The sequence below is a fragment of the Lampetra planeri genome, chromosome 52 (assembly GCF_965212315.1).
Source record: "Lampetra planeri chromosome 52, kcLamPlan1.2.h2, whole genome shotgun sequence".
Classification (NCBI taxonomy): Eukaryota; Metazoa; Chordata; class Hyperoartia; order Petromyzontiformes; family Petromyzontidae; genus Lampetra; species Lampetra planeri.
In genome coordinates this window covers 2445305-2733662 of record NC_136158.1, presented here as the reverse complement: position 1 = coordinate 2733662, position 288358 = coordinate 2445305, and the positions used below count along the sequence as shown (strand labels likewise).

The 288358-nt window shown below is 51.1% G+C and overlaps 6 protein-coding genes across 11 annotated transcripts; 1 reads left to right on the top strand and 5 right to left on the bottom strand.

The window, feature by feature from the left end:
• Positions 1-32712: 32712 nt before the first annotated feature.
• LOC144734674 (gremlin-1-like) lies at positions 32713-38950 on the bottom strand. Its single transcript, XM_078616966.1, has 2 exons — positions 38636-38950; positions 32713-35867 (listed from the first exon to the last, which is right to left on the bottom strand). The coding sequence occupies exon 2, from the start codon at positions 35841-35843 to the stop codon at positions 35229-35231; it is 615 nt and encodes a 204-aa protein (XP_078473092.1). The 5' UTR covers positions 35844-35867; positions 38636-38950; the 3' UTR covers positions 32713-35228.
• Positions 38951-51868: 12918 nt separating this feature from the next.
• LOC144734606 (E3 ubiquitin-protein ligase TRIM9-like) lies at positions 51869-86905 on the bottom strand. Its single transcript, XM_078616870.1, has 12 exons — positions 84825-86905; positions 80107-80505; positions 67848-67943; positions 60418-60540; positions 59433-59543; positions 58344-58497; positions 57427-57575; positions 56658-56796; positions 55405-55547; positions 54195-54355; positions 53175-53337; positions 51869-52559 (listed from the first exon to the last, which is right to left on the bottom strand). The coding sequence occupies exons 1-12, from the start codon at positions 85773-85775 to the stop codon at positions 52494-52496; spliced, it is 2655 nt and encodes an 884-aa protein (XP_078472996.1). The 5' UTR covers positions 85776-86905; the 3' UTR covers positions 51869-52493.
• A 7618-nt stretch (positions 86906-94523) lies between these two features.
• On the bottom strand, positions 94524-130241 carry YLPM1 (YLP motif containing 1). The gene is given in 23 exon segments (XM_078616892.1): positions 94524-96768; positions 98514-98697; positions 100394-100527; positions 103036-103150; positions 105099-105188; positions 106373-106456; positions 107476-107559; positions 108052-108228; positions 109318-109437; positions 110377-110439; positions 112737-112754; positions 112756-112827; positions 112830-112981; positions 114729-114841; positions 115883-116075; positions 117038-117115; positions 117614-117866; positions 118604-118709; positions 119582-124420; positions 125067-125824; positions 127739-128011; positions 129135-129221; positions 129223-130241. Coding segments are annotated over 22 exon segments (8751 nt in total). The 5' UTR covers positions 130018-130241; the 3' UTR covers positions 94524-96768; positions 98514-98550.
• A 3796-nt stretch (positions 130242-134037) lies between these two features.
• On the bottom strand, positions 134038-161770 carry SYMPK (symplekin scaffold protein). The gene is made up of 26 exons (XM_078616925.1): positions 161491-161770; positions 159569-159637; positions 158670-158723; positions 158036-158109; positions 156570-156696; positions 155086-155335; positions 154201-154371; positions 152952-153103; positions 152559-152649; positions 151180-151331; positions 150652-150802; positions 149903-150152; positions 149335-149485; positions 148270-148505; positions 147314-147395; positions 146533-146646; positions 144494-144641; positions 143633-143793; positions 142692-142800; positions 141661-141761; positions 140884-140974; positions 139966-140067; positions 139012-139199; positions 137731-137907; positions 136467-136559; positions 134038-135821 (listed from the first exon to the last, which is right to left on the bottom strand). The coding sequence occupies exons 1-26, from the start codon at positions 161587-161589 to the stop codon at positions 135159-135161; spliced, it is 4056 nt and encodes a 1351-aa protein (XP_078473051.1). The 5' UTR covers positions 161590-161770; the 3' UTR covers positions 134038-135158.
• Positions 161771-161911: 141 nt separating this feature from the next.
• On the top strand, positions 161912-173638 carry LOC144734672 (uncharacterized). Of its 2 annotated transcripts, XM_078616963.1 has the most exons (10): positions 161912-162101; positions 163242-163490; positions 165219-165290; positions 166425-166460; positions 166864-166899; positions 167769-167822; positions 168722-168751; positions 169759-169827; positions 170745-170840; positions 172321-173638. In XM_078616963.1, exons 2-10 carry the CDS (start codon positions 163289-163291, stop codon positions 172533-172535), a joined length of 810 nt encoding a protein of 269 aa, XP_078473089.1. In that variant the 5' UTR covers positions 161912-162101; positions 163242-163288; the 3' UTR covers positions 172536-173638. The 2 variants fall into 2 exon arrangements, with proteins under 2 accessions (XP_078473089.1, XP_078473090.1); XM_078616964.1 differs by lacking the exon at positions 161912-162101 and having other exon boundaries at positions 162983-163490.
• Positions 173639-186274: 12636 nt separating this feature from the next.
• Positions 186275-287976, bottom strand: LOC144734693 (estrogen-related receptor gamma-like). 5 transcript variants are annotated; one of them, XM_078617000.1, is made up of 7 exons: positions 242068-242234; positions 217059-217594; positions 213347-213463; positions 195454-195564; positions 195119-195280; positions 192839-193108; positions 186275-186658 (listed from the first exon to the last, which is right to left on the bottom strand). In XM_078617000.1, the coding sequence occupies exons 1-7, from the start codon at positions 242112-242114 to the stop codon at positions 186414-186416; spliced, it is 1488 nt and encodes a 495-aa protein (XP_078473126.1). In that variant the 5' UTR covers positions 242115-242234; the 3' UTR covers positions 186275-186413. The 5 variants fall into 5 exon arrangements, with proteins under 5 accessions (XP_078473126.1, XP_078473125.1, XP_078473123.1 ...); XM_078616999.1 differs by lacking the exon at positions 242068-242234 and adding an exon at positions 287803-287891 and having other exon boundaries at positions 186276-186658; XM_078616997.1 differs by lacking the exon at positions 242068-242234 and adding an exon at positions 287925-287976 and having other exon boundaries at positions 186277-186658.
• Positions 287977-288358: the final 382 nt, after the last annotated feature.

Below are 288358 nucleotides of genomic sequence, written 5' to 3'. Positions count from 1 at the left end.
AGCATACTAAGCATACAGCCATTCCCATTCCTGGTTTTTCGAAGATCTGCTATGATTTGAGGACGCAATGAAATCCAAGAATCGATTCCTTCTTGGTTAAAAAAAATTCTTGGCTTATTTGGGATTTAATTTTGCCACTGTACGTATGTATGTGTATGTATGTGCGTTGATTAGCCGACCCATGGAACCTGCTGGGTCTGTCCCGTGACCTCCTGCCAGCGGGCGTTCGACACTTCACGTGGTCTCAACGTGCACGTAGCCTGGCACAAGCGCCGTGGTGACGTCACCGCCACTTATTGGCGAATGGCGGTTGTTGTTGTTGTTGTGTGCACGTTGAACTTCTTTCGCGCCGTACGTAGGCAACCGCAAGGTACGATGCACAACGCTGTTCGCCCAATTGGCCTCAATGCAAAACATTTGCACCCCATTCTGTCACTCCACTGTTGGATGTTACGGTGACCCTCCCCGCGTCGTGTCATGTAGTTTATGTGGTCATACTTCACCGTGATGGTCACTGCTGGGCCGGTGAAGGGTTTGGTGGGCGTGGGGGACGTGTGTCTAGCCACACGAGTCATTTGCCACTGCCGTAACGCCGTGGTTGGGATTCGGACCCAGGTGGCCGAGCGCGCGAACCGCTCCGTTACTTCTCCACTCCAAAACTCCAACGCAAACGTAGCATATCATTTGCGTGTGTAGATTAACATAATAGCAAGAACAACAACCTGCAGCTCTTTGTCAGTCCAAATGCTGGAAGAAGGCCACCCTACACCTCGTCAGTCAAGGAGGTTATTTGACCAAGGGCTTGTTGCACAAATGGTAAATACTGCAACCGATCCTTACACCACGCGGCCATGGTGACCGTAAGAGTTCATTTAAATCTTGATTTGGAGCTTTCGTGACTGCAGGAATTATTCTTTGGTTCTTTCGGTTAAGTCACGTCTGCTTATGTCTGTCTATAGTTTTCTAGTTAGATTTTTATTGCTATTTCTTTTATGCCTGATGATGATTGCTTGTGTTGCAATCGAAACGTCGCTATTATTTTAATTTATTATTTTATTTTTAGACGTGACTTAACCGAAAGAACCAAAGAATAGTTCATTTAAATTTATTGAATCCTGAGAAGTTGAAGTAACGCTGCAATGATCGGAAACCAACTTGGTCTGTCCACGACTACTGAGCACCCATGCAGCTGAGAACTCTGAACTCCTGTGGCCCGTCACGGTTGGCATGGGCCCTGTCCAGTCCCACCCACGTGACGTTCATAGCTCGCAACGATGTCCACATCCCAGCAGGTTTCTAGATTCGTCACTAGTCGACATCACTACATTTTCTTAGGTGTTTTCGGTAAAGTCACGTAGGTAAAAAATTAAAATAAGTAAAATAAAATAAAAATAAAAATCACGACGTTTCGGAGGCAACACAAGCTTCCGTCTTCAGGTGGAACCGTCACAGCACGCTTGCTGTTTTTTTTTTACTTGATACAGCAAGCGTGCTGTGACGGTTCCACCTGAAGACGGAAGCTTGTGTTGCCTCCGAAACGTCGTGATTTTTATTTAATTTTATTTTACTTTAATAAATTTAATTTTTAATTGTTTACCTACGTGACTTTTACCGAAAAAATCCTAAGAATATGAATCCTTGCAGTCACGAAAGCTTCAAATCTAGACATCACTACAGTTTGCAATGCTCGCGTGACTGCGGCCAGCGACAGAGGCGTAGCATTATTGTCAGTCCCTCCCTCCCCCCTCCACCGCCCTCTTCATAGCCGGGTGGCTAGGCTGCACTGTGGCCCACGAGCCTCGGTGCAGTTGCACCGCCTGCTCACTCGATTAGCTAGGAGAGAGAGGGGGGGTAGGAACCCCGCGCCTGGCAGGGCCATACTTAAGATGTTCTTTCTCGATATGGCACTGGGCCTCCTCCTCCGTCCGTCCGTCACTCACCGCTGCCAGAGATCTAAGGCCTCTTGAGCCGGGGAAAGGGAGGAGTGCCAGTGGGGTACGGCATGGACGTGGCAACATGAAAGGGCATCGCGCACCCAGCAGTAGACAACACACCGTGACCAATTAATTGGATGCAGAGCGCGCCTTGTGGGCCGGGTGCCTCTTGGGATGAATTCAAGCGGTTTTTTTGCAGCTAATGAGAGAAGAAGGGGGGGGGGGAACCACGACAAAAAAAACGAACCGGGGAAATTGTGTGCAGGCTCGAAATGAATGATATGGGCGCAGATGTGTTTTTGAGACCAAGAGTGCTCCGGCAAATCACAGCATGCTTTGCATGTCCAGATGACAGAGGCAGGTGGGTATATTTTGCACAGCCCATGGAAGGTGGAGGGTTGCTTCGTAGATGATGAACGATTCACTCCCATAGATTTCCATTTAAGGTTGTAATTTAATTTAAAATGCACATTTCAATATAATGTGCTTCATGTCGAGGCCTCTTATGGCTGCAAGGGTCACATGAACCCATCAATTCCAAGATATATGAATAAAAAACATACGTAGATTCTTCTAACACCCTTTGATCAATTTGGGCATATTTATACAGGGTAAGTCGCTAAGAGCGACACAACTTAATAACTAAAGTTTCGTTCAGACTGGGTCAACTTCACGAGAGGTATCATGCACTCCCCCCCTTTGTTACAAACAGACAGACGGAGTAACTGCATCAGCACTTTTGATCTTCATTGAAAAGCGTTAAGAAGGTTAGGGGGGGGGGCATCTTCATATAGGCCGTGACCATGTGGCAGAGGATCGTGGTTCGAGCCGCGTGGCTGCCCTGGTGAATACCGCAGGCTTTCTCTCTTGAGTTATTTCCAAACGTCTTTCTCGCTTATTTTTTTCCTTGGTCGACGTTAAACTATTTTCCGCCTTGCCATGTATAGCGCTCTGAAAACGATTGTTTAAGGACGTCTTATACATTTAAATTATTATTAAATTATGATAAACAGCAGATGTTGAAGATCCCGTGATGTTAATTCACAGAACAGTCGCCTGCGTGTGCCGGTGACACGGTGCAAATTTTGCCGAATTTTTAAACGACCTGCGATTTTACCGTCCCCCGCCACACTTAATTTGATAAACTCTATTTTTTATTAATGAAGTCTTTATTTCTATCGCACTATTTCGTGCAAAATATGCAATTGAAAGTGCTGTACAGATCAAATATAATCGCAAGAACAACAAAAGCAATTTCCAAACAAAACAAAATTGCATGAAATTAATTTGCTATCGAAGGCATATTAAAAAATAAATAACACTATAAAATAATCTTAAGTAAAAGCCAGTTTAAAAAGGTACGTTTTTAGATTTAACTCTTTTCATTTAAATAAACTTTAGTTCTTAGTATTAGTTTAAAATCACAATGGATGAAATGCATTTTCCCATACAACGTTAGGCCCTGTAACCTCGGCACGGTGAGCGCGGCTAATTCACAACTTCTGGAATGGTTCTCCCGAGCATTCCTGTGGCCGCTGGAACGTCAAAAAGCGTCAGGACGCACACAAAGCGTAATAAAAACATCACACATCATTAAACCAAGGTGAGAGATAATTCGAGCTGCATGGGCGGTGAGATATTAATCTTCCAGTTAAGTGCATTGAACACACCTGAGGGAAGCTTTATGGATCAACACTCTGGGATAACTTAATTCAGGTGTCGGGCTAAATACTGCTTAGCGTTGCACACTGCTTCTATTGGATATTAGACGTATGTATGTTGAACTTCTTTCGCACCGTACGTAGCCAGCCGTGCTAATCGGAGGTGCGGGGAAATGACAACAAACTAAACACGTAAAGCAGCTCTGAAGAAATGAGTTTTCAATCGAGATGGTTTAAAAGCGTATAGCTCCAGTGGCTTCCTAACATCGCAAGGAAGAGCGTTCCAGACGGCCGCAGAAGCGCATCTGAAAGCGCCACGCGATGCGATGACCGTCGATGCAGTGTCTACACAGCGTCATTCTGCTGCTTATGAAACGCAACGCCGATTTATATTCTTTGGGTCTTTCGGTAAAGTCACGTAGAACAAACATTTTTACACAAAAACAGATGACGATTGCTTGTGTTGCGATCGAAACGTCGTAGTTTTTCGTGATTTTTTTTGTTCTACGTGACTTTACCGAAAGACTCAAAGAATATGAATTCCTGCAGTCACGAAAGCTTTAAGTCAAGGTTGCAATGCCTATCGTCTGTAATTATGTTAAATGAAAAGCTGTTGGGGGGGGGGTATCATTTAGCGTGTGGTGGCTTCAAACGTGCCACCTATTCGTCATTCCAATCGAGTGTTTTGGAGATGTGTGTGTTTAGCTATGGAAGACAACCGCTGAACGCGGAGTTGCCCATGCAGAACAGGAGAAGAATAAACTCTCCATTACCCACAGAGACAGGCGCCCGGGTCGGGATTCGAACCCAGGCCCTTCTTGCTGCCCGCTCACAAGTGTCACCACTGCGGCACCACCCTGGCCGCTGTGATTTACAGGAATGACATAACATTATATGGACTACGTTCCGTTGAAAATGATTTCCTCGTTGGAAAAAGATGACCCCCTACATTTGGCCAGTTCATTGGGCCCTTAATAATCACCCTTAACCAAGACAAATCGTTTTTTTGTTTTTCCTATTAACCATTCATTGCACGAGATCGTTGGAGAGAGAAACAATACATATTTTTGGAAAACAACAACAATGGCCCGGACTTGCTTGTGTGAAGACAGGGCAAATTCTGATTTGCATGAAAGATTCTTATGCGGAAGTCCAGTTATACACAGCACCGCACCGAACAGCGGACAATTCTATGGCTTCAATTCTAGATTTTAAGCTTTCGTGACTGCGAGGATTCATACTAAAATGGCACGATAGCAATGGATCCTTGGAGTGTCTTAAGTGTTAATCCCCTACTCTTTGTTTTTTTCGGTAAAGTCACGTAGGTAAAAAATAAAATAAATTAAATGAAAACAACTAAATTTAAATCACGACGTTTCGGGCGCAACACAAGCGTCCGTCATCAGGTGGGAAAGCAGCAGGCCATGCTTGTGCCCGAAACGTTGTTGTTTAATTTAGTTGTTTTCATTTATTTTATTTTTTACCTACGTGACTTTACCGAAAAAACCAAAAAGTATAATTCTATAGCTAACGGAATTACAGCGCGGAAGACAGAGCCTGGTGTAATGAGGCCCCACTTGGGAATTGTGAAGGTCACATACCGTGCAGTGCGGGGAGAAACCCGTCTTGCTGCCGTTACTTATAACCCCGAGTTGCCCTTGAAATTCCGTTTCTACCGGATCACCCATTACATGGACGTGCCTGGCACGAGTGCAGCACGTGGTTCAATCCACTGCTTGACGAGGGCCTGGTCCACGCCGCGCTAGTCATGGGTGTCGCTTGGCCGTACTTCGCCAGTCTGTGGCATTCGAGCGTTAGCCGTGGATTGAAAAAATTAACCCGTAAAAACAAAGTTTTTCACTATAAATCCTTTATATGCGTGGCATCGGTTTTATTTTATTATTCATTTCTGTTTTTCTTGAGTAAGAGTTTCATTTTTATCACATTGGTATTTTAAATTAAATATGACATTTTTTTTTTCCTAAAAAGTGGAACATTTCGGAAAATTTTTTTTCACGAAAATAAATTGTCACGCACAACGAGTCTGTGTGCAAAATGTAAGCTCGATTGGATCACGGGAAGTGGGTTACAAAACGACCGAAAGATTTGCACGGTCGTAAGCGCGCAAGCAAGCAAGTGAACTTAATAAAAAGGATTTAAAAAAAGGGGCCGCACGCTTACCGTGCTATATGTCCATAATAGAGGTTTTTGGGTTCGATCGCGTAAATATTAATGTGTCGTTAAACCAGCCACTACCCTACACAGCCAATTTGTAAGGTTTGTCACGTGAACAAAACGTGGCATTCCGTTGCTACCACGACTGGCACGGCAAGGTGAGGCCTTCATAACTCTGGCTGTCGCCTGATGATGCTGGTTGTAATTACCGGCGAAACGTCACGGAACTCTAATTGTAAATGTTGTGGGTTTACTCTCCAACACACAACGGGTGTGCTGAACTAGTAACGAATTGGCACGTGTTGTTTACGTGACAAACCTTGCTAATTGTCGGGTGGTGGCGGGTTTAATGACACATTTATATTTGCGCGATAGAACCCAATAACCTATTATGGATAATATTGGTCACGAAAGCCTACTACACGTTAAACTGTGCAATTATTATAGGCTGCGTTCTCCTCCCCTGGCTCGTATGTGGGCACCGCGGTGGCGAGATGTTAACTACCTCTCCTGATATACAGGAGGTTGTGGGTTCGATCTCAACCCTGACACCTGCTGTATATTTTGAGTTTGCCATGTCTCTCTCCCCCCGTGGTCGCGTGGATTTATTTTTTAAATCTCCGGGTCCTCCGGTTTTTTCCCTCCACGTTTAGAATCGAAGTGCATTTCAAGTATTTGGCTGCCTTAAATTGTCCACGTGATGAGAGGCCACTTCGTTTAGCCATCATTTGCGATAGCCAGGTCGTTACTGAGAAAGAAGCTCAGTGGGCATTACCTGGTAAAATAGCATTTTGCTTGGTTCTTTCGGTAATGTCACGTAGAAGGGAAATAATAAAATAAAGTATTGTTTTATATTTTATTATTTCCCTTCTACGTGACTTTACCGAAATAACCAAGAATATGAATCCCTGCAGTCACGAAAGCTTTAAATAAAAAAATTACATTAGTTACATGTTTTTTATTTTATTTTCCTCAAAGGCTCGACCCCAAGGCACCATAACATTCGCTCGGCCCCCACTGTAACAAAACCAAACCTTGCATCACCGGTCACTGGTTTGCCACACGTTTTCGAAATGAAGTCGTACAACCCCGGTCTCTCTGTCACTCGAACGAACAACACACGCACCGCATTATAAGACGCAGCCGCAACATTTATCTTTCAACAAACAAATTTTACAGGGGCAAGGTGGGAGGAAAGGGTTTCTCACAATTCGGAGAATATAGTAACCGGCGAATTTGCTCTTTCCCGAGACATTCACCTATTATTTACGTATATATTTAACGTGGCGGTGCTATTCACGAATGTATTGAGCCTTGTATTATTTATACACACAAAATACCATCCCCCACCGCGAGTTTAAAGAGTTTAAATCCTCGAGTAATCAGGACCCGGCTCGTCCGCTCTCGCACGCAACTCATGCGTCGGCGCCTCGGTGCCTGTGATATGCTCGGTGAACCGCGCAGAAAGACGGGGATGATGAGATTTGAACCCAGCTTTCATCCGTTGCGTAGCCTACCCCCTCAGCTGACCGTTCACACGACTATTTATATAAGAAACAAACAAAAAATGGTAATCAGAAGACGTTGAAAAGAACAATTCTCATCGTGGTGTCAAGTTATTCACTCGATCTTTCTGGCATCTCTATCCGTGTGCTATAGAGAAGGGCCACTGACCAAAACGCCGCCTACCATACATTTGTCATATTATTGGTTCTTTCGGTAAAGTCACGTAGATAGAAAATACAATTTAAATAAAATTAATTGTAATTTTATTTTTGAAAAATATTTCTAATTTTTTTAAATCTTAAAACGTTCATGACTGCAGGGATTCATAATTTTATTTTTATTTTCTATCTACGTGACTTCCTGCAGTCACGAAAGTTCTAAGTCAAAATATCACACATTCGTACTCTTTGGGTCTTTCGGAAAAAGTCACGTAGATAGAAAAATAAGAAAAAAATATAAACATTCGTTTTTCTCTCAAGGCCGCACACACACACACAGTGTCATTGGCGAATCCGTTGAGGTGTCATCCGTGTATAGACACTTCAGCCCGCCTCATCATTAAACGCCCGTGTCCATTGTACATCATTTTAAACCCGCACCTCTCCGCGAACAGCACCGGAGGAAGAGCGCCTCGCTGCCCGGCTGCCCCTCCTGATAAGAGGCCATTGAAGGGGCCTTTAGATAAATACATATAAAATAACCCAAACAGTAAAACAGTCTCATTCTCTCTCTCTCTCTCCATATCCCCCCCCCTTCGCTCTGTCTCCCTCTCTCTGTCCGGGGTATCTCTGTCACATGCCGGGTGGCTTAGCGTGGCGCTGACAGGATGTCCGCGTGGCCCCTGGGGGTGATGAGGGCTGGGGGGAGGGGGGTGCTTTGGGGTGGCCCCCCCCATGCCCCCCACCCTCTCTGGCTGGGTGGCATGAGGCGCGTTTTCAACGCCGCGGTGCGGGCGTCCGTGCGTCTAATTGAGCCGTTTCCCAGAGTCGATGATGCGCTGTGGAAACTCTAAACCGGCGGTCACTCAATCACGCGTCTCTCCACGCCCACCACGCCTCCTTCTCCTCCTCCTACCAAGCTCGTTTGGTAGATGAAGACGACGAGGAACTTGAATAATAATATGAAGAAGTAGAGGAAGACGAAGAAGAAACCCCTTGCCACATTGTTAATAATTATTCAATTTGTAACGCGCGCAAATTTGCAGACGTAGTGGCCGCAACTCAGAGGCGCGGAGCCAAGCTCAGAGTCGCTCGAAAGCATGATTGTAGAGGTGAGTTTTTAAGTCTCTCTTGAAGGAGGCGATTGAGGTGATGCTGCGAATGTGCAGAGGGATATCGTTCCAGACTATTATCTCCCTGATACGATAACTTTACGTGAGTTATGGCGACGGCTTCGGGATGGGATGCCTTCATCTCGCAGTGGATGAATCGTGGCTGATGCTGATGATGCGAACATTGGGCTTAAGCCAATACAAGTAGAGCTCAATTCGTGTGCATCCACATCAATCTAAAATAAGTTTAGATCTTAAGTTTTCGTGACTGCAATGTTCCATACTCTTTAGTTCACAAGTGATTTAATTTATTTTTGATTATTTTTATTTTATGTTATACCTACGTGACTTTACCGAAAAAACTCAAGTAAGTTTGAGTCTATCGTCAGCTTTCGAGACCAATACTCCCACGAGGCATTCGTTTCGGGCAGACCAACGTCTTGGCTTTGCTTTTGACCTTCTGTGTCTCATCAGCAGAGGCAGGATCGTTAAACGAATGCTGCTGGATTAGCAGGTGACCATTGGCAAGAGCACGCCGTATAAACAAAGGTGACACCTTGAACACCGTGGATATAAACTCGTCACACGTCGCCGTGGGGAGTTCTGCTTTTAATTTATTTTACCCATAATTCCCCATGACAATGCAGAATGAGTGTAAGCCTGGTAAAGTCGGGATTGTGTTTGTACAATGCCAAACTCATTTGTGCAATGAGTGTGTGTCTATGTTGTGTGTCTCTCTCTCTCTCTGTGTGTCTGTGTTGTCTCTCTCTCTCTGCTTGTGTGTCTGTCTGTGCGTCTCCGTGTCTGTGTTTTGTCTCTCTCTCAAATTGAGTTCTGCTTGATGACGGTTGCTTGTGTTGCAATCGAAACGTCGTATTCTATTATTTAAGTTATTTTCTTTCTACGTGACTTTACCGAAAAAAACACAGAGCAAAGAGTCAACAATAGTAATGGAATATGGATATGGCATTCCGAGTTGTGGAATTATATTTAAATTAGTTACTCAGTAACTTGTTTTGTTGTTGAAAGTGTTTTTTGTATATTCACGTTTCCTTTCAGAAAGAGATTTCTGTTCTCAGCAGGCCCTCACCTGCTTTAATTAAAGACAATCAAGTGATATAGCACTACTACTACTAATATTAATGCTATATCAATATAAAGATACCAGTCGTGTGGTCATGGGGATACACGTGGGATCTAAATATGCCAACCGGTGTTGTAGAGCATTTGCTACAAGTCTTCCCGACAGCACACAGGCACCAAACTTGACTTCTTGACAAGATACGTCTACGATTCTAGATTTGAAGTTTTCGTGGCTGCAAGGGTTCATACTCTTTGTTTTTTTCGGTAAAGTCACGTAGGTAAAAAAAGAAAAGAAAGAAAAGAAGAAAGACAAAATAAATAAATTAAATCACATTTATTTTTATTTAAATTTTTTACCTACGTCTTTGATTGTCTGGGCATTGCCTCTTGCTCCAAAGATAACCTTAATGCCCTCGTTCAACTAATTCAAAATTTTCATCCAGCAAAAAATAAATACGTAAAAAAAAAACCACTTGTTTAATAACAAAAGAAAGCCTGTTCTTTCTGGACATCAAACTGTCCATTCAAGCTGACAGACAGACAACACTCGCCACAATTGTGTCGAACAAACCAAGACCCTCACCCCTACCTGCTGTATGCATCATTTCACCGCGCACACACCGAGAGGGGGTCATTCCATTCTCACCGTTTCTTCGCCTCCGTCGCGTGTGCAGTCCGCGGTCCTTCCCACGCACCTCCGATGAGCGTGGTCGGCTACGTACGGTGCGAAAGAAGTTCAACACACACACACATTCGTCCCGCCTGGCTTGTTGAAGAGGTGGTGGATAAGACCTATACCAGAGGTCAGAAATCAAAACAACAAGAACAGACTTTTTTTTTTCCAGACTTGCTCAATATTTTTCAAAAGCCGCCATGCACGTGAAGAACGTCATGAAACTTTTCTAAATACCTAGCCTCATTCCACGCTCATAGCTGCCAACCCATACGGTTTACCCCGTATTCGTGTACAGGGAAATTCAGTGTTGAGGTCCATACGGCGTACAGCCGTTTGGATACGGGCAAACATTTGCTTTGTCAATTTGTTTGCGTTTCTGGCTTGTGATGGGACTTTGTGGGATGAACGTTGAGATTTGTAAGGGCGCGGGGTGACCAATAAGGTCTGAATTGAATTTCGATTTAAAGCTTTCGTGACTGCAGGGATTCATCTTCTTGGTTCTTTCGGTAAAGTCACGTAGAAGGGAAATAAAAAAATTAAAAAAATAAAGCATAATAAAATGCAATAATATAATAAAATTATAAAATTACATTTTATAATAATTGTGTTTTATTTTTATTATTTTATTATTTCCCTTCTACGTGACTTTACCGAAAGAACCAAAAAGAGGTCTGAATTGGTCTGTAATAAGGTAGGGGCACCGATAAGGCGCTGACAGGCACGCACTCCACAAATACAAATGAAAGCGCGAGATGGAAGCGAGAGGCTGGACTGCGGCCGACGTCAAAAATAACCTCTCATACAGCGACCCTACCATCGAAACTCCCCGGTTTCCACCTTCCACGCCGCCGATGGTGGACCATCAACCGAATCAGGACCGGGCCGTGTGGCCGATGCGGCCACCTGATGCCACAAATTTCAGTTTCATTTAATGTATTAGGTATAACCCTGTGAGCCGTGAACAAGAAACATCTTAAAGTGACAACACGCAACAACAAAAATCCAGAAAAAAACAGCAAAGTCTTCCAGAAAAAAATCACCGTATTTCAACGCTGTGTGCAAAAATCCCAGTGGGATGCAAGTCAAACAATAACAACCATAAGACAATTTAGATTAAAGTTATCAGGCTAACTCTGTACTACAACAAACAAACATGGCTAAACCAAAACGTTTTCAAAATCAACAAAATAAAGCGATAAAAACAATGTAACAGTGATCATATGAACTGTGATTCAAATGGCACCCATCAAATAATTCGGCGGCCTGCGCGTGGTGGCATGGCCACGAATTCCAAAACCATCGACCCTGCTGCTCTCCACTCACTCCTTTAAAGGAGTGAATGGACGAGATCCACTCTTCTTGGTTCTTTCGGTAAAGTCACGTAGAAGGGAAGTAATACAATAATAAAAATAAAACATAATAAAATAATTCTCACGACGTTTCGGCCACAACGCAAGCAGCCGAAACGTCGTGAGAATTATTTTATTATGTTTTATTTTTATTATTTGATTACTTCCCTTCTACGTGACTTTACCGAAAGAACCAAGAAGATGAATCCCTGCAGTCACGAAAGCTTTAAATCGAAATTTGAGATCCACTCTGCTTCCAGAACAGACAATTGAGTGGATAACAACATCGAACAATTACATCTGTAATCTGCTGCTATGAATCCATACGAAAGATGAATAAGAGAGTCGTTAAAGAGCTGCACGCAACCCTGAAGTTGCAGGTTGTCGACACCCTTGCCTGCACTTGGCTGGTCAGTGAATCAATCGTAGAGCGGATCAACCGAGAGACACCGGACAGCGTTCGGGTCGTCCTGACAAACCCACTCTTGACACCTGCCGATCAAAGAGATCATCGCTAACAATCTTCATGCCCAACGGAGCCAAACGAGTACTGCCAACACATTTAAGGGACCATCTCAATGTTTGTGTGTGTTGTTTTTTTCACGGAAGGACAAACCTCAGGGATACGCTGGTCCACAGCTCCGTGTGAAACACGGTCAATAAAAGTAGGACAGCAGGCACCTTCCCCATCAGCTATAACAATAGCATAGCAGGCACCTTCCCCATCAGCTATAACAATAGCATAGCAGGCACCTTCCCCATCAGCTATAACAATAGCATAGCAGGCACCTTCCCCATCAGCTATAACAATAGCATAGCAGGCACCTTCCCCATCAGCTATAACAATAGCATAGCAGGCACCTTCCCCATCAGCTATAACAATAGCATAGCAGGCACCTTCCCCATCAGCTATAACAATAGCATAGCAGGCACCTTCCCCATCAGCTATAACAATAACATAGCAGGCACCTTCCCCATCAGCTATAACAATAACATAACCAGGCACCTTCCCCATCAGCTATAACAATAACATAGCAGGCACCTTCCCCATCAGCTATAACAATAACATAACAGGCACCTTCTCCATCAGCTATAACAATAACATAGCAGGCACCTTCCCCATCAGCTATAACAATAACATAACCAGGCACCTTCCCCATCAGCTATAACAATAGCATAGCAGGCACCTTCCCCATCAGCTATAACAATAACATAACCAGGCACCTTCCCCATCAGCTATAACAATAGCATAGCAGGCACCTTCCCCATCAGCTATAACAATAACATAACCAGGCACCTTCCCCATCAGCTATAACAATAGCATAGCAGGCACCTGCCCCATCAGCTATAACAATAGCATAGCATGCACCTTCCCCATCAGCTATAACAATAGCATAGCAGGCACCTTCCCCATCAGCTATAACAATAACATAACCAGGCACCTTCCCCATCAGCTATAACAATAGCATAGCAGGCACCTTCCCCATCAGCTATAACAATAACATAGCATGCACCTTCCCCATCAGCTATAACAATAACATAACCAGGCACCTTCCCCATCAGCTATAACAATAGCATAGCAGGCACCTGCCCCATCAGCTATAACAATAGCATAGCATGCACCTTCCCCATCAGCTATAACAATAACATAGCAGGCACCTTCCCCATCAGCTATAACAATAGCATAGCAGGCACCTTCCCCATCAGCTATAACAATAACATAACCAGGCACCTTCCCCATCAGCTATAACAATAACATAGCAGGCACCTTCCCATCAGCTATAACAATAACATAGCAGGCACCTGCCCCATCAGCTATAACAATAGCAGAACCAGGCACCTGCCCCATCAGCTATAACAATAGCATAGCAGGCACCTTCCCCATCAGCTATAACAATAGCATAGCAGGCACCTGCCCCATCAGCTATAACAATAGCATAGCAGGCACCTTCCCCATCAGCTATAACAATAGCATAGCAGGCACCTTCCACATCAGCTATAACAATAGCATAGCAGGCACCTTCCCCATCAGCTATAACAATAGCATAGCAGGCACCTTCCCCATCAGCTATAACAATAGCATAGCAGGCACCTTCCCCATCAGCTATAACAATAGCATAGCAGGCACCTTCCCCATCAGCTATAACAATAACATAGCAGGCACCTTCCCCATCAGCTATAACAATAACATAACCAGGCACCTTCCCCATCAGCTATAACAATAACATAGCAGGCACCTTCCCCATCAGCTATAACAATAACATAACAGGCACCTTCTCCATCAGCTATAACAATAACATAGCAGGCACCTTCCCCATCAGCTATAACAATAACATAACCAGGCACCTTACCCATCAGCTATAACAATAGCATAGCAGGCACCTTCCCCATCAGCTATAACAATAACATAACCAGGCACCTTCCCCATCAGCTATAACAATAGCATAGCAGGCACCTTCCCCATCAGCTATAACAATAACATAACCAGGCACCTTCCCCATCAGCTATAACAATAGCATAGCAGGCACCTGCCCCATCAGCTATAACAATAGCATAGCATGCACCTTCCCCATCAGCTATAACAATAGCATAGCAGGCACCTTCCCCATCAGCTATAACAATAACATAACCAGGCACCTTCCCCATCAGCTATAACAATAGCATAGCAGGCACCTTCCCCATCAGCTATAACAATAACATAGCATGCACCTTCCCCATCAGCTATAACAATAACATAACCAGGCACCTTCCCCATCAGCTATAACAATAGCATAGCAGGCACCTGCCCCATCAGCTATAACAATAGCATAGCATGCACCTTCCCCATCAGCTATAACAATAACATAGCAGGCACCTTCCCCATCAGCTATAACAATAGCATAGCAGGCACCTTCCCCATCAGCTATAACAATAACATAACCAGGCACCTTCCCCATCAGCTATAACAATAACATAGCAGGCACCTTCCCATCAGCTATAACAATAACATAGCAGGCACCTGCCCCATCAGCTATAACAATAGCAGAACCAGGCACCTGCCCCATCAGCTATAACAATAGCATAGCAGGCACCTGCCCCATCAGCTATAACAATAACATAGCAGGCACCTGCCCCATCAGCTATAACAATAGCATAGCAGGCACCTTCCCCATCATCTATAACAATAACATAACCAGGCACCTTCCCCATCAGCTATAACAATAACATAGCAGGCACCTTCCCATCAGCTATAACAATAACATAGCAGGCACCTGCCCCATCAGCTATAACAATAGCATAGCAGGCACCTGCCCCATCAGCTATAACAATAGCAGAACCAGGCACCTGCCCCATCAGCTATAACAATAACATAACCAGGCACCTTCCCCATCAGCTATAACAATAACATAGCAGGCACCTTCCCATCAGCTATAACAATAACATAGCAGGCACCTGCCCCATCAGCTATAACAATAGCAGAACCAGGCACCTGCCCCATCAGCTATAACAATAGCATAGCAGGCACCTGCCCCATCAGCTATAACAATAACATAGCAGGCACCTGCCCCATCAGCTATAACAATAGCATAGCAGGCACCTTCCCCATCATCTATAACAATAACATAACCAGGCACCTTCCCCATCAGCTATAACAATAACATAGCAGGCACCTTCCCATCAGCTATAACAATAACATAGCAGGCACCTGCCCCATCAGCTATAACAATAGCAGAACCAGGCACCTGCCCCATCAGCTATAACAATAGCATAGCAGGCACCTGCCCCATCAGCTATAACAATAACATAGCAGGCACCTGCCCCATCAGCTATAACAATAGCATAACCAGGCACCTTCCACATCAGCGATAACAATAGCAGAACCAGGCACCTGCCCCAACAGCGATAACAATAGCATAGCAGGCACCTTCCCCATCAGCTATAACAACAGCATAACCAGGCACCTGCCCCAACAGCTATACCAATAGCATAGCAGGCACACTTCCCATGCAATCGGAGAAGCAAATCAACACGCGCGCCTTCACGTCATCCAACACGCGGGGATCAAAAACGACCCAGAGCGTCATCTGTGACGCACCAACGCGGGGCAAACGAACCGACCGGGTTCATCGCATGCGCACGCGATGCGGTCTCCGCTGCATTGGGGGAACCGGCAGGGACCTCGGCGATGGATTTGCTCAACGTCTGCTGAGCGGGCCAGGTCAAAGCCCACGCTTCATCACTTTTAACAGTGGAGACCGACGCCCCAGTGACAAGTTGGTATGCGGTCTTGTTGCTCTTCGTCGGGTTCATATATGGCGTTGCCTCCGATTGGAGCGCGCATTTGTTGATATAGCGCGTTTGATTTATCAGTGACGTTGAACATCAAGGGCTGAAAAGACACTCAAATAAAACTGTTTTTTTAATGTCTCCAATAATTCCTCTACCCCCGCTTGCAAAGTTCAGGAATGTAAACTATTTTAAGGTACCCTTTTGATGCAAACATTTCTTGAGAGGTCCTTTCATCCAAATGAAATTATCATTTGTCCCAGGCATAAGTCACTAAATGGATTATGCTAATGTTGATTTTATTGATGACACTGCTGAACTAAACTAAACATTTTATTTTATTTTACCAGGTAAGGCCCACTGAGCCGTATAGCTCTTTTTCAGAAGCTACCTGGCTATCGCAAACGATAGCTCAACCAAGTGGCTTATCGCGTGGACATGTATAGCAGCAGCCAATAGTCTAAGCGCACATTGATTCCAAACGTGGAGGGAAAAAACCCAAAGGACCCGGAGAAAAATCCACGTGACCACGGGGAGAACACGCACACTCTAAATATACAGCAGCAGGCGTCAGAGTCGGGATCGAACCCACGGGCGAGGTAGTTAGCATCTCCTAGCCACCGTGATGCCCCTGTAACAGGGTTACCCATAATGCAACGTGCGAGCATCATTTTATAATTCACTTTGAACACAAATCGGTGGGTGTGATTCATTTTTGATTATTGAATGCTTTGTCTCTTACTTTGTCTACTCATTTACGGTGGATGCACATGAAACAATAACACTTGCACGTAAGAAATTGACCTGAAGTAAGTAAAATACAATCGGTGTACTATTGGACCAGTGGTTAGTGCACAGTTGAACGTCGTTCGCACCGTACGTAGCCAACCGTACCCGGCCGGGTACGGGTACGGGTACCCGTTTGCGACCCTGGTGCGGCCGGGTACGGGTAACCGGGTAGGCCGTGAGTCACTGGTGAGTAACCGTTTGTCACTCATTTCTCAACGTCTTGTCTCTTCTCACAATTCAAGTTCCTAGAATCAACCCACTCGCGCCTGCAACATGGCTTCATCCCAGAGGTCGCAATCACGTACCCGATACCCGTACCTTACCCGTACCCGGCCGGGCACGGGTAGGGTACGGCCGGGTACGGGTACAGGTACCCGTTTGCGACCCTGGTGCGGCCGGGTACGGGTACGGGTAAGGAATCAAAACCCGTTTGGGACCTCTGCCAGGATGGCAAAGGATGGTCAAACATGCCGCATGGAAGACTCAACTTGCCTAGGCCTTCATCCAGTAGTGACTTGGCAAAGTTGCTGTAAGCTATTATTATCATCGTCATCATCATAATCTGAGGATTACAGAAACATCTTGGTTTATAAAACAGTGGATTTTAGGGGGGATTTGATTTGTAATCAAAGAAAACATTCCACTATAGTTTTTTTTTTAATACCCAGCCACGAACGAGGAAAGGGGCTTTTGCAAGAGAGAAATGTTTGTTTAACTTGGTGAAAAAAGAATGACTGTTGCGTGGCCTTGGGTCTCGCTCCTGTATTAGAGTGTGTGGAGTGAGGAGATCTTTCAGAGAATACGATCCGCAGCTGTGGGTCCCGAGATCTGAGATTTTTAATCTGATAATGGATGGTGGTGGAGGGGGTGGGGTGGGGCGGGGGTGTGGGGGGGGGAGCGGTGGCGCAGCGGTTAGCACGCTTTGCTGTAAAGCCCACGAACCGAGATTGATTCCTGGCTCTGGCGCACATCAATGGCAAGCGATGATATCTGACCGTTCTTTCGCCCAACCCGCACTCACCGGCGTGGTGAAGTATGATCATATAACTCTCCCCCCCCCCACCGCATAAACGACATGGCGTAGAGACCATTCATCCAGTAGTGGATCGACAAAGGAGATGTACAGAGTGGTCTAGATGTCTTGTGACCCCCCGCCCCCCATTTAATTCTCTAAAACTGAACAAATTTTAGTTGAGGCATGAGTGGAAGGTGCCGTACAAATAAATGTAAAGTATTTTTTTATTAAAGTAAAGTTTATTTGAAACATAAATGAATATGCAAAGGCAAAAAAAAACCAGGGGTCAATCAATTGGGGGTCACGAGACATCTGGACCACCTCTATACAATGAACCTGACTTGGAGTACTGATGAGAGTTATTGTTTAAGTATTTTATTATGTTGTGTTTTTATTATTTTATTATTTCCATTCTACGTGACTTTACCGAAAGAACCAAGAAGATGAATCCCTGCAGTCACGAAAGCTTTAAATCGAAATTTTACTGATGAGACGTTTAAGGTGGTAACCGGTGCAGATGTTGTGTGCGTAAATGAATGCTCCTGGTTTTCATTCGCCGCTGACGTCAGCCGCAGCCGACAATCCAACACGGGTCGCGAGGTTCGTAAGCGCAGTGCGCTAACCACTGCGACCACCGCTCCACCGCGATAAATATTCCTGCAATTCAGTTAATCGGTGTCGAGGAAGCGCTCTTACCAATGACGCTTTAGCAAACCACCAGAGTCTTTGATGACAATCGGACGGCGCTGATAAGTCCCGAAAATTAGTTAGGAGGGTGCTGTTTGGTCGATATAGCCCCAGATCACGTATTCTTTTCCTCCGAATAACCAAAAACATTTAAAGTATTTCTTACACAAGCGGTCAGGCTTGCTTAATATTCTTAGGTTTTTTTCGGTAAAGTCACGTAGGTAAAAAATTCAAATTAATAAAAGTTAAATAAAAATCACGACGTTTCGGAGGCAACACAAGCTTCCGTCTTCAGGTGGAACCGTCACAGCACGATAGCTGTATCAAGTGTTGTGATAGCTGTATCAAGTGATACAGTTATCGTGCTGTGACTGTTCCACCTGAAGACGGAAGCTTGTGTTGCCTCCGAAACGTCGTGATTTTTATTTTTTATTTTTATTTTACTTTTATTAATTTAATTTTTTTTATCTACGTGACTTTACCGAAAAAACCTACGAATATGAATCCTTGCAGTCACGAAAGCTTCAAATCTAGGCTTGCTTAAGTCAACGCTGCACGGTGAACTGCCACAAGCTATCGGCAAAGACGCCTCTCTTTGAGACACGGGGCCTTCGTTCCGACGCAAAGTTGCGTCCAGTGCAGGAATCGCACTGCGCATAACGACGACGCTGAGTGGTACGTGCCGTGCTGCGGGTAATGTCATTGCGTTTCATCCACGTGGCGGTTTAAGAGGTCACGTGGGGGGCTCCGAGGCCGCGTGACGGCTCAAGAGGTCACGTTGCAGCTCAAGAGGCCACGTGGGGGCTACGAGGCCACGTGGCGGCTCAAGAGGTCACGTGGGGGGCTCCGAGGCCACGTGACGGCTCAAGAGGTCACGTGGCAGCTCAAGAGGCCACGTGGGGGCTACGAGGCCACGTGGCGGCTCAAGAGGTCACGTGGGGGGCTCCGAGGCCACATGGCGGCTCAAGAGGTCACGTGGGGGGCTCCGAGGCCACGTGGCGGCTCAAGAGGTCACGTGGGGGGCTCCGAGGCCACGTGGGAGGCTCTTTACGGACCGCGTCGTGACGTAATTCATAATAAAGGTTTACGTGGGTCAGGTCGCGTAAGTATAAATGTCGTGTCGTAACTCTCCACCACCCGACACAGCCAATTAGCAAGGGATTTGTCACGTAAACACAACGCCAATTAGTTACTACTTCAGCCCACCGCTGTGTTGGAGAGTAAATTTACAACATTTACAATTTGAGTAGTACGACGTTTCGCTGGTGATCATCTGTGTGTATGTATTCAACACGTGCATTGCGGCTCTTTAAATATCTTATCTTAAAATTATTTATATTAGCGACGTATGCAAGGCGCTTCACACGTAATTAACTTCGGTGCAGCGTGTGGATGTAATGGGGGAGATGCGGTGAATGCAATGGATGAGAGGAAGCAATGGGGGGCAAATCTGTCATGCGTGAATTCGGTGAGAGAGACATTGATGACAGTAACTGATGGTGCTGATGATGATGAATGGATTGAATACATGGGGAATGAGTGAGAGCCGTATAATGAGAATATGAAGAGGGAACAGGAGGTGGTTATGAGGGGGAGATTAAAGGGCCGTGGGGTGAGCTAGGGAGCAAAGAGTGTGAGTTTCGAGTTCGGAGCGGAAACTCGTGAGCGAAGGTGACTGTTTAATGTGAAGGGGAAATATCGAGTGTTGTGCCCAAAAAGGATGGCTCTTCGTGTTATTTTGCTTGACCATCCCCTGGTTTAAACCATTCTACAGGGGCGGTCGGGTGTCTTGTGACCCCCAATTAATTGACCCCTAACAGTTTAACACGTAGCCTTTCGCGAACAATATTAATCATAATAAAGGTTCGTGGGTTAGATCGCGTTAGATCGTGATCTAACCCAAAACTCGTTATAATGAATTTCTGTCTTCCTTTGCATATTCATTTCTGTTTTAAATAAATCTTTAAAGAAATTGTATATTTAAGTTTTAGAGAATTGAATGGCGGTTTTCGAGACATCTGGACCACCCCGTGTACCGCACAGCACCGGTGAACGATACTCTGGGAGACCAATAGGCGCGTTGGACTAAAGTCACGTGAACTCACGTGACAACAAGGAACTGAGGTGGATCCGACTGGACATGTGTGAAAAAAACTTCATAGCTCATCGGATTCCTCCAGTATAAATCAATATATTATTTTGGTTTAATTCAAGGCACGACATCACCCATCGGATTCCTCCAGTATGAACCAATATTCTGAGTATGATTAAATTAAATAAATGCACCCACCTGATTCCTCCAGCATGAAACGATATTCGCATTCTGATTTAATTCAATAAACGAAATCACCCATTTGATTCCTCCAGCAAAAATAAACGAAATCACCCATCGGTTCCCTCCAGCATAAATCAATATTCTGATTCGGATTTAATTAAATGAACTAAATCACCCATCGGATCCCTCCAGCATAAATCAATATTCTGAGTATGATTAAATTCAATAAACTAAATCACCCATCGGATTCCTCCAGAATAAATCAATATTCTGAGTTTGATTAAATTAGATAAATTAAATCACCCACCTGATTCCTCCAGCATAAACCAATATTCGCATTCTGGTTAAATTCAATAAACAAAATCACACGTCGGATGCCACCGAGGCGGCGCGCGCGGTGGCATCGCGACCGATTACAAAAGGCGTGCAGGCGACAAAGCAATTAATTACGGGCTGATTGCTGAGACGCTCTTTGCGGGGCTTTGTTTGAGTTGAAAAGCGGCGCTCCAATTGCCCGGTCCACCCCTCCCCAGTTGCGAGTTCTGACGTCTGCCCGCGAGCCGGCACCGCGATTAACAAGAGGACCCTCGTGGTGACTGAGGTCAGACGCGATAAGTCGCAGTTTGTCGTGAGGGTCCAAGGCAATATAGCATCCACACACACACACCACCACCACTCACCCCCGCAGCCTCCCCCAACTCCGACCGCTCACTTCCCCACTCCTCAACTCCCACACCGCTCCCAACGCTCACATCCCCACCCCTCACCTCCCCCACCACTCCCACCGCTCACTTCCCCACTGCTCACCTCCCCCACCACTCCCACCGTTCACTTCCCCACTGCTCACCTCCCACACCTCTCCCACCGCTCACTTCCCCACTCCTCACCACTCCCACCGCTCACCTACCAACTCCTCACCACTCCCACCGCTCACTTCCCCACTCCTCACCTCCCCACCACTCCCACCGCTCACTTCCCCACTCCTCACCTCCCCACCACTCCCACCGCTCACCTACCAACTCCTCACCACTCCCACCGCTCACTTCCCCACTCCTCACCTCCCACACCTCCCTCACCGCTCACTTCCCCACTCCTCACCACCCCCACCACCCTCACCGCTCACTCCCCCACTCCCACCGCTCACTTCCCCACTCCTCACCTCCCCCACCACCCCCACCGCTCACTCCCCCACTCCTCACCACCCCACCACTCCCAACGCTCACTTCCCCACTCCTCACCACCCCCACCACTCCCACCGCTCACTTACCCACTCCTCACCTCCCCCACCGCTCACCTACCAACTCCTCACACTCCTTCCAACTCCCACCGCTCACCGTACCCCCCCTCACCCTTGCCTCCCACAGCTTCCACCCTCCACGCTCCCCCCCCTCCTCTCCTCCCACGCCCTCACCACTCGCCCCCAAATCTGCCCCCCCTCCTCCCCATCCCTCACTCCCCCCACCTCACCACCCCCTCCCCGCGTCTCCCCCCCCCCCCATAGTACGATTAATGCCTCGTTCGTGAATTCGGAACGGTTGGTTTGCGTTTGCATTTACGGAGCAAAGGCGCCGATAAATATAATTAATATATTTAATGTCATGCTAATTATGTGTTAATGTATTGAATTCATTTTATTGTGGACTGAATATTATTTTATCCATTCTTAAGAATTGTTCGTTAAATACCCTACAATGTAATTTTATACGTTTTCATTCAGATATATATACTGCATATACTAGGTTGTATATGGTGGAGCGGTGGGTGCAGTGGTTAGCACACGGGACCTTGAACCCAGCGACTTGAGATCGACTCCCAAGGCAGTGTTACCGAACCAGAAATCGGGCACTCCCTTTCATGAAACCCACATTTTAATTTTTCATTTATTAGGTATAGCCCTGTGAGCCATTGGGCTCTTGAATCGGGTGCAACCGCAACAAACAAAAAAACAAAAACATGAACAAGAAAACATCTTAAAGTGACTATGTGCAAACAGAAAATCCAAGAAAAGACAGCAAAATATTGCAGAAAAAGCACCGTACACCAACACTGTGTGCAAAAATCCCAGTGGGATGCAAGTCAAACAACAACAACAACCACAAGACAACTTAGATTAAGGCCATCAGTCTAACTCTGTACTACAACAAACAAACATGGCCAAACCGAAAAACTTTAAAGAAATCACCAAAATAAAGCCATTGACCGGCGTGGTGAAGTATGGCCAATTCGTGGGGAGACCTTCATTCAGAAGTACATAAACATGCTGCGCCTTAGTATAAATAAAAACAAGACCCATATCTAGCAGAGAGGGGCCTTGCCGACACCATCTGCCAGTTTACGCAAAGCCTGACTCTGCTGATGAGACACTCAATGTCGAAACCGGTCCAGGGTCTTGGCTGCGTTTGAACCAATGCTGCTGATAGGATGCATTCACAAAAGGCCCGTGCGTCTGATGGGATGTTTGAAATATACCATTGTTATAAAACATAGATGTTTTACTTGGAGTGACAGTTATGGGGAGGAGGAGGCGGAGTGATCCATCCAGAAGTGGATTTATCCAGACGTGGACAGACACGGGTGCTGTGCTATATATATATGTGTGTATATATAGATCTGTTTAAGGGTTTGAATACACAGAAATCAGGAGGAGGAGGTGAGACCCAAGTTGAAAGGGTGGTGGCGGTGGTGAGGTTGAGGCGGTGGGGGGGGGGGTGTTATTTGCTCTTCAAGCGATCCCGGCAGGGCTGTTGATGATTGGAAATTGCTTCTTTGGGAATTCTCAAAAGTCTGTTGACGCACAGTTGGAAATCCAGGTCCTATCATCAGTCCATCACCCACTGACCTAAACACAGACTCGCTCACTCACACGTGCACACAAAGACGAAGATCACCCACCCCCCATCAGCCCCCCCCCCCCCAATTTTTTGGTTTGGCTAAGCAGATGAAGTGACAGGCGTACACAAACCCCCACGATGTCTCGTGCATTTATAAACATTCATTGACGTTATTTCGATTATATTGCTACTCTAAATTTCCACACGATAAGCCACTTTTTGTTAGCTATCTTTTTGTGGCCAGATCGCTTCTGAAACATAAGTTAATAGCTGAGTGGGCTTTACCTGGTAAGATGAAACAAACAATGTTTCGTCTTCTTGGTTCTTTCGGTAAAGTCACGTAGAAGGGAAGTAATGCAATAATAAAAATAAAACATAATAAAACAATTCTCACGACGTTTCGGCCACAACGCAAGCAGCCGTCCTCAGTAAGGTTTGTCACGTAAACAAAATATGCCCATTCGTTACTCGTACAGCACGCCGGTGTGTTGGAGAGTACACCCACAACATTTACAAATCGAGTCCGACGTTTCGGCGATAATTACAAACAGCCTCGTCAGGCGACAGACAGAATCGTGGGGGGAAAAAACCCCCTCTATTATGTTTAATATTAGTCGCGAAAGCCTACGTGTTAAACTTCATATTATGATTACTTTTTACTTACGTTGGATACATTCGGGTTCCGAGAACAACAAAAAAAGCATTCGATTAACTGCGTGGGAGAGTTCCAGCACCCCTAGTGTGGACAGAAGCGATTACTTTGAAGGGATCTCAGAAGTAGTTCTGTGATCCTTACTTCCGCGGGACGTTCTCTAGCACACACGGGGTAATAACAACGTGCCGCTCTGCGGGAGTCGCGAATGAGTTCTTCATCTTATGACAACGCCGATAGCACAATTGTATCCACGTGCATATATTTAATCGACATGAAAGACCACAGATAAAGTTCAAACCCAGGTGGCTGAGATTATACCGCAGCTCGCACCGCTAATCACATAAGCCAACGCTGCCACACACGACCTACTGTGTACAAAATGCACAAATGCAAAGATCCCCCGTGTAGCCTGCATATTACTGGTGCGGCAAGTGCTGTTAGCGAGCAGCGCCTTTGAAGTCCGGCAGGGCACACGGGGGGATGGCAAGCACCCCGCTCGGCCGCCTTTGTCTCCCCAGTGGCGATGTTTACACAGCGCACCAGGTACTCATTTGAGGCTGAGTCGACCTAGGGGAGGGCCCAGGACCGGTTCAGATAATCGCCATCGGCGTTGGTGACCGTGAGCGGGAATCAAAAACGGATCGCCGGGTTCGCAGCGCTGCCCGCTAACCACTACACTACCGCACCACTGTCTATAAAACACACGAACACACACAAACACAGTGGTAGTTCATATACAACAACAACAACGACCACCAACCACCCACACACAACAACCTCATCTCTTCTCCGCCACTCCCAACAACAACAAAAACTCCTGCTGCGATCAGAGCCAGAGGATGGCCGGGGTGGTGTGGTGAGAGAGAGACAAATTGATGTCATTTGGCCCGGCCACGAATATGTTTACGAGGTGTGGTGGTGGGTGGTGGTGGGTGGTGGGGGGTGATTTTCTCACACGAACACCGCTTCCTTTAAGATGCCCGCATCCTCCCCTCCCACCCCGACTACCTCTTTAATTTGTCTTTGCACCCAAAGTCGATTCTCCGGACGTCTCCCCGACCCCCCGCCTCGCTCAACTTTGAAGTGGGCAGCCCACTTAAGACATTAACTGCTTTGATAATCGTGGGAAGTTTAAATATATATTTAACCCCGCCCCTTCCCCGCCACCCCTAATTTTTTGTTTATTATGCCCCGTTGGTTTTAATGTAGCTAAAGGCACAGGTCTGCAGTTGCTTTGCTCGTGCCTCTGCGGGCAGGAGGGGCTTCCAGTAGAGCAGTGGTGATTCTTCTTACCCTGGGGGTACATCTCGCACCTCCTGGGGGTGCGAGATGCCCTTTCTGGGGGTGCACGACGTGGCCAGATTAATTTTTAGAAGGTAGATAATTCTAGATTTGAAGCTTTCGTGACTACAAGGATTCATATTCTTAGGGTTTTTTCGGTAAAGTCACGTAGGTAAAAAAATAAAATTAAAATTAATAAAAGTAAAATTAAAATTAAATTAAAATCACGACGTTTCGGAGGCAACACAAGCTTCCGTCTTCAGGTGGAACCGTCACAGCACGATAGCTGTATCAAGTGTTGTGATAGCTGTATCACTTGATGCAGCTATCGTGCTGTGACGGTTGTGGTGCTGGCCATTCCCCCGTGTGCCCTGCCGGACTTCAAAGGCGCTGCTCGCTAACAGCACTTGCCGCACCAGTAATATGCAGGCTACACGGGGGATCTTTGCATTTGTGCATTTTGTACACAGTAGGTCGTGTGTGGCAGCGTTGGCTTATGTGATTAGCGTTGCGAGCTGCGGTATAATCTCAGCCTCCGAAACGTCGTGATTTTTATTTTGTTTTTATTTTACTTTTATTAATTTGAATTTTTTACCTACGTGACTTTACCGAAAAAACCTAAGGTAGATCATCTAAAGCACAAATTAAACACGGGCACGTAAGCGCAAACACTTTGTTTCATCAAACCCTGTGTGTTTATTAACATTAAAAAAACTAATAATAATAATAGGGGTTTTCCCCCTTTTTTTGGCAACAAAACTGAAACCTTTTTTATACAAGGATCCATGTCTGTATTAACCACAATACTTGCAGTCAAAATGCAAACAAAAAACACACTCTGATAATTCACTGGTCAACAAAAATAAAATTCTGGCCTGGACTTTTGCAGCTGTTTTAGACTAATTTCAGGGTGCTGATTCCAAAACTGATCTCAGATTTGCTCTGTCACATCTCATTTTTATGCTATCGGCATACCCCATTTTCATTGATTTTACCAGAAATTAACTCTGTCACTTATGATTGCAAGTTGTTGCGAGTCAGTGACTGCTTTAGTGTTAAAATATGGTGCTGTATTTTTAGGATAGTGTGTTTATAATATAATTTTATGTAGATATCCACATTTATTTAATATTTTTCTTCTGCAGTTTTTATTGAAAATGCAATATTTGATATCTCAAAAACCTGATATGATAGACAAAATCTGATGCCAGATTTGGAATCAGCACCCCAAAATTACCTTAAAACCGTTGGAATACATTATGCCAGAAAAAGTGTGTTGACCAGTGTAACGTATGCATTGTCCTTGAAACTGATTGGTCAACACCAGAGCCAGCAAGGATTGTCGCGTAAACAAAACGTGGCAGATCGTTCCTAGTACAGCACGCCGGTGTGTCGGAGAGTCAAACCCCACTACAACATTTACAAGTCGAGTTCGACGTTTCGCCGGGTGATTACAACATCCATCATCATGGTCGGGTGACAGTCCCCGACGACGCCGCGATGCGCGTTTCGGACATTGCCCACAGGCGAAGCAGAGGCGCGCGCGGCATGACACACGGAGATCATAACGAGGTATCGATTGATTATTGGTTTTTTACCCTTTTATCTGGCAACAAAACTGACACCTATTTTTTTTACAAGGAGTCATGTTTGCATAGACCACAATACCTGCAGTCATAATGCAAACAAAAACATAACTCTGATAATGTATGCACTGTCCTTGATGTTGATTGATCCACACCCGAGACAGCTTTCCTTAGAGCCTAGTCTCACATGGTGTTGGACCAGATGACGCCAAAAGGCGCACAAATCAAAGACAATGCACCATCAGAGTATGAGAGCTCGGGTTAAGCATTTACACCATTGGAACCTCATTTGCCAGTAAAAAATATGATAATTGATTTTTTACCCTTTTATCTGGCAACAAAACTGACACCTATTTTACAAGGAGTCATGTTTGCATAGACCACAATACCTGCAGTCATAATGCAAACAAAAACATAACTCGAATGAGGTATCGATTATCATGCCGTGCTGTGCTGGCAGACAGAGCCGTTTTAACGTCTGATTGAAGGACATAACTGCAGGACATTTTTATTTTTATTCCAAGAAGCGTACGCGCATAAGACGGCCCGACGAAGTTGAGACTCACGATGATGAAAAAAACCCCAAATCTATATATAACCAACAACGCAGATTCGCGTTGTGAGATTGTTGATTGAAGATACATTTTGAAGGTGAAATACGGACGACAAAAGGGAGCCCTTTTAAACTTCGCTTTAATCTTCGCATCTTACTCGCGAATCAAAGCGTGCCTCTAAGGCGAGGGGGGGTGCGCGTGATGTCAGGGATGACTGCAGGGGCTGGAATGCGTGAATTGTGGATAGCAGAGACGCCCTGAGCTTACAGCTAAGCCTGGGTAGGTGCACGCACACGCGTGTGTGTGTGTTTTTTTCGTCACATCTCAGAAGGAACATGATTCACGGTGGCTAGGAGATGTTAACTACCTCGCCTGGTGTGCCGGAGGTCGTGGGTTCAATCCCGACACTGACGCTTGCTGCTGTATATTTGGAGTTTGAGTCTCTCATCATCATCACGGTGGCGAAGAGTCGTTAACTACATCGCCTGGTATACAGGAGGTCGTGGGTTCGATCCCGACCCTGACGCCTGCTGTATATTTGGAGTTTGCGTGTCTCTCTCTCATCATCATCACGGTGGCTAGGAGATGTTAACTACATCGCTTGCTATACAGGAGGTCGTGGGTTCAATCCCACCCTGACGCCTGCTGTATATTTCGAGTTTGCGTGTCTCTCTCTCATCATCATCACGGTGGCTAGGAGATGTTAACTATCTCGCCTGGTATACAGAAGGTCGTGGGTTCGATCCCGACCCTGACGCCTGCTGTATTTTTGGAGTTTGCATGTTTCACTCTTCCCCGTGGACGCGTGGATTTTTTCCTCGGGCTCCAGTTCTTTTCCTCCACGTTTAGAATCAACATCAACGCTTTGAGATATTTGGCCGCTCTACATTTCCACGCGATAAGCCGCTTCGTTGAGCTATCATTTGTGGCCAGGTCGCTTCTGAATATTATACAGCTCGGTGTACCTTACCTGGTAAGATAAAATGAAAAAAATAGTTTAACACGTAGGCTTTCGCGACCAATATTATCCATAATATGTGTTTTTTTTTTATCGTACAACATGTACTCGAATTTACAATTCTCGAATTAACAATTCGAGTACATGTTGTGGGTTTACTCTCCAACACAACGGCCGTGCTGAAATAGTAACGAATTTGTACGTTTTGTTTTCGTGACAAACCTCACCAATTGTCTGTGTCGAGTGGTGGCGGGTTTCACGACACATTTACGCGATGTAACTAAAACAAAACCTCTATTTTGGATTTTAAAAAATTGTTGAATAGTTGAGTTTACTTGGAGGCAATAATGACGACATCACCGATGGCTGTGAGCTAGGGCCACTGATTAAGCTTTGCTCGGTGGTGACTCACCTTCGACGAGCACGGTAGGCTTCTGTACGGCGCGAAAGAGGTTCGATGTGCATTGCACACAGACGGCAGAGCGTCGATTCTGCGTTGTAAGAGTCGGGAGTACGGTCCCAATGGCACGCGGGTCGCAGGGTGGCGATGGTCACGCGGGACACCTCGTGTGGGAGCGTGGCTAGGAGCTCGTCTTCACGGTGTGAGCCGCGTACTGACCGGTGACACGTGTGCGCGCGCGCGCGTGTATGTTGAACTTCTTTCGCACCGTACGCCACCAACCGTGCTAATTGGAGGTGCGGGGGCGGGGGCGGGGGTAGGACAACAAACTGAAAAACAAAACGAGTTTTCAATCTAGTGGCTTTAGTAATATCGGAAGGAAGAGCGTTCCAGACGGCCGCAGAAGCGCATCTGAAAGCGTGCGATGTGGTGACCGTCTTTGTTCGCTGGCTTAGCCAAAAGCCGCTGCTGCTGCTGCTGCTGCGATGACGATGATGATGACCGGAGTGTCGTGTGGTGGTTTATTCTCCTTGACCAGATCAGCAAAGGTGTCGTGCTTCATTTGTGGCGAGCACTTTGTGTGCGTCATGAGTGCGACGTGCCCGCTCATTCATTGCCACCCCTCGGAGGCAATTGGAGCACGTTCCACATTTCTCCCGATTATAGGGCGCATAACCCCTCCCCCTTCTCTCTGTTTTTTTTTATAATCCACTCTACCTCTTTGGCCTCTCGATGTGCTGTGAAGAAGGGCTATTGCCCGAAACGTTGCCTATTATATCATGGGTTCTTCTTTGTTGTTGGGGGGGGGGGGGGCGGGAAGGAGTTTGGGGGTGGGGGTCTCACAGTGTTAGAAGTAAATGCGGTGATTTGTGTTGTTGTTGCAACTTCTGTTCTAACGAAGACTCTTTGGTCGACGGGAAGATACGGTGGAGGACTGCTGCGGTTGTCGGCTTGCTTGCTGCCCTGTGCGCGTGTTGCCCTGTGCGCGTGTTGCCCTGTGCGCGTGTTGCCCTGTGCGCGTGTTGCCCTGTGCGCGTGTTGCCCTGTGCGCGTGTTGCCCTGTGCGCGTGTTGCCCTGTGCGCGTGTTGCCCTGTGCGCGTGTTGCCCTGTGCGCGTGTTGCCCTGTGCGCGTGTTGCCCTGTGCGCGTGTTGCCCTGTGCGCGTGTTGCCCTGTGCGCGTGTTGCCCTGTGCGCGTGTTGCCCTGTGCGCGTGTTGCCCTGTGCGCGTGTTGCCCTGTGCGCGTGTTGCCCTGTGCGCGTGTTGCCCTGTGCGCGTGTTGCCCTGTGCGCGTGTTGCCCTGTGCGCGTGTTGAACTTCTCTGGCGCCGTACGTAGTCAACCGTGGCTAATCGGAGGTGCGGAGGAAGGAAGCTAAACACAAAGCAGTTCTTAAGAAATTCGTTTTCAATCTAGTCGAGTGATGTAGTTTATAGTAGTGTCGTGCATAGCGTAGTGAGCGCAGTGTGTAGTGTATAATAGTGTATAGTGCAGTCTATAGCGTAGTGTGGGCGTAGTATGTGTCGAACTTCTTTCGTACCGTACGTTGCTAACCGCCGTTAATCGGAGGTGCTAACTGTCGGTATTCTCGAGTGTTTGAAACTCATCTCGTGATAATTTTTTTCACAAATTGGCGCAACGGAGCAAACAAATTTTTAAAGCAAAAAAACACCTTTATTTATCAACACCGACTGTTTACAAGTAACATAATGCAACGGATACACACCAGGGTGACAACAACGACAGCAGGAACGTGCTTAGGATATGACGCAGATCTACGAGCCAGTCGACACGAATAAAGATTATTATTATAATTATATGAAGAGAAAAAACACAATATTGGCTATTTACAATAAAGTTATAAACAAGTACGCGCCGCGTTATGAACTCATACGGGAGGGATTGATGCCAGCCGGAGTTGTTTGGGTGCTGAACTCTGGAAAATATTCATACGACACATATCTGGTGAATAATCAAATTCATCTATTTCCGTTCCGAGTGTTCCACTGTGGACAGGTCACTGTCGAGGGAGTGCAGTGCCCAATACGCGTCTGCCAAGCCACGCTTCGGCAGTGGCGGTGTTGGTTTGGCAAAGCCGAGTCTGCTGATGAGACCCAGAAGATCGAAACTAGCCCCAGGCTGTGCGTGCTCAACACAATTCTGCTCGTGAACACAATTAGAGAAAGACCGACGTGGAACGGAGGTATCAATATGCATGCATTGGTATATGAATTTACTATATATATGTGTGTATATATGACATCACAATCTATAGTTTTAACTCTCGATCCAAGGGGCCTTGCCATGATATCCTTCCTTGGTTTCGGTCGTGGAGGGTGGCCTGCCCCTCCCCCCCCCTTCTTCCACCTTTCCCCTGCAAGGTATCACTTAGGAGCCCCCGTCCCAATGTCCCCTCCGCGCAGTTGCACCGCCTGCACGCGACTGCACGGCTACGCTACTGTTCGCTGCGCGTTCGCTTGCGTGACATCGCATCGACATCTTCTTGGTTATTTTGGTAAAGTCACGTAGAAGGGAAGTAATAAAATAATAAAAATATAACATAATAAAATAATTCTCTGAAGACGCTGTCTCCCCGACAGACATGGTCTTCACCTGAGGACGGCTGCTTGCGTTGTGGCCGAAACGTCGTGAGAATTATTTGATTATGTTTTATTTGTACTATTTTATTACTTCCCTTCTACGTGACTTTACCGAAAGAACCAAGAAGATGAATCCCTGCAGTCACGAAAGCTTTAAATCGAAATTTAATCGCATCGACACTTAAGCAAGTGCGGCCCAATGGGTCACGCTTCGTGAGCACATTACACGGTACAATGATTGCTCGTACGGCATTCCCACCTTCCACCTCCCCACACACCCGACCACTGAAATCGCGTTTCGTGTACGTCAAGGCTGATGCCTTGGCTTCGCGTGGCAGGTACGGTTGCTGGTGATAGAATTAAAGCTGTCGCCCCCCCCCCCCCCCACCGTACAAAACCATCCTTCCTTATTTAGTAGCCATGTGCTCGGTGCTCTCTTGTCTGTGTACTCCACGCAGTTGCACCGCCTGCACACATTCGAGAGCTACGCCCGCTGATCCTGGAACTAATGAGTGTTGGGTCCGTGTCAACGAGCCAGTGGTGGTGGTGGTGGTGATGGTGGTGGTGATGGTGGTGGTGATGATGGTGGTGGTGATGGTGGTGGTGATGGTGGTGGTGATGGTGGTGGTGATAATGGTGGTGGTGATGGTGGTGGTGATGGTGGTGGTGATGGTGGTGGTGATGGTGGTGGTGATGGTGGTGATGGTGGTGGTGATGGTGGTGATGGTGGTGGTGATGGTGGTGATGGTGGTGATGGTGGTGGTGATGGTGGTGATGGTGGTGGTGATGGTGGTGATGGTGGTGATGGTGGTGGTGGTAGGATTTCAAATGTCTCATTACGGGTCTCCAGGACAAACTCACCCCGTCCTTTCACGAAGCGACCGTCGGGGACACGTGGCCCCTGACGCTTTGGCTCCAGGTTTTTTTTTTTTGGAAGACGGAGAAATTCTGGCCTCGCGTTTTTTTGTTGTTTTTGTTTTAAAACGCAACCCACCACCGCTACCCCACCCACCCGCCCGCCCGCCCGCCTGCCTGCCTGCCACCAACGCGAGGCGCTTTGCACGGCCCACGCCATTCTATCCTTTGCCGTACGATGGGCAACGTGCTCAGGGAACAAAATAAGATTCTGACGGGCGCGACGAGAGGGCCTTCAGTAGGGAGCGCAGGCCGCAGCGGTTCAAATACACGGTCCATGCCGCCCTTCAGAGAGACTGGTGCGCATTTCTACGACCAAACCACCACGAATGTGCGTCCGATCTCCTGCGAAGCTTTGGAGGTTTCAGCCAGATTCGTACTTGGACGGAGGACTTCTGGGGAATAGCACACGTATGTAGGCTCGGACTTCAAGGTTTTACCTCGGTATTAAACTGCATGCCACAAATGAGCCGTGATACCTCGCCGATCTCGTCAAGGAACATCACACCATCACGCGACACTCCCTTCATCCTCGCAGCAGCGGATTTTGGTTGCTGCCATCGAACAAAGACGGTCACCGCCATCGCGCGCTTTCAGATGCGCTTTTGCGGCCGTCTGGAACGCTCTTTCTTGTGATATTAAGAAGCTACCGGCGCTATACACTTTTACGCGTAGATTACACAACGATTTTTTTAAGAACAGTTCTTTGCGTGTGTTCAGTTTGTCGTCTTTCCCCCGGGCACCTATGATTAGCGCGGTTGGCTACGTACGGCGCGAAAGAAGTTCAACGTACACACGTTCAAGGTGTCCACGAGATGGCAGGAAAACATTGGATTCTGGAATATATCCGTGCGTGGATTTGGTTTGTCTCTGGGAGCTATCATTTGCGGCCAGGTCGCTTCTGAAAAATAAGCTAATAGCTCAGTGGGCTTTACCTGGTAACAAAAAAAGTTTACTTTATTTGTATATTTTTAAGTTTTTTGATTTACCTTTCCTATGTCCTGAACTCCTGTCGTGTTTTTTGTATCGTTGGTTGCTATGTTCTGACCTGCCCCTACTGGACTCCGGTATGAATAAATATTTTGATTCTGAGCAAGGGCTCTCCTAAAATCCTAAAAAATAAAAATCTTGACACCAAGTGAAGCTTTCATGGACAAATAAAAAGTAAATTATCAGCGAGATCGATTTCCTCTCACAGCCAACGTCAGCGGTGAGTGAGATCTGAACCGGTCCTGGATCTCGCACACCATCACCGACCCGTAGCGACCAGCGTGGTGAAGTATGACAGGTCCTGGGGAGACCTGTCATTGTATTGTAAATATAGTCACGTTTCGAAGGTCATGTAATATAGAACCAAATATAACAAAAAATAATTCCACACAGTGGAATTATATAAGACATGCACAACCAATATGAAAACAAGCTTGTATATACAGTCCTAAGGACATATAAAACGAATGCATTTGACAACAGAGTGGATAAAATATCTGATGTGCCAGCCTTAAATATTACGAATTAACGATAATCATTATCGTCACCACCACCACTTAATATTCTTACCTTGGCCTCCCATGCAATTTATCCCCGACAGAGGACACCCCCAGTGGCAGCTGTCCCTGGGCGGCACAACGTGAACGCAGCACGTGGCCTGCGAGTCGATGTGAAGTTCGCTCTGGTGGCTTCCAAATAAAGTATTGCCCAACCCATCCCCCCCCCACCCTCTTTATCCCACTGTTCACGTCCACATCCCAACCCACACACACACGCTTCACCAACACGCAAACTGATGATCGTAACGAAGCATGGTCAAACAACTCCCAAGAGCGACACTGCGGGTGGAAGCCCGTTATGCGGCAGTGGATTCTAAATAAAATGAAACCCATACGCAGCAGAGGTGATACGCCAGTTCGCGTGATAATTAATATCGTTTGCTTCTATTAATTCTGAAGAAGGCGATGATGGAGTTGCTGCTGCTGCTGCTGTTATGATGGTTATCATCGCAGCTGATGACGGTGATGATGTTGCCGATGTTATTTCGCCGGCTGCTGAACTGTATTCCGTTATCACTGCTGCTGGTGCTGCAGCTGCTGCTGAATAAGAAGTCACTGATGATTACAGCTACCGCCGCGAACTGATGATGTTCCAGCTACGATTGCTGCTGCTGCTGCTTCCGCTAGCGAAGTTAACCGTGACGACAGGATTTAATCTGCTGCTCAAAGTTAACCAGGGTTACCGCCGATAACGAGGTTACTTCTGTAACGACCTGCACTGCTGCTGCTGCTGCTGGCTACCCCTGTGGCGTCGTTGTTGTCGTTGTTATTGTTGTTATCGGTGAAGTTCATACCCCCCTTTTCATGGGATCTCTTTTGCCAGTACCAAAATATACTAAAAGAGGTCTCATGATGTAGCTGCTCGCCCCGAGCCCTCATGACTCTGGTAGTGCGTTGTCTTTGAACTGTGCGCCTTTTGGCGTCATCTGGTCGAACACCGTATGAGACGAGGCTCCAAAGAAAGCTGTCTCTGGTGTGGACCAATCAGTTTCAAAGACAATGCATAAATCACCAGAGTATTGTTTTTTGTTTGCATTTGACTGCGAGTATTGTGGTTAATGTGAGCATGATTCCTTGCAAAAGGTGTCAGTTTTGTTGCCATAAAAAAGGGGGAAAACCCCCTATTAGTTTAGTTCATACCCCCTGTCGCATTGCCACGAATATTACCACCGCTGCTCTCACCACCACCGCCGCCGCCACCGCCACCGCCTCTCTCAGTCGTTCACCTGCACCGAGATGCATCTGCATTGCTTCACACGCTGCACCCTCTTGCGCCGAACGGGCGGCTGCTGCTCGGGGCAGGTGAGCGTCACGGTGAGGGTGGTGTAGCGGTGAGGCTTGCAGAACGAGCACGACTTGAACGACAGCGACGACGACGAGGACGACGATGAAGACGCAGCAGCAGCGGCGGCTGCCGACGGATCCCTGCGCGCGTGCCTCGGGATGTAGAATGAGTTGCACTGGCCGTAGCAGAAGCGGTTGATGATGGTGCGTCCGAGGCAGCCCTCCTCGCCGATCGTCTGCTTGAGCGGGTGCGTCTTGCACCAGTCCCTCTTGAGGTACTTCTTCTCCGTCACGATGAGCGCCTCCTGGCTGGACGCCAATGCGTCCTTGGTGGACGCGAGAGCGGCCCGCCTGCCCGCCGAGTCGTTCGGCCTCGCCTTGGCCGGCGACGGAGGCTCCCCGCCACCCCGAGGGCGGACGCGACGGGCGGTCTCGGGTAGTGACTCGCGAGTGTCGGACGCGAGGAGAGAGGCGGCGGCGGCGGCGACGACGAGTAGCAGCGGGAGCAGCATCAGAGCGGGGGGGAAGGGCACCCGGGTCGGCATCGCTTGTTTGAAGCGCCGCCTTGTCTGTGGCGGGGTTGGCGTGCGGGGAGACAATCGGGGTTAAGGTGGTTGTGGTGGTTGTTGGTCGTGGTGGTGGTTGGTGGTTGTGGTGATGGTGGTCGTGGTGGTGATCGTGGTGGTCGTGGTGGTGGTCGTGGTGGTAGTGGTGATCGTGGTCTTGGTGGTCGTGGTGGTTGTGGTCGTGGTGGTGGTGATCGTGGTGGTGGTCATCGTGGTGGTTGTGGTGGTGATCGTGGTGGCGGTGATGGTGGTGATGGTGGTGATGGTGCGGGCCCATTGAGAGAGCCCTGAACGGAATGTATATTTTTGTACCCCCTACCTCCCCACCACTTTCAATTTATAAACAGCGAGTGAGAAGGATGGAAGAGATACAGGCCTGAGACATAGCGTTGTGGCGAGATGATAGGGCGAGATATATGTGTGTAGTGAATCAAGAGAGAGAGAGAGATTCTAGTCACGCGACAGAGATGCAGTGAGATGAGAGATGCAGTGAGATGAGAGATGCAGTGAGATGAGAGATGCAGTGAGATGAGAGATGCAGTGAGATGAGTGATGCAGTGAGATGAGAAATGCAGTGAGATGAGAGATGCAGTGAGATGAGAGATGCAGTGAGATGAGAGGAAGAGAGACAACACGGGCGAGACGGCGACGTCGCGAGATGTGAAGAGACGAACGTGGATTTCGACGAGAAGAAAGATACAGACACGATTAGCGTGCGAGAGAAAGAAAGAGATAGCTTAGCTGGCTTATCTTTACTTGCATTTGACTGCGGGCATGTGTTTGGTTCTAGCCTATCACCTTCACGAAATCTGGGGCCCTTTCAGCTACTTGGCAGGTCCCGGGTTACTTCGCGCATCGGAGAGGTTCATTGCAGCGTTTATAGCCTCCTCCAACGAGAGGACTTCGCATTCGTTCTTGACGACGTTCCCTCCGTTCGATAGACCGACCGTCTGTCCGCCTCTATGGGCATTCCCTATGCAGGGACGCAGATTTCCCCCCGTATAGCCTCTTGTAGTAACAGACTGCTGGGGCGAATGCCGTTATAGAGGAGCGCCTATGAATGCGTTGCACGGCACACGAGGAGGGCGGGAGGCCAGACTGCGCCCAGCCGCCTTTGTCTCCCCTACAGCGACGTTTACACATTGCAGCGAGTACTCATTTGAGGTTGAGTCGACCTAGGGGAGGCCCAGGACAGATTCAGATACTCGTCACTGGTGGGCCGTGAGCGGGAATCAAACTCGGATCGCCTGATTCTAGATTTGAAGCTTTCGTGACTGCAAGGATTCATACGCTTAGTTCTTTCGGTAAAGTCACGTAGGTAAAAAATGAAATTAAAATTAATAAAAAATAAAAACAATAAAATCACGACGTTTCGGAGGCATCACAAGCTTCCGTCTTCAGGTGAAACTGTCACAGCAAAATATCTATATCAGATCTTTACAGATTTTTTGCTGTGACAGTTTCACCTGAAGACGGAAGCTTGTGTTGCCTCCGAAACGTCGTGATTTTATTGTTTTTATTTTTTATTAATTTTTATTTCATATCAGATTTTTACAGATTTTTTGCTGTGACAGTTTCACCTGAAGACGGAAGCTTGTGTTGCCTCCGAAACGTCGTGATTTTTTTTTTATTAATTTTAATTTCATTTTTTACCTACGTGACTTTACCGAAAGAATTAAGAGTATGAGTATCGGATCGCCTGGTTCGTAGCGCAGAGCGTTGACCCACGCACTATCGCATTCCATGCACGAGTTGAGTTGACGTGCAGGAGATCGGGACACAGGTGGAAAGTCCACGTGAGAACTTTGTTTGTGCATGTCTCCTGGCGATTGAAGGATTGCCCATGTTGAGTGCCAATTTCAGTCTCCGGACGAATTGAAAACGTTCCGAAATGAGCTAAATTCGGCTGAAATGTCCAGTGGGGTTCTTTGTCTCGGCGAGAATATAAACTAAACATTCGTAAGCTTGACCTTGGCGTGCCCGATTACTTACGCACAATGTAGTGCGTCTTAAAAAAAATACAAAAACTGAAGTATGGAAATATTTAACAAAATAGATTTATATTCGTCTGCCCCATCGTTAAACAAAATACTTCAACAACATAGTAGTAGCTTTTTACCCTTTAAACTTGTACAAAAACTGACACCTTTATACAAGGCATCATGTTTGCAATAACCACAACACAAGCAGTCAAATGCAAACAAAAAGAAACAACTCTGATAATGATAATAATGTGCACTGTCCTTGAAGTTGATTGATGCACACCAGAGACAGCTTTCCTTAGAGCCTAGTCTCCATTGGTGTTGGACCAGATGACGCCAAAAGGCGCACAACTCTAAAACAGCGCACTATCAGAGTATTGAGAGCTCGGGGTAAGCAAATACTTCAACAACCTTTAGCCCTTCCTTGACGATTGCGATCAGCAGCGGATCAGCATCTTGTTTAAGCGGGGAGAATCTCTGAACCGGTTCCGACATTGTGGGGTTTGATCAACACTAGTCAACCTGATTAACCGAGGACCGAAACGGTTCCGACTTGCCAGATATTATTGGCAAGAGCGCTCCCGCTAAACAACGGGGCCCTGAATGCAAACAACAACAACAACAACAAATAAAGCAGCTGCCACTGATGTCAGTCTTGGGCAGGTACGGAATTAATGTCCACGTAGCGCAGTGCGCTAACCACTGCGCCATCGCTCACTCTCCACCCCATGACTCCAATACGCAATTCCATTTTTTATATATATATTAAAAACTCTTGAGCGGACGTACCTTGTTTTCGGAGCAACGAAATCTTGTGATGTGGCCGAGCTTGAACCCCGTGTAATGATCGGAGTATTCTCCAGGAACAATACAAATGCGTATTACACAAACTCTGAACACGCAGCTGCGTGCTGTTGCTTTTCACCTGTGTGTTTACTTCCAAAAGCCCTCTGTGCTCCGTGCTTATAAGTTGACGCTCACTTGCCAACCGATGTTACCGGCTTGGGCTTCGCTATCGTGAGCTGTTTCGCTACCTGTTTGCTCTCTCCGTGTGTATCTCTGGCTCTCTTTCTGTGGCTCTTTCTGGCTCTCGTGTCTCCGTGAGGATGTTTATATATATACACACACCACGGCGGAGCATTCAGGAGGACCGTTCTGATTGGTCCACGACTCCCAAAATAATCCCCGCATCGCGCACGAGACGGAACGTAGCGGAGTTGTGATCCCCCCCAGCCCCCAATACCCCCCAGCCCCCACCCCCTCCCCCTACTCACCCCCTCCACCCTCCCCCTGCTGGTTTATGTCGTGAAAAGGGGGCGACTCCTGCAAGACACGAATACACACACACACACACCCCCTTTAAATACATATATTCACTCCACTGCTTGATCATACTTCGCCTGGCCCTTGCTGGAGCGATCTTTCTGAAGAAAGGACCAGCGTGGCGAAAGGGCCATTGACGGATACGTCGCCTATTATAGTTATCCTTTTAAGGACACACACACGCGCGCAGCGGTGTTTGACGAATGCGTTTTTTTCTACCTACGTGACTTTACCGAAAGAACCAAAGAGTATGGATGGATTCCTGCAGTCACGACAACTTCAAATAAAGATTGAATGCGTTGTGTTTTATGTTTGATACTCAATTGGTAAATTGTGCGGCGACATGACCCCAGGGTCGACACGGCTTCTCTCTTTTCTGAACCGCGTGCTGTCTTTCTCATGGAACATCAGAAATTCGTGGCCTTTTTTTCCCCATTCAAACCTCTTACGCCCACGATATTTACTCAAGAACGTCTCTATAGACAACACCCCCCTCCTCCAGATTCGCTTACCAATTATTCACATCGCCCATTGTATTTTAATTCGCCGCCTTCCACGCCTGCTCCTTATGACGTATCGTTTACTACGACCGGCAACCGACACCACATTCATAGCCAGCGAACGGTTCTTTACGCGTCCACGTGTACGCGCGCAAGTTGAACTTCGTTCGCACCGTACCGTTGCCCACGGCGTGCGTAAACCGTACTCGGCTCATTCTCGACGACCATCAGAAGGGCCCGTTCTGGCAAACACCGAGCGATCCCTCTCGTGCTCAGAGGCTCGTAGCGGTAGCTTCAGGCGCCGTGTCGATGGGAGGAGGTTGCGTTGACGCGCGTCTCTCCCTCGCGCTTGCCACGCGATGACGTCCGTCCGCGGAAGTTCGCTTCGTCGCATCGCGAAGCAAACAGATTTCAACGTCCCCGCTGCGCCGAATTATCGCCCCGTTAAGTAGCCCGCTCATCATCAGCACCGCCACGCACCTGGTGGGACGAGTTCCCCCCCCCCCCACCCCTCTCCGACACCTCCATCCCCCACCCTCTCACCTTCACCACCCCCTCCCCCCCCGCCCTTAACGCTATTAACCCCGTGGCACATCCGTGCTGCAGGGGTGTGCGGTATAACCCATGGGGCCAGGCACGGATTAATTTTCCACTCGATAACTTGCGGAACGCTGCCGTCGGGCGTAGCCTGGAAAGGAGGGATAACACTGGTCAACAAAAAAAACATTTTCTGGCCTGGACTTTTGCAGCTGTTTTAGACTAATTTCAGGGTGCTGATTCCAAATCTGATCTCAGATTTGCTCTATCACATCTCATTTTTATGCTATCGGCATACCCCATTTTTATTGATTTTACCCGAAATTAACTCTGTCACTTATGATTGCAAGTTGTTGCGAGTCAGTGACTGCTTTAGTGTTAAAATATGGTGCTGTATTTTTAGGATAGTGTGTTTATAATATAATTTTATATAGATATCCACATTTATTTAATATTTTTCTTCTGCAGTTTTTATTGAAAATGAAATATTTGATATCTCAAAAACCTGATGTGATAGACAAAAAGCGATGCCAGATTTGGAATCAGCACCCCAAAATTTCCTTAAAACCGTTGGAATACCTTATGCCAGAAAAAGTGTGTTGACCAGTGTAATCGGCGTAAGGCACTACCACGAGAGTACAAGGCGCGCTAGTCCGAACGATGCACAAAAACACGCTATGTAACCGTCTTGTGAATTGCTATAATCCTCGAGCCTGTGATCACCATCGCAGGAGTATATCCATCGTGGATTGGGGACGTGCCAAGCTAATCCTTGGAGCAGCGTTGTGGACTCTTCCGGCTGAAACTCGGCGCTGGGCATATGACCTGCGGCTCCATCTCCTCCTCCTCTGCCGCCTCCGCTGCTGCTGCTTTGCGTGCTTTGTACAAAGGGGGTTTGTTTGATCACTGTGGCCACTGTTGCTGGTTCAAGTACACGGTGATGTGTGTGTGCGCCTGTGTAATAGCGAGAGCGGTGGCGCAGCGGTTAGCGCGCTGCGCTTACAAACCTATGGACCCCCCCCCCCCCCGAGTTTGATTCCGCGCTCACGGCCATCAACACCAGTGATTGATGATCTGAACCGATCCTGGGCGTCCCCTAGGTCGACTCAGTCTCAAATGAGTACGCGGTGCGGTGTGTACACATTGCCGCTAGGGGGGGGGGGAGACAAAGGCGGCCGGGGTGTGGTGCTGGCCATCCAACCCCCTCGTGTGCCGTGGCGGCCTTCGTAGGTGCTGCTCACTAACGGCACTTGTCCCAAAAAGTGCGATGAGGCTATGAGGAGCATCTTTGTCTTTGTACAATCGGGGGAGCGGTGGCGCAGCGGTTGTTCAAACACGTCATGCGCCGGGCGTGGTTGATATCTTCGAGCGGGTAGTCACACAGCTTTATCGGCCACGGAAGGCGAGATGATGATGCGATTGTTCTTTTTTGTTTTTGTTAACGCGCGCGCTCTCTCTCTGTGTCTACGTCATGCGGCGAGACACATCAACTTGGCGATAAAAAACACTTTTTATTTTTTCAATGTTACTCGGTAAGGCCCCACTGAGCTATAAAGTTATTTTATTTAGAAGCCACCTGGCCATCACAAATGATGGCTCAACAAGGTGGGCTCCCCATCGTCGCGTGGAAATCTACAGCAGCGTGACGACGTTGATTCTAAATGTGGAGGGGGGGGGGGGCACCTGAGGACCCGGAGAAAAATCCACGCGACCACGGGGAGAGAGACACCGCAAACGCCGCACAAAGACAAAGATCCCCCGTCTAGCCTTGACAGACTGTTGGGGCAAGTGCTGTTCGCGAGCACCTATGAAGGCTGGCATTGTGGCACACGAGGGAGGTGGGTGGCCAACACCATGCCCGACCGCCTTTGTCTCCCGAGTGGAAATGCTCACACATCTCACCAGGTACTCATTTGAGGCTGAGTCGACCTAGCGGAGGTCCAGGACCGGTTCGGATACTCGTCGCCGGCGTTGGCCGTGAGCCGGGAATCGAACTCGGGTCGCCAGGTTCGTAGCGCAGCGTAGCGCTAACCGCTACACCCACCGCTCGTAGTTTATAATGAATCAAAGCTCTCTAGCGCCACGCGAATTGTGTTTATCAATCATCATGCGCGTGCAGCGCCTCTCAAAGTGCCAGGGGTGTGTCGTGGGGGGAAACGTTGGTTGAGTGAAATTGCACACTCTATGACAGGAGGTTCGTTGACCACAATAACAAGGGGACATTTTTTCCCGTCGAATTCGGTACAGAAACAACAACATTTTTATTTCACGAACGCGCAATGCGTGTGGCGAACACACACACGTCAATTATGTCACGAAGGAATCCGTAAAGAGAGCCGCAGTTTTGCCGAGCCCTGCTCTATGGGACGGGGAATGGGTTAAGTCACTGCTCTGTAGGACTGGCATTAGTGTTATGTCTGTAAGATTATGATTTGAACTGTAGTACTGTAAATATTACCCATGTAGTCATCACCCCTGTCTCTATATTATACATTCTTGTATGTGTACGTATTAGTATAATAGTCAGCCGATATCTCTTTAACGTTTCTTGAACTTAATTTTGCTTTAAAAAATATATAATTTTACACTAAGCCGTCGAAAAATAAGCTGCCCGAGCCGACTTACGCAACAAGGAATTAATTATTTGACACCGATTTTTTTAACTTAGTTATATTACTCGCGTGACGCAATACAATTTTCATTGCGAATTCTCTTTTGCTTCATTGCCTTGTGTACTTTCATTTTTGTTTTTGTTTTGTTTTTGTAAACATTTTTGATGAGCCCGGGTCTCTCTTCCCATGGAGACTTCACATTGAGCATCTCGACTCCGAAACTGGTTATAACCACACACACACAGACAAAACAAACAAACAAACACATACACACAACCTTCTGAAGTCACAATACACATCGGTGGGGGGCAAATATTGGGCCCACTACAGATGGACGCGTTGAACTCGGATTAAAGGCCCGCGGCAGTGTATTCACCCCGTGCTTAGCGGAGGTTTGCTCAGCGCTTTAAACCCCCTACTTATGCTAATAGTTTAACTACTTCCAAATCGTGGTATAGCAGATGTCCGGCCGCCCTTTGCGGGGCAAGAGAGGGCGATGCTGCCCTCCGGTCCAGTGTTCTTCACTCATTTTCAGAGGGGTGGGGGTCTCTTTTACCGATACGACATCAGCAGTGTGTGTAAGTGGGCCGCCACACATTTGAAACCAATGGGGATGAAACAGCAGCATGATGCTGATGATGGGGGGTGTTGTCACCATCTGTGTATTGTCGGGGGGGGGCATGTCAGGGGCCGCGTTAAAGGCCATCAGAGGCCGCCAGTGACCCAGTGGGCCTTGCAATGAAAAACGCCGCTGTCGGCTGGCGTCGTGTGGGACATTTCTGAGCGAAATGTATGAGCGTGACCTTGCTTAAATGATATGTTTGTCGTAAGGAGCGACGCTCACAACAACGAGCGAAGCGCCGGGTGGTTAATGCACAGCAAGTTGGCACAGTAGGGGGCACAGGTGGTGCATCAGCCAGTCATCTCGATAATCTCAGTTAGTCGACCCGTGGCACCTGCTGGGTCTGCCCCGTGACCTCCTGCCAGCGGGCGTTCGACACTTCACGTGGCCTCAAGGTGCACATGGCCTGGCACACGCGTTTTGGTGACGTCACCGCCACTTAGTGGCGAATGGCGGTTGTTGTTGTGTGTGTGTGCGTGTGTGGGGGGGGGGGTATCCTAAAACTCGGTGGGGGTGCGGGAGGAGAGATGGACACGACAAAATCAACAAACACAAACGTGAACCGGTGACCATCAGACCCGAGTAACGATGCGATATTGAGTGTGATCGTCATCATCATCGTGCGCTCATCTCTGGCTCTCACTTGACACTACGTCTACGATACGGGAGGGGGCATCCCAGCCGTGTCAGAGGGGCCCAACATGGGCCAAGATGATTGCGAAACCCATCACTGCCTCCGATTCTTTCAGCTTCTAACAGACAGGGTCGTATCATGGGTCCTCCCTTGCCAGTATCAAAATACAGGGTGCTTGAAAAAAATGTGAACACTTCTGAGAATTTGCAACGATATCACGAGGAACGTGGCCTCCGGGCTCTGGAGACCACCTGGAGAAGATTCCAGGCACTGCGTTGACAACGATGTCTGACAAGTCGAGACTGACTTTATGAAGTTATTAACATTCAATTTGTTATCATGTCACAGTGTTATTATCCGTGTTTTTTCCATTAAAAACGATTGTCCCCTATAAGTTCTAGATTTGAAGTTTTCGTGACTGCAAGGATTCATATTCTTAGGTTTTTTTTCGGTAAAGTCACGTAGGTAAAAAAATTCAAATTAATTATAAGTGTTGATTTTTTTTTAAAGCAACCTGTACAAGAATAGATGTTACCTATTCCTATAGATAAAACCTATTCTCATAACTCGGGTTGTTTAACAGATTAGCCCCCACTCAGCGTTTAGTGGTTCATCGGGGAAGTCTTCTTCGTGTCTCCTGTCCAACTTAATACAGTCTCTGCCCAATATTTTGCACAGGCCACCGCGTCTGGTGTTGCCAAATGTTGCGGAGTGGCATTGTGATCCACGGTTCGCTTCTCTCTGACAAGCACAGTGCTCGTTACGTAGAAGCACCACCCCCCCCACCGCCCCCATGATTTCATGACAGAGTTGCGTCTGCCGAAACCCACTGTCATCGATACCTCCTCGCGGTGCATCCTGGTAAGAGGCCGTCCATAAATGACGTCATGCACGGGGGGGTGGGGGGGGGGGCAGATTTTTGTGACGATGTGTGACGAGGGGGGGGGGGGGGTGAGAAATGTGACGTCACGTAAAAATGCGCAACTTTAAATAAATATAGAATTGTTATAACAACACTCCTACAACGTCAGAGTGCAGCGCCACATTAAATACGCACTACAATGACAACAGTTTAAAGCGATTTGAAGCATGTTTTATTTTCAAAATGGAAAAATGGTTTTGGGGGGGGGGGGGGCACATTTTTGTGACGTCATATTTGAGGGGGGGGGGTCTGATTTTTTGTGACGCCGTGTGACGAGGGGGAGGGGGGTCAAAAATCGTCCAAAATCGCGTGACGTCATTTATGGACGGGCCCCTAACATCTGAATGAGTTAGTCCCCAGCAGGGCCAAATCCGTTAACCACTCCTCAACCAACCACGCCCACCGAAGGAACGCGTGGAACCACAGGGGAGTGCGAAGTAGCGGCGTCCCGTCAACAACAAAACCCGATAACGCAAAACTTTTGGACCGTCTCATTGTCACCGACTCCTTCATCTCAGCCGCTCTGTTGCTACCTGGCGGCCATGGGGAGGAACTGCAACCCAGCACCTGCAGATGTCAACGCGAACGACAACTCGACCGGTAGCTGCTGTCATTGAACATGCCATGAAGGAGGGGCCTGCTCCGAAACGTCACCTACTGCAAGATGTTTTTCGTGGTTATTGACGAATGTGTCGCGTTGCTGTTTTTGTTGTTGTTGACCGAGTTGTGGCGGACGGTAAAAGGCGCAGCACTGCAAGTACTCGCTCATCGCCACTGTTGGTGGAAGGGCCCCCACCAGAATGCCTCCTCACCCCGCCCTCAAGAGAGTGTTTAGGCCTACTCTTCCACGCCGGCTAGACGGCTTGGAGGAGGTGGGGAGCACCCAGACTTGGCACCACCCCACGCGACCTGCCGATCGACTTGACTGTGGTTGGAAGCAACTTTTTAAATCATTTATATTAAGTTGGCTTGCTTGCTTAGGACCGTGCAAATCTTTCGGTCGTTTTTTAACCCACTTCCCGTGATCCAATCGAGCTGACATTTTCCACACAGACTCGTTGTGCGTGACAATTAATGTTCGTGAATTTTTTTTCTCCAAAATTTTACACTTTTTAGGACAAAAATATTATATTTAATTACCAATTGCTTAATGGTGCAATGCAATCATCTGACCCATAGGTGGCAGCCATCTCAAGCCAGAGGACGAGAGGACTCGAGCCGCCACGCATATAAAGGATTTATAGTGAAAAACTTTGTTTTTACGGGTTATACTTATTTTCTGCTGAGCAGGGGAGGTTGAACCGGCGAATTCTGCATCTCAAATCCAATGTGCTGACCACTACACATCGGCATCATCATCATCATCATATTTACGTCCGCGTTCATGAAAAAATGAGAAAGAAGCACACTTCCAAAAAATACTATTTATTAGTATCTTTGTTTCTCATAAATATCAAATCCGTTAACATGTTAGTAAGTAAATTATGCAAGGTAATTGACGTCACAATGTGCCACATTCAGAGTGATTCTTAAGACTTCTGGACGTTCAGAAACGGATTCCAGTCCGGGTTTTCCATGCCAGCCTGTGATTATCACGCGCATTCCAGGTGCAAAATCAAACACATTAGTCAATAACACATTTTCGAATGTGTTTTCATAGCACCACATGGCCATGGACCATTGCCCGAAACGTTGCCTGTTTTATATATATATATTTTATTTTAAAGCAGTGTTATTGATGAATGCTTTGAGTTTTTGTTACTCTGCTGTATCACATCAGTGGCAGCTGATCAATCAACTTTACAATTTAAGTACGACGTTTCGCTGGTGGTTACCAGCGAGCTTCATCAGGCGAATTGCCAGAATTGTGAACGAGTCTTCCTGTTTCCGGTCTTAAATAGTCAGGTGATGTCATCGGCTGCGAGCCTATCATTTACGCGGAAAAACATTTCTAATTGGCCGAGACGGGTTGTGGCAGTTTTAACGATATTTACGCGATATAACCCAAAAAACTACTTTATTAGGAATAATATCGGTCGCGAAAGCCCCACGTGTTAAACCGGTCAAATTTGGCCATGGAACGGCGGCTTCTCATTGGCCAGGGGCGGAATTTCTTTGCGCCCCTCTCCCTTCATTGGTGGTTGCACTCGGTGGGAGGGGTTTGAACCAGCCAATGAGATGCCGAGATGGGCATCTCACCGGGGCGGCGAGTCATATCGCCCCATACTTGAATAACGTCCGAATAATGCATTCTCTTCTCTATGAACGTGGTGGAAATTCATTCACAGTTCGCTTTCTCTAAAAGCTTACGATGTAATTTGGATAAATGACAGTGCAAAATAACAACCCATAAAACTGAGAAATGGAATCGATTTGACGTGACAATATTTACGAAATCACTTTTAAAGTTTGGAGAAAAAAAGTGTCATTTAAGTTTCCCCTTTTAATAATCATAATTTATATTGATCTGTAAGGCGCCTTCCACTAATCTGTCAAGGCGCCTAAATATATATAAAAAAACTGGAATTGTGTTAGATATTTTGCAATGAATGTTTAAGTGGCATCCTGCCCAAAAGGCTTTTTTAGACCAGCCGCCAATGCTATCACGTGCAAGATTTGTAATTAGCAAGACCCGGACTGGATTCAAGCGACCAGGGCCGTAACATAACAGATCACCCAGGGCAGCATTAATTAAGAGGCACCGATTGCGTCACGAAATCTAGATACCACCTTATAAAAAAATTGGGCTTTTTGTATTTTTAAATTAACCCCAAGTATTATGTTTCTCTTGCCATGATTATCGCTCAAATTACATTATACGTTTATTTTTTTACCTCGCAAAGGATTAATGTATCGCATAGAAAAGTTTTGGCGCCACATTTCCCCACATTCCTCGTGATTTCTGCAAAAAGTGTTGATCGACATACAAAAAAACACATTTTGGCAGGTCAAATATCTTATTTTTTTTCGAAATGTAACATCGTTGTGAGTCCATATTCAGAAAAAATAAAATACAAAGCAAGAAGATATACAACGACATCTCGACCATGGGCCTTTCGCTCGGTTAAATAAGATATTGACAGTTAACGTGTTAAAAAAACTAATTCTCTGTAGCACCGAAAGATTGAGGAGCGCGGGCTCAAGAGACGGCGTGTGAAATTATCGCGTCGACGATAAATATGAGATCGCAAAGTACACACGACTGTGTTTTCTTCACGCAGTTGAACAATAAACAAAAATTGTCTCTTGTTTTGATTTAAAGTTTTCGTGACTGCAGGGATTCATATTCTTGGTTCTTTCGGTAAAGTCACGTAGAAGGGAAAAAAATAAATAATAGAAATATAAAACAATAAAAATTCTCACGACGTTTCGACTGCAACACAAGCAATCATCATCAGGTGTGAAATCCACAGCAAGAACATTTGAAAAAAGTGGCGGGTTTTCTTGCTGTGGATTTCACACGTGATGATGATTGCTTGTGTTGCAGTCGAAACGTCGTAATAATTTTAATTGTTTTATATTTCTATTATTTTATTATTTCCCTTCTACGTGACTTTACCGAAATAACCAATAATATGTCTCTTGTTGTTAATGACAGAAAGAACGGGAAAGCAAACGGCCACGTTTTGAAAGCGCGCTCAATTGTCCAGTCTCTCTCTCGTTGCATGCACTACCGCAGATCATCATATCACTGGCACTGTACACATAAGCAGTTCATAATTACCACGTTCACCAACAAAAAAAACTATTGTCACGATTCACAACCAAAAGTTTGAGATATTTTTTCTCTCTTCAAGGATATTTAGAAATTACAAATGTTTTTTGTTGTTTAAAAGATACAACTTTTGATTTTTAACGTCACGGGGGAGTCAGTTTCCGCCGCTGCCAGGCCTCGTTTCTCCGTGGCAGCTCTCCGGCCGTCTGGAACGAGGCCCCCACCTCTCTCTTAAGAGTTTCCCACCTCTTTGTTCGAGCCCACCTCTTTGTACGCGTATGTTTGTTGATCTTCTTTTGCCACCGCACAAAAAGCAGTTCTAAAAAAAATCTTTTCAATCTAGATTTAAAAGTGCATAGCTCCCAGTTACTTCCTAATATCGGAAAGAAGAGCGTTCCAGACGGCTCTTTCTTAAAGTTCACCTCTGCTTTCAAGGCCCCACCTCTTTCCTAAAGGCCCCACCTCTTTCTCCTGGCTTTCAAACAAACCCTGAGCATGGCTCCACGCAAGGCTCAGGGTCACGTCATTTCGCGTCCGTGAAATATTTGCGTGCGGTGCAAAATTGCGTTGAGTCGCAATTGCTACCGAACGGCACACCATCATTATAATGGGACAGATTGAACTGCGCGGAAATATTTGCTGAACCGAAAATGGTTTGAGCAATGTAATTATCACGAAGTGTCACACGTACCACTTCGTGACCAATTCAACTTTGAAACGCACCGCCGCACGATAAACGTTCACTTGCGAAGACGGGGGCGACCCGGAGGCGCTAGGAACTTTGAACAAGCGGGAAAGATCATTAGCATCAGAATATTTACTGACACCGGAGGAAGCCGACGAGCGATGAAGCTCTCTTTCACAGATGTCCACGCGGTGAGCCGGTGCCAAATTCCTGCGGTCCTCTGTATATGACGGAGGTTATCGGACAATCAACGAGCGTTTACACGTGGGAGAAAACCCGGAGCGCCCGGAAGAAAATCCGCGCGTGCGAGGGGGCAACGCTCTATCCCAGACAGACGGAGCAGGTGCAGTCCGCTTTTAGCTGCGCCGCATTCTGCTCCCCCACGGCAAGGGAGTTTCACAACATCTGTGTGCGGTGGTCCACCAACCTTCACTGCTGCCTGCACAGTGCTGGATCACAGGCCGGGTGCACAGTGCAGCAGCCACCACCACCGGCCACCGCCTCCTGGCCAATGCATTGGACGCATGGAAAAAAAACATTACAGCCGAGAATCTCGACGGGGGGACGTGTGACGGGCACCGCCGCCCACGGCGGGCACCGGCGGGCGTCGATGGATGAGGCCTACGCGATGTAAGATCTTCACATTCTCACGTGCACGCTGCCCACAGTGAGGAGGCGTTTGCTCCCCGAGTACCAGGTCGATGCGAAGAAATGAAAAAGAAAAAAAAAATCGCGCCTGGACGTGAAATTTCGGACAAAAACGTGGAAAGTGCAACGGCCTCATCGTCGCCATCGCCCGCGCCGTGCCTCCGACTCACTCGGCAGACGACTGCAAGTTGTAGGGTCGGTCGGGTCCCCCGTTCACCGATGAATCTTAGACAGGCGTAGCAGCGCCGTTATTTTTAAAGACGTTGTACTCACCGCAAAGAACTGTAGCGACACGACCACACTCTACGACAGCTGGCGCCAAACCGTGCCACACGCCCTCCCGCATGGCCTTGTGGGAGCCTCGGTACCGGAAGAAAAACTGATGACGCACACATACGTGCATGTACGTCATTGGAACGGGAAAGGGTTTAGAGCCGGTTTGGGGTTGATCCCAGAAGCGCAAAGTGAGGGGATGAGGTGATACAATTACGCAGATTCAGCGTTCAGCGCGGAGTTTCCCGCCAAAAGCGGTGTCAATGGGCGACGACGTTGCTGTTGTGAGCACGTGGATGCGTTCCATTATTACATCATATAAAGAGATCCGAAAAAATATACAAACATTGGTCCTTAAAAACCCATAATCCGAACGTTCAAATCTGAAACTTATCACCCGTGTATATCGTTTCTGACCGGAGCTAAAATTGCGGTGAAATTAGAACGTTTAAATAAAGGGTGACACCGTTATGGTCACCCTGTGTAATCACCCGAAAGGTGCGAATTCTGAGGGAAAAATCGAAAAAAAACACACCTAGGCCAGTAAAAAAGCAAAACGTATGCGCGTCAAAAGTTCTAAGTTTGCACTCTGGCAATTTCTCACGAGGTGAATTTGGCTTTTGTGAAAGCTTTTCGACTCTGCAGCCTTGTCTGCCGCGCGCCCCATCCCAAGCCTGTCCCTCGCCCCTAAGTGAACGGGCTGCACCCTCACGCTGGTCGATTTAGCACCAAGGAATACATTCTGTGCGAGGAACACATAATATTTGTACATATTTCTTTTGTCTTAGCGGCACAAAATACCCAGAAATTTTGGTGACATCAGCAAAAAGAAAAGGCCTTAGCTCACGTTATACAAACGACTCTTTCATGGAATTGGCAAAAAAAAAACACATCCCAATGCAGGGTGAAAAGGGTAAAGGTGCAGCCCTGCAATCACTTGCTAGGCGCCACTGCTTGCGGAAGGCTCTCCACCACAAGGAGGCCTAGAGAGCGCCTCTCCCTCCAGAGGGTAATTTGGCCTACTCTCCCACTTTGTGGACAAATGTCTTGGAAGAGGTGGGGGGGGGGGGGGGTACCCACACTTTACCCCACCGCACGCGACCCTGCCACCTGCCGTGAACCCATTTTTTGTTGCTGGGTGGACATCAGCAGCAGCGGTGGAGGTGGATTTAAGAATCTTGAATCGTCGTTTCAACTGCCGCCGCCGCCAGGAGATCGAACCGGAGACATCTGGAATCGCAGGTCCAGCGCACCGACCGTTACCCCCGGGGATGCAGCACAGCCGTACGGCCTCCTGGGCCCTCATGGGCCCTCCTGGCTCCACATCGTAAAACCACTGTCTGCTTCAGTCAATCACTGACAGGGTTTCACATATTCACCAGGTGAGTGTGTGAGTCTATTGGTCTCCATATGAGCCATTCGCTGGCAACATGTCAGATATTCACCAGCCATGTGTATGTGTGAGTCTATGCATGTCATTGCGAGTCTACGGGTCAATGGATCCTCAAACGAGTATCTCGTTCGCTGACTCACTCACCAACATCGATGTGACCCCCCCCCCCCGCCATACAAATGAACGACAAGAAGACCGAATCGCTGCTCAATCGATCATGAAATCATAGCAAACGCAATCATCGAAAGTGCCACGGACGGCAATGCAACATCGTCCATTTCCAGACTACCATCACTGCTCCGTCACCACGACCGACAATCACTCAGAGCTGTACATTTCCATCGTTGAACAAAAAAATGACGCGAATTGCTTCACATCGTTTTTTTTTTTAACCATGGCCACGCGGGTTTGACAACACGCAGAGGGGAGGTGCTCACAAACAGCACGAATGCACGACGTTCCCATCATGCTTTGCGTGCACGTTGCGTGACCACCGCGTTGCGTGTTCGATGCCCTCAGCCTTGTCTAAGCCACCGGCTCGCCAGAACTGTGACGGCACACGACAGGACGCATCGTTACAGCACGGTCATCGATGTTCACCGCTGCCCCACGTGGCAACGGTCGCTTCGGAGCGGTCCGTCTTGTGCGTGGCTCGTGGGAAGGGGCAGCTGGGAATTGCGTGGCGACGGTCTGGGGAGGGTGGAGGATTGTGTGGGGGGGGGGCAGTGTCGTCCGTGGCTTGCTGGGAAGACCGGCGCTGGCTCCGGGGAAGCCTTTTGTCCATCAGGCCTGAGTCACTTTGCTGCCGCAGCCAAGCTCCGGGATGTCGAGACCCGAAAACAGGGTGACCTGCGACACGGGTGGGCATTGACACCACGTCGACACATGTCCACACACACGCGAAATGAACTAAACTTTACCACGCTGGTCAGTGTGGGTTCTATGCACAACCGCCATCCCTTCCCCTGTGGACTTTAGCCGTGCACCTGTGACCAGCCCGATAAACTATGAAACTGTAAACTATTTTTTTTATTTCGATTTAAAACTTTCGTGACTGCAGGGATTCATCTTCTTGGTTCTTTCGGTAAAGTCACGTAGAATGGAAATAATAAAATAATACAAATAAAACATCATAAAATAATTCTCACGACGTTTCGGCCACAACGCAAGCAGCTGTCCTCTTTACCTGAGGACGGCTGCTTGCGTTGTGGCCGAAACGTCGTGAGAATTATTTAATTATGTTTTTTTTTTATCTTACCAGGTGAGGCCCACTGAGCTACGTAGCTCTCTTTCAGAAGTGACCCGGCTATCCCAAATGATAGCTCAGCGAAGCGGCTTACCTTCACGTGGAAATGCATAGCAGCCAAATACTTTGACCGCACATTGATTCTAAACGTGGAGGCGGAAAAACCGGAGGATCCTGAGAGAAAAAAAAAATATCCACGGGAAAGTGCGAGCGCCGACCTGCACGCCACGGTTAAGGCTCAGCGCCGGGTAGAACGGCCCCTCGGCTGAGCCCAGGGACAGGGATCCAACTTGTTCCCTCTCCAGGAAGAAGGACAGCGTCCGGCCCTCCAGGTCGAGCAGCAGTCCCACATGGCTGCCCTTCCCGATGCCGCCTTCCGTCCTGCCGCACGGGGAGCGACAAACGGCACACGCTGCCCCGCGTGAGATCTTGTCAAGTGTTGTCGTCCTTCCCCCGCACCTCCGATTAGCAAGGCTGACGATGTACAGCACAAAACAAGTTCTACATACACACGTGCATAGACTCACAGAGAGGCCCAAAGTTTGTTGTCCTTCCCCCGCACCTCCGATTAGCAAGGTTGGATACGTACAGCGCGAAAGAAGTTCAACGTACATATGTAGTGACATAGAATCGGTGACGTAGCAGCATCGCGCTGGCTGCTGGTGGGGAAGGGGATCTGCAGCTTACAGCGGCCCTGACTGACAGCAGGTCACGTGATAGACCAGAGAGGGATCTAGGGGAAGGGCCACGGAAGGGGCACATCGAGAACCGGCTAGGAGGTTCCAGAAGGGGGCGTGGTCGGGGGCGGAGCCAGGCCACGCTGACAGTAAAAGAGGGGCCCTGGAGGGGAGCTCGGGGCTGTCGTGTGGAGTGGGATCCCGTCGTACTGCTGCTGCTGGAGTCTTCGCCATCTCGGCGTCGCCAGTCAGGCAGTCTAACAGCCGACCTGACTGGGAACCGTAGATACTAAGTGTTACTGTCAGGCCGTGTCAATAAACACAGTGCCTCCTACTCTTAGCGTCTCCCAGTCAGTCACTACACATACATAAAATACTGATAATTATAAAACATTGGTTGACATTTGCAATGCACGTTTCATCCACAGATGCCAACGCACTCCGGTAATTCCTTGTTTGACGCGCAGTAGGATGTGTTCCCGAAGGGTTCCTTGGTCCTGCCCGTGACCTCACCTGCCAATCCTCACCTGGACGCACACCCCACCCACCCGTGCACCTCACCTGCGCGTGTGCGTGTTGTTGTGGAGTATCCAGCTGCGGTTGCTGTCCACGTACATGGCCCAGCCGTGGGGGTCTCGGCCCAGCATGGCGTCCATTCGGACGGCACGCCGGGCCACGCCGAACGCCGGGTCCGGCCGGCCCTCGTAGCGGTCCAGCCGCACCTGGCGAGGAGCAGGCGTAGGCCGGGCGTCATCGGCGAGGCCCGCACCGCTATCCGGGAGGTTCGGCCCGGCCGGAGCATCACGATTCGACGCTTCCGTCTCCTCTCTCTCTCTCTCCGGCCGAGTTTTCGAGCATCCGAGGTTATTTTACTTAAACCAGGCGGGAAACTCGAAGGGGTCCAGGATGAGTCACATTTTGAAAGAGCGACTCGTGCGTCGCCAAGACGATGGAAGCGTTAAAAAAAAATAAACGATGAAGTAAACGGCAAACAGCAAGCGGGACAAAAAAGCAACACGCATGGTGATTCGATGAACTGTCACGACGCGCGGTCGAGATTCGATTCAGGAATTGATTATGAATAGTCTCTCATGTATTTTTGTCTTCTCATCCGCAGAGAAGCAATGAACTGTAATGGAGCGTTGCCTTCGTAGTGATCGGTAGCTAGGGGCACCAGTTGACAGGCAGCATTAATATATATTTTTTAAAATAATCGTACCGCTATTGACGTATCGAAAGACGTTTGTCTTGTTGATACGATTCGGAGTCACCGGTAGACCCATAACGGTGAGCTGTTGTGTGTGCGGTGGTGCTGCAACGGTGCCAACATACTTCTGATGCTACCGATAAGAGCGTTACGGTATTGGTTGGTTAATATCGACGTTAGAGTTGAAGGCAATGATGACAGGGAGTGACGGTATTTGCAGCAGCAGTAGATAGGCCATGGATGATGATGATCATGATTAATTGGTCGGTGTTAATATTAATGCCTACCCCGCCCCCCGCCCCCGATAGTGGATAGATCGTGACTAACGACGACGATGATGATGATGACGACGATGATCCATTGGTTGATGTTTATTTCAATGTTGACGATGCCGGAAAAGATGGCACGTGATGGGGACACCTTGGTTAAGCCTTCATCCAGCATTGGATCGGCAATGGCTGACGACGACGACGACAACGACGATGACGACAACGACGACGACAACGACGATCGTTAGTGATGATGATGATGATGACGAACTGTCCGATGATCATGATGCCGCACCTCCCAGTAGTGGACGCCGCGGGAGAACCCAGCGGTGCCGATCACCACGCGGTCCTCGCAGCTCCGGCACGTGGCCACGCGGCCCTCGCTCGACACCGCCACGTCCTCGTGCGCCGCAGTCGGGTCCCACGCGAACCACGCCACTGCACCGCACGGCACGGCACGCCTCCTCTACCCCCTTTCTCCACTGGCACATCCAAGCCAAGCCAGTAACGGATTCTTTCTTTGCTGTCTTTCCCCTCTGGCTATTTGCCGTGCCAAGCCGAGGACCGAGAGGAGGCAGGGACGCCGGGAACGGACCGCCCGCAATGGCGAGTTGTTTACTCCCTCGCCTGGTATGCAGGAGGTCGTGGGTTCGATCCCGACCCTTGACGCCTGCTGTATTTTCAGTGTTTGCGGTGTCTCTCTCTCATCATGATCACGGTGGCTAGGAGATGTTAACTACCTCGCCTGGTATACAGGAGATCGTGGGTTCAATCCTGACTCTGTCGCTAGCTGTATATCTGGAGTCTGCATCTCTCTCATCATCATCACGGTGGTTAGGAGATGTTAACTACCTCGCCTGGTGTACAGGAGGTCGTGGGTTCGAGCCCAACCCTAACGCCTGCTGTATTTTCAGTGTTTGCGGTGTCTCTCTCTCATCATGATCACGGTGGCTAGGATATGTTTACTCCCTCGCCTGATATACAGGAGGTCGTGGGTTCGAGCCCGACCCTGACGCCTGCTGCTGTATATTCAGAGTTTGCATGTTTTCTCTCTCTCCCTGTGGTCGCAGTGGATTTTTCTCCGGTTTTTCCCTCCACATTTAGAATCAACGTCGCGCGTTCAGAGTATTTTACTGCTGCTATAAATTCCCACGTCGTGATAAGCCAGTTGGTTGAGCCAAATAGCAGGTCATACTCACCCTTCCTCTACCCACTCGTCGCCTGCTCTAGCAGAACCCATTTTAACTTTTCCCTCAATCTTCAGACAGCATCGCAATGATTTGCCACCCACGGTAATTAAAGTGTCTCTCTCCCCGTGGTCATGTGGATTTTTCTCCGGGTCTTCCGTTTTTTCCCCTCCACGTTTAGAATATTTGGCTGCTGCTGCTACACATTTCCACTTGACGATAAGCCACCGTGTTGAGCCATCATTTGTGCTTGCCCGGTTCTCTCCTGAAAAAAAGCTACGCATGGAAGCTCAAGTGGGCCCTTTCCCGGTAATATAAAAAAAATAGTTTCGCAGTTAAAATAGTTTCACCGCCAGCTCACCGGGCGAAGTCTGCAGCAGCACGGTCTTGCTGTAGGGCCCGACGCCCGCGTGGTTGTAGGCCTTGACACGCGCGCGGTACGTGCTGCTGAAGTGTAGCCCATCGAGCGTGCACATGACCTCCGTGCCCTCGTACACCTCCTGCACGCGGGCACGCACGGACACGGCACGTTCATGCATAAGCACTCGCGAGCACAGGTAAGGCTGCCCCTTCCGCCGTGTAGCCTTTAACGGACCGTTGGGGCAAGTGCGGCGAGCGAGCAGCACCTACGAAGGCCGGTGTGGCGCACGAAGGGGGTGGGTGGTCAGCACGTCCACACTGCCTCTCTCTCCCGAGTGGTGATGTTTTACACACCGCACCGGGTACTCATTTGAGGCTGAGTCGACTTAGGGGAGGTCCAGGACCGATTAAGGCTCTTTAAGGGCTGCTGCCTCGTGGCCGTTATTTATCAAGGACCGCCGTCTCGAATTCACGGTGCACTGCGGCTCTTGAAACATCGAGCTTTTGTCTTTTGTTTTTTTTTACCAAATTCCAAATAAATGCCTCTTCTTGTCACGCAATTTTGGTCGCCGAGCAATTTGTGGTTGAGAAGATCGCCAGCGGTGTCGGTGACCCGCGAGCGGGAATCGATGTCGGCTCTTTTGCCGGGCCACTGCTGCACCCGTGCCTGCGCTTAAACCGCGCGGATCTTTGACCCGCGCGGGCCGAAGATCCGCGTGGTTTACCCGCCGCGGGAGCCCCCCCCCCCCTCGGCGAGCCCCTCCACTGACCCGGAAGGCCCCCCCGCTGCCGTCGTCGAGCTCCAGGATGAAGCCGTCGACGCGGACGGGAGTGCGCGGCGCCGGCGCCCAGCACAGCGTCGCGGCGTTGCCCTCCGTGCAGCACTCGGAGGACAGCTCCAGCGCGGGGGCCGGTGGCGCTGCGCGAAAGGCAAAGGTTCCCCACCCATATAGAATCAGTGTTGTGTTATTGTGTTTAAATATATTTGTATCACTATAACTCCAACGCGAGCCCCGGTACAAGACGCAGAAACGGGGGGCGCGGGGGGTGGGCAGGGGGGGAACAGAAACTCCGCAAACAGCGGCACGGAGTTTCGGCGCGACGGCTGCCCAATGAAGAGGGTCAATTGGGCCAGCTGCCCCACCCACGTGGGGGCCACGTGCGAGCGGGAGGGGGGGGCATGAAGGTTTATATGGGGAGGGGAAAGGAGCTTGAAGGGGAAGGTAACCAGCAGGGGGGGGGGAAAGAAAGGGACAAGCGATGGGAGGAAGGGGGGGGGGGAACCGGGGAGGGGGGGGTATGGGGGAGGATCCCCCGCATAGCCTCGAACAGACTGCAGGGGCAAGTGCTGCTATGTTATTCCGACTACATTGACCAAAGTTTTGCTCGGACACATTACTTTTAAAATCCACTCGCGACAATTGATTTCCACGCGTGACGCAATTGTTTTTGATGCCGATCTCTGTTTTGCCTCATTGCCAGTGCGTCACCCTTACCCGCTATGCTGTTGTCATTTCGGTGACGCGGTGAACGCGCACCAGCGAAACTTCTCTTGAGCGTTCGCGCGCTCTCTCTCTCTCCCTCTCGCCCGGGCCAACGAAACCGACTCGAGAGCTTTTGGAACGCCGATGCACGTCCGCGGCACGGCACGGCAGCACGGCGGCACGGTGGCGCGGCAAACCGTCACCTTTCATCTGCACGAAGTCGAGCTGGTGGATGGCCGCGTGCAGCGGCTCCATGTCGAGGTCCAGGCCGAGCTCGGCCGGCGGCCGCGGCTGCTCGCAGACGCGGGCCCACTCGTCGCCGCTCGACGCCACGCGCACGATCAGCCCCTCCGAGATCTGCGCGGCGGCGGCGGCGGTAGCAGCAGCAGCGAGGGCAGCAGCAGAAGCAAAGACAAAAATAAAAGACAAAGATCCACCGTGTAGCCTTAACAGGCTGTTGGGGCAAGTGTTGTTAGCACGGCACGCGAAGGGGTGGGGTGGCCGCACGGTGGTGGTTTGTGCAACCGGGTGGCAACGCTTGCTCAACTCGAGCCCAGTAAACATGGAAGGTCGGGCCAACGTTGGTTCAACGGCTCCAACCACATTCCAACGTTGGCTCAACATTGGCCCAACATTGGTCCAATGGCTCCAACCACATTCCAACGTTGGGCCCAACGTTGGTCCAACGGCTCCAAACACATTCCAACGTTGGCTCAACATTGGTCCAACAGCTCCAAACACATTCCAACGTTGGCTCAACATTGGCCCAATACTGGTCCAATGGCTCCAACCACATGCCAACGTTGGGCCCAACGTTGGTCCAATGGCTCCAACCACATTCCAACGTTGGCTCAACATTGGCCCAACACTGGTCCCACGGCTCCAACCACATTCCAACGTTGGCTCAACATTGGCCCAACATTGGTCCAATGGCTCCAACCACATTCCAACGTTGGGCCCAACGTTGGTCCAATGGCTCCAACCACATTCCAACGTTGGCTCAACATTGGCCCAACATTGGTCCAATGGCTCCAACCACATTCCAACGTTGGGCCCAACGTTGGTCCAATGGCTCCAACCACATTCCAACGTTGGCTCAATATTGGCCCACCACTGGTCCCACGGCTCCAACCACATTCCAACGTTGGGCCCAACGTTGGTCCAATGGCTCCAACCACATTCCAACGTTGGCTCAACATTGGCCCAACATTGGTCCCACGGCTCAAACCACATGCCAACGCTGGGCCAACGTTGACTGGGTGGAGATGACGCTGCCGCTGCTGTGCGGGTACCTGCAGGAAGCCGCTGGGGTCGGCCTCGTGCATCACCTCCCGGCAGAACTCGAGCAGCCCCACGGTCTTGTGGAGCCTCGCGTCGTAGCGCACAACCTCGTCGTGCACCGCCTACAAAGACAAAGATCACCCGTGTAGCCTCAACAGACCGTTAGGGCAAGTGGCGCGAGCGAGCGGCGCCCCTGAAGGCCGGGGCTGTGGCACACGAGGGGTGGGTGGCCAACACCTCGCCCGGCCGCCTTTGTCTCCCCGGTGGAGATATTGTTACACACGGCACAAGGTCCTCATTTTGGGGCTGAGACGACCTAGGAGAGGCCCATGACTGGTTCGAATAATTGTCACTGGGGTTGGGAATCGAACTCGAGTCGCCAGGTTAGTAGCGCAGTGCCCTAACCGCTGCCACCACCACCACGACAACATCATCATCAACATATTCTTAGGTTTTTTCGGTAAAGTCACGATTGCTGTATCAAGTGAGATACAGCAATCGTGCTGTGACGGTTCCACCTGAAGACGGAAGCTTGTGTTGCCTCCGAAACGTCGTGATTTTTATTTTATTTTTATTTTACTTTTATTTTTTTACCTACGTGACTTTACCGAAAAAACCTAAGAATGTGAATCCTTGCAGTCACGAAAGCTTCAAATCTAGAATCATCATCAAGGTCGTCATCATCACTAATACAGCTCGCACCATCACCACAGTCGTTACCGCCTACACAAGATCAATATTCTGGTCATCGTTAGCATCATCACCATCAACACTACCAGCATCATCACCACCAGTATCACTACCAGCAGCTGCATCACCATAATCACGGCTGCCAACATCAGGTTGGTGTTGAGGTCAGGGTCTGGACTGGGTTCGGTGGTTCGGGGTTGAGCTCTGGGTTGGTGCTGAGGTCAGGGTCTAGGCGAGGCCGAGTCGTTGGTCTCAGCGAAGAGTCACGGGTCGAGTTTGTGCGCGACGCGGCTCCCTGTGTGCCACCTGAAGCTGGTGGTCCCTCTCCTGTGCCACCCGCGCCAGCAACTGGGTCTTGCGGTGCTGCAGCGCGTCCATCAACGCGTCCACCTGCGCCACCAGGCAAGCCTCTAGCTCCACGCTGTTCTCCTGCACACGGTCACGGCGCAGCGTCAAGTTAAGGTTGTTGCTGTTGTTGTTACTGTACTGTCGTTATTGTTGCCGCTGTCAACCGGTGAGGCGAAGAGCCGATTTGAGGATCACTCGCAAAGCAGGAGCTTCACTACCACGTGTTAGAGAACGGCCCGTGGAAGAGGATATCACAGAACCGCTGCTAAGGATAAGGGATTTTGCCTTTAGGAAGCACTTATGTGCAATAAATATCCGAAAGCGATTTAACAGCACGTGTGAACAACAACAAAAAAATACACTCATGGTATCATCCCGGTCTTGAATGTATGTACGTTGAACTTCTTTCACACCGTACGTAGCCAACCGTGCTAATCGGAGGTGCGGGGGAGGGGGAAGGACATCAAGCTAAAAACAAAAAGCAGTTCTAAAGAAATTAGTTTGTCAATCCGGATGATTTAAACAGTGCATAGCTCCAGTGGATTCCGACTATCAGAAGGAAGAGCGTTCCAGACGGCCGCAGAAGCGTATCTTCATTGGCCAGCCAAAGCCGCTGCTGCGAGGTTGACCGGAGTTCGCGTTGGTGGTTTCCGCTCCTTGACGACATCAGCGATGACTGCGCACGTAAAATCCCATCGCATTCAATTCGGTTCGGAGCACATCATTTGGCTAAATTCCAGCGGTGAGAATATCAAACATCAGTTTGAGCGTCTCCCGATGAACATGACTCTGCAGCGGAGCACGTGGGCTGTGCTGCCGCCTGCCGCGAACCCATCAAGGGATCTTAGGAGTGGCTCTGCAATACCTGCTTCTGCGGGCTGTTCTCTGAAGAAGAGGCAGGGCCTCAGTTCCCGTGCGAGAGATCTTGGGGGACTCGACGTCTGGTAGACTTTGCAGTTTTTTTCCTGGATTTTTCTGTGTGCGCAGAGTCACTTTAAGATGTCCTTGGTTCTTTCGGTAAAGTCACGTAGAAGGGAAATAAGAAAAAAAGAAAACATAATAAAACATTTTTATTAAAACATAATAAAAGTATTTTATGATGTTTTATTTTTATTATTTTATTATTTCCCTTCTACGTGACTTTACCGAAAGAACCAAAAAGATGTATCCCCGCAGTCACGAAAGCTTTAAATCGAAATTCACTTTAAGATGTTTTCTTGTTCATGTTTTTTAGTTTTTTGTTTGTTGTGGTTGCACCCGATTCAAGAGCCGAATGGCTCACAGGGCTATACCAAATACATGAAACTGAAAACTGAATGAGGCTGACACCGAGAGCGCAACTGGCAACCAGCTGATAAAGGCGCAGCCCTGCAACTGCTCGCTCACACCTCTGCTGGCAGAATGGCCTTCCCGCTAGAGGGAGCTAATGAGAGAGAGGATTAACTAAGACGAAACTTCGTTAACTATTTTATATTGTACCAGGTAAGGCCCCCACTGAGCTGTATAGCTCTTTTTCAGAAGCGACCTGGTCACAAACGACAGCTCAACGAAGTGGCTTATCGCGCGGAAATTTACAGCAGCCAAACACTCTGAACGCGTGATGTCGTTTCTAAACGTAGAGAGGAAAACCGGAGGACCCGGAGGGAAATCCACGCGACCACGGGAGAGAGAGAGAGACACACACAAACTCCAAATATACAGCAGCAGCAGCAGGCTTCATAGTCGGGATCGAGCCCACGACCTCCTGCGTACCAGGCGAGGTAGTTAACATCTCGCCACCACGGCGACCCACTTCTTCCGCGGTGGCCAAACGCCTCGAACGAGACGGGGGTGCCCACACTTCACCCCACCGCACGCCACGTGCCAATCGCACAATGGTGACGCATCCCATTCTTACTGCCGGGTGAACTAAGACAGCTGGGGGGTGTGGGGGAGATTTAAGAAACGTGCGCGATTATTTAAACTTCCGCGCCGGGAGAAAGAATATAATTCCGGATGGCCGGTCCAGTGTTGCTAATCGGCACAGCATCAAGGCAGCAGCAGCAGCGGCAACAGACATCACCAGAGCTGCCGAACAGAGCACCGCGCATGCTTGCAGCTGGAGGGCGAACAAATTAATCGTAACGCCAACAGCGTTGGGTTCGCACAGTGAACAAGAAATTAACCCAGTAAACCTCCCCTCGCAAGCCCCCTCCCTGGCGCGGTGACTAAAGTTTCATGGCGTGTTGGTTGGATGGGGGGGGGGGGGCGGTGGTGGTGGGGCCCACACACCGCCGGCTCTCCTCGCAGACAGAGCCAGGCTTGGAGTCGGCTGCACTTGCCGCAGGAATACAAATGAGCCCGCGAGCACGCGGTCGATGTGGCGGAGACACGCGCCATAAATTCACACCGCGCCACCGCCAGGCGGACACAGCTAGCCGGAGACCGTCAGCCAGACACCCCCAGCCACTAAGCCACCCGCCCAGACACATCCAGCGAGACACCACCAGTCAGACACATCCAGCGAGACACCACCAGCCAGACACAGCCAGACAGATACCTCCAGCCAGACACAGCCAGCCAGACACCACCAGTCAGACACAGCCAGCCAGACACAGTCAGACAGACACCCCCAGCCAGCCACTAAGCCACCCGCCCAGACACAGCCAGCCAGACACAGCCAGCCAGAGAAAGCCAGCCAGACACCTCCAGCCAGACACAGCCAGACAGATACCACCAGATACCACCAGCCAGACACAGCCAGCCAGACACAGTCAGCCAGACACAGCCAGCCAGACACAGCCAGCGAGACAGTCAGCCAGACACCCCCAGCCAGACACAGTCAGCCAGACACCCCCAGCCAGACACAGCCAGACAGACACAGCTATCCAACCACCGCCATGCGTCTGCAACATGAAGGAGCGGGCATGGTGCCCGCCGTGATACAAAGTGACTCGTTTGCTTGCCGGGGGAAAAAGCGATTTGCGCATAAATTACGTTTCCCCATCATCACATCACGTGAGATATGTCCAAAATTAGAGATTCGTTCACTCACGCGCCGAGAATTCACGGAAGGTCGTTTGGGCAAGTTTACATCCACGCTCTCACAGCCGTGTTCGATCCACTGCTGGATGAGGGCCTCCCCAAGTCGTATGTTGTGGAAGTAACAGACAAATGTGCTCATTTGCTTCGACGAAATATCTCAAAAATTGTCGATATCTCTATGACACACGCCAGCTGTCTAAACACTTTTTGGGGGGGCAGCGAGGGGTGGGGGGTTACTGCCCCCTGTGCCCCGTGTTTGTTTGAGAGTGAGCAGAGAGCGGTGGTGGAGCGGTTAGCACGCTGCGCAGTGCTACGAACCCGGCGAACCGAGATCGCTTCCCGCTCGCGGCCAACACCAGCGACGATTATCTCTAAACCGGTCCAATCGGTCCTCCCTTAGGTCGACTCAGCCTCAAATGAGTACCTGGTTTGCCGCGTGTAAAATCATCGCCACTGGGGGAGACAAATGCGGCCGGGCGTGGTGACGGCCACCCGCCCCCTCGTGTGCCACAGTGCCGGCCTTCCTAGGTGCTACTCGTCAACAGCACTTGCCCCAACACTCTGTTGAGGCTACACGCAGTGGAGGGTAGCGGAGGGGACCTTTATCTTTGAGTGGGTAGAGCGAGCGTGGGCGGGGGTGATTTAACATCTGTCGATTAGGGGGAGAGGGAGAGAGGGAGGGAGGTAAGAGTTCAAGATGAACCGCGGGCAGCGAGGAACGCGCAGTCCCATTTCGAGGTCATGCCCCCCTCCTCCAGCTCAAAAGCAAGTGCTGGAATGAGCAGCATGGGGAGCACGCGCAGTGCAAATCCAACGGTCCGATGCTGCGAATCGCTCGTCCGGACGGGGTGCGTGGTGGGTAACCACGGACGGGGAGCGGTGGCGCAGCGATTAGCGCGCTACGCCGCGCTACGAACCCCCGTCGGCCCGAGTTCGATTCCCGCTCGCGGCCAAAACAATTCTAGATTTGAAGCTTTCGTGACTGCAAGGATTTATATTCTTAGGTTTTTTTGGTAAAGTCACGTAGGTGAAATTCCAAGAAACAGTATTTGTATATATACTGGTACAAATACTGTTTCTTGGAATTTCTCTCACTTGATACAGCTATCGTGCTGTGACGGTTCCACCTGAAGACGGAAGCTTGTGTTGCTTCCGAAACGTCGTGATTTTATTTTATTTTTATTTTACTTTTATTAATTTTAATTTTTTACCTACGTGACTTTACCGAAAAAACCAAAGGCCAAAACAATGTTAACGAACCGGTCCTGGGCCTCCCCTAGGTCGACTCGGCCTCAAGTGAGTACCTGGTTCGGTGTGTAAAAACATCGCCACGGGGGGAGACAAAGGTGGCCGGGCGTGGTTATTGGCCACCCACCACCTCGTGTGCCGTGCCGGCCTGCATAGGTGCTTGCTAACAGCACTTGCTCTAACAGTCTGGTCAGGCTACACGGGGGACCTTTGTCTTTGTGTGCATGGACCACCGATGAGTGACGCGTGGTTCAGAGATCATGTTCGTTGCGGGTAAGAACATGGGGCCACGACTAAATCGTTGTACGGTAAGTCCCCGGGTTGCGGAAGAGCTCGACTTACGGAAACCCGACTTTACGGAAACGCTCCCGTAAATCGTGCTTTTAAAAACGCATTTAAATATAAAGATTTAAACACGCGGAAAGGTTTGCGTTAGTTACGTGAGCACGAGCGGTGCAGCGTGGTGATGTTGCGGATGAATACCGGCTTCGCCAAAACGCCGCCTTCACACACCGAGCCTGAGCTTTACCAGGATTAAGGTGACATTTTTTTTCCGTAGCGTTACGTGATTCTTTTCCAGTATTGAGAGAAAACGAAGCAGCAATCGGGTGGGCGAGGCACAACCTGTTTCATCAGTTTCCCTGCTGGATTGTCTCACCTGATGATTGGCGCTTGTGTTGCGATCGAAACGTCGCGATTTATTCTATTTTCTACCCACGTGACTTTACAGAAAGAACCAAAGAGTATGGATTCCTGCAGTCACGAAAGCTTCAAATCAAGATTGAGGCACAACTATTTTCGGTAATGGGATTTTATCTTCATTTGGGGGGGTGGTGGGGGGGGGGGGGTTTGGTTCCGTTTACGAACATCGCGGAAAAACTCGGGTTACGGATTGTTCCGGGGAACCTAACCCTTCCGTAACCCGGGGACTGCCTGTACGTAGAAACGTGCAGACCCGACCTCGTGGTTGGAACGATGTTGAGAGGCAGAGGAGAGGGGCGCGAGAAGGCACGCGAGGGTTAACGACATCGTCCGAACTGTTGGGCGAGGTGAGTGGTGCTTGGGCGCAGTGGGGGAGAGGGGGGGGGCGATGTCCGACAGGTGAAGAAGAAGAAGAAAAACAACAACAGCAACAACAACGACGGAGTGCCCAGTCGAGGAGTGGAACGCGTCCGATGGGACGTGAAAAACCGCGGAGACGGAGCGATGGAATCATCGTCTCGCTCCGCCGGCGGCTGGCTGGATCATTGCGTTGCAGGATCGTGAGCGGCTTTGGCAGGGCCTTGATCCAGCAGTAGACAGGGCAAGGCTGCTGATGCTGGTAAAGGCATTCTATTGTTGCTACTTGACGTCGAAGGTATGATGATGAACGTATACAATGAACTTCACCCAGCAGTGGATGGAGCAAGGCTGCTGATGATGATGACAATGAAGGTATTCTATTGTTGCTACTGACGTTGACAGCTTCCAATCAATCGCCTTCACCCAGCAGTGGATGGAGCAAGGCTGCAGCTGCTGATGATGACAATAAAGGTATTCTATTGTTGCTAGTGACGTTGAAGGTCGCTGTCTACCGCCGTCACAAACAACACAAATGGTCCACGACGAAGCAGTCGAATGACGTCAGAACAGCTCCCAACGCTGCCCGCCCCGCTCGACGTTCGAGGCGATGGCTCTGACGCAAGCCGACGGGAGATTTTTGTTGTCGTGACGGCGCTTAAACCACCCCCGGTGGGGAGGGGGCTGGGCGGGCGAGCGGACACGGGGGGGGGGGTCACAATTTACACTCCGCCGCCTCGCTCCCCCCCCACACGGGTTACAGCTCCCGATCGAAAGCCTCCTCTCTCTCCTGTTTTTTTTACAGTTCCACCGTAAAAGATAAATATATTCCTTGCCCGCCTGCCCGCCACCCACACACCTACCCCCCCCCACGCAAGCCCCCCCCCCCACTACAACCCCCCCCCCCCAACGTGCCCCCCCCCCCCCACACTCACACAATCCGTACGCGCGCGTGGGGATCTGCCGAAAATATCCGTGGGTGAGTCACGCGCCTCCGCGCCTTGTTACGACAAAATTCGACATCTGCGCGGTGGCCAATTGCGCCAATAAACCGGTGGTGGGGGGGGTGGTGGGCGTGTGGTGGGGGGCGGGGGGGTGTGGGGGGCGGGGGGGTGTGGGGGGACCATCCGGCTCATCCGTCAAGCAGCCCCCCCCCCTCCCGCCCACTCCGTTCGCTCGATTTGTGCAAATGTGAAGCTGCGGTGAAACTCTGAACGTGGTTGCTTGCGGTGCGTGAACGAGCAGGCCGGCTCGACGCGACCAACGCGGCCAGCCGAGGAGCCCGCGTGGGCCGAGGCGTTTGCGGGGAAGGTTTCAGAAACGTGTTCGGTTGTTTCGACTGCCGCGCCAGGAGATCGAATCGACCTTCGGGTGGCAGGTCGAGCGTTCTCATCGGCACGCCACTGCGGCGAAAATCCCCGCTCTTCAATCGGCGAATCGGAATAACGTTTAAAACACGATGATCATTTTCTCGCGATGTGTATTTATTTACGCAATTCATCTTTTCGTTTTTTTTATTTGCTAAGGTAAGGGTAAAAACCTACCACTATATTTTGCCACTGGTAAAGGAGGTCTCATAGTGTAAATGCTTACCCCGAGCTCTCAATACTCTGATAGTGCGCTGTTTTTGAGTTGTACGCCTTTTGGCGTCATCTGGTCCAACACCAATGGAGACTAGGCTCTCAGAAAAGCTGTCTCGGGTGTGGACCAATCAACTTCAAGGACAGTGCATATCATTATCAGAGTTGTTTCTTTTTGTTTGCATTTTGACTGCTTGTGTTGTGGTTATTGCAAACATGATGCCTTGTATAAAGGTGTCAGTTTTTGTACCAGTTTAAAGGGTAAAAACCTACTACTATAGTGGGGGGTGGTTGGGGTGTTTGTGTTTGCGCCGTCTGTGTAAGTGACCGGCTTTATCGATGTGGGATGCAATCGCACGAACGGCGCTCTCTGCAACAACGCCACCATCGACTGTTCCATTGTTGCGAACGACGCCGAGAAGCCGGTGGGAGTGACCGCGCACGGCGAGGCGATGTGTGCGTAGCGCCGTCTCTCGCCTGCACACTCTGCAGCGCGTCCTTGAGCCCCTGGACGAAGGCGTGGGCTTGCGTGGCCCTGTCCGCCAAGCCGGCCAGCGCGAGCGATAGCTGACTCTGCAAGACAAAGCGGGAGGAGGATGCGGGGCACAGTGACAAATAATCAAGGTGATGACGCTACGAGGATGACGAGGATAATGATGGCGGTTACGACAGTAATGATTGAATGACATACTCTTAGTTCTTTCGGTAAAGTCACCATGTAGGTAAAAAATTGAAATAAAAATTAATAAAAAATAAAACAATAAAATCACGACGTTTCGGAGGCAACACAAGTCACTTGATGCAGCAAATCTGGCTGTGACGGTCCCACCTGATGACGGAGACTTGTGTTGCCTCCGAAACGTCGTGATTTTATTGTTTTATTTTTATTAATTTTAATTTCATTTTTTTACCTAGGTGACTTTACCGAAAGAACTAAGAGTATGAATCCTTGCAGTCACGAAAGCTTAAAATCTAGGATTGAATGACAGTCATTTAATAAGAGTCATCATCATCATCATCAATCCACTGCTGGATGAACGCCTCCACGAGGTCTCGCCGTCGCGATTTTCAGGTCCCAAGAAAATGTTTTTGTGACTGCACACAAAGCTCGCCCTGGAGCCAATAGCACCTTGTGTATGAGCGAGCGGTTGCCGATCGAAAGCAGCAACCAGGCTCGCCCCTGCTTAGCTTTCGAAATCCGCAATAAAGGGCGTGGGGGAGGGGGGGGGAAGGTTGTCGGCACACGGACGTTACTCACTCGTTCGAAATAGAAAATTGCATTTTTGTTCATTGTTGAATGTTTCGTCTCTCCAGTTGTATTTGCGTCGCCCCAGTCGAGGCGGCAGAGATGTTCGTTTGACAGCTCTCGTTCAATCCTCATTGGACGGAGGAGCGGCGTCCAATGAGGAATGTCCCGCGCACGAGACGAGTCCAGCATCTCCTCCGATCGCTGTTCCCGATCCACCCTCCTGACGGCAGGTCAACGCAGTGCGGACGGCAGTGGCTCCACTGTTTGCTCAACTCAACTCAACTTGTTTTGTTTTATTGTAACAGCTAAGGCGACCTGGTTATCACACGCAGCAGCCAGGGTTCGGTGTTGAAACTCGAGCCTCATTGAGTCTGACAGACGCACGTTTTAGACTTCTTACGGTTCAGTGCCAAAACCCCCAAAGCGCATCCTATTAAGCCAGGCTGATTCACTGCAGGGTTCTTAGGATTCAGCACCTAAGGCAGCGTTTTCCCACGGCTGTGGGAAAACGCCCCGTTACCGTCTCATTTGCCTCAACCTAAGACGCGTGTTGGGTTGCGTGCATCGTGAGCTTAACATAAAGGGTTCATTGATGAATCGACGGATTATTGCATTTTTTGTGTAGAGGCTCAGCCCTGCAGTTGCTTGCTCACACGCTCAGTTGCCGGACGGGTCCACCCACGAGGGGGGGGGGCAGCTCTGGAGGGGTCATTTGGCCTCAAGCTTCCAAGCTGGCCAGATGTCTTGGAGAAGGTTGAGGTACCCACACTTTACCCCACCACAGACGACTTGCACATCGATTAGCTGTGGGTGGGAGGTGAGGGTTTGAAGGGAGGTTGGGGGGGTGGATTTCAGAAACTCGCCACCGCCGTTCCGTTGTGTCGACCACCGCGCCCTCTGGATTGCAAGTCCAGAGCGGTAACCGCTACACCGCGACACTTACAGCAGTAGCAGCAGCAACAGCGGCGGCATCCGGCCCGTTGGGTCCGCACTCATCCTCGCAGCAGCAGAAACAGCTTCTGGCTAAGCCATCGGACAAAGACGGCGGTCACCGCATCGCGCGCGCCGCTTTCAGACGCGCTTCTGCTGCGGCCGTCTGGAACGCTCTTCCTTCTGATATTAAAAATCCACTGGAGCTTTATGCACTGTTTAAATCATTCGGATTGACAGACTCATTTCTTTAGAACTGCTTTGTGCGTTTAGTTTGTTGTCCTTCCCCCGCACCTCCCTTTAGCGAGGTTGGCTACGTGCGGTGGCGAAATAAGTTCAACGCACACACGCACACACACACACATTCACACACACACGCATACACACACACGCACACACACTTACACACATGCACACGCACGCACACGCGCACACACGCACACACACACGCACACACACGCACACACACACGCACACACACCCACGCACACACACGCACACACACACACACGCACACAGATGCGCGCATTCCTTAAACTCGCCATTCAAATCGGCACCGAATAATAACGCAGTCTTACATCATCGGCGAGAAATCTGAACCAAAGAGGATGCCACACCACCACCTCCACCAAGGGGGTTGCCACACCACCACCACTAAGGAGAGCCTGCCACACCACCACCACCAACGAGGCTGCGACACCACCACCACCGCCAAGGAGAGGCTGCCACACCACCACCATCGACGAGGTTGCCACACCACCACCTCCACCAAGGGGGCTGCCACACCACCGCCAAGGAGGACGCCACACCACCACCACCACCAAGAGGGCGGCCACACCACCACCACCAAGAGGGCTGCCACACCACCAAGGAGGATGCCACACCACCACCACCAAGAAGGACGCCACACCACCACCACCACCACCACCACCAAGAGGGCTGCCACACCATCACCACCACCAAGGAGGACGCCACACCACCACCACCACCAAGGAGGACGCCACACCACCACCACCAAGAGGGCTGCCACACCACCACTAACGAGGCTGCCACACCACCACCAAGAAGGCAGCCACACCACCACCAAGGAGGCTGCCACACTACCACCAAGGAGACTGCCAAACCACCACCAAGAGGGCTGCCACACCACCACCAAGGAGGCTACCACACCACCACCAAGAAGGCTGCCACACCACCACCAAGGAGGCTACCACACCACCACCAAGAGGGCTGCCACACCACCAAGGAGGATGCCACACCAGCACCACCAAGAAGGACGCCACACCACCACCACCACCAAGAGGGCTGCCACACCACCACCACCACCAAGGAGGACGCCACACCACCACCACCACCAAGGAGGACGCCACACCACCACCACCAAGAGGGCTGCCACACCACCACCAACGAGGCTGCCACACCACCACCAAGAAGGCAGCCACACCACCACCAAGGAGGCTGCCACACCACCACCAAGGAGACTGCCAAACCACCACCAAGAGGGCTGCCACACCACCACCAAGGAGGCTACCACACCACCACCAAGAAGGCTGCCACACCACCACCAACGAGGCTGCCACACCACCACCAAGGGTTCTGCCACTCCACCACCAAGGAGGTTGCCACACCACCACCAAGGAGGCTGCCACACCACCACCACCACCACCACCAAACGGTCTGCCACACCACCACCACCAAGATGGCAGCCACACCACCACCAAGGGTCTGCCACACCACCACCACCACCAATCACGGCGGCTCTGCACTGAGTGGCAGTGGCTGGAGGGGGGAGGGGGCAGCGAGCGACCCCCAGACAAAGGCGGTAGCTGCCCAGACGACCGCTTTCGGCGCATCGACCTCTCTCGCCCCCACCCCACCCCACCAAACGATGACCCAGTGCACATCGCACAATGGACATCCGCGGCAGGCAGCAGCAACGTGGATTCTCCAAAGCGCTCATTTCGGGAATGCATTCCTGGGCGAGAGAAAACCATTGGGTGGACGGCCGTGCGAACGGTCCCTCTGCTATTGTCCAAGGCGCATTCAGCATCGTCCCCCCACCCCACACACACCCCGGGCCCATCCCTGGAGTTTCTCTCCACCCACTCCGCACGAAACGAGGCCCGATCGAGAGAATGTCGGAACCAGCGTGCGCGTGTCGGCGCGCCCTACGACGCTCCCCAACGCGGTCACCCCGAGTTCGATTCCCGCTCAAGGCCATCGCCGCCAACGCGAGCGACAGCGATCGGCTGAAACCGGTCCTACGCCTTCCCCAGGTCGACTCAGCCTCAAATGATTAGCTGGTGGCAAATGTGTAAACGTTGCTGCTGGGGAAACAAAGGCGGCCGGGCGTGGTGCTTGGCCACCCAGCCCCTCAAGTGTCACAGTAACAGACCGAGTGTCGCGTTTCTCATGCTTACTTCCAAACTTAATTCTCAGCAAAACAAGGGAAATGGCTTCCTAGCGGACACGGGCCAGAACGTCGTCGCGTGCGCAGTGCACAACTGCTGGGATCAATCTTCTTGGTTCTTTCGGTAAAGTCACGTAGAAGGGAAGACATAAAAGAATAAAAATAAAACATAATAAAATCATTCTCACGACGTTTCGGCCACAACGCAAGCAGCCGTCCTCATGTGAAAAACAGGTCTGTCGAGGCTGGGATCAACTTCTGCGCGAGATGAACGCTGCTGGGTTTTGCCAGTACAGGGACCACTCTACTTACGAAGATTCGACTTACGAACAAACCTGTCTGTATGTCCAGTGGCCTGTTCGGACCGAGAGTCGTAAGTTCAACCGCCGCGCAATAGATGGTGGTGGTGACATCTACATCTGCAGAACATGAAGAACCAGTGGCATCTACATCTGCCAAAACATGAAGAACCAGTGGCATCTACATCTGCCGAACATGAAGAACCAGTGGCATCTACATCTGCCAAAACATGAAGAACCAGTGGCATCTACATCTGCAGAACGTGAAGAACCAGTGGCATCTACATCTGCAGAACGTGAAGAACCAGTGGCATCTACATCTGCAGAACATAAAAAAAATCAGTGGTTCTTAACCTTCAGTGCACGAACCCCCTGGGGGATGCGAGATGCCCTTTCTGGGGGTGTGAGACGTGCCAGATTTTTTTAGGAGGTAAATCACGGGTACGTAATTACATGATACATTTGTTTACGATTGAGAACCAAAGGGGTGCAAGGCTGCAGTAAAAGTTAAGAACCACTGCTCAAAACGCACGTTTCTAAATGTGGTGGGAAAAACCGGAGGACTCGGAGAAAAATCCACGCGACCATCACGCAAACTCCAAATATGCAGCAGGCGTCAGGATCGGGATCGAACCCACGACCTCTTGTATACCAGGCGAGGCAGCTAACATCTCCTAGCCACCGTGATGATGATGAGAGAGAGAGAGACACGCAAACTCCAAATATACAGCAGGCGTCAGGGTCAAGATCGAACCCACGGCCTCCTGTATACCATGCGAGGCAGCTAACATCTCCTAGCCACCGTGATGATGATGAGAGAGAGAGAGACACACGCAAACTCCAAATATACAGCAGGCGTCAGGATCGGGATCGAACCCACGACCTCCTGTATACCAGGCGAGGCAGCTAACATCTCCTAGCCACCATGGCGTGATCTCGCCAACTGCGGCTCAGAGTCGGGGCCTCATTAAATAAATGCCGCTGTGGGTTGGTCACCAAGCCGTTATCGGCGAGAGCATCCCTCGCGTAAAATATGGGACATGCCCGTTAGCCGCCAATTAAAAAAACAACAACCCAGTAACAGCGCGTAACACCACAGCACACGCGTGCCCGAGTTTAGCTCCAGCCTCGCGGCAAGGTCGGCTGGCTGGGAGTAAATCGTCACCGACACCACCCGGTTCCGGGACCGGATTCATCGAGCGAATGGATTTCCCGTCGGTGGAACTGGGTCAGCCGGGACGGGGGCCAGCCAGCCAGGCGGGGCGGGCGGTGCCGTGTCGGGCATTCTGGCGAGGGCGGTCGATGGCGATGCTCCGTTATGTGGAGCTCTCTGGGTGAAGAGTCGGGCTATCGGTGTTATCGGTACGGTATTCACGGCGGGATCTCTTCTCATCCGTGGTTATGTTGGAGAGGTGGCGGGGGGGGCGGGGGCGGGGGTATTATAGACAAGAGATAACAATGTAGAGAGAAGAGATGCACATCCATGATTCAGGTAAATGCGTCGTTAAACCCGTTACCAACCAACAGACAATTAGTAAGGTTTGTCATGTAAATTAATTGGCCACGTTCTGTTTACGTGACAAACCTTTACTAGTTGGCTGTGTCGGGTGGTGGCGGGTTTAAGGACACATTTATATATTTACGCGATTTATCCCAAAAAAACTTGTAATTTAGATCGGCATATTTATTTTTACTGGAGGAATCCGATGGGCTATAACGCACACCGGTGTGTTGGAGAGCCAGGCCACAACATTTACAAACTGAGTACGCGATCCTACCCAAAAAAAAAACCTGTATTGTGGATGATATTGGTCGCGAAAGCCTCCTACGCGTTAAAGAGATGTACAGATGAGACGGACATGAAGTGAAATGAGAGGGATGTGTAGGCAAGAGACAGACGCAGTGAGCTGACAGAGGAGACGCAGGTAAGAGACCAGATATAATAAACTTGCTTCTTTATGTCAACTGGCCTGTCGTAGATGATCATTATTTGAATTCAAGCAGAAGTTTGACGTGTCTCGATTATTATTACCGTAATGCTATTAATTTGATAATGAACGTAGGTCCGCTCCAGCTACTTGGGGTCCTACGCTTTTGCTTGTTGGCTCGATCTTGGGCGCCCCCCCCCCCTGCCCCCCCCCCCGCCCCCCCCACTGGCAACCCACCGCCCCCACCACCAACTGATGCCAGAACGAGTGAGTCATCCTGACGCGCATCCAACGCTCCTCCACCCACGTGGCAGAAACGAATGGGGCCCACGCGCCCTCGGTTAGAGAGAAGCTAACAATGTCCCGCACACGCACATCTGTAAGTCTGTCTGACACCCCAGTGGTAAGCACACGTACGCCGAGCCTCTTGTCGCAAACCGTACGTAGCCAACCGCGCGAATCGGGAGGTGCGAGTTCTCGGCTTGCTTATAGCGGTACCGGCGAATTGCCTGGACGTTTGCAGGGCAAGGACCCTCTACCATAGCTGTCAACCCCTTATCAGTGCCCCCTACCTTGTTACAGACCAATTCGGACCGTACTGGTCACCCCACGTGGCCCCTTATTATTCTCAACGTTCATCCTACAAAGTCCTATCACAAGGGAAGAAACACAAACAAATAGACAAATTTCGATGTGGTGTGCAGTAGGGTGGGTAGAATAATACATAGTGTAATATTACATAAATATGCTAAAATTCCTCTTGATATGAAAATTATTTTGTCAAGGCGCTCTTCCTCCTCCCTCCCAGCTTAAATAGACGCTCCAAGCCCAGGACGTGTCATTCAGACTCTGTCTTATCGACAGACCTGTTCTTCACCTGAGGACGGCTGCTTGCGTTGTGGCCGAAACGTCGTGAGAATTATTTTATTATGTTTTATGTTTATTATTTTATTATTTCCATTCTACGTGATTTTACCGAAAGAACCCAGAAAATAGACAAATGTGCTGGTATTGAAACGGCTGTACGACGTGTGGACCTGAAAACTAAATTTCCCTGCTGTACAAGAATACGGGGTAAACCGTATAGGTTGACAGCTATGCGTCTCTTTAAGACACGGGTCCTAGTTCGATGCTTGATGATACAGCACACACCGTGAACCAGGTCTAGCAACGTCGAATCCCGCCCAGGGGTTTTGCTCGTATTGAGTCGATGCGACTGAAATGACGCACTTCCCAGAAGGCCATGGGGGACGCCCCATGGGCTGTGCACGAAACACCGTGATTTATGATGCGCAGAGACGGACACGTGGAGGCTAAACGAGACGTTATTGGCGAGGGATATCTATTCCGGAGATGCTTGTGAATAGTAGATTCTGCGGATAATGATATTGGCCCATGAAAACCTATCTTTTTTAATGAATTGCCTTAAATAAATACGTAAATAAGCGATTAAATATATGAAAATTGTCATAACACAGAAAACATTGATTATAATAAGCATAAAGTAATTACAATTTAATATTAAAGTGTTAAACAATAGTTTATAAATGAACTTACTGCTATCTCATCACTTTATCTCATCACTTTATCTCTCATCACTTTCTTTCTCTCTCTCTGCAGTAGTCGTGTAGAATTCCGGATGCAAATCGTAGATAGCCAAAATCGTGGACAGCAAGTTCGTGAATAACGAGGGAATACTGAATACTAAGGAAACAATACGAAGGCAGAAGTTTTGCCTGCTCACATTTATGTAGTTAAAAACTAAACTATAAACTATTTTACCGGGTAAGGCCCACTGAGCTATTTAGCACTTTTCAAACGATGGGGCGAGTTTTATTAATTCGTCCAACGCCACCGACCTCTCTCGCTGTCGAGGCAGGAATGTAAATTGGTTTGCCACTGATTTGTCGATCGGCAGATTGAGTGCGGCGGTGGGGTAAAGTGTCGGGCACTAAACCACCTACGCCGAGACGCCTGGCCGGTGTGGAAGGGTAGGCCAAACACCATGCAGAGCGGATCTCTAGCGCTCCCTCGAGTGAAGGACCATCCGCCAGCGGCGATGCAGGCGAGCGATTGCAGGGCTGCGCCCTTACCCCTTGTACACACAGGGAGGAGGAGGTTTTTTCCCTTGCACATCTGTTGGCATTTGATGATCATAATCGCCGAAGCAAGCCAGTGGCTTTACCCCCCCCCCCACACCGCCGCAACAAAAGCCGAAGGCGATAAATGGCAAACCCTTGGGGCCCCCGAGTCAATGATGGGCGCCTCGGGCAAGACAAGAGGCCGCCCACTCTCGCATCCCATCCCACCCCCTCGACTCCCACCCCCCCAGAGCTGCTGGGTCTCCGTTCTGCACACAAAGGGCGTGTGCAGTGGTGGGGAGCAGTGGGGCAGGCGTGAGCGCAGTGCTCACACAACACCGTACCCCCACTCAACAGCCAACGTCGGTGGCGAATATCTGGGCCTCCCCTACGTCGACTCGGCCTTAAATGAGTACACGGCGCGGCGTGTGAACGAACATTGGCCCTGGGGAGAAGACGGTGGCCGGAGCAACGCGGATGGCTACGCCGGCCCGTAGTGGCCGACATTCGGAATCAAAATCTTTATTTAGACTCGAGGAATCAGAGGCGCTCGCCAAACAGCGTTCGCACGAACAGCCTGCGTAGGCTACACGGGGGGGGGGGGGAGGATCTTTTGTGTTGTGCGGCGGAGGGGCTAAGCCGTGGATAAGCAGATGGCGCGTTAGCATGCAGCTGAGCGAGAGGATGAGGAGGAGGGGAGGAGGAGGGAGGGCATCGGGAGATGGAGATTGAAAAGGGGGCACCGCGCGGCCGCGTGGCACTGCGATCTGAATGCCGGGGCGACACCGCTGGCCAGAGATTGCGCCCGACGCGTTATTGTACTTTGTCTTATTTTTTGTTTATGTTTTACTCCCCCCCAACCACCACCACCCACCCCGAACCATGGAAGATGGATTTGATCGTGGGACGGGTGACGTGCAGTGAAATAAGAGCTGGTGGGGTAGGGGGGGGGCATCTTGATTGATGATCTTTCCAGAAAGAAAATGGCGAGCCGCCACCGGGAAAAATGAAATTGGTGCGTGGAAAGTTGACAGCGTCCAAATGCTTTTTGAGATCCCTTCAAACGCCGTTCTTCATCGCCGCCGAGGGACTGTCAACGTTGTCTGCGTGCGCCTCATTGCAGAGGTGTTCCTCGCATTGCCTTCAAAGCCGATTCAAATCGCGAAGAGCCGCAGGGGGTGCACACTGAGATTCGATGACCCCGTGACCCCCAAAACTCCACGGTCTGTACAACACCCACTTGGGGGGGGGGTGAGCGAGACCCTCTCCTCCAGCCCAAAGACAAAGATCCCGGTCGCCTACAACAGACTTTTGGGGCAAAGCTAGTTGGCACCTCATCTTCTTGGTTCTTTCGGTAAAGTCACGTAGAAGGGAAGTAATAAAATAATAAAAATAAAACATGATAAAATAATTCTCACGACGTTTCGGCCACAACGCAAGCAGCCGTCCTCAGGTGAAGAAACAGGTCTGTCGAGAAGACAGGGTCTGAATGACACGTCCCTATAAAGACCGGAAGGACACAGGAAGGGCTGGTGTTGCCAGACTCACGCCCGGCCGCCTTTGTCTCCCCCATTGCTCGTGCATTTCCACAGCGCGCCAGGTACAGAACTCAGTTTAGGCCGAGTTGCCGTTGGGGATGTCTAGGAAAGGTTCAGGTACTCGCCATCGATGTCAGCCGCGGTTGGGGACCGAACTCGGGTCGCCGGGTTCGTAGCGCAATGCGCTCACCCAAAGTGCCGTCGCTCTTCCGGCCCAGCCCAACTCACACACGCCCAAATGCTGCCTCTGTATCTACGTGGAGAGGAGTCGGAGAATGGTTAGGCATACTCTTAGACTTTTTCGGTAAAGTCACGTAGGTAAAAAAGAAAAAGAAAATTAATAGAAGTAATAATAGAAAAATTAAATCACGACATTTCGGAGGCAACACAAGTCTCCGTCATCAGGTGGGACCGTCACAGCTAAAATTACTGAATCAAGATCTTCAGGTGGGACCGTCACAGCTACTGCATCAAGATCTTCAGGTGGGACCGTCACAGCTAAAATTACTGCATCAAGATCTTGAGACTTGTGTTGCCTCCGAAACGTCGTGATTTATTATTTATATTATTACTTCTATTAGTTACATTTTTATTTTTTACCTACGTGACTTTACCGAAAAAGCCTAAAAGTATGAATCCTTGCAGTCACGAAAGCTTCAAATCTAGAATGGTTAGACACTTCTTTATTCTTCAAACCGCAGCCACGCTCGTTCCTAAAACCAACCCCGGACACGCGTCTCTCACAGCCCCTTTTAAAGGCTCCACCTCCACCCTCGTTCCCAATCCACATCTCCGGCTCGCGGGGTCGAGTCCGTGTGACGTCAGTGCCCCTTAACCCTTGACCCCCCGTCTCGTGCATTCCCGTGCGTGTGATTGTTGCGTGCCGTGTGGAGTGCGGAGATTGCGTGTCTTGCGTGGTGCGAGTGCGTGAGGATGGTTCGGACATCCCCTGCACACGTGTGTACGTTGGACTTCTTTAGCACCGTAAATAGCTAACCGTGCCAATCGGGAGGTGCGTACGAGCAACGCATCATCCACAACAGCTGCGATGTTTCTGATGACAGAGCGCCATGATCTAGAGTGAGTGCTCTCACCAATAACATCTGGAATAAACCAGCAGCGTTGAGCAAGCCTGACTGTGTTATGTGTCTGTGTGTGTGTGTCATTTGTGACCATGCTGAAACCCATCAAGTGGCTGACACACACAAAAACAAAGCAGTTCTAAAGGGATGGGTTTTCAATTTCTGTGCGTGACCCATTTGCCGAGACCGCCCTGCGTCCGGATGTCGTGGCCGGGTGGCAGCGGGAGTTGACTGGCACCGACATCTGGGTACCACAGGACCAATAAACCACGTCAACTTCGGTCATCATCACGGCAGCAGTGGCGGCTTTTGGCTAAGTCATCAAATAAAGACGGTCGTCACCGCCATCGCGCACTTTCGGATGCGCTTCTGCGGCCGTCTCGAACGCTCTTCTGATATCAGGAAGCCACTGGAGCTTTGCATTCTTAAATCATCCAGATTGCGAACTCGTTTCTTGAGAACCGCTTTTTGTGTTCAGTTTGTTGTCCTCCCTCCGCCGGACCTCCGATTAGCGCGCTTGGCTATGTACGGTGCGAAAGAAGTTCTATACACATACATGCATTGAGAGCATTATTAGAATAATAATCGCAACTCAAAGGCACGGGAGAGGATGGGTCAATGAGCGGGAGACCACCTATGGACAATTCAAGTGATGGACGGATGGGTTTGTGTGGCTGTATCGAAACAGGTTAACCACAGCCGGGGCCAGACTTGGGCGCACAATTCAAAAGGCTTTTGTCCGAGGTCTGTACAAGACTCCTCTCTGTACCCCCCCCACCCACCCCCTCTAGCAGATCCCTACCCCCCTTGCTACAGCTGTGCACGTCCTGCCCTGCACCCATCCGCTCGCGCCGAGCCTTCGGGCGTCAGAGGACCGTGGAGACGCAGCGTGAGGGAGGTCGACCTCTCTCCGATGCGTCGCACTCAGAATATTCCTTTGCGGTGGAGGAATCCGATGAGCCGCGAAGCTCTTTCTCGCAGACGTCTGGCGTCGCGCCGTGGTTTGCGCCCCCGCGCGCGTCGTTCCGGCACCGGCGCAAACGACGACCTTTTCTGAAGAATCTCCCCCGGCACGCGCACCCGAAACGTCGGACATCGTGCCGAACGTCGTGCGGGAAAGCCGCGTCTTGACGACCGACGTCCCGGCAGGGGGCACGGCGCGTTACCCCCCCCCCCCGCCAGCCCCCCCCCCCAGTCCCACCGCGCGACGCTCCCTCACCTTGTGCTGAAGCCACATGGCCCCGAGAGCCCGCACGGTGTGTCGCGAATGGCTGCCCTCCTCCAGGCACTGGTAGCACACGGGGCGGGCGCACGTCACGCAGAACATGCTGTGGTGCTCCAGCTCGTGTTCGTCGCACGCGCTCACGGTCGCGCTCACGATGCCTCCTCCTCTTCCTCCTCTTCCAACGGTGCCGCTGCCACCACCGCCGCCGGGGCTGCCAGAGCGCAGTGCCGCCAGGTCGACGGACTGCGGCCGATCCGGCAGCCCCTCGTGAAGCCGCCGCCGCCGCTGCCGCCGCTGCCGCTGCTGCTGCTGCTGCTGCCAGACGGCCGGCGAGAGGCGGCCGGCGAGCGACTCGCGACGCGACGCCACCAGGCCGGAGCACGGCGGAACCTCCTGGGCACAAAAAAAGCACGCGGGGACCCGCGGGGTCGGATGGGGTGGGGGGGCGGATCGTTAATGACAGCTCACAGTTAATTTGGAGCTTTCGTGACTGCAGGAATGACTCTTTGGTTCTTTCGGTAAAGTCACGTATAAAGATAAAATAATAAATTAAATAATGACATACGACGTTTCGATCTCTCTCTCAAATTTAGCATTCTCAGGAAGAACGTAATCCACCAGGTAGGGTGTTGACTGTTATCTTATCCGACTCTCTGTTGTATTACATTACATTTCAAAGTATACTAGATTTGTGTTTCTATTTCATTTATACCTGGTGACGATTGCTTGTGTTGCAATCGAAACGTCGTATGCTAGTATTTAATTTATTATTTTATCTTTACACGTGACTTTACCGAAAGAACCACAGAGTGACAGCTCACAGGTTGCGCAACGACTTCGACTCTGGCCACGCACAGCTGCTGGAGCGAGACAGATAGAGACATGGGAGCGGTGCGCTACAAATCCTCCTCCCACCCCCCGGCCCCCGGCGACCCCCAGGTTCGATTCCCGCTCACGGTCACCAACACCGGTGCCGATTATCTGAACGGGTCCTGGGCCTCCTCTAGGTCAACTTGGCCTCAAATGAGTAGCCTGGCGCGGTGTGGAAATACCACCACTCTAGAGAGAGACAAAGGCGGCCGGGCGTGGGGCTAATCATCTGTCCACACACTCGTGTGCCATGCCAGCCTAATGGGCCCTTGTTTATCAGCACTTTCCCCCAACATAGGTAAAAAATAACATTTAAATTAATAAAAGTAATAATATAAATAAAATAATAAATCACGAGGTTTCGGAGGCAACACAAGTCTCCGTCATCAGGTGGGACCGTCACAGCTAGATTCACTTGATACAGCAAATCTAGCTGTGACGGTCCCACCTGATGATGGAGACTTGTGTTGCCTCCGAAACGTCGTGATTTATTATTTTATTTTATTTCTATTATTACTTTTATTAATTTTTATTTTATTTTTTACCTACGTGACTTTACCGAAAAACCTAAGAGTATGAATCCTTGCAGTCACGAAAGCTTCAAATCTAGAATTTCCCCCAACAGGCAATGCGGGGGATCTTTTTATTTGTTGTCACCCACCTCGTCACTCATAACTCCGATTAGCACGTACGGTGCGAAAGAAGTTCAACATATATGAATGAGTTCAATGATGACGTCACCCTGCTGCTGCTCTATTTAAGACCGGGAGCAAGTGAGGGCTTCACCGTTCCGGCAAATTGCCCGATGATACTGGATGTAATTACCAGCGAAACGTCGTACTACTCAAAAATTGTAAATGTTGTAGATTCACTCTTCAACACACCGGTGGGCTAAAGTAGTGAACTATTTGTCTTTTGTCAACGTGACACTTTTTTACTGATTGGCCGTGTCGGGTGGTGGAGGGTTGCCACACATTTATAAATAACGCGATCTAACCCAAAAACGTTTATTATGAATATATAAACAGTGGTTGGTTCGTTCAGCTAAAATTCAATCTGATTCATAGTTCGGCTTTATTTTGGGCGAAACCCCGTAGGGTATAACGCCAATTTCCAGCTATACCCTCCATCACCCGACAGAGACATTCAAACCAAGTTGTCACGTGCGAAAATTATACCAATTGATTTGGTTGCTCAGCAAGCCGGTGTATTGAATAGCAAGGGAAATGTGAACAATCTAGCGATTTAATTTTGACGAACGAGCACAAAAGTCACTAATTGTGCGTACATTATATTGGTTGGGGAAAGCCTCAATATATGGCATTAAAAACGCGATGTATAGTCGCTTGTTTTGTATAGCATGTGTGATTACTGTGCTGTTTCACAAATACTTATACAAGGACTGTTTAGAGTACATGATGATCCTTATGGCGGTACCCCGGGGTACCAAATAATACAAAGTGGCCGAGGCAATTGAATATTTTATTTTCTGGGACACTATTTTCTTGTTCAGGGGTGGTACTTCACTCCGCGACTGGGGTACCAATCAATCCGACATCGGTGGTGCCACTCCGCGATGTGAAAACGCCAAACATTCGCATAAAAAATCCTTTATCGAACAATTAAACTTTGAATAGTGCATCGTGCACAGCTCGTCGAGACGAGTCGATTGCCCCATCGCCGACCATCAACAGACTAAAAGTGACTGCATCACGCACATGATGCGAGAGCCAGGTTACTATGGAACCCCGGGGTACTGCCATGAGGTTAAGCATTCATGAATCTATGGCGTTAACAATGTTGGGCCTTATAATTGCACACACGTAATATATCAATGGTGGATATTAGAACAGATATCGTGAATTGTAATGTTTAGCATATACTATTTATTTTGGAAAGCACTGCAACATCTAAATCAGGTGATTATATTAATGATGATGCTGCTTAGTATAATGATGCTGCTAATCATTATGATTTTGATTACTCTGATGCAGTTGCTGCTGATGATTAAGACGCTGCTACTGCTGCTGCTGATAAGGATGTTCAATAATGATGATTCCACTGATACTCCTGCTGATGTTACCAACGATGACAATGTCGCTGCGGGCTGATGATAACGATTATGGCACTATAAGAATAGGTTTATCCTTTCTGGAAATAAAACACTAAACTGAAACCTTTTGCAAGGAATCATGTCTGCATTAAGCACATATACTTGTGATGAACATGCAAACTAAATAAATGCTCTGGTAGTATATGCATCGTCTTTGAAACGGATTGGTCCACACCAGAGACAGCTTTCTTTAGAGCCGAGTCTCAAACAGTGTTGGACCAGAGGACGCCAAAAGGCGAACAGCACTAAGTCAATGCCACCATGAGGACATTGAGAGCTGGGGATGAGCAGCTACATACATCACGTACCAGTATCAAAATATAAGATTAGCGTTTACCCTTTGTTCACCACAGGTTTACGTGATTAATGCAGACATGATTCCTTGCAAAAGGTTTTAGTTTGGTGTTTTAACATCTTAACACTGCCTGTTTTATTGCCAGAAAGAGTCAAACCTATTCTTATATTTTGATACTGACAAGGGAGGTCCTGTGATTATGACGCTGCTGCTGCTGCTGTTGCTGACAATGGTAGCGTGTTCGCCGTTTGTTTTAAGACGTTCACTGTGCGAATCCGGCAGGGCCGCCCCGGTTAACGCCGCGGAGTGCATTAACCGTAACGTAGGATATGGGCCCTCCGCTTCACAGCTGGCGTCAAAGATCCCGTGATGTTGTCACTCGCAAGAGAATCAGAATCTGTATTTATCCTGGAGGAATCCGATGATCTATAAAGCTCCCTTTCACAGATGTCCAGTAGTGTTGGGTAAGAACGTTGCAACAACACACAATACAAAAACACGATAGGAGTGCAAAGTACAAGAAAGGTAAAAAAATCAAACTCGTACAAAATAATCTAAACCATCTCCATCCTACCAGGCAAAGCCCACTGAGGCATTAACTTATTTTGCAGAAGCGACCTGGCCACAAATGATAGCTCAAAAAAGTGGCCCATCATTTGGACATGTATAGCACCGAAATCATCTAAATCATCTCAATTCACGTTGATTCTAAATGTGGAGGGGAAAACCGGAGGACCCGGAGAAAAAATCCACGCGACCACGAGGAGAGTGACCATGCAAACTCCAAATATACAGCAGCAGGCGTCAGGGTCGGGATCGAACCCTCGACCTCTTGTATACCAGACGAGGTAGTTAGCATCTCTTAGCCACCGTGATGATGATGAGAAAGAGAGACACGGAAACTCAAAATATACAGCAGCAGGCGTCAGGGTCGGGATTGAACCCACGACCTCCTGCGCACCAGGCGAGGTAGTTAACATCTCATCACCGTTGCGCGCCGGCAGGGTAACCCAAATTAGAAAAATGACCCGCAAGTTAAACAACTGTAGGTAGTTTGTGAAGGTATTTTATTTTCCATCATCGTTTAGAATGGTATCTTGAGTTTTAACGTGACGGCACTTTGAGTGGGCAGATTCGTGCCAAAAAAGGCGACTCAAAGTACGTAAAGAAAAACAATTGACTTGACCATACCAAGCAAGTGTCACTCCCGACTGCGACTACATCGACTTCTACCGCAACAACGACTGCTGCCGGCGATAATCAAAACCTGCCAGCAATAACATAAAAAAGCCGGCCAGTAATACAAACAAAATAAAACACGCCAGTGATAATCACCTGCCAGCAATAACGAAAACATGCCAGCAATAATATAAACAAACAAAAAAATCCGCCAGTAATAAAAACACAAAATAAAAACCTCCCAGTGATAATCACCTGAGCGGCTGCTCCCTCCTCCTCCTGCGTCTCATCGCCGTCACCATCGTGGGCCCTCTGCTTCCACGCCGCCGACTTTTCGGCAGCCGCGTCCCGACTTCTGCCCTCGGCGGGCAGCAGTCGATGGCGAGCGAGGGGCCCGCGTGCCGGGTGACATCTCTTGCGGCAGGCGTCGCAGTACGCCACCTGGCACTGTTCACAGAGCACGCTCGCAGCCTGGGGGCTATCGCCATCGCAAAGCTCGCAGACTGCAGGAGAACCATCCCCGCCAGCAGCAGCAGCACCACCAGCGATTACGTTGGCCACTTCCTCGTCGACATCCTCAACAACAACATCATCATCATCATCCTCACCATTCTCCTCCTTCTCTTGCCGCTCCCGCAATCGGAATCTGCGCACGACCGCCGCTAGCACCCTGTTGCGGGGCAATCCCTGCACTCCTCTCTCGTCCAGATGCGCGACCCTGCTGCAGCGCGGGCACGCGAGCGCGGGCAGCAGCAGGAGCGTGTGGCGGCGGCTCAGAGGGGTGGACCGCAGGGGACCCGGGGAGCCTCCAGTCGGGTTGCCGAGGAAGGAGCCGTAGTAGCCGCTGTCCGCTTCGCTGTAGAGGCTCAGCTGATCCGCGTCGAGACCAGCTGCCTCGTAGTCGGGGCAAGACGCCCTTCGCTGCTGCTGCTGCTGTTGTTGTTGTTGTTGCAGCTGTTGTTGTTGCAGCTGCTGCTGATGCTGATGTTGCAGCTGCTGCTGGTGATGCTGCTGCTGCTGTTGATGATGTTGAGGAGGAGGAGGATTATGCTGTGGCGGTAGTAGAGGAGGAGGTGTCTCGCAGTCTGGGCTCGGCGTGGCGGCGCACGTGGAGGCGCAGTCTTGGCACAGGCTGTGCGAGCAGGGAAGGATCACCGGGTCGCGGAACAGCGCCTGGCACACGGGACACTTGAGTTCTTCCTCCATGCCTCTCCTCTCTCGCTCACACTCTTCGTCGTCGAAGGACGCTTTGAAATATTCTCCCAGTCCCGGGTTGCCGATGTCTCGTCTTGCCCCGTTCGTTCCTCTAGGCGCTCATTCAACTCAATCATTCACGCGCACGTCCATTCAATGCTGGTGACATTCGCAATCCGGTACGCTCTTCACACGAGATATTATTATTATTATTCTTCCTGCTTCGGTTGCCGCAACGTCTTCTCGTCTCGTCACCCGTGTCGTTCCTCTCGCGCTCATTCATTCATTCATTTCGCTCGTTCGACGATTGCCAATATGCGCACAGCCAGACGAGTTTGCTGCTGCGTCGTAGGCTACACGGACGCGCTGTAAATCTGCGTGCTTACTGCCTCTCTCGTTCAGCTATAATCCCGGCTATCGCCTCCGCTTATAAACTTCATTGTGCTCTAAACAGTACGAGGTTTTTTGTAAAATTATGTATTATTAAAATAAAATATATCATTAATCCCCATAAAATCTTTCTCTACCGTTTATTCATTCGTACGTCCAATGCGCTGACGATTCGTAATGTATTCACAAGTACTGTACCGTCGCAAACGTATTCTTAATCTGCATGCTATATCTGTCGTGGATTTCCCTTATAATCCCAGCTCTCGCCTGCAAGACAGCTGCATGTTATTCTAGACTATAAAGGTTTTATTATGAGGATTATTATTATTAATCATCACCGCTCGCCTGCCCTTCATATGTATCCGTTTCCGTTGTGTTCCTTCAGAATACCTTCCGTCCGTGATCTTCCCTAATCCCACTCTTGCCGAGTCTTCTTACGGCTAACCCCTCCTTACCTCTGACGCACGACCACAGCGGCTCGAGTGAGGAAAGCGAACGAACGTTTACACAATAACGCGGGTCTGTCTGTGTGTGCGCGCGCGTGATTTATATGAAGCCGAGCTGATCAGCACCACGGCGGAGTGAACAGCGATCCGATCTCTCTCCCTTCTCCTCGGCTCCCTCGCTCTCTCTCTCTCTCTCCTCACCAGCACACGGCGTTATATATTTATATACTCCTCTCCCTCCCACTCAGCAACCTCCCACTTTATCACCATGACGAACAAAAAGAAATCCACGGCAGCTCTTAAACATCCGCGGAAGTTCCGCGTTGGCCAGGGATCGGCAACCAAAATAAAAAAGAGACACTTTTTTTTTATCGAATTCTGTAAACAAAATAATAATAATCGATGTTTCAAGAGCCGCAATGCGTGTGAATTATGGTCATGAAGCAATCCTTAAAAAGCCTCATGCGGTTTTGGAACTGCAGGTTTCCGACTCCTCATCTAAGCCATCTTCTATCTCCCTCCCACTCACTCAGCCCCCGACTTTATCACCAATGACGAACAAAAAGAAATCCGCGGAAGTTCCACGTTGGCAAGCGTTTAATACATTTATATAGACTTAGATAGCATACTAGCGGGAAGTACCCGGCGTTGCCCGGGCGTAAAAAAAAAACACACACACACATATCGACTTACACGCACACACATTGACCCACACACACATCGACCTACATACACACACATCGACGAACATACACACATCAATTTACACACACACATCGACTCACACACGCATATAGAGCCACACACACACACACTTACATGCAGACATATCGACGTACACACACAGCGACTCACACACATATACTGACACACACACGAAGACTGACACACACACGGACTTACACACATCACCTTACGCACACACATCGACTTACACACATACATGGACTTACACACACAGACATATCGACTAACACACACACATCGACTCATACACACACATATAGACGCACACAGATGGACTTACGCACACACAGACGTACACAGACACATTGACTTATCGACTCACATACACACATTGACTTACACACTCACATATCGACGCACACACATGAACTACACACAAGCATATGGACTTACACACGCACATATATGGACTAACACCCACACAGATCAACGCACACACGCAAATCGACTTACACAAATCGACTCACACACACATAGACTTACACACACGCACATAGACTTTCACACACATCGACTTACACACACACCTCGCCTTACACACGCACAGACATCGACCCACACACACAAACACATTGACTTACACACACACAGCGACTCACACACACACAGCGACTCACACACACATGGACTCACACACACATGGACTCACACACACACATGGACTCACACACACACATCGACTCACACACACACACATCGACTCACACACATACACATGGGCTTACACACGCACATATCGACGTACAGACACACACGGACTCACACACACACATATCGGACTTACAAATGCACATGGACTCACGCAGACATACATTGCGACGTACACACACATACACATCGACTGACACACATGGACCCACACACATAGACACATCGACTAACACATACTCTTTACATCGACTAAATAAGTTTGTAAATCATAGTTTTCTATGTACGTGACTTTAGCGAAAGAAGCAAGTGAGAGGGGAAATGCACGCGGGTATAATAAGTCATTGTGAGCGACTGCGAGGGTGTTCCGTCATTTTGGTGCAAACATTTGCCGCGAGCAAGAGTGGGAAAATAATGAAAGTCCACGAATATAAAATGAACCTAACCTACCTTTAACTATGAGCAGATGCGCACCAATCAAGCGTAAGTGACATAGCGTCACTGCTCAACCCCCTACTGAAGTGTAAATACAATAGAATGAAGACGTAATTGAGGAATGTATTGGTTTGCCCCTGTACAGTGATAATGCGTGGATGCTTATGCCTCACGAGTAGAGAAAAAGGCTATTCTTCAAAAACATTGGTTCTTCCGTGTCATTAAATCTAACCTCTAAAAGGCTATTTGTAATGAGTGGAATGCGAGGGCCTAAGGGGCCGTCCATAAATGACGTCACGCTATTTTGGACGATTTTTTACCCCCCCCACCCCCTCGTCACACAGCGTCACAAAAAGTCAGACCCCCCCTCAAAAATGACGTCACAAAGCTCTGCCCCCCCCCAAACCCATATTTCCATTTTGAAAATAAAACATGCTTCAAATCGCTTTAAACTATTGTCATTGTAGTGCGTATTTAATGTGGCGCTGCACTTTGATGTTGTAGGAGAAAACATTTATTAAGAAGTCTATTTAATTAAGTAGAACGTGTTGTCTATATTTATTTAAAGTTGCACATTTTTATGTGACGTCACATTTCTCAATCCCTCCCCCTCGTCACACATCGTCACACATGTCTGACCCCCTCCTCGGTGCGCGACGTCATTTATGGACGGCCCCTAAACAGTCATGGTAATAAATGCTTTAAGGGAGCTGTAAATATCTGTGTTACCTTCCGCAGTGTGCACACGAAAGAGAAATCGCCCCCTCCCCCCCACGGAACGCGTGCGAGTTGGTAGGGCCCCTCCCCCCCACGGAACACGTGAGTTGGTAGGAGCCCCTCCCCCCCACGGAACGCGTGTCAGTTGGTAGGGCCCCTCCCCCCCACGGAACACGTGAGTTGGTAGGAGCCCCTCCCCCCCACGGAACGTGTCAGTTGGTAGGAGCCCCTCCCCCCCACGGAACACGTGAGTTGGTAGGGCCCCTCCCCCCCACGGAACGCGTGTCAGTTGGTAGGAGCCCCCCCCCCCCACGGAACGCGTGTCAGTTGGTAGGAGCCCCTCCCCCCCACTGAACACGTGTGAGTTGGTAGGGCCCCTCCCCCCCACAGAACGCGTGTGAGTTGGTAGGGCCCCTCCCCCCCACGGAACGCGTGTGAGTTGGTAGGAGCCCCTCCCCCCCACGGAACGCGTGTCAGTTGGTAGGGCCCCTCCCCCCCACGGAACGTGTCAGTTGGTAGGAGCCCCTCCCCCCCACGGAACACGTGATTTGGAGGGGCCTTCCCTCCACGGAACGCGTGTCAGTTGGTAGGAGCCCCCCCCCCCCCCACGGAACGCGTGTCAGTTGGTAGGAGCCCTTCCCCCCCACTGAACACGTGTGAGTTGGTAGGGCCCCTCCCCCCCACGGAACGCGTGTGAGTTGGTAGGGCCCCTCCCCCCACGGAACGCGTGTCAGTTGGTAGGAGCCCCCCCCCCACGGAACGCGTGTCAGTTGGTAGGAGCCCCCCCCCCCCCACGGAACGCGTGTCAGTTGGTAGGAGCCCCTCCCCCCCACGGAACACGTGTGAGTTGGTATGGGCAAAGAAATAAATAAGTAAATAAATATATAACTGGAAACAGCACAAAATCGCTAATGAAACTATTTTAAAGGTGACGGACGCGAAATCGGAATGGCTCGGCACGGGGCTTATGGCGTGCTAACTGGCTACTTTTGTTAAAAAGTATACCCCACGGTTTGCGAGCCAAATCCTTAGCAAGTTTGGGCCGCAAACACACGGACAGACAAACAATGACATTTATGGGTTTAAAATAAATGACGTATAAGCCATCCATCACACCCTCCCACTCGACCCCCCCTCCCGTATCACCATGACTCACAAAAAGAAATCCACGGCAGCTTTAAAGACGAACACATTGGCGAGCGTCTCTAAATACGCAGTTATATACAAATAAGCAATCTATCTCCCTCTCACTAATTTATCATCACCATGACTCACAAAAAGAAATCCACGGGAGCTCTGAAGTAAAAATAAACATCCGCGTCGCTCTATATCCAGGCGAACAATCGCACTTCGCTTTACGCGAATTACTCGGCCCACTGATCACATCCCTGTCAACCTCATATCAGTGCCCCTACCTTGTTACAGACCAATTCAGACCTTATTGGTCACCCCGTGCCTTTATTAATCTGAACGTTCATCCTACAAAGTCACATCACAAGGGAGAAACACAAACAGACACTTTTATACTATGAGATCTCTTTTACCAGTGGCAAAATATAGTAAATGCTTACCCCGAGCTCTCAATACTCTGATATTGCACTGTGTTTGAGTTGTACGCCTTCTGGTGTCATCTGGTCCAACACCAATGGGGACTAGGCTCTAAAGAAAGCCGTCTCGGGTGTGGACCAATCAACTTCAAGGACAGTGCATATTATTATCATTATCAGAGTTGCTTCTTTTTGTTTGCTTTTTTGACTACTTGTGTTGTGGTTATTGCAAACATGATGCCTTGAATAAAGGTGTCAGTTTTGTACCAGTTTAAAAGGGTAAAAACCTACTACTAGACACTTTTATTTTTGCCCGTATTGAAACGGCTGTACGCCGTATGGACCTGAAAACTCAATGTCCCTGTCTTCTTGGTTCTTTCGGTAAAGTCACGTAGAAGGGAAATAATAAAATAAAAAAGACGCTGTCTTTCCGACAGACCTATTCTTCACCTGAGGACGGCTGCTTGCGTTGTGGCCGAAACGTCGTGAGAATTATTTTATTGTGTTTTCTTTTTATTATTTTATTACTTCCCTTCTACGTGACTTAACCGAAAGAACCAAGAAGATGAATCCCTGCAGTCACGAAAGCTTTAAATCGAAATTCAATGTCCCTGGTGAAGCATACGGGGTGAACCGTACGGGTCGACGGCTATGCGGATCACGTGGATGGTAACATTTGTAAGCGTCTAACACCCAACTTAAAGCAATTAAAATACTTTAACCCTATGAGTAAACGGATCCGATTCATCTCCTTGGCCAAATGTCGATCATGTTTGGTTTACGGGTTGTTCTCGCAGTAAGGTTATATGCGCCACAGACGACCTTTCTAACACTTGGGCAACATCATTAGGATCGACATTGGGTCAGTAGGTATCCGTTACGTGCATGCAGATTGCCATCACGAGTGCTCCTTGTTGCTTTCAGCTGGTTGGGCCCCTTTAGCATCTTACGCTTCATATCGAGATTGCATCTGCTCATTGTGAAGACGATCGCACACACGCACACACGTGTGTGCGCGCTTGTAACCTGACACTGCCTTGCAAGCGGTGATGCTTCATCTTAAGATTTATCCAGGTGGAGATATTTTAATTTAAATAGACGTGCCACTGTGTGTGTTCCTCTCTCCTCCAAAGAAAAAGATCACCCGTGTAGCCTTAACAGGCTGGAGGAGCAAGTGCTGTTAGCGAGCACCTATGAAGGCCGGAACGGCACACGAGTGGGTGGGTGGCTAGCACCTTGCCCGGCCGCCTTTGTCTCCCCAATGATGTTTACACACAGCACCATGTACTCATTTGAGGTGGGGGGTAGTGTCATGACGTGATTGCGTGACTAATTAGTTACCAGAGTAATGCAAGAGGCCACGCGTATTAATTGATTGATCGTGAACACGCCGAGTGCCACGATTCGGTGCAGAGGGCGATGTCGCACTCTGCAATCCAATTAACTTGCACGGGCGAAGGCGTCACGGCAAACGCCACGTCGCACACATTTGCGAGGCACTCACTTCCCATGCGTTTCACTCCCACGCTTCAAGGCGAGTCAAGTATGCAAAGACGAAGTCATACGCAGTGTCCGTGAACCACGTGAGATGATTTTGCTGCTATAAATGTACAATGATGGGGCCCCACTTTGTTGAGCCATCGTTAGTGGCCAGGTCGCTTCTGATAAGTTAATGCCTCAGTGGGATTTGCCTGGTAGGATGGGGATGGTTTAGTGTGGTGTTTGTTGGTGTTTGGGTTTTTTTAAACCTTTTTTGTACTTTGCGTTACGATCATGTTTTTGTACTGTTTGTTGTTGTAACGTTCTGACCCGCCTCTACTGGACATCCGTGAAAAGAGCTTCATAGCTCATCTGATTCATATTGCAGTGTAAATATTATGATTCCGATTCTGACATGAGCGGCAAAGCAGCCAGAACCAGCGCGGGCAAAAATGGCCCAGGCCGTGGCCCGATCTAATGTGGGAGGAATCAGAAATCTGAATCTTCATTTAGATTGAAGGAATCCGATGAGATAAGCTCTTTTCTTGCACAGATGTCCAGTAAAACCGGAACAACCCCACGTGTGCGAGGATGCAACACTCTTATCCCCGTACAGATGGAACGGAGATTGAAGTCCACACTTGCTGTATGCTGCCTTCTGCTGGCAAGCCAGGGTATGGCACCACGACGACACCCACAGGTAGGGAGGAGTTTGACAACATCTCTTCGGTGATTCACCAACACTCGCTGCTGTTTCCACGGGGCTGGATTGCGTGTGTAATAATTCTCCGGAGACAGATTCGGAATCGGTCCTCTTTATTTTCACTTCACGGTACACTTGCTCCCACACGCTCCGTTGCTGGCAGACAACGTAGTGGCGGCGGACTCCCACCAGCTCCCGCCGCGCACGTGGCACCCGGAGCCCCGTTCGCGCGTGGCTCTCGCCCCCGTTCAGTTCCCAGTCTCTCTCTCGATCCTTCCTCTCTCTCCCTCTTAATCCCTTCGTCACGTGGTCCTCCCAGCCAATCCTCCATGGGCAATCTCGACCGTTCTCGATGGTTCCCTGTCAATCCCGGGACCACGCCTCTTACCCGGATCCCCATTGGCTGGGGCCCCAAATGGCTGGGCCAATCACTCCTGATGACATGCCGTGATCACGCCGGCCCCACACTCCCTATCTCGACCCTTATTGGCTACAAGCAGGACCGGCAAGCCAATCCCCCACGTGAACCCACGATAGCTGTTATTACACGTGCGTGCATCGCCTCCGCTGCCAGTAATGCGCCCACCGACCTGATTCTGACCTGAACCAGCCAAACTATTTCGCTGTTTTTTTATTTCACCAGGTAAGGCCCATCGAGTTAGATATTGTAGCTCTTTTTCAGAAGCGACTTGGCCACAAATGATAATACAACAAAGTGGCTTATCATCACGTAGAAATTGAAAGCAGCCAAATACTCTAAACGCACGTTGTTTCTAAATGGAGGGAAAAGCCGGAGGATCTGGAGAGAAATCCACGCCACTACGGGGAGATAATACAAACTCAAAATATACAGGGGTCGGGATCGAACCCACGCACTCCTCCATACCAAGCCGGGAGAACGAATCGGATCGGCGACCTCTGGATCGCAAGTTCAGTGTGCCGACCACGACACCACTGCATCGTGCGCTTTCATAAGCGCTTCTGCGGCCGTCTGGAACGCTCTTCTTTCCGACATTGGAAAGCCACTGGAGCTATGCACTTTTAAATCTAGATTCAAAACTAATTTCTTTAGAACCGCGTTTTGTGTTAAAGTTGTCTTTCCCCTGCACCTTCGATTAGTACGGTTGTCTAGGTACGGTGCGAAAGAAGTTCAACATACACACACTATACACAACACTATTCACTACACTACACTACTGCTATACACAACACCACTATATTAAATTGCGTTTAGTTTTAGATTTGAAGCTTTCGTGACTGCAAGGATTCATACTTTGGTTTTTTCGGTAAAGTCACGTAGGTAAAAAATCAAATAAATGAAAACTAAATTAAATGACGTTTCGGGCGCAACACAAGCGTCCTTCAGGTGGGGACAACGTAGTGAAAGCACAACCGCTTCAGTGTGGGTTGCGCCCGAAACGTCGTGATTTAATTTAGTAGTTTTCATTTTATTTTTTACCTACGTGACTTTGCCGAAAAAAACAAAGAGTATGCGCGTTTAGTTTGTTCTCCATCCGCACCTACAATTAGCACGGTTGGCTACGTACGGTGCGAAAGAAGTTCAACATACACACACACACAAACATACCACAGCAGCACCGTCGAGCAGCGCGCACGACAGACGACACACGAGAGAGGACTGCGCAGCTGCGATCCGGGGATTATATTTATCACGCGGCGTTTACAATTCACGTTCACAGTCTGCGTGCACCGCTTCGCCTGCCCTCCACCGGCGGCGCACTCACCCAGAAAGAACAACATCCCCCCCTACCCGCCCCAACAACACCATGAACATTTCACGCGACCACCAACCGCGCGAGATATTTGTTTTTGTTACAAAAAAACGATCCAACTCATCAAATCACGTCCAACGACAAAAACGAAGCTTTTTCCGCGGGGAATACGCGACAGGTAACGGCGGACAAAGTCACCCCCCCACCACCCCCCCGTCCAATGTCGCACGCGATCACTCGAAAGATGTCCCCGTCATTCATTCTGTGCATCGTTGGACGACGTTTCGTCTCGTCGCCAGCGTAAAACACGCGAGGTGGGGGGGGGGGACTCGGGTTAATCCATTTTCGCAAATCTTTCGTACAATCTCCGACTTATAAACCCAACCGCAGAGGGAGGGGGGGGGGATGTTTTTTTTAGGGGGGGGAGTGATGGGTCCAGGGACTGTGTCCATTCCGATGGTATGAGCAGCACCAGAGCCAGTGAGCCCCAACCCAGCAGGCTGTGTTCGAGCACACTGATGAGTCGAGCCCCGCCGACAAATGTTACGAGCACAGGATGGAACGCCAAGTCAACGTGTAGATTAAAACACCAGGCACACACACACACACGCCCTCCTATAGCTTGCCAAAGGCATCGCATGGTCATCGCGTGTGTGTGTGTGTAAATGGGCTCGTGTGTATGACAAGTAAATAATGTGAAAAAGATGGGACTGTGGTTGGGCAGGGATTGGGGCTGTAGTGGAGAGTTACTCTGGAAAGGGGAGAGGGGGGTGCACACATGGCTAATCTTGACGAAACACGTTTTATAAATGTAATTATTATGACGCGTCATCACTTAAGAGGGCGATTGATCTACGAGTGACGAATCCTCATCTTTGCTTATCCTGCAGCAATGAGCAGCGGGACCTGGCGATTCGGGGTGCCACGTGATGAGCTCTAAGTTCGATGCCCACGCACAGACGACCGTCCATATGAAAATGTTCTCCGTCTAAATTCGATTGATAACCAGTGCCTTTTTATTTGGGGGGGGGGAATGCACCAATCGAAATGCAGGTGATGTTGAACTCGTCCAAGCCACCCTGGTAAAACAGAAATCTGTGTAACTCCTAACAGCAGCAGCAGAAAACAAAATAATCGGTGACAAACCAGTTATCAAGAGTCCAGCGAGTTCATCCGACGTCGCTTACCGAGGCGATTTTAAACGCGTTGCCAGCGGGCGCGCCCCGTCACTCGAGCAAAGCGGTGAACAATCTCATGAGGGTACACCGCCCCCCCTCCCCCCCCCCGACTCGCGTGCCTGTCGCACAGGCCACGGACACAGTAGGGACCAACAAAGTCCCATGCAGAAGCAGCAGCAGCACACGCTCCAACGCCAATGACCACCGCCCAATGTTAATGGCTACGCCCCCCCCTCTCTCTGTATGAGCGAGGGCACAAAACAATTCTATTCCCGACATTTGTCAATCCACCAAGTGATAAACGACTACCGCCCATGCCATGCGGGGGTCATGGAGATTTTTTGACCATACTTCGCCATGCTGGTCATAGTGAAGAGTGGGGGGGGGGGAGCGCAGGACCAGCTCCGATATCACTCGCTCCCGATGGTCGCTGTGGCCAGGGTTCATCACAGCCCGCGCAGCGCACTAACATCAAGTACCACCTCCAAGGCATGAGCCAGTGGCCAACTTTTAAATGGCGAAGGCAGCAACAAGGAACTACGTTTAAACACGCGACACTGCCCGCTCAATGTTAAAACTCCCCCAAAAACGAATACTATACCTTCGCGAGCGACACGATTGCTCGTTATCCACATTCCCACGTCTTCCGTGTTACCGCGTGCGCCAGGGCACAGTGGAGGGGGGGGGGGGCGTTGCGGTTGGCTTACAGTAAAAAATAAACGATGTTTGTTTTGCCATCTCCGCCCTGTGAAAATTGACCCTTTAACACATTTTGTTTCCGAAATTCACAAATGGGAATAATTAAACGGGAAAGCATTTAATTCACATAAAAAAACCCACAAACCACGTATGCAACTCGTTACAGAACAGGCCTTGGGATTACGTAAAAGCCTCCTTCGCAGAAAATGAATTGTCCATCTTTTCGTTTGTTTAAAGTAGACGCAACTTTCTTTCATCCCACTTTTCCTTCCATCTCGGTCACCTAAAAAGAAATAAAAAAACATCCAAAATGTCAAAAGTTTTAACAGACAACGGGTGACTCGCGCAAACTGGCAAAGGGGTTTCAGAACTTTAAAAATTACGTATCAGAGCGCAACACAGAATGGACAATCATAACCCCATGTGACATCGAAACTCTGCATACATTTTTGCTCCTGTCTCTTTCAGTTTTACCTTTCAGGAGGTTGTGTTCACTTGAATCAGCAGTCCCCTGAAATGTGTTCCTCAAGCCACTGCTTGGGCATTAGGGCCTTCAGCAGAGAGAGCTCTATGTACGTGTTGAACTTCTTTTGAACCGTACGTAACCAACCGTGCTAATCGTAGGTGCGGGGGGGGGGGGGGGTCAGGACAACAAACCCCCTATAGAGGGTATGTTGGCCTACTCTTCCACGCTGGCCAGATGCTTTTGGCAGAGGTGGGTGAGAACCAACACTTTACCCCACTACACGCGACCTGCCCATCATAAGACTTTATCGGTGGAGAACATACTTATTTGGTCCGCTGGACAGAGGCGGAGGGATTTAATAAACTCGCCCTATCGTTTAATCTGCCACACTGCCGGGCGATCAAAGCGTGGCGGCGGCGACCTCTGGATTGCGGGTCACAGGTGCGCGAACAGTTACATTCGCAAGAGGGGGGTTCCCCCCTGCGTCGGCACGGTTAGGCAAGCCTTTGCAAAGGGACCGTATTGCGTTTGTGAAGGAGAAATCGCAGACGATAAGCCCACGCAATTCGCAACGGACAACTCAAAAACCACACAGCTCAAGAAACTATGTTACTGTACTGCCAAGGCTAGGCCGTATTTACGAAGAAGCAGGGATTCAATCCCGACAGATTAACCGCGAGAGCCAAGGTTTTGCATCTAGCTTCTATCAAATGTCAACAGGTAAAACATCGCAACATCACTTAAACTTCCACTTGCTTGTGCCACATCTCTTTTGGTCTACGTGCGCAGCACTTATGCCAATCCACTGTTGGATGCAGACCTCCCCGTCCCGTGCAGGGTTTGTGGGGCTTATTTGACCATACTTCACCGCGCCGGTCAGCATGTGATGGTGAAGGCAGGCATAGCATGGATGTGGTGGCAGAGTACAGCTATGGATTGTTGCCCTCTGCAGGCCACAATTTAGCCAGGCAGCCTGCAACACCTGTTATGCAAGATGGTTGCCCATCCATCCATTATACAGTTTCAAGCCTAAATTTCGATTTAAAGCTTTCGTAACTGCAGGGATTCATCTTCTTCGTTCTTTCGGTAAAGTCACGTAGAAGGGAAAGCAGACGGCTGCTTGCGTTGTGGCCGAAACGTCGTGAGAATTATTTTATTATGTTTGATTTTTATTATTTTATTATTTCCCTTCTACGTGACTTTACCGAAAGAACCAAGAAGTTTCAAGCCTGCTTAAGTTTCCAAGCTTTGTCACAATCAGGCACATTTCGGGTGACCTGGCCATTGGCTCATTTCTTTAAAACTGCTTCATGCGCTTAGTTTGGTGTCCTTCCCCCGTACCTCCGATTAGCACGGTTGGCTACGTGCGGTGCGAAATAAGTTTACAAAGGGGCACAATTTTTTTTCACGACATCAATAAACAAATTTTTGAATTGCGAACACAATCATCAACAAATCTCAAAATTCACGTAGAATTAAAGAGGACTGCAACTACGGGGATGTCCGCTAACGTGTGCGCGGTGTGGTGGGCGTGAAGGCGATGTAGGTAGCGAGACACTTACCCAGAGCCGTCGGCAAACACCTAACGGGAGTTTACGGTTAAAAGTATCGAGTGCGATTAAGAGCTTTGGCGGCAAACTCCCCGCTCTCGTCCGTGATGCGATCCCAGTCCGTCTGACCCACCACAAACCCGATGGCGCGCTTTCTCTCCGCCTCGCTCTGCTCTTCCAGGTCGGCCCAGCGCACCTGCGGGAACGCAAGCACCGTGTTCACTAAGGGGGAGGGGGGTGGGGGCGGCGTGGTCACCACGGAGATCCGCTGGTCAGGCGTTCGCAGCTTGTCGCAGAGGTTCGTGCTTCGAATCCCACAGGCCGCCCTGGTTATTATGGGCGCCACGGTGGCGAGATGTTAACGACCTCGCCTGGTGTACATGAGGTCGTGAGTTCGATCCCGACCCTGACGCCTGCTGTATATTTGAAGTTTGAGTCTCTCTCTCCCCGTGGTCGCATGGACTTTTCTCTGGACCCTCCGGTTTTTCCCTCCACATTTCGAATCAACGTGCATTTAGAGTATTTGGCTGCTATAGATTTCCACGTGATAAGCCACTTCGTTGAGCTATCATTTGTCGTCAGGTCGGTTCTGAGAAAGAGCTATATAGCTCAGTGGGCCTGACCTGGTAAAATAAAAAGTTTTAAATGGTTAATGCGGTGTGTGTTAACCCACAAAGATACCACAGCGGAGATTAAAGGTCCCACAATTCGGTTTGAAACGAGCAGGCCCATTTTTTTTGAGAAATTTTAAACGTTACGCAGAAGTCACTCACAATTGGGAAGACGCAAGGCAATCATCGCCCCCCCCCCTCCTGCTGGCAAGACTCACGCCCACTTACGGGGTCAGGTGCTCAGTCTCTGATGGAGCGACGCACTTTTACATCATCTAGATTGAAAAACTCATTTCTTTAGAACTGCTTTGTGTTTAATTGGTTGTCCTTCCCCCACACCTACGATTAGCACGGTTGGCTACAAACGGAGCGAAAGAAGTTCAACATACATGTATACATTGAGAGCATTAGGCTTTCGCGACAAATATTATCCACGAGTTTTTTTGGATTAGATCGCGTAAATTTAAATGCCGGTTGTAATCATCGGCGAAACGTCGTACTCAAATTGTACATTTTGTGGGTTCACTTTCCAATACACCGGTGTGCTGAACTAATAACGAAATGGCACGCTTTGTTAACACGACAAACTTTACCAATTGGCTGTGTAGGGTGGTGGCGGGTTTAACGACACATTTCTATTTACGCGATCTTACCCAAAAAACCTCTATTATGGAAAGATATTTTCTAGTCGAAAATTTTCTCGTGCGTGAAAAATAAGAGCGGCTCCCTCGCGACTCTCTTGTCGGGCAGCAGTGCGCTACGGCCGCGAACATCTAAAATACAACCCCGCTAATTAATAAAACAGCACTCCCTGGTAATTCTGTCGCGAATACACATGACAGCGATCATGAAAAGCCTCGAATATTAACCCTTCTTCGCCGTTACGAGAGACGTCTGCAAGTTGCAGGGTGCGGTGTCCCCCGTTCACCTGAAACTTTGAACACGCAACTGGCTCAGCGTAAATTTTATTCGCAGAGACGTAGTAGTGCCGTTGTTTTTAAAGACGTTGTTACTCACCGCAGAGAACTGTAGCGACTCGACCGCCACTCTACAATAGCTGGCACCAAATTGCGCCACGTGTCTTTCCGGCATGGCCTTGTGGGAGCCTCGGTACCGATAAAGTTATTTGAGTTTTTCTTTCCAGTTTCGTTTTGATAGCAGTGTACACGCACCTCATTGGAATGGAATCGGAACGGGGGGTTCACTTACATCATCGAAATCAAACCAACGGCGCAAAAAAAAAAACTAAAAACGGGAGCGCGTGCAACGAGGGAGCCTCACCCGTTTCTTCCCCGGCTGTGCGGGGCGCTGGCTGAAGTACTCTGGCAGCGAGAGGTAATCCTCCATGCGCTGCTTTGCCGAGGTCAGCAAGTCGCGTTTCCTCTTGCAGCCTCCGCCGAGTCCGTCCAGTTTATCTGAGGGATGCGGCGTCGGATAAAGGGCGAAGGGGGGGGAAGAGCAGCGCGTCAGCCAACGCGTTCCCATGCCATCGTCGTCGTCATCGCCACCGCCTGTACGCCCGCGTTGGGAGACTGAACGCGGAGGGGTAAGGCGTTCTCAGCGTCGTACGTCAGATAGGCGAACGCACGCGCGGGAACTGCACCCTCAAAACACCTCTGGCGGTTTACTCTGCTGCGTATATACATTTGGATGTACCATGCACGAACACAAACCCATTTGGTGGAACAGAGCGTAAAAAACAATTTTTTATTTTACCATTATTAATGGGCAACTTCTGATGCAAACGCACGACACACTTTGCTCCTTGCTCATGTTCAGCTTCTGCTGTAAGAAAGTTTCACAATCTCCCCCAACTTTATTCCATTTACGCTACTGGCATCATGTCCATTCAGAACCCTCGCAGATCAGTGAGCGACCCCCGCTGCTGGAGAATGGCCCACAGAAGGTGATATCACAGAGCCACTTCTGAAATCCCTTCCAGTGCTCTCTTATTCACACCGACGGGTGCTGCACTGTGCTACGCACCCCAATAAAAACACGTTCCATTGCATGGCTTAACAAAACTAAATTATTATTTTAGCAGGATGTCCTTTTGGCCATGTACATTCTTAACGCCGAACCGTGCTCCGTTCTGAATTGGGCAGTAGAGACGACCGTGTCTAGATCGGATCTCGCCAGGCAGGCGTTACGTGGGGAAATGAACCGTGTATTTGACCAAGCCTACCAGCATCACCCCTGCAGCTACTCGGGAAAGGGGGACCCCCCCCACACCTTTGTGGCCTAACGGTCTGGGACAGCTGAACCTCCGCTGGCTAAACCGAGCATTTACTCCGCTTCATGTGCCAACCCGTGCCCTACGCGACTGGGTCAGCTCTGGGACCCACCGCACCCCCCTCCCCCCTTTCGATGAACAAAACCTACAATTTAAGCATTTTAATAAAAAAAAATGTACTTTTATTATTATTATTAAATAGCATAAAAGTTGAATAAATAGACAGCGATACATAAACAACTGGGCGCTATCAGTTTCTGTGCAATCGATGCAAGGAGCGGCCCAGGTCTCGCCATGGATATACTTTATTTTAAAACATCTGTTGCGTCACGCAGAAGTACTCAGAGCGACGCTCGATCGCTCGCTCTCCGATGAGCACGGCTGGCTACGTACGGCGCGAGCGAAGTTTAACATAAATACAGACACACACACATATCGAGCACGCGTGCGGGGGGGGAGGGGCCCTCCTCAAGCGCCTGCCGTGTTACGAACAGCGCGGTCGATGCGTTCACAGTGACAAGGAGGCAGAGTGCGTGCCTCCGCCTCTCAACAGGCAAACTTGTGAGGACACGGGGGTTACGATCCTTTCATGGGACTGACCAGAGCATCGTCACCTCCAGACGGAGGGGGCATTGCCGTTGCGGGGAAGCTGCCGATAAATTAGCGTGTTCTCTAGATTGCAAAAACGCTCCGGAAAGTAAGATGCACCCCTAAACTTTACATTTAAAATATAGGGGGGAAATAAAGTATACCTTATAATTCGGTGAATGCGGTAGATATATATATCGATAAAAAAGGCTCACGGAAGAAGCGAGTGTGCACATTGGGATTTTTGGCCAATTCCATTACTGAGTATTTGGCACGTGGCAGACTATTGGAGAATCCAGAAGAAATAAAAAAAACCACGCACAAGAGGGGGGGGGGGGTTAACATTTGAAACACAGCAAACACTTCCAACTCATCGAATCTCTCCGTGGATTGAACCCGGGACACCGAGCAGTAACCCCGCCAATTAACGCCCGATATCCCGCAGGCAGTTTTCCATGCCAGTACCAACCCAGACTCAACAACATTGCTCACAGCTTTCGAGATCCTGACCAAGATCATTAGAAGAGTCCGGTTACGTAAAAACGTGGGATTGTGTCGTTAGGAAATGCCATCGCTCACACCAATGGAATGCCACAACTACAAGCGTCTCCCGTAGTCGCAGGATAAAAATCTAGGCGTGCAGCGACGGCTGAGAAAGCATCTTCTTGGTTCTTTCGGTAAAGTCACGTAGAATGGAAATAAAATTAAAATATAATAAAATAATTCTCACGACGTTTCGGCCACAATGCAAGCAGCCGTCCTCAGGTGGAGAACAGGTCTGTCGAGACGACAGAGTCTGAATTATTTTATTATGTTTTATGTTTATTATTTTATTACTCCCATTCTACGTAACTTTACCGAAAGAACCAAGAAGATGAATCCCTGCAGTCACGAAAGCTTTAAATTGGCTGAGAAAGCATCGCGCGGCTAACCCCTGGCAGCCCATATCGGAGGAGTAACCCATGTCTCACGTTTGGGAATACGGCAGTAACTCTTTAAAGTCTTCCTTGAATGTCTCTAAGCACTCAACATTCAGACCGGTAGCCCCCCCCCCTTAGGCGGGGGGCAGGTACGTTAGAGAGAGAACGAGCATAACACGTACCTAGTTTTGCTTCAGAGGTGTCCATTTCCCATTTGCTTTTTGGGATATACCCCTGAATTGCAGACAGGAAAAAACCTTTCCTTGTTAACACACAGCAATGGCGTGATTCGTTACAGGATTATAAAAAAAGAAGTAACGACACGAAAGCCTGCGCACACAAACATCATTCTCTCCGTCGTCACTGTGCTTCGCTCGAGATGCCACCTAAACAGCCACTTCGCTCGCCCCCCATCCCCCGGCACGTGAAATGGAACGACCCAAGTCAAGCACCACGCCGTCATCATTTAACCACGTGACTTGGTTAAGGCCATGCCATTAATGCCAAGGGAAAGAGGGCGGGTTTTTTTTGTGTGGATGTAATATCGTAAGCAACTGGAGCGAAGCATAGTGGAGAGTTACCGGTGGCAATTTACAGTGTGACGCTAATTTCTAACATTCATAAAACATGACAGGAGTGCATATGAACAGCATAACATTAAACCAGTAATGCCATGAAAATATTTTCGTTGTAAATGTACAGCATATTGTGTAACACTACATGAAAAAAGACTTTTACAGGGCAGACGAATGACAAAAGACCACCGAGACGATACACCGATTGATCGGTCTGTTCCGAACGTTTACATTTTTTCATGAAAAAACTAAAATATCGCAAGCCACCACCACTCAAAGAGTGGCACGTCGCGAGGCTGGTATATCATTAGTTGGCCATGTAATCTACACATACAGAAAAGAGACGACTCCGCACACACAGTATATCTACGAGCACAGGCAAAGCGCGATATCCGCGAACACAGTTTCAGTACGCCCGGGTGGCTCTCACAGCCAAGAGCTGCAAAGTCGGAGACAGCTGCAAATTCAGATTGTGATGGGGGGGGGGGTAGGGAGGGGTGTCAAGTCAGCCCATCAACGCTGCGGAATCGGTAAAACTTAGTAGCTACTCGGTGGAATGCCAACCGTGCGCCCATCCATCCTGTAGACAAGACTGGTCCATAACCATGGGAATAAGGAATTTCCACCAATGGCTCAGGGGGGTTGGGGGGAGCCCAAAAGAGATGAGCCCCCCCCCCATCCCGCCTGAATGCGCTAGTGAGCAGGAGAGAGATAACTGAACTTGACCATTTTATCATGTACGTCGAACTTAAAAGAGATACACGACCGCTAGCAGTTACGGTTTACTTTACAGAAGACAAACTGGGCAGTCGGCCGGGCACTGAGTGCACCACTGCCAACCACCAGCCTGGGTACTTAAGCGAGCTTGCAGCCCCATGTGTCCTGGTCGAGTTACACAACTGCACGTTTGTGGCCTAGACAGGACGATCATCAGTGCAACTCGTTTCGGTTAATTAATCCGTCGAACAATAATAATAATAAGTAGAGAACAAGCAACATTTTCTGATTAGGTGATTTCGTAGATCGTAGTTAAAACTACTAGCGTCACCCCCCCCCACCCCCCTCGTTTGCATGGCAGGTCAATTGTCTGTCAATGCTGCGGGTTCTGAACTGTCAATCGTCGCGACCCACAACACGGCATCTTTCCGTGCCTCGCCGAACGTTCAGGGTCGGTGACCTTGCACACCTATGGCAGATTCTGACCGGGAAGCAAACGTGGACTCTGCACGCGCCTGCAGCTGCAGTTCGAGCATTGGAGTTAAAGAGCTATGGCTGTGGTGCGCAACCTTTACAAGATGCGGTCGTGTGGAGAGACGGACTGCATGAGCGCGTGTGTGTGTGTGTAGCGGTTAGCGCTCTGCGCTACGAACCCAGTGACCACAGTTCGATTCCCGCTCACAGCCAACAACAGTGATGATTATCTGAACCAGTCCTGGGCCTCCCCTAGGTCGACTCAGCCTCAAGTGAGTACATGATGCTGTGTGTAAGCATCGTCACTCAGGAGACAAAGTGTGGCCGGGCATGATGCTGGCCACCCACCCCTTCGTGTGCCGTTCCGGCCTTTGTTAGGCGCTACTCGCTAACAGCACTCGCCCCAACGGTCTGTTAAGGCCCTACGGGGGGGGGGATCGTTGTTTGTGAGTGCACGTGAACTAGTGTAGCATTCCTACCCCCTCCCCATCCCCCTCCTCCTCCTCAGTCGTGGGTGCAGTCTTCTTGCTCTCGGTTTCTTCTGAAGGATCCGTGTCTTCCATTTCCACCTGGATACGATCGCATCAAGAGGTGGGGTGGCCGCGCCAACCAAATAAAAACAATCATAAAATCGTCAGTACGTTTGAGATCTGCGCATTCATATAGCGCGAGGCTATCGCCAAGGTGCTACGTTTCACAGGCGGGTATAGTTTAACATGTAGGCTTTCGCGACCAATATTATCCATGAAAGATTTTTTTGGGGTTAGATCGAGGACGTATAAATGTGTCGTTAAACCCACCAGCACCCCGACACAGGCCATCGGTAAGGTTGGTCACGTAAACAAAACATGCCACTTCGTTACTCGTTCAGCACATCGGTGGGTTGGAGAGTAAACCCACAACATTTACAATTAGTACTTTGAGTACAACGTTTCGCCGGTAATTACAACCAGCCTCATTAGGCGATAGCCAGAGTTGTGGAGAAATCGTCCTCCTGTTTCGGTTGTAAATAGACACGTATAGTTTGAAGGCTCTTCATGCAGGGGCGATGTCGCTACATCGTTTTTAAAAAATCAGGTCATTTGTGAGCACATTTTCAAATTTCGGCCTTTACACTGGCACACATGGACCCACTCTTTTTTCAAATAATATCACGGGATCTTTAACGTCCACTGTGAAGCAGACAGCGCGAGTTTACGATTAATGCACCCGTAGGGTTAACCAGGGTCGGCCCGCTGGAATCCGAACCGCACGCGAACGTCTGCAACAAGCGGCGAAGGTGCTACCGTGCCAAGGGCCAATCTCAACCGTGGCTGGCGCTGCTGCGCTATGAACCCAGAAACACCGTGTTTGATCGTCGACCACGACCAACATCGTAATGTCGGACGGAAGAGCGTTCCAGACGGCCGCAGAGGCGCATCTGAAAGCGCGCGATGCGGTGACCCCGTCTTTGTTCGATGGCTAGCCAAAAGCCGCCACTTGCGAGGATGACCGAAGTTCACGTGATGGTTTATGCTAACCATCACGGATCGCCTCTACGAGAGATATTTTGCCTCCCCCGCCGTTAAAGTTACGAATGCTCATTAATAAACGCTCTCGACTTGATACGATGAGGGTTAAAAAGAGCCCACGTTGGGGGAACGGACGACGAGCAGCCGGGGAGGGAGGGAGGGGAGGGAGGTGGGGGGAGGAGGGGGGGGGACACCCTGGTGTGTTGAGGACGTTGGCGTTCGTGGGCCGCAAGCCACCTTACCTCCGCGATGGCGGCGTCCTGAAGCAGCGAGCGGATGTCCAGACGAATCATGTGCTTGGGTGTCACCTCCCACTGGTCGGCCATCTGAACGAGCCGACGGCGGCGGTGGCGGCGACGACACGCGGGACCGCACACCAAGCGCGTGACGATGCGTGACGCGAGTCATGGAGATGATGCATTTAACATTTTTTTGGTTCGTTTCATTGCGCTTGTTTAACCCCCGCCCCCCCGCCCCCCCGCCCAGGAGAGCCTTGCCGAGTCTGGTGACACTTGTTTCAGGGGGGTCCCTGTTTTCGCACTATAAGGCTGGTGATTGGTATGTATAATACGTAACCTCCGATTAGTACAGTTGGCTACGTACGGTGAGAAACTCGATATATACACAATCCAAATTGAGTGATTTGTGGGTAGGAACGAGGCCTACAAATTTGGAGCACGACGCCGGCACAAGGGTGGCCTACTCTCTTGCGAACGACGTCACGGATCTTTAAGGTCCACCGTAAAGCAAGGCAGCGCGTGGTATTACTGTGGTCAATACACCCTGCAGGATTAACCAGGGCGGCCGCTAGATTCGAACCGCGAAACCTCCGCAACAAGCGGCGAAAGCGCCACCGCTGGGCCACGTCAACCCGTAACGCACCCAACGTTGTCAGATTTCGGAAGCTAAGCAAAGTGGAGCCTGGATAGTACTTGGATGGGCAACCGTCACGCACGATCACTTTGTCCACATTTGGGGCCAACTCCAATTCACCACAAATTGAAAACGATGCGAATACCAACGCCAGTGTCAGCCCCGTCATCCAACACTGGATGAAGTCCTCCCCAAGCCTTCCCCGTCTCTCCCGGATCCTGCTACGTAACCGTCCAGCAGTGAGCGTGTGTTCACCGGCCCAAAATCACCGCTCCTTCTCCACGGTGGTGGTGGTGGTGAAGGAGCTGTTCCCGCGCCATCGATGCCTTCTACCGATTGGTGCGCTGCCCAAATCCACGAGTACACGAAGGCATTAAGAGACTCCTCCTCCCCCCCGTCACAGTGGTCTACACGAGCGCTATTTGTGACGAACCAAATGGGGGGGGGGGGGGGGGGGGGGGGAGCCACTCACCTTGTTGATCTCATCGTGTTTGCGGCCGTGTGTGTTCCGCTTGGCGCACGTGTGCGTCTCCCCGGTTATCTCGGCGAAGTACACCTGGTGAACGAGCGGAGAGCATCGCACGCAAACATCCATGTGAGCATGCCGCCGTGTCCTGGACCTTGGCAGCGGCTGCCTTAGGCAAACTTTGGGGCAGCGTCTTACTGTGGACAACTGTGAAGTTTCAGGCGCGGCGCATCAAAAGAAAGATACCGCGCACGCACACACGCACTGGGTTTCCGTTAACAATGAGAAATAGCTAAACTTATTCGAATAGACATAATAGCCTTGCGTTTTATTTTAATACACACTTTATCCCAAGATTAAAACACTTTCATATAACCGAAAAGGAAATTAAAATGTTTACCACTTGCATCGTTAATCCAATCATTAAAAGCTCAACTAATAGCGTGAACTGCCGAGTTCTTTAAAACAACAAAAATGATGGGAGCAATTAGCAATAACGCTCCCGCATTTGCCCGTCCCATTCATAATATTTTCGTAAACCCTCGAGACCACAGCATCCGGCACGGCTTCACGTCACCGCACCTCGAAGCCCTTGGTCTTGGCGGAGCTCCAGAAGGACTCGAAGTGCTTGACGCGGTTGTTGATTGCGTCAATGATGATGAAGGGGAAGAAGCCATCGTCGAGGGTCTTGCGAAACGTCTTGAGCATGCTGCTGCGGTACGTCTCCTCCATCTCCGGCTCGTACTCGTACTCCATGACCTGTGGCGGTGACACGGTGGCGAGATGTTAAATACCTCACCTGGTATATAGGAGGTCGTGGGTTCGTTCCCGACCCCGATGCCTGTTGTATATTTGGAGTTTGCGTGTTCTCTCTCTCTCTCCCCGTGGTCGAGTGGATTTTTCTCCGGGGTCCTCAGTTTTTTCCCTCCACAATTAGAATCAACATCACGTGTTTAGGGTATTTGGCTGCAATACATTTCCACACGATAAGCCACTTCATTGAGCTGTCATTTGTGGCCAGTTCGCTTCTGACAAAGAGTTATTTAGCTCAGTGGACCTTACCTGTTAAATAAAAATTTGTTTTAAGTTTAGTAGTTTAGACACGCAACCTGCAAACTCACCCGAGCTCGTAGTGCAATTCCACCACTGTGGGTACTGTGCCACGTGGCCCCCAAGTAGCTTCAGCCTCAAACGAGCACCTCATGCGACATGCAAACATTGCCACTCGGGAGACAAAGAGCGGCCGGGGCGGGGTTCTGGCCAGTCCACCTCCCACCCCCCTCGTGTGCCGTGTGGGTGTTCATAGGTGCGCCTCGCTAAAAGCACTTGCCCCGCCAGTATGTTAAGCCTACACAGGGGATCTTTGCTGCACGGCCCTCCGATGCCTTTTTCGGGTTGTACCGCTGTGTGGTGTTAGGCGTGAAGTCTAACACTTCGCTCCACGTGCTGGGAGCTTCTCTTTTAATTCAGCTGCTGAAGAAGCTGCCAGCATGTGGACCGAAAGCAAAGGTACTAAATCCGTATTATTATGATTATAATTATGATTCAATTGGCTTGAACTTACCACAAAGTCATCCGGCCACTTTCCATATGCATCAATGCCATTCCTGTTGATTCAAGTATATTTTGTTTCACCAGGAGAGAACTCAAAAAGGTGAGCACGAGTCTCGATTGGTCAACCAATTGCACCTGGGTCTGTCCCGTGACCTCCTGCCAGAGAACCTTCGACACTTCACGTGGCCTCAAAGTGCAAAGACACAAGCGCGCTGTGGTGCCGTCACCGCCACTTGGTAGCGAACGGTGGTTGTTGCTACTGTTGTTGTTGGTGCAGGAAAAAAACTGGTCCACCTTCTTCTTGACTTTGCGCTTGGTCTCCGGGTCAGTCTGCGTGCGCTCCACCTCGGTGACGAAGTAATCATCCAGGCTGAGCACGCGTGGCGCCGCGCCTCCCTCCTCCACCTCTTTATCCTGCGAGGACCATCACAGTAAAGGCATCCTCCAATTAGCCGAGAAAATCTGTCGGGGCAGGTGCTGTTCACGGCAAGTGCTGTCAATGGGAGCATGGCTGGCGCTATAAATATCTAATTGTACCGTCTTGTCATTTTTGATTACTTTCACATCACAGCATTAACATCGTGTTATTTTGTAGCACGACACATCGCACCAAAAATTGCACTGAGTGTGTGCATTGTGAGCCTTCAATGTCGCCTGTAAATGTTTATAAACTATAGGTTCTTAAACACATTCTAATTTGCTTTGTGGAGGCATGAATGCACGCACGCACACCACAACAAAAAATATCTCTCCCCGTAAAGCCTCAACATTTTCGGCTCGTTAGCGAGCACCTCCGATTCGCACGGTTGGCTACGTACGGTGGACCGTCACAGAAACGACCCCTCTCTCTGTGCCGATATGTGTCCTCTCTCTGTGTGTCCTTGTGATGTCTGTCTGCTTGTATGTCTGTCTATAGTTTTCTAGTTAGATTTTTGTTGCTATTTCTCTTATGCCTGATGATGATTGCTTGTGTTGTAATCGAAACGTCGCTATTATTTTAATTTATTATTTTATCTTTAGACGTGACTTAACCAAAAGAACCAAAGAATAATTCCTGCAGTCACGAAAGCTCCAAAAATGAAGGTGGGAAAGGAGTTCAACGTACACACGTACAACTTACAGTAAATTTGAACTACAATTTTAGCTGTATGAGCGGTCAAGACAAGCAGCATAATTTAACCTGAAGCGACCAAACGTAACCAGGCCCTCCGACGCGTTATGGGTCGCGTGCTGTCCCATGTGCCCAAGAAGCTCCAGGCGCGTGGCGCGAAACGTTGGACGCCCTATGGCGACGAGGATAAGTATGGCTGCAACCGGTTTTCTCTCTGTCCACGCACCGGGGATCACACTCACCCGTATGAGCTTGGCGACGTGGGTCTTGCCGCTGCCGGGAAGGCCTCGCATGATCACCACGATCTGAAACGAGAGGCGCGCTTGAGACTCGGCGGCAAACAGAACAACCGACGGTTGCCACCGCGGCTTCCGGACTGCCGTTGCGGAACGAGGGCTACGTTTCACTTTGATGGCTAACGGGACCCCCGGCTGTGTGTGGTGTGTGACTAACAGTGATGCCACTTGCAGCCAAATTACACAGAATCGTTGCGTGGTGTTGCCTCGGTGGGCTTTGGGTGATAAATTGCGAGTGACTTATTTCGGTATTCGCGCAAAAATTGTTGCTCGCAAGCTGCTGAGATGGCAATTAATAATCCTGTACAAATGTATTTTAGGCAGAGCGTGTTGTCCTGGGTATTTGATCCATTTTCCTATGTTGGATAGCAGAGTGGAACTCTTTACCCATGAATATGATTATCTGATGGGCCAACAGGACCAGTCCCTTCGTGAAAATTAACACATGAATGCGCACGTAAAGGATACATCCACTATGCCACTCACTCTGAATTCAGCATCGAGTCACATGACCGCACAGAACATCCAGTACCAAAAATAATGAAAACTCGACATAGCCGAGTGGGCTGGTCAGCGAAGATCCCATCACATTGAGCTACATTGTAATTTGACTAAATTCAAGCTTACTTGAGAAATGAAAGCATTGGATTGGCCGTCATGTGATGAACATCTGTCAGGTTTAGGGCGAGTCCGAAAGTACGGCTTTCTTGACTGCAGATAAAAGATGTCGCTCGAAGGACTCCCTTGAAGTGGTTCCGTGATATATCGTCGATGGCGGATGATCCACTATCTCCATTATGGAGTGCCACACCGCCCGATGGGAGTTCCGAACGGACACTTCTTTATCTTGTGACATGATGCCGATAGCATAATTGGAATGGAATTGGGAAAGGGATAAAGCCATGGGAGATGTCGCCCGAGCATTAAAAAATTGGAAAAAGTGGGACTCTGTGTTGAAGTTTGACAGTGTCCAAGGAACCACTCGGTACAATGCAAAGATAATTTCAATCTCTCATGAATTCTCTTCTACAGTGAAGACCACCATTCTCCGAAACTTCGCCTATATATATTATTTTCCTTTTAGGGCAGTGTTATTGACTAATGTATCGAGCTTTTGTTATTTGTGCCTGTGCAGCACTGCCAATGTAAAATCACTTTAAAAAAAATACAAAACAGTGCTGCCCTCCGACACAACCGAAGATAATGGATATAGAACTTCTTTTGCACCGTACGTAGCCAACCGTGCTAATCGGAGGTGCTGGGGAAGGACAACAAACTAAATGCAAAAAGCAGTTCTAAAGAAATGAGTTTTAAATATAGATTTAAAAGTGCATAGCTCCAGTGGCTTCCTAATATCGGAAGCAAGAGCGTAAAGCCATTGTGGAGTATTTAGACTGAGTGTCAACATTCCATTACTTTCAATGAATGGGTTCAGCTCTTAGTGTAGCAGTGCATACTGATTTAGGCCAGAGAGTGCTTTTGAACTATACCCTATGCAGCTAAACATCGTATCTTACTGGAATTTAAGCCATATTTTAGAATTCAATACACTGTTGACAAAATAAATATTCTGGCAATGTCTCCTTCATATAAATACCCCGGTTTACGTCGGGGATGCGTTCCTGAAAGACGCGACGGTGAATATCGAAACGACGCCAATCAAAGCAATTTACAGGGGGTAGGTGGTGGGGGCGAAGGCTGAGAGGTGATGGATGCGAGAAACGACGGAGGATGCCGTCAGCGACGCGAGTATGTGGGTCGAGGCGAAGCAAATCGTGCAGCGGTGTTAATAAAGTGAGGACGTATTTGCGAAAATCGGGGTACTGTACCCGTCTGTCCGCATACAAAACAAAACCATTTCTTACACAACTTATTAGCCGCACTGCCTTCTGGGAGTGTATATTTTTAGCAGTGTTGGTTCAAGGCAAGCAATCTCTGGACCGGCTTCAACACACAGTCAGGATTGCTTGAGTCCCATGGCGGCGAGATGTTAACTACCTTGCCGTGTATACAGGAGGTCGTGGGTTCGATTCTGACCCCGAAGCCTGTATATCTGGAATTTGCATGTTCTCCCTGCGGTCGCATGGAGTTCTCCGGGTCCTCCGGTTTTTCCCTCCACATTTAGAAACGTGCGTTGAAGAGAAATTGGCTGGATAAGGCTCGGTGGGCCTTAACTGGTAAAGTAAGTTTGACAAGTGAAAAAAAAACGAATATATTAATGGGCGAATAATATATTGCAACGGAAAAGAGACGTGGGCTCGCAGTGAGACCCGGCGTGCCGGGGGGACAGGAGGCGTCGCACTCACGCGCTCCGGGCGGGGTGACGCGTCCCGGCTTCTTCAGCAGGTCATCCACGTGCTTCGACTCGGGCTTCTTCTCCTCCACGTGCGGCATCGGCGGCGGCGGGGCCATCGGCGGCGGGGTAGCGACGAAGGTGGCGGCGGTGGGGGCAGCACTCCCATCCTCCTGTCCGGGGGTCCCATCCGGCTGGGCGGATACGGGGGCCGATCGCGCGAGAACGGCATGGGCGGCCGGTCCTGGTAGTGCTCCCCTGAACACGGGACACAAAAGTGGAGCTTTGAGTTGAGGCTCTTTCTCCGCACCTCCGATTTGGCACGGCCGGGGCTACGTACGGGTGCGAAAGAAGTTCAACATACAAACGTACGTCTCTCTCTCACTCGCCAAAGATCCTCCGTGTAGCCTCAACAAACTGGAGGAGCAAGTGCTGTTAACGATCACCTATGAAGGCCGGTACGGCACACGAGGTAGGGTGGGTGGCTGGCACCATGCCCGGCTACCTTGGTCGCACATTTTGAACGACCGACAAATACGGTTCCTTTCTAGAGGCTCTAAGCGTTTGGCATCTAAGTATATCTCTCAATTAATTTGCATTGTAACTAAAGTCGAGTATACAAACTCATTACGTGTTGCTGTGCAGCAGTGTGTAAGAGACATAAGTAGAATTCCTCTTTTTCTGTTTCATCAGGAAAATAAATCACATGATATAGTCCACAGTCCTTTTTGGTTTCCAAACCAATATTAAGCAGGTCAAAACCGTTTCACAGTTTCAATGCTTGAACAAGTGCCACTGGATAATATAGTCCTGGAAATCCAAGAGTTCAGTGGACTACATTGTTGTACTTATTTACATGTGGAGAGCTCGGTCGCGATCAACAGCGAATCGATTATGGCGCAGTGACGAGAGTTGACAAAATGGTATTTATCCTCAGTGGAACTGGCCTTCACTGAATTAAATAAACTAAGGGAGCCTAAAGGGGCAAGCAAGTGACATCACGATGACTATGCGAATGACACTATGATGGTACGTGGCCCATCAGCACAAGCTAATTATATTACATGTCCTGCCAGAACGTAGGTTTTGATGAACACTGCACAAAGGCATTTGTTAAGAACAAATGGACATGTGAACAATCACGCGAAGTGTTCTATTACCGTATTATCTAGATTATAAGATGCTTCGGAAAGTGAGACGCACACAAACTCGGCTTATTTTTTAATCTTTTTTTTTGCTTCAATAAATCCGACGTCCCGGAAAAGCAGCAAACAAGGGTGTGTAAAGTTACGGAACAAGAGTGGACGCTGGGTAAAAAGTGCATGTTTTATTCTGGAGAATACAATAATGGTGGAAGTGGCTTCGTGGTGGCAATAAAGTTGTTGACTGGCTGGTGCCCAGTGCCAATAAAGTTATTCGAATCTGGTCACACATGCATTGGTTGTGCCCATGGCTCAAGTGGCTCAGCGTTTGAGCCAGCGGCTCTCGATCAGGACGTCGCGAGTTCAGATCCCACTTGAGGGTTGACTTGAGCTATCATCTCTCTGGGGTCGATACAATGAGCATCACTTTCATGGGGAAGTCAACAGCAGTTGTCCAATGGATAGCCTCGCCCCCACCAGAGTATTGTGGAATTTCCACCACTGGCTCAGGGCTCTAAGAGCAGGAGATAAAAAAACACCACTTTAATGATCATTTAAGCAGGAAATCGTTGACTTTTTGCGCTGCTCCGAGGTTTCAGTAGCCTCAGCAACACAACAAAGGAGACGTGCGGCACGTCATTTACACCAGCGTTCTTCACTGCAAGACCCGCGGGCCACTGGTGGTCCCTGGTGGCCTTCAGTGAGGCCCATGATGTGCGCCCCACCATCATCATCATCGTGCTGCTGTCAAACCCCCAAATGGCTTCAACTGTGTGGCGGCCCTCATACTGATGATGCCTTATCGGCGAAGTGGGGCCACCTCCCTCCGCCCCCCTCCGAAAATCAGGAATCTTGCTCGTCACCTGGGTACGGCGGTGCCATGGACTCAAACGGCTTGCGTTCGTACGTGGGTCGCTCGGGTCCAGCTCTCCGTTCCGCGTAGCTCATGTAGCTGCCTGGCTGCCCCAGAGGCAACCTGCACAGCCCCGCAAAACGAAACAGCAAGCCAGGTGTGTTGGTGTTGTTTTTTCGGATATCCGAGGCCACCCGTCCGAAGGAAGAAGCGTTCCCGATTGGGGCGTATACCGCAAGCGTTGTTTTTTGACGAATCGTCACGATTCGGCGGCGCGATTCAATTCACCTTTGTGTCGTGTTCACCATCTCGTTTGAATTGTTTCTGGTTGTTTTTATCTGCGCCATGGTGGCGAGATGTTAACTACCTTGCCTGGTATGCAGGATGTCGTGGGTTCAATCCCAACCCTGAAGCCTGTAAATGTTCTCCCTGTGGTCGCGTGGATTTTTCTCTGGATGATCCGATTTTTCCTTCCACATTTAGAAACAATGTGCGTTTAAAGTATTTGGCTGCTTTAAATTTCCATGTAATAAGCCACTTGGTTGTATTATCATTTGTGACCAGATCGCTTCTGAAAAATAGCTATATAGCTCACTTGGCCTTAGCTTGTAAAATAAAAGAGTTTAAATAGTTAAAAATAGTTTCCCGATTCTCCAAGTTTGTTCGCTCCTATGGCCTAAATCTAACAGTATGTCATGCAAAAAAATCTGCATAAGTGGTAGGTTATGGTAAAGGTGCAACCCTGCATTTGCTTGCTCACACCGCTGCTGGCAGTATGGCCTCCACGACTGCGAGCTCGGGGAGAGCCCCGCTGGAGGGTACACGGCCTACTCCTCCATGCTGGCCAGGCATCTTGGAAGAGGTAGAAGTACCCACCTTACCCCGACACACGCGTGCCAGCGACCGACTGTGGTGGAATCTATTGATGCTGCTGGGCACTTTGGGTGGCATATTTGTGCCAGAAAGGCGCCGCACTTTAACCGAAAATGCAACCGACTCGACAGGAGGGCTTTAACAAACTTGAGACATTATTTAATTTCCCTCGCCAGGAGATCGAAGCGGCAACCTCTGACCTACGAGTGCATGCAGCATGCCAACCGTTGCCCCATGGCGGCATCCCGTGTAAATGACAATATCGTCCATTTTTCCGTGCGAAGTTCACACCGTTCTCTATCCAGAGGCTCCCGGATGAACTCTTTGGACGCGCCGTCCTTGGGATCACGTGAAAGCAGGGGCGGGGGTCTGGGCCCCCTCTCAATGGCCATCATGGATTCCCTCTCCCACATCCCTTCGCCATCGCCGCCCTCCCAGCCCAGGCATCGCTCCCGGAATGACGTGTCGCCGGGCGGCAAGCTCTCTGCGCAGCGGGGGTCGCACGGGCAACAGAGAACCATGGCAGATGAACAACGCGTGACATACGGTAGCAAAAACAAACACTGATGTGGGCAACCAATGTCCAAAATTGATGTACTCAGAGCAATGGTAAAATGTGCAGTTATATGGCTGTGGATCGTGGACAAGTTTGCATGTTCTCCCCGTGGTCACGTAGATTTTTCTCCAGGTCCTCGGGTTTTTCCCTCCATATTTAGATCATATGGCTGCTATAAATTTGCACTTGATAAGCCACTTCGTTGAGCTATCATTTGTGGCCAGGTCGCTTCAGAAAAAGAGCAATATAGCTCAGTGGGCCTGACCTGGTAACATAATTTTTTTTGTAAAAATACAAGTGAATCCAAGGAGGAAATCCAGGCTTTTGAGAGATGTGATGCTTCCAATGGCTAAAACGTTTCAGGGACACGAACCATGACTGGCAAAAGCACAGGGAGGAGGAAGATGCGATGACATCAAAATACAAGAGGGACTCTCCGACACCATACTGCAGGGTACAGCAGAAGGGGACGAGGGACAGAGATTGACTGACCCCAGGAGCGGCTACTGGATGATGTACGAAGCGACTTGGGACAGAGAGATCAGCGGGAGATGCACAGACCGCAAAAGACCGTACGAGGCAAAGAGTCGATTGCCAACGCATTATTGGTAGCCCCCCCGCTACCTCATGATCCCCACGGCTAAAGGAAAGATGATGATGGCATATAGTATAACCAGTTGGCCAGCCAGTCTATTAAAGGGGCCTATAAAAGATGTGTGCACTGAAACTAAAGGACCCTTTTTCAGGTTGGTCCTGTAGGAGGCATTTTTCATCAACGTGAATGACAACGTTCGTTTTTTTAGCTACGGAAGAAAACCGAAGACCACGGTGGAAATGCATGCTGATGAGAGAGTTCCCTGCTTGTGATGTCTTTGTCTTTGTACACGTACCTCTGATGTAGGACTTCCCACGACCCAGGGAGACTCGCTCACCATATGACGTCTGCTCTATGCGAGGAAGCCCTTCTGCTATGCCCGCGCACACACATACACACTTAGTAGGTTACGAGCCGCATGCAGCGCTTTTCAAACAAAAACGTATGACTGCATATTACGGCAATATTAGCTCATGTACAGGTGCTTAATTGTTGCATCACAAGATCGCGAGAGATGGTAACAAGTTGGGGAGGCCCGAATCTGGCAGTGGATTGAAGTCAGCGACCCGACATTGATTTCCTGGTTCAGGCCAATATAAGCGACGAGTAATATCTGAAACGGTCCTGGGGTCGCCGCCCCCATTAAAAACACACACGCAATGTCTGGCGTGGTGAAGTACGGTCAAACAAAAACCGCCTATAGGATCCTCGAAACGTGTCACCATGCTCGTGAACACGGTTTAAATCACAGGTGGCTGAAATGCAGATTCAAACCCAGCATCTCGGCTTTGGCGGCTCAGTGCTTCGACCCTCCGGCCACACGGCAAGCGTGCGGAACGGCTTTGTCTCCGACGATGCTGGCACGTCTCACCTGAGCTGTGCGAGTAGTCATGCGTGACTTTCTTGACACTCATCGGCTCCAGGTTCAGCGGCTTCCTTTCGAGCAGCGATGATGATGGTGGCGGCAGCGGCGGTGGGCAAGACCCCGGGTTGTCGTGGCGCTGCACTCCCGTGCTGGGCGCCAACGATTCCCTGACCCAGGGAGCCTCCCCGAGGGACCAACCGCTACCACCGGAGTCGACCTTGGGCTTCTCCGCTGGCGAGTCCAGGGCGTCGAGTGACGTCTGGAAAGACAGCCCCGCCCCGACCAAGGGTGCGTGTGTGTGTGTGTCATGATCAGGAATTCATTTCTCAGAGGATATTTTCTGGGTTCAGCGTTTCTGAGTCTCGAGACTCATTGTCAGGAGGGTCCTGCCAAGTTTGCCGCAGCAGGGGTGACGTTGCTACGTACAATCCAAATTGAGAATTCTTCGCTGTCATTTGTTAGGGATGTTTGTTCGGCCAATACCAGTTACATGCAGAACATGGGGAGAACATACAGACTCCCGAGTCGGGAATTAAACACAGGCCCTTCTTGCTGTGGGGCACAAGTGTTAGCACTGCGCGACCCTACTGCCCCCGTATTAACCAGGGGAGGCCGCTGGGCTCAAACCACGAGGATGTGCAACAAGCGACAAACTCACAATCCCTCGCTCGGCCATTTTGCCGCCCACACACACACACACACGAGATGGCAGCGTACCCGTTAGTATGGCAGTATAAACACAGCGTACATTTAAGTATGGCGGTATAAACACAGCGTACCCGTTAGCATCGTAGTATAAACACAGCGTACCTGTAAGTATGGCGGTATAAACATAGCATACCTGTAAGTATGGTAGTATAAGCCCAGCGTAGCTGTAAGTATGGCAGTATGAACACAGCGTACCTATAAGTATGGTGGTATAAACACAGCGTACCCTGTAGTATCGTAGTATAAACACAGCGTATCCGGCAGTATTGTAGTATAAACACAGCGTACCCTGTAGTATGACGGTGCAGCACTGCTGGAAGGGGACGGGGATGCCGTGACTCCTCGAACATCATTCTGCATCTCGTTCAGCAAATGCAGCTGCTCTTGCTGCTCCCTGAGAGATGTATTGAAATATTTTAATAGAAATAAACACAGACACACGCAAACATCAATTAACCAAAGGAGGTAAATGTGCTGATGCATAAACACCCTGGCCAATGTCTATGCATCATGCTCAAAAGCAATTACAGCTTTTAATCACCGAAGAAGAATTTAAAACATATACCCAATTGTATCATAAACGATGGGCATGGGGTACATAACGATTCAATCACCCCCGGCGATTAGATACACCGTCACCAATCAACGTTGCCATCCGAATCAAGCGATTTTGTTTGAACTAGCTCGAAAATAATTATATTTTATTTTGATGGTGGACAAGCGACGTGTCAATAACAGGAAGTACCCATTTGGGTAGGGAGCAGAGACATCTGGACGGCCGACTGAGAAAAGGTCACATTTTGAAAACATTCATGGAAGACGACAGTTGCAGCACGCGCATTTAACTGCACTGAGCGACAGTGGTGAATTGTTAAGGGCAGATATGCGACGGTTGGATTATTGCACCAAAATACCGTCAATCACTGAATTTGAAAATCCGTCAAAGCCATCTGGTACATCGACAAATTAAGAAAATAAATTAACAAGGTACTTTATATCAAATAAATTATGTAGGTTTGTTGAACTTCTTTCGCATGGTACGTAGCCAACCATGCTCATCGGAGGTGCGGGGGAAGGACAATTTAAACACAAAAGGCAGTTCTAAAGAAGAAATTAGCCAGCAATTAATTAATAATTCAATTGTTTAGATAATGAATGCATTGATAGATTCATCAGGTAATGATTCAGTCCAAAATTACATGCGAGCCATTAAGATATAATCTTCTTGCGCAGCAAAACACAACCGAACGGATCACCTGCGCTCACCTGAGCATCTTGAGCTCCTGTGCGGCCTTTAAGATGATCTCGTGCTCCCTGCTCGAGAGTGACATCACGCGATCAGGGAACTCGAGGTCTCCCTCCTCATCCCCTTCCGCTGGCGCTGGCGGTGGCGACGGAGGTGACATTTCCCTCCGCCATCGCGGCACGACGCCTTGCTCGTCCCACCGCTCAGCGTCGCGATCCCAGTGTGGACGTCCTCCACCGTCATTGTCGTCGTCTTCCTCGGGTCCGCCATCCCATCGACGCATCGGTAGCTCCCGTCTGTTTCCAGGCAAAGGCGCACCAAAGTGTGACCTGCCCGGGCCCGAGGGGTCCCACCTGCTCGAAGCCGGAGGGCCATCGGGCCCTCCCCTGCCGAATCCCCGCGGATGACCCTCGGGCGGGCCGCCACGTCTGGGGCCCAGCGAGTGTCCGCCCCGCTCGTGCTCACCCCACGGCGGGAACGGAGGCCTGTTCGGGCCTCCTCGTCGGGGCCCCTGCATCATGAACCTGCCCCGTGGCGGGGGTCCCATGAAGCCTCGTCCCCGCATGCCCATGGGGGGCCCTCCCATCCCTCTGTGCCTGGGCATGCCAGGGTGACCAGGGCGACTGTCAGGATGCCAGTGGTCCCACCCGTCCTCGTTCTGCTCTTCGTTCCAGGGGCCTCGCTCTTTGTAACCGAACTCGCCCTCTCTGGGGCCTTCTCTCCAGTGCTCCTCCCTGCCAGGGCTGCTCCGACCCAGGGGCCGGCCATCCACGTCGTAGTATTCTTCCTCCTCATCTTCCCCCTCGGCCCCAAATTCCCTGTAGCCCTGCGGTGGCTCTTGATCAAAGTCACGCTCGAAGCGGGCATCGAAGTCCCTCTGGAAGCCGAACTCCTCTTCGTACCCCTGGTCCCTATCTCTTGGCTGCATCGGCTGGAACTGTCGGTCCATGACCTCCCTGGGGAACCGAGGTGGGAATGGCCTCCCCGAGGGAGGAAACTGATTCGGACCCCTGTTGCCCCACTCGGGATTTTTGCCTTCGAAAGGTTTGTTCAGAGGTCTCATGTTGGAAGCTTCCCTGTTTTGCGCCAACGGAGGTCTGTCCCACGGTTGCCCTGTTTCGTGCGAACGCTCCTCGGGGGTCCACCGCTCGTCTGACCTGTGCGGCGGGGCACCGCCCCACCTCTCGCCACTACCGCCCATGCCGCCGAAGGGTCTTGCATCGGTGTCATCATTGCGTCTCTGGTCCTGCCAGCCGGGCGGCTGAGAATCTATCTGACCATTGTCCTCCATGTCCTCGTCTAGAAGCATGGGCTCGTCCATCTGCATGGAGACTGTGGTGCTGTCTGCAGGATTAGACGACAAGCCGGCGCCCTCATACACGCTGCTAGCTGAGCCGACGCTACCCTGATTGGGCTGTGAAGTCTGCAACGATGCCGTGGATGACGGTGCGAATATTCCCGCCGCCAGTTGCCCACCTTGTTGCGGCTTTATGACACCGGGCAGGTGCTGCTGCTCCACCTTCGAGGCTTGCAGGTTTGTCTCCTGGTCAGTCTTGCCCTTTTGTTGGTCACCGGGTGCGTTCAACTGGTTTGGCGAAACATTTGATGGTGCCGTGGCATCTTCTGTTTTGGCCTTCTTATCGGGAGGCTCGCTTGTGCTGTCACTATCGGGCGCCTGATTACCGGCTGCACATTGCTGGGGCGTAGGAGCTCTGACTTGTCCAGGTACTGGATGCCGGATTTCTGCAGATCCAGGCAATGAGCCGTGAGGGCCAGGGAACCTGGGAGCAGTCTCCATGGGCCCTTGATTTAGACCCCTGACTGGCACTGCCTGACCCTCCCCTCTCGGGCCAAAACCTCTGGGGTTAGGGCCACCCATTTGAGGAACAAAATTTCCGGTGCGCGAAAAGGGGGTTTGAGAGTTTGGGCCAGGTGGTCGGAAACGCTGCCCATTTATATGGACACTGTGACCCTGTGCGTTGGGACCTTGAGGGCCCTCAGTTCTTGGGTTTTGGGCATTAGGTCCCTGAAAATTATTGCGAGGTCCTTGAGTGTTTGGATTTGGAAAGCGAGAACCCTGTTCATGGGCACCCACAAGCTGACCAGTGGGACCTTGAGAACCGGGACCTGTGGGACGAGGACCTCCTGATTGACCAGTGGGCCCTTGAGGACAGGGTCCGACAGACTGACTGGTGGGACCTTGAGAACCAGGACCTGGAGGACGAGGACCTCCTGATTGACCGGTGGGACCTTGAGGACGTGGACCTACAGATTGACTGGTGGGACCTCGAGAACCAAGACCTGTAGGACGAGGACCTCCTGATTGACTGGTGGGACCTTGAGAACCAGGACATGTAGGACGAGGACTTCCTGATTGACCGGTGGGACCTTGAGGACGTGGACCGACAGATTGATTGGTGGGAACTTGAGAACCGGGACCTGTGGGACGAGGCCCTCCTGATTGACCGATGGAACCTTGAGGACGGAGACCTACAGATTGATTGGTGGGAACTTGAGAACCGGGACCTGTGGGACGAGGCCCTCCTGATTGACCGATGGGACCTTGAGGACGGAGACCTGCAGATTGATTGGTGGGAACTTGAGAACCGGGACCTGTGGGACGAGGCCCTCCTGATTGACCGATGGGACCTTGAGGACGGAGACCTGCAGATTGATTGGTGGGAACTTGAGAACCGGGACCTGTGGGACGAGGCCCTCCTGATTGACCGATGGGACCTTGAGGACGGAGACCTACAGATTGATTGGTGGGACCTTGAGAACCGGGACCTGTGGGACGAGGCCCTCCTGATTGACCGATGGGACCTTGAGGACGGGGACCTACAGATTGATTGGTGGGACCTTGAGAACCGGGACCTGTGGGACGAGGCCCTCCTGATTGACCGATGGGACCTTGAGGACGGGGACCTACAGATTGATTGGTGGGACCTTGAGAACCAGGACCTGTGGGACGAGGACCTCCAGACTGACTGACTGGGCCTTGAGGACGAGGGCCCATGGGGTGCTGGCCCTGAAACTGACTGGTAGGACCTTGAGGCTGAGGACCTTCAGCTTGGCTTTTAGGACCCTGAGAGTAAGAACCCTGGCTATAGGACATATTTGTCTGGCTGTTGAGATCTTTAAGCTGAGGTGTTTGAGCATGAGGTCCTTCAAGCCGATTACCAGGACTTTGGGATTGGGGACCCTGGGCCTGTAGTCTTTCGGACTGATTGTTAGGTCCTACATACTGACTGCTAGGGCCCTGGAAACGGGGACCCTGGAAGCGAGGCCCACCAAACTGACCAAAGGAACCGCGAGGAGTACTCTGGGAGTGAGGACTTTCATTTTGAATGTTGACTCCCTGAGTGTGAGGCCCTGGGGCATTTGGTTCCTTTATTTCACCCTTATCATCCTGAGTGAAAGGACCATGGGCTTGTGGCCATTCAGACTTATTACTGGAACTCTGGTACGGTGAGATTTGTGCATGGGATCCTTCAAATTTGTTGTCAGGACCCTGACCTTGAGACTGCTCAAATTCGTTAACCTGGCCCCAAGAGCCAGGCCAATCGAATCTGCTGTTGTTGGGGCCCTGAAATCGAGAGCCAGGGGCACGAGGCCCTTCAAATCGACTGGTAGGGCCCTGGAATCGAGGCCCTGGAAAACGTGGTCCCCCAAACTGACTGCTTGAGACATTAGAATGCGGGCCCTCGCCAAGGAGACCTTCACCCCGACTGCCAGGACCCCACTTGTTCGAGCCTTGGAAATGCGGTCCCTTGAACTCGTTGCCGGGGCCCCAATTTTGAGAACCCGGACCACGCTGCTCGTTAAACTGACCGTCAGGACCCTGTCCTCGAAAATTGGAGCCTGGTGGACGCGGTCCTTCAAATGAAGCATTGGGGCCCTGAAAGCGTGGCCCTGAGAAATGGGATCCTCCAAACGGACTGTTGGCGCCGTGCTGATTGGGTCCTGGCATGCACGCACCTTCACTCTGACTGCCGGTGCCATGGGTGGGGCGAGCACCTTCAAATTTGTTCTCAACATCCGAGGCTTGGCGGCTCTGTGCCAGTGATCCCTCAAACTGACCGTCCTTTCCCTGTGTGCGCGATTCTTCAAACTCGCCGTCGGAGGCCTCAAAGCGATTGCGTTGAACACGTGGCTCTTCAAACTTCCCGCCGCCAGGGCCCTTCGTGTGCAATTCTTCAAATTCGCTACCTCCGCCGTGCGCAAGTGTGCCCTGAGATCCGGGCCAATCAAATCGGTTGCCACCGGGGCCCTGAAAACGTGAACCTGGGCCATGAGGTCCCACAAATCGAGCGTTGGGGCCCGAGAAGCGAGGCCCTGGAAACCGTTGACTGCCATACTGACTGCTTTGGTCGTTTGGACGGAGTCCCTGCATATTGGGTCCTTCGCTCTGACTGTTCGGGCCCTGATTGTGGGCCCCTTGGAGATGAGAGCCTTCAAATCGAGAAATTCCTCCTCGGCTTGACGATGCTTCACCATGACCGCCCTTATCGCGAGCGTCCAGATCCTGGGCGTCAGTGGAGTCGAACTGAGAACTGGAGCCGCTGAATGACCCGAAACTTTCCGTCGTCGGCGCCGATGACCTCTCGAGGTCCGTGGTACCCTCCTGTCCTCTGGGTCCGTCCGGGAGGCCGGACCTAGAATATCGGGATCCCGGCAGAGGTACGGCAGTCGCGCCCGACCGTTCCGGGGAAGGGTCGTTGAATCGCTGAGAAGAACCTGGGTAAGAGCTGCCCGTCTCTGTTTGAGGGCCGGATGATTGGAAGGAGCCCTGAGGAGGCCTGCCGCCAGATGGCATTTGATTGCCATAGAGGGGAGGATACCGCATAGGTCCACCGAGCCTGAAAAACACACAACGTAAACTCAGTAGAAATTCTCACGCCGGCGTGCACAGGAAGGGCATTTGTTTCTTAAGAGACATTTAGCTAATTTTTTGACTGCTAGGTGTCATATTGTCTCGATGGCGACTTCATTGAATAATCGATTTATTTTTAAGCATCGTGGTTCATGGAGTGGCTACCCTTGCTTGGTTGCAGGGCTATGGTGAACCCATTACATACGACATGTACGTACAGTGCATATTGCCTGCTATGACTTGGTTAAACACAAGAATAAATGCTGACAAAGAAAAGGGAACAAAACTGAACAGGGTGTAAAGAAGTACAGAAAGTGTAACAAATGTATTAGAGAAAAAAACCGAATTAAAGACATCGGTGAAGTCACGTATAAAGAAAATAAGCAGTCGTCATCAGGTAGAACTAAATTTGAGAGAGAGACAAAACACATGACGTCAGTTGGTACACTGTGAAGCCACGGTGTCAGCACAACGTTTACACGCGCCTCGACCAATTCATCGAGCGAGACGTTAGCGGAGCGTCTCTGCTACCGCAGTGGAAATAACAATCTGGGGTGCCTGCCGGTCCACGCTAGACTGCACAGCGCCAGCCCAGCATCTGTTGCGCAATGGGGAAAAGAGACACTGGGTACCTGGGCATGTTGGACCCAGAGAAGTGTGGAGGAGGGGATAGCAGTGAGGGCCTCGCAGCTCCGGGAACAGGTCCTGCGAATCCCTCTCCTTCCAATGCCGCCACCGCGGTGACACTGCTTGCCGCTGTGTCGCTCGCTGCCTTGCCGACGGCCACCTCCTGCGAGGAGCTCACGGGCGGCGTGAGTGTCGATGGGAGAGCTGGAGGCAACATTGGCGGCATCGTCTGGGGGTATAGCGGAGAGTAATTTGGTGGATAAACCGGAGGAAATGTCGGTGGGTACGTAGGGGGATACGCAGGCGGTAGTGTTGGTGGAAGTCCTGGTGGTGGGCCTGGTGGTGGGCCCGGTGGCAGCGTCGATGGAGGTCCCGGCGGAATGTTTAGCGGAAGCGACGGCGTCAGTGGCGGCGGCAAGGTTGGTGGCAAGGTTAGCGGTAGGGTGGGTGGCAGCGCCGACTCGGGCTGCGTGGGTATGGGCGGAGGCGCAACGGTGGACTTCGTAAGCTGCTCCTTTCGCTGCTGCAGGTTTGCACCCACCGCCTGCATTTGCTGCTGCCACTGCTTCCAGTGCTGCTCGTACTGCACAAACTGCTCGTGGTCCGGATGGTTCTTATATTGCTCCTGCCACTCGTTGAACTGCGTCTTCCACTGCGCGTAAAGCGTGTTGAACTGAGCTTGTTGCCACTCGATATCCACCAGCGTCTCTGCCTGTTCTCCGCTCTTCTCGGCTGGCGCTGTCTGCGTCTCCGCCGGTGTCACCTGAATTTGTGGGGACAGAGAATTAGAAAATGTGACGCGAAATATTTTTTTATGAAAATTTACTATTTGCACCAAAAACAACTAACCGGGATACAATCATCCATAAGCCACTGAATTGTCAGATCAGATAACTGGGCAGCAAAAAGGCCGCTATTCTGAGTTGCCCCACGACAAATGTGGATTTGTACGGCTAATCCAAATTATTTAATTGTTTTCGGAGGATACCGTGTGCTGCTTGAGTAGCCTGCTGTAGACAACTCAGTATCAACCGATCTCAGGTTGATAACAGATTATAGATCATTGTTCACCAAATCGATAAATGATTGTCTGAGAAATAACTGACCCAATTGGCACGTGCAAACGTGCAAACGTTCAAACCGTATGGCGGGTTTAAAATTGATTGCTTACGTGACAATCCATTACGTACATTTGTGATGTTTTTAATAGCCCTTTTTGTTAGTCCACTGCTGGATAAAAGCCTCACAATGCTATGTCAGTCACAGAACTTGATTGACCAGACCACACTGGACATAGTGTACGGTTTGGTGGTTGGCTAGTCAATAATTAATCGATGTTGTGGGATTTTTAATGTAATGATTTGACGATGTAAAACAACTGACTAAAAAACGCACACATGAACACTTGAGTAGGTGCCCATAGCTCTTGGCGACATTGTACGCAACAGGATGAATAGTTATCTTGGCAACACTGCCTATTCTCTCATCTATTAATAATTAATCTCTATACAACAATGCAACTCTCCTACTCTGCTGCGTCCGCTGTATAGAATAACACTCTATGCCGCCTTCACCAACCTGCATTAAGAGCATGATGAAGTATGAACAACAGTGTGACCTGCAACAGTGTGACCTGCAACAGTGTGTGGAAGCCCTCAACCAGCAGTGAATGGACAAAGGGCTGCACACATATCACATGCCGATGCTACATTAAATCCAGCGCAAAATCGCTCGAGTTTAGTGTTCCCATGTGGCCTAGGCGTGTAAAAATGCACCGGTTAAAAATTAAAATCTGAAGATTCTTACACTCATGATACACGTGTCGAATTACAATAATTGAAACTGATAAAAAAACCATGTGTGCAAAATACATGCCAACTGAACTGCCGTGCAGTAATGGTTGGCACACATTGGATTTGCAAAACAAGAGGGGGGCCGGTTCGATTCCATTTTCTGGCAAGGTCCATTGAAACTTTCGTGCAAGTTTCTTAAATTCCACATACATGGGTTCAAAGACACAATTAGTCGATCAGCAGGTTGCGTGTGGTGGGGGGGGAAAGTGTGAGTGTGGCCAACTCTTTCAACACGTCTGGTCAACGTGGGGAAGAGTAGACCAAATACCCTCCAGAGTTTGCTTGAGTGGCGATTCTTTCTGCCAGCACTGGCGTGAGCAAGAAATTGCAGGGCCACACGTTTGCGTTGTACGTGCTATATGCTAATGTTACAATCAGGCTAATGGTACAAACCAGAGGTGTGGACTCGAGTCATGTGACTTGGACTCGAGTCAGACTCGAGTCATGAATTTGATGACTTGCGACTCGACTTGGACTTGCATAACAATGACTTTGTCCCACCTATGAGGTGTGGACTCGAGTCATGTGACTTGGACTCGAGTCAGACTCGAGTCATGAATTTGATGACTTGCGACTCGACTTGGACTTGCATAACAATGACTTTGTCCCACCTCTGGTACAAACACAATTCTACTAAATGAGATGAACAAGGAAAAAACGAGGGGAAAATGCAACAGAAATTGAATTCCAATGTCAACACCAAATCGCTGGGGCGGTTGCACGAGTACCGACTACACATTGGTGCCAACGTCACAAATATCTAAAGCGCGGAAGGGTAAGTAGCAGCGATGAAGTGGTCGCAGAATGACTGGAGCTCTTCTTACCACTTGGCTCTGCATGTATCCCTGTTGCATTTGCTGATGCTGTTGTTGTTGCTGCTGTTGCTGTTGTTGCTGCTGCTGGTGCTGCTGTTGATGCGGCTGGTGCTGCTGCTGATGCGGTTGGTGCTGCTGCTGATGCTGGTGTTGATGCTGCTGCTGATGCTGCTGCTGCTGCTGCTCTTGCCACTGCTTGCGCTGTTGCCACTGGGCAGCTGCTTGCTGAAGCTGTCGCAACCGGGCAGCCTCCTCAGGGTCACCCACATTGGCCACGGCCGTCTGCAAATAAAAAAAAACATCAGTGTGCAAACACATGATGACTGTCTGTGAATGATAAGAGACTCATCGGACGGAATTAAATATTTAAGCAAAGGCTGGAAACAAATAAGGGAAATACTGTACAAGCAAAAGGTGAATTCTTTACAGCAAAGCATGTCCTCCCATCATGCCTTGCATGTCACGTTCCATCGACACACTGTGTGATGGCATTAAGCACACAGCCTCGTTTTAGACAACTCAAACGAGTGAATATCGTGGAAACATTAATTTCAGCAGCAGTAGGACGATGAGACAAAAGTATAATAATGTTCAGTTTTAAATAACATCATCCAAGATCATTTCATCTGACAATCGCCGAGGAACCACAGATGGCCTTGAAGGCAGCCAGGCAGTGAGTCCTCTCTAGATGAAGATTTTTTTCTGCCGACGAGTGTTTATACAAGTGGGGAAACATGGGGAACGCCGAGAAATACGAGGGGGCAACACACACACACACAAGGGGACAAGAGGTTAACGAAAGTCTGCATTTTGCTGTACCGCCTTCTCCTGGCAAGCCACGGTACGACGCCTCGACGCCCCACGGAAAGGGACTTCGGCAACATTTTTGCGATCCACTAACCCTCCCTAACCTCCACAGTTCTGGATTAAACAGGCGTTGTGTCATCACCGCCCGTATACACAGACCGACCAAGTGTATATCAGCTTCATGCTTATTAGTATTCTACATTTTGGTTTCCACCAAATGGTAGTGTATTTTTTTGTGTCGCACTGGTAATGCGAGTGGACCTCTTTGCGTTCCGTCTCAAGATTTCCCTCGCAAGGGAATTGCAAATGGTCTCACGCGGTAGGTCACCGTGGCGCATCTCTACCTGTGCCTTGACAGCCTTAACTTCCTCCTTTTCATCTTGCTTACATTGATTTACACCACCGCCGATGACCACTTTCAGTTCAGGAAGTGCGCGCGTGTGTTGTGGCACAAAAAAGTCGAGAGGGCAAAAGCCCCCGGCTTGCGGCGAATTAAAAAGACTGCAGCTCAGCGCCTGGGCCGTCGGTGCCAAGCGAAATACGTGTAACCACGCAACAACAAAACAAGAAAAATAACAGCCTCCAAAAAGTGACAAACCTCATCAGCGCCATCATCGGGAGGTGGAGGCGGCAGGGGCTCATCTGACGGTGGCAGGGGCGGTGGTGGCGGCTGGGGTTGGTGTTGTTGTTGATGATGAGGTTCCATCCCCGATGAGAGGGCGGAGGGGGGTAGTGGCATCGCGGTCGCCGTGGAGGTAGGCACCGAGGTGGAGGTTGAAGAGACAGCCATAGAGTACGGCTGGGGGGGCTGTGTGGGAGGGGGGGTAGTGAGACATGCCCCCGTAGTGTCCCGAGTAGTGGTAGGGGGGCATCGTGGTGGTGGTGGTGGGTCCGCCACCACCACCACTCACCGAGTAGGGGTTGTAGCCGTAGCCTGAGGGTGGCCCTGACGGGGGCAGGGGAGGCGGAGGACCCGGGGGCAATGCCGGGGTGACGCATGAGGTGGAGGACGAGGGCTTTGTGGATGAAGCTGAGGAGGAGGTGGAGGAGGAGGCTATCGACGAGATCGGAGCCATGGACGAGGTGGCCGTGTTCGCAGACGACGTCACGGACGTGGAGGAGCCAGCGGGCGAGGCAACAGTCGAGGCGACGCTGGTCGTCGTCGTCCCCGACAGGGACGATGACAACGACGACGAATTGAAAGACTGCATCTGCTGATGGTGCATCTGCTGCAGACGCTGCATCTGCTGCATGTGTTGCTGCTGCAGGCTTTGGAATCCCGTCGACGAGGAGGCAGGCGCAGCCGAATTGACCGACGAAGACGACGATGACGACGAAGAAGCAGCAGCAGCCGCCGAAGAGGAGAGGCCGGCGTTGTTGTAGGCCATGCCACCGAGCCCCGAGGCCGAGTAGGAGCCGGGACCCGTGGCGGGCAGGCCCGACCCGTGTAGGCCTGAGGCCTGGCTCCAGCCCGGGTACATGACGCCAGCCACCGACGCGCGCCTGTTCGTATGATAGTTGTTGTTGTTACGAGTGGTGCTGCTGCTGTTGTTGTTGTTACCGTTGCCCGCTTTGGCCGAATCGTGGATCCGCTTGGGCGGCAGCGATGCCGCGATTTGGGTGACGCGCGGCCGCGCCGATTGTTTGTGGTTGTAATGGCGAGGCAGACATAAAGACGCGGCACAGTGCAGGCCCCGCGTGACGTCACCACGTACCCCCCTCCCCCTACACGCCCCTCCCCCTCCCCCTATCCCTGCACGCCCCTCCCCCTATCCCTGCACGCCCCTCCCCCTACCGCACACGCCCCTCCCCCTATCGCACACGCCCCTCCCCCTATCGCACACGCCCCTCCCCCTATCGGCCTATTCCTGCACGCCCCTCCCCCTATCTCCCCCCTCCCCCTATCCTTACACGCCCCTCCCCCTATTTCCCCCTATCCCTGCATTCCCCTCCCCCTATCGCACGTGCCCCTCCCCCTATCCCCCCCTATCTCTCCACCGCTCCCCCCTCCCCTATTTCCTTTCCCCTATCCCCCCACAACTCATCTCCCCCTATCCCCTCCTTTTCCAACCCCCCTTCCCCATCTCCCCTCCCCCTATCCCCCAACCCCCTATTCCCCCCCTCCTCCCCCTCTCCCAACCCCCTACCCCGAACCCGCCCCCCAACGTCATCGACGAGGAGGAAGTGAACCTGCTGGGTTAGGACATGTGGAACTCGTTCTGGCCAAGCGTTACACCAATTAATGTTTTGATTTAAAGCTTTCGTGACTGCAGGGATTCATATTCTTGGTTCTTTCGGTATAGTCACGTAGAAGGGGAATAATAAAAGAAAAATATATTGCTTTATATTATTGTATGATTTCCCTTCTATGTGACTTTACCGAAAGAACCAAAAATATAGTTTTATATTCTTTTATATTTATTCTAGATTTGAAGCTTTCGTGACTGCAAGGCATCATATTCGTAGGTTTTTTCGGTAAAGTCACGTAGGTAAAACATCAAAATTAATGAAAATAAAATAAAAACAAAAATCACGACGTTTCGGAGGCAACACAAGTCTCCGTCATCAGGTGGGACCGTCACAGCCGAATTAGCTGCATCAAGTGAGGCAATGATTCAAGATGTAATCCCTTATAAGCGAGTTGAAGGGGGGAAGAGAGGGGGGGGGAGCTCATCAGAATGTGGTAGCCAATGAATGGAACGTATCGGGAGGGAGGGAGGGGGGCGGGGCTCAAAGACAGCACGGAGTGCTAAGCACAACGCATCGGGAGGGGGAGGGGGGGGGGCCAAAACAATGGACGACGACCTGGACGCGGCTGATGCTGCACACGCCAACACAATGGACAGAGAGGGGGGAGGGGGAGGTCTGATACACATGATAGACAAAAGAACGAAAATGCCCATGTTTATACCAATGCTGGCTGAACAATGAAGAGAGCACTGCCAAAAAATAACTGGGGATGTTAACACTCGGTGAAGTAAAGTAAAATAGTGCCTGTCAGATAAGATGGTCCAAAAAAGTGTAATTAAGTCTTTTTTGCGTGGTTGATAACATCTTTCCAATGATTACTAAGTTTGTACCCATCATCACGGTTGAAATTATGTCTGTGTTTGTATATTTGTATGGCTTCGTGTACAAACCTTTGATGGTAGCCGGGAGGTTTGCAGAGAACCTTGGTCTCGGAAAAGACAATTTCATGAGAGCCCACCGAGTTGTAGCAATGATCGGCAACGGCAGAAGAATCAGTTCTGCCGTGTTTCAGATCTGACTTGTGCTCGCGGACACGATCAGAAACATGACGTTTCGTTTCTCCAATGTAGCAATCACCACAAATGCAACTCAATTTGTAGACTCCAGGATACTGTAAGTCAGGAACGACATCCTTCACAGATGGAATCAGATCACGGATTTTATGCACTGTACTGAATCGGACTTGGATCTTATGTTTGTTTAGAATTTTGGAGATCTTTTTGGTCACGCCTGCTATGTATGGTAACGTGATGGTTTTGGTCGGAGTTTCAAGTGGCTGTTTCTGTGTGGTGGGAGAGACAGCTTGGCGGATAGTACGGTCAGAGTATCCGTTCATCCTGAGGGCCCGATGTACATGTCTTAATTCACCGGAAAGAACCAAGAATACCAATTAATGTGTTATGGTGGGATTTATCAGAATATAGTAGATTACTTTGCTGCTATAAATGTCGACAAGATAAGCCACTTCGTTAAGCTATCATTTGTGGCCTGGTCGCTTCTGAAAAATAATATAATAGCTCTGGGCTTTAGCTGGTAGGATTAACAAAAATTTAGTTTTATTAGTATATGTTTAAAAGTTATTTGTTTACCTTCTTGGTTCTTTCGGTAAAGTCACGTAGAAGGAAAATAATAAAAATAAAACATAATAAAATAATTCTCACGTTTCGGCCACAACGCAAGCAGCCGTCTTCAGGTGGAGAACAGGTCTGTCGAGAAGGCAGAGGCTGCTTGCGTTGTGGCCGAAACGTCGTGAGGATTATTTAATGTTTTATTTTTATTATTTTATTATTTTCCTTCTACGTGACTTTACCGACAGAACCAAGAAGATGAATCCCTGCAGTCACGAAAGCTTTAAATCGTTATTTGTTTACCTTTGCTATACGTTGAACTCCTATCTTGGTTTTTTTTGTATTGTTTGTTGTTGTGACGTTCTGACCTGCCCATACTGGACATCTGTGAAAAAATATTTATCGCTCATCGGATTCCTCCAGTATAGATAAATATGCTGATTCTGATCTAGGAGATCCGATTTAGTTGTTTTACTTCGCTTGTTTACCTCGGGTTAGCTCACCGAGTCGCATGACTCTTTACGCTGGATACGAATACATTGCAGGATGCAACCCCGTTTGAAAATGCGATTTGTAGCTTTGATACCCGTGTATCGATAGTTAAATTGTAATGCGCACTGTTTTGTTTTTGCTGTGGTCTGGGACTATTGTTTTGCTGCCTTGCCCAAGTTTGCAGTTATCGTTGAAAAATCATCAGGAATTTAAATACTGTACTTTTGCAATTTATATTTACAATATATGCTTTATCTATCTTATGTATTTTTAGTAATTTGCTTGCATTTCCTACATGACCCCCAATAGTTTTTTGTAACTCTGCCCCACCCCTACTGGACATCTGTGAAAAAGAGCTTCATAGCTCATCGGATTTCTCCAGGATAAATAAACATTCGATTCTTTCACGAGGGTCCAGCGAGTCTCTTTTTGCGATGATTGGATGACCCTTAATGAGATGTAATTTAGTCGATTCATTTTAACGAAGTATGTTGTTTGTCTCTTGTGATTCTTAAATGTTTTAATTTAAGGTTAGTAACATTAAGTGCGTGCTCTCCAGTTGCCTGGGTGAAAAGTGGGCTAGGGTTTTTTGCCAAATCCTGACCAGCTGGCTTAAAAACTTTAACAAATGAATGATTGCGATGTACAGCCAAAACTGAGTGACTTTGCCGTGAACTTTTTCAAATTTGGACCACGACGGTAGCGCACACGATGGCTTAACTCCGACCGGTCTTTTAACCCCACCACACACGACCTGCCTGCTCATCGACTTCATGCCCGTTCATAGTGGGTGCACAGAAGCGCGATGGATTGAATAGACCTGCACCATTGTTTCAATGGTCACGCCGGGAGATTGATTCCAATTCTTGACCTCTGGATTGAACTTTGGATGTTACTTCCCATTTACAGCACGGCAGCATCCTATTTATATCTCGGGCTAATACCATATTCTCCTGATGACTACCCACTTTCCACCCTTATATTGTAATCCGTTGGACCAGAATTGAATAATTTAATTGACATCAGGCACAAAGTTGGGGTGCTTCTTCCTTTACAGAGCATCTTATAATCCAAAGAATACATTAATAATGCCCATTATCCAAGTCCTGCGTTGACATTTCTGTGTAAGCTGTACAAAACCATGTTCCGTCACACGCAACACAGTGTTTTAAGAACGCAATGCAAAATACGCAGTGTTAGTCGAAGTTTATTGTTGTGGTTTACAAATGCACCGTCATCAGTTTGCACGCAAGCGTTAAACTTAAATCACGTACAGTGGACGACAGTACCCCGACAAGCGAACGCTTTAAGGCCAGAGGTACATCGGCGTTGCTCTGGGCTTACAATGGAGTGAGATCACGCGAGCGTTTGGAGTTAACATCTCACGGTGGTGAGATGTTAACTACCTCGCTTGGTATGCAGGAAGTCGTGGGTTTGATCCCAACCCTGATGCCTGCTGTATATTTGGAATTTGCATGTTCTCCCCATGGTCGTGTGGATTTTTCTCCGGTTCCTCCGTTTATTCCCTCCACATTTAGAAACATGCATTTAAGAGTATTTGGATGCTATAGAATTCCACATGCTGATGAGCCACTTCTTTGAGCTATCATTTGTGATAGCCAGGTTGCTTCTGAAAAAGCTATGTAGCTCACTGGGCCTTAACTGGTGATATATAGTATCTTTTTATCGTATAGATTTCCCACGTGCCCAAAGAACAATCGGCAATTTCTCATAAGTGGCGCGTGAATTTACTCATTGTATGGAATTCGCATAGACGAAGTCACCTTTTATTTCCCCATGCACGCTTTGACGCTTGTGCAACGGGGCCCGATGGAATATCATTACATCTGTGGCATAATGGACCCATATAACCTGCAAACCCATTTTTTATCGTGTCTGGGTGTTGCCTTAACTCAGCCTAGTGTTGCAATGAGGCAAATCACACGTACACTCATGTGTTCTTATTTACCCAAGAAAGCCTACACTGATTCTAAATACTTTTTCAGAAGGGGAAAAAATGGGTTGTTTGGCCAACAGCATTCATGAGAGTTTGGCATGGGAAAGGATATTAGAGAATCCAGGGAAAAACCCATGCCATCTCCTGGGCACACCTGGCATGCCACGGTGGTCACCCACCCCATCCAAGCAATAATTAATCCGTGCTTAGATTCCAAGATCTGACAAGATGGGACCGTATGCATTTCGGGTGATCGTAATTCATTGGGTTCTGGATCCGGGGGTTAGATTTGGGTGTCTGAGACAACCAAACCTAGAGGGGGTTTGGGCTGCATCTGAGGCTGGGTCTGGCCGACCTAGGGACCCGCCGGCATCACACGCGCGAATGGCACACCGCTCCCCTGCGCTACGTGCACCTCGGCTGCACCTTCCCGTGCCGCCGGCTTCACCTCCTCCGGGCGCAAACCCGCGCTGTCCCCCTCTACATCCGCCTTCGCTTTGTCCTCCTTGCCCATCGATCGCCCACCCGCGCCGGCCGTCGCGTCGGCTCCCTCTGCCCTTTCCAGCACCGCCGACGGCTTAGCTTCGGAGGCGGTGGCAGCAGCAGAGGCGACTGTGACCGCGCTGTTGGGTCGCGAGTGCTCAGGCTCCGGCTGGCTCTGTGCGCCCGCGGCGCTCTCGGGGCGTGGCTCGAGGTGCACGGCCGGCCTGAGCGGCGGTTCCGCGCGTCCTCCAGGGGTTGGCGTGTGGCCGGGCTGCATTTGAGCCAGCTGCGCCAGCTTCAGGTGCTGCATGGGCTGCATGGGCTGCAAGTGCTGGAGGTGGGGGTGTGGGTGCGGGTGGGGGTGCGGGTGGGGGTGCGGGTGGGGGTGCGGGTGGGCGTGCTGCGGGGCGTGCTGCGCGGGGTGCATGTTCATGTTGACTCGCGGGTGTAGGTCTGGCCGGTGCGGGGTGGCCCAGCACGGCAGGGAGCCGTCGTCACGGATGCCGTGAGTGTCCATCGCGCGGCGCGCCTCCCCCTGCAAAGCCAGCACATGCAGTAAACGCTCGCGTGTCGTACGGCCTGCAGGAGCACAGCTTTCGCACATGCATCTTTAAACGATTCCTTCCATATTCTTGGTTCTTTCGGTAAAGTCACGTAGAAGGGAAACAATAAAATAATGAAAATATAATTCTCACGACGTTTCGACTGCAACACAAGCAATGATCATCAGGTGTGCACAAGCAATAACACCTGATGATGAAAGAACCAAGAATATAAATCCCTGCAGTCACAAAAGCTTTAAATCAAAAGATTCCTTCCATCTTTATCCAAAAATGTACCCAAAATGTGCTATCGTTGTCATGTCGTCATGCAACGAGGCATCCATCGGAAACCCGAGCGGAGAAGTACAACCCTCTGTGTTAGAGAACGGGCCCTTGGATGTGGATATCACAGAGCTAATGTAATATGTAATATAATGTAATAAATCTTGAATCATGCTCAAAGCATATATAGCGCGCAGCGCCTTCGCCATCGGTCATCCTTAAAGTGATTCCCAAGTTTCCTCTACGATCAAGCTGGTAATACGTACGCAATGAAACCTTTCCTGTTCGGACAGGTTGGTACTTCAAGACAATATTCAGCCACGTTAACCGAGGCACCCACGAAGTGAACGGCTCACCTGGGCTGGTAGGATGTGCTCGGAATCCTGCTCGATCTTGATTATGGGCCCCATCTCCAGGACGGCTATCGTCGACTTGGAAATGTGGTTTTGCTGCGAGCAGAAAAAAAAGTGACGAGAAGTTGTGCCGTTAGTGCAGTATTTAACCGCCGCGGACTGCAATTGAGAAGTGAAGCGAGACATGAACAGGTTTAAATAGAGTAAAGTGTGCAAGTAAAAGTGAATAAACAAAAAAATTGTTGGCGATGCTGCGCTGGCAGTGGCACACACAAGCACAATTAACAACAAAAAAGCTCTAAACATTTGTCAATTACACTGCCTTAAAAATATATAGATATATATGGCTATGTACGGCACAAAAAAAGTTCTAAATACATACGAGTAGAAGGGCCAAAAACAAAAATAACATGTGCTCAGAAGTAGAGCCATTGCCCGACCTGTCAACTATTGTCGAAATTAAATTTTAAGGCCACAGTCTTATGAACGAATGTTAAGAGTTTTAATTTTTACAACTTAAGCCTTTTTTGCGTTTTGATCAGCGAAGAATCGTTGACCATTGGGCGAGTGAGGATTAAACCCGCGTGCACTGCCGTCTCGTTTAAATACACCTTCGTGATTTTGTCGCAAGCACGTTTAATCCATAACCCGAATAATAATAATACGCCCGCATATATGTATGTAAGTTGAACTTCTTTTGCATCGTACCTAGCCAACCGTGCTAGTCGGAGGCGCGGGGGAAGGACAACAAACAAAGCACGAAAAACTATTATCATGAACCATAAGAGGTTTTTTTGGGTTAGATCGCATAAAAATATAAATGTGTCGTTAAAACCCGCCACCACCCGATACAGCCAACTAGTAACGGTTGTCACGTAAACAGAGCATGCCAATTCGTCACTAGTACAGCACACCGGTGTGTTGGAGAGCTAAGCCACATCGTTTACAATCTGAGTACGACGTTTTGCCAGCAATTACAACCAGCTTCATCAGGCGACAGCCAGGTTTGTGGAGAAGTCTGTTTCGTTCCTTCACGCGCATTTCAGATGCAGAACCGCATCTGAAAGCGCGCGATGCAGTGACCATCTTTATGGAAGGATGTGGTTGAATTAAGATATGAGGACAGTCGACGCGAGCCTATGGGTCTCCATGGGAGTTCCAAAGAAATTAGTTTTTCAAATAAGTATAATCGAGGACGCAACCATGTTGGACCTCTGCGTGCTGCGGTGGGGGGGTGGTAGGTAGGGGGTAGTAGAGGGGACCGCACCTGCTGCGGGGTGAGCGAGCGCACGTGCATGAGCAGCGGCTCTCGTATCTCGGGACACTTGTCGAAGACGACGGCGAGTTGCGCGGGCGGCAGCTGCAGCAGCACGCCAAACGACTGCGGCTTGGTTCGTTGGCAGCACTTGATGAAGCCCTCCCACACCTTGGGGTGCTTCCACACCTGGCGGATGGGGCATGCGAGAGGGAGCGGGTGGGGGGGTTAACCCAGTTTAAGTCAACGGTAGCTACTGGACGTCTGTGAAAAAGAGCTTCAATGGCTCATCGGATTCCTCCAGTGTAAATAAAGATTTGGATTCTGAGCTACGCAAAGTTACTTGACAGATGGTGAGCACAATGGCCTATGGCTTGATTCTACATTTGGTAATGGAGTGATTGCCCTACGGCCTCTGCCAACTTGGACTGAGAAGAGTGTTTGACGAGTTCCTCCCCTTGGTAAATTTAGCCTGAAATGAATGATTACTGGTTCTCGCCCCTAAGTACGAAAAGTCACCGAAATGAGAGAATCAAAACACTCACCGGGTCGTATAACCTTTTTTTTTAAGAGGAGGTTACTGCATTGGGATGTTAGGCCAAATGGTTTAATGAGTGACATGTCAACGAAAAGCAGGAGTGCTTGGAGAAAACCCACGTACATGAGGGGGTGACATTTACCGCTGTGATCTCCTGGCCACTTCCCTCCCTGCTCCGCATGTACAACACATCTGGCAAGCGCTGCTGGTCACTCATCCAAGTACCAATGAAGTTTTTTACAGGCAAGAACCCACTGGTTCCACCAGCCCACAGGGGTGTCCGTCCGTCCATCGTGCAGGGAATGGCTGGGTGGGGAGGGGCTGGGTGGGGAGGGGAGGGTGGGGAGGGGCTGGGTGGGGAGGGAGGGGCTGGGTGGGGAGGCAGGGGCTGGGTGGGGAGGGTGGGGAGGGGCTGGGTGGGGAGGGTGGGGCTGGGTGGGGGGTGGGAGGGGTGGGGAGGGGCTGGTCACCCCGTGGTGCCCTTATAAAACTCAACGTTTAACCTACTCACGCCGGCTTGTGCCCGCCCTCACAGTCGGCCATATTTGCGGAATACACCACGCCGCCGTTGACCCTGGCCATTGACCGAGCAACACAACGTTCCTACCAGCTCCCTCCGCAGGAATGTGTTTTCATCATGTAGCCGTGTTCATATTTAGTCGGACGGACTTGCATACAAACGAACGACTCCACACACGAGTTTCCGAGTGCCATCCCCCTGCAAGCTAATCTCCGCAGCGAGGTGACTGGCGCACCTGCTTGATGATGAGCCTCTGCAGGATGTTCATGACGAAGGCGCCCATGCGTGGGTACATGGACAGCGACTGGATGACGGTGCGCATGAGCAACACAGGCAGAGGGTTCTGCTCCATCAGCTGCTGCATGACCACTGCCAGCACCTCCGAGCTGTAGACCCAGCGCTCCGCAAAGCACAGGCTCGTGGCTGCACACAGCGAATGAACGAACAAGTAGAACAAATATAAATAGATTATAAAAAGTATGAAAAGTTGGGTGTCGGGTGAAGTGTTGGCAAAGTGGTTAGCGCACTGCGCTATTAGCGCGGCAACCCTGTTTGATTCCCGGCCATGGCTGATACTCAACAGGCTCGATCCTCCCTAGCTTCTGAAATCTGACGGGATAGGGGGCATTTCCAAGTGATTTGGTCACCTCGTATAGCATTTCACTTATGACGAAGACTTATTTCCGTTGCAAATCACAAGACTTTTTAGTGTTGGTGAAAGAGGCGCAAACAATACAGCTGGTAGAGCGGTGCAGCGGTGGGGCGCAGTGGTTAGCGCACTGCACTATAGACCAGAGAACCTGCATTCGATTCCCCGCAACATCAGAGGTGATATCTGAACCAGCTCAGGTTTCCTCCCTCTTCACCAACCCGCACTAGACCAGCCTGGTGAAGTATGGTCAAATAAGCCCCGATAAGGCATCATAAGGTGGACCGACGAAGGGCTGTACTTTATTATTTAATAAAATCTACGAAGGAAAACCACGTTAGCTAATTTACATTGGTACACAGTTTCAATACAAAAACTGATTGCTTCAACAAGCAAGGTGGAGGGCATCCACCAAGCCTCCACCTTTTTTTGGGGCGTTCAGTTTGCTGTCCTTCGCCCGCACCTCCGATTAGTACGTGTTGGCCGAGTACGGTGGCGAAATAAGTTCAACGTACACGCGTGTACATAGAAGCGAAGTACCTTTGATGATGGACTTCATGTCGCATTTGGTGGTGTCAATGTTGTGCAGCGCCACAAGCAACTCTCCCGGTGTGAGAGGCGACATGGCCACTCCACCCTCGCCTACGCAGAGCAGCGACGATGGACGACATCAAAACACACAGTTTAACACGTAGGCTTTCGTGACCAATATCATCCGTAAGAGGTTTTTTTGGTTAGATCGCGTAAATATATAAATGTGTCAGTTTATTATGAATATAAATGTGTCTTTAAAACCCGCCACCACCCGACAGAATTGGCACGTTCTGTTTACGTGACAACCCTTACGAGTTGGCTGTGTCGGGTGGTGGCGGGTTTTAACGACGCATTTATATATTTATGCGATTTAACTCAAAAACACAGGGGACTGTATTGGCAGTGCAGTACAGCAAGCAACTCGCCACATTTGTCGTTAACGGAGCAGTGGAAGAGGACGGTCCACGGAAGCGGATGCCACAGAGCTACTTCTGAGATCACTTCAAGTGACCTGTGGTGCACAGAGGAGGAGGGCAGCACTTTCCCTCCCACTCTGCCACTGAGAGAAATGCTTGTCACGAAACGAGTCAAACCAATATTTTCAATCCACGGAGCTGGTATTTATCCAAATTAAGTGCAGAACCAAATTTAATATGGGATTTTTTTTTGTAGTCAGTGGTGACCATCAATTCACTACACTTGAGAACCTGGTTTAATCACAGGCCTGTATATAAATAGACATTTTAAGGCGGCATATCTTGAATATGAGAGTGGAAAACACGAGTTGCATCCAATGATGCCAGTCAACAAATTAAGCTATGACACCACCACCACTTTGCCACGGTCGTCCACATCCACGTCTCTCCCTTGAACGCTGTTGATCCTGGAAAGCATCGACGGCTCTGGGCACGTGCCCGGCCATACCGTGTTGGGTGCCGAGTAACCGGTTGAACACCTCCTTCACGACGATGGGGTTCAGCTTGATGAGCTTGGGCAGTGCTGCGATCACCTCTTTCTGTGGCACGGAAAATAAAAAAACATCAGAGACTCATTCGACCGTGGGAGACGGTGGGCTGGCTTGAGTAACCACTTGTCACGAGAGCCTCAACTTTCGTGATGGTTACTGGTTGTGAATTCACGGGCGGTGCGGACCGTGTAGTGGGGCAGTGCGGAAAATTATATTGTACTGTTCCTCTGTGCTCCCTTATGCACCACAAACTGATCGGTGTGCTGAAGTAATGGTTCAGAAGGCATATCGGTCACATTGTACATTATAATAATTAGCTGTATTGTGGAGAATAATTAAGCAGCCAATAAGCCACTTTCCCAAATCCCTCTAGATATTTTTTTCACCGTCACCGCTTAGTGCCGATTGGCGGTTGTTATTGTTCTTCTTGTGTGTAGCCTAGCGGTTTGTGCGCTGCCCTACGAACCAGGCAACCCGAGTTCAATTCCCGCTGACGATCAACACCAGTGATGAACATCTGAACCATTCGTTGGCCTCCCCTAGGGCAACTCGGCCTCAAATGAGTACCTGGTGTTAGCAATTTAATGTTAGTAATTACGTATTTCTAGACAAAGGGTGTGGTGCTGGTCACCAACCCCCTCGTGTGCCGCACCGGCCTTCATAGGTGCTCGGCTAACAGCACTTGCCCTAACAGCCTGTTAAGGCTATACGGGGGATTCTTGTCTTTGTGTCACCTTCTCGAGGCCGTTGAGCACCGGGATGAGGAAGCGAACGTCCGACACGCGCTTTTGGTAGAGGTCCCGCACGCGCTTCACCAGCTCCGGGGACGGTGGAGCTGCAATGCGCACGACCACGCGACACACGCACACACGGGGCGGGGTTCAATAAATCTGAGAGATGTAGAACTTGGTTTGCAGTCAATGCGTGTGCATCAGCATTCCCGCGTGGTAAAGCTCGACGCTAATCATGTGTGGGGAATTTTAAATGCGTTTGTCAACACGGGGAAGCGTAAGACGCTATCCCCGACCATTGTGATAATTGCCATTGATGCGTGTTCGTATACTTATATGCTGTTGAGATATCAAGTGTTAATTCAAAGTACATGTAATTTAACGTTAGTAATTACGCATTTATTATCTGCAGTATGCCACACTCCGCCACAGCTGGAATGAGCTCTAATTGTTCCCTCTAATTAGTCCCAGCTGCTGGAGGATTTGCTCCGTATGGCAAGTGGCCACCGCCACGGGTCCGGAATTCTCTTTTGCCAATCGTTAGCGCTGGCGATTCCCTCGCTGTTCAAAAGTTCAGGCTAAGCACCTTCCTTTTCCCCTCTGCCAATCGGGAATCAGAATCTTAGATTTAGACTGGAGGAATCCGATGAGCTATGAAGCTTTTTTTCACAGACGTCCAAAGACTGTCTCTTCTAGGCATGTGCTTTGATTCGTAAATTAACATCGATTGCTGCAATCAGGATACATGCATCAAATTGCAAAGTAATGTGCAAATTAGATGCAAATATTACACTTCAGATAATGCAGAGGGCAAAACTGTAGAAAAGGAAAGTGAGATAAAAACTAAAAACAAGCCTTAGAGACACAAACCAAACTAGATGCAAATAAATAAGAACAATACATTGCTGAATCTAATCACGACACAAAATCATGACAATTGAATTTCCGGTTGGGGTAAATGGTCACACACGGAAGTCCAATCAGTGCGAACAAGCGGATGCAATAGCACGTTGAAAATCAGTTGAACAAAATACCTTTCTCGGTAAGGATATGCAGGCTGCGCGTGACCAGCGTCTCGGCACCCTTGGGACAGCTCTCCACCAGCAGCAGCAACTCCGGTGAGTTCATGCCCATCCCACGGATCTGCAATGACCCATTACGTCATTCGCCGCTGACAGCCCTCTTTATTCCACTGGCACATCCGAGCCGTGCCAGCGTGGGCCCTTCACGGTACGGATCGTTTTTTTTTTGCAGCGGATATTTGCCGAGTCGAGCTGCAGCTAAACCATGGCCCTCCGGACTCACAAGAAGTCACGAATCAAGCTCAGGGGCCACGCAGGGGCCAGCAGGCGATGCCAATGGCGCATGTGACGTCAGGAAGGAGTTACATCGCAGCTTACTTTAGGCCAGGGGTCGGCAATCTGCGGCGACGGAGCCGCATGCGGCTTTTGAAAGACTGCTTTGTGACTTCATTTATTATGGACCACTGTTCTCGTATTCATCTTCTTGGTTCTTTCGGTAAAGTCACGTAGAAGGGAAATAATAAAATAATAAAAATAAAACACGTTGTCTTTCCCACAGACCTGTTCTTCACCTGAGGACGGCTGCTTGCGTTGTGGCCGAAACGTCGTGAGAATTGTATTTTATTATGTTTTATTTTTATTATTTTATTATTTCCCTACTACGTGACTTTACCGAAAGAACCAAGATGAATCCCTGCAGTCACGAAAGCTTTAAATCGAAATTGTTCTCGTATTCACGTGCATTGCGTTTTTTGATATATTGAGTTTTTTACCGAATAATATAAAAACAATCTCTTCTTGTTGTTTTAGTTGCCGACCCCTGCTCGAGGATGCTAAAAACCGAACGGTTATGGATAGTATGTTCGAGATATCCCGATCACTGTATGCTACCAGCCTGCTGAAAATATGTTGATTTTAGGTAGGACATTAGAGGTGATGTGAAAGTAGCTTACGGGCTGCTCGATGATGCGCAGAATGGTGCGCTTGATGTCCGCGATGGCTTCCGTGTAGACGGCGGCCAGCTCGTGGATGAGCGTGTGGTTGAGCGGCAGCAGCGACAGGTACACATAGAGGCACTGACGGATTGAGTCATCCGTCCATGATGAAGCCACCTCTGCATTTGTGAAGAGACAAACATCCCTCAATATGGCATTTTCAAAGGTTGTTGAGGCAAGCGCTGTTCGGGAGCACGTGGCGTACGAAAGGGTGCTATGGCAAGCACAGCACGCAACAGCACTAGTCTCCAGTGCTGAAGTTTTTACACAACGCACCAAGTAATCGTTGCCTCGGGGATGTTCAAGACCGGTTCAGATATTCGCCACTGATTATAAGCCTGGCCGGGAATCGAGCTTAGGAGGATGGGCTTGGAGTGCAATGTTCATGTGCCATTCTATAGCGAGCACCTGTGAGGGCCGTCATAGCACACAAAGGAGTGGGTAGCCAGCACCACGTCCAGCCGCCTTTGTCTCTCTAGTGGCGATGTGCCAACTGTTATATGTATGTATGTTGAACTTCTTTCGCACCGTACATAGCCAACCTTGCGAGTCGGAGGTGCGGCGAAAGGACAAGAAACTAAACAACAAAAAGCATTTCTCAAGAAATTAGTTTCCAAACTATATTTAAAAGTGCACAGCTCCAGCGGCTTCCTAATATCGTAAGAGGTGCATTCCAGATGGTATCGGGTGACGGAGGGATTTATTAACGACACAGATTTAGCCAGATCATTACGTGGCCCAACCCCAATAAACAAAAATCAACCGCGAAGCAAGGGCCCGCGTGTTGTGCCGCGCGAGCTGGTGCAAGCCGGCCCTTACCGGTGTCACGGTCGTCGGCAAAGCACACGGAGGGCGGGTTGGGGTGCACCAGACACTGCAGCATGTTGAGCGCGAACTTCTCGATGCAGTTCCGCAGCTCCTCCTTCTCGTAGAGACGCTTCACGAACAGCAGCGCCTGGGAGCGCACCTGCGGACGATCGCGCACGTAGCCGAGCGGAGGTCGTTAACCCTTTGCTTGTTCCGAGACGACTGCCAGTTGCAGGGTCGGGGGGGGGGGGTCCCCTGGTCACCGCTCAATCTCGGAATGTGCAAGTGGGTTCAGCGTTAATGTTATTTAGAGAGGCGTAGTGCCGTTGTTTTTAAAGACGTTGTAAACACCGCAGAGAATTGTAGCGACGTGACCGCACCCTACAAAAGCTGGCGCCAAACTATGCCACACTCCTTGCCGCATGGCATTGTGGGAGGCTTGGTACCAATAAAGTGATTTTGTTTTAAAACTCAACACAAGCATCGAATTATACTGCCCTGAAGAGGAAAAGAATGTAGAATAGACGACATTTCGGTGCAATGACTCTGCCTCATCGTAGAGGGATAGCAAGGCGACTGGCTCACAATCGTTAGGTTGCGAGTCCAAACCCTTTTTGGGGGTTGACTCAGCCCATCACCCCAACGTGATTGAGAAATTGTGCACCACTTGGTGGTCAGCCAACAGCGGTTATCCTACGAATACAGGTAGTCCTCTACTTCCGATGGAGATGCATTACGATGGCCCCATCGTAAGTCAAAAATATCGTAAGTCGAAGATGGCCTAGCCTACCCAGGAGTCTTAAAGAATGGTGATAATTTAGCAAAACAGAGCAATTTACAGTACCGTACTGGTATAAACTATATACTGTATGTATTTATTAATTACAATACTGTATTGCACAGTAAAATGTAAAGTAAAAAATCAAGGTAAATTTTTAGCCTACCTATATGAACTTAAATTTCATAGAAAGGCGGGAGATGCGTCACATCCCGGCAGCGTCCCAACGTACAGTATCGTACCTCGTACGCTGCTGCGTTTGCCTGCCGCGCGAAATGTTAAATATTTTACAATTTTGTCGTATCACTATCACCATCGTAAGATCGAAATATCGTAAGTCGGACCGTCGTAACTCGGGGTCTACCTGTAGACTTGTCCCCTCCGTTGGAACGAGGAATTTCCACCACTGGATCCGCCTCAACGGTCATCTGAGCAGCAAATCACTGATTTTATTGAAATTATGCTGATGTTTCCAGCATCGTCATCATCGGCGACATATCTGCTGCTGACCTACAAGGCACTCAATGGGATAGCCCCGCAATATCTACAGAAAGCGATCCATCTTTATACTCTCCAACGAGGTGTCCCCGAGATCTTTGATCGCCTTCTTCAAAGAACTCTGAGTTCAAGCCTCACTTCCTGGGGTGATCAGGCTGTTTGCCAGTGCAGCTGCCAAGTTGTGGAACACGTTGCCTTTGCTAATAAATATAGATAACGTTCATGAAAGTTTTGATTTAAAGCTTTCGTGACTGCAGGGATTCATATTCTTGGTTCCTTCGCTAAAGTCACGTAGAAGGGAAACAATAAAATAATAAAAATATAAAACAATAAAAATTCTCACGACGTTTCGACTGCAACACAAGCAATCATCATCAGGTGTGAAACACACAGCAAGAACATTTTTTCAGGTGTGAAATCCACAGCAATCATCACACCTGATGATGATTGCTTGTGTTGCAGTCGAAACGTCGTGACAATTTTATTGTTTTATATTTTTATTATTTTATTCTTTCCCTTCCACGTGACTTTAGCGAAAGAACCAAGAATATGTTCACGAAAGTCTTAAGTCCGTCTCTATAACTCACCTCTTTAAAACTGGCATTTACCCCCTTAGTTCTGGCCGTTGACCCTGCAGATTCTGTTTATTTCCTGCTTTCCAAGCACGGCGCATGGGGAATCTACCGATGAATTGCGCCTTATCGTCTACACCCAACGCGTGTCGCGACTCTTCACGTGTTGTACGCTGGTGGGGCGAGGTGACACTGGCGCTTGCCTTGTCCTTGTCGTGGGAGCACAACTCAAGCAGCACGTGCATGTAGAGCATCTTCTGCGACGGCCGCTTCAGCACCAGCTCCCGCAGCGTCGACATGCCCAGGTACACGCGGGTCTGCACACGGGGCACGGGTAACACACGGGGGGGTCTTCACGCTACGCGCGGGTTCGCACGATACAAAAAAACCCAAAGATCCCCCCCCATATAGCCTTAACAGACTGTTGGGGCAAGTGCTGTTAGCGAGTAGCACTTATGAAGGCCGGAACGGCACACGAGGGGGTGAGTGGTCAGCACCACGCCCGGCTGCCTTTGTCTCCCGAGTGGTGATGTTTACACACCGCACCAGGTACTCATTTGAGGCCGAATCAACCTAGGGGAGGCCCAGGACCGGTTCAAATAAATGTGACTGTTGTTGGCTGTGAGCGGGAAATGAGCTCAGGTCAACAGGTTTGTAGAGCAGAAGGCAAACTGCTACACCACCTCTCCCCACATAAAACACATATACACACGGTACGCATAGCTCTGCATGCAACACAAGACAAGCACTGCCATTAAATTGATGTAAGAGATCGGTTATATCATTATAATCTTGATTATCGTCATCATCGGCCATGAGAGGGAGGAGAGGGAGGAGAGTTTGAAGAGGCGAGCAGAGCGCGTCGAAAAAAAGCTGTCGGAGAGTGTGGAGGGGAGGAGTGGAGCGTGACGGTAGGGAGAGGTGGGCAGGAGCAATATATTCACGACTCTAAAGTAAGACGATGCAGCGACGCAAAATACCCACCTCATCCTCGCAGTACCTCCTCAACACCTCGACCGCACGTCCTGTCATCCGTGGGGCCTCCAGAACGATCCTGGAGAACAGCCTGGTGACACGGAGCACGTGGCGGCAACAACAATCGTCACGATCACCGCTAACATCAATGATTAAAATCGCATAATACTTATTTTACGATGGTAGTCAGGCCTGGCCATAGGGGTTGGCTGGTATCCGGCCTGCGGGACCATAGGTTCCCACCCTGTCAAAGATAAGCTCAGCTTGAATGGAGCACAAAGCGGAGGCCCAGAGATCAAATCACATGATTACGTGCCCCTGCCACGGTGGTCACAGTGGCAAGATGTTAACTACCTCGCATGGTAGAATCAACAGGCGCTTCGAGTATTTGGCTGTTATAAATTTCCACACCATAAGTCACTTTACTGAGCTATCATTTGCAGCCGGGTGGCTTCTAAAAAAAGAGCCATACAGCTCAGTGGTAGCTTATCTGGTAAAAATACAAATAGTTTAGTCTTAGTTTAAAGAGTGATGTTAAGGTAGTGAAATTGATAATCCCCTGTGTCTTCACTTTGGGGTCACGTCTGATGTATCTGTGTATCGATAGTTCAATGTTCATGTGCCATTCTATTGAGGGACTAATGCAGTGTGGTGTTATCTTGGTGTGGTCTGGGACTGTTTTGTTGTTTCTGCTGCCTTGCTCAATCTTGATGAATTTGACTCGTATACTACATTTATTTGTGTATTTATTAATATTTAGTGACTTGCTTTACCATTATCTCTATTTTGCACTCCTATTGTGTTTTCGTATTGTGAAAAAGCGCTTTGCAACTCATAGGATTCGCCCACTCTAAATAAAGATTCTGATGATTTCCGATGTACGTCAAGGGCAGGATTAGAGCGCGGTGTGGCGCATATCGCCGTTGATGGTGATAGCGGTGGCAGCGGCAGCAGCGATGTCGCACCCGTCCCGCTGGTCGCCCTTCTCCAGCAGGCCGCTAAGCAGCCCCGTGAGGCAGTCGTCGTAGTCGTCGAGCGCCGAGGGCTGCTCGCTCTCCAGGTAGGTGGCGTACTCCTGGAAGAGCCACGTGAAGGCCAGGTCTCCCTGGGTGCGCATGTCAGCCAGCACGCACTCCAGCAGCTGGGCCCGCATATCTCCGCCGAACCGGGCCGCCAGCCGCGCCAGCAGCTGATTGCGCACCTGCGAGACAAAGGTGCAACACGTGACAAAGGCACCCTCCGATTAGCATGGTTGCCTACGTAAGAAGTTCAACATGCATGAACACAAAGGCGAGCGGCCGTGTTATCATTTACAATACGTTGCCGGACGAATTTCCTCCCCACGCCGTGTCAGTCGCGGAGGTTGATGTTTGACCATACTTGAGTTCATCCTGGTCAAATTATAATTAAATTACATTCAGGTTGCTCGATTTAATGCACTGTGCACTAACCAGTGCAATGCACCACGACTGAACTCGTAGAGCTATCTGGACATCGATTATTATCCTCTCCAAAAAAACATTCTTGAGTCCTTCATCCTATTGGATGTTGAAAATTCTATTTTTTTTAAACATTGTTCAAAACTTAGTATGTATTTTAAGCACACAACGACGTAATTTGTCGATGTGTTAGTTCATAATACTCCCGCAGTGTACGTATACAATTTTGGAAAGGTTGTGTGCAATCTTGGACACGTCTCGTGATGCCAAGTTCATGTGTGCAACCACCTGCGCGCAACTGCTCCGTTTCATTGAGCTTCTTTATTGCGTTGGCGATTGGGGGCGTGTTTTATACTTGTGAGAGACACGATATTAAGTAGTGCATGATGATAATGATGTTTGTTGCGGGCTGGAAGAGGGAGGAAGTGTGTTCACCCGAGCCATGCTTATGTGCCTGGAGCCACCACGCGTGCAGTGGTGATTGGGGACTTGTTTTATACTTGTGAGAGGCACGATATCAAGTAGTGCATGATGATAATGATGTTTGTTGCGGGCTGGTGAAGGAAGTGTGTTAACCCTCGCCACGCTTACGTGGCCGGCGCCACCGCGCATGCACGTCCTGTCCGCCTGGAGGATGCGGCCCACAGCGGCCCGCGACATGCGCTCCATCTCCTCGCTCGACAGTGGCTGCAGCACGTCAGCCACGCGAAATACCTTCCTGCGTATGCCTGGGCCAGCAAGCCTGTGACAAGACAAAGAACAGACTGTTGGGGCAAGTACTGTTAGCGAGCACGAGGGGGTGGGTAGCCAACACCACACCTTTGTCTCCCCAGTGGTGATGTTTACACATCGCACCAGGTACTCATTTTATGGTTAAGTCAACCTAGGGGAGGTCCAGGATCAGTTAAGATAATCGTCATTGGTGTTGGCCGTGAAGGGAATCAAACTCGGGTCACCGAGTTCATAGCGCAGCGTGTTAACCGTTGCACTGTCGCTCCCCACAAGCCTGTGACACACACACACCATTACTCACCTTATAAATACTGATCTCTACATTCGTGTGGCGTCGCTTAAATTGCCTCAGCAACTCAAAGCGCATTTTCATCATCATTATCATCATCATGTGGTGGAAATCTGAACATTGTTATTCTGTGCTGACCGGGTCTGCGGCGCGGGGATGATGGGCTCGGGCAAGCGGCGCGGGGTCGGAGTCGCCCCCTCATCCGTCGCGGGCATGGCTCCACCGGCACCGGAGTAGGAGGTGGCCATGACGGAGATGACCTGCACCTTGCGCTTGATGAGCGAGTTCTTGTTGTTCTCCTCCTCCTCGTTCGCCTTCTTCTCTCGCTCACGCTCCCTCTCCTTCTCTCGCTCACGCTCCTTCTCCCTCTCCTTCTCCATCTCCACGCCTGCACGACAGCGCACGCTTAGCCGAACGCTTCTCAACCAGGGGTGCTCCAGCAATTTCCATTTCCAGCACTGGCTGTAATCCATTTGGGTTATTACTGGTAGGAATCTCCTGGTTACACCAGCCCACAGGGGATTATTGTGTCCGTCCGTCCGTCGTGCAGGGAGGGGCTGGGTGGGGAGGGAGGGGCTGGGTGGGGAGGGGCTGGGTGGGGAGGGTGGGACTGGGTGGGGGGGTGGGGAGGGGCTGGGTGGGGAGGGTGGGGAGGGGCTGGTCACCCCGTGGTGCCCTTATAAAAGTCAACGTTTAACCTACTCACGCCGGCTTGTGCCCGCCCTCACAGTCGGCCATATTTGTGGAATACACCGCGCCGCCGTCGACCCTGGCCATTGACCGAGCAACCCAACGTTCCTACCAGCTCCCTCCGCAGGAATGTGTTTTTATTTAAACACACGGCGGACTTGAGAGGCGTTGGTGGTGATGGGTGGGTGGTGTCACACCTGGTCCAAGCCCGGCGTTGGAGATCTGCGTGGCCATGAGACGAGCCAGGTGCTGGATCTGGGCGTGCGTGCCGGCCGACTCGATGGGCGTGTAGGTGGCCTGGAAAGAGGCTGGCATCGTGTCTGGAAGGAGCACCATGCTCACCAGCACCTGCGTACCCACATTAGAAAACAAGATGATCATATGTTCGAGGTGCAGCTCTGAAATCACGTGGTTACGTAAGTGCTGCCAGAAAGGCCTTCACTTTATTGAAGCTCTGAAAAGGCCATAACCGATCACATAATTCGCAAGCGTCTGTCCGTCACGCTCTGGACCTCCCCAAAGGGTACGTGGGCAGAAACTGTGCATACAATTGTGTCAAAGGCTGTTTTGTTGGTATGGTTTAGATCTTGGTAGGTAGGGGGGGCATTTACGCATTCCTCCACACAATTTAAATGTCCAGCCCTGGCTGCAATCCGTTTGGGAATTCTATTTAAAACACGCGGGCGCGTTTCACCGCGCACCCACACAATGCGGGCGCGCTTTACCAGGTTGGCCACTTTGTCCGGGGTGAGCATGGGCAGGATGTGCTGCGCCGTGACGTCGATGGCAGAAAGCACGCTGGGCAACGGCGCCACCTTGGGTCTTGGCGCCGGCACCGCCTCCGTTTCCTTGTCGTCGTCTTCGTCTTGCATGGTCTCTGCGCGACGACACCCGGGGTCGTGATCAGCGGGCGTCGTTTACAATGGCTAATCTGCCCGTCGCTTGGTGGCAGGGTGGCGCCACGCTAACGCTTGGCCTCGCAACAAAAGTTTTCCCGTGTCGATTCCCGACTTTCTGCATGGGGTGTTTGCGTTTCTCCGCTTGTTCTGCGTGGGTTTGCTCCGGGTTCTCCATTTTCCTTCCTTAATTAAAACGGCCTACAATGTCACTGGTCTTGGCCAAACATCCAAATGCTAAAGTATTACCTGAAAATTATCCATTGGGATTACATATAGCAACGTCGCCCACTAGGGCAAGGCCCTGGTAACAAAGAGTCGGTGCGGCTTTCCTGGGTAAACAGTGGAATAATAACAAATAATAATTGCTGAAAGTTTATTTTTTTGCACGTAATACACGCATAAAATCGTGCATTGGGAATTAACATATACAACACATGATTTCTGCAAATTATGTGCAGTTTAGGTCCAGAACAAATTGAGAATGGCAGCGACATAGACCATTCATGAAAGGAAGGGTCATGTGGAGATTTGATGGAGCCGGTGCAGCCACGAGGAGGAACCGCAACACCGAGCAGAACCACGGAGAAACATCACGCAGCGGGGCAAAACGCAACCGTCATTAGCACTTCCGATGACACCATCTTCAGCTCTGCTATTCAGCATCCATAGGGAATGGAGGGTGGGCGGTTAATCAAATAAGTCAGTTCTCTGAGAGTTCTACTTATTGTTAACCACATTTTGAGTACATACAACTTTTCAAGAAAAAAAACTAAGCCTACTTTTTAACCACGATAAAGGAAATAATATACTCTTTTACAGAGGTGCTCAGCAGTCAGTTGTAGAGCATTCTAAGTGAATTGTTGAGAAGCAGTGGGGCCTTTTATTGTACAGTATACAGTAGTACAGTGCTTTATACAGTAGTAGAGTACTGTATGTACGGACTGCCGTGAGCGCCACCACTCCGCATTGTCATGAAGCTCCCATTAACAACAGATCTACGACAAGTGCATGGCAAGATGCCGGAGGCTGTCGGAATTTTTACAGATACGTGAAGTGAAGATTTGCATTACCATCTATGACAGATGCCGGTTAATACGAGCATTCCGCACAATTAAAGCGCCGCATAACGGATATTTTGCTGTATAATGGTTTGAACTATTTGTTAGGGGAATGTTTTTTTGTTGTTGGCACGAGCGCGCGCGTACCCATCTTCATCTTCTTGCTGTGCTGCTCCGTGTCGTCGCGGTGCATGCGGCGTCGCAGTTCGCGCGCACTCGGCATGTTGCGCTGCAGCTCCTGGGAACGGCAGTCGGTGAGTGTCGCACAAAACCGGCGCGACATCGCAAGAGCTCACGCAGCCGTACACGCAAGGGGTTGTTCCTAACGGTGGCCCCGGACAACGCAAAATGCCACGGATCTCCTACAATTAGCAGTCTCCGCAAAGAAATGATTGCTGTCTGGAATCCCGAAAAAAATTCATTGAATTGATGTCTATTATAATACAATGATAATTTATGTACTGTTTAGTTTATAGATAGTGTTGTCGATAGCAGTGGATTGACAATACAATGGGGCCATGGAGCACGGTGGGGTCGTACCTGTGGGCTGGTGCCCAGGTCGTAGAGGAGGGTGCTCATCTGCGGGTGGAACTCGATGGACGACGGAAGTTTAAGCAGCCCCAGCAGGTGCAGCTTGAGGTTCTTCCGCACGCTGCTCACCTGTGACTTGGCAAGCGTCGGTGGCAAATTGGCTGCGCAAGCACACAGGCACCCGTGGTTTATACGTGGCTAGAACAGAGTGCTGCAGTCTGTGGTGCAACTATAGACACGTAAAAGGGCAACCCTGCAACTGTATGGCCAGTTCAGGCAAATTTATTTTAATGAATACTACACGGCAAACTGCAGACTGTATAAACGAGCCGAATAGCTGTAAAATGTGGAACGTAACATTTCACTGGTCTGTGCTTTAGCCAACAGTATTTTAAACAAATTCAAATACATTGATCTTATCCGTGTTGATGTGCGGGCAACACTGTCAGCTATTATTAGCCATGTCTACCCACAAAAATAATTAATATCAGTGGGGTTATCTGCTCATAAATATTGATAACAGGATAAATATGTCTATACTTACGGGACACTTTTTATCTGTCAAAATATCAGATGGTGTGATGAATTTAGTGCTACCGGTAGACCACGGAGTCAGCCGCTTAGATTTTCTCTTGTTTGTTTGATGACATAGCATCTGGTGTTAATGCAGGAACCCTGCATTTAGAGCTCTCTAGTTCACTGGTACTCAATGTACTTCTCTCCTGTGCCTCTTCTCTAGCAACATCGACTTTCCTCACACATCTCAATCACATCCTTCAATCATCTCACCCTCGGTCTCCCTCCGCTATTCATTCATGTCGCGGTGACGAGATGTTAACTACCTCGCCTGGTATGCAGGAGGTCGTGGGTTCGATCCCGACCCTGACGCCTGTATATTTGAAGTGTGCATGTTTCTCCCTGTGGTCGCGTGGCTTTTTCTCCGGGTCCTCCGGTTTTTCCCTCCACATTTAAAGTCAACGTGCGACCCTGATGCCGGCTGTATATTTGGAGTTTGCACGTCTCTCTCTCTCCCTCTCTGTGGTCGGATGGATTTTTCTCCAGGTCCTGCTATACATTTCCACGTGAAAAGCCACTTTGTTGAGCTATAATTTGTGGCCAGCTCGCTTCTAAAAAAATAGCTATACAGCTCTGTGGGCCTAACCTGGTAAAAACTTTAGTTTCTGCGCTGGGTGCTTTGTTGTTGTTGTTGCGATCTTGCGTGTGTGCATGCGTGCGCCGCGAGCGGCGAGGCTCTCACCGTGAAGCGTCTCGTAGGCCTGTACCACGCGGGCCATGAAGACGGGCCGCTGGCGTGCGATGGTGGCCAGGGAGCCCAGTGCAGCCGTCAGGTTGATGGAGGAGATGGCCGGGTGCACCATGAAGCTGAGAAGCCGCTCCAGCGCCGCCTCACCCATTTCTCGCAGCTGACCTGAGAGCGACGACAAACCACTAAACCCACCGCGACGCATCGTGCCGCACGCCATTCACATTCACAGTAATGGTCGTGGTAATGACGGTGGTAATGCCATGGGAAATATGGTGGAGCAATACGCACACTGCGCTGTGAGAACGGTAACCCGAGCTAGACTGTCATCAGTGGCGAGTGATATTCGAGCTGATCCAGCCCCCTCCCTGCCACCAACACTAAATCACACCTACTAGCGGGGTGAAGTTTGATCAAACAACCTCTCACCGTGACAATACACAGCGTGGGGAGGCCATTGTCCAGTAGTGGCGAATTGACAAAATGGTTCAAGTGACCCCTGCAGGCACTAGAGGCGCTGCAATTACAATGTGTAAAAATTAAAATGATCAATTTGTCAATTAAATCACCACGCAAAACGTGATAGTGGGGCGAGCGAATTGCCACAATCCTGATTATGACGATGTTGACAATTTTGACGATTTTGACGATGATGGAGATGACGACGATGACAATGTTGACAACTTTGATGGTGGTGACAATTTTGACGATGATGACGATGATGACAATGACGATTGTGACGATGATGACGATTGCGACGATGTTGACGATTTTGATGACGATGTTGACAATTTTGATGACGATGTTGACGATTTTGATGACGATGTTGACGATTTTGATGACGATGTTGACAATTTTGACGACGATGCGGCGACTTACTCTGCTTGAGCAGGGGGTGGTCGCGCGGGATGCGCTCCATGCAGGCCTCTCCCTCCTGCCGCTTGGTGACCTCAGAGTCCTGCGTGCGCGGTGACATGGCCACCACGAGCATCTCGACGAACTTGATGGCGTGGGTGCGCACGCCGTCGTTCTCCGAGTCGAGCAGTTGCATGATGTCGATGCGCATCGCACTCATCATCTCCCACACCGCCTCCTGCTCCTCGGACACCTTGCGGTGGCCCGCCAACCACTGAAGGCGCACGCATGCGCACAGATACACAAACGTGACAAAAACTTAAAATATTTTTTCTTTTACCAGAACATGGAAACTCCACTGAGCAATGTAACTCTTTTTGCAGAAGCGACCTGGCCACAAATGATAGTTCAACCAAGTGGCTTATCAAGGGGAAATTTATAGCAGCCAAATACTCTATAAACGCATGTTGATTGTAAATGTGGAGGGAAAAAACAGCAGACCTGGAGAAAAATCCATGTGGCTACGGGGGACAACGTGCAAACTCGAAATATACAGGCGTCACGGTCGGGATCGAACCCACGAACTCCTGTATACCAGGCACCATCTGTAACTGTATCCATTCCTGGACACGGGTGGGAACAACTTTCTCCCTGAAATTTAAAGAAGGTCGTCTCCTGGGAGTGAAATGAAAAGTGGTTATGAAAGTCGAGCGTCCAGCACGTTTTGCCAGTTCGAGGTAGTAGGCAGCCCTGGTTAATGCTGCGAGTGAAGTAACGGCGTCCGCCTCACAGGCCATGTGTGCTGGCATCACGGTCCATATGAGAAAAATTACCGGACAATATTTAATTGGGTAAAAACATAGCACAGACTTTACCGATTTGTGGAAACAATAGCCCCTTTGTGATGTGTGATAAAAGAATGTGGCGAACAACAAATATAATCAACATAATTATTATTGCAGCCTGAAACATTAAAAGGCGATTGGAGCCAATTGTGGTGTTCTGGGTTAGATGCACGTGTTGAGCATTTCCTCTGTGAAAACCAACATTGGAAATTGATATTAAAATGACATGCGGCCAAAGACAAAGATCCCCCATAGAGCCTTCACAAGCAATTTGGGCAAGTGCTGTAAGCAAGCATCCATTAAGGCCGACAAGTTGCACAATGTCGTGGTGTGGCCAGCACTACGCCCATGCTGCATTTGTCTCTCCAGTGCTGATATGTCCACACAGTACCAAGTATTAATTTAAAATCGAGTTGACCTAGGAGAGGGGCCCAGCACCAGTTCAGATATTCGTTAGTGGTGTTGGCCGTGAGTGGGAATCAAACTCATATCACCGGGTTTGTAGCCCAGTGTGTCAACTGCTGAACTACCGCTCCCAATTGCGTAAAAAGGGTATAGCCGGAACAGACTGTTGGGGCAAGTGTTGTTAGCGAGCGCACCTATGAAGGCCGGACATGCACAAGCACATACACGGTGACGCACAAACAGCAGCGCCAGACCCACCTGTAGCATGACGCGATACAGCTGCGTGAGGCTGAGGATAGCGCGCTTCACCACGTTCACGTTCTCGTCGTGCAGCAGCATGTTGATGTTCGCGATCAGCTTCAGAAGCAGCTCGTTGTCCTTCTTACTGCGGAGGGGAAAGCAACAACGGCATTGCTCTTGGGATCTCAGCACCGCACACGCTTCACCACCACGGCGAGGCGGCGATCCTTGGGGAAGACAGTGGCTGTAGTGTGGTAGGTAAGGGCTCTGGATGCAAGGAATAAAATGGGTGCCCCCGTGTCCAATTTCCCCGCTTTTTATAGCCCTGCGCCTGAGCGTCCTCCAGCGCATGGGTCCTGGTGCAGTTGCACTTCCTGCATGCTGAACGTGTTGCAGGATCGTCATGCGGAACTACTTGCATATGCCTGGGATGGCCAGTGCATCCTTATAAATGTAAAGCCAATTTTGTCAATCCACTGTTGGACGAGGCCTAAACAAGACACGTGCAGATTGTGGGGATTGTTTGAGCATACATCACCACGCTGATCGGTGCCGGTTTAGTGGAGGGAAGCACAGACGTGGGAGCATAGTACAGGACAAGAATGGGTTGTGCTGCACTGCCCACTGTTCACAAACATAGCCTCATATTCGCCGACAAGACCTATGCAATGCATGCTGGTCACCCTTCCAGTCACTTTCCAGGCTCAAACCTGGTTAGCTTCCAAGATCTGATGAGACTGGATGCAATCCAGATGTTACACATGATAAATTCCATCTATACATTATAAGCTCCCATGGTAGGAATTCAGCTTTCATAACTAGGTTTTAATATAGCATGGGTTAAGCCAACAATTGCACCTCATGGCGGGACCCCGGGGTCCCATAAGCCCCCAGCTCTCCCATAAACTGCGTTGCGACATCATTTTATGTCTGTTGAAGGTGAAGGATACGGCAATCTATTCTTATCGATGAGCTCTACACGATGCGCTAATCAACGTTTCGTTTCTTCTGCGAATTCGTCCTCGCTGCGCTTGGACATGACAATAGAATGATCCATGCCAGGTAGGTCGAGGCATTTATGTGCGCGGTGGGACGGAGTCGCCAAAAATAAATTAATTACGATTTTGACTTCCGTTTATTCGGGACCCCGGGGTCGCACATGCACCTTCAATGCTAGGCATTTAGCTATGGATTAACTCGTGAATTAAAATATATTGTTACACTCACGATGCACACATCAGACCGTAAAAATAACCATTTATGTAAAGTAGAAAATATTCTGAAAAAGTATGTTGTATTAATTTCACGAGACCACCACCCTCACCCACAAAAGGCACGACAGCGCATCATTTCATGAATTGATTCTTGAATTAAATCCCACACCTTATTTGTGACGATACATAAAATCGAAACTGGGCCCCCGAATCATTGTGTATCTATTGATAGCTGTAGGTAAACAAAGATGTAAGAAATATGAAACTCACCATGCCTCTTCCATGAAGCCAATGATAAATTTACGAATTTCCAATAGTCTGTCATTTTGAAACGCGATCATTTCCTGAAAAAAGCGGAGCGAAGTGATATAATCATGGTTACGTAAGCATGTCCCGCTGTTCAATTCTTCTGAATAGACACGTTTAATGCATGAGCTGAAAGAATTGGAATACATTCGGGAAAGAAAAACAAAAAACTACATTCAGGAGACTTAACCTGATAAATAAATAAAACTTTTTTTATCGTGGTTGATTTTACAAATGACACCAAAACTTGAAATATATTATAATAACTGGATGAATGACTTCAATAATCGACAACGGGATATTTTTTCCCACCATCCAAAACACCCATTATGGCTACCAAGCCTGTGATGGAATCGCACAAATGTAGCAGAGCTTATCGACCCGCAAGTATCGATACAATTCTCAAGTGGTGATCTGGCTTTTAAATTCTATCCATCTCATCCTTGTTTTAGTTCGAAAAGTATCTACACATTTACGGGCACAGATCAAACGCACTCCCTTAAAATTTTAATTTGTGCCCATACACCACTGCCAATGGAGCCCCCCCTTTACTTTGTTTTAATTTTAATTTTTGGTCACACATTTTACAGGGCCTTACATCGAGGAAGTTATCCAGGAGGGCTGGTTCCTTGTTGACAATCAGTTCCTGAACCTGTGAACAAACGAGATGGCATTCACTACGATCAAGACAGATTGACAGCGCTTTCCAGTATTGTACTAAGCAGAGGTTTTTCATAATGTATGCCCCCATCCTTACAGGAATTACACAGATGGCAGATACGTATGTTTCCTATTGGCGGTGCTTTGGTGTATGGTGCTTTTTCTGCAATATTTTGCTGTCTTTTCTTGGATTTTCTGTTTGCACTTAGTCACAGTCACTTGAAGATATTTTCTTGTTTATGTTTATGTTTTTTGTTTGTTGCGGTTGCACCCGATTCAAGAGCCGAATGGCTCACAGGGCTATACCAAATAAATGAAACTTGAAAACTTGAAACCTATTGGCCATGTTTAATGTCAAGAATAAGGATGCTCACTTGGAACTCCACTGGCACATCTGAGCCATGCTAGCATGGTGGGGCCCTCAGTGCTAGTGGTTTTTCCACTGGTAATTTGATAAGCTGAGCCAGAACCAAATTATAAATGTGGCTCCAGCCAAACACAGCCAGGAGCAGAGGTAAATCATTCTCGATATTTAATTTAACTCACGACATGTGAACTGTGATGTCAGTGGCGCAGCAGTGTATCTGCAGTGGAAATAAAACCTGGGCGCCTCCTGAGCTGCTCAGGGCTAGCTCAGCACGGCTCCAGCGCAATATGGTTGTGCAGTGGAATGAGTGAATTTAATTTACGATATGGGGTAAGTTATTATGCCTAAATTGAAAAGTTAATAGTTAAGGTTAGGGAACCAATGACAGCGGTTGCATTGCATAGTGCCGTCCTTGTGGTTTTGGACAGGCATTGTCACAGTGCGCACGCAACGTACACACGGACACTTACCTGTTTCAGCAGGAGCAACTTTTGAGATTCATTTGTTGTGAGTGAAGCCTGGTTGATCAAGTCCACGACCTAGTAATAAATGACAGGAAGCAAATCAAAACGTCGGCTGAAAACACATTACCAATATAATAATTGACACGATGTTATAATGTAATTTGTTTGTCCATCCACTGCTTGACGAAGGCCTCGACACTTCGTCGTTTGTTTGTCCATAGAAACGAAAGGTGGTCTAGGACTGTTTCACATACATACCTGTCAACCCATATATGGTTTACACGTATTATTGTACAGGGAAATTTAGTTTCAGGTCCATACGGTGTACAGCCGTTTCAATACGGGCAAAAAAATTGCTCTATTTGTTTGTGTTTCTCCCTTGTGATTGGACTTTGTAGGATGAACGTTGAGATATATAAGGGCACGGGGTGACCAATAAGGTCTGAATTGGTCTGTAATAAAGTAGGCACTGATAAGGGGTTTACAGGTATGCGCATATCATTCGCCACTGAATCACAATATATATTTACACTGGAGGAATCTGATGAGCTATAAAGCTCTTTTTCACAGATGTCCATTAAATTAAGTTAGCTGTGGCTGGGAATTGAATGTGTTGGAAAATAAATGTGACTTATTTAGTCATTTTGGGTAAGGGCCCTTCCCGGGCTGATTTTTAGGATGGAAGGCCACTTGCACCAAATGTTACACATTTCTCTCTCTGCTTTGTCGAGTTGGGATTGCAATCATCTACTCAACGCTTCTATGACAAAAAGTTACAGAGGTGCAAATGTACATGCTGCTCTTGAGAATCACATTCAGAGGGCTCATTTTGGCAAATCTATTACTCAAAGTCTTATTTTAGACGAAAAAAAGCATTTACTGCTAAAATAATGGGCGAAACCATTTTTTATTTAAACCACAGACCGCCAATCCTAGAGAACACAAACCACTTGCTCCATGTGTCTGTTCCTCTCCCTGCATTTACGTCTCTCAGTATCTGTCTGTCCGTGCCTCTCTCTGACAAAGACTGCACAACTTCCGCGGTGATACAATCCACACAGACCCAACATCCCCCGTGCTGCCAACACATCACATATTCTCGAGACCCCCCCCCAAACCCCCATAAACCACGAAGATCCCAAATACTCCAAACTCCTGGCACCACAGGCCAAAACACCCCAGAGATCGCGGATCCGCAATCTCAGAGACATTCTCCAGAATGTCAACCTCACAGACTTTAGACCTCCGACCGAGACTCCAAAAGACCGTATACATCCCAGATGACGGACTGCAGATCTTGGGTCTCCAGACCCTAAAGACTGCAGAGTATAAACGCTGGACTCTAGCACTGAGTCCTCTTGCCAGTGGCCCCGAGTTAGACCCTGTATCATAAAATCCGAGACCACGGACATTCCGTAGCCAAGTGTTCTTCATCGCAAGGTCCGCGGTCCACTGAGGGCCTTGTGTTCGGCACCCGATAATACACAAATAGTGAGAAAAAACCCCAGCATGCTGTCAAACCCCCATTGGTTTCAAATGCGTGGCGGCCCTCACCCCGATAATGTCTTATCGACGAAAATGCCCTCACCACCCCCATTTGAAAAGGAGTGTAAGAACACTGCAGTCAGTAGCCGGTCTCTTAAAACAGCTTAAGTGAAAGTAATGTTTTTATTCTTCTGCAACTTGCACCGCTTTACACGACAATAACCGAGTGACTCACACTAAACGTGTCGCAACCCAGCAAGTCCACCGCCTGACATTCTGTAGGCCCCAAACTTCGGACCCGAGACCCCCAGACAACCCCACGCCTCACCGACCGTCACCCCCACAAGCCCCCCTAGACGACCCCAGAGATCCTGGTGGTGGTCCCTACATCTCTACCACCGCCAGCCCCCCGACTTTCCCCGCTCGCTCCTCCTCACGCTCACCCGGTCAGACGTGGGCCTACTATCCGTGGTGCTGCCCGCCTCCTCGGCCGCCTCCGAGTGCAGCTCCGAGGCCATTCCGAACCGCTGCGCCGCCGTCATTTGCTCCTCGTTCCCCTCTGCGGTTCGCCCTCTTTTTCTTTTCGCGGCCACAAGGGAGCCGACGGCTGCTTGCTCGTTCGCTTGCTGCTGCTGCTCTAAGCCGCTAACCCAAGAAGCCTGGGGGTGCCATCATGGCTCCCGTGATGTTGCCGGAGAGGGAGGGGGCGGGGGCAGAAATGATAAAGTGACGTCATGTCGCGGCACGCGCTCGGCTCTACGTCACCGGAGGAGATGGGACACTGTTGAATGACGTCACTGAGTTTTTTGTTTTTTGTTATGACGCGCACGGTGACGTCGGTCATAAATTAGCGTCAGATTTGGAGGCGGGAACGCACGAGGCTAAATCGCGAGCGGCCGTAAACATTTTAACGATTTTAATCGACGCGCAGATCATTAATTACAACAAAAACAACCGTTGGAGATCGTCTTGCGACATTTTTTGTGTGCCACGATTACAAGAAAGACGACCACTTAAAAAAAGATACAAAAATTTATTCCCCTCACGCGTTAAGGTAAGCGCATGGCTAAACTCATATACTTGTACACGTATTCTTGGTTCTTTCGGTAAAGTCACGAAGAAGGGAAATAATAAAATAATACGAATATTAAACAATAAAAATTCTCACTACGTTTCGACTGATGATTGCTTGTGTTGCCGATGATTGCTTGTGTTGCAGTCGAAACGTCGTGAGAATTTGTATTGTTTTATATTTGTATTATTGTATTATTTCCCTTCTACGTGACTTTACCGAAAGAACCAAGAATATAGATGGACTCGTCCATCTGAACAACTGCCAAGTCGCTGTCCGTGGTGCTGACGTTAAGAAAACAATGCCACTTCAAATGTTCTTGCTGTGGATTTCACACCTGATGACGATTGCCTGTGTTGCAATCGAAACGTCGTGAGAATTTTATTGTTTTACATTTTTATTATTTATTGTTTCCCTTCTACGTGACCTTACCGAAAGAACCAAACATATAGAATTGTTATAACAATACTCCTACAACATCAGAGTGCATCGCCACATTAAATACGCACTACAATGACAATAGTTTAAAGTGATTTGAAGCATGTTTTATTTTAAAAATGGAAATATGGTTTGGGGGGGGGGGTCGGCCGAGCTTTGTGACGTCATATTTGAGGGGGGGGGGTAAAAAATCGTCCACAATCGCGTGACGTCATTTATGGACGGCCCCTTCTGCCGTCGTAATCTTTGTGAATGTTGGTTGTGTTTAGTGGTTGATGCCTGGTGGATAATGTGTTCCTTTTCGATTTAAAGCTTTCGTGACTGCAGGGATTCATCTTCTTGGTTTTTTCGGTAAAGTCACGTAATATATGTTTAATATGTTTTATTTTTATTATTTTATTACTTCCCTTCTACGTGACTTTACCGAAAAAACCAAGAAGATGAATGTGTTCCTTGTTTGGGGTGGCTGTGTTAAGTGGCAATTGCGTATTGTAGCGGTAATTGTGTTGAGTAAAGTGGTTGTGTATTGCGTTCAGTGGTAAGTTTGCGTAAAGTCGCTGGTGGTTGTTTAGTGGTAATGTGGTTCCGTATTGCTGATTGTGGTTTCAGTGGTTACATTTTTGTTCCAATTATGTTTACTGTTTCGGGCACCAGAGAGCCAATGCTGTGTGTGGTTGTGTTTAGGAGAGGTGGTTGTGTCGCTGCTGTTGGGTCTCACTTCTTGCTCCACGATGTTTCCCGGGACCCTGCCAATGCTGCTGCTTCTGCTGCTCTGGCCCGTGAGCCCAGTGCTCAGCTGCCTGCGCTGCTCACCGATCTTTGAGACCGTGCGGACACAGCTCAAGGTGCCAATCCAAGGCTTGAGCGCGGAGCAGATGCAACAAGTTGATAACGTCATCATGGAGATTGGCAGCAAAGAGGCCCCCTTTCTGTGTAAGTGGAAACTCATTTTCTTCTTGGCTCTTTCGGTAAAGTCACGTAGAATGGAAATAATAAAATAATAACAATAAAACATCATAAAATAATTCTCACGACGTTTCGGCCACAACGCAAGTAGCCGTCCTCAGGTGGAGAACAGGTCTGTCGAGGAGACAGAGTCTGAAAAGGAAACTCATTTCTTTAAAACTGCTTTTTGTGTTTAGATTGTTGTCCTTCCCCTGCACTTCCGATTAGCATGGTTGGCTATGTACATTGCGAAAGAAGTTCAACATACATACAGGTGGCACTGTAAAATCCCTACTCTCATTCCCCACTTTTAAACCCCTCTGTCAATCCCATTTCTCAAACCACTCGATCAACCCCCACTCTATTTCAGCTCTCAATCCCAGCTCTCAACCCCCTCTGTCACTCCTCACTATCTTTCTATCTCTGCTCTCAAACCCCTATGTCAATCTCTGCTCTCAATCACCACACTCAATCCTGAACTGAACAGGCGACACGAAACTGAGAAGGTGACATTTTGCAATTGGGAGGAGCTCACCGTCCAGTTAAACACGAACATCGCACCTAACCCTTGATAACTAACCAATAATTGACGAGTACTAGCCCGCCATTGAGCACTAACCAACTAGCCAATCAGCCAGTAGTACGAGCCATTGTTACCTTTTGTTCACCTTACAGTTTTGGATTTCTGACATTTGAAAGTGACAGAATGAAAACGGATGACATTAATTCCTCATACCATATAGGAATTAACAGATGTATCTATGACTTATACTGCATGGTCTAAAAATGAAACGTTTAAATTTCGATTTAAAGCTTTCGTGACTGCAGGGATTCATCTTCTTGGTTCTTTTGGTAAAGTTACGTAGAAGGGAAATAATAAAATAATAATAAATAATAAATTATTAAATTATTCTCACGACGTTTCGGCCACAACGCAAGCAGCCGTCCTCAGGTGAAGAACAGGTCTGTCAGACGCTGTCTTTCCGACAGACCTGTTCTTCACCTGAGGACGGCTGCTTGCGTTGTGGCCGAAACGTCGTGAGAATTATTTTATTATGTTTTATTTTTATTATTTCCCTTCTACGTGACTTTACCGAAAGAACCAAGAAAATGAAACGTTTGTCCTGTTTTGGAGTGGTATACAAATTTTAAAAGGAAGTTTACATGTGTATATATGTTAATCCTATCGATTTTTCAAAAATTTTGCTCAAACATACAACACTTACTAAAGTCAACAACGCTTAGTGAAGCCTTGAGTGATTGGTGAAAGTGAACTTCCAATCAGGAGCCAACTCCTTGACAAATGTATGTATTGAGCATGTGAATTCGAGACCGGCACGTGTGGAGTTGGATCTCGTAAAACCCAACACATTCGTCCATAACGGTGTTGCCTTTAAAGGAAAAATAGATAACGGGCAACTTTTCGGGCAATAGCCATTCTTCAAGGGACATAATTCACTGTCTCTGGGGTGGGCCCGGGTGCTGACGAGGAGCACTGTGTGAATACCGGTAAATTTCCCCCACCTCATCAAATGTTTATTTTGCTGAAGATGTGAACCTGGTGCTATGTGTGTATGTATGTTGAACTTCTTCCGCACCGTACGTAGCCAACCGTGGTAATTGGAGGTGCGGAAGTCAAAGGTAGTGTTGCTGATACTTTCATGCTACTGTCAGTGGTGGCAGTTGATGGTACGATCGATTTTTGTGTCTTCACAGTCGATTTTGACGACGTGGCGCCGATTTACATGAAGAAGGTTGTCGATATCATTGACTCTATGAAGCCAAAGGGTGAATGTTATGCACTCACCACACTTACCACCAAAACAACATCACAGCATGCCCTCACCACCACACCACATTCACAACCACACCACCACAACCACACTCGCTCAGCACCACACATATAAATCTGTTTCTTAGTCTTACTGCTAATGCTCATTGCACGGACATGATAGTCCATGGACCAGAAAATAAATTGGTACCACCTCAGTTTGCAACATTTGAGTCGGTACCAATTTAGGTATGCGGCTGATACAAGTGAATAATCTGATAACCCCTCTTATTTCGCATTGGGGATCTTATCATTCACTGTTATTGGCCACAGAGAAATTGAAACCAGTAAATGTATGCCACCTCAGGTGGTACTGACAAAGTGATTTATCCGGTTCTGGGCTCATAAACTCTGAGGATTGTGACTTTTCCCAAGGCGAGCTCAGTCACTCCGTCACTACTCTCCCCAGACACACACACATACAGTGTCATGGCACTCAACATCTGAGCACAGGATAGACTTCCCCCCACCTCCTTGGGGCCATATGTAACACCAGTGGTGGTTGACTTCAGAGTTCACCCGTTTGGTGAACGCCGGTTATGATTTGGTATGGAGACTGTCCGCAGTGGCTGGAGTGGACAGCAAACATGAGTTCAATTAAGCAATGGGCGTCACAATCTTTCTTCATGAACACAAATTAGTTGGTGATGCTGCTGCGTTGGCAGCGGTGCACAAGCACAAATGACACCATCATAAACTCAACACATTCGTCAATAAAACCGTGGCCTTAAAATGAATATTAGATAATAGGTTTTGTTTCGGGTAATGGCAGAATGAATGACAGACGATAGCAGATCGTGTCATACACATTGTGTTTAGTGTTTCACATTCGTTTAAAGTTTGTGAAGCCTTAACTGAGTCGTGACCCCTCCCCCCACTTTTAAATGAAGGTCACGCTGCAGGGTTGCCCCTCCACCACTTACCCCTTTCACCTCCCTCCCCTCCTGGTCTCACGCCACTGCTAATCTCACGCCACACCACTGGGTGAACTCGCGCATTTCACGGTCTGAGAGTTGCGCTGCGAATGCAATTAGCATTGGAGTTTGTGTACATTGCCTAATCTGTCATTGTGTCTTTCTCTTTCTCTCCAGGATTATTTGACAGCCTCAAATCAATGAAGATTCCAGGTAAAACTTGAACTTGTACAAGTAGCGTTATTGAGAAGGTGGTGCAGCAATGTGTAGACTAATATCACCTGTTCCTTCTGCGTAAATGTTGCTCCCTCACATGCATGTGTTTTATCAAACATACATAGTGTTTAGTTGTTCAATTATTTGTTTAACGTTTGCTCAGCGTCGAGGTTGGTGTGCCACCTTTAAATAAGGTCACGCTATGGGGTTGCCCCGCCACCACTAGACCCTTTCACCTCCCTCTCCCCCTGGTCTCACACCACTGCTGGTCAATCTCACGCCACACCACTGGGAGAACTCACGCATTGCGCGGTCTGTTGAAACAGTTGAAGTAGCATTGGGGCCGATGCACATTGTCTCATCAGTCGTTGTCGTTGTCTCTCTCTCTCTCTGTCTACAGGAATGTTGGGTGGCAAAAGCGACGTCGATGTTCCAGGTAATACTTTAACTTTTCTAAGTAGCATAATTAGCATAGCTGTGGTAGGAATACTGTTTCATATTTATCCATGCAGTCAGATTCTGGAAGTAACGGATGAATTCCAATTTCATGTAGTGGCGTGTTTCACTGGGTGCGGGAAGGATACCGTACCCAGAGAAAAATCACGTGCGGGGGGATAACACCAAAAGGCCAGCACACACTCAAAACTCACTTATTTTCCCGAGCTCACCCCACGACCCCTTATTCTCCCCCTCATAACCCCCTCCGTTACTTTTCCCTCTTCATATTCTCATAATGCTTTCACTCATTCCCCGTTCATTCAATCCATTCATCATCATTTACCGTCATCACTTTCGCTGTTCCCGAATTCATGCATCATCACAGATTTTCCCCTCATTGCTTCCTCTCATCTATTTCATTCACCTCATCGCCACCGTTACATTCATGTGTACGATTGTTAATTCTGTGCAAAGCGCCTTGGATGAGGAGCTATATACCTTCTTTTAAGATGAGATAATATGAACCCACTAGATGCAGAGCCAGCCGGGTTGGGTGAAAAGTCCACGTGATCCAACCAACCCTTGCCTCCAAATTCTGGATTGCAGACGTGCGGCACCGGATCCGATTGACAGCTCGAGAAATTGTAACGGTAGTCAAAGTGTGGTTAAGTTATCTGAGCTGAATAATCCTACTGTTATAGCATAATAATTGTAAAATGAGAAACTCATTCAATAAGCGGTCCATAATAACTCATCATTACATACATTTTAAGGGTAATACCGATGAATGTGTTGATAGCTTTAGCGATGGCGATTGTGGTAATGGTGTTGATGGTACAGATATTGATGGTGTTCTTGTTTCCTCAGATGTGCTGAGGAAGTTAATCACTCTCGGAAGAGAATACGACGAAGTGATCCAACGTGAGTGAGAGTGAAGCTGGGATTTAGAGACTGAAGCCAAACGCGTGTTTCCCATGTCCAGTGTTTAGCCGCAGGGCTGGTCCTGGATCGGCATCGTAGCCGCACTTTATTTAGTTTTTCTTTTGTCATGTTGGTGACCCAGGTCACTCGTGAAAATAAGACTCCTAGATTTGAAGCTTTCGTGACTGCAAGGATTCATACTCTGGTTTTTTCGGTAAAGTCACGTAGGTAAAAAATAAAATAAGTGAAAGCAACTAAATTAAATCACGACGTTCCGGGCGCAACACAAGCGTCCTTCTTCAGGTGGGGACAACGTAGCGAAAGCACAACCGCTTAAGTGTGTTTTAATTTAGTTGTTATATTTTATTAGATTTTTTACCTACGTGACTTTACCGAAAAAAACAAATACGACTCATCTCGGTCTCTGGAGTTCCCACCCGGTGACACAAAATCAACTTGAAACTGGAGACTTGGTCATCGTGACCCAACAACATTCTCCCCAATCCTTTTCCCCCACCTGTGCTTACCGAGCCAAGTTCATTGGGACTGCGATTGTTAAAATGTTTAGTTAAACAATCATTTTCAAACTTGGTGAGCACGGTTGAGACACTGGGTTTGATTCTCGGCAATGAATTTAATGATGATCCCGCTGAGTGCTCCACGAATGGGTATTGAGCAGCCAAACATTTAACAAAGAAAAATGTGAGGTTAGACATTCATCATCATCAGCAGCCAAGTTAATTCCACTGCTGGATGAAGGCCTCCCCAGTCACCGTCTGTCACGGTTCTGCGATGTAACAATCCAACCTAGCGCCTGCACACGATCTGAATTAATCAGGTGCCATGATCATTGCTTAATTGTTCATTCGTGAGCATTGCTCTTGTTTGTTTATCCACAGAGCTTGCAGAGGCGCCGTGCGAAAACTGTGGTGAGCGGTCACACACCCCAAATGACACACAGGAACTATGCGCACATACACAGCACGTTCATTCATTCTACACCCGATTCGTTCTGAACAAACTCCTACAGAGCTAGTGATGCCACATCTTTTCATGTGCTGGTTAAAAACAAAGATAAAAACTGCAACTCATCCTGCCCATCGCCAGAGACTTTGCTGCGAGAGTATCGCCTTCCCAAATTGTACGTTGTCATCACGTTCGTCGCTGAAAGCCAGATAATGGCCTTGCCTTCCTGGAGCAAACTTAAACAGTCTCGTCCTTCTGTTATTCTCTCTCTCCCAGCAAAGAGATTAAAAAACCCACCACTCACAAAGCCACACATGTAACCACAATGCCCATTCATCACCACACAAAAAGATCCCCCCATAGCCTTTAACAGACTTTTGGGGCACGTGCTGTTCGTGAACACCTGTTCAGGCTGGCACGGTACACAAAGTGGTGAGCGACCAGCGGCACTGCACCAGTTACTCATTTAAGGCTGAGCAGTTGTATGGGAAGCCCGGGACCGGTTCATATATTTATCACAAATGGTTGGCTGTGAGCAGGATAATCCAACTTGGGTCACTGGGTTCGTAGTTCAGTGTGCTTACCACGACATACCACTGCCCATATGTAACAAAGACAAAGAGCCTCAGTATAGCCTTAACAGATTTTTGGGGCAAGTGATGTTAGTGAGCACCCTATCAAGGCCGGCACGGTACACGAGAGGGTGGGTGGCCAGCGCCTTTGGCTAACCAGTGGTGATGTTTACACATTGCACCAGGTTCTCATTTTAAGCTGAGTCGACCTAGGGGAGGTCCGGGACCAGTATAGATAATTATCAACACTTGAACTCAGGCAGCCAGGTTAGTAGTGCAGCGCACTAACCACTACACTACCACTCTCCATATGTAACGACATATACACACATACAGGCACGCACACACATAGACCTCCTCTGCTAATGATGTTCATGGTGATGTTTTTGTTGATGCAGATAGGAAATCAGTGCCGGCAGTGAAATGCGGCACATGTGAACGGGTGGTCATCAAATGCTCCGCATGTAGTAAGAATAACATCCCATCACCAAACTACACCACACTGACACATCCCGCATATGCCCCCACCACACTCATACTCTACAACTATTCACATTACCTACTAGAAAACCACCACCAACATCCCATCATGCACTTGCGCACTTGACTGCCCAAACTCCATCATAAACACCACCCTTTTCTAGGTGGAATATCACACAAGGCAGCCACACTACACGAGCGTTATATGTAACACACAAACCACATATCACACACAGACAACGCCACACACCTCACCACAAACGCTGAATCACCACATTTACTCCCTTTACATATTTACATACAAATGCCGGTGGCAATCTTGTTTTTCAATTGCAATTTAAATTTCTATGGACATAAAGCAGTGGAACAAAAATGGTCGAACCCAATTAACTGACTCTATTCATACTTTGAACTTGAAAGATCAGTACACATATAATCCTGTGGTACAAATTTGCCGAATTTAAATAACCCCGCAAATTGCTCAATTGTGATAAGACGTAGCAGCCATCGCCCACGACTGCGAAAAAACTTGGCAGGACCCTCCTGAAAACGAGTCACCAGCCTCAGTGAGGTTCATTTTGGTTAAACAAGTGTCGTAATAAATAATAATCTGAACATTTCGTATACTGTCAGTTAAAATGTTGCGATTAAGGCGAGCACAGAATGGCCTGCTGTTGCAACCACAGGATACCATTTTTTATTCACTCTACGGGTCTCACTTATGTGATGTGGTGTGCTATGACGTGTTGCAGTGTGTTGGCATGCTTTGCTGCGGTGTGATGATGCATACTATGACACGTAGTCTTTTAGTATTCTATTACACGTTTTGCACTGTGGGGTGTTGGAACGCTTGGACGTGCCATGTGTGGTGTGCATGCTATACTATGTTGCGGTGTGATGTTAGGTTTCCTCAACAGGATCCGTGGGAACCCTGACCTCCTCCGGCTATTGGGATGCAGTATGCTGGTGGTCATCCTCATCTTCATCATCGCCATTATCGGTGAGATAACAGGCCGGTAGGGCTACACGTCACTGGGCCATGGTACCCAGAACTGCACTCTGTCTAATGCCTAGGAAAGCTTGATGGATCAATGCCTCGGTGCTTGTCAGAGATCGGCGGTCGGTGGTGAAATATTTGGTCAGCCTGTGGTGCCCCAAACAAGACACTTCCCAGATTTTTATCCTGAAAAAACAGGGGGAATGCACTTAACTATGTACAGTAAAACCTTGGATTGCGAGCATAATTCGTTCCGGAAACGTGTTTGTAATCCAAAGCACTCGTATATCAAAGCACTCGTATATCAGTTGTGATCACGTGACGCTCGGCAGACAAAGCGTATACATGTGCTACTCGTATTGCAAGACCTCACTCGTTTATCAAATTAATATTTATTTAAAAATGTTGCTCGTCTTGCAAAACACTCGCAGACCAAGTTACTCGCAATCCAAGGTTTTACTGTATTGAATAGCATGGGTCTCTATGTGAGTTGCTTATTCTCTATGTGAGTCTATGCTTCTCTCTCTATGCTCTGTGTCAGTCAATTGGTCTAAATGTTAGTATAAGCATCTCTAAACGAATAATCTGCCAGACCCAACTTAGGCTACAAATAATTCATTATTCAATATTGATTTATATTTGTGTTATATTTTAGATTTGTCATGTGACACATTTCTGTACTTTTTATTTATTTATTCGCAAAAGCATTTTTCGGTTGCTTTTGTACATGTTGATGACCCAGGCCACTTTTGCTATTGAGAATTATACTAGTCTCTTGAGTTCTCACCTGGTTAACAAATCAACTTAACTTGACTATGGCTGCTGGTACGAGTCCATGCGAGTGATGGTTACTGTAGTGATGTGTGCAGTCTATCGCATCGCCGCTCATTGCCCAACGCACACTTTTTTTCAGGATGTACAAATGTAATCCATTTCAGGTGCCATCACCTGGCTTTTCTAACTCAACACAGGCATTTATAACCTCGTATTCTCTGCTCTTAACCCTTTCCCATTCTGATGACGTATGCCATCAGTTTTTCTTCCAATTCCGCTTCGATGATGTACGATCCAATGACGTACGTGTACGTCACCGGAAGAAAAACTAGAATAAATAACTTTATCCGTACCGAGGCTCCCACAAGGCAATGCGTGAGGGCGTGTGGCACAGTTTGGTGCCAGCTATATTAGAGTGCGGTCGTGTTGCTACGGTTTTCTGCGGTGAGTACAATGTGTTTAAAAACAATGGCACTATGCCTCTCTAAATACAATTAAAGCTCACCGCTTTCGCATTCCAAGATTCGGCGGTGAAAGGGACACCCACCCTGCAGACATCTAGGAACGGGAAAGGGTTAAAATGCCATAGGAAAGTCGATGCAAGTGGTGCTTTAGTGATACGATGTGTGTAATAATGTCTCATGCCGTAGAGAGGGGCGAGTGGTGACACGGTGTGCATGATGATGTGGTGCGTGTGCGTGTATTGCAGTGACTTCATTTAAGAAGGAGGAAGATCCACAGAGTGTTATGCTGAGGGAGGTATTGAGTGGCAAGGAGTTCAAACCAGCTCTCCAGACTCATTCCAAGGAGAAAAAGAAAATAAGGAGTGGACAGAAAGAACCCTCCTCTAAACACCACTCACAAATCAAAAGTCCCAAAGCTGGAAAGACCAAACAAACCCCAGCTCACCCCACGACCCCTTGAAACTCCCCCTCATAACCACTACCATTCCTGTTCCCTTTTCGCTATATAAATTACGTTAACATAATAAGCAAACTAACACAACACCGCACGCAGCGATAGCCAACGCAAGCTTCACGCTCAACCCAGCACTGAACCTACAGCCAGTCGAACATTACTCTCATGCGGCCGAGTGGGTGGAAGAGTCCTACTTGATGGAGGCCTGGCCTTCGGAACCCACATGGGTGACGGAGTGCAGCAGCAAGGACGTTCAGGGTGAACGCCTCGTTCGGGGACCGGGCGTCGTGCCTCCTGCCTTTGGCATTCATCGGCGCCAACTGGCGTGCCACACGTCAGCCACGTCAAGTCATCGGACCGCTGTGGTCTGCGCTTCTCCGGCGGAGGAGTGGTGGGGCTGCACAGGACCTCTGCTTGGGCCCTCTGCTGGGTCCCTCTGCTGGGGCCCTCTGCACAGGCTCTCTCCTGGGGCCTTCTCCTGGAGCCGGAAGACCTCGGGCGTTGGCACTGCGATGCACAGGCTGCTCGGGCACCGAGTTGGGAGAGACATCACACGCACACTCAACACACACACACACCATCACCTCGGCAAACACCTAGGAATCTTAAGAGCGTTAGCCCCGGTATCAGATCCCCTCCGCTGAGTTTTTCACCCCTAGCCTGCGTAGCGAGCAAAAATTGTCTGGGTTTTCTCAAGAGGAGGGAAATTGGCAAAGATTTGATATGCAGGGAATGATACCGGCCGGATCCTATAATCAAAGGGGGGTGAGGCAGGATGGGGCCACCCATCCAGTAGCTGAGCCGGTGAAGGTTGTTGTGTATAAGTAAGGAACACAACTTTGTGCCGATAAAAGGCGTAGGGAATGCAGGTCTGTTTGCATTAGTAATTAGAGCATAATCAGACCTCAGCATGTATCTCTGGGCTCTCGCGAACTGACTCGTCTCTCCGCGTGACGGCTGCGAAGATACAGGCAGAGTGCGAGGCGTGAGCAGGTGCCGTAGCGTAAATACGCGGGAGATTTGTCCATTCCAACGTTGTGTCCTTCATGGGCGTCACTCCCGGAAACAGCGACTACTTTGTTAAGCCTGAATAAACTCGCAGAACGGTATTATTCCTTGTGCGGGTTCGGTGTGCGAGTGTGCGGAAGCGTGCTTGTCGCAGTTGTGGGGAGTGGTAGTGTGGCGGTTAGCGCGTAGCGTTATGAACCCAGCGACCCAAGTTCGGTAAACTACCCTGATTAAAGTACCCCTATCCCGAAGATCGAAACGCCACCCCCCGCCACAACCTGTAACAAATCTTATAGACAGTTTATAAATTCCGGTAATATTAATTAGTTTGTATGGGTGGTATTTAGGGAGTAGAAGTGGATGCGATTTGTCACCAGGGGTGGATGATTGGCTGGATGGTCCGCGGGACAAGACGTCTGAGAAACGCTGCATCAGATTAACACGGCTGGCTACGTACGGTGCGAAAGAAGTTCAACGTGCACGAGAGCAGTGGTTCTTAACCTGGTGTGCATGCACCCCCTGGGGGTGCGAGATGCCTTTTTTTCGAAGGTAAATCATTGCAAAAACAAATTGAGCACGGGAATGTAAGTTACAACTACTTTGTTTCATCAAACCCTGTGTTTATTTACATTGTTTTTTTTTAACGATTGCCGGTACCAAAGAGCTGGCAAGTCTGCTGTAGCGTTCTAGATTTGAAGCTTTCGTGACTGCAAGGATTCATATTCTTAGGTTTTTTCGGTAAAGTCACGTAGGTAAAACATTTAAGTAAATAAAAATAAAATAAAAATCACGACGTTTTGGAGGCAACACAAGCTTCCGTCTTCAGGTGGAACCGTCACAGCACGCTTGCTGTATCAAGTAAATGAGAAATTCCAAGAGACCCGACCTTCTATTGGTTGAGGGGGGAGGAGCCAGGGTAGGCCCCTGTATAGAAGTTTTTTTTATTATATCTGCTGTAACGGTTTAAAGCAGCGGCCTACAACCTTTTTGGCACCAGGGACCGGTTTCGTGGAAGACAATTGTTTCACGGACGGGGGGGCAGGGTTCATCATTGGGTCTTTCCCCCTTTTCAAAGAAGCTCTCCAGCGACGCTTGTTTTTTACTCATTGTGGCCAGGGTCAACTGTGTGGGCTTACCAAGACTGAGACAAGTGCGGTTGCACCCGATTCAAGAGTCGAATGGCTCACAGGGCTATACCTAATAAATGAACTTGAAGCAGAGGTCGCAACCGGGTACCCGATACCCGTACCCTACCTGATACCTGGCTACCCGTTTGCGACCCTGGTGCGGCCGTGTACGGGTAGGCCGTGAGTCACTGGTGAGTCACCGTTTGTCACTCATATCCCAACGTCTTGTCTCTTCTCACAATTCAAGTTCCTCGAATCAACCCACCCGCGCCTGCAACATGGCTTCATCCCAGAGGTCGCAATCGGGTACTCGTACCCGTACCCTACCCGTACCCGGCCGGGTAGGGTACGGGTACCCGATTGCCACTTGAAGTGGTAAATAATAAAATAATGGGCGAGTCATGCGCGGACTCACCGCTCTCACCTCCTGCTGTGCGGCCCGGTTTCTAACAGGCCACGGACCAACCGGTCTGCAGCCCGTGGGTCGGGGACCCCTGGTTTAAAGAACCACACTGCGTTGAGAGGCTGTCGCTCATAGCGCCGCCACGTGACCGGGGGTGGTGCAACTGAATTCCAGCGCTTCGATCCTCGCGAGGTCAATCGAAGACCCCCCCCCCCCGCCGTCTCTCCCCACCAAAAGGTCAGCCGACGTAGCGAGCCGAGTCCCTCTATGCTACCCCGGCGCTCGCTAACAGAAGGCAAGAATATACACTGTCGGATAATAAACAGCGCCACGGGTGCCCTCAATGCTAAACGCAGTACTTATACCGTTCGTTTACATAAAAAAAATTGAAATATAATTCAGGCGATTTTCGGAATATTTAGTTGAACACGTGAGCTTTCGCGACCAATATCATCCATAGTACAGGTGTTTTAGGTTAGATCGCGTAAATGTGTCGTTAAACCCACCACCACCCGACACGGATAATTCGTAAGGTTTGTCACGTGAACAGAACATGTCAATTCGTTTACGTGACAAACCTTACCAATTGGCCGTGTCGGGTGGTGGTGGGTTTAACGACCCACTTATATTTACGCGATCTAACCAAAAAAGAACAAAGAACCTGTATTATGGATCAGAATATGTATTTATACTGGGGGAATCCGATGAGCTGTAAAGCTCTTTTCCCACCGATGTTCAGCTTTTATCAATCCGCTGCTGGCTGGGGGCCTCTCCACGCCAAATTTGTCACGCGGGAGGCTGTTATCTTGCCCATACTTCACACACGCCGACCAGTGCCGATTGGTGAACTGTAACAGCTACCCCCCCCCCGTGTGTGCGAGAGACGAGGGGATGGAGGTAAAAAAAAAGAGGCGGGACAAGGCCAGCTCGTATAAGGTGTCCGGTTCTGTGTTATAAAAGTCCATATTGCTTTATTGATACTTAAACACGAACACAAGCGCAACGATCAACAACAGTACACGGGGTCACGCCGGATACAACGAGTCAACATCATCGGCACACGGGAAACCCCGGGGGCTCGGCGCCGTTCCCAGCAAGGGGTCATTTGGGCAGCAGTCCGTGGGTGTTCCAGTCAAGTTTCAAGTCCGTGGGTATTTCACTCGGCCGTTGAAACACCAGTGTTAGATCGGTGAGCACGCCTGTGTGTTTGAACGACTTTAAAATACGTGATTTGTTTTTGTTTCCGGGTGGAATTACCGTCAAATATTTTGAGATCTGTGCATTCAACGCAGCCCGAATGTTTCATTCGAAAGGCCAAAAGGACAAATCCACACAAACCCCCCCCCCCCACCAACGACTTCGACCGAAATTTCCACAAGTCTTCGGACTCCGACTCAAAAACGCTGACATGCCGACAAAAAGTGGAACACAGGTTCCCACACAGCGCTGGCCCTGCACCCGTGAAGACACGGCACCCAGCATTAAACAGATTTAGGACCCACCACCACCACCACCCCTAAAACCACCCTGACAGCCTGAGCCCCCCCCCCCCATCAACCCACCAAACATCGCTGCCCCAAAGCTGGGCCCTCAGCACTTTTGACTCGTGCCTCCACCCACCCCCCCCAACTGCCCCAGCCGACTACTTTGAAGCGTCTGCAATGATTCACGGGCACATTCGCGCGCATGGTTCTTCCTCGACCGATCGCGACCTCCCGAACACACAGAGCGCTTTTACGCACAAACCGGAGGAACCACAACACGATTTACGCGAACGCGCTTGGGCTCGGCCGCTTAGGAACACCACGCATTCGCGGTAATAGTAGATGCGTCGTCCCTGTTTACATAATCACACGGTTATATATATAGAGAGATGTATAATGCGTGTATTAGGCGTGTGTATGTGTCGGTATACGTACGTGCGCGTGTGTGCGCGTGCGTGTATTTTTTTTTTCGTATAGCGAGTTAACGACCAATTTTAACAACGTTAACACACCGGTACATGTAATAACAGCGTGGAACACTGGGGCAGCAGGGGGTAGTCACTACAGACAGACGAAAAAGGGTAAACTGGTCAACTGGGAAGAGACAATTCAACTGGAACAAGGGGGGGGGGGGGGCATTTTAAAAACCGTTCACCGCATCGCTACGGCTTTGCAAAAAAAATCAGATTATTGTAGATATAAATGCTCGTCTCTCAAGCATTCAGCGAGGTCTACATGTCACATTTACTTTCAGAGTGATTATACTTCAGCTCGCAAACGAGGCCAGTGCAGTTATTTTATTTTAGATTTTGGCTCGGAGTGGATCCTGTGGAAAACCCGCAGAGGCGAGTACCACATAACTCATCAAGGGCGTTTTTCCCACTTATCAACACAGCCAGCCGTTTGCTGGCAGACTTAGCAATGTGCCTACGTGGATATTTACGTACGCTTTTTTTCTCTTTCTGGATTGCATCTTCCGTTAAACCAGTGTTGTAGGTTGCACGTTTAAATCTCAAATATATATTTTTTGGCCACCCAACTGTTGTGTCTTGCAACACTCACCGCTCCAGCGCTGATGTCTTCCACTTGCCACAGTGAAGCTACCAAACTACCTCGCGTTACCATGTCGATAACGTTTATTTTACAACAAAAAAAGCCACAACTCTCGTTAAGTCGACGTGCATTCTCGTACACCACGGTGGTGATTCCAGAATGTGAAAATTAAAAAAATGTGAAACGGTCTTAAGATGGGAACAGGAGATAAGGGACACCTTGTGTCGAGGGATGATGAACACAAGTCAGCCAAACCCAAGCCCTACCCGATGCAACCGGGGCGCCAAGGAGATGTTAACTCCCTCGCCTGATATACAGGAGGTCGTGGGTTTGATCGCGACCCTGATGCCGGTTGTAAATTTGGAGTTTGCACGTTTCTGTCTCTCTCTCTCGTCGTGGTCGGGTGGATTTTTCTACAGGTCCTGCTATACATTTCCACGTGAAAAGCCACTTCGTTGAGCTATCATGTGGCCAGGTTGCTTCTAAAAAAAAGAGCTAAATAGCTCAATGGGCCTTATCTGGTAAAATAAAAATAGTTAATAGTTCGTTAACTGACAGCATGTGCTATATTAGCCGTGTCGATCGTAATGGTGCAATAATTAGATGGCTTATTGCAGGCTAACGTCAATTGAACTGCAGTTAAATAATCGTTAAGAAATCTTTATTCACACTGGACGTAGGGCCCACAGTACAACACAAAGACAATAGATCAGAATGCAAAATACCAACTGCAGAGTTATGGGGAAACACATCTCACGATGACCGTCAACATCGTCAAATCTGATACCGTGGAAAATGTCCACCGTGGAAACCTTAACCCGCGCAGCTCGCAGGCGGCTGGGCTCGTGGTAAAATCTCGGCGTGGGGAGGGGGGGGGGGTCAGTGTGAGTACGGCTGGGCTGATGGACTTTGGAGAGCACCCCCCCCCCCGCTCCTTTTTAAAACCTGAGATATGAGAACCGTGACAAAACACATGCCCATTGAACAAAACAAAAAAAAACTCCTATGGCGACCACGTGACTATTGCACTTGCCAAACGACACGTGGGCAGAAGCCGCGGATGTAATTACACGCACTCCCATTTTTAGAGCGTTTTACCGAGTGCCCCATTTAGATCCAGCAGAGGCGATGTGCGAAATCACCTGTGAATTTCAAAGCGACGCGACGATGAGAAGCCCTTTCTGGGCGACTCGCTGGCCGCGTTCATGTCGCGCCGGCGTCGCTGCGTGCGCGAATTCATGCACGCATTTGATTCCCACACGCTAAACGCGCGGACGTGGAAGAGCAGACCAAATACCCTCCTCCTCCTCCTGAGCGGGGGCTCTCCCGAGCTCCTCCTCAAGGAGGAGGCCCCCTTCGGCAAGCAGTGGAGCGAGCAGGCAATTGCAGGGCTGCACCTTCGCCAAATCGACGTGTTGGTAACGCGTGCATGCCCCCCGGGTGTGGCGCTCGCAACTTTCGTGCGCTCGCTTCTCCAATGCTGGGCGGTGCGACGTCCGCCGACGACGACCTCCCGCGGCGCACCGGCCGGCCGGAGACAAGCGCCCGCCTAAAACTTTGCCAGATCGGAATCCAAATTTAGGCTCGCACCCACGTGGACCTGTGCGCAGAGAGTCACCGAGCCCTTGAGCCAAGCCGGGTCTCACCCCTCCTCGCCCCCCCCCCCCAACACATCGGTTGCGCGACACTCAAAAATCGCTTACGCGCGGACAGTCTCCGCGACCCGTTGCGAGCAATCGCACGAAAACAGTCACTCGCGCCGCGGAGAGGAGAGAGGGCTCTGCGCGCGTTCACGCGGTTCATCCGATTGGCCGCCAACGATCCTGAACACGCCGTTCCGTTTTCCTCTGTGAACCGCAACTGCTCGCTCCGATGTGGACAAAGCAGTTGCAGGCTGTGACCAAGCCGCGCAATCTTTCGAGGGACCTGCACACCTGGGCATGATCGCACCGGCACGGCAAGGGCTCAACAGGAAGGAGTTGGGTGTTTGGTCTGTGACGGCAAATGCGTGCAATTTATTTCACTCGTCAAACCTCCTGCGTGTAAAGCAACCAAAAAAAATTCCCCCAAAACGTTCTCCCCCTTTGAACGCGTGCAGATCATCACGCGGGCCCACACACGTGGCTCGCGTCACTGAAGCGTTGATGTCACCGCCTGCGAGGATGGAACACACACTAGGATCCTTTCAAGCCTGTTCCAAAAGGCGGGGGGGGGGGGCTCTCATTCCCGTCACGCCAAGCCGTGCTACGGTTTTTTGTGTGTGTGTCTGGATATATACAAACTGGATTGTTCTTATGCATACCGTTAGGCTGTCTTGTGCTTAAAGAGGCGTACGCTACATTGTTTAAATAACCCGGCGCGAATATCGGCAAGCGCCTTCAAGGAGTTGGGGGCGCCTGTGTGTTGAACGGGTGAGAGCTCGTGGAAATAATCAATCTGCCATGGTGTTACGAGCGGCCGAGCGATGACACGCGTCTTTTGCCGCTCGGCGGAGGTTTCGCGGTTCAAGCCCGGGCGGCCACCCCTGTTTAATACTGCCGGGTGTGTCAATCAAATATACGCCCCCCCCCCCCCCTACACCCCACCCCCCGTCTGCTTCAGTTTGATTTCGCACGACAGCAGCGGGCCACGCGAGCGATTCGGCGTCACGGTGCGCACTTGAAAATGCCTCGCAAATGTTAGCGCCGAGCTGGGCGAAAGCCACCGGCGTGGCGACATCGTCCGTCAAGCGCTCGCCGCCACTCTGACCATCACGGGGGCGTGCCACTCGCGCGGCAGACAAATCCGCCGGGGGGACCAATCGATTCGACGGACACCACAAGTGCCTACGATGAGACTCCCACCCCCCTCCCCCCCAAGGCGTGGCTGCTGCGAGGCCGCCTTGTCAAAAAAATTCCCCGGCGCACGCAAGCGCCCACTAACTCCGGCACGACATGAAACGCTTCTCCTCGCCTTGGTGACACTTCGGGACGGGCCGGCGAGCGCGCTGTGCCGTCGCAAGCGTTGGGCAATAGACTATAGTTCAATATATATATGCGTTATGTACATCATAAATAAAACAGTGTACAGTGTAAACAAACCAACACAGCACATATAACTGGAAAACACGTATTATTGCAAAATTGTTAACCTTCGAAGGTAGACGTTATCCCTGGGTGTATAATTCATTCATTATATTATTGTGTGTTTTTATAGCGTATCTACTAAGCAGCACGTTGCACGCCTGTCACGTGCACGCAAACCAACGACGCAGCAAGGTGGGGGGCGGGGGGGCCCACTCTCGTGATTCTCTCGCGGTACAGGGAGGGCAGCACGCGTTCCCACCAATCACAGATGAGCATTCGGTCACCGTCATCACAACCGCCCCCCCCCGCCACAACCACCACCAACCGCCCAGCCTTGGACGCGGTCGGTAGCACAGCTATCGAGCAGGCGGCTTCAACCGCACCGAGGTGACAAGGGGGGGGGGACGGTGGATGGAGTGGGGGGGGGCAGCCTCATTTCATCCCTTGCACTTGGGCCCATGCCAACCTCGCTAAGCCACTGCTTGTACCCACTAGGCCCCCCACATCTTCATTTACAGGCTGCCACCACCCCCCATCCCGCGCTCTCTTGCTCCAGGAGCACCTCTGGAGGCGACCGGGCCACTGGACTTTGCCGCTACGCCGACCGTTCGTTCCGGCGTGAAGATCTTGGCGGAAGGGGTGCACCAAATTCATTCGGTAACAGAACACGACACGGTTTACTTTCGGCTCCGGGACGTTGAGGGTGGACGGGGGGGGGGGGGGACGAGAGCCACCCGCTCGACACGCAGCGCTCCGTCCACCTCCCGCGGTGAGTCCATCGTCTCGATGAGCGACAGGCCGCGAGTCCGTTAGAGAGGACGGATCGTTCCTCTCGTCCCGTTTTCACCGCCCGAGTTCCCACCGCTCAACGGTTGTTGTTTTCGTCTCTCCTGTAAAGCCTCAATCGCACGGGGCCTTTTTCACCCCGCGAACCGAAACGTCACCGCCACCCCCCCCACCCCGAGCACTCTTCACGACGTACAATTTGTATAACCCGTCGATTCTCGGGCTGCGCAGTTCCACAAGCACGCATCCACGGAAGTTGCATCGCGCGTGGCAAGACGTGGATTTTAACCGACAAATCGGTGGCACGAGCCTGCCGTTTACCCCTCCAGGAGCATGCGTGGTGTGTGGGTGTCTCTCTCCACCTGGGGTGCAGTTTGTAAGTGGGATATGCGTGACCTGTGTGTGCGTGGTGTTTGTGCGAGTGTCTGCCCCGGTGTTCAAACGCGGCAAATGAAGACAAGACTGCGCGTTCCATCGCTTCCGTGAATCTGCGGAGAGATTCCTAACCCAACAATATTTCTGATAAACAGGGCCCCCGTGTACCAAGAGAACCAATGATTGACTCTTCTACAATATACAGTGTATATATATACTCTTATATCACACTGCAGTGAACTTCCAACCACACTGCAAATAAAAAGTCGTCCGTAAAAATGTATTATATTATCACTATTTCATTACATTACTCGTATTCATTATATTTATTTTCATTTGTACAGTAGTGCCATTTAAAACGATAACCTTCTCGTGTAGACGCTGCCCCACTTCTGCCAGAAGAAAAAAACAACATTCTCCTTCAATGCCCAGGGAGGATTTGGGCCCAGCCACGCAAAAATAGCCAACTTGTTGCAGCGAGCATTCTGGGCCCTTTCCGAACGCGACGGATTCTCCGGCGTCGTGGCGGCGACTGCCGCGGGGAGAGGGGAATGCTCGCGGACGAGCGCAGAGGATGGGTCTGGGTCGGGTACGGCCGCTCACGGAGAGGGGGGGGGTTAGTGGGGGCCGGTAAGGAAGCGTCCAATCGTCCGCACGGGTCATCTCCGACGCCGTTTCTCGAGGCGGGTTTTACGCGGGGCGTTACTTTGGAACCGAGACGACAACCGGTCGTGCCCACACGCCGACGTATTTAGCCGAATCGGGCCCTCCCCATACCCAACAGCGCCGAACGCTCACACGGCGGATGGAATCCATTAGAAGGATTTGAACTTGCGGGGGCGTCTTAAACATGCCTCTCTCAGCAAGCGCCTCACAATCACACCTCAACTCAACCGTTCCAATGCCCTTCTGTAGCCTGGCCAAGGAGACCACCCCCCCCCCCCCCAGTGGCAGCTGCCCCCGTGCAGCAGCGCACGGTTCCAACGGGAATATTTCCGCTCGGCAGGCGCCATTCGCGCCGAGGGGTTCCTGATACTGGATCCAAGTTTCTCCGTCCACAACGCGGTGGTTTTGCCGACCGGCCTCTTTTAAACGCTCTCCTGGCATTTTTCAATTTTCGTTGGGGGCGTTTTGTTTCGGGGTCAACGGTGGGGATCGGACGGGCCAGCACCGGCGGCCAGACGTCACGACGGCCGCCGCGAGCACGATTTGCGGATAAAAGCGAGAGTACACGTGCCGACAGACGCACGGTTCTGCTCCGTACACGCACGAGTACACGTGTGCGTGTACGTGCGCGCGTGTGTATGCAGTACACACGCGCTCGCAGGCGCGTATACACACGCGTACACGCGCGCACGTCGATATAATTAACACTTCATTTTACACAGAAACGCCCTTTGTCGTTTAAACATACCTTTCCCGGTTTCCGTTTGGCTTTAAATCTTTTCCTTATTTTAACATGATTATTTTTTTTATTTTACATATTTGGAGAAGTCAAGTTATTGAATGCCATAGTTTTTTTTTATATGCATGGCTCAGTATAATATAAACGATTGCTAAAAACACAAAACGAAAACACTTAGAACATTTATAGTGCGTGTTTCATGGCTGGGCAACCATACTCATCAAGCACGGAGGACGGAGGTGGTGGCACTCATTGCCAGGACATTGGGATGACGCGCGCCACGGGACCCCTCGTTAGACAAAGTACCCCGCGTAGCCTTAACACACTTTTGGGGCAAGTGCTGTTCGCGAGCACCTATGAAGGCTGGCACGGCACACGAGGGGGGGTGGGTGGCCAGCACCACGCCCGGCCGCCTTTGTCTCCCCAGCGGCGATGTTTTTACACACCGCACCAGTACTCGTTTAAGGCCGAGTCGACCTAGAGGAGGCCCAGAACAGAGTTCAGATAACCGTCAATGGTGTCGGACTCGAGCGGGAATCGAACGCGAGTCGCCGGGCTTGTAGCGCTCCTGCGCTAAACTGCTAGCGCTTAGCGCTTTCTCGCGCACGCACGCTCACAGCAGCGAGCAAAATCGGCCGACCAATTTACCTCGTGGGGGGAGGGACGGCCTGTAAAGGGCGGGCCCCCTAAAAGTCAAGTCTCGAAATCACCGTTGCAATAAAGGTATTCTAATAATTACAGCCCTTTGTGTCAACTCGCCGCTCGGCGGCAGGAGGTCGTTTTAATCGTTGCTTCACCGTCCCGCCGAACCGGTGCAGCTTGGTGGAGGATGGTGGGGTGCGGGGGAGATTAGGGGGGCCCCAAGACCGGTTTGGATATCGCCGTGGCCGGGAATCGAACTCCGGGGGGGTCCCCGGGGGTTGGTTGAGAACGCAGGGCGCTAAGCACTGCACCGCCGCCACCCGGCCACTCATTCGCTACACCAACCCCCTCCTCCTCTACCCCCCGCCGGCAACTCCTGGGTCCTTTGCTGCCACAACGACCGAGCTGTCCGCGTGCGTCGGTCAAGTGAAAGCGAGGGACGCGGAGAGCTGGGCACAGGAAGAGCAGAGCTCCAGCAAGGGCTGCAGAGAGGAGGAGGCGGCGGTGGGAAGGGGGCGAGGAGGGGGGAGTGGGGTTCCCTTCGAATGTTTGAGATGAGGAGTGATATAATGCGCCTCGAGTTGCCGGGGCAATTTCAGCGACGCCGCATCACGAATGTAGAGGTCAGTATTTCCAAGGGAACGGTGTGTGCGCGTGTCGCAGGCTTGCGGGCGGGCGAGCGGTAGCGCAACGGTGAGCGCACTGTGGGCGAGACGGGTTCCCACGCGTGCGGGTCGTGCCGGTTATTTGACCGTACTGAACCCAGCCTGGCGCGAGCACGGCTTTTGGCAAAAGGCGGCGGGGGGAGCGCAGACGCGGAAGCACAACGGACGACAACGGACGACACGCCGCACGGCCCGCAGCGTGCGCCCCCCCCCCCCCCCTTTCTACTTGGGCATCACGGAGACGCAACTCTTTGCAAGAGACGGAAACGAGGACGGAACGAGAGGCGGAAACGGAGAGCGAAGCGAGATTTGACGCCGATGGCACGCTCCAGGGTAGGGCTTCACGAACAGAACGTCAGAAAAAGACTCACGGAGGCCGCTTTTGGGGGGGAAGGCGTCTCAAAGTTCTAGTCGGAGCGCCAGAGGAGGAGGAAAAAAAAGGTCACGTTGTATTGCTCGCGATAATTATTACGCAGCGGCGAGACGTTCCGACACTTCACTTGGCCCTAAAATGCACACAGCCTGGCACAAGCGTCGCAGTGACCGCCACTTAGTAGCGAACGGCGGCGGCCGTTGTTGTTGTCGTTGCTGTGCGCGTGGCGCGTAGACAGTGGAAGACAAAACCAATTACCCTTTGGCCCGCGTCCCGGTGCCTCCTCCCTTCACGAACCTACCTCCCCCCCACCCAGCGAACGACACTTATCCGCGACCGCGAGCAAGCCTTGGGCCGCCACGCTAATCCGGGCGCCGGAGGGCAACGTTTCTCACCCCGGACGACGAAAGGCGGTGGCCGAGCGCTCGCGGTGACATTCGGCGGCGTAACTTGCGGACAGCGCCGGGGGGGGGAGACTGCCGCGCGGGCTCGCTGCTGGCGGCATCCGAGTCCAATTCGGGGGCCCCGCGGGAATGAAAATGGTTCATCCATCCACCTCTAGCGTACGACCACGCTACCCGCACCTCCACCCCCCCCCCCTCGTCTTCAAACACGGACATTCAGACGAACATTAGGCGACACGAATTGCATTTGTGAGTAAGAGTCTTTTTTTGCGACCAGAGTTGTCGAGGACCCCTTGGGGTCCCCCCCCCCCTCCCCGGGCTCCGTGTACACTGTGCGGAAGCAGCCAAAATCAGGCTACGGACACACGCGCTATCACCACGCCAAATGCCCCCCCCCAACCCCTCCTGCTCCCCCTCACCCACCCAGCGCCACCCCCACGACGCATTCCAATTAATAAAATGTACCCGCCACGCGGAGCGAGCGAGGCGAGCTGGCAACAACCCACACTTGCTGGGAAGTGGGCCGCGTGGTGCTCTCCCCGCGAACTCCTCGTGGCCACTGCCTCGGGCCGCCAGCGCCGGCCGCAGCGAGGTTCCGGCTCGCTCCGACCCAACACTCCTCATCCTCCTCCCATCGTCAACGCCACCACCGGAGAGCGGGGGGTGGGGGCGGCTGGCAGCATCTCGCCGTTAGCCTGACAACATCATTTTGCTTTCCCGGCTGCGGCTTGCACGACCTGACGTTGCTCCCCCCTCTCCCCAAAACATGGTGGGGGTGGTGGGGGGTCGATGGGGGGGGGGGGGGTCGGTGGGGTGATGTTCGGCGAGGGGTGCGGGCGTAGAGGGAAACAGCGGGCACGTTGCCGGCAACGTCATCACCATCGTCACCACCGCGGTAGCGGCCTCCACAAAAGTTCTCGTCTCATCGCTCCAGTTTTGTGGGGGGGGGGGGGGGGCGGGCAGGTGGAGTGGGTAGGTGGGGTGTGGTGTGGGTGGCGGTGTGGTGGGGGCTGGTGGTGGGGGGGTGGGGTGGTCGAACATCGTCGCGGACGCAACGCCGGGGCAGCTCGTGAAGGAAACGCCGCGCCTCCAATTCAGATCTTGGCCTCGAGCATCTCCAGGAAAAGTTTGTGCATGGGCACCTTCCCCTCCAGCTTGACCGAGTAGAAGAACTGCACGGCGCGCGTCGCCGTCTGCCGGAGGAGCGGCAGCGTCATGAGCAGCTTGCCGGCGCGGCGCGGCTCGTCGGCGTGCTGGCTGGCGCCGTGCTCCTGCAGGGCCTCGTGGAGGCCGTCCTGGAGACGCTGCACCGCACCGCCGTCCTCTATGTGCATCGAGTCTGCGCGCAGCACGACCAACGGGCGGGCCAGCGGTGACGACGGGGTTAGCGGGGGGAGGGGGTGCGGTAGTGGCACGCGACAAGGGGAGGGGGAGGTTGGGGCGGGCAGTTGGGAGGGGCGGCCGCGACACGGAATGAACGCGTCGATTGGAGAATCGCGACGGTCTTGTCGCGACTGGGCGTCACGGTGGGGAGGAGATGTCAACTATTTCGCCTGGTATACGGGAGGTCCGTGGGTTCGATCCCGACCCTGACACCTGCTGTAAATTTGGAGTTTGCGTGTCTCTCTCTCTCTCTTCATCATCATCACGGTGGGTAGGAGATGTTAACTATCTCGCCTGGTATACAGGGAGGTTCGTGGGTTCGATTCCGACCCTGACGGCTGCTGTATATTTGGAGTTTGCGTGTCTCTCGCCCTGTGGTAGTGCGGATTTTTCCCCGGGTCTTCCGGATTTTCCCTCCACATTTAGAATCAATGCCATGCGTTTTCAGTATTTGGCAGCTAAAAATTTCCACTTGATAAGCCACTTTGCTGAGCTATCAGAGACGTGCACCGTTACACGTCTCATCAGCAAAGAAAATCGTGCTCAATTTATCACGAAAAGGCTCGTTACTTTAGCAGCGCGTCCGTGTAACTTCCGACACACACTCAAATCACGGGAGGCTCAAAGAGAGATCGCACTCTTGAACTGCCAACATCCGGAACTCAAAATAAGTGTAAGTGTCATGTAAACTATTGCACAATAAATCTCTGCAAAGTAAACGTTGTAATCATTGTCAAGTAACGTTGCAACCCACGTGAGTGCGATTACGGGAAAAATCGCGGAGGCGAATGCGATGTGGCCCCCCTCCCCCTACTTGAGTTTTTTTTCATTCCAGATTTTGCCACTAGATGGCAGATGTACCACGTGATCATTTACCGAAGGAGGAAGTTTGCAACGTGGTGGAGTCCGGTGACAACCAAGAACCGTTGTCATCGTTTACGCGTGGCGTTGAACGAACCGTCCCATTCAATAACGTGAGCACGTTTCTGCACGGCGACTCGATCGGCAGGGCCAGCTCGTGCGTCAACTCGAGCAAATAAAACGTTTAAGTTCGCACAATCGACAGGAGGTACACGAACAATGGGCTTGCATAATGACGTACGTTGATTACCATGTAAATATCCACAAGCGGTTGAGTTGGCTCGCATAAATATATAAATGTGTCGTTAAACCCGCCACCACCCGACACGGCCAACTAGTAAGGTTTATCACGTAAACAGAACGTGCCAATTCGTCACTAGTACAACACACCGGCGTGTTGTGGATTTGCCCCCCGGTTTTGGGAGGGGAGATTCCTGGCGGCGCGCGGTGACCTCGTCTTGCCCGAATCAGGCGCAGAAATGCGTCTGCAGGCGCGTAAGTAAATGTAACGTGAGGGCAAGCGGTCAGGCGTGCCCCCCCCTCCCGCCGCCGCGTCTCCCTCTTAAAGAGGCCCGGGAAGATGCACCAAAGTGGATTTCGCTGGTTGAGTTTTAAAATGAGGCTGCTTTCTCCCTGGTGCCAAGCAAGGGGCTGGGGCCCACCCCCCCCCCCGCTTTAACAGCCTCATCAGTCCTCCTCGCCGCCACAAATCCGCTCGCTGGTGCTCGAATCAGTGCGTGTGTGCGCCCGTGCGTGTGCGCGCGGCGCCCATAATTACATTTCCCCATCACATCTAGGAGGGCTCGCTGAATTCAATTACTTAACTACCAACCAAACGACTTCAAGAATTAACCAGCCGAGTGGAAATGCTCCCGGGAAGTGGCCCCGCAGCCACTCGACGGGCGGGCAGGAAAATTGGCTTGCGGGTTTTTTGTTGTTGTTGTTGTTGCTGCTGCTGCTGCTACAGACTTCTAAGTCCCGAGTCCCCAACCGCCCTCCTCCTCCTCCTCTCTCCCATCTCACTCGCCGCCTAAGTTCCAGAGGGGGTCCCTGAGACTCAAACCGTGAGTGACGGCGGGGGAATTCGCACCCCTAAGTGAGAGCGCGCGGGGGGGGGGGGGGTGGGGTCCTCGATCGCGGACGAGATGCAGTCGGCTCGTTCTCTCGGCGAGCCGCTAGTCGAAACGTCGGGGTGACCGGCGGGAGATGCAAACGGCAAAATGAATGAAGCCGGTAAAAAAAGACAACTAAATAATCTCCCGCGCGAGACCGATTGCCCCCGCTCCCGCCCGCCCGCCCGCCACACAGATTTTCCGTTTAGGATCCCAATTCGGCGGCGGTGGCGGCGGCTGCGAGCGAGGGCGGCATCTGTCACCGTTAGTTTTACGCGGCCTCCTAAACGGTCGTCTGCAGTCGGTGCAAAATCGGTGTCCGCCCCGGGGGGGCGATGGAAAATTGGGGGAGATCCCATTAACGAGCTCCCGTCAACAACCCCCCCCCCCCCACACACCGCCCCCCCCCTCTTTACTCCCGAAGCGCTTTTTTCTACCCCGACCTCGCACGCTTCCTACAGCCCACTGCCCAACCCCCACCACCGTCCCACCCCCCGACCCACTCCACGCACACTGCGGGGCATGCACGGGCCGTTGCGCGCTAACTGGGTGGGGGGGGCGGCATTGGCAAGTGGAGTGGCCAAACTGCGCCATCGACCGTTGCAGCCGGAGGCCAGGAAAGCTCAGTGGCAGGGAAGACGAGAAGCCCTCTGCTGCTGCTGCTGATGCGTGCGCGTGCGTTCACGCGCGCGAGTGCGTCACTGTATGTGTATATGTTTGTTGAACTGGTGATCGCCAACAGAACTTGTCCCAACAGTCTGTTCAGGCTAAACGGGGAGATCTTTGTTTCTTTTATTTGCATGTTTCGCTTCTTTCGTACGTAGCCGACTGCTAAAATCGGAGGTGCGGTGGAAGGACAACAAACCAAACACAAAAATCAAGGGTGTGCCGCCCAATGCCTCTCATCGACGCGCAGACGTTGCTAGTGGAGGCCGTGGGCGGGGGGGGGGGGCAGGCGCACGCACACACAACAACCGCCATTCGCCACTAAGTGGCGGTGACGTCACCACGACGCTTGTGCCAGGCCATGTGCACCTTGAGGCCACGTGAAGTGTCGAACGCCCGCTGGCAGGAGGTCACGGGGCAGACCCAGGTGCCACGGGTCGACTGACCGAGATGACCGAGATGACTGGCTGATGCACCACCTGTGCCCCCTACTGTGCCAACTTGCTGTGCTTTAGCCACCCGGCGCTCCGCTCGTTGTTGTGAGCGTCGCTCCTCCGCCCTCCGTTGTTGTAGGAGGGCGACTGCCTCCAACTGCCCAGTAGCGTCCTTCACGAGCCTCCTCCACTGAGGCCGATCTTGACACCGCTGGTACCAGTCATCGGCAAGTCCACTCAGCTCCACGTCCTCCTGTACCACATCACTCCATCTCTTCTCTAGCCCGTGCCGCGCCCGTTTAGCCCCCTCGATCCGGCCGAACAAAAGCTGTTTAGGCATGCGGTGGCTGGGCATGCGGGCTACATGACCCAGCCAACGCAGCCTTGCCTGCCGGAGGAGCTCACTGATGGGACTTTGCCCAGATCTTTCAAGGACTTGTGAGCTCCTCACACAATCCAGCCTGGTTAAACCCAGGATGGATCGTAGGCAGGCCAGCCTAAATGTTTCCAACCGGCGAAGATGCTCCACTAGGGGGGTCCACGTTTCGCAAGCATAGAGAAGGGAGGGAATGACCGTGGCCGAGAAGACCTGAAGCTTCGTGCGGAGCGACAGACCAGGTAGCTTCCACACAGCGTTACGCAACCGATGAAAAGATATTGCCGCTCGACTGATTCGGAGTGAGACCTCTGCTGATAAACTGGAGCCGGTCATGAGCACACTGCCCAGGTATGGGAAACTCTCTACTCTCTCCACAACTGCCCCATCACCGATTGGGAGTTGTGGGGGCGGAGTGCCCGATGGTACAAAATACCCAGGCAGGTGCTTAGTTTTGGTGGGGCTGATGGTAAGGCCCCACCTCTTAGTGGCACGCTCCAGTCTCAGCAGCAGCGTCTCCAACTCCTCTTCTGAATCAGCAGCTATTACCAAATCATCGGCATACATAACGTGGTTGACCAATAGGGAGCCATCCCTTGATCGCACCCGGGCGTCGATCAGCCTCCCATTGTATCTGTACCAAATGGTAATTCCCCCGGTACAGCTATTGAAGGCTTCACGAACTACGCAGTCGAAATAGATGTTAAATAATGTGGGAGCCAGAGGACATCCCTGTCGCACCCCAAGGTGTACAGGGAAAGGCTCCGACTCCCGGCCACGTAGTTTTACCCGGGCCCGCTCACCATCATGAAGGTCCTTAATGATCGTGAGCAGAGGGTCAGGGACTCCGAAAGCACGAAGAACAACCCAGAGCCCAGTCCTACTGATGGTATCATAGGCCTTGACCAGGTCAATAAAGCAGAGATGTAGGTCTTTTTGGAATTCCCTACACCTCTGCTGTAGCAGACGGACAGAAAATATGGCATCTGTGCAGGACCGCCCTTTCCTGAAACCACATTGGGGCTCCGCAAGCCTCTCCTCAGCATGCCTAGCAAGGCACACACGCACACACGCACACATGCACACACGCACACACGCACACACGCTCGCGGCTGGGGGCACACGTGGGCCGCGAGCAAGGGCGAGACACAGTCGCGTCAGCCGCGGTGGTGGTGGTGGTATTGGTGCCAAGCCGACGGTTGCAATCCAGAGCGATTCTAACAGCCGTGGTGCAAACCACAGCTGTTGGAATCGCCGTGTCAGGCTTGGGGGGTTGTCCGACCATCATCTGCCACGCTGGTCGGTGCGGATTTGATGAGCGGAGCGGGGAGGGGGGGGGGTTGGAGGGGCCCGGTTATCAGATGCCAACTCGTCACCGATGTTAGCGGTGGCAGGGAACCGCACCGGGGTCGACGGGTTCGTGGTCGCGGTGCGTTAACCGCTGTGCCCGCAGGTCGACGGCTCGGACACGAAGGGGTAGACACGAGTCGACATTAAAAGGCACGTGTCGTTTGGGTAACCAAACGACCGAGGCCAAGCTTGAACTAGGACTGGAATTAGGGTGAGAGTGGCATTTGGGGTTACGATTGTGATTAACGGCAGTTTAGACTCGAGGTCTCTGCAGCCTTGATTAAAATCCATGCGTCAACTTTAATGGGGTGTAACTGCGTGCGTCACTTGCGCCACCTTCACCAAATCCACACCGATGAGGTTAGAACTGGAGAACTGATCGCAGCCGCAACTGCGACCGGCATTAGCGTGAAGACTGCGATTCACAAGCACTTTAGTGCCGGAACTAATTGCAGTTGCTATTGTACGCACGTTCGTCAAACCTCCTTCGCACCGTACGTAGCAAGCAGTGCTAATCGGATGCGCGGGGGAAGGACAAACTAAACACAAAAAGGAGCTCTAAAGAAATTAGTTTTCAATCTAAATTTAAAAGTGCATAGCTCTCGTGGCATGAAGACTGCAACTCACAAGTTGCAGTCTTCCGACAGCCCTGTTCTTCTTGCGTTGTGGCCGAAACGTCGTGAGAATTGTATTTTATTAAGTTTTATTTTTATCATTTTATTATTTCCCTTCTACGTGACTTCACCGAAAGAACCAAGAAGATGAATCCCTGCAGTCACGAAAGCTTTAAATCGAAACTCACAAGCACTTGAGTACTGGAACCAACAGTGGCCGGACATTGGCATGCAGCCTGCGATCGACAAGTACTTGAATATCTTCTTGGTTCTTTCGGTAAAGTCACGTAGAAGGGAAATAATAAAATAATAAAAATAAAACATAATAAAATAATTCTCACGACGTTTCGGCCACAACGCAAGCAGCCGTCTTCAGGTGGAGAACAGGTCTGTCGAGTAGACAGAGTCTGAATGGCACGCTCAAAGCTTGGAGCGACTATTTATGCTGGGATGGAGGGGCGAAGAGCGTCTTGACAAAATAATTTGCATATCAAGAGGACTTTAGCATATTTATGGGAAAAGCATATATGCGATTAGTACTACTTGTGAAATGCGTAGGAGGTTTGGCGAGGGGTTTAAAGTCATTATGCCCATGCATTATGCAGGATTAGCAGCATCAAAGTACTTGCATACTGGAACCAACTGTGACCAGCTACTGGCGTGCAGTCTGTGATTGGGATCCTGGGCGGTGGCGGTGACGGTGGCGCGGGGGGGCGCGCGTACCCGAGTTGGCGAGCGCGATGGCCTTGAGCGTGACGAACTCCTCGCGGTCGAGCGCCAGGCTCTTGTACTTGCGCACGAGCTGCAGGATGGTGGAGTTGAGGTCGAGGAGGCCGGCGACGCGCGACGACTCCTCGTCCATCACGTAGTCGTCCGCCCACACGAGCTCGTCGTCGCACGGCAGCGAGCGGAACACGACGCCCAGCAGCAGCACCTCCATCCACGCGCTCTGCAGCAGCGACATCTGGTCGCCCAGCGAGAGCACCGAGAAGCCTGGCGACAAAAGGGGCACGGGGTGGGGTGGCGGGGGGGGGGGGCGATGCGTGTCAACGCGGCGTTCGCAATCGGAATCCGTATTCAGTCCCGGGAGAAATCCGATGAGCCGTGAAGCTCTTCTTCACAGATGTCCAGGAGGGGCACAGAGTCAGCGGGGTGTCAACTCCCTCGCCTCGTTTGCAGGAGGTCGTCGGTTCGATCCCGATCTTGACGCCTGCTGTATATTTGGATCCTCCGGTATTTCCCCTCCACATTTTAGAATCAACATGCGTTCACAGAATTTGGCTGCTGCGATAAATTTCAACGTAAACCACTTCGTTGCGCAAGCATTTCCTGCCCCTCCGATTAGCACGGTTGGCGATGTACGGTGCGAAAGAAGTTCAACATACATACGTACGCGTTCACACGTCACCACCCCCTGCGGCCACTAGAGGCCGCTACGTTCAGCACCGTCACGAATGAAAGCGACTCGCAGGCTAAACAGTGAAGTAGTTTTTGAGATTGGATGTTTGCACTGCGTGATGTAAATTAATCTAGTTTAATTATCATCGCCGTCGTCGACATCCTTAATGTTCGCATGCGCTACGTCTCAAGGCGCCCTGCTAGGAGGGGCACCCCCGGTGGCAGTTGTCCCTGTGCGGCACAATGGAGGGAGCGGCACCCGGCCCGCGTGCGAGCGTCGCCCTTGTCGGCAGGGCGTGATTGTTGCCTCCAAACGAACAGTGATCTGCGAGCCATTCATCAGATGATCGGGATCGCGACGCCGGCACGGGAGAACGTCGCGGGAACTTTAGCGTCCACTGTGAAGGGGACGGTGCGAGCGCAACTCGTCGTGGTGAAAGCATCGGCAGCGTGAGCCAGGCTGGCTTCCGCTGGTCTGGTAGAAACGAGCCCCCAGAAAAATCGGCAAACGCGGTAACCGCTGCGGCTGCACACAGCGTCTCCCGTCTATAACCAACCGGTGCGGTGAGCGAGCACCTCTTAGGGCGACGCTGAATCTGGCCGTGAGCAGACCTCTACGACGGTGAATCGTCTATTTCGCTGGCTTCATTCAATCTCCCGGCACAGCGGCAGTTGAAGCAACGTGCTCGAATCTCAAACTCCACCCCTCCCCCCCCTCCCCTTAAGATTTCTGGCCAGCGCGGAAGAGTAGGCCAAAATGCCATCTATGTATTGCTTCCTCCGGTGGAGCTCCTTCCATCATTAGTGGGCGTGGACAACGACTTGCAGGGCTGCACCTTTACCACTCTATCTTGCAAACGGATCTCTCCTCTTCCGCGCCAATGACATCGCGGCCACGTGAACACGAGAAGGCAGAAGGCTGCCAAACAATGGCAGACCTCTGCGCGCGCGTGTGTGTGTGTGTGTGTGTTTGTGCGCGCGCGCGCGCCAGTACCGTCCCACTTGTTACACTAATTAAACGCAATAATCAGGCGGGGACCCAGGGCGAGCAGCAGAGTGGGTAGTGGGGGGCGGGGTGCCTCAGGGTGATGGCTATCGGGCGCACACAGCTCGCTCCCGGCGGCGGCGGTGGCGGCGGTGTGTCCAATTTATCTTATCGTGCTGATTAATAGAACGGGGCTGTTCCGAATGCATTAATTACCAGATACAAATCTCCATTCACGGCGCCGCGCAGATCGATCCGCCGACACCTCAGCGGCGGCGGAGCGACAGCCCCCCCCCCCATCTCCCACCCACCCCCCAACCGCACCCACCCCCCAACCACACCCACCCCCCCCGCTGTCACCCCCCACCACCCACGGCGGGGGGCGGTGGCGTGCGAGTTCCGCCACGCCTCGCGCCGCCGCTCCCTCGGCCTGGCCAGCCAGCCAAGTGGCCAATTTCACGGGACGACCTCACTATCAACAGCTCCTGACAACCTTCAACGCCGCCGTTCGGGGGTGGGGCCTTTTGGGGATTTCTCTCAACTTTTTCTCAACTGCATCAAACCGTGAGAGGAAGGAAAGGAGGGAGAAACAAACCAAAAAACCCTAAGACCTCTCTCACCGGGGACGTGTTTGGCCCAGCCGATGATGACGACGAGCTCGCGGTCGGCGAGGTCGCACAGCGTCGTGAGGGCCTTCACCTCTCCCTCGGGAACGGCCGGGTCGGGCATCGCAAACATCTTCTCGGGCTCGGCCACCAGCAGGTGCGAGATGATCTTGTTCACTGGCGGGAGAGGAATCGCAAAAAGAGCGAATGTCATCACTCGAGCCAGACCGTGGTGGGGCGGCAGTGGGTGGGGGGGGGGCGCGAGCGGCCACGAAGAGAACCGGTACGGCGCATGGGGGGCCGCGGGCGTGGTGAGCGGTGTTGTGGCCTCCTCTCACTCGCTCGCTCACGTGGTTTCTTGGCAGGCTGGTCCAGCTGGGGCCCGAGGAACGGGCTGTTCTCCGCGTCGATCCTGCGCTTGTACTTCTGCCGGCCGCCCCGCACTCGGTCCAGACGGACGCCTGTGCGGCAACGCACGCCAACGCAACGCCATCGCACGCCGTGAGACTAGTTGGTGCCCGAACACTCGGCTCGACAACGAGTAAACGATACCAAACTATTTTTTTATTTCACTAGGTTCAGGCTCACCGAGCTGCATAGCTCTTTTATTTCGGAAGAGACCTGGCCACAAATGATAGCTCAACGAAGCGGCTTATCACGTGGAAATGTACAGCAGCCAAACACTCTAAACGCGCGTTTCTAAAATGTGGAGGGAACTGGAGGACCCAGAAGAAAATCCACGCGACCACGGGGAGAGAGACACGCGAACTCCAAATATACAGCAGCAGGCGTCAGGGTCGGGATCGAACCCACGGCCTCCTGCACACGAGGCGAGGTAGTTAACATCTCGCCACCGTGGCTCCCTCCCGGCGTGCCGACCGCTACTACGACCATCATCCCTCCGTTCGTTCCCACACGCGCACCGGGGCGCAGGGCGAGGAGCGTTCACGAGGCGGACGAGGAAGGGTCGACTCCGTGCGCGAAGTTGCAGGTAGATGTGACGGAAAAGGAGGACTTCCACGGCAGACGGTGGCACCGACGGACAAAAAATTAGGGGATGTGGCTCAAGCTATTCTCGGTCGCACGAAACCACCCGGCACAAGTTTTACAAAGCCAACTTAAACTTTCCAGATAAGAGGGAGCTGAAGTGGTTTTATTTTAAAAAATCCATGTAATTTCTGTGATGAAGTTTTATTTTAGTTTTGTAAATTGACACCGGGTTGAGGGGGGGGATGAGAGAAGCCCTTTCTACCCACCGCCTGCCCCTTCTCGCCCTGGGCCCTCTAATTTACAGCACGGCCACCCACTCGCCCGACTCTTTTTTTAGCAAGACGAGGCCCCATTATCACAATCACATCGTCCCCCGCGTCTCGGTTCACGGTCAACGCCGTAGGATTTCCAACGATCCTCCCGACGAACAAAAAACTACAACCCGATCGCGCCGGCGGTGGCGGCATCGTAAAATACGGGGAAATTGCGCGATCCTTTTGGTTTGTGGAGTACGGCGGGAGGGGGAGGGTGGCAGGGTGGTTTACGTACGGTGTGAAAGAAGTCCAACATACATACGTGCGTACAGAGGGAAAAGAACAATTCACGAAAGTTCGGCTGCACCAAAGCGCAGGAGGGGAGCGTAAACACCGCGTCCTCTCGCTAAAGTGGAGGGCAGAGAAGGAGCGAGGTTATGCGCGAAAGATAAGGATTGAGGCTGCGCAGGTGTTAGCCGAGGCTGACTAGCGGCAAGGCGCGACAAGGTTGCGAGCAACCTGCGTTTCCCGTGATGCCGGTCCTAAGCTTCTATTTTCACATTTCTGCTTTTAATTTTACTTTTCGTTTAGCCAGGTGAAAACTCAAGAGGCCCGGAAGGTGAAGTCTCGTTTGCACGAGTGACCTTGGTTGGCAGAATGAAGCAAGTAAAAAAAACACACACAAAGGAACGGCAAAGTAACGAAATGTAAACGCCGGCGTCACGGACGATTAGAAAAGATCGCAAACTTAACTCGACGTTAAGTCAAAACTGAATTATTACATTCCACGCAGAGCACAAATCGGCTTGCGCAGAACAGCCCCAGCAGATTGATCCACAGCACAAGCGACAAAAACTAAGCTACGGAAAACCATAAGCATTGGGACAGATTTTGGGTGCCTGTAGTAACTAATCTGTAAACAAACAAGCAATTGCAAGTGAAGCTATCGGGAGGAATCGGTCTTAGCTCACGCGTATTGCGTAAATCAGTGTCCTTCATTGCAAGGCCCGCGGGGACGCTGGCGGTCTCTGGTGGCCTTTAGTGCGGCCCTCCCCCCCGACAAAACACAACATGGTGACAACACCCCCCATCATCATCGTCATCGTGCTGCGGTCAAACCCCCAATGATTTCAAATGTGTGGCGGCCCTTATCGGCGAAAGTGCCACCACCACCCCCCCCGCTTCCGAAAAGGAGTGGAGACCACTCGTGTAGATCATTGCTTTCGTAAAGGGCTTCTCTGGGGAGTCCACGTCTGCTTGGAGAAAAACCCTAAACTGGGCAACTTTCTTATGTGTCCCAGGGTGCACAGCGACCTCCAAGATTGTCAGTCAAGCGCCATCTCCCAAGTACGAGTCAGTCCCCTACCTCCGCTTTGAACCAGCAATGGCACCACTGACCAATGCAGTTCTTAAACATTTCTTCATCATCATCATCACGAATCAGCCATTATCAATCCACTGCTGGATGAAGACCTTGCCACACAAGCCGTCGATCTTCCCGATCCACCCGGCACACATCTGCCCACGAGCCGGTGAGCATTTCACATTTTCCCTTTGCTCACCGCTTTCTTCGTGGAGAAGTCTTCAAACTCAACTAAACATTTTAGTTTATTTTACAAGGCAAGGCCCACTGAGCTACGTAGCTCTTTTTCGGAAGCGACTTGGCTATCACAAGTGGTAGCTCAACGAAGTGGCTTATCACGTGGAAATTTAAATCGCAGACAAACTCTAAAACGCGTGATGTTGATTCTAAATGTGGAGGGAAAAACCGGAGGACCTGGACCACGGGGAGATCGTGCAAACTCCAAATATAGGAGGCGCTATGATTGCGATCGAACCCACGACCTTCACCCCATTTGTGAACAACAGCCATACGAGACATTAGTACTTCAAATCGGCAAAATCATTGCTTCACTGCAGCTCAAAGACTCAATCCAGGGCCTGAGGCCAGTGGGAAGTGCGCTCAGGGGCAAAACGCGTGGGGGGCAGGCCTCCCTCCACATTTGGCACCACTTTGTGAGTGAACACCTAATAGCCTGTGTCCGCGCTGGCCCGAGCCAGAATATTTTATCCGAATCAGGAATTTCTTGCGGCAAAAAACGGTCAAGTTATTTACGGCCACATTATCATTTTTTTTCCCCCTCCGCGTAAATCCAGCGACGGGCGCTTAAATTACACCGGCGGAAGTAACGGCCAGCAGCTTGAACTTTTTTTTCTCTTCCCCTCCCACCACTACCAGCCCGATCCCCCCCCCCACCTCACCTCACCTCGCACCTCCCCATCGGTCGCTTAAAAATCACATGCAGAGCCGCCCCACTGCAGCCACTGGGCAAGGTTTCCATGTAAAAATGTGTATGATTTACGTGACATCACGTCCGGTTTTTGCACCCGCTCCACACCACCTGAGTTACTGCTTCCACGAGGGATTGGAGCTGCGGTAAAAATCAATGAACGCCAACCGCCGTGCTACACGTGCACACACACACACACACGCGTGCGTGCGTACGCGCGTGCGCATTAACGTACGACTTTCTCAATAACGCCGTTACGCCAAAAACGTCAGCGTTCGAAACGCTGTCCCATCCCGGGCAAGCGCTCGACTCATATTTACGCAGCGGCTAAATTTAATTGCATCACAAAGTTGCTTTTTACAAGGAGAGACGATGAAAGACAGCTCCGGACGCGTGTTCGGGTTGTTCCGGGTTTTTAGTTCGGCGTGAAGTCCAACGTTTCGCTCCCACGTGCTCGGAGCGATCTTCCTCCTCTTCACGTCATCGTGCCAACCAACTCGCGGTACAGCCCCGAGGTCCCCGTCGGGGGAGCTACGCGGGCCGAGCAAGCGCGGAATCCTACGCGAGAGGCGACAACTCCACGGGACAACAACGATGGGAAAGCAGAATACGAATCGAGGGTCGCGGAAACTGGATGCGAGCAAGAGGAGAGACGCCTAAAAATTACAGATATTTGTTATTTGGTGGCTTGCTTAACTTTCCTATCACTTTGCACTCCCGTCTATTTCTGCATTGCTTGTCGTCGTAACTTTCCGAGCCGCCGCTACTGGAACATCTGTAAGAGCTTCACAGCTCATCGGATTCTTCCAAGTCGAAATAAAGATTCCGATTCTGATAAAGTGTCTGAACTCCGCGCACATAACCGAACGATCCGGGGGCCGCTAACGAGTCGCGTGACGAGCCGTAGTTCGTGTAACCACGGACGAACTATTTAGTTTACCAGGTAAAGGCCCACTAAGGCTACAGAGCCATTTTTTTCAGAAACGACCTGGCTATCACAAATGATATTATCACGTGGACATTTACAGTGGCCAAATACTCCAAACGGACGCCGATTCTAAATGAGGAGGGAAAAACCTGAGAAAAATCCACGCGACCACGGGGAGAGAGACACGCAAACTCCAAATATACAGCAGGCAGGCGTCAGGGTCGGGATCGAACCCACGACCTCCTGCATACCAGATGAGGCATTTAACGTGTCGCCACTGTGGTGGTCAAACACCGACTTGACAGTTCCCGGGGGAAGAACCAACAACCACCAGGGCAGCCCAAGATGGGTGAATGCCGTTCCCTATATTGTAAGTGTGACCAGAAAAACGCCTGTTCATGGTTTTTCGCCATTTACCGTACTTAGCGGTGCTTTCAAACTTGCCCAAACCACGTCAGCTATCTCGACCTGCGCCCGTCGGCCAAATCAAACCACATCTCAGCCAGCGGTGTTGTCGGCTACGTACGGTGCGAAAGAAGTTCAACACGCATACGTACATGCATAAACGTGCGGCGTTACTTTTTATTAATCCAAGTCGATATTTCACGGCGCGCGTGGCTTCATGGCCAGTTGTTGCTTAACATAAATACATTTAAGCTCACATTTCTAAGCTCTCTTCAACTGGTGACTAACTCACACGCACACATGGGCGCAACCGCAGCCGGATAAAGTTCAAATTTGTGTTTAATCAAGGCTGCGCGAAAATGAAATGTGAATCGATGTGGGTGTTCGCGATTCTGGGCAGACCTCCCCCTCACCCTCACAGGATCTCTCTCTCGCTCGGTCGGAGGCATCAGCCACACAAACCACCACCCCCCACACCCCGATGGGCCTCAACACTTCAAAACGTGGAAAGTATTTCATCAACTGACGCAGCTAAGCATTGTTACCATGACCGCTTTTAGCCGTCACGCTGAGCAGAGTAAAAAAAAAACACAACAATAACGACAAGAGCATTTTCCTGCCGCACTGCCCGTGTAACGATGCTCGCGTTGCAGAGTGAGCGGTGAAAAAAAAATGTTCCTTTGGGCTGAGATTAGTCTCTCCCATGTGAGCTGAAACAAGCAGGACTCCACAAACCAGGACCACTCGTTACGGCAACTCATCTTTGGTCACATCTACAATACGGGACGCCACGGCGGCTAGGAGATGTTAACTACCTCGCTTGGTACACGGGAGGTCGTGGGTTCGACCCCGACGCCTGCTGTATTACTTGGAGTCTGCGTGTCCCTCCCCGTGGCCGGGACCTTCAAAAAACGCCACGGGCGAGAACGATTCTCCCCCGGCAAGCGTGGCGGGAGCAATCTTTAATATCGCAATCACCTGTTCCGGTGGCGGGCTCGTTGGCTCCGCGGTTGCTAAATCAGTCGCGCTTGGCATGGGATTGTGCCCAGTGAGAATATGTCCCGCGCACACTCACTCACTTCGCACGCACGCACCCCGCCAAGTCACCTCGGCACTAACGCCGCGCATTTTAATTACGCACCTAATGGCTAATTTCATTTACGAGACAGTGTTTCACTCCGTCCTGCCGCGCCGCAGCCAGGTGAAGGCGCGTCTCTTATTTATTCATGTTTCGATCGTCAATTAATTTTATTCCGCGCTTTTTAATTAGCACCTCTCCCCCCGCCCCTCGTCCGCGATTGGGGCTCTAAAAACGGCAGCGCCCCGGCGCAGCTCCCCCGCCGGCGGCGACACGAAACCCTCGACTCGGAGCGAACAAAAAACAACTAGCCGCCACCAGCGCCGGCGGCCACAGGGGTGCCCGTGACACCACTCGCGCGCGCGCCCGCGCGTCGCCTCGCTCTCTCGCCAGATGCCGTGCAGATATTCCGTAAAAAAAAAAAGGCAACAGCGGGTCCCCCCGCGAGGCTGGGTTGGCACGCAACCAAACTGGGGGGCGCTGAGGGTTTTTGCCAGTGGGTCCAATTCGCCGAACGGCGGTGCTAAGTTTCCCGAAATTAAGTTTTCCTTTGTCACTTCCACCCCCTCTCTCTGTCCATGCAGGAGGACAAATGGGTTGTCGCCGCAGTGAGTCGATCCGCAGGGAGGTTGGATGCGTGTGGTGCGGTAAAGCGTGGGTACCCCCACCTCTACCGAGCCTTCTGGCCAGCGTGGAAGAGTAGGCAAAGCACCCTCCACACCTCAGTCGAGTTGAGGCCCTTCTGCCAGCAGTGGCATCAGCAGGCACTTGCAGGGCTGCCTCTTTTTGACACCTTAAACTTTTTATTAATTTCACTCTTGGAATCTTTTTTTTGATGCTGTTATGACATTCGCTGTTCAACTGTTTTGGGTTCTGGAGGCTGATGCTACAAGGTGTTTAATGTATCGCAGGTCTACGATGAAAAATAGACTTCCTGTCTGGATTCTTTCTCACCCGGTCTCAAACAAACATCATCAGTTTAACGAGTAGTAGACTTGTCCGACCAACATTATCCAGAATAGAGGGTTTTTTGGGTTCGAGCGCGTACATATAAATGTGTCGTTAAACCCGTCACAGCCAATTAGTAAGGTTTGTCACGTATATACAACGTGTCAATTAGTTACTCGTACAGCACGCCGGTGTGTTGGAAAGTAAACCCTCAACATTTACAATCGTGAATGTTGTGGGTTTACGTGACAAACCTTACTAATTGGCTGTGTCGGGTGGTGGCGGGTTTAACGACACGTTAACATTTACGCGATCCAACCCCAAAAAACTTCCGTCGTGGATCAACATCACCGTCACGAGTGACGAGCCAGATGCGCCCTGCCGGATTTGTGCGCTCACCAACCAACCAACCACACCACGCGGAGAGGCGCTCTCGGGTCAGACCGCGCGCGTCTTCGGCACGATGCTCGACGTTCCAATTCAGTTCCTGAAGCAGCTCCCGGCGCGCGCAAGAAAAACGTCGGTACACCACGTGGCACGACCCGCGATTGCGTCGCAGGGGGCCCTTGTACCAATGGGGGGGGGGGGGCCGTGCAGCAACGGCGGCATCGCTCGCACGAGCCCACCCCCATCCCCCCGACCTTCCGGACGATCGCGAGCGCCAACCGAGCGGGTGAATAATCGCGTAAACAAACAAAGCGCGGAAATTATGAATGAATGCATCACGCCCACCGGCTGGCATCGCCCTCCCCACCAATGCACGGCGTCCCACGAGTTTGATGGAGGCATGGAAATCGGGGGGGGGGGGGGGGGGACACGGCTCTCCGTGCGCTTGGCAACTTTAAGACGTATGTACCTACACGTACGCACACGTACGCACGCGTACACGCACGCTCACATTATCCCGCCAAGTGCGACCACCGCAGGGGGCAGGGGATAGCGCGCGCTGGCCGGCGACAGGAGCTCCCTCCACCGCGCTTGCCATTTGTAACGTTATCAGGCTCCGTAAATAACCGCAATCATCCCGCCCTGCCAGCGACGGCCACTTATGGCGCATCTCGCGTTAATTTATGGCTGTGTTTTGCAGCCCGACAATACATCGTCGGCGAGGACTCAACAGCGGCGGCGGGGTGACGGCGCCGGCAGCTGATGCGACGGTTACGACAAACGTGAACCCCGCCAACCAACGCGGGATGCGTTGCAGCGGCGGTAGCAGCAGCGGGGGGGGGGGGGGCTAGGAACTCTGCTTTGCTCGTGAGAATGCGGCGCTGCAGGAGTGTTAAGAAGGGCTTGGGGCGCGCGGAGCGAAACGTCGGGACGATCGAGCCGAACAACACGCGCGGCCCGGAGAGCCGACGACGACGACAGCCGGGGTAGGTGACGGTTTTCTGGGCAACAAACCGCGAAAAATTAGTTGGTCGTGAGACGACAGGCATCGAGGTGGTGCTCGTCCCGTGCGGTTACAGCCAGCGGGGGGAGGGGAATTTAGCTGGTGGCGAGTACAGTGGTGGAAACTCCACGTTCCCATGATGGGGCCGAGTCTATCCAAAGGACAAAAACTGTTGACATCCGTGCAAAGGGGTACTCTCATTTGATTGACCCCACGAAAGATTGGGGTGCCACGGTGGTGAGATGTTAACGACCTCGCCTGGTATGCAGGAGGTCTAGGGTTCGATCCCTATCCTGATGCTTGCATATTTGGAGTGTGCATGTTCTCCCCGTGGTCAATTGAATTTTTCTACGGGTCCTCTGGGTTTTCCCTCCACATTTAGAAAACATGCAGTAAAGAGTAGTTGGCTGCGATAAATGTCCACATGACAAGCCACTTCGCCGAGCTATCATTTGTGGCCAGGTCGCTTCTGAAGCATTTAGAAGAGGTACAAAGCAGACGAACCTGGGAGAAACATCCATGCGACCACGGGGAAAGAGACGCCCAAACTCCAAATAAACAGCAGGCGTCAGGGGTCGGCATCGAACCCACGACCTCCTGTGTACCAGGTGAGGAAATTTACATCTCACCACTGCCGCTTTGAGACAAAGTGGCAGCAGTAGCCAGTGGTGGCGCCAGTGGTAGTGCTGGTGGCGGTGGCACTTGTGGTGGGTGCTGGTGGTGGCAGTGGCGGTGCTGGTGGTGGTGGAATCAGAGGTGGTGGTGCTGGTGGTGGTAGTGGAGGTGGTGGTGCTGGCATCGGAGGTGGCAGTAGCAGTAGTGGTGCTGGTGATGGCAGTGGCGGTGGTGCTGGAGGGAGTGGCGGTGCTGGTGGTAGCGGAGGTGGTGGTGCTGGTGATGCTGGCATCAGAGGTGGTGGTGCTAGTGGTGGAGGTGGTGGTGGCAGTAGTGGTGCTGGTGATGGCAGTGGCGGTGGTGCTGGAGGGAGTGGCGGTGGTGCCAATGGTGGCAGCGGCCGGTGGCTGGCGGCGAGCGAGCACGGGAGGGGGTGGCGGCAGAGTTTGCCTGCCACCCCTGCCCCCAAACAAGGGAGGGCCTCGCTTCAAGCGACACTTAAGCAGCTCTGGGAGAATGACCCAACGTTTAGGAGCGCAATCCCGGTAATCTGGGCCTGGCACGCTTCATTAGGGGCCACGGATAATCCCGTGGCTGGAGGCCTTGGCACGTGTGTGTGTCTGTGTCTGTGTGTGTGTCCGCGTGTGTGTCTGTCTCTGTCTGTCTGTGTCCGTGTGTGTGACATGGCCACCCGCCACCTCGTCTATCGCCCCGGGCTTTGTAGGTGCTCGCTAACAGCACTTCCGTCTTTGTTTTGTCCTGCCCATGTACCACCCCCCCCCACCCACTCACTCACCACACTGTCGGTCACGACCACACACTCACTCAAAAGCGCTCTCCCCCCCTCTCACTCACTCACCACACTGTCGGTCACGACGACACTCACTCCCCCACTCACCACATTGGTCACGACACACACTGTCCGAGCTCTAAAAATAACCTCGTGCAAATTCAAGAAACGTATCGACTGTTATCTATTACAACTTTGACGGTGCCATTTGTTGCTGGCCGCGTGGAAATTAGAAACGTAGGAGCTTTATAAACATGCGTTCGGAGCATTCGGCTGCTACAAATGTCCACGTGATAAGCATCTTCATTTGGGACATCATTTGTGACCAGGTTGCTTCTGAAAACGAGCTATATAGCTCAGTGGGCATTACCTGGAAAAATTTAAATAGTTAAATATTTAGTTGGTAACTTTTGGCCTTTGCTCAGCAACTGTGATGGAGCTAGGGTTTGCAAATCCCATCTCCATCCCCTTTGTCAATTGGCTGTCGGTTTTTTGTCCTTCCCCCGCACATCCGATTAGCACGGTTGGTTATGTACGGTACACAATAAGTTCAACAACATGCATACATTCCCGCGACCGATTTGTGATATCACTCGCCACGTGTGTACGTTGAACCTCTTTCGCACCGTACGTAGCCAACCGTGCTAATCGGAGGAAGGGCGGGGGGACGACGACGACAAACTAAAGAAATGAGTTTTCAGTCCGGAACACGGAGCAAACAAACGAAACCGCTTTCATCTGTAAAAGCAAACGACGGCGGTTGGGTCCCCGCTAGCGCAAGGTGGGCGTGCGAATCTAACGCCGGTTCGGGGGGGTCCGCTCGCGACGGGCGCCCTGACGCACGAGCGAGGTCGTTTGTGGAAGGCCCGGAGGGAGCATGCGAGCATTCGTGGAAGGCCCAGTGGGATCAGGGGAGTGTCAGTGGAAGGCCCGGTGGGAGCGGGGGAGTGTCAGTGGAAGGCCCGGAGGGAGCGGGGGAGTGTCAGTAGAAGGCCCGGTGGGATCGGAGGAGTGTCAGTGGAAGGCCCGGTGGGAGCGGGGGATCGGAGGAGTGTCAGTGGAAGGCCCAGTGGGAGCGGGGGAGTGTCAGTGGAAGGCCCGGAGGGAGCGGGGGAGTGTCAGTAGAAGGCCCGGTGGGATCGGAGGAGTGTCAGTGGAAGGCCCAGTGGGAGCGGGGGATCGGAGGAGTGTCAGTGGAAGGCCCAGTGGGAGCGGGGGAGTGTCAGTGGAAGGCCCGGAGGGAGCGGGGGATCAGGGGAGTGTCAGTGGAAGGCCGGTGGGAGAGGGGGATCAGGGGAGTGTCAGTGGAAGGCCGGTGGGAGCGGGGGAGTGTCAGTGGAAGGCCTGGTGGGAGTGGGGGAGTGTCAGTGGAAGGCCCAGTGGGAGCGGGGGAGTGTCAGTGGAAGGCCCGGTGGGAGCGGGGCAGTGCGCGAGCATTCACGGAAGGCTGGTGGGAGCGGGTGACCGTTCGGCGCCCCGTTACTGCCGCCACGCCCGAGCCGCCCGCTCGAGGACAGCTGTCAGTCAAGAGGGGTGACGGCAGACACGCGTCGGAAAAAAAAACGCCGTGGCATTTGGCACGTGCTTTTGTGTTGGGAGGCCGACCTCCCACGCCCCCCCCCCCCCCCGTGTCTCTCTCCCTCTCTCTATCACGATCTCTCCCCCACCGAGCTACCCCACGTCAGCTGATGGACATATCGGTTTCCCCTCGGAAGAGCCGACTAATGCCGCCACTAAAGGTTGGCACGGCGCCGGCCGCTACGACGTTATTATGGGGGCACCAATAAAGGGCGGTGGGAGTGGCGCTAAATTGGGGGTGGAACCGCGATGGATATTATATATTTTTTGCTAAATTCTCTCCCACCGCCTGCTCAGCTTCGACGCGCACGGGGATGCGGCGACGCGTCTGTGACGCCCGCTGCAACGAACGGATTTTTGCGCGAGCGATTACATTAAAAAAAATATTATTGAAGGCGAGAGGACGACTGGGACTGCCCCCCCGGTCGTAGCGATGCTCCGCTGCACGGCAGAGACAACTTAGTGACTTAAAGAGGGGGGGAGGAGGGGGGGCATCGCAGCGGCCGCGCTAAAACAGTCGCGCCACAATTTCTCCTCTCCGCCCCTGGACAGACATCAAACACCGCGGGCGACAATGGGGTGTTTGCAGCGATCGCTCTGGTAGGACGGGCTTCCTTACGACGCGCGTCGCAAGGCAGCAGCCGGCTCTCGGGCGCGTTAACGCACGTTAATTTACGCCTAATAAAGTGCACATTTTTTTTTTACTGCTACAAAGACGCGACTCGGGGTCGGTCACGGCACGCGAACAGGCATGTGCGGTATGTACGTATGCATGTCGAACTTATGTATGTAACCGCCAACCGTGCTGATCGGAGGTGCGGGGGAAGGACAATAAACCAAACGCAAAAAGCAGCTCTAAAGAATTCGTTTTCCATCTGGATGATTTAAAAGTGCATTGCTCCAACGACTTCCTAATATCGGAGGAAAGAGCGTTCCGGACGGCCGCAGAAACGTGCCTGAAAGCGCCGGGCGATGGCCAGCCAAAAATCTGCTGCTGCGAGGATGACCATGGTTTGCGTGACGATGGTTTATGCACCTTGACGACACCAGCGAGGTTTCGGAAGTGTATCATTTTCTCAGGGTCCAGTTTGGGAGCACGCGAAAGAAAAAAAAAAGGGAAGTGGGTCAATTTTAAAGTGTTCTCAATTAATCTGGGATGCATTAAAGCAAACGCAACCATCCAATAACCACTTTCCCCTTCCAGAGCAAATCAACAAAGTTTGGTTCACGGGAAGCTATCGGTGGTGGGGGGGGGGAGGAGGGGAGGTTTGGTTGGTTTGCCAGGGATGAGTAGGGACACAGCTGATGGATAGTCGTTATCATGCATCACTGGACCTCAAAATTAGCACTTCATCTGAGTGCAGCCGAACACCACATTACAATAAATCTTTATTTTAATCAATAGCCATTACAGGGACGCTCCCCTGGGGGGGGGGGGGGGGTAACGCTACTGGGAGGCAGGCAGGGAGGGAAGGGAGGGGAAGGAGGCTTCGGCGTTGGGACAGGGGCGGTGGGACAGCGCGCCGAGGCTGAAAGTCCTCTCGGCGAGGACAAAAGCCAGCGGTTCTCGCTCACAATGGAAGCGGCGTTGAGCGAGCGCGCGGGGGGGGGGGGGGCTCGCGCTGCCATCGCGGCGTGCGTGAATGTCGTCTGTACATCTCCCTTTGCCGCTCACACACACACCTCTCTCTCTCGGTAGCCGTCGGCTGTAAGGATGAATAATTATGAAAAGGTAACCGAGAGCGCTTCGTCAATCCACTGCTGTATTAAGGGCACACGCGCGCTGCGTATTTGGCGATGGTTGTTTTGACCATACTTCACCATAATGGTCAGTGTGGGTGGGTGAATTGGTTGGGGGTGGGGGACGGGCGGACCGGTGCAGCGATTGCTTGCCATCGGAACGGGGTTCTCGCACCGCGCTATGAACCCGGTGACCCGAGTTGGATTCCAGGCCGTGTCTAACATCGGTGGCAAGTGACGGCCGATCCAGTCCTGGGCATCCCCCCTTCACCAACCCGAGAATTGTCCAGCGTGGTGAAGTATGGTCAAACAAACCCCCATGACTGACAAGACGCGGGCAAGCCTTCATCAAGCAGCGGATCGACAAAAGGGCCGTACATTATAATTCGTTATTTCATTCGGCTTATTTGCGCGGCAATGGCATGAACCGTGAACCGCGTGCGTGTGCGTAGCGACGCGATCGAGCCAAATGCCTGCAAGTAAATAATTGCAACGGAAACGAGATATATCCCCGGTGTGTTTGAACAGCAGCGGTGCATTTGGAGAGGTTTTGCAACGGGACTGCTACCTGCGTTGTGATTTATTTAAGAACGCACATCGATGGTGTCCGTAACTTGGGGGGGGGGGGGGTAAGTAAACGGTTAAAAGAATAATTACTCTCATCACCAGCACTCAATCGCACGCAGCGCACGCACGCACACAAAGACAAAGATCCCCCGCATAGCCTTCGAATACTCTCAAGGGTTCTTAGCGCAGCGCGCCAACCGCAACACTACCACGCCTCCCCACACAAAGCCACACGCGCAAGCACAGGGCCACGTGAATAGGAACCCCCCCCTCCCATCGCACCTCACCACCGCCCCACCTCCCACATCACTCACCCACCTCCCCACCCCAAACAGCCCCCTCTCAACGCTCACCACGCGACACGCCTGTTCACACACGGCACCCCCATTCTTCGTCGCAACTCAACAACAGCGCACGTGCGCGGGCACACACACACACAAACGGAGCAAATCTTTTCAGAAGTTGCGTCTATGCCTCTGGCATAGGAGGGGCGCATGGACGAGGTGGGGGGGGGAGGCTGGGAGGTTGGCGAGTTCAGAGGGGGCGGCTATGGAAACTCGCGCTGTCAGCTGTCTGCCAGCGCCGTCCCGCAGAGTCTCGAGGGCTGTGTTTTACGATCGTTTCCCCTGTTTATTTTGGTCTCCGCTTGCGGACGATTTGTTTTGCACTCAAGGCAACAGGTCACACACAAACGGACGCGTTCAGCCACCGTACAATACATAAATATTGAACACGCAGTCCGTTATTAAATCGACGGGATTATGCATATACCATTTTATCAGCGAAGGGTTAAAATAACGGGCCCACATCTCCTGCGCGTGTGCACAGAGGGACGGTCGATCCACTTCTGGATTAGGGGGCCTCGCCACGCCGGAGTTTGTGTGTTGGAATAGGGCAGGGAGAGCACGGATTTGGGAGTGTCGAAGTGCAGTACAACAAATGGATTCTGTTGTGCTGCCCTCCGCTTCCCAATACCTTGTCCCGAGTGCACGCGGGATGCGTTGGCGGTCGCCAATCAGGGCACGGGCCAGGCATGAGCCAGGCACCGTCCCACTCGGCTTGAGAGAGATCCGGCGAAATGGGGGTGCGCATTCCGGGCGATTAGCTCCTGCGCACGGTGCCCCGCTAAACGCCGATTGAATCCCCTCTCATCCTCCGCCCCTCCTCCTGCTCCCCCTCCCCCCCACTCAGCCATCCCACCCTACCCCATCCCCCACGCGACTCAATCAGCCATCACTCGTAGATATGTTCTCAAATTCATTACGGGGAGATGTGATGATTTTATTACGCCATTAGCGAAATAAGTTGGATCAATTTATCTTGCCGCTTCGTTCATAAAAACCAAAGCGGTGCCAAACAATATGCCTCGCCACTGTGCTTCGCAGGCTTCGGGGCCTTGGCAATTAATCATCTTAAACGGCTGTTGCGCATTTCTCCGGCACGACCGCGTAGCGGTGGCGGCGGTGGCAGTACCGGCGTGCGAGCCAAAGCCTTTTGGAAGCCGGAGGTTGGTGGATCACACGGATTATGTCGTCCGTTCACGAGGATCTCAACATGCCGGGCTATGCGAGGTGACTAGTTAGATGGCATATTGTTAGGTTTTTTCGGTAAAGTCACGTAGGTAAAAAACGGTTCCACCTGAAGACGGAAGCTTGTGTTGCCTCCGAAACGTCGTGATTTTTATTTTATTTTTATTTTACTTTTATTAATTTGAATTTGAATTTTTTACCTACGTGACTTTACCGGAAAAACCTAAGAATATGAATCCTTGCAGTCACGAAAGCTTCAAATCTAGAATTAGTTAGATGGCAGTCTGGCGGCGAAGAGTGGGCCTCAACCTGTCTATGATTAAATAATACATTCTAGCCGTGCTCGATCTACCGACGGTAACGGAGAGGTGGTGGTGGACAGACCCGGTTCTGATATCCAATCGCCAATGTATGTTGAATTTATTTCGCACCGTACGTAGTCAACAGTGCTAATCGGAGGTGCCAATCACGTTAGCCGTGAACTAGGAATCGAACTCTGATCCATGGGGTCTGTTTGGCACCCGAGCCAACAATGCCACCGCCCCCCCCCACCAAATCCCCCATCCCCTCCCCCGGCTTACGTGACATCTATTAAAAATTGGGCCTACGGTGAAAATCATCCTGAATATGGCCTGATCTTGTTGAGATCTCAAAAGCCAAGCAGGATTTTTTTGTTATGTTTGGAGCCTGGGTGAGAGGCTTGATTGGAGGGACCTGCCCTGGAACGCTCAGCGGCGTTCGTTCGGAATGCGAGGTGGCCAGGACGGTGGCATGCCAGAGGGTCCCTCGAATCCGTCCAACACCTCGTACCTCACGCGCATGCGCCGGGGCACAAGGTGTTGGGGGTCAGTGGAGGGCAGTACACAGCAGAATCCATTGTTGTACTGTACTTCGACGCTCCCACGTCCGTGCTCCCCCTGCCCTCATCCAACAAAATAAACTCCGGCGTCACACACGGCGCGGGGAGAGGACCCCCCCCTCATCCAGCAGTGGATCGACCGTGCCTGCGTGTACACGCGCAGGAGATACGGGCCTGCTATTTAACCCTTCTCCCCTATAAAACGTACGTGTGTGTGTGTGTAATTCCGTCCATCCAGCGTCCTCATTTCGGACACAATTGGCCAAACACCCCGGGGTGGAGTCGGAAGCTCGGCAAGTTGTCGAGAGGAGTCGGGTGAGAGGCTCTCTCCCGGGTAAGACCAAAGCCACTGTTATCGCACTGCAAGATTTCCTCCAAAACGCAAGCACTCGTTAGGAAGGGATTTGCCATATAACACGACACTGGATCCTCTTAAACGGAGTCCTGATGCTCTGAAAAGCTTTCCTGTTCGTTGCGAGCACCTAATCTAATGTATTACTACTGTACAGCTGTCCGCCACCACCGTCACCACCTATAGCCTTCATAGACTGTTGGGGCGAGTGCTGTTAGCAAGCACCTAAGAAGGCCGCCATGGCACACGAGGGGGTGGGTGACCAGCAGCACGCCCGGCCACCTTCGTCTCCCCAGTGGCGATGTTTAAACATCGCACCAGGTACTCATTTCAGGCCGAATTGACCTAGGGGAGGCCCAGGAAGAGGTTCAGATAATTGTCCGTGGCGTTGGCCGTGACCGGAAATCGAACCCGGGTCGCCGGGTTCGTAGCGCGACATCGTCACGATTCTGGATTACGGTTCAACGATCGGTTGTGTGCAGTTTAGTTGAAACCGTTCAGGAGTTTTGCTTGCACCGAATCGATGCTGCTGACAATATGCACTCCCAGAAGGCCGTAGAGGACCGATGAGTTGTGTAAAAAATAAAACTTTTATATTTCATGCAGGAAAGACGGAGATGTGAGGGAGACGTTGCTGCCTCCTGGTCTCGTTTCTTATTTATATCCCCCACATCCACGCCAATTATTATTCTGGTTTCAATGTTCCGTCTCGTATAATACATCTTCTGTATTCCCCTTTCACGCTTCCTTCCCCCCCGCACCTCCAATTAGTGAAAGAAGTTCAACGAACGTACGTTTTTTTTTTATATTTCACTTTTATTAATTATTTTTTTTTTACCTACGTGACTTTACCGAAAAAACCTAAGAATATGAATCCTTGCAGTCACGAAAGCTTCAAATCTAGAAGTACGTACATAACATCTCGCCACCGTGGCGCATAACTACCTCGCCAACTACCTTTTTTATCCTGACGACGATTGCTTGTGTTGCGATCGAAACGTCGTAGTTTGTTATTTTCAAGAATATTCATTCCTGCAGTCACGAAAGCTTTAAGTCAAGATTTACCTCGCGCCTGGTCGCGTGGATTTTTCTCCGGGTCCTCCCGTTTTTCTCGCCCCACATTTAGAATCCTGCGTTTAATCAGCTGCTGTACATTTTCCACGTGACGGAGCCACTTTCGTCGAGCTAGAATTTTTGGCCATGTCGCTTCTGAAAAACAGCTATATAACCGAGTAGGCCTTACCTTGTAAAATAAAAATTAAATGTTGCTTCGTATCGTTTAGTTCAGACATACAAGCTGAAGTTACATTCGCATCACTCGTGCATCGTTTACCTCCTAACCACGTGCTCTACGGAAAAGCGCGACGAGCCTGCGTACGGCATCACCGAGCGCGGGTCTCGTGTTTTCCACGGAGTGCTTTTGCCAGGGCTGACAATGAAAGGGCTCATATTCTTAGTTTTTTTCGGTAAAGTCACGTAGGTAAAAAATAAATATAAAAAATAATAAAAGTAAAATAAAATAAAAATCACGACGTTTCGGAGGCAACACAAGCTTCCGTCTTCAGGTGGAACCGTCACAGCACGATAGCTGTATCAAGTAATAGAAATTCCAAGAAAACACTATTTGTATATATACTGGTTGAGGGTGGGAGGAGCCAAGGTAGGCCTGGATATTATTATTGTGAGGTTCAGTGCGGCTGAAGCACGCTGTTAGGAATGAGCCTTTGTTGTGTAGACTGTGACTTTACCGAAAAAACCTGAGAATATGAATCCTTGCAGTCACGAAAGCTTCAAATCTAGAATGAAAGCGCTCCCCCACCGAAGGTAAAAAAGATAAAATAAAAAAACACATTTAAATCAAATTTTTGAAACGCTTTCCATGTGGAGTTTTCTTAAACACGCGCGAGTTTTCTCCGGGCACGTTCTCACCTTCCTTGAGCATGCCCACGGTGAGGCACTTCATGAAGCGGCACGCCTGGCACGACTTGCGGCGCCGCTTGGTGATCTCGCACTCGTTGGAGGCTGGGCAGCTGTACTCGATGTTTCCTGGTGGGCGCGGAGAGCAAAGGGCGGGCCCGGCAGGCGCCAGCGTGCACGCGGTGGGGGCAAAAAACACAGGCAGGTGAGCGAACAGCCGAGCCGGCGAAGACAAAAATCCACACGTATAGCCCGCAGAGACCGTCAGGGGGCAAGTGCTGTCAAGCGAGGGCCTACGAAGGCCGGGCTCGGCGCACGAGGCGCTGGTGTGGGCAAGCACCACGGCCGGACCCGCCCTTTGTCTCCCGAGCGCCGAGTCGACCCACAACATGGCCAGGAATGATTCGGATATCACCCGCCACTGATGTTATCAGAATGAGAAACTTTACATGTCCTGGAAGAAGCTGATGAGCTATGAAGCTCTTTTTTTCGCAGACATTAGCCACGACCGAGAATCAAACTCAGGCCGCCGAGTTCACAGCGGTCACCGATGCCGCGTGGCGAGCGATGCCGCGATTTCGTACCGGTGCACCGACGGAACGTCTCGGCGAACAACGCTGGACGCAAATGTACCCCGTGGCATTAAGCCCCACAACAGCGACCATAATAGCCGCCGTTCGCCACTAAGTGGCGGTGATGTCACCACGGCGGCTGTGCCAGGCCAGGTGCACTTTGTGGCCACGTGAAGTGTCGGTGGCTCGCTGCTGGCAAGGAGGTCGTGGGACAGACCCAGGTGCCATGAATGAGATGGACTGGCAGATGCACCAGCGGTGCCTCCTACTGTGCCAACTTGCTGCATTTTAGCTGCCCGGCACTCCGCTCGTTGTTGTGAGCACCGGTCCTTTGCCCTCCATTTTTGTTGGAGGGTGACTGCCACCAACTGCCCAGTAATGTCAGCAACCTCTTCCACAATGACCGATCTTGACACTACTGGTAAGTCAACATCCTCCTGTGCTGCATAATTCCATCACTTTTCCATCCCACGACATGCCCGTTTAGCCCCCTCTACCCGGCCAAACAGAAGCTGCTTGGGCATGCGGTGGCTGGGCATTCGGGCTACGTGACCCAGCCAACGCTGCCTTGCCTGTCAGAGGAGCTCACCGATGGGACTGTGTCCATTAAGCCCTAAAGCCCCGTCGCCACCCATCCCCTCCGTGTGTTCCTCTGACGCCCCTCAGAAATTAGGGTGAAGCGTGCCAACTATCCTTGCCGGGTGCCGCCCTCGTTGGCAGCGAGGGGCCGCACTCCCTCTGTCCTCACGGCCGCACTCATCCCCATCCCCTCGCTTGCTCGCACACACGCATTCATCTGACCCGTCACGTGCTTCGTCTACCCGGCCACCTCTGTCCCAGCATACATCGTCACGTTGTGGCATGTTCTGGACAACCGCCAGCTTTGCGGTTGAGTCGTCCGTAAAATCGTGGTCTCTGTCTCCGTGTGTGGCCAATTAGGGACAGGTGTCATTGGGGGGGGGGGGGGGAAGGTTCTCCCACCCCCTAGGCTCGTGAAGTGAAAATTATAGCAGAGCATCGGAACGACTGAAATGAGAAGGGTCGGAAGGCGCTTTGAGATACTGGGTCATTTAAGTGCCCGATAAATACGACGCTTTATAACAGGGTTCTCCTTTGGTAGCAGCACCCAGTGTGTCCAGCACCCGCGGTCATTTGTTCGGCGTTCTGTCCTCGACAACTCGCAGCAAACCGCATCGCAGGCTCTTCTAGCTGCCGTTTTGCGCTGGCAATAATGCAACCGCAGCGTGCAGCGGAGCAGACGACGGGAGCGCACAGTCGACCGCCCATCCAAGACCAATGGACAACGGCGGACACCGAAAAAAAAGCGCCGCCGACCGGTTCGAGGGCCTTAGGCGGCAGCGTGACGCCGCGCGTTTTCGAGAGCGCGCGCCGGTCAGCAATCAGAGGCGCGGGTTTTCCCCGCGTCGATCGTTTCCTCCCAAGGGGTTGCCCCCCCCGCTGCGGCAGGTAGCGTGGGGCAAGATTGAGGCAGGAGCAGCCACGTCGCCAAAACTCGGAAAAAGCTCGTCTCTCTCTGTCTCTCTGCAACGCGCCGAACGAAGGCGGCGGAGGAACGGAAGGCAGCGCTCGCAGAGTCCCCGGCCCCGTCTCGTGCGCCGTGGCGAGCATAAAGCTCTCAAGCGGCGCGCAGAAAAAAAATAAGAAAAAAGAATCGCTCAGACACACGCCGCAGTTTGCGCGCCACAGACACATTGAGACGGAGTGCGGGCGCGGCGGTGTGAATTATTTAAAAGGGGGGGGGGGGGGGGTGCCCGCTTTTATGAGCTGTGCATTTAATAAATCAACCGTGGCGCCGTGATGTTTGAGAAGCCTCCGCCCGGCCCGCCGCCGCCGCCGCCACCGTCAGCCCAGACTTTACACGCGCGCCGATTGCACGCATGCATGTGCGCGCGTGCGTGCGAGCAAGTGTGTGCGCGCGCCGCTGCTGTACAAAGATTGGCAACGAGCAGTGGACTTGTACGGAGTTCACAGCCGGGCTGTGTGTGTGTTTGTCTGTGCTTTGCAAGTGCGGGCACACACACACACACGTGGTGTGCGAGGTGCGTTGAGGAATGTCTGGCAAGGGGACAATTGAAAAGTCGGGTTTGCAAAGCAAAGGGTCCAAAGGCCAATAACGCCATGCAGCCAGGAGCAAACAGCGCTGTTGATTGTGCGATACATAAGAGTGAATGTTTCTTTGCTTGACCTAGGGAATTCCAAAGTGCAGAGGAGGTACGAGCGGGGAGCTAGCGGAGTGTTGCGAGCTGCGGTCGGGTGAAGACAAAGCCGTTGGGTCTGACGGACGGAGGAGTGAACGTGCGTGGGCACGCAGTGGCGTGGGTGGCATAAGCCGGTGGGCTCCCTCTGGCCAATTTCTCCACCCCCCACCACCCTACTCCACCTCCTCTTCACAGCACGTGTGCCCTCCGAGCTGTCGAGTATTTTGGGATACTCTTCCATGCCGGTCGGCCAGACGACGAGTTGGAGAAGGCGTGGAGGACCCGCACCTCGTGCGCGCGCGTGTGTACCTGCCGATTGTGACGGACTGTGAGCATTACCCATCTATGTCGCCAGGTGGACCAGAGGCGGTGGTGGGGGGGGGGGTGGGGGGAGTGATCTAAAAACTTTCTCCGTCGATTTAACCGCCTCGGCCCTTTCAAAACTCATTTCGAGAACTGCTTCTTGTGTTTAGTTAGTTGTTCTTCCTCCACACCTCCGATTACCTACATACCTACTTACATCAAAGCGGACAGGCGACCTCTGGATTACAAGTCCAGCGGCGCCGTCCGCTACACCACAGCAGCAGCTTCCCGTTAACATTAAAGGAGAATCTTGACTTGAAACTTTCGCAACCGCAGGAATTAATATTCTTTGGGTCTTTCGGTAAAGTCGCGTAGATGGTTAAAAATAAAAAGATCGCTTGTGTTGTGATCAAAACGTCGTATATTTTTTGTTATTTTCTTTGAACCATCTACGTGACACTACCGAAAGACCCAAAGAATATTAAAGGCGAAGCTAATTATTTGTTATCTTTATTACAAAGGTGGCTCGAATAGCGACACGGGCGTGTCAAACGCCCGCAGGATTCGAGCAGGGGGCCTTACCCAAACGCACCCCATCATCTCCCCCCCCTCCCTCCCCCACCCCCTCACCCTGGATGGTGCGCTTGAAGAACGCCTTGCAGGCCTCGCACGACGCCACGCCGTAGTGGTAGCCCGAGGCCACGTCGCCGCACACCAGGCACAGGCGCTTGGGCAGCGTGCTCAGCATGTACTCGCACTTGCTGGGCTGCCCCTCGTCAGCCGCGGCCGCCGCGGCCGGTCCGCCCCCCAGGCCTCCGCCGGGCTCGTAGCGGGCAGGCTTCCGCGAGCCGGGCGTCGACGTTGCCGGGGGCGCGGGCGGCGGGGAGTAGAGTGCGGCCGGCGCTTGCAGGAGGTGTGCGGGCGTCGGCGAACCGCTGCCGTGCCGCGTGTAGCTGCCGCTGCTGGCGTCCGAGAGCTCGCCGGGGCTGGGCTGGCTCGCAGCGTCGCCCAGGGAGCCGGGGCTCGACGGCTCCGTCTTGATGTAGGCCGAGATGGGCCCGTCGGCGGCGCTCGCGTGGTGATGGTGGTGGTGGTTGTTGTGGTTGTTGTTGTGGTGGGGCGGGTGGTGGTGGTGGTGGCGGCTTTCGGACATCCTGCCCAAGTATCTGTCGCGGTACGCGGGAAGAGAGAATTAAGGTGAACGATCAACATTGTGGTCGCTGTTGCGTACACCTTGTGCCGCCACAGGGACAGCTGACACTGGGGGTCCCCCTTGGCTAGACTGTCGGAACGGCTTGGAATGGTTGAGATGCGACATTGAGACATGATAAATCCCATTCCCTATCCTTAGCATCAGCCATGATCAATCCCCCAAGACATCACCGTTCCTCTCTTAACTAAACGATTAAACTATTTTTATTTTTACCAGCTAACGAAGGTCGATCGAGCTGCTATACAGCTCTTGCTTAGAAGCGGCCTGGCCACAAATTATAGCTCAACTTAGTGGCTTATCATCATGCGGAAATGTATAACAGCCTATTATCTCTAAACGTGTAAGGAAATAACCAGAGGACCCGGAGAAAAACCCACGCGACCACAGGGCGAGAACATGCAAACTCTCGCCGCCGTGGCGTCCCTCTGGATCAAATCAATCTTCATTTCACGTGCCAATATCACCCTCAACGAAGCAGGAGTCGGTGCACGATGTACGCAAAGTAAACAAATATCTTCCGCCGGCACAAGTAAACAGACTCGACAACGCGTTTTCTAGCATCGTCCCTACGCCGGCAACTCCACTGTCATTTTCCGTCGTTCGTTTCGAGCGGTTGCTGGAAAAATGACTTAATCGTCAGTAAATCCCACGGTCCGGCAAACTCGCGCGCGCAAAACGGAGGAGGGGATCAAATTTATCGACGAGCCGAACGCTGCGCTAATGTGAAATCGTCGAAGATTCATTGACGTAAACGAGAAAAAAAGACGTAAAAATAAATATATAGACACACACACGTGTCGGATCTCATCTCATGCGAACATTTGAGTGACACAGAACAGGAAGTGGAGAGAAAAGGCATGGCATAACAAGCCACACAGGGACCCATAATCAGCACCGTCATCACACTGCCAAAACATGAACGCAGTAGTTTTTTTTCCACGCCGACGGTAAAAGTGGCCACTGTGCTGCAGCGGAGGAGGACTCTCCGGCACAGCGCCCGGCGCGCTAGCGTCCATCCGCCCGTGCAGAGAGCGGATTTCGACGATGGCTCCATCGTGACACACACAGTCCGGCGTGGTTTGTCAGATCTATCGAGACGACGTTCTGGGCCTTCGTAGCTCACGCGTCCCGGGTGATGACGACGGTGTACGTACGCGTGCACGTTGAACTTAGCCAACCGCGCTAATCAGAGGTGCAGGATGATAATGATGACCACAACGATGATGATGACGATGATGACGATGACGACGATGACGACGATGACGATGACGACGATGACGACGATGATGACGACGGTGACGACGGTGTACGTATGCGTGCACGTTGAACGTGGCCAACCGCGCTAATCAGAGGTGCGGGATGATGACGAGGATGATGATGATGACCACAACGATGATGACGACGACGACGACGTGCACGGCAAATAAAGGACAAAGGCCTCCTCGTCACGTTGACATGCCAATGTCATCAAAGCTGTCGAAAGCGCACGATGCTATAGAACGTCTAGCGGGGTGCCACCGCCACCTTTCGCCACCTCCCGTCAAGATTTCACGACGAACCATGGCGACGGCTCCGTTCGCCACCGACGGAGAACACGGGCCGCCGAACGGCCACGGCCGCCTTCCCACGTAAGACAGAGCCTCAACAAAACCTGGCACGCATCGGGTCAACGCCCACCGGGGGTCGCGGGCAAACGATCCTCGCCGGGAGTCGAAGTCAGGCCTCTCACGGTCGGAGACCCGCCGCGTTGAAGACCGAGAGCTTCGCGGGCGCGATGCGCAATCGGCCTTAATCGCCGAAATGTTAATCAATTACACAGAAAGCCCTGTTACACCAGCGGCGTGTATTAAAGGCAATAAATTCTCATTCGGCTGTTTTTAATTCGGAGATTATTTTTCTGTACTCCACTTACGGAGAAGCACACGCGGGCAGCGGAAGTCCAATTCTCCGTGTCGTGTCGTGTGTGTGTGTGCGTGCTAATCTTTCTCTTCCCTTCTTTCGTGAAACGCGGACACTGCGCCAACCGGGTTGTTGCCGTGCAATTTAACACGCGACAAATATCATCCATAAGTTTTTTTTGGTGAGATCGTGGAAGTATGTGTCATTAAAGCGGCCAATTAGTAAGGTTTGCCACGTAAACGTGACAATTAAACCCACAACATTTACAATTCGTGTACCGTGGCGTCTCGCCGGTAAATTACAACCAGCCTCATCAGGCGACAGCCAGAATTGTGGCAAAATCCTCCCCCTTCCTGTTTCTTGTCGTGCAACGCATGCGAGTGCATTCAAACGCATCAATTCAATCAGTCACTCTGGCCAGGCCGGACGGAGGGCTCTCTGGAAAATCTGATGCCAGATTAACGTGGCGTTCAGGTTAATCCCCTATTTATCAAACATCTACACTGGGCGGTGAACCCCGCCAATGGGGACTTTAGTCTATGTTGGGCAGACCAAGGATAGGAGCGGGGGGGAAGAAGGGGCGGCCAACATCGTATATACTTTGAGGTACATTAGCGGTCCTTAATGTGTCCGGGGCTCCTAATCCGATCCAACTTTCTCTGCCCACCGCGCCGGGCCCCCCCCGCCCCCTCCACGTTTGAGCGGAAATCTGATAAAGTGCATTGCGCCGAGCGCACGTTCGGCAAGAACGCCGACGCGAGAGCGGGGCGAGGCAACGGCCGTGCAGGAGGTGGCGGGAGTCGCGAACGCAAAAAAAACGAACACGAGACGCCGTGGATGCCAAGAGTGACGCACGAGAGAGAGAGAGAGAGAGGAGAGGGGGGCGGGGGGGGGGGCCCCCCCGTTCCGGCTTGTCGAAACTCAAGACTTCACGGCCACAGTCAAGGAGACCGGCCAATTAGCGAGACGCCGAGCGTCGGCGCAGACCCGTCAAATCAAAGCGGCTTTCATAACCGATCCCGCAACCACGGGATTGAGAATGTACGTTCGTACGTACGTGTTGAACTTGTTTTGCACCACCGTACGTATCCAATCGTGCAAACCAAACACAGAAAGCGGTTCTGAACAAATGAGTTTACAATATAAATGATGTAAAAGCAGATCCTACCGAGTTGGAGAGAAAAATCTCTTTCAGATGCTCTTATGCGGCTGTCTGGAATGCTCTTCCGATATTAGGAAGCCGCTGGAGCTATGCACTTCTAAATCATCTAGATTGACAGCTCATTTCTTTAGAACTGCTTTTAGTGTTTGTTGTGCTTCCCCACCGCACTTCCGATTAGCACGGTTGGCTACGTAGGGTGCGAAAGAAGTTCAACATACCAACACAATTCAACGGTGAATTCAAAAAAATCGAATTCAGTTTCCCGAAGACGCTCTCCTCCCGGGCACGCAGGGCGAAACGTAACGGGGGGGGACACGGTGCCGGACAACGCGACCGGCGGGCGAGACGAGGCAGAGCAGTGCAGCACAACCGCGAACGAACACCCGCGTGGGGACAGCGCGTGCCGCTTTAAGAGCCCCGCGAACTCCCAACCAGCACCCACGTCTCTTAAAACCACAAAAGCCACGAAAACGACAAAAACCACCAAAAACAATCTCCGGCAACGGCCCCCCAAGGCTGCAACTGCCATACGTTTCACTATCAGGGGAGCCACCTTCATGAATAATCACACAACACGCATTATTCGGGCCGGCCCAGAATTATCCTACGGATGACGACGACGACACCGAGAGAGAGCGAGGGGGTTAGCGAGCGAGTGCGAGCGAGTACCGGGCTCCCTATGCCGGAGTTGCGCCGTTCTTTCCGGCGCCCGTTTCGGCAGCGTCGGCCTGTGGCGAGCAGAGCAGGGCAAGCAAGCAGGTTCACACACGGCAAGGTCCGCGAGGGCACCGCTCGAACGATGTCCACCGTGACGCCAGGTCAGCGAGCCAGTGAGCTCCATCCCAGTTTTTCTGACCCTCCCTCCCTCAGCTGGACTCCATGGCGAATTAAGCGTCGCCTCCGCCTTCCTGCCGCTCCTCTAATGCGTTAATCACCCGCTCATGTCCACCGCGATTACAAAACCCCGAGACGGAACTCGCTGCCTGCCCAGCTGAACCGGAGGGGAGACGTTTACCGCCCCCCCCCCCCGACCTGCACTGTGCGCAAAACGGATTCGGGAGCGCTGGCGGGAAATGCCGCGGCAATGACGAGACGCAACGCGCCTTCGACCAGCCCACCGTGAAACGCGTGGCCCATTCCCGTCGGAACTCGGAGGCTAAGCAGGTGCTGAGCCTGGTTAGCAATCGGAAGGGGGGGGGGGAAGACTGCGAAGGGAATGCCAGATGTCGTAGGGATTTGCTTGTGCGGTGGGGTCCAGATGGCAGTAGAGCAAATGTATTTCCTGAACCCATCTGTTGCTAAGCTTCGAGCGTTATCTCTACGCGTGCGCGTGGGCTGTTCTTCTCGTTGCCCCGTCTTGGTCTCCCGTGCTAAAACTAAGCCGAGCTATTTTTTGTTATTTTACCAGGTAACGCCCAACTGAGCCACGCAGAGGGGCGACCTGGCCATCGTAAAATGATAGCTCAACGAAAGTGGCTTATCGCGTGGGAATTGTATCGCAGTCAAATGCTCTCTGCAAAGCAACGCCCATTCTGAATGAGGGGGGCGGGGGGAATCGGAGCACCCTGAGAAAAATCCACGCGACCACGGGAAGAGAGAGAGAGAGAACATACAAATATACAGCGAGGGAGTTAACATCTCCTAGCCACCGTGGCGCCCCCGATCACAGCGAAGGAAACTGGCCCGGACGCTCCGGCAAAGAAGCAGCAGCACCCTGTGATTCCGCGCGGGCTCTTCCGAGGTAAACGGCGAGTGGCAGCAGTTCCTGCAACTATTCTAGTAGCAAGCAAGTGGTGGAGGCGGGGCTATCACTATTTTCCCTCCCTCTTCGTAGCCCCGGCGCCCTTTGACCCAGTGGGGACACCCCCCCCCACCGCGCCGGTGCAGTTGCACCGCCTACACACCGCCAACTTGCGAGCTACACCGACACCCAACGATTGCAGGGAAGTCACCCAGTTCGTCGCTATGTGGGAACGGGGTAGGATCACCATCCACCCCGGTACGATGTACCCTGCTGCTGCATCTGATCCCAGTCTTCCTCTGCCTCCACCTCTAATCACAAGCAAAGCGCTTGCCGCAAATGAACCACAAAACCACGCTGATCTCATCAAGGTCCATAAACCGTCCCCGCAAACTCCGCTCATTCTCACGGCAGCAGCTTTTGGCTGGCCATCAAAGAAAGACGGTCACCGTCATCCTGAGCTTTCAAGCGCACTTTTGAGGCCGTCTGGAACGCTCTTCTCCTTCCGATAAATTAGCAAGCTGCTGGTAGCTATTCAATTTTAAATCATCATCATGATTGAAAACAAATTTTTTGACTCGTGATTTTTGTGTTCAGTCTGATGTCCTTCTCCTGTACCTCCGATCGGCACGGTTGGCTACGTACGGTGCAAAAGAAGTTTAAAAGGACAAATATCCCCCGTATAGCAACTGGGGGGACAAGGTGGGTCCCGTAGTGGATTCCTGAATCTATCCGTGCAGAGCTTAGAGCGTTACCCGCTCCTCGTACACCCCTCCTCCCCCGCACCCCGCCTCGGGGGTGGGTTTTCCCCCGGGGTCCTCTGTTTATCATCGTAAGTGGAAAGGAACTCTCGTTCAGAAAAGGTGACCAAACTTTGGAAAATCAGGAGCAACCTGAAAAAGGTTTAGAGAATCGTTGAGGCGATTCTACCACCACCATCATTATTATTAAAACAAACAAAGTGCCAGGGGGGCTTTGTTAACAGCAGGCGTTTCTATCAGACCACAGTGGCAGGCACATGGGACCCATAATGTTCAAGTCATCATCACTTCCAACGACCTTTCAATATAAACATACTTGGAGAACGCCCTTGTAAACTAAGAATTAATTAGGCGTTGTAATCGCTCTGACACCGACCCTCGCGCCCGCCAAGATTCGACGACGCGCCCCGGTCCAATCCCACTCTTGTAAGAATGTGGCCAACGTTAGCGGCCTCTGATGGCCGCAGGGACGGCGAGAGACCAATCGCACGCGGCGCCACGCGCGGAGAAATCAAAGATTCCTGCGCGCGCGCGTCGTGATCCTAAGAAATTAGTTTTAAAACGATAAATCATCAATGCATCGGTTACTCGCTTAGGATCAGTAGAGTGGGCAGGGGGAAGGTTTCACCTTTCGTGGCCCTAACGGCAAAGCTGTTAATTGTAATTAGAATTAACTCGGTGAACGGGCGGGCGGCGGCACGGACGCAGAGAACCCACAACCCCAACGGTTCCGTAGATCATCCCACGGAACCGATGTCCGGGGAGGGGCGGAGTAGAACGTTACAAACAATAAAAAGGTAAACAAATCATTCAACACACATACAAATAAAACTAAACCATCCCCTATCTTACCAGGGCGAAGCCCACGGAGGTATTAACATATTTTTACAGAAGCGACCTGGGCCACAGAAACGATGGCTCAACAAAAGTGGCTCGTCACGCGGACATTTGCCGCGGCGAAATCACCCGAGTAACCTCAACACGTGGTGCACGCAGCTCGGTGGGTTCCGCGCAACGCCGGATCCACCGGCGCACCGTCCGCTGAGGCGCGAAGCGCAGCGGCGCAGCGAACCCGGCGCCCCTGGATCGATCCTCTGCCCCGCCGCGACGAATCATCGGTGGCGGGCGAAATCCGAGCCAGTCCTAGCAGGCGCCCCACTCCCCCTCCACCGCCCCCCCCCCACCCCCCTCCTGCTTCGTCGGCCCGCACGAACCCGAGTGGCGAAGTACGGTCAAACGACCGACCCCCTCCCCCGCGAACGGCACGGCGTGCCAAGGGACCTTTGGCCAGCGGCGAATTGAAGAGCCGTGTAATGTTCTCGTTATTATCAATTAATCAATATTCATTTCACGTGCCAATATCGCCCTCAATAAAGTAGGCATCGGTGCGCATCACAACTCTTTCAAGGGGGCCGAGACGAACGGGGAATTAAAAAAAGGTAAAAGCAGAAACACGTCAACGACATCCACGGCCAACACTGACCGAGCAGAGTAAATTGCAACCGGGGTAAAAGTAAAACGTCAAGAAACATTAACATCGGGAATAAAAATTACTACGATTAAGCACAACATGTGGATGTGGAGAGGATGAAACGACGGTTTGCGGACCACGCTACGAACCTGTACCTACTCATGGACACCCGTGAAGAGATACTCAACCCCCCCCCTCCACTACCTCGCTATAACTTCCACTGACCAGAGTGGCGAAGTATGGTCAAACAACCATGATGACCGACGCGGTGTGTGGGGGCAGGGGGGGTGGGGGGGTTTGGAACCCTTCATCCAGCAGTGGATTAACAAAGGGCTGAGAGCTTATCGCAACCTCCTAAGTAGAAACCGTATTTCAAGCCCAAAGTGTGTTTGGGGGATGAGCCAGTAGAAGAGAAAAAACTGCAGATGTGTGTGATCTGCGGGCCCAGTCAAACAGTCGGAAGGGAAAAGGTTTCTGAACGATCGGCCGCTAAGTACACCGGGCACCTGCACAACACTCACCTCCGCCTGGTGCTGCTGAGCAAGGAGAACTCACCGTTCCCCCATTATTTTTTTTTTAACTACAGACCAGATTTGTATCTGGACTCGGCTCGACATTCCTAGCTGAACGTCGCCCACCCCCCCACCGCTGCCTCCACACCGCCCCCCTCTCCCCCTCCTCCTCCTTCTCCTCCGTGCATTAACGTCAATTCTTACGGAGCAGCAAAACGTGAAAAAAAGTGCGGAGCAGCGGAGCCCGGAGGCAGATCAGAGTAACAAAAATTGATGCCTCCGCTACGGAGAGAGAGCGAGCGGGGGGGAGGGGGTGCGAGTGCTTCTTCTTTGAGACTTTCAAGACAGCCTCGATGAGACGATTCAATTACTATGCGACTGCTTCTTCTTCTAAATTACACGTCCGGGTTTAAGTTGTACGGGCCGTGCGATAACAGCTTCGGGAGGAGCGGTGCGACTAATGATCAAGTCCAGTCCGGAGACGCGGGGCATGGTGCAGGCCGCTCGCGATGTTACCTAGGTTACAAACGTTACGTATGTTACGTACGTGCCACACGTTGAATTTGCTATGCGACCTCGCAACCGGACGACCGAGGTGGACTGCATGGATTCCCCCTCTCCCCCCTCTCGTTTGTTACCCCCTGTTAAGTTATTAAGGAGAAGAGCCATTGCCCAGAAAAACTTCTCCCATTGAATGTATATTTTAGATATTTTTTTCCCCCCGCTCTTTTCATTGTGGGGGTTACTTGGACGACTCTTCTACACTGGTCAGGCATCTTGGAAGACGAGCGGGCACCCACACAATGACCCGCCACAAGCGACCCGGCCGATCGATAACTGCAACAAACCCGATCACACTGCTGGGTGGACAGGCGGAAGGAGGAGGGGGGGGGGGGATTTAAGAAACTCGCCCCGTTGTTTCAACTGCTGTGCCGCGAGATCAAATCGAACCGGCGACCTCTATGCGTCACAAGCCTCGGCGTGCTGCTGGCCATTGCATTTTCACGCGTGTTAATGTTCCATAGATTCCCAAGAACTTTCCCCTCTCAGGCGCACGAGTTGATACGTTGCATCGGGAGTGAGAATTTCCATCGATGCGTCGTTACAAGCCGAGTACAAAAACGACGACGACGACAACGCTGCCTTTTGCGATAGAATAAGTAGCAAGGTCTTTTTTTAACTAAATCGTGCGTAACTAGGATAACGTTCCAGGCAACGGCTCTCCAGGGAGAGGGATAAAGTTCCAGGCAACAGCTCTCCGGAGAGGGATAACGTTTCTGGCAACGGCTCTCCGGAGAGAGGAACAACTTTCCAAGCAACATCCACGCGGGCGTTTGTCATCCCCCAACATTAATTTTATTTATTAGCTTATCTCGTACAAATCATCGCCGAGAACGCGTCCGCTCTTGGCCGAAGTGATTTAGAGGCCCTTTCTGCTGACCCGAGCGACCCACCGCGCGCACACACACACACACAAAGGCAAAGATCCCCCACCCCACCCCGTAGCCTTCACAGACGTTTGGGGCAAGTGCTGTCAGCGTACGACTACGAAGGCTGGCGCGGCGTACGAGGGAGTGGGTAGCCAGCATTAAGCCCGGCCGCTGTTGTCTCCCAAGGTGGCGGTGTTTACACATCGCACCAGGGAAGGCCCAGGGCTGGTTCGCACACAGGGCATCGCAAGGCATGGCGAAAGGCACCCCCCCCTCAGCTGGCATGGGGCGCTTGCACAATTCCCTTAATAAATGGGTGCGCAAAGCATTGCCAACGCAACGTATTGCTTCCCGCGTATCGGTGTCGTGCTCGAATCTTTCCACGGCGAGCAGAAAAATATTTGGATGCATGTTTCCAGGGCGCATGTATATAAATGTGGGAGGGGAAAAAACCGGAGGACCCGGATAAAAAAAAAATCCACGCGAACTCAGGGAGGACATGCAAACTCCAAATATACAGCAGGCGTCAGGAGTCGTGATCGAGCCCACGACCTCCTGCATACCTGGCGAGATAGTCAACATCTCGCCACCGTGTGCTAATTGGAGGTGTGGATAACGAGCAAACGCAAGGCTGCACCTTCACCATTTTTTTCTCCCGATTGTAAGACGAATCTAATCTACGCACCCCCATCCCACCTCCTTCCCCTCCCCCCCCCCTTCAGCCGACTCTTGCTTTAACCCAAGGGTCGCACAGTCGGGTTTTTTACAATCGGGTTTAATTGTCATTTTATATTAAACCCGATCATCTGAGAGTGGGAGAAATCCGGTTTAATTGGTTCTAATTGCAGAACCGCACTTCGCCAATTTCTCAACGATGGGCTTCATCCATTCCAAGCGAAGGAACTCACTGGCGGTGCCCACGATTGTGGAGGAGAAGCTCGTGTTCATCAAGACCAACCTGCCCGCCGCATTCTACGACTACCCCGTGCCCGACGGCCCCCCCCCCCCCCCCCCCCGAGTATGATAGCAGCACCGACGAGGAAGCAGCCTAAGCCTTGGATCAGAGTTTCGTATTCATTAAACCAGGTTTTAATTCCCCGAAATCGGGTTTAATTGCATTAAGGAAAAAACCCGATGCGTGCCGCTGGAAAAATCGGGGTTTTCCCACCCATGCTTTAACCCTCCCCGATATCTGTAAAAAAAAAAAAAAGAGCTTCATAGCTCATCGGATTCCTCCGGTATAAATATTCTTCTCAACATACAGGGGGAGGAAGGAAAAAAATAAAACGCGCGTCAATAAGTCCACAGAGCGTGGCGACTGCGTCCCCAACCGCACCGCAAAAAAACGCCCAACTGGAGAGAGAGAGAGAGAGAGAAAAAAATCACGCCGAGTGCCATCACTTAATCCAGCATGATCCCGGGCAGAGCAAACACTGGGAGAAACACTCTCCGTTAATTAATCTGGGAGCCAACGCGGCGGGGAGTGCTGCTCGTTAGTAGTTACATGCGTGCTCAAACGGCCGCTAAATGACGCTTGTTCATCAACATTGGAGTGGAGGCCCGGAATCCGGATTTAAATTAAACGGCAGAAAGCCCTCGGGACTTCACACGCACGGGCACAAACGCACGCACGCATTAATTTCCCCTGGTGACACGTGCAAGCCACCGGCGCACTGCGTGCATGGGTGTGCGCGCGCGCGCGCGTCCACAATTGCACACAAGCACGTTTTACAAAATTGAGACGCACGCGGGTACGTGTACACACGCACGTGCGAAAATCTTTGCCAGACACCTACAAATGAACAGGCTGATAACATAACAAAGACGAAGATTCCACTATAGTTGCAGAGACCATTCGAGCAAGCGCGCCCTTGGCTAGCATCTATTAAGGCCAGAATGGCGCACGAGCGGGTGCTGTGGCCAGCACCGTGCTCGGCCGCCTTTGTCTCCCCGGGGTTGACGTTTACACACCCCCACCAGATACCCACCCTAGGAAGGGCGGTGGGCGCAGGACCGTTGTAGATGACCATCGTTGTCGCTAGCCGTGGCGAGGAATTGAACTCGGGGGCTCCTGGGTTTGTAGCGCGGTTTGCTAAACACTACGCCAACGCTGCCCACAACAACAACCGCCATTCGCCACTAAGTGGCGGTGATGGCCAGGCTGTCGGGTGGCGGAGGGTTTCACGACACATTTTCTAAATAAATGATCTGGTGCTGCTTCTGCTGCATTGACAGTGGTGCACAAGCACAATTACAATAAATAAACTCACACTCGTCAACAACACTGTGGTGGATTAACAAAGGGCTGTTCATCTTCAGTGGGGGCATAAGTAACCACGTCCACCACTCCTCGCCTCTGGTTGATGGGAAGGCGAGCCCAAAGTAGCCTGGGGCTTACAGCTTTCCACACCTCACCGCCACGCTCCCACGGCCACTTGATTATTTTGTTCAGAAGAGCCACTCCCTGTTGTTTGGCAGTCTCCTGCCGAGTAGAGGACTGTCCACCTCTCATGGTGGCAGGAGTCAGAGCCGGTTCACCGGACCTCCTGAATACCACAGAGATCCAGGCGGTACCGGTCCAGCTCCCGACAGAGGAGTGGAAGCCTCTCCTCCGCAGTGAGCATTCGAACATTCCATGTGGCCACCTGTAGTGTTTTTTTGTTGTTTCTGGAGGAGCCCCGAGGATAAGGATTCAGTCTCCTGGCTCCACCAAAATGGGGTTTCGCCAGGAGACGTCATAGACGCCTGTACCCCCAGGGCCTCCGCCACAAGCTTATTAATTAAAATTTGTAATCGTGGTTTGGTGGTAATTCATTGAAGGTGGAGGGGTTACCAGCCTCTCGCACCTGTCCAGAGCCTCCATTTGGCCGCTGTGGTGGTCACAAACGCCAACAGCATTGCCGTCTGACACCGAGTAGGGTAGGGGGTTGGTTTTGCTCAACTCGGGGGGTGCTCCTGGGTTTGCAGCGCAGTTCGCTAAACACTACGCCACCGCTCCCCACACGCACAGACACACACAAAACACAAAGCCTTACTCGCGTACCCACGCACGCAGACGCAAGCCCTCCACAGCCCGGCTCTGGACCACAAATAGCTGTCACAACCCCAATTACAGTGCTCCCTTTACAAGGGCCAAATGAAATGTAGAGAAAAAGCAAAAAGAAGCTTAGATCTGACAACAACAACAACAACAAAATGTCTGCAAGTTTTAAACAGCGCGTGGCTAAGCAGGCCGCTCATCCACCCAGCTTGGCCACAGTGGCAGTAGGGATGGGGGGGGGGAAATTTGCTTCCACAACGGCTTCCAAAGTAAATTTTCGGCTAAAAAACATCCCCCCGCATTGAATGCAGCGACTACGTACATTTCTTAATGCTCAGGAATCACCAACCCCACACCACCGCCACCACCCCCCCCAAAAAAAAATCTAAAATTAATCACCGCCTCTGATAAATTGCAACGACTATAAGCACATTAAACAAATGCGCCTGTGTAATACCTTAAAAAGAAGTGTATAAAAAAAATTACATTTCACCCTTTCATTAAAAAAGGGAATCTTATTTATATATTTCCTTCTTGACGCACTCCCTCCCACCGTTTCGCGCGTTCAAAATTGGGCTTCCTGGCAAAACGAGGGTAAAAAAAAACCCCACCCCATTTCAAACGACGTCACGTTCCAATTTCATCGACGGCGCCCGAACGACCGCTCGGTGTTGCCGATCGGCGCACTCTCTCCGGATCGTACGACGACGGCGACTTCTCTTTTAGAAGAGAAAAGTCGTGGGGGGGGGGGGGGGTTAGGGGGGGCGCCCCGCCATCGCGCGACGCTTTCAGATGCGCCTCTGCGGCCGTCTGGAACGCTCTCTTCCTTCCGATAGCAGCAAGCCACCGGGGAGCCATGCACCTTTAAATCATCTCGAGTGGCAAACTCGCTTCTTTAGAACTGCTTGTGTTTAGCTTGGTGTCCTTGCCCCCCCCCCCCACTGGACCTCTGATTAGCACGGTCAGCTACGTACGGTGCCAATGACGTTAAACATACGTGCACGACACCATAGACTACTATAAAGTACACTATACACTACGCTACACTGTACACTACTATACACTATACTAAATTATTGTCCTTCCCCCGCACCTCCGATTAGCACGGTTGGCTATGTACGGTGCGTTTTAATCAATGTGCTTTTAATCGACTTGAGTGTCACAGGCGCCTTCTGAAAGACAACCTCCTCTTCGGAGCAACACTGGAGTCTTCCGATTTTTTTGGTTTCTCTCAAAGTAAACCCCAAAGATCGGGGTGCGTTTTGACTTCCGATAACGCTCGCCGGAGGGGGGGGGGGGACGAATGGGGGGGTGGGGGGCGCAAACGGGGAAATGTGGACGGTGACGAGTTAGGCTGCCTGCCCGGGAACGACGATTGTTGTGTGCGTGCGTTGAACGTCTTTCGCACCGTACGTAGGCCACCACCGCCGTGCCGAATGCGAGCGTTCTCCAGGCTCGTCTTACCGCGGGCGGTGGTGGCGGCGGCAAATAAAAATCAAACTCGCCCTCGGGGAGCGGGGCGGGGGGCCCACGCGCACACGCGGGCCGCTGCGTCTCGCTGTCAACATCGCTGCGAACGAGTCGCCGCGTCAACACGAGCGCCGCTCGAAAACGAAAGACGAGAACTCACGAGAGATCCGGCAAAGCGGTTTTTTTTCTTTCCCATTTCCCCCCCCCCGCTTCGCCCAACTCCGATTACAATTTGAATTTGGCTCTCCCGGCGCACTCTCGCGTTATGTAGCCACCGCGCGGCTGTTTGGCACGGCGACCGGCGTTCCAGAGATTTCTTCGGCGCGTGGAGCGAAACGTCGGACAACGTGGCCAAACAAACGCACGCTTACAGCCAGAACACGCACACAGGAGAGCCGTGCTCCAGCGGCACGGCCGCAGGACCTCGATCGGGAACAATGCGTAATTATTATTATTCAGCGCATCGGTGAAAACTCAAGATGCCGCACAAAACGTCGGGATGCGTGATTTGTGATAATTCACAAAGGCCCTTACGTTCATGCGGGAAAGGCTGGCTTGAGTCTGAAGACTATTTTCCAGGAGGCTCCTGCGTTGGGATGTTTGGCCGACTCAATTCCTTGGTTTCCACTTAAAAGGGAACTGCTTCGCATATATTCTTATCTTCTTGGTTCTTTCGGTAAAGTCACGTAGAAGGGAAATAATAAAATAATAAAAATAAAACATAATAAAATACAATTCTCAGACGCTGTTTTTCCGACAGGCCTGTTCTTCACCTGAGGACGGCTGCTTGCGTTGTGGCCGAAACGTCGTGAGAATTGTATTTTATGATGTTTTATTTTTATTCTTTTATTATTTCCCTTCTACGTGACTTTACCGAAAGAACCAAGAAGATGAATCCCTGCAGCCACGAAAGCTTTAAATCGAAATATATTCTTATGGCAAGGTGCGAATGACGGCATACGAGAGATGAGAGAGGCAGCCACGGGCACAGGAGAAAGGAGACGCGTCCGGGGCCTAGACATGAACAGAGGCGGTGCTCGAGTCAGCAGCTCGCGGATTTGCTGGACAACAGAGAGCAATTTCAGACCACAGCAGCGACGGAGAAGCAGCGATCTCTCGGCAAGCGGACGTCGAGAGAGCGTTTCGACGCAAGGATTGGCTCCCTTAACGAGTGGCACGTTGCACTGTGGTGTTACAGACCCGGGCGGAGGGGTGGGCTCTGCTTGGTAACTCTAACCGAACCTAAAACATAACATAAAATGTGCTCTAAAAAAACGCCGTAACAAAAGCTGGCCGTCGCCGCGGTGTTAACGGGCAGCGCAACTGGGCTTGCGATTCACAGGGGTCGCCGGTTCCACTGGATCTCCCGGCGTGGCAGTTCGAACGATGGGGCGATTTAATTACGGTAATCGACCCTCCTGCCCCTCCCCCCCACTGCCTGTCCATCCAATGGTGTAATCGGCAGGGTGGCGAGCGGTGGGGAGTAAAAGTCTGAGTAGTCGCTCGTCTGCCAAGGTGTAGGCCAAACAACGCTCGCGTTCCACACCTGGGTGGGGGGGGGGGGCGGCAGTGAGCCCGCGATTTTTGTCCCCCTCCCCTAAACCCAGGAAGGCATCCAGGTATTGAGAGAGAGAGGGGGGGGGGGGACTTTCGTCCGGATTGTGTGCCGCCTCCCGTCGCTACGGTTTCATGCTCCGTGGACCGGGCTCATGTTGAATTACAAATTAAAAAAAATTATATTAAATAAAACAATAATAAACACGGGCTCTCTACAGATGCCTCGACTGGAGACTTTTTTTTCCACCACCAGCAGTGGCCAAAGCGTCAGCGGAGGCAGACGCCGATATTTCTCCTCCAGTCGTTTCATTTTCCCAAACTGGCCCAGCGAGAGGCTGTCCCCCCTCCCTGGACACGCCCCCCCACCCCCCCCCTCCACCTGCTCCACGCCGTGACCCTACCGGCGTAAATCAAAAGGGGTGTCGATAGAGAGCGTATTAATTTTAACGAGTGCCGCGCATTTTGCCGAGACCTACCCACTCACCGCTCAATCCGGACTCAAATCGCGCGGCCCGGCTGACCGCCGAAGGCCACGGGAAAAAAAATTATAACCGTAACCGCCGGGGCAACGGAAGGATTAACAAATCCTACGGATGGGACAGTAAAATTCTACAACAAACAGTTGCCGGGCAGTCTGAAAAGACGCCGGTGCGCTTGCAAAGTTGGAAGCCGTGTGCAGATTACCCGCACCCCGTAGGCACGGGGAGTATCGTGGTGGCGGAGGCGCGCGACGGTTCAGAGGCATATCAGCTGGTTCAGTTTGTGAGTCTGCGCGATCGATTGAGATCACAAAAATTACAATGACTTATTTAGCCAGGAAAGCCTCGCCGAGTCTCGGGACCATTGTTATAGGGCAAGCGGTGCTCCCGCAGTGATATTTGGCCAGTTCCTTCAATGAGCTTTGGCTTCCCCGTGGGAGGGAAACAGCAGCGTCTGTGCCATACGGAGAGGGCGGTTTAAAAAACCGCAAAGCTCCGCACGGATAGATTGTGTATTCCTGCCGCCTGCCGTGTGAATCGACGCATCCAAGAATGTCCGACGGCGACCCATGGGAGAAGGGGGGGACCTTGTCCGGCGCCGATCACGAGCCCCTTGCAAACGGGAACCAAGGGGCAACACTTTTTCCATTCACATTCCTCGCGTGCGCGCCAAAGCGTACGTTGCGCGTTGTGCGGAAAGTGTTCCCCGAATGGAGGGAGCGCGTCGTAGACGAACACCCGTCGCGGTTCAAAACGCCGCCACGCGTTGAGAGAGGCCCCGCCGTCGCTTGATGGGAATCGTGTACGTTGTGTTTAGCACGAGGCTTCGGGCAATTTGGAAATGTAAGCTGACCCTGCCCTACGAGTGGAACCAATCAACCTGCAGGTCATATATTTTTTTCATGGGCGGGCGGGGGGGGGGGGGCGGTTAAATATTTTTTGCTCGCCAATTATATTTCTGGCAATTTTCAGCTTTCAAATCCTTCAAGAACATCGATAGTATTTGTAACACTCGGGCGCAATGCATGAGTTTATTCAATCATAGGTATCCATTTGTTGTTTGAATATATTTACACCTCCTGTGTTTATGCCAGAGAGGGTATAAATCCCTATTGTTTTTATCATTCAATATCTTCATACTGGAAAAATGGTCCCATAGATGGGTTCGATTCCTGCTTACGGCCAACACCAGTGACGATTATCAAAACTGGTCCTGGGCCTCCCCTAAGTCGACTGCCTAAAATGAGTACCTTGTGCGGTGTGTAAACATCGCCAACTAGGGAGACAAAGGCGGCCGGGCGTGGTGTTGGCCACCCACCCCCTCGTGCCGTGCCGGCCTTCATAGGTGCTACTCGCTAACAGCACGTGCCAAGCCTGTTAAGGCTACACAAGGGGATCTTTGTCTTTGTATATACTCGACGCTACGACGCTACACAACGATTTCAAACTATCATACGAAAAGTGTAATCATTATCACGCCATTTACAAACACGTGAAATAAAACAAACGAAATCGCAAATTCAAATCGTTCAAGGAGGCGGCGTCGAGGGGATTTAGGTAACTTGCAGCGCTCCCTCGACTTCCGTGCCTGCGGATTGAACTGGCGATCTGCAGATTGGGCTGCGAAAGTCCAGCAACGCTGAGCGTTACCGGACCGGCTAAAAAAATAAAAAAGTTTGACAAAAGGAGTTTCGTTGTTGATCGAACAAAACGTTCATAGAATTAGAGAGGCCCGCTCAAGAAGATCGTCGGTTTATTCGGTATTCACGTTTCTTCTTTCAAGAGGCCGGTGGCATGTGGGGGGGGGGGGGGCTGTGGCGGAATGTGGTGGTCGTGGGGGCTGGTGGAGTGCGAGATCAGACCGCGTGGCCACTCGGGGCCCGGCGTCACCGCGCTGTCCGGGGACCCGGCACTTAACGGGCAAAGCGAGTCGGCCGCCACGGGGCTTTGAAGAGGACACCGCCACTTATCGGTCCGGCCCGGCCGCCCCCCCGCCGGGGAGGCAACCCGATACCGGGGCCATTAACCGCGCGCAACACGACGGCTCCTCTCCTCCGCCGCGTGTCGGCCTAAAACGGGGGCAGTGACACCGTCGGCAGCCCGCGGTTCTAAAATCGCCGCGCCTCCGCCTGCCTCGCACTTCCCTAACCGCTACCCGCCTCTCACGACCCCCCCAAACCTTCCTGCGTCGCTGTGTTCCCCCCTTTCACTCCACTGGCGTTTGGCGGCGCTTACTGCCAGCTGTTCGTAGCCGTCGCCGGGGCTGCCGACAGAGGCGGGACAGGTGTCGGTGTTGCCGGGCGGGCGGGCACGTGCTCTCACTTTCACTTAACTCGTCGGTCGGGCGAGCGGGCGAGCTCTGACCTCGCGAGGTCGGTCGCAACTGCGGCGGCGTCGCTCACGCGGGGCCCCAGGCACGGTCGCAGCTGTGCACGCAGCAAGTTAACAAACATTCCTGGCCGGCCGATCGCCATCTTCCCGCGTGTCCGATCGGACATCGATTCGAACGGTGGATTTAAAATCGCCTTCCGCGTTGAAGGTTCGTGTTGCCGACGGAAGTGTTCGTGACGACGGCCCATCGTTGGATGAGTTTTTCGAAAAGAATTGCTTAACACCGATTTGTAGAAATAAAACATTTTCAGCGATCGATTTTTTTTTTTCAAGAAAATCGGTGCAAAACCACACGAAAAAATGTGTGCTCGTGTAAAAAGAAAAAAACACGATGCAAAAACAATAACATTTAGCGCCATCACAACGGTGAACTTCGTAAAAGAAAATTACTATAAAGTGCATTACATTTCCAAGCGTACAATAACGTGTTAAATGATAAATGACAGCCCCGTGTCAATCCACTGCCGACTGGATGAAGGCCCCCCCCCCCCCCATGCTGTATCGGTCACAGGGCGTTTGTTTTACCTGACCTCACCAATGCTGGTCATCGGTGCGAGCCTGTGATGTGTTGGTTTCAGGACCATTATGATTCTATCGTTTTCCATCAGATATCAAATCAGGTCACCCGGGTTAATAGGCGCAGTGTCCTAATCACTGCGCCTCCACTCCCCCCCCCCCTCAAAACCACACGGTACCTGGAAGCGAACAGCCCCGGGGGTCGTGCACAACCCGTTTGGAAAACGCGCTGAGAAGCAGCAGCAGTAGCAGCAGCACCACCACCACCAGCAGCACCACCACCACCAGCAGTAGCAGCAGCACCACCAGCAGCACCACCAGCAGCACCACCACCAGCAACAGCGGTAGCGGCAGCTTTAACGGCAGCGCGTTTCCCCTCGCGCGCACAAGTAGATTTATCGCAGCGATAAATCATTTACCACAATTTTAATTTAGATAACGTGTAAATAGCTAAAGCGTCTGAAGAAGACGCCGCCACCGCCGCCGTACAGGGGGGGCAAGCCGATAAACGCGACCGGCACGTGTACGCACGCTGCAGGCCCATTTGTCTTTCCGCTGCTCCGTGGAGGGCCTGTTCACGACGCGACGGGGGCGGTCGGAACAGGCTTTTACGCGACCATACTTCGCCACGCCGGTCAACGCGAGAAATAATTAGAACAATAGACGGAGCGGATTCCGAACGTCGCAAAATCACGAACGCCCGGCTCCGGATCCAAGCGCCGCGGCAGTTTCAGAGCGTACCTCGTTACCGAACCATCACCGCTCCGTTCACACGCCTAGCCCGTGGCAGCGAGCTTGCACCCCTCCCCAGGTAGCAATCTTTAAAAGCCAGAGACGTTCTTGGCTCGCAGCCTGGAAAAACGCGTGGCGCCAAGGCTCCCTGCGTGCAAGGTCTCAGATCTTAACCACAGCCGTGCGAAGGAACCCATCGATGTCAGGGCGCCACGGTGGCTGGGAGATGTTAACTACCTCGCCTGGTATACAGGAGGTAGTGGGGGTTCGATCCCGACACCGACGCCTGCCGTCTTTTTTAGAGCGCGCATGTCCTCCCCGTGGGGTCGCGTGGGTTTCTTCTCCGGGTCCTCCGGTTTTTCCGTGTCCACGTTTAGGATCAACATCACGCGTTTAAGGGTGTTTGGCTGCTGTCGAGTTCCACGTGATGATAAGCCACAATGTTGAGCTGTCATTTGCTTCTGAGAGCTACACAGCTCAGTGGGTAGGCCTTACTCCTGGTGCAATAAAATAAAAAGTGAACAGCTTGTGTTTCGTTTAAACAGCGGCGAGTGCGAGCCCTGGGAGGGTTGACCACACCGCCCCCCCCCCCTTGCGAGCCGACTTGCAGGGGGAGGGCGGAGACCGGGGGAGCGAGGGGTCAGCGGTTCAAGTGCCGTCCCCGCCGTGGGGAAGATTCTGCCAAAAGCGCAGTCAGACAACAAGCTGCGGCGTAGATCGCCCTGAAAAACCATTCGTTAACTCCGTGACAACGTCATGAGCCCCAATCACAGAGCAGCGAGCGGCGTCGCTTCAGCGTAGGGTTTGTCGCGAGTCGTGCCGTACGCAGCTGCCGCGATGATGATGCTCGTTCGGGTTTGTAGCGAACCACGAACGCGTCGGGGAGGTTGTCACGGTGACGATAACAACGCAGGCCTCCCCCCCCCCCTCTAGCTGTCACAGGGGTTCGTCGCCCGAAGTGGAGATGCCCCCTCGCAGCCAGGCCACTCCGTAGCGCGGGCCACAAGCCAGCACATAACATTTAGCGCTAGGAGGGGGCGATGGACAGGGGGGGGGGGGGTAACACAGAGTGACACCAGCAGGACGGATTCTAATCCCGCAAAACTCCCATTAGCCGGGTTGGCTACGGACGGTGCGCGAAAGAGGTTCAACATACGCACAAACATACGTGCATACGGGCGCAGTGCGATTCTGATGTAATCACGGTGAAATTCTAATCCGATTAGCGCGGTTGGTTATATACGGTGCTAAAGAAGTTCAACATACATACGAGCGCAGTCCGATTCTAACACCAGTGCAGTGCACCCCCGATTGGTGCGGTCGGCTACGTCCGGTGTGCGAAAGAAGCCACACACATTCGTACAATAAATTAGCCAAAAGCCAACCATGCTCGCCTTTTCCCGGTTACAACCGCCACGGCCGCCTTTACCTCCGCAAGCGCCCACAGCGCGCTCTCAAGATTAGGTCCGCCCGTTAAGCGGCGACGATTTATTTTAAGTGGCGGACTTCACCGTGGCGTTTAATCGCCGACCACTTTTAGAGGAACACCATCTGGGAGCGGAACGCCCGCACGGACCCGAGCGATGGGCAACGGCAGGTCGCGTTAAGTTATTCGACGGAACAAAAACCCCGGAGCGCGCTCTCTCGCGAGGGCGCTGACGAGCTGGATGAATGGAGGGATGATGCCCACGCGGCGATGCGAGGCTCGTAAAGTGGGGCGGCCCGTGCGAAAGCTGTCTGCGGCCGTACAACCCGGTTGTTTCAGTTCAAGCTGCCCTGGATTCATCGCCGTCGTCATAATCATCGATCAGGCATGGTCAATCCGCTGTTGGATGAAGGCCTATCAGAACGACTGGACACCTGCAAAAAAAAGCGTCGGACGGAGTCCTCCACTACAAATAAAGATTCCGATTCTGAACTGCCCCCGCCGCCACCTCTGCCACCCCCTTATGAGCCTTTGAGGCTGCACAAAGGCAATAGACCCCCTGCAACTCAAATCCGCCCCCACCCCCCCCCCCAATGCCACCGCTTGCCAAAGGTCTAAGCCGTAGCCACCGCCGCCACTGCCCCGGCGGGTCAACTCGCACGCAGGGGATATTTTGGAGGCATTTAACGGCGCGCAGATCCATCGACTGGGATTGCCTCCCGTGGCCCCGGGTTGCGCGCGCCACGCGAAAAATCGACTGTCGGCGATTTACGGTAATTATACGGTCACGCGGGCCATTTAGGCTCACGGAGCGGAACAAATAGTATGACCGGGAACGGACGGAGGAACAATACAAACGAGGGACGGCGTGAACGTGCCGACCCTTGGATCACAAAACACACCATACACGGGCGGGAGACAAACAACGATAAATCGGACGCACACAAAAAAAGACAACAAAGAACATCTGACAAAAGTTCGGTCATCTCGGTAGTCATCCTACTCGCCACCCTTCCACGTCTCCAACAACCGCCCTCCTCCGGTCCCCTGCCGCCACCGTCACCGCCACCTCTTTCTCGTCGTAGCGACAGCCACGACCGACCGACCGAATGAACGCGGCGCAAACACGACCGCCGGCAAAAGGGAAAATGCTCGCAGAGCTATAAAGTGGAATTACGCCGCTCTGCCTCGCTGGCCATATGCGCAATGAGATCACAAGAAGATTGCCGGCGACCACGCCGCTGGCGCGGAATTGTGGCGACAGGAGGAAGAAGGGCACACCACGGGCTCCGTCCGTCCTATCGCGGCCGTCTTGTGTTTAGCCGGGGGGGGTGGTCCACGGCCGGCCGTTGCCAGGAGGGGGTGGGGGAGTGGGAGGCCCGGCCGGGTGCCAACGAAGGGGTGAGCGGCAAATGAGGCGAGAGAAGCGGCACGGCGGCCGGAGGGAAACCGCGGCGGGGAGAGACATCGACGACTCGGCAGTTGGCGAGGCGATTCGGAGCGACTCGCGCCGACGCGACACGGGCAGGGCCTCTTTCGCACTTTTTTTTTTTAACGTTAACTCCGACTCCGAAATTAACAGTTCGGTCGAACGGCCATCGGCGGGCGGGTGGGGATCGATTGATCGGAGCGCAGCTGTAGCGCCGCAGCGGTGCGCGGCGGCGAGGCGGGCCCGTCAACGTCGTTGGCTCGCGGATTTGAATTCAATAAACGCCGCTGGAGTGGGTGTCGGACGCGAGAATCAAGGAAACGCTCTGTTGTTGTGATTGCAGCGCAGTGGCGAGGCTGCAGTAGAAAGTGGTAGAAAACAATATTCATCAATGACACTGCTCCGCGAAGCATTTCTTTTTTTTTTATACAAGTTCGTTTTGCAAGAACTCTAAGGATGCTCACGCACAGAGACAAAGATCCACCACCCCCTATAGCCTTAACAAACTGTTGGGGCAAGTGCTGTTAGCGAGTAGTCCCTATGAAGGCCGGCATGGCACACGAGGGGGTGGGTGGCCAGCACGACGCCCGGCCGCCTTTGTCTCCCCCACGGCGATGACTTTACACACCGCATCAGGTACTCATTTTAGGCTTAGTCGACCTAGAGGAGGCCCAGGACCGGTGCAGATAATCGTCACCGCTGTTGGCCGGTGAGCAGGAATCGAACTCGGCTTGCCGGGTTTGTAGCGCAGCGCAGAAAACGCACAAACACGTGGGGGTGTTGAAAGTGTCGCGGCACTTGCAACACACCACCCCACATACACACGTCACTAAACGATGCGAATGCCCTCATTCCGATCTGCATGAGAAGCCCACAAAACTCTGCCACTGCAACACCGTTAGTGGGCGACGTTTCGGGCGACGGCCCTTCTTCACAGCCCGTAGAGGCGCCAGGAGGGGGTAGGTAGCGCGTTCTTGACGCACGCGTTCAGTTCTTCGTTGTTGTTGTTTGTTTGTGCAGCATCACTGCCGACGCAGCGAATTCAGGTCATCCTCGCAGCAGCAACAGCAGCGGCTTTTTGCTCACGATCAAACAAAAAGACGGTCACCACTGCATCACGCGGCGCGTTCAGATGTGCTTCTGCGGCCGTCTGAAACGCCCTTCCTTCCGATATTAGGGAGCCACTGGGATCGATGCACCGTGCAATGTAAAATGAAAACTAATTTCTTTAGAACTGTCTTTTGCATTTAGTTTCTAGTCCTTCCACTGCACCTCCGTTTGGCTACGTACGGCGCGAAAGAAGTTCAACTATGCATACTGAAGAATTCGTGCCAAAGAAAAAACGGACGTCAGTTATCCCGAAAACGAAATTCCGTGCGCGATGCGAACGAACCGTAACGGTGACGGCGTGAGAAGGGCACACTGCGTCACAGAACGGACGTAACTGCGTTACAACTCTCTCCGCATCGCGTTCCGCGCTCCCGAACGGCGATTCGCTCGTCGTTAAACATTAACGCCGGCACGGAAGCAGAGAAGACCCGGGTGTTAGACACATTAAAACCGCAACTTTTTATTTCACCAGGTTAGAGGCTTCACCGAGCTACGTAGCTCGACGCAGTTGCTCATCGTCGTCGTGCAGGAAATTTCTCGCAGCCAAATACTCTCAAGCAGCAAAAGGATTACAGGGACACAGGGACCAGCAAAGGGATACAAAGGCGTCGGAGGAAGAGGGAGACAGGAGTGACCGATGTAGAAGGGCAGTCGGGTTCTGAAAGGCAAGAATCTACGGTACACACACACACACAAAGAGCCAACCCTCCCCGTATGTGCTGTAACAGACTGACGGGGCAAGTGCTGTTAGCGAGCACCGATTAAGGCCGGCACGGAACAACGGTGGGGGTTGCATGGCCTGCACCACGCCCGGCCGCCTTTGTCTCACTCGTAGGGATGTTTACGCACGTGCGGTGCCGTGAGAGTCACTCAAACTCGGGTCGCCCGGTTTGCAGCGCAGCGCGCTCACCGCTACTACACCACTTTCCCCGTACACACAAACGCGCGCACGCACACGGATAAGCGGTGTCACATGCCGATGGAGGGATGGCAGAAGTGGCAGGGGTAGAGAGGGGTATGGTTGGCGCACCGTTGCGCTGCCAGCCCGCCCGCCAGTGGCTTGCCGCAGTTTCTTCCCGCACGTTAACATTTTTAAAACACATTTTTTTTTTTTTCAATTGTCCACGCACCGGCGTTTTCCGGGGTAAGGGGGACAAGCGATGTGGATCAAGACGACGGACGTTCCGTAAGAGGTGAACAACGAGGAGGAGAGAGGGCACAGAGAGGATGAGGTGACGACAGATGACGAGGGGGGCGACCAAAGACAGGAGGAGGGTCGCGACCCACGGCGGCGACCTACTGGTTGTTGTAACAGCTGAGGATCGGCTCCACGAAGCACAACTCCATCTCGGCACGAGGGGCGGGGGGGGGGGTCCCGCAGGCCAACGGCAGACGGATGGCGCTCTCGCACGCGGGCTGGCGGGCTGGCGGGCTGGTGGGCTGGCAGGCGGTCGGTCGCTGCACAGCGAGGCCTTAAGGACGGCTGAACGAGGCCTGAAGGGCGTCAGTGTCCGTGCGTGTCGCCGCACATTCCCAGCTGGCGTGCGCGCGCACTCTCGCGTCCACCCCCCCCTCCACCGCTTTCGCCCGCGTCCCCTCTCTCTCGCACTCTCTGCGTCTATTTCTTGCTGCCTGGCACCTCTCTCTCCACTCCCCCCCCCAATCGACTCTCTCTCTCTCTCCTCCTGAGGCTCCAGCGCCGCCGCTTCATATAGAGCGCCCTCATTGCGCATGCAACCAGGAAGTGGGGGTCTCATTCGTCGCCTGCCCCTGGGGTGCAGCGGGGGCGGCGCCTGATAGTCACACAGGTGTTGGTGTAGGCAGTGCCACGGCCCCCCACACCCCCTCCCTCCACCCCCCCCGCGTCTCTCCACCCCCAACTCACCCCTCCAGCAATGCCCCCCACCCCCCTGGCCTCGAACCCCACGCAGCAAGCCACTTTCCACCACCGCCTCTCCTCCCACCTTCCGCGGCTCATCACTCATTCCCAAACGCCACCGCTGCCAGCGATCAACCGAGGCCGCTGCGAATGCCGCCAACGCTTCGAGCCGAGCCGTGCCGTTGCTACCGGTGGAGGTCTCTTCCCCCCCCCCCCCCCCGCATGCTCCGTCGGCCGTGGTGGAGTTTTGCGTTTGACCGCGTGCGGAAGGTCGACGCGAAACCGCCGCGGTGGACGAGGCGCTTAGGAAAATCGCGCTCCGCCGACGATGTTCGCCGTGGCCAGGAGAATCGGGACGTGAAATCCGACCTCGGTTCGAATGCAAATGAAGTCGTCGCACGCCGCACACACCTGCTGCTTGTTACACACGTCCCGCGTGACACACAAAGACGGCGAAGCCCCGTATAGCCTTAACGGACTGTTGGGGCTAGACCGGCACAGGACACGATGGGGTGGGTGGCCGGCACCACGCCTGTCCACCTTTGTCTCCCGAGTGGCGATGTTTGCACACTGCACCAGTTACTCATGTGAGGCCGAGTCGACCTAGGTGTGGCCCAGAACTGTTGCAGATAATCACTGCTTTTGGCCGTGAGCAGCAATCGAAACCAGGTCACGCAGCGCGCTAACCACTGCGCCACCGCTCCCCACAGACACACAGACACGCACCTACCGTACTATACGACGCAATGCTCACTTCTGCTTTAAAACGCATGGCGGCAAAGGAGAACAAAATGTGTGCTGCACTCCTGTCCAGATAAATACGGTCGTCCCGAGCAAGTGTGGCTGCACACACCACACAGCGCAGAGCTGATCCGTCAACTACCAAAGCGGCGTCAACAACAACAAACAACCGCCACTCGGCACCAAGCGGCGGCGACGTCACCACGGCGCTTGCGCCAGGCTAGGTGCGCCGATGCAGCGTGACACGGGAAGCGGAACAGAGTCTCCTGTGACCGCGTGCGTTGCCTCGGCTACGACCGCAAGGACCGTTTCTTTTACCTCTTTGCAGAGCTGCAGAGCTGCAGGGCACAGGAACCTGAAGGCACGAAAATGCAAAACGGTCAGAACCAGTCACTGCTCAAGATTGAATAGATCTGCTCGTTTGTGTTTGCTTTCAATTGCGCTTTCGCGGCCGTCTGGAACGCTCTTCCGATATTAGGAAGCCGCTCGTTTGGCGAGAACTGCTATACTCTTAGGTTTTTTCGGTAAAGTCACGTAAGTAAAAAATAAAATAAAAAATTACTAAAAGTAATAATAGAAATAAAATAAATCGCTTGATAGAGCAAATCTAGCTGTGACGGTCCCACCTGATGACGGAGACTTGTGTTGCCTCCGAAACATCGTGATTTAATTTAGTTGTTTTCTTTTTTAACCTACGTGACTTTACCGAAATAACCTAAGAGTATGAATCCTTGCAGTCACGAACGCTTCAAATCGAGAACTGCTATCTATGTGTTAGTTTGTTGACCCCCCCCCCGACGCACTTCCGATTAGCGCGGTCGGCTACGTACGGCGCGCGAAAGAAGTTCACTACACACACGTAGATCAAGAGTTAATAGGCTTCCTGATATGAGCACGGTTATTATGAAGGGCTCAGGATAAGATGGGAGGAGATTTTAAAGTGCAGCAGTGCGTGGGAAGAGACAGGAGTGTTTGGGACCTCAAGTGGAATATTTTTAGCGACATTAGTTGATGACGATGTTGATTATGTTATTTATGAATGTCATTATTACGCTTATTTAACCAGGAAAAGCTCTTTTTCAAGAGGGTCCTGCCAGGTTTTTTTTTGCAGAATGGGTAGAGGGCGATGTTTCTGCTGTGTGTGTGTGTAATCCCAATTGGAGTTATTTGCTTGTTATTTCTCGACACCGTGATTATTTGGCCAATGCCCGTGACATCGTACGTGCAGGGAGGAAACAGGAGAGCTGAGCAAACCCACACAAGCACAGGGGGAGAAACACACAAACCCCACACGGTAAAGGCGCTCAAGGTCGGGCAATCGAACCTAGGCCCTTTGGTGCTGCGAGGAAGGAGCGTTACTACTGGGCAACCCAGCCGCTCGAATGAAAGCCGTGACAGATGAAGAGCGTCACGCGTTTCTTGAACCGAGCGTGGTTTTACGGGCTCAGGATAGGGGACAATGGGAGGGGAGAGGCGGGGAGAGGTACCATATTCACCTGCAGCGTGGCGAGCGGGTGGGCGAGCGAGTGTGGTTGTGAGTTGCGGTGTGTGGCGGTGGTTAGACACGGCGTGGATGGGGTGAAACAGTCGGTCTGGTAGCCCGACTCCCCCTACATGGGTGGAGGATTCATGATAATGTTTGTTGGGTTTGGGTCACGTCAATGTAAAATGTGTCGTGCACCCACCTCCACACCAATAAGGGTTGGTCACGTGGAACAAAACGTGCAAACTCGTGGGGTGGAGGCGGGTGGGTACGACACTTTACATTTATTTGATCGTGAATCATGTTTGGTCGCGAGAGCTCTGCGCGTGAAATGGGTGCCAGAATAACAATGAGGGAAGTCCGCAGGACCAGTGTAACCACGGTTCGAGCGAGAGAAGAGGAGCCCCGACTAGCCGACGAGCGAGCGACGGGGGCTAATCTCCGACTCGCTCGTGGTTGGCTACGTACGGGTGCGCGAAAGGCGTTCAACGTGTACATCGGCGAGCGCCGGCGCCAACATGGAATCGCCCCGAGAAAACGCGACGCGTTCTTCTCACCGGACGGGCGAGGGGGACCGGTGCCCACGGGAGGAACAGGGGCGCACGAGCGTGGCCAACAACGCCCATTGTGCGCAGCGCCACTGACCGTAGATTATTAAACACGACGGTGAAAGGTGCGGCCCTGCAAATTGCTTGATCGCGCGCCACTGCTGCCAGAAGTTCCCCCAGCCACTAGAGGCCGCTATATTCGCAATGATAAAATACTGTATTAAAGGAAAAAGCTGAGCTGCGACGATTCAGTGAATGGGAGGGGGGTCTTTGGCCGTATACTCGGGGAGGGGAGTCTCAGCGTAGACAGAGTTTTTTTTTAAATCGACTTCAAATCCTTTAAGAATTTTATATCAAAGATCAGGTGACACCAACGAGATCTACTTAATAACAAAGTCTGAGCACTTGAAACAATGGTGTAATCAGCCCGCCGCGTCGACGGGCCTCAAATAGAAATCGACTGCGCATCCGATATCGCGTGGAAACCAGGATCGCGGGTCAATGGCGATGGCCCGTTACATCACTGTTAAAGCCGCCTCCACTCCCGCCGGAGGGCTCGAACACGGGCAGACTCGCTCACTCACTCGATCGCTTGCTGGCCGACTCTCTTACCTCGCTCACTTCAGCACCGCCGACTCACTCACCGTCTCCCTCCCTCTCTCGATCCCGCGTTCACTCTCGCCGACTGGCCCACTCAAATCGGCCGTTCACTCGCTCGCATACTCACTCCGTCACTCGCTCGTTCACTCACCCGATCACTCGTTCACTCACCCCATCACTCGTTCACTCACCCCATCGCTCGTTCATTCACCCGATCATTCGTTCACTCACCGAATGTGCGTGCACACTCCCAACACATGCCAACACAAATATAATGAATCACTTTAAACTGCAAATTAATATTATGCAGTCTTCACACGCTCGTTCGTAAAAGCAATTTGATAATTGAAAATCGCACACGGAAGCAGTCAAAACAACGAATAAAATACTTGCACGACATTTAATTATTGAGAAAAACAACGGAGTAACATGTTAAATTGGAAGGGTTCCCTGCATCCCAAAACTGAATGGGGAGGAATTTGAAACCCATTTGAATTCACACTTATAATTACTGTCATCTACGATCACATTTCACCACTCCCCCGTATGTATATATATGCGAACGATGAAATAAAAGTCTGACAAACTCGCGCAATTTCGCACGGCCAATGACGAGCGAAGCTTTTTTTGCCGCGCAAAAACGAGACACCGCCACCGCCACACGCTATTTTAAGGCTTTTGCTCGAAAAACCACATCGGCACCACGAGCCACCTTGTTTTTGTCAGAGCTGGTTACAACAGTCGTTCGAGACTCTGCTGCTGCCGCTGCTGTGATGGTGGATGAGCCAAACACCTGACAGCACTCTTTGGGCCAACCTGCACCACACTTCCGGCGAAGGTAAATAAAGTCGCAATCTCACACGTGGGTCGGCTTTCGCAAACCAATATCATTCATGGTGAAGATTTGATTTTCTTCTCTTTGGGTTAGATCGCGTAAGTATGGATGTGTTGCCAACTCGCCAATTCTGGCGACAAAGAAAAATCGCCCCGTGATGCTGGATGTACTCGGATTGTAAATGTTGTGGATTTGCTCTCCAACACACCGGTGTGCTGTACTCGTAACGAATTGGCACGTTCTGTTTACGTGACAAACCTTACTAATTGGCTGATCGGGTGGTGGCGGGTTTAATGACACATTGATATTTACGCGATCTAAACCAAAAAACTTTTATCATGATTCGTCCACCCATGTTGGGGAGTCGGGCTACCAGAGTGACTGTTTCACCCCATCCACACCACGTCTGACCACCGCCACACTGCAGCTCACAACCACACACTCACCAGAGTACAGGTCAATACGCATCTCATTATAATTATTAAAATGAATATTGGTTGCGAAAGTCGACCTGTTAAGAAGATACAAACTGTGAGTGTTTTCAGGTTCAAGTTAATAAAAATAAAATAAAATCGACTCTCTTTATTTTATTAATTTGAACCTATCTACATGACTTACCGAAAGACCCAAAGAATTAATTCCTGCAGTCACGAAAGCTTTAAGTCAAGAAATATTAACCTGCACGTGACAAATTCCGTCCAATCACAGGACGCGCTGCGATCACGACGCAACCGTAAAAAAAGAAAAACCCAAAGCGTGAATTCGCAGCACCACGCAACGATGCCGGCGGGCGGCTACCGCGAGTGAAATTATTCCAAATCGGAAGCCTGGCACACGTTGCTCAAGGTCACACACACTTCGTCGCACACTTTTGAACGGTAAAACAAGCCGAGTTATTTCCCCTCGCTCATCAGTGAGAGCGTTTTCTAAACGAAGCGGCTCAACAAAATCGCTGCCAAAACTCGGTCGCGACGAGTTTCTCGAGACACCCGGTGAGAGCAAGCTGGAACGCTTGTGCACCTCGTGACGGTTTCACAGTGCCGGCGGGTCGTATAGTGGAAGGGTGACGCGACAACAAAAAAAACATTTGGACGTTACGCTACGGCAATTTCACTGGAGCAGTTACACCTGACGACGGAGGCTTGTGTTGCTTCCGAAACGTCGTGAGTTAACTTATTTAAAAAAAAATTACCTACGTGACTTTACCGAAAAAGAACAGAGTATGAATCCTTGCAGTTACGAAAACTTCAAATCTAGAAAAGATCGTGGCGGTTGGCCTTAACCCCGGAAATTACGAGATAGAATTTGTCTGCAAAAACCGGGTTCTTACAGCAGTGGTTACATTTCAGAATCACACAGGGTAGAGGGGGTTGGGCTGAAGTTGGAATAACACTCGCCACTGCCAAAAGTTAGGGGCACGTGATATTTGTTTCTGAACAGCCCTGTTCATAACCTATTACCCTATTTATATTTTACAAGGCAAGGCCCACGGAACTACATATCTTTTTTTCAGAAGCGATCTGGCCAAAAACGAAAGGAGGCTTATCAAGAGCAAATTTACAGCAGTCAAACACTCAACGCATGTCTTTAACTGGGGGGAAAAAAAAAACAACGGAGGACCCGGAGAAATATCCACGCGACCACAGGGGGAGAGAGACAAGCAAACTCCAAATAAACAGCAGGCGCCAGGCTCTGGATCAAACCCACGACCTCTTGTATACCAGGTGAGGTAGTTAACATCTCCTAGCCGCCGCAGCGCTCCCGATGAGTGGAACGAGGTGCTGCACAAAACGGTGGTGTCCACATTGTGCCCAGGGTGATTTTTCTAGTCAAAGTCACTTTTTCACTTTGGGTTGACCTTTGCCCAAGGTCAGAGCTCGGAAGGAAATATTTGAACAACAATTTTTTTTCGAATGACTACCATTTCTAAACTCAACAGGCCCCAAAACCCCCCTTTCTCAACCCCCCCCCTCCCCAAGGTGAATTTTCACGGCAAAATCTGAGAACGTGGGGCAACGGGTTCCGGTTGGGCTGGCACGGAAGACATTTCATGTCTATATTTTTGGCTTTTCAAAAGAAATCTCTCGGCTATCCTGAGGAGGCGAGAGTTGACTGCGAGTCTTAAAAGCAAGTTCCTAGTCTTTGTATTTAAAAGAGTGTCAGTTAAAATATATATATATCATATATAGAGAGACAGCCACAGGAAATATCACTATCTGACAGCATGTAGAGACAGGCCGGTGCACACATGTACATTTCTAGGATATAATGTTGACATCAAACGCTCAGAAACGTCCGTCTGCTGTATAGAAATCTGTCCAAAGACGTTGCCAAAACGTGCATGCATGCAGTGATTCACTCGCCCAAGTGATCCGATTCGATGTTGATGTTTGTTCCAGCGGTAAATCCTCCCTCTAATTTGCACCGTCTTGTTTGCATTGCTGCGCTGTCTATTTTTTATCTCGTTTCTACAGCCGAGCGCCCTTCGTTAGCATAAACGTAACAGTTGAGCCATCTTCAAGCGTGCGCCGCATGCACGAGTCCTAATTAATCCATTCTCCCTCGAGACGGAGTCAGCGAACGTCCTGGGAACACGTGGGCCATTCGACTTCAAGCAACGAATCGACGCATCGTTACACGTTCGGCGATTCGGCAGCTTGACAGAGAGAAGCGTTGGCGATGCTTACTGCCGCCGCTTTTCTGCGTTGGGCAGTGGTGCACAAGCACCTGTGGGCAAGAACTCGACGCGCTCGTCAACCACAACACCTTGTGTGTGTGTGGCCCTACAAAGGAAAAACCGTAAGTGGTGACGCTTCAGGCAATGTCCCTTCTTCATAGCGCATGAATGAAGGAGGGCGAATGCCCGAACCGTCGCCTTTTATTTTTATATTTTTTTCCTTTTAAGGCCCCACACACACACACGGTGTTACATTATCGACGAACGCGTCGAGTTTTTTTTCGTTACAAGTACAAATATTGAGCTTCGCCCATTTCCCGCGGGAAGTTAACACGAGACGGAGGAGCGAGCGCGCGGTGCAGTGACGTGACGACACACAAGAGGGAGCACCCCGAGACCCGGCAACCACCACGAGGCCGCCCGCCACCGCAACTCAAAGGTCGCAATCGGGTACCCGATAACCGTACCCTACCCGATACCCGGCTACCCGGGTACGGGTAGACCGTGAGTCACTGGTGAGTAACCGTTTGTCACTCATTTCCCAACGTCTTGTCTCTTCTCACAATTCAAGTTCCTAGAATCAACCCACCCGCGCCTGCAACATGGCTTCATCCAGGAGGTCGCAATCGGGTAACCGATACCCGTACCCTACCCGTACCCGGCCGGGTACGGTACGGGTACGGCCAGGTACGGGTACGGGTACCCGTTTGCGACCCTGGTGCGGCCAGGTACGGGTAAGGAATCAAAACCCGTTTGCGACCTCTGCCCCAACCCCCCCAGTGACCAACCATCAACGGGCTCCGAACCACGGCCGGTGGATTTTCGACCATCTGCGGGCCAAATGCGACCCACGACTTCAGCGCGCACGGCCCGCGTGACTCCGTTTCTCCCGGCCCGCGGCTGGATGAGGCCTACCGCCTTCGAGGCGGTCCCGCAGATTATGTTTGTCCGTCACCAACGAGCGTCTTGGGCCGCGTTGAGTCTCTGCTGGCGAGAGGATGGCAGCGCGGTAGATGTGAGCGCTAATAATTCGTCCCGTTATTATTTGTTATTGCAGCTGTGCGTGTCAATGTGTGTGCGTGTGGGGAGCGAGAGGGGTCGCCAAAGCTATCTGAAAGTCTTCTTCGGCCCTAAACCCACAGGGGGGGGGGGGGGGGCAACGCTCATCACCACCGCGATCGGTCGGGCAACTTCAGCAGTCGCACTCGGGCACTTCCAATTAAATTGACACGCACGGGGCTTTGACCACCGCCAACCGGCTCCCAGACCCGCGTTTCCCTCGATGCGCTGCTGATTACACGGCAGAACAACACGCGCACGACGGCGGACAGGACAACCTGGGCGACGGAGTCCAAACGGAATCCACCAAACGGGATTTGCCCACCACACTGCCCGCCCCCTCCCCCCCACCATCGCCGACTGGCAACCGGGCGCGGCCACCACAGCTCACGAGCACGCGGTGCACGCACGCACGCACGCACTCAAGTGCCCACACGTGCAAATGCCTATGCGGACAAGCACACGAGTGCCCAAGCACGCGAGCACACACGCGCGCGCACTTCGAGCGCAAGCCGGCACGAGGCACACGCGCGCTTGGGTTGTGCACGCGACCGCGCGCACGCTCGGGAGCGAGGCTGTGCCCACGGCAGCAGCTGTGCCGGGCATCACATGCCGCGCGCTATTACGTCATGCCACCCGGCCGCTAGAGCGCCGCACGCTATATTTAAACCGGGATCAATGGGAGCGCTGAAACAATGAGCGTGTTGGGCAGGATCGGGTAACGGGATGCGGGTGGGGGGCGCGCTGGGGGGGGGGGGAAGAGGGGGGGGGCCGGAGAAAGGAAGACATTGATCTATGCGTGCGCGATCCCTCGCCGCACGCGATTTCTCTTCGGTCGCCCCCCTCTCGACTTCCTGCCTCTTGCTTCCCCTGCCCTCTATGTGTTTTTTTTAACATCGCCCCCTTCTCCTCCTCTTCCTCCTCTTCTCTCACTCGTTCAGTCGTTTAACCTCTCCCTTCTACCCCGTGCAGGAGTAACCGCCGTCCCTGCGCGTCGTTTCGTCTTCCGCTCGCTCCATCTCCCGCTCTCTCCCCGTCTCCTGCTCATCGCCACCACCGCTCCTCCCTCCCTCCCTCCGCAAGACCCAAAATCTTTCGGCGGCCACTTCTCTGCCGCAAGGACCACCGCTCCACCCCTCCCGCCCCGTGGAACCGTAAACAAACAGAGAACGTTGATGCGTTCATCCAGAAGCTCAGAACGTCGATATTGATCACCGAATCGACGACGCGTAGCTCATGGCTCCGAGTGTGCCAGGCCGCGCGCAACGCCGAAGCGATGACATCAGAAGGCAGGTGCATCTTAATCATAATCAAATTGTGGGCAGTGGCGCAGCGAGGTTTGGCAACTGGCCCTGGTGCAAGCATTTAAATGCCGGCTCCAGCAACAACGCCCCCCCCCTCCCCCTACATCCAACTTATCTCCCTACCTCTTAGTAGCCCCACGCCTGGGCCCGTGGTGCCCTGATGCAGTTGCACGGCCTACACACCTCCTACTCGCGAGCTACGCAGGCAAGTCACCCGGTTAGTCACTATATGGGGGGGGGGGAGGATTGCCATCCACCCGACCAGATTTACCCTGCTGCTCCTGCTGCACCCGATTGCTCCCGGCCTTCCTCTGCCTTCACACCTCTCATCACCCACAAAGCGCACGCCACAAATGAACCACGGGATACCTCGCTGGTCTCGTCAAGGGGCACAAACCGTCACGTGACACTCCGGTCATCCTCGCAGCAGCAGCAGCGGCGGCGGCTTCTGGCTAAGCCATCGGACAAAGGACGGCGGTCACCGCCATCGCGCGCGCATTCAGATGCGCTTTCGCGGCCGTCTGGAACGCCCTTCCGATATTAGGAAGCCGCTGGGAGCTATGCACTTTCAAATCAAACAGATTGAAAACTCGTTTGTTCAGAACTGCTTTCTGTTGACCTCCCCCCCGCACCTCCGATTAGCACGGTTGGCAACGCACGGTGGGAAATAAGTTCAATGTACACACGCACACACGCGCCGATTCATCTCCTCTACCTGCACGCACACCTCCTGGCACCTGCCCACGCCTTCCCTCGCCGCGAGTGACCCTGCTCGGACACAGCATCAGGGCAGCAGTACAGTGTGGATCGGCACAGGCCCCCCCACCCCCGTGCCGCTGTCTGGCACCGAGAGACGCGAGCGGTCTGGCACGCGTCAGAACGCAATGACGTCGCCACGCGGGGGGGGGGGGGCACGCTTTGCCAGAGATTGAGGACGCGTGGCCGCTTGGTTACGCGGCGCCGCTCCGCACGGCGGCAGCGGCAAAGGTGTGGGAAACGTAAACCGGCGACAGCTTCAAACGCAGACCCCCGTGTCAAATGTGGCACTTTCCACAAAAGGCCGGGGGGGGGGCCAGAGAAAGGAAGACATTGATCTGTGCGTGCGTGCGTGCGCGATCACTCGATGCAGAAAATGTTGAATGCAATTGTTAAAGAATGCAACGGGCCCAGCGGCCAGAGGGGTGAGATGAACGTGCCTGCTGAAATCGGCAAATGCTTGAAAACTCAATTCTATAGAACTGCTTTGTGTGTTTAAGTTGTTGTCCTTTCCCCCCCCCCCACCACTTCCGATAAGCACGGTTTTGCTATGAACCGAATCAACGACCGGGGGTAAAAAAATGTCACGAAGCCAAGGGAAGTGGGAAGCTGGTGACACAAACAACCGTCAAAACAGGTTCCTTCAAAACAAGCCAAGCAGCAGCGGCAACGCAGAAGACGCAACCAAGAATTGGCGGCCGCAACCAAGAATTGGCGGCCGCAACCAAGAAGGGAGGCCACAACGCTCTGGGCCCCTTACCACGATCGGAGGCTAGGCGAGCCGCGGGCCGCCTTTAACAATTTAAACAGTCGGCTGACCTTTTGCACACGGCCTTGTCCCGCGATCGCACAATCTGTCGCGTTTGCTGATTCTCGCATTAATGTAACGGCGAGCCCCCCCCCCATTGCCCCCAGCCCGCCCCCCACACCGCGCGAGCGTGCCCGCGCGTGCCCGCTCTCTATATGTGAGGGGGCCAAGGGGTTATGTCATCGGCCAGCCTCGAAAATTACTGCTACAGCAATATAGCCGCGTGCAACTAATGCTATTGATCATGCCGCGTAATAACTCCCGTGGCCCGCCGATTGAAATGAAAACGCGATGCTCTGCATGCCACAGAGTTCAAGTATCGAACAGAAAGAGCAATCTGGGAATGCGCGGCGTGGCGGGCGGGCGGCTAAATAAAGAGTGACGGGAATTTAAAACAAAGATGACTGCTCAATACAGCGGGAGAATTCCTTTACATATCTTCATTTAAGTCGGGCGCCCGGTGCGCTGACAGATGCCGTGGCGCTCCTCGCTCACAATCAAGGTCCACTCCACACGCGCGTGCGCGTGTATGTGTGAGCGTGTATGTGTGTGTGTGTGCGCGTGTGTGTGTACACGCCAACTTACCCCGCGCGCACTCACAACACCACATGGGGCATGCCCGGCAACGTACGCGTTCGCATTATAACGTGAACTCCGCCGACCCCCAGAGATTTGACGATTTTGCCACAAGTTCGGTTTCGCGATTCGATTCAATGATCACGGCTCGTTTGGTCGCCGCCGCCGCCTCGTTTGTGTCGTTTCTCATTCTCCTCCGGCTCGTTTCTACGGCTCCGTTCTGCCCAAACTTTGTCGAGAACCCACCGATCCTGGGGTACGCCATTACACGTACGAATCGACACGTTTTCACATGCCTACTGCTTTAACGAAAACTGATGATGAGACCAAAATGGTCAAAACAGGCAGACCATTTACTCGCTTAAACAGATGCCTTAACACACTGTTGGGGCAAGTGCTGTTAGCGAGCACCTATGAAGGCCGGCACAGCACACGAGGGGGTGAGTGGCCAACACCACGCCCGGCCGCCTTTGTCTCCCCAGTGGCGATGTTTACATACCGCGCCAGGTACTCATTTGAGGCCGAGTTGACCTAGCGGAGGCCCAGGACTGGTACAGACAACCGTCACTGTCGTTGACCACGAGCGGGAATCGTACACGGGTCGCCGAGTTCAAAGCGCAGCACGCCAACCGCTACGCACACACAAGCACACGCACAGAAACTGACCAAATCCTAACTCCGGCACGAAATCAATTCTCCAGCTGAAAAGGCCTCCGCGCGCCGTCAAAGTATGAAAGTTAAAAATGTTTACGCTAAGGACGAAGCAAAAATAAACTCCCTGGGGCCGCAGCACGTTTACACCTCGCGCACGCGCGGCGCGGCTAATTAAGCGCCGTCTTTACGGAGTTTGTCCGCGGAGTCGTTAGGAACGGTAATTTAGTCCTGCTCACCTGCAAGCGATACACCAGAGGGCAACTTCAAGGCAATTGTCACCGGCAACACATTTACTTTGCACAGTTCCCTTGGCCGCACGTTGGGAATACGCCGGCGTCTGGGAACAGCACGGCACGGCACGGGGGCACGGGGGCACACACGCAGCAGCTGTCTGTTCGAACGACACCAGCCGTAAACGAGAATCACAAAATCAGAGTGTATATTTGGACTGGAGGAGGAATCCGATGAGCTGTGAAGCTTTTTTTCACAGATGTCCAGCATGGGCGGGTCACAGCGAGTTGCAACAGACCAACGGTACAAGAACACGATCAGAGAGCAAAATTGAGAAGGTAAGCAAGTCACTAAATGTAAATAAAGAATCGTGTATTCATAATTATTATTGTAGAAATAAAACTAGAGGAGACCCAAGCCAAATAGCAAGGCTACGGTGACGATGTAACGTCCGGGTCAATGAAAAGAAAAATCGTTGAAAATTCTGTTTTGATGAACAGCGATTGGTCTAGAGAGCACGCACACGCAAGCTCAGGTAGTCATGTGATCGGTGTGTCCACAACCCGATTGGAAGATGCCATCCAATAAGGAGGAGCAGCGGTCAGATTTGGCCCAGGTTGGACACTTTTGTTTGAACGGTAGACAATTGAGCGGCAGTGACGAATTGACGGGAAGAATTTAACTTTGCGAGCTCAATGTGGACTTTTCTTGCCACCTACTCACAAACCACCCAGAGAAAAAAAACACACATTCGTCAATAGCACTGAATAAAAAATATACATACTTAGGAGATGTGTCGAGCAATAGTGCTCTTCACAGCACGTAAATAGACAGGCCAGAGAGATAGAATGAATTCTATTTTATTCTTGCTTACCGTGGCAATATGTTCAGAAGCTGAATGCCAATGTAGAGAGATCTGATAGCCACGAGAGGGCTTCAGGAGAGAGAGAGAGAGAGTGAGTTTGTGCAGCTTTGATATTCCTCCATTGAACGCGTGCCAATGGCAGGGATGTTGCCAGTGTGTGTATGTCGTGAGGTTACCAACACTCGACTTGCAATCCAGAGGCGGCCGGTCAGATTCAATCACCCCGGTAAAGTGTGGGTTACTCTCGACCTCTTTCAAGACGTCCGGCCATCGTGGACCAAATGGCATCTGGCGGTCGCTGCCCTGCTGCCAAACGGCGGCACGAGCGAGCGAGCGAGCAGTTGCGGGGCTGTCCCTCGACCTGTGACTAAAAGCCATTCTCTATCCACTGCCGAGCGGCGTTTCTCTCTCGACAGCGAGACGCGTACAGACGGGGGGCTGCGCCGCAGTGTGGTGGGGGGGGGAAGGGGGTCGAGGTAGTCGGTGATGAGCACGCAGCCAGTTTGTAATTTCAGGAGGCGTACGTACGAGCCGAGCGTGTGCGCTCGCGAGAGCGCGAGCGCATAAAAAAAACCCAACTTCTGCCACATTTCAAATCAATAACACTTGGATAATGCACAGTGAAGAGCCGGCGATAGCTAAGGCGCCGTTCCTTAATGCATTATTTGTGGGCCTAATGAAAGCAGCGACACGCATTCGCAAAAGCCGCGCAAACCCCAACGGTTTGCAGAAAGGCTCCGTCCCATCGTTGTTGATTCCAGCTCGCGATCGGAGTTTGTCTTCTTGCCCACATCGTGTTATTTTTTTCTGCTCGATGCTCTTCATTGTTAATTTTATATTACGACGTTAATTTTAGCAGGTAAGGCCCATTGAGCTATGTAGATATTTTTCAAAGCGACCTGGCTGCCACAAATGATAATTTATAGCGGCCAAAGACTCTAAACGCGTGACGATTCTAAAAATGTGGAGGGAAAAACTGGAGGATCTGGAGAAAAATCCACTTGACCACGGAGGGAGAGACACGCAAACTCAAAATACAGGTGTCAGGGTCGGGATAGAACCTACGACCTCCTGCATACAAGGCGAGGGCGTTAACATCTCCTAGCCATCGTGATGATGATGATGAGAGAGAAAGAGATACACCCAGACTCCAAATATACAGCAGACGTCAGGGTCGGGATCGAACCCACGACCTCCTGTACACCAGGCGAGGCAGTTAACATCTCGCCACTGTGGCACCCCCACATCTCCTTTTCCATCTTCCAGGTCCATCTCTTTAACTCTGCTAGTGCCCTCTCCAATGCCTTCATAGCACTTCCCCAACACTCGCTGCACCACAGCTGGAGACCACTGTGGGTACGGCGCCAGCCCGCGCCGGCCACGTGGACGTTGTGTTCTGCACTGGGATTGTTGTTGTTGTTACTGCTGCTGCTGCTGTTGTTAAGAAAATACAAAAAAGCTGCATGCGATGCAATCGGGCCATTTAATATCAGATTCATTCAATACAAGCCATTCATTCAATACAAGCAAACTCAATCGATACAGGCAATGAAATAGATACAAGAAACGTATTCAATACAAGCGATTCATTCACTATCAGAAACTCATTTGAGACAAGGGATTAATTCCATACAAGCGATTCATTCGTTACAACTCCACACGGGAGCGGTTCAAGCCCCGCGCCCGCCCCAGTTAACAACAACAACAATTCAAACGTCTAATGCGGCATTCCATCCGAGGATCCCGATGCGCAATGCATGAAAAGCGGGAAACGAAAACAGAACCCGGGGAGGGCAACCGACCCAAACTAAAGAGGGAAGGCCACTTCAAAGAGATGGCTTTTCAAAGCGGACTTGAATATACTGCGGTGCACGTTCGGCGTAAAAGAGCACGACACCGCGACCGCTTGCCGGCGTCATCGTCCCAAGTTTTAGGCCCAATTCCTCATCTTATTTTATATTATGTTTATACGGAGACGCCTTGGCTCAAGGCTCTTAGCGTGGGTTTAAGAAGCAGTTAACAAAAAATATACATAAGAGCGATTTAGATGGCAGGGGCAGTGCAAGGGTCCGTGGGACGAGTGACCGTAACAGAGGGGCACGTGGGGGTCACGTGGGGGTCACGTGGGGGTCACGTGGGGATCACGTGGGGGTCACGTGGGGATCACGTGGGGGTCACGTGGGGGTCACGTGGGGGTCACGTGGGGGTCACGTGGGGGTCACGTGAGGGCTCCCCCAGGGGAGGGACGAAAAAGAGCGGAGGGGCGAGGGAAGAGGAAGGGAATGGGCGATGGAGGAGAGACGAGGCTTAGAGAGAGGAACGGAAGGAGGTTAAGGAGGGGGACTGCTTCATGTATATAGGAAGTTCATTGCTTCATGTATATAGGAAGTTAATTTCAGTGGAGGGGTTAAACGTTTGAAAGATTACGCGCAAATTTTACTTGATTGGGCAAAACCACAACGTAGCATCGTCACCCACTGGCAGACGATACCCGGTTTGTGACAGCTCACGCCTTTGTGTTACCCTTGAACTACGAGACGGGGGGCAAGAATGCCAAAGGTAGTGCATTATTATTCACCCGGATATCCACACAAATAGCATTACAACAATCACTTACTGTGGGACGAGACAACAGTTTTCAACACGGTGCAAAGTTATAAAACAAAATAATTTAGCTCCGAGTCTTATTGCAGTTAAAAAAAAAACATAACCGCAACTGTACATTGGGAGTATTGTTGCTTTACGAGGACAGAGTTTCATTGACGTCTAAAGAACGCTCAATGTGCGGTGTAGTCGAAGCGCAGCAGACAAAGGGCGGAACGCATCCGTGCGGAGGTGGAATGATGAAATGAGCTACTGGGCAAAGTGCCGGGTGGATCGCGACATCGTAGGACGGTGAGAGTTGACGACCACTTGGGGTGGCCTTCATCCAGCAGTGGACCGATTACAGCCAACGATGATGATGGAAGATAATTCGGAAGCCACTGGGGCTATGCACTTTTAAATCTAGATTGAAAACTCAGAGCTGTTTATTGTGTTTAGTTTGTTGTCCTTTGCCCACACGTCCGATTAGCACCGTTCGCTACGTACGGTGCGAAAGAAGTTCAAACATACGTAATCATATCTCCTTGTTTACCAAGTGTCTGCTGCCTGTTTGCACCAATTACAAGTACTGTTGTCCATCACTGTGAAAGACGCTCATGTGGGTAAGCTCCGATCTGTAAAAATAAAAAAAATCTGATTGTAATTATTATTGCTAACATGTAATGTTTATTGAAAATTCTACGGGGGAAGGGGGGGGTGAAAATTTCAGTAGCCTTTTGAGTCGCCCCCGGTGACAAAGAAATACATCAAGCGATCACTTTTTCTCTTTTCACACATATATATATAGATCTCGGCTTGGAAAATGCGAAAAAATGTACGTTGAATGAGAATGACAAGTTTAAGACACAGCAAATCAGTGACAGGCACCAGACACTATATTTCTATCAGGTCAACCTCTACTGCCAAGGTGAACAGCCCCAATTGGCAGTTTTAGTACCAATGTGTCCAGATAGTGTGGCATTAGACAACCCCCTCCCTCCCTCCCCCACCACCGCTCCCCCCCCCCACAAACCCCCCCCCCCTCATCCGCCCCCCCACCAACCCCTCAGTTCGAGCTTCTTGAACAATTACCCCATGTCGTTGAATAATTGATCAGTTATTGGTATCTGGGTGGAGTGGTGGTGGCACAGCGGTTCCCCGCACCGTACCACGAACCCGGATATCCGAGTTGGATTCCCGGACCAGGGTTACCGTCAGTGGCGCGCACGACTTGCCGGCAAGGGGCACACACGTTTGGTCTTTCCGTAAAAAAACGGCAAAGCAGCGCCCACTGTCAATAAGTCAATATCATCGATTTATCGAATGCTGCTTCGATGAAACAATTGCTCGAATAATTAAAAAAAATAACATTTAAAAATAAAAACCATCGACTTGGAATTCGTTTGTCGTTTGCGCGAGCCAATATTTTTGTTGCTGCGCAACGAGTCTGATAACGCCATCATCGTCGCCACACCGCGTCATGTGATGGGCCTGCACTGCGGTGAGTTTTACGAGTAGGGGGTAAAAGGAGCAGCCCTGCAATTTCTTGCGCGCACCAACTGCTGCCGGGAGAGACGACATCAGTGGGCCCCCCGAGTGAGGGCCCCCCCGAGAGGGAGAGGGGGGGCATGTTGTTGGCCCACTCGTCCACGCCGGTCAACTCGGAAGAGGCGAGGGAACCCACACTTGACCCCACCGCGCGCGACCTGCCGATCGACTGCGGCGGACACATTTGCACCGCTGGGTGGACGGACGCGGTGCTAGGGATTTCAGAAACACTTTTCACGTTGTTTCAACTGCCGCGCCAGGAGATTGCAAGTTTTATATTCATCTACATTTAAAAAAACAATCGCTTTAGCGTTAGTTTCCTGTGCTAACCACCCACCTGCCGGGTACGGGTTCATCTTATGAACTTGGCATTAAATGATCCAGACGCCCACATGAAAATCAACTGCTTAGGCCACTGGCCAAAGGTCACACAGGGCCACACGCCGACACGACTCTGCCTTCAAATCTAACGCTCGATGTAGCTAATGAGAAATCCCATCACAACAGGGGCCAGACTTTCCCATCAATATGCCTTGCGTGCGTGTACAAAGATCTGAGCGTTGTCTAGACCACCAATTCAAGAGATGCATCAACACGCACAGCCATGCTGCTCACGACGACCCATTCATGCACAGCACGTGACCACCACACTGCACGGTGAAAGATGCTCTCTGCCTCGCCTAGACCAGCGGCTCAAACGGGCCGAACATGCGGCCGTGTTGTCGTCCGGTCCACCCGGCTGGGAAGAGATGAGAGTGTGGCCGTCCCTGTAGGGGATACGACAAGCCACTTCGTTGAGCTATCAACGAAACAAGGGGGGGAGGCGGCCATGACCGTGCCTTACTTAACGGGGTCGTCCCATCACGACGTGCTATTGCCGCGGCATCTCTTATTCATGCAGCACCGCCATGCGGACTTACAATCTACGGCAGCTTTTGTTTTATGCCTTTAAGACGGTATAAACATCACCGTGGCATATATACATATACTTTTAAAAGTTTTTTTTCTTCTTTATTGAGCCCAATTTTCCCCCTTCATTGGGCCCTCTCGCGTCCAAATCGGGATGCCGTTCACGGAGTTTTTGTTCCACCCCTCCGTTCTGTGACCGGCGTTGTTGGACCCGGGCTCGTGTTCAGTTGTAATGAAAACAATGAAAATACGAAAAAAAAGTTAGTTTCTCTTTTTACACTCGTGTGCACCTCCTCGCTCCGAAGTCGACCATTTATGCAATCAAGTGCTCTTTTTTTATTGACGGGAACACGCACCGTCAAAAATCAATGACTAAGTAAACAAATTATTATTAATGTTATAACGTGCCCAGGGCTGACTGGGCAAACGCGAGCGCGCGCTTGGCTACTAGGCCCACCCGAGTATTGAGGGCCCGCGCGATGAGAGTGGTTTCACTCCGAAAGGCAGTTATTTCGCTGTGGGGTTATTGTTACATATTTATTTTGTTTATCCTAACTGTTCTTTATTGAAGTCATTTCAGACACTAACCGTTTCAATTGCAATTCTCTTAAGTACTGGCGAGGCGAGGCGAGGCCAGCCGGACCCTACACGTTTATGCGGGACACACACCAGCAACCACGGGACACAAAACAAGTTGCCCCAGACACCCGAGCGCAGTTTCTCCCGCTTGTGCGGCACGACACCGGTGCGTGGTGCCGGTATACGGCAGCTGCCACGCGTACGTCCGTCCGTGCGTGCCAGGGTTTGCCGCGGCGTGGCGACAGCCGCATAACATCGTCCGACGTACACATTCGCAAAACGCGAAGCTCATTGAACAGGGCTCTGCATGAATAACAAAAGCGTTCAGTGGTAAATATCAACAACGCTCCGCATTTCATGGGGGCAAGGATGGGAGAGGGGGGGTAAATCGCTGCCATCACACACCACCCCCCCCCCTTGCATCAGCAATTGGGGGGGGTTCACATTCTAGGGCGTCACGGTGTAGAGATGTTATCTCCCTCGCCTGGTATACAGGAAGGTCGTGGGTTCGATCCAGACCCCGACGCCTGCTGTATATTTTGAGTTTGCGTGTCTCTGTACCCGTGGTCGCGTGGATTTTTCTCCGGGTCCTCCTGTTTCTCCCTCCACATTTAGAATCAACGTGCGATTAGGAGTATTTGGCTGCAATAAATGTCCACGTGATGACAAGCCACTTCGTTTTGAGCCATCATTTGTGACAGCGAGGTCCCTTCAAAAAAAAAAGAACTACATAACTCAGTGGGTCTTACCTGGGTAAAACAAAAAAAGTAGTCGCGGGAGTAGGATGCGTTACGGCACTAACGATTCACAGACCGACCTGGACACAGGCACCCATAAACCTCCGAGACTCGCACGACATTCTCCGATTGTTGTAACAGCAATCTGCATTACACTTCGTTTGCATGTACTCACCAGGTCTTTACAAATCCTCTGGTCACTTAAATGCGTGCGCAGGAATTTATGATTTCCAGGAGGTACGCCTTCAAATGGAGGTTCACAAATCATTAAGATTAATAGGTACCGGCTGCCAAAACGTGCGTGTGCGACACAGGAACAATGCAAAGACAAAGATCACCCGTGTAACCTTAGACTGTAGGGGCAAGTGCTGTTAGCGAGCACCTATTAAGGCTGGAACGGTACACGAGGGGGGTAGGTGGCCAGCACCACGCCCGACCGCCTTTGTCTCCCCAGTGGCGATGTTTACACACCGCACCAAGTACCCATTTGAGGCCGAGTCGACCTAGGGGAGGGCCAGGACCGGTTTAGATAATCGTCACTGGTGTTGGCCGTGAGCGGGAATCGAACCCGGATCGCCGGATTCGTAGCGCGTTTACCACTACAAGACTTACACATGCGAGTGCATGTGTGTGTATGTGTGTGTGCGTGTATGTGTGTGTGTGTGCGCGTGTAGGGGGTGTGTAGGGGGCGTGTAGGGAGCGGTAGTGTAGCGGTTAGCACACTGCGCTACAAACCTGGCGAACCGTGTTCGATTCTCGCTCATGGCCAACACCACAGGTGACGATTATCTGAACCGGTCCTGGGCCTCCCCTAGGTCGACTCAGCCTCAAATGAGTACCTGGTGCGATGTATAAACATTACCACTGGGGAGACAAAGGTGGCCGGGTGTGGTGTTGGCCACCCACCCCCTCGTGTGCCATGCCGGCCTTCATAGGTGCTCGCTAAGAGCACTTGTTCCTACAGTCTGTTAAGGCTATACGGGGGATCTTTGATCTTTGTGTGCGTGCGTGCATGTGCGTGTTTGTGTGTATGCACACACATGTATGAAATGAATGATTATATTTGAGCAGCTCAGCCTATTTATTTTATCAGTTAGCCTGTTAGCTCAAAGTGGCCAAATAAAACAGGACATAACCATGACAGTGTGTGAACTCCGGTCCCATGTGACAGTAATAAATAGAGGCCTCGGTTAAAAATTTCTCACAAACATTTCAGAATCATTTGCTTTGATCAATCCACTGCTGGACGAAGGGCTCCCCCCCCACAGATGCTGCCGTCTCTCCTGTGATGTAACAATACACCAGTCACCTGCACACAAGCGTTTGATGTAATCAGACTCCTCTTTTAGACTGGAGGAATCCGACGAGCTATGAAGCTCTTTTTGACCGATGTGGGCATACTCTCAGATGCGTTCCATTGCCTGGCTGCCACTCCGTCATCATTCTTGGCCAATGACCATCATCCCCGAGAGTTGTGACACGTCCTGCCCAAGTCCACAGACTAGATCTATATATTTTTTTTCACCAGGTTAAGGCCCACTGACTGGCCATCACAAACGATACCTCAACGAAGTGGCGTATCAAGTGGACATTTATAGCAGCCAAACACTCTAAACGCATGCCGATTCTAAATGTGGAGGGAAAAAACGGAGGACCACGAGAACATTTAAACTCCAAATATACAGCAAGCGTCAGGGTCGGGATCGAACCCACGACCTCCTGTATACCAGGCGAGGTAGTTAACATCTCCTAGCCACCGTGATGATGATGATAGAGACGCAGACTCCAAATATATGGCAGGCGTCAGGGTCGGGATTGAACCCACGACCTCCTGTATACCAGGCGAGGTAGTTAACATCTCCTAGCCACCGTGATGATGATGATAGAGACGCAGACTCCAAATATACAGCAGGCGTCAGGGTCGGGATTGAACCCACGACCTCCTGTATACCAGGCGAGGTAGTTAACATCTCCTAGCCACCGTGATGATGATGATGATAGAGACGCAGACTCCAAATATACGGCAGGCGTCAGGGTCGGGATTGAACCCACGACCTCCTGTATACCAGGCGAGGTAGTTAACATCTCCTAGCCACCGTGGTGATGATGATGATGATAGAGACGCAGACTCCAAATATACGGCAGGCGTCAGGGTCGGGATTGAACCCACGACCTCCTGTGTACCATGCGAGGTAGTTCACGTCTCGTCACCGTCGCGCGGGCATTTACAGCAGCCAAATACTGGAAACGCACTTCGATGATAAATGCGGAGGGAAAAAACCGGAAGCCCCGGTGTAAACATCCACGTGGCCACCATGGGTTCTGGCAGGTCACGTATATGGTGGGGTGAAGTGTGGGTAACTCCACCTCTATTCAAGACGTCCCTCCAACGTGGGGGAGTCGGTCGCAATAAGCTTCAGAGTGGCTCTCTGGAGCTCCCCCGAGTCAAGGTCCGTCTGGCAGCAGTGCTGCGAGCAAGCACTTGCAGGGCTGCACCTTTGCCTTGCTACGGTCGCTGAACATGCCACGGCATTAATTCGGCAAAGCCCGTCTTGACGGCGGGCAATTATCATAATCCATTGCAGTACATTATTCAGGTCTATTGCAGTAAAACTGTTCAGGCAATTATTACCTCGGAGTACTAATTGTGCACCGATGCCGTTGATGAATTGCATTAATTATTAACAAACCTCGTGGCTTCAGCGCACGACCAATTTTCCCCTCCATTCACGTGTAAATTCGGTCTTAATGAGCGCGTGCTCATTCCATGGGCGAGCAGTGACACGTGGGTTTCATCGACAACGCGCGGGCAAAGCGGAGCCACGTGGGGTTCTGGCCTCCGACCTCCGTGCCGGGAATCTAACTCGGGATCGCCGGGTTCACGGCGCGGCGCGCTCAGCACCAGGCACCTGCCGGGGTCAAACTGCGCGCAGTTGCCGAATGCGATCCTTCTGTTGGTTAAACAAATTATTGGGTGGCAATGCTGCTGCACAAGTAAGATTAACAAAACAACTTAAACACGTTCATCAACCACACTGTGGCCTGAAAAGGATTATTAAAAGGTGATGGCCCTTCTTCGTGGCACATGAGTAGAGAGGCGAGCGAGATAGGACAGATATAATAAGAGTTGGAGTCTGCGCTTGACACAATGGGGGCCTGAATTTATTTTTTTAAAGAATGTCTCCTGATGAACAGTTTCTTTTAAATCGCCAAAACAACTGCACTTGGTCAGTGTTCAAAGCGTCCTTTTGTAGTTTAGTTTGTGTTACGTACTCGCCGTCGAAGTGGACTGCGTCAGATTCAACTCATGATATCCAGCCGGCGTCCTCCAACTCCCTTTCAGCCCTGCCCCCCAGTGCCCCCCCCCCGAACCCCCCCCAGCCCCCCCTTGCCACACTGCAGCCGTTCCCCAGGTTTTTTGTTCACTGGACCGCAAGGTTTCCCGATGATGTTACGTAATTCAAGACTCGGAGTTCGGTAGTTCAGTTGTCTGTGCGTTTGTTATTTTTTTTTTTACCAGGTAAGGCCCACCGAGCTGCACAGCTCTGTTTTTAGAAAGCGACCTGGCCACAAATGATAGCTCAACGAAGCCGCTTCTCGTCGTGTGGAAATTTATAGCAGCCAAATATAACCTCAACGCGTGTCGATTCTAAATGTGGAGGGGGGAAAAAAACGACCTGGAGAAAAATCCACGCGACCATGGGGAGAGAGACATGGAAACTCCAAATATGCAGCAGGGGTCAGGGGTGGGATCGCACCCACGACCTCCTGTATACCAGGCGAGGTAGTTAACATCTCGCCACCATGCAAACTCCAAATATACAGCAGGCGTCAGGGGTGGGATCAGACCCACGACCTCCTGTATACCAGGCGAGGTAGTTAACATCTCGCCACCATGCAAATTCCAAATATACAGCAGGCGTCAGGGGTGGGATCGGACCCATGACCTCCTGTATACCAGGCGAGGGAGTTAACATCGCCACCGCGGCGCCCACGTGTCAATAAAGGATCACCACTGCCACTACATCTCTACCAACGTTCATTGGTCAGTCGAGTTTTGAAGTATCCTCTGAGCTAAAGCTCTTAAGTCGGATTTCATCAATAAAAAAAAGAGTCAACGTCTTACTCTGGTCGACTAAGATGGTCCAAATTGTAGTCCGCTCTTAATTATTATCAGGTCAGCCAATCGGTAAACTTTAGCGAATCTCTTTACACACATATAGAGTAGAAGGCATCCGTCGATTTACGAACGTGCGGTGTTTCGAAATTTCGCGTTAAAGCAATTGGCAAATGACGGCCGCTATTCGACTGACGAAATCGAATTTTACGCGCGAGCGCAATTTCACTACGGCCGCGCGCCGCGCTGTGACATCATGAAACGAGAAGCCGCCGGGAAGGGCTGCGTCATCGTCCAATCGGCGAAAGCGTCACGTGTCCCTGCAGTGCAGCGGTAACAACTCCACCATCGCGCCTTTACCGTCATTCCAACGTGCAGCAAAAGCAGGTCTTTCGGCGAGTTCACCGAAAAGGTTAATTATTTCAGTTTCGAATTCATTGCCATCCAATCCTTTCCAAATTTACATTTTTATTATTATTTTAGTATTTTGAAAAGTGCTAGGCGTTTCTTTTTAGGTTAAGGAGAAGAGTTGAAATGACTGTCTGAAACACAACCCTAATTTTTAAAAATAAAATTTACGGGAAAAGCCATTCCAATTTACGAAATTAATTACACGAGTTTTTTTTAAGAACCGCATCCTTTGCGTAAATCGAGGTGATACCCATCCCGCCAATTACCAGTTTCGGTTTTCAGTGCGACGCGGGCGGGGGGGTGAGGGTTCTAAACGGCCTTCCCAAATGCTCCCTAGTCCGCGTCTTCATCTGCACTCGTTAGCGTTTGGTCTCACTGTGGCTGGGGCCGTGGTTTTGGCGGCGGCCAGCGCCCGACAGCGACGATTTCCGTCCGCTTCGCAGCCAAGCGTTGGCCAAAAATAAACAAACATAAAAAACGCTTTCGTCCCGACGGACGTTCTCCGCGGGGTGATCTCACGGGGGAACAAAAGAAACGAACGCCGGCCTCTACCGCCGCTCAACTTCTGCTCGCTCGGAAAAGCGGACGCAGACGCGGCTTCCCTTTAAATATTAATTAGCCACGAGCAAGAACCTTGAGTGGGGTGAGGTCGCCGGTCCCTGTCCTATCACCTCCCCCAACCCCCCCCCAGCTCCTTCCTCGCTCTCCCCGCTCACTTAACGGGCAAAAGGAGAGACAAGAGAGGGGGAGAGGCTGGGGGGGGCTCACTTCCGCCGGCTTTATTTAGCTGCGAGCGTTCTCCGATTACGGCAGCGGGAACGCGACGGCATCGCGACCGTGCGTGGGAAACGCCGATCGCAGAGGTCGGTATGTAAAGGTGGCCGCGCGGTGTAGGGGTCACAGGACAGAGCCGACCACCGGTGGGCCACCTGGGGTCTTGAATCGTTGCGAGATTGTTCGTGGCGTGCACAATCGGACCGACGTCTCGAACTCTCAGATGTGGAGGGAGCCAAATTAGGAATTTGTCCGTCACTTTGAGCTACTTTACAACGCACTTAAAACTGCAGGGACGGTTTGTTGATCTAACCATTGATGCAATGCACTTTTTCAGCACGCGCACGAAAAAAAATGAAAGTTTTCCAAACTTCCTCGCCATTCGCTTTGCCCAATTGTTTGAATGCTTTTTTTTTATTTAAAGGATTCTGCGACTCTTGATGTTGTGCGGTGGTTACCACACTGCACCGTACTCTGAACCCGAGTTTGATTCCTGGCCATGGCGTCAGCGCAAGCGTGCCGAGTGGCTGGCAGGGGACACACTCCAGCACGCCTGACACAGTCAGCAGAGTGCCTCCACTGCAAGGCACCCCAGCACGCCTGACAGTGATGTAAAGGCCGCTTAAGGGAGGAAATTAAAAAAGCGCAGGTGGGAATGAATGTGTTTGCCGAAACGACTCATTAGGCAGAGGCAGCGTGGGCCTGGCCTGGCCTCACGGCATGCCCGGACGACGGCACCGCAAACGCTTAACAGCGCTTGTGACGACCCAATCGTTTCAGCTGCCCATGAAGCCCGGCAGTTCAGGCCTAACTATCGTTGGTGTCACTTACGAACGCTCGCGTCTTGTGGGTCAAACCACTGCCGAATGAAGGTGTCGCCACAGACCCCGGCAACCTCTGGTTAGCATGGTTGGCCATGTACGGTGCGAAAGAAGTTGAACATACGAGGGGCTTGATTGACCATACCTTACCGTCAGAGGTCGTAATCGGGTACCCAATACCCGTACCCTACCCGATACCCGGCTACCCATACCCGGCCGGGTACGGGTACCCGTTTGCGACCGTGGTGCGGCCGGGTACGGGTACGGGTAGGCCGTGAGTCACTGGTGAGTAACCGTTTGTCACTCATTTCGGGTAGGGTACGGGTACCCATTTGCGACCCTGGTGCGGCCGGGTATGTGTACGGGTAAGAAATCAAAACCCGTTTGCGACCTCTGCTTACCGTGCTGGCTACGGCGGGATGGGGAAGCGGGGAAAGTGGCTCGGGCCCGGTTCAGATCGTACTCACCACTCGCGTTAAGCCGTAGCCAAATATTTAACGCGGGCAAACTCCAGGGGTCCATAGAGCAGTGTCCTAACCATTGCGCCACCACTCTCCCCGAGAGCCACTTCAAAATGGCATTTAACGTGGAGTGGTTTGCTTGCTCAATTAAATATTAATATTGCAAGTTTAAATATATATAGAGCAGGTTGCTAGACCTTCAAATAGGTGTGACTCACAAAGGTGTTTGGCAGGGTTCTGTGATTTTTCCTTTCTCTTTGCCCTAAAGGCTTCAGGCAAACTGTGCGCATGCGTCTATTTACATGTTGGTGAGGAGAGCGATACAGACACGCACTAATAGTACAGCAAAACCTCGTTATTTGGGTATTTGATCATTCGTAAATGGGGATAATTCGACACGGCTGCGGCTTTCGGCATATATACGGAATTCGCCACGAGCCGAAATGCCGTACTGAATGGTCCAATTTCGGCATAAACGTGGAGCAACGCCACGCGCCACGACCAAAACAACAACTCAGTTATAATTTAGTGATAAAGTGAACACATGGTACAGTAAGTGCATACTAAGTGTGCATTAAGCCCCCTCCACAACCTATGTCACCTACCACATGGAAGCGACCACATCCTCCTCCTCCTCCGCCTGCAGTGCTGGTTATGGATGGTAAGCGTTACTTTTTTCCTAAAATCATTGTTGGAAAACAAATTTTGAAAAAAAAATACATTGGGGCAGGAGGCACTGGGAAGTAGCATTGCACATAATTAGAAATATGGGATAATTCGTCAAGGCCAGAGCCTCATGTGTATCGAATTAACAAGGGTTTACTGTACGTATATTCCATGGTTGGCACATCTGCCAAAGTAGCAGCCAATGATGTTGCAGGGAGGGACGGGGTATGTAGCGACGCCTATTATTAAACCATTTTTAGAACGCGCCTAATCACGACACATCTCAGAAGCCAAGCATGTGCAAGCCTGGATAGTGCGTGTATGGGACACCGCCATACATAAAGTGGGTGCTACAACAGGCTTCCGCGAGGCTACAGAGGGCCCAAGAGGCCAGTGCGCCTAAATGTTTTGTTGTACTCCACTTCTACACCTATGCGTCCGCATTAATGCTCACGTTACGCCCCGTGCCCCTTCGTCGACCAGCGTGGTGAAGTATGGTCAAATAACCGACACGCCCCTACGCGGGATGGGGAATGCTCTCAGGGAGCAGTGGCATGACAAAACGGCTATACATGCGGACAAGATAACGGTGTTTTGACTAAAAAGTCTACCTCGACCAAAAAGGAATTTGTTGACCGGTTCACTGGGAGCGGGAACTCCAAAACATCGTCCGCGGCCCGTGCACCATTTAGACGACGACCGTTTCACCGGTAAGATCCAACAAGAAGGGGCGTGTGCTCGGGCTTCCAGAAGCCGAAAGGGCGCTATCAGTAAGGGCTGGGATGTGACCAAGTGAACTTTGGACATGGGGCAAATGTGGCACCAACATGATGCACACACTCCCCCTCCATCCACCCCCCCCTCTAACCCCCCACTAACCCCCCCCTCCTCCACCCCACCCAGGCACCAGGCTAATCAGTGTCACAGGCTGTCCTGTAACACACCCACGCGTCTGTGTGTGTCCAAGGTCCGGGGAGACACTGCCAACGTCCCCAGCCCCATCTGCAGCACTACCCATGAGACAATCCCCCATCGCTCGTGATCATTAACCCTGGAAACCGTAGTCAGAGCGATTTCCCCTGCTCAAACGAGCATTGAGGCTGTGCTCCATCTGCCGTTCACTGCCCTTCTTTGTCTTCGTCCTTCTCCTCCGCACGGCTGGCGTAGGTGCAGAGCAACAACTTCAGTTTCACATTCGGGTGGTCAAGCCAGACAACGCTGTCAGGAGCGGTATCGTGCCGATGTCCACAGCCCTGAGCCCAGCGGTAAAAAAAATCCGCATTGCTATGGTGGGCAGGGGGGCGGGAGTCTATTCAAATGACACCGTTGACTTGCTCACAAAGTGGTACTCGTTTTACCAACCCTGCAGGGATGATTGGCCGAGTTAACCTCAAAGCAGGATTTGAGCTCACATCCTTCCAATTGTGAACTGCCCGCACTGCCGTTGAGACTAACTATTAAACAATATTTTTTTTACCAGGTAAGGCCCACGGGGGGGGGGGGGGGGGGTGGTACAAACGGCCACGCATGCCGAACATGCGGCGTGTACCCCGACCCTCCCGTTGACAACAACTCCGGGCCGCCTCGGGAGATGCCACAATCGTCGACAGCGACCCACAACAGAAAAGTGTTGGTGTGTGTGGGGGGGGTTGGGGTGCCGATCGCCTGCAACGTCCGCTGGGCTTGTTCCACCAGCAAGTGACGGCCACCACGTTCTCCAGCTCGCCGCTCCCGGCGTAACAACGCAACAACGGCGTCCCCCTCTCTCTCTGTAACTGCGGCACTTTTTCGAAGGCGCGTTCGAGGCAGCGGCCGTGTCGGTGGCGGTGGCGATAGCGGCAGAAAGAACGAAACAAGAGTTGGCGCGGGTCGACCGAGCCAACCGTCCAACACCCCCCCGCCCCCATCGCCAGCTGAGAAACAAACATCCTTGGAGCGCTATTAATAGCAGGCCTCATCTCCTCCACTCCAAATATAACCCGCGACACTCCATTACCCATGCGCGTGCGCGCGCTCTGCTCGTGCGGTGTGGTCCGACGCAGCGCCACGGCGATGCCTCTCGCTCCGCCGCCCTGACAGGGGGCACATTAAGGCTGCCCTGCTCGCATCACGGATAATAAGTTACGGAAATTACTCACGGGAGAAGTGGGCGGTTCGGGGGGGGGGGGGCGGCAGGTTGCTACACCGCACGCGGACGACCACGCGCGTCAAGTTCAAACGGCGACCGTGGCAGAGCGACGGCTTAGTGGGAAAACGATGAACGGTGTGGAGCCGTGTACCCCCCCCCCCCACTGGCCCCCCCACCCGGGCCAGCTGGCTCCGTAGCGCTTTGGCTAGGCTCAGGCTCGCTTTAGAATCCCTGCTCCGCTTGGGCTTTGCGAGTCCGAAGGCCCAAGCTGCCATTGGTCTATAAAGTTCCCCGGTCCTGAAACTAGACCCTCTTTTACACCCCCAATGCCTGACAAGCCGCGCTCTTCCTGGGGGGGGGGGGGGTGGTGGCGAGCAGCGTGCCGCTATGGAGAAGCGACCGGATCGCAGCGGGCCCAGAAAGAGGTTTTTTTTTTGGTCCACAAACACAGCTCCGTGCAAACCTCAAACGGACGGCGGGCCGATTTGATAGCATAAGCAGTAAGCAGGGCCATTGCTCGGAAAACGTCTCCTGTAATTTATGTTTCCCCCCCCGTTCAGGGTGGTGTCATTGATGAATGCGTCGAATTTCGTACTAGCGGCACACTACTGTCGACGCAGTCACTTTTTTTTCCCTAAAATAATGAGGTTTTTTTTTTACACCACACTTTTACCAGGCTGGCTAGTGTGTGGGTTGTTCAATGTTTCAATAACCCCCTTAATTGACATTTACATTTCCAATAATCATTTTGAGGAAGGAGGGCAGGACGAACAGAGCACTGCTTCGACTTACAACTTACGTTAGTTAACCATGGCCAGGGAATTTAACTTGGATCACCGGGTTTATAGCACGGTGTGCGCTAACCACTGTGCGACCAGTCTCACCAAAAAGGCACGCTCCATTACTACCACAATAATAACCATCGCGATAATGATACTAACAATCATCATCATCACCATCATTGTCGTGCCCAGGGTTATCACGGGTGTGCCAAGTCAGTTAAATATGTATATTGCTTCGCAACGTTGTTATGTCACATTCTGCCACTTCCATTCAGGCTCATGGCGTGCTCACCGAGGCGGCCTGTCTCGTTACAAGTAATGTCATAATGTACTTGGGCGGAGGACCATTTGCTGCCATCCTTCGCGCTCGCCCATCTCAGAAACTAATAAATAGGTCTCACCGCGCGCGAAATGAACCCGGGCAACTGCGTGTGGCAGATGCGAGATTTGGCCTTCGTCGAAGACAAACTCGACCTCGAAAGTCGGAACCCTTGCACTGTCCGCCACCTGCGAGAAAACTTTGAAAAATTGATCAACGATATTTAGGTTTTTTTGGGTTAGATCGCGTAAATATATACGTGCCGTTAAACCCGCCACTACCCGGCAATTCTGGCACACACAAAAAAATCGCTCCAGATGCTGGATGTACTCAGATTCGTAAGGTTTGTTACGTAAACAGAACATGCCAATTCGGGTTTAATGACAATTATATATTTACGCGATCTAACCCCAAAAAAAACCTGTATTATGGATACTGGTCGCGAAAGCCTATATGTTAAACCGGTAACAATAATGATGATACAAATAAGAGGGATATTTTTCAGCCCCTTTTGCCAATCGCACGGTTGGTTACGTACGGTGCAAATGAAGTTCAACATACGCAAGGACACACAATTGACTGCTGGATGAAGGTTGTGTATCGGTCATGGCAAGGCGAGTCACTGTACTTTGTCACGCTGGTTGGTGCGGGTTGGTGAAGGGAGGCCCAGGATTGAGTCAAATATCACTCTAATTTAAACTATTTTGTATCTTACCAGGTCAGGCCCACAGTAGATCTTTTTCAGAAGCGACTTGGCCACAAATGATAGCTCTAAAATGAGAACTCAACGAAGTGGCTTATATCCGGGTGCACGGTGCAACTGTGCTAACCAATGGCGTTATCCGTGGAGTCGCATAATCGAACCAACAATCGGCAGTGATAACCTAAATAAATCGAACAGAGCAGCGAGCCTCCACCCTGCATTCGCCCACGCAATGGAAAACCAGACCCGGAGCAACCCCAGCATTAGGTTCGGCACGGGCCGCAAGCCTTTTAAAGTGGCCGTGTGCACGACGCACATGTGGCCTAGCGTTCGGTGTTGAGGACACGGTGAAATGTCAACGAGGGAGTCTGGTGCAAGACGGAGGATAATTAATAACATGCAAGGGGACCCAAAGTGGCTTTGCATGCAGGGCCGGAACTGGAGGGGAGGAGTTGGCGGATTACACAAATGCTCAAAAACTCCCTTCCCGTGGGCATTGAGGTGCCCATACGCTACCTCGCCAGGAGACTGAAAAAAACGAAAATATGGACTCCATCTGTTGTGTCTGTATGGGATGAAGCGTTTCTCCCTTGCACACGTGGGTTTTCTTTGGCAATTTCAAGGTTCATCCCACATGTAAACACTCGTTAAATTGGTTGATACCATCTTTATACGTCGAGGACCGCAGAGCTTTGGGAATTGAAAAACTTGATTGAAAACGAATTTCTTTAGAACCGATTTTTGTGTTTAGTTTGTCATCCTTCCCACGCACCTCCGATTAGCACGGTCGGCTACATAGAGTGCGAAAGAAGTTCAACATTCATACAAAGGGGGCTCTTACTCAGCGGTGGTATTACGTGTTTTATGCCAGGAGCAAACTGGGAAGGGGACGAGCAGAGGTTGTTGAAAATGAGACTTGAATTTCGATTTAAAGCTTTCGTGACTGCAGGGATTCATCTTCTTGGTTCTTTCGGTAAAGTCACGTAGAAGGAAAATAATAAAATAATAAAAATAAAACATAATAAAATAATTCTCAAGACGTTTCGGCCACAACGCAAGCAGCCGTCCTCAGGTGAAGAACAGGTCTGTCGAGACGACAGAGTCTGAATGACACACCCCAGACTTGGAGCGTATATTTGATATGCAAATTATTTTGTCAAGGCGCTCTTCCTCCTCCCTCCCAGCTTAAATATACGCTCCAAGCCTGGGGCGTGTCATTCAGACTTTGTCGTCTCGACAAACCTGTTCTTCACCTGAGGACGGCTGCTTGCGTTGTGGCCGAAACGTCGTGAGAATGATTTTATTATGTTTTATTTGTATTATTTTATTATTTCCCTTCGACGTGACTTTACCGAAAGAACCAAGAAAATGAGACTTGACTCGCCGTGATGATGTGGGGACTTTGCACAGCATGTTGTAAACAAACGAGCAATTCCACATGGTTGCTTGAGTAGTAAACCACGTTGGCATCGTAAGGGAAGTCGCGGATATAGTTTTGTTTATGCCCGTGGGTCCGTTCGTACATCAACGGTTGGCTCCGTACGGTGCGACACAAGTTTAAACACACATCGATAGGCATGACAACTGGACAACCTATAGACCAGACCTGCGGTGAAGACCATGATGAGTTCTCATATGGCCAACTGACTTCAGACTTATAACGACAATAATCACAAAAAGCATTGCTAGTTCAATTACAATTACATCGTAATTGTAATTACATCGTAATTGCAATTCACTCCGGGGCATGCCATAAACAAATCGCGATGAAATGTAACACAAAGACTGCCAATACCAATACTCAGGCTTGTTTAGGTTTGGGCAAAAATGGCTTCTTCAATAATTAAATACCTTCCCGTTGTTTTGATTTATTTTACGTAGCATTATTACGCTGCTACGTAGCAGCACGTTGAATTCAAGTCCGTTCGAATGCATGTGGTTGGGACGTGTATATTCAACGATACATTAAACGTAAAATTCTAGACGCACAGACTGTATGTATGTTGAACATCTTTGGCCAACCGCACTAAATCAGAGGTGCATTACAAAACGGAGGATCCCTTAACAGGCTGGCATTGCCAGCTTGCTTGACTTTGAAACTGGCTCCGACATCGCTTCTGTCTGTACACCGGGAGGCTCTTACCGGCAGGCTGGGTCTAATTGACATGTTATTTTTTTCCCCGCTCTCTACAGCTGTCCTTCAGCATTAGAACAACTCCCTGCCACTCGACAAGCTCCCAAAACCATTTACATATTTCTGCGATGGCCCAACATGAGAAACTAAAACTAATTATTTTTATCCCACCATGTAAGGCACCACACAGAGCTAAATAGCTATTTTTCTCCAAGTGACCTGGCAACGAATAATAACCTCAACGAACTTGCTACTCACATGGAAATTTCTCGCGGGCAAATACTCTAAAACGAGTGATGTTGATTCTAAATGTGGAGGGAAAAACCGGAGGAGCTGGAGAAAAATCCACGCGACCACAGGCAGAACACGCAATTCCAAATGTGCAAGCGTCGGGGTCGGGATTTGAACTCGCAAACTTCTGTGTAGACTAGACTAGGTAATTAACATCTCGCCACCGCGGCATCTGCGATGGCCCCACAAGAGAAAGGCGCATCACACCCTTTCAAAAGTCTATGCCACGACCACTTGTCCGATGGAATCAATGGGGCAGGGAGCTTCAAAAATGACGGCTCCCAGGATGAAGTTACAGGAATCGTTAGACCCAGACATTAATGTCCATCAGATCTGTCATGGTCGGTGGCACGGGAAATAATTACTGCACCTGGCACACCACATCCAGTCTACCTCTCACTATTGTTTCCGTTCAGTGGCGAGCCATAAAAAAATCTGGGAGAAATTAAGCTGTGCGAAACCGGGTCTCTATGCGAGTCTATGGGCTTTTTCGATTTAAAGCTTTCGTGACTGCAGGGATTCATCTTCTTGGTTCTTTCGGTAAAGTCACGTGACTTTACCGAAAGAACCAAGAAGATGAGTCTATGGGCGTTTACACACCGCACCAGATACTCATTTTAGGCCGAGTCGACTTAGGGGATGCCAAGGACCAGTTCAGATAATCGCCACCGATGCTGGTCATGAGAGGGAATCGAACCCGGGCCGCCGGGTCCGAAGCACAGCGCGCTAACCGCTACACTACCGCTCCCCCATCGCATACACACGCGGCTGACCACTCTCGTCCCGATTCGCATCTTAGATTCGCATCTTAGGTCTGAAAGGGGTCCCCCCCCCTGCCACCCAATTTTGCCCTTTCCTTCCCCAAACGCCGAAAACGTCCCGCGTCGCTGCCAAAGGCGCCAGCTTGCTCGGTATAAATAATTCATTGGTGCATTTCCGCGGGCATGTATATTTGTTAACATAAAATCCATCACGCGACATAAACCTTGCAACCCGTGCGCGCTTGCGCCAGGGTTGCGCCCAGCCGCGCACGAACCAAACGGGCCAAAAAACGCAGAGCGACCGAGGACGAGCAGCGCTGTGGGTGCTAACGGTGGCGAGATGTTAACTACCTCACCTCGTATGCAGGAGGTCGTGGGTTTCGATCACGAACCTGACGCATGTATATTTGGAGTTTGCATGTTCTCCCCGTGGTCGGATTATTATTATTTTTACACGCTTTTATTTAACTCACTTCGTCTGTTGTATCCTCAAAAAAGAAATCTTGTAACTAAATTTTTACACACTTCCCAATGTGCTAACGACTGCAAACTTCGTATAGCTATGTCATACTGATGACAATACTATATTCTATCATAGAACATTTTTTTAAACAATCTTTTAATTGTCCACGCTCAACTCACGTTGCCTGTAAATCACCACGTGGTCCCTTACGTCACGGCAAGCCTCGGGGAGCCACGCCCAGGGGCGGGGGATGTGGAAGAAGGGGAGGGGCGATGGGAGAAGGGGGCAGAGGGAGGGGCAGCTCGGACAGTACATTTCATTAAAGCGTGTTTAAAAAAAGTATTTTTAAAAAAAAATTTCTCCGGGTCCTCTGGTTCTTCCCTCCATATTTGGAAAAAGGCGTTGAGTATTTTCGCTGCGATATATTTCCACGTGACAAGCCACTTCGTTGGGTAGCCATCATGTGGCCAGGTCGCTTCTGAAAAAAAACTCTAGCTCAGTGGGCCTTACCTGGTAAAATAGAAAGAGTTTAGCTTAACAAGCAGCACTGTCGAAGTTGTAAAAAGGTGAGTGTGAAAGGGTTCTTGAATCGAGCGAGATTATTTATAACGTATAGCGAAACAGCGCGAGGGAAGAGGCAGAAAGATAAGTGAGGTGACCGGGAGAGTGGTGGGCGAGTGAGGTGTTGACATGCGGTATGGTTGATCACAGTGTGGATGCTTTTGCTTTAACGTAATTCACGCCATCACAGGTACGCCCATTACTTCCTCTCATCTATTTTATCCACCTCATCGTAACCATCACATCCACACACTCCCATTAATTCCCTACAAGGCACCACATAAATTACGTGAAGGCAAGGTAAATACAATCGGGTGTCCGGTAGAACAGATCCCTCAAACGTGGAGCGGGGGAATCCATGGCTGGAGTTCAAGGGAGCAGTAACCACGGTAGGTCGCAGCAACAAAAGATTGATAAGGAGGGCAACCGATGACCAGCGATTGACTTAAAGGGAATCGGTGAGTGGCTGGAGTGAATCAGTGAGTGGCTGGAGTGCATTGGCGAGTTCTGGAGTGAATTGGTAAGTGCTGGTAGTGAATCAATCCGCGAGCGACTGGAGCGAATCAGTTGAGTGCTAGGGGCTACCGTGCCTGGCTGGCCTCTTCCGTCGCAGTCTGAGGTGGGCGTGACGCGGGCTAGCAGGCCTTGCTCACCGCCCGACGGACACCCCCATACATCATCGGAGAGTTCCACGGCTCATCTCACACCCAGCCGTGGCGGCGGCGGCACACAAAATTGAAACTCCGAGGCTCGGAATGAGAATGTTCCCTTTTATACGTTCGGACGGAGAGAGGCAGGAATGATGCGGTCTCTGCTCTGAATTATAATCCATTTATGATTCTGGCCGAAACTTTAGATTTCGGATATGAAGTTCTGTGCGTAACGTAATTACGCGGGCGGCGCGACGTTTATTGGATCAGGGCGGTGCGTGACTGACGGCAGAAATTTCGCCCGAATTATTAAAAATAGCTGCGAGTCTGACAACATTCTAAAATAGCGTTTGTTTGACTGAAAAAAAATTAGCTGCACTCATTTATCCTCGCGCAAATGGAGCCTAATGAATGGAATTACCCCCGTGTATTCGGCAGACTCGGGTGAAGAATAAGAAATCCGTTTTCGACTTGATGTTTGCGCCGATGACAGATTGACTGGCGCCAGGCGATAAGTTGCCGTTTAATTCGAGGGTTTTGATTTTCGGAAATAAAAACTCCAGGGATGGGGCCATGACGACGGCACGAAAAAAACTCAAATAAATTGCAATTATTTTTGGACACGTAAATTATGTAAATCACATCCCCCACCCCTCAACCAACTTGCCCGCGCATGAGGCCTTGCTACCGTTTGGCATTCCCGTCATTTATATTAAAATGCAATGCATAACCAGGCTCCACCCGCCCCCCCCACCAAACAAAAGAACACAGTAAATTTACAAAGGGAAGCAAGCAAAGTATATTTATTGTTTATACATACTGGAATATGCCTTTAAACTTTGTGTCACTCCAGGCTCCATGAAGCAGTGACGAATTTACGAGGCAGATCCTTGCTTCTTTTATGGAACTGTATAAGCGTGGCAGCTCCATACCACGGAAACCAACTCATTTACAAGGCAGCCTTGTTTAAATTTGTTTAGAACGTCGAGCAGGCTCATTGGGGAGGAGTTGTTGGCGTGGTGGTTTAATGCACAGCGCGACAAACCCCAGCGACCCAAGTTTGTTCGCTGGCCACATCTGTGGGGCGGGTGGCATCGGAACCGATGCTGGCTCCCTCGCGCGAGCGCCTGCCACCCTTCTCCTGACACCGCGACGTCAGTAGCCAACGCTGATCCGCGCTGTGCGGTACGGTCAAAATTAACCCACCCCACCGTACCCTCGACCGACGTAGCGTGGTGAAGGAGGCCTTGGTCCAAGAGCCGTCGATTTCGGCGAACAGTCGGACAAAAAGACGCGGCGCTTCAAGATGCGCTTCTGCGGCCGTCTGGAACGCTCTTCCTTCTGATATTAGGAAGCCACTAGAACTATGAATTTTAAATCACATAGATTGAAAACTATTTTCATTCGAACTGCATTTTCCGATTCGCACAGTTGGCTAAAAACAGTTCGAAGTAAGTTCAACATATATGTCGATTGACAAAGGCAGTAAATCTTCCGTAAAGTTATTTTTTTTGCTTATTTATATCCACACAGACTTGCGCAAGACGGCCGAATTTGCAAATACCACGAGCGCACGCGCGAAAAATCGGCGCGGCCACGATTTCCGATCGAAAAAGGACGATCCACGCCGTGCCAGACGCATCTTCAGATTCATATCGCCCCACCGTGCAATCGGAGACCCCCACAAACATCTGGCCCGCGCGAGAAGCCAACGCCACCGTTTCCTTAACGACGACGGCAACGTCGGCGTCTCGTACTCACGTGCTCTTGCTGCCCGGCGAAACGCGACACCTGGACATGGCAGGGCGAAGCGGACGACTCGTTGCCGTGCAGCGTCGCCCCTGCGGCACGCGATGCTCACATCCGCAGATGGAACGCGTGTCTCCCAACCCACCCCTGCCGCTCGATCCCCCGCTCGCCCGCGTGCTCACCCGCCCGCACGTCCGTCGCGGTGTCTGCTGCTGCTGCCGAAGTGAATGGAGATAGGCATCTGCGGCAGTTCGCGTACGGCGGCGCAGAGGGTCGCCGGGCGAGAATCGACGGTTCACGGTGACGATGCACATCACGCGGGCCGCTTTATGGAGCCGTCCGTCATGGGGCAAGTTCGTGCCCGTCACCTCGGGCCCTTCCCTGAGCAGTGAAATTTGCGCATTCTTGTCTTACCGGAGCTCGGGAAAGCCTTCAACAACAGGCATCGCTATTGTTGCTACGGACATGCTATTTACTCACGATATCGTAAGAGTGAGCGTAAGTGAATCTTAATTTTTTTAGTAGCACCTTGGATTATAAAACCATCTCCCAAGAGCCGCACAGAAAAATAACGATGGTGAACACAAGAAGCAAAACTCATTAAATATGCAAATGATACGATTTTGAACGTTTACAAACTTACTAAAGTATGCTTATTTAGTGTCCAAGAGCGTAGAGCAGTGCTGCAGCGGTTTGCGCAAAGGGTTATGAACTGAACTTGATTCCCGGTCACAGCAAATACCAGGTGGCGGAGTGACATCTGAACAGTGCCCAGGGTGGTGAAGTATGGCCACCTGCGGCTTGTTAAGGACTGCTTCGTGGCGTTATTCACATCCATTGCGGCTGTTGAAATAGAGTTTTTTTTATTACCGAATTGAAAAAAATGGTCTCTTGTTATTTTGTTTGCCGACTGATGGCCATGACCGAAAGTCACGGGGAAGCATTCAATGCAGCAGTGGACTGATAAAGGTGCGTACGTTATTAATAATATTACTTATTAGTGGCTAAAAGTAACATTTCATTACGCTGCACAAAACATTGGGAAGATGATAATCCCAAATTACGTTCATCAAGCAAAGACAGTAACATCACTTCCACGTATCGCAGCTTGAACAACAATTCAACTTTTTTCTAAAACGATAAACGTGAAACGGCAAGGTAGACGGACATTCAACAAGGCCGGCAATGCTGGGTGTGTCCAGCACGGTGTATTCGAATGATGGACAGCCCTTTGTAATGGCATTCGCATTCACTGCGCCGCACACACCCCATCAACCCTACCTACCTGTCAACGGCTGTCTGCCAAAAAAAAAACCCCAGCCAGTGTTAGTTTGCATTTTATTTCCGCAGTTACCAAAAGACACGGACGAGAAAAAAAACAGAGCCCGCAAAAATAATGGCACATGTCGTCCTAAGGTAAGGGCTTGCCTGGTAAGTGTCCGGTGACGGCAATAACCACAAAAAAACCCATAGCGGCCCATCAAGCCATCTCTGTAAATTCCATCACCAAAACCGCCACCCCCCCCTCCCCCATTCGCAGTTGTGGCGCGCGCCGACTACAATCGCGGGCAGAGAGAAACCGGATCTAGAGCGCAGCCGTGGTCTCAGTTTCAAGTCATCTTCGCAGTTTGCGCCAATTAGACCGCGCGCGCGTTTTGTAATCACGACTGTTCCATGGAGGGCCCCCCCCTCCACCTGCCCCAGACGCATCCCCCTGCCCGCGAGCGGGTTAAATCATTTCGACACCAGGGGCGGGTGGTTATTTCGCGTGTCTATATCGAATTAGCACGCTGCCTCTCTGAAGCGTGGCAATCTTATGACACGTCCCGTAAGTGTCACGTGACGGCGGGGCGGGAAGAAGCGGTGTGGGGGGCGAAGCCATAAATAGGATGTCGAGCGAAGGGTTTTTTTTTTTACTCGCTGAACATTTTGTGTCCAAAGCTGCGAACGCTGCCGGTGTTAATGGAGAAGACGAAGAGGCACCGGATACGTTACACGAGTCAAAACGTTTTCTAGGTGTGCTATATTAAATAAACACCTCAAGTAAGTTTGTACATTAAACAGAGATAAGATTGTTATTTTTTTTACACGCAGAAACATAAGAACGTGTCCAAATAAGCTGTCAAATTTGTAATATGTCACAGGACTTCGGAAAGAATAAAAATAATTGTTCAGCCCTTCGTCAATCCACTGCTGGAGGAGCACCTCCCCGGGCCATGTGTTGGTCAGTGTTTTTATTTACAAATCATATTTCGTGTTTTAAGCACGTGGTGACTACAGCGGTCACTGGTGGCTGCGCAGGGGTCAAGAGAAGCCCATTCAATACACCAGAATAAATGCATTCGAGCAACCTCTATTCGATGCACGTACCCTGACCACAGGAACCGACGTGAATCGATTAATCTATGCGGCGTTATACTACACCCCCACCCCCCCGTCCTATGTAACACACCTGGTTGTCGCTAGAAGGGGTGGGAAAATCACTTTTTAAGCATGACTACGCCGAGCAATAATGAAGACAAACCAAATCAGGTGATTTGTGCAGATATCAAATCTTAGTCTGTGTGTGTGTTAAAAAAGATGAACAGAATTCACCGATTGGCCGACCTGATATTGTGGGCAGGAGGGGGAAGAATTTTGCGCCCATGAGTGGACTAAATGTGTGACGTCACCTTTCAGATGTGCTGCTGCGGCCGTCTGGAACGCCCTTCCTTCCGATATTAGGAGGCCACCCAGGAGCAATGCACTTTTAAGTCTGGACTGAAAACTAAATTTCTTTTGAACTGCTTTTCGTGCGCTAGTTTGTAGTCTTTCACCCGCACCTCCGATTAGCTCGGTTGGCTACGAACGGTGCGAAATAAGTTCAACGTACATACACAGTGGACTAGAGACCGAGAGAATGACGAAGTGAAATCCAGACTCCACTAAAATTCTGGAGGGTTGTCAGACTAAACCGGGGGTCAGCAAACCAAAATAACCACCCTCCCCCCGCCCGGCAGGCCATTACAACTGCAGGTACGACCAGCCGCACCTGCCGTGGGCTTCAACCGGATATCGCGTGACCAACAGGGCCTAGACAAACCAGTTATAGCGGCGGCACTGGTTGCAAGCGGCTCGGAGCAGTCATCGCCGCCCAGTGTGGGTACTCCAGCGATGTGTTTCGGCTCTCCTTGTTTGCACGTGGTTCCCGTATCTTGCACTGCGGAGGTTTAAATCAAGTTCGCACGCGTTGGGTTAACACAGCCATTGTTTATCCACTGCTGGGCGAAGGCTGTCGCCAGTGCTGCCGCCATCAATCCTACTGCTGCACAAAAACCGATCTTAATTGTTCCTCCTCCACCGACGGTTATACGTACGCGTATTGAACTTCTTTCGCACCGTGCATAGCCAGCCGTGCTAAATCGGAGGTGCGGGGGAAGGACGACACAAAAAAGCAGTTTAACAAAAAAACACATCCAAGAGGTGGGCCTCATGGATGTGTTCCCGACTGTGGCTGCCACTCTTGTCACCAGCCCAGTCCACCGACCATCACCCATCCCGTCGAGAAAAGTGTGGCGATCAAGCCCATTTACGATGCTCGTCACCGTGATGCGTCTGATTTGCGTTTTTTTATCTGATCCACGTGCTCCTCTTTCTGTCTCCGAGTAGTTCCAAGCATGCTCCTCTCCGTGCTGCTTTGTGCACTTTTACACTTTTGTTCCATAGTATTTAACGTAATATAAACACGTACACACAATGCGCCCCATCACGGCAAATCTCGGAGCTAAGCGGGATGGAGCCGTCCTGGACAGTGCTTGGATGGACGGCCACCATGCACCGTCCATTGTTGGGCGAGGGCCTCCCCATATACTCGTGTGAGTCATCAGGATTATTTGAACGACGCTTCTCCGTGCTGTTAGCGCGGTTGGTAAAAGCGAGACGCATAGACAAAGCATAGCAGTACAGTACAACGGTAGTATTCTTCTGCCCTTCCCTCAACTGCCCACCACGTAGCCCTGCACTCCCTACGGCAACCTGTCTCGCGATTGGCACGGTTGCCCAGGTAAGGTGTGGAAGAAGTTCCACATGCATGCATATGGCGGTCACCCCCCACTGAAGCGCAATTCAGGCTCAACCTAGTGAAGCTCCTGATGTCTGACGTGATCACGTGCTTCCCAGGGTGGTTTGGTGTCAGGCAAGCGGGCATACGGCTGTTAAAACGTCGCACCACTTGCACCTCAATGGTCCTTAACGACTGGAAGCAACGGAGTGGATTGTCAGTTGTGTGATGGAAAGCCTAATGGAAATTGTGTAAATAATTAAAAAGGTAAACACACCATAATCAAATAGTCTTTAACTGGCAGAGCTCGCTGAAGGTAGACAGTGGCTTGTTAGCAACCTTACGGAGATATTATACATTAAGGAGGGGGAGAGGGTGGGGGTATGGAAAAACGTTTTACAACTCTCCGATGTATTTTCTGATTGCACCGTCGGTTTCGCCACGACGTCCGACGTTTCGCCCCACGCGTCTGGCGGGAGCTTTCCCCATTTCTTCAGTTGCCGAAGGAGCTGCCCGGCACGGCATGTGGAGCGAAACGTCGGGACGTCGGAGGCCGCCGACCTGACACCTGTCGTAACCCAAAGAAGAGACACCGGAGGGGTGTATACAGCACGAGCGCAGGGGACAACGAAAAAACGTACACAGTAGTATGTTTGACAGCTGTCAGGAATGGGGGGGAAAAAAGCGGTTGATAACCTTACGTAGTAGATTGTAGAGTATTGGACGGATGAAGGTGGCGAGTTCGATGTAAATGGCTCCGTTCTTACCCCGGGACAAGGAAAGCAGCAGCAGCAGCAGAGCGCGGCATCGACGTTTTGTAACTCTGCGGGTGGAGTTCTGGCAACCCCTGCACTGTCGCCACATGCGTTACACATAAATAACGCACAACAGCAATGCGCGTTCCGTAATGTGAAAACGAAACGTGATGTCGCCAATTTGTGTAAAACAATGTTCTGCAGGGACTGCAAAATACATGTGTACTGTATACTGCCCGTGGCCCAATCTCGTCATATCAAATAAGCCAAGTGGGGTAGAGCGTGAACAGTGCTTGGATGTCTTGACCACCGTGCACAACAGGTTGTTTTGTTATAGGCTGCAGCAGAAGGCCGATATTTCAAACCATCGGCAGTATATTTGTGTACGCACACATGGCAGGTACAGCATATTATACACTTTACTGAAAGTGGGACACGAATTATCTTCCGTATGGCATGTGTGCAGCCGTTTAGTTAATCAGCCGCTGCGTGAGTGCCACCACGTGTGGGGCACGTCATGGGTGTACAACTTTGACCACGCTGGTCAAGTGTGATGTTGGTGGACCGTAGTTACAGGGGCATAGAAAAGTACGGTTCCACAAAGGATTTTGCTGCCCCGTCCTCTGCTACCCACCGTGTAGCCCCCCGCAACACTGAACCAAGCAAGGCTGCAGGGATTACTACCGACTTTCACCCCACGGTGACGGCTTTAAGGGGGGGTGGTGGGGGTTCGGACAGGCGGTGATGAAACTCCAAGAGATGAACCGTGAACTTCACAGTAACGGGGTGACAAACTGTGATTGGCATCTTAAGGACACTGCAAAGGTGCGGGGGGCGCGAGGGTCAGCAGGGTCGGCAGAAGAAAGGGGTCGAGTATTTTCAAATAAGGGCATGTTTGGAGAATTTGAGACCACAGGTAAGGGAATCTAAAAACTAAACTCTATTTAACCAGAGCTGCATCTCTTTATTCAGAAGTAACCTGGCCACAAACGATAGCTCAACGAAGTGGCGTATCACGTGGACATTTATAGCAACCAAATACTCTAAACGCATGCCGATTCTAAATGTGGAGGGGAAAAAACGGAGGACCACGAGAACATTTAAACTCCAAATATACAGCAGGCGTCAGGGTCGGGATTGACAACCGCGACCTCCTGTATACCAGGCGAGGTAGTTAACGTCTCCTAGCCACCGTGGCGCCCGAGTCGAGGCTGTGGTACGAATCTAAGACTGTGGTACAGTAAAGTGCAATTACGGATTCGCAGGGGAGAGGGAGGCGGAGTTAATCATTGGCAGAGGAGCAAAGGGTCTTGAACAAGCGAGGTACGCGGAACGCCTCGCTCTGTCGCACCGCTTAAACCAGTGGTTCTTCACCTGGGGTGCGAGATGCCCTTTCTGGGAGTGCGAGACACGGGCAGATTTTTTTTTCTAATGTAAATAAACGAAAAACAAATTAAAGCACGGGCACGCAAGTACAAACTACCGTTTCATCAATCCCTATGTATTTATTAACATTAAAATGTTTTATTGTTTTACGATTGAGAACCAAACGGGGTTCAAGGCTGCGGTAAAGGTGAAGAGAGCCACTGGCTTAAAACGATTGTGTGACAAGCAGGAAAAGGTTCTAGATGGGGCAGAAATCCTGGGAGCACCGTTCACATAACCCGAGAGGGCAAGCTGCTCCAATGTCAGGCCAAACAGCCCATCCGGCCTGCAGGACACTGCAGGATGATCCACGTAGCAAAAGTAGCTACTACATATGTAGTAGCTATGGGCCCCGCACTTTCAAGGGCTCCGCGCTAAATGCTTTCAAGCGATCAATTCCGGTTAAGCGATTCTGCACTTGCTCTATTACTATAGTACTATACCGCCTTCAACTTTTATGAACGACTGGGTGTTTCAGGTTAGCGATTTGTCGTGTTATCTGGCTGTATAGCAAATTAAAAAAATACAATTACTTTACCATGCAAGTAAAAACAAGTGGTTTAATTAGTTTTTTTTTTATTGAGGGCCCCTTTAGAAACATATGCTACAGGCCCCGCACAAGCTTAATCCGGCACTGCTGCAGAACACACGTCATTGAGTCAATGCATCACCGCCCATGTAAGTGCCGTATGTAAAACTTCTTTCACACCATACTTAGCAGACCCGTGCCCCTACCACAACTCACGTTCGCCCATGTTGAAGACTACACAGCCCACGTCTCTCAACACATCCCAGTGTATGTAGCCATGTAAGTCCATACACCTCAGAGCCCACAGAGCGTATACAAATGGCATAAAACACAGTCAACGTTAAGCTCATACAGGCTATACAACCCAGGTAGCCCTTACGACACATGCAGTCCATCATGTATGCTATGAACTCGATATATACACACACACATATATCACTTACAATTCATGAATCCCGGACGGTCCATTCAACTCGTGTAAGTTCGTGGCAGTCCATGCAACCCGGCCCCAACAACCCAAACATCCCCAAGTAACCCACAGCTGCACTGCGTGATGCAGTCCATAGAGAAAACGTGTCCCCTATAGAGCTCGCCGAACCGATGCAGTTAATTCAGGTTTACACTATCCACATACACCCTGTCCGGTACAGATCACGATGCAGCCCTACGCAGCTTTACAACAGATCGTACAGCCCATGAAGTTCATACAGGTCATATCGTGTAGCAGGCTCCCCCACCCCAACGCAATCCTTCACAAGCACGTGTTGCTACTGCTACTGCCTGGACACGCATCGCCCCACAATTAGCCCCACATGTGTTCACCTCTCTCTCACTGACCACGCTTCACGCACACAGCCCCCGAGCGAATAAACCCACTCGCGAGCGCCACGGGCGTCCACAGCTCCAGGCGAATACGACAAGAGAAACGGGACACGGAACACGGAACACGGAACCCCCCCCCCCGACACCACCAAAAAGACCGACGTCACCGGCAGGGGTCACAGCCGCCGCCGCGGTCACGCCTTGCCGGGGTGCTACCGCTAGGAAAGCCGCGGGGGCCCGGCGAGGCCTAGGTCCGCGCCGGGCTGTGGAGCGCGGCAGAGACGAAGCGCGGCTCCACGTACCCACGGACCCCGGCGCACGGCGGGGATCCGCGGGGACGCGCAGCGTGGGCGAGTCTGGAAGGGGTCGGGCCCCGGGGTAGGCAGAGCGAGAGCGGCGGGGGAGGACGCGGGGTCGCTCGTACCTGTGTCTCGGGCCGCCCGCACGCCGCCTGCGGTGCACCATGTCCGCGGTGACGTCACGCGTCACGTGGCCACGCCCCCCCCTAAGCCCCCCCCCCCCGCCGCACTTATGCCACCCTCCCACCATTCACAATCAGAATGTTTATTTAATTCGGGATGAATCCGATGGGCAATAAAGCTCTTTTATTTTAAAATCCTTTATATTAAGTTCACTTGCTTGCTTGCGCGCTTACGACCGTGCAAATCTTTCGGTCGTTTTTTAACCCACTTCCCGTGATCCAATCGAGCTGACATTTTGTACACAGACTCGTTGTGCGTGACAATTCATTTTCGTGAAAACATTTTTTCCAAAATTTTCCACTTTTTAGGAAAAAAAAAATTCATATTTAATTTAAAATACCAATGTCATAAAGATTTAAACTCTTACTCAAGAAAA

What these genes read in the sequence shown, in the direction of transcription:
- LOC144734674 (XM_078616966.1), bottom strand. Translation starts at nt 35,843, where the DNA reads ATGCCGACCCGGGTGCCCTTCCCCCCCGCTCTGATGCTGCTCCCGCTG.
- LOC144734606 (XM_078616870.1), bottom strand. Translation starts at nt 85,775, where the DNA reads ATGGAGGAAGAACTCAAGTGTCCCGTGTGCCAGGCGCTGTTCCGCGAC. An exon ending in AGGAGGGAGCAGCCGCTCAG is followed by an intron (nt 80,506 to 84,824) that starts GTGATTATCACT and finishes TTTTGTGCCCAG; the next exon opens with GAGGTTCCGCCGTGCTCCGG. An exon ending in CCATGTGGCTTCAGCACAAG is followed by an intron (nt 67,944 to 80,106) that starts GTGAGGGAGCGT and finishes TTTGTCTTGCAG; the next exon opens with AGTCAGCTATCGCTCGCGCT.
- SYMPK (XM_078616925.1), bottom strand. Translation starts at nt 161,589, where the DNA reads ATGACGGCGGCGCAGCGGTTCGGAATGGCCTCGGAGCTGCACTCGGAG. An exon ending in TGTATCGCGTCATGCTACAG is followed by an intron (nt 155,336 to 156,569) that starts GTGGGTCTGGCG and finishes GTGCGCCTTCAG; the next exon opens with TGGTTGGCGGGCCACCGCAA. An exon ending in CCACCCCCTGCTCAAGCAGA is followed by an intron (nt 154,372 to 155,085) that starts GTAAGTCGCCGC and finishes CGTCGCTCTCAG; the next exon opens with GTCAGCTGCGAGAAATGGGT.
- LOC144734672 (XM_078616963.1), top strand. Translation starts at nt 163,289, where the DNA reads ATGTTTCCCGGGACCCTGCCAATGCTGCTGCTTCTGCTGCTCTGGCCC. An exon ending in CAAAGAGGCCCCCTTTCTGT is followed by an intron (nt 163,491 to 165,218) that starts GTAAGTGGAAAC and finishes GTGTCTTCACAG; the next exon opens with TCGATTTTGACGACGTGGCG. An exon ending in CAAATCAATGAAGATTCCAG is followed by an intron (nt 166,461 to 166,863) that starts GTAAAACTTGAA and finishes CTCTGTCTACAG; the next exon opens with GAATGTTGGGTGGCAAAAGC.
- LOC144734693 (XM_078617000.1), bottom strand. Translation starts at nt 242,114, where the DNA reads ATGGAGTTGTGCTTCGTGGAGCCGATCCTCAGCTGTTACAACAACCA. An exon ending in CTTCAAGCGCACCATCCAGG is followed by an intron (nt 213,464 to 217,058) that starts GTGAGGGGGTGG and finishes CGCGCCCACCAG; the next exon opens with GAAACATCGAGTACAGCTGC. An exon ending in CGTGGGCATGCTCAAGGAAG is followed by an intron (nt 195,565 to 213,346) that starts GTGAGAACGTGC and finishes GTTGCCGCACAG; the next exon opens with GCGTCCGTCTGGACCGAGTG.